This window comes from Amblyomma americanum, chromosome 3 (assembly GCF_052857255.1).
Source record: "Amblyomma americanum isolate KBUSLIRL-KWMA chromosome 3, ASM5285725v1, whole genome shotgun sequence".
Classification (NCBI taxonomy): Eukaryota; Metazoa; Arthropoda; class Arachnida; order Ixodida; family Ixodidae; genus Amblyomma; species Amblyomma americanum.
Genome location: NC_135499.1, coordinates 48,157,809 through 48,446,166, shown reverse-complemented (window position 1 = coordinate 48,446,166; position 288,358 = coordinate 48,157,809). Strand labels below are relative to the sequence as shown.

The following is a 288,358-nucleotide window of genomic DNA, read 5'->3' as shown; positions in this document are numbered from 1 at the left end:
GTCTAATCTTCTGCTTTCGTGGGTATTTATGTTTTGCGTGTAAGCGAACCTTGAGAGTGTTCACCAGCGCCACCCTCGTCCATAGCGGTGGACGTAGCACGTCCTGTAATCCCGCAAGTGTGACGTAGAACGTCATCTAACGGCGAGGGCGGAAACTGTGCGAGAGCCCTCTTATGCTACCTATGGCATCTAGACTGCCAGAACCGAGACCCCCGTTAAGCTATTAGCAGAAAAGGCAAATGAAGTGAGGGGCTCTTTGACAAACATATTAAGGAAGCCAACAGTCACCGAAATCAAGGTGCATAGGGGAAAACTTCTTTTTTTATATCTAGTGCCAATCAATTAGTTTTTTTAAATAAAATTACTTATAAAGCAGCAGAAAAACAACCAGGCCGCCGGTGAGATCCTAACCCACGACCTCCTAGTATCGCTTCCGGTGCTCTTACCAACTGAGCTAATGTGACGGCTGTCTAATCTGCTGATTTTGTGGGTATTTATTTATGTTTTGCGTGTAAGCGAACCTTGAGAGTGTTCACTAGCGCCACCCTCGTGCATAACGGTGGACGTAGCACGTCCTGTAATACCGCAAGTGTGACGTAGAACGTCATCTAACGGCGAGGGCGGGAACTGTGCGAGAGCCCTCTTATGCTACCTATGGCATCAAGACTGCCAGAACCGAGACCCCCTTTAAGCTATTAGCAGACAAGGCAAATGAAGTGAGGGGCTCGTTTGACAAACATATTAAGGAAACCAACAGTCACCGAAATCAAGGTGCATAGGGGAATGCTTCTTTTTTTATATCTACTGCCAATCAATTAGTTTTTTAAAGAAAATTACTTATAAATCTGCAGAAAGAAAACCATGCCGAAGGTGGGATCCGAACCCACGACCTCCGAATATCGCGTCTGGTGCTTTACCAACTGAGCTACGGCGACGGCTGTCTAATTTGCTACTTTCTTGGGTATTTATGTTTTGCGTGCAAGCGAACCTTGGGAGTGTTCATTAGCGGCAACCTCGTCCATAGCGGTGGATGTAGCACGTCCTGTAATTCCGCAAGAGTGACGTAGAACGTCATCTAACAGCGAGGGCGGAAACTGTGCGAGAGCCCTCTTATGCTACCTATGGCATCAAGACTGCCAGAACCGAGACCCCCTTTAAGCTATTAGCAGACAAGGAAAATGAAGTGAGGGGCTCGTTTGACAAACATATTAAGAAAACCAACAGTCACCGAAATCAAGGTGCATAGAGGAATGCTTGTTTTTTATGTCTAGTGCCAATCAATTAGTTTTTTTAAAGAAAATTACTTATAGAACAGAAGAAAAAAAAACCATGCCACCGGTGGGATTCGAGCCCACGACCTCCGAATATCGCCTCGGGTGGTCTTACCAACTGAGCTACGGTGACGGCTGTCTAATCTTCTGTTTCGTGGGTATTTATGTTTTGCGTGTAAGCGAACCTTGAGAGTATTCACCAGCGCCACCCTCGTCCATAGCGGTGGACGTAGCACGTCCTGTAATACCGCAAGTGTGACGTAGAACGTCATCTAACGGCGAGGGCGGAAACTGTGCGAGAGCCCTCTTATGCTACCTATGGCATCAAGACTGCCAGAACCGAGACCCCTTTTAAGCTATTAGCAGACAAGGCAAATGAAGTGAGGGGCTCCTTTGACAAACATATTAAGGAAACCAACAGTCACCGAAATCAAGGTGCATAGGGGAATGCTTCTTTTTTTATATCTAGTGCCAATCAATTAGCTTTTTTTAAAGAAAATTACTTATAGAACAGCAGAAAAAGCAACCATGCCACCGGTGGGATTCGAGCCCATGACCTCCAAATATCGCCTCTGGTGCTCTTACCAACTGAGCTACGGTGACGGCTGTCTAATCTTCTGCTTTCGTGGGTATTTATGTTTTGCGTGTAAGCGAACCTTGAGAGTGTTCACCAGCGGCAACCTCGTGCATAGCGGTGGACGTAGCACGTCCTGTAATTCCGCAAGAGTGACGTAGAACGTCATCTAACAGCGAGGGCGGAAACTGTGCGAGAGCCCTCTTATGCTACCTATGGCATCAAGACAGGCAGAACCGACACCCTCGTTAATCTATTAGCAGACAAGGCAAATGATGTGAGGGGATCGTTTGACAAACATATTAAGGAAGCCAATAGTCACCGAAATCAAGGTGCATAGGGGAATGCTTCTTTTTTATATCTAGTGCCGATCAATTAGTTTTTTAATGAAAATTACCTATAAAGCAGCAGAAAAAAAACCATGCGGAAGGTGGGATCCGAACCCACGACCTCCGAATATCGCGTCTGGTGCTTTACCAACTGAGCTACGGCGACGGCTGTCATATTTGCTGCTTTCTTGGGTATTTATGTTTTGCGTGCAAGCGAACCTTGGGAGTGTTCACCAGCGGCAACCTCGTCCATAGCGGTGGATGTAGCACGTCCTGTAGTACTGCAAGTATGACGTAGAACGACATCTAACGGCGAAGGCGGAAACTGTGCGAGAGCCCTCTTATTCGAACTATGGCATCAAGACTGCCAGAACTGAGACCCCCGTTAAGCTATTAGCAGACAAGGGAAATGAAGTGAGGGGCTCGTTTCACAAACATATTAAGGAAACCAACAGTCACCGAGATCAAGGTGCATAGGGGAATGCTTCTTTTTTTATATCTAGTGCCAATCAATTAGCTTTTTTTAAACAAAATTACTTATAGAACAGCAGAAAAAACAACCATGCCACCGGTGGGATTCAAGCCCACGACCTCCGAATATCGCCTCTGGTGCTCTTACCAACTGAGCTACGGTGACAGCTGTCTAATCTTCTGCTTTCGTGGGTATTTATGTTTTGCGTGTAAGCGAACCTTGAGAGTGTTCACCAGCGCCACCCTCGTTCATAGCGGTGGACGTAGCACGTCCTGTAATCCCGCAAGTGTGACGTAGAACGTCATCTAACGGCGAGGGCGGAAACTGTGCGAGAGCCCTCTTATGCTACCTATGGCATCTAGACTGCCAGAACCGAGACCCCCGTTAAGCTATTAGCAGAAAAGGCAAATGAAGTGAGGGGCTCTTTGACAAACATATTAAGGAAGCCAACAGTCACCGAAATCAAGGTGCATAGGGGAAAACTTCTTTTTTTATATCTAGTGCCAATCAATTAGTTTTTTTAAATAAAAAACTTATAAAGCAGCAGAAAAACAACCATGCCGCCGGTGAGATCCTAACCCACGACCTCCTAGTATCGCTTCCGGTGCTCTTACCAACTGAGCTACCGTGACGGCTGTCTAATCTGCTGATATTGTGGGTATTTATTTATGTTTTGCGTGTAAGCGAACCTTGAGAGTGTTCACTAGCGCCACCCTCGTGCATAACGGTGGACGTGGCACGTCCTGTAATACCGCAAGTGTGACGTAGAACGTCATCTAACGGCGAGGGCGGAAACTGTGCGAGAGCCCTCTTATGCTACCTATGGCATCAAGACTGCCAGAACCGAGACCCCCTTTAAGCTATTAGCAGACAAGGCAAATGAAGTGAGGGGCTCGTTTGACAAACATATTAAGGAAACCAACAGTCACCGAAATCAAGGTGCATAGGGGAATGCTTCTTTTTTTATATCTACTGCCAATCAATTAGTTTTTAAAGAAAATTACTTATAAATCTGCAAAAAAAAACCATGTCGAAGGTGGGATCCGAACCCACGACCTCCGAATATCGCGTCTGGTGCTTTACCAACTGAGCTACGGCGACGGCTGTCTAATTTGCTGCTTTCGTGGGTATTTATGTTTTGCGTGTAAGCGAACTTTGAGAGTGTTCACCAGCGCCACCCTCGTCGATAGCGGTGGACGTAGCACGTCCTGTAATACCGCAAGTGTGACGTAGAACGTCATCTAACGGCGAGGGCGCAAACTGTGCGAGAGCCCTCTTATGCTACCTATGGCATCAAGACTGCCAGATCTGAGACCCCCTTTAAGCTATTAGCAGACAAGGAAAATGAAGTGAGGGGCTCGTTTGACAAACATATTAAGGAAACCAACAGTCACCGAAATCAAGGTGCATAGGGGAATGCATCTTTTTTTATATCTAGTGCCAATCAATTAGCTTTTTTTAAAGAAAATTCTTATAGAACAGCAGAAAAAACAACCATGCCACCGGTGGGATTCGAGCCCATGACCTCCAAATATCGCCTCTGGTGCTCTTACCAACTGAGCTACGGTGACGGCTGTCTAATCTTCTGCTTTCGTGGGTATTTATGTTTTGCGTGTAAGCGAACCTTGAGAGTGTTCACCAGCGCCACCCTCGTCCATAGCGGTGGACGTAGCACGTCCTGTAATACCGCAAGTGTAACGTAGAACGTCATCTAACGGCGAGGGCGGAAACTGTGCGAGAGCCCTCTTATGCTACCTATGGCATCAAGACTGCCAGAACCGAGACCCCCTTTAAGCTATTAGCAGACAAGGCAAATGATGTGAGGGGATCGTTTGACAAACATATTAAGGAAGCCAATAGTCACCGAAATCAAGGTGCATAGGGGAATGCTTCTTTTTTATATCTAGTGCCGTTCATTTAGTTTTTTAATGAAAATTACCTATAAAGCAGCAGAAAAAACAACCATGCCGCCGGTGGGATCCGAACCCACGACCTCCGAATATCGCGTCCGGTGCTCTTACCAACTGAGCTATGTCGACGGCTGTCCAATCTGCTGCTTTCGTGGGTATTTTTGTTTTGCATGTCAGCGAACCTTGAGTGTTCACCAGCGCCACCCTCGTCCATAGCGTTGGACGTAGCACGTCCTGTAATGCCGTAAGAGTGACGTAGAACGTCATCTAACGGCGAGGGAGGAAACTGTGCGAGAGCCCTCTTATGCTACCTATGGCATCAAGACTGCCAGAACTGAGAGCTCCGTTAAGCTATTAGCAGACAAGGCAAATGAAGTGAGGGGCTCGTTTGACGAACATATTAAGGAAGCAAACAGTCACGGAAATCAAGGTGCATAGGGGAATGCTTCTTTTTTATATCTAGTGCAAATCAATTAGCTTTTTTTAAAGAAAATTATAGAACAGCAGAAAAAACAACCATGCCACCGGTGGGATTCGAGCCCACGACCTACGAATATCGCCTCTGGTGCTCTTACCAACTGAGCTACGGTGACGCCTGTCTAATCTTCTGCTTTCGTGGGTATTTATGTTTTGCGTGTAAGCGAACCTTGAGAGTGTTCACCAGCGCCACCCTCGTGCATAGCGGTGGACGTAGCACGTCCTGTAATAACTCAAGTGTGAAGTAGAACGTCATCTAACGGCGAGGGCGGAAACTGTGCGAGAGCCCTCTTATGCTACCTATGGCATCAAGACTGCCAGAACCGAGACCCCCGTTAAGCTATTAGCAGACAAGGCAAATGAAGTGAGGGGCTCGTTTGACAAACATATGAAGGAAGCCAACAGTCACCGAAATCAAGGTGCATAGAGGAATGCTTGTTTTTTATATCTAGTGCCAATTAATTAGTTTTTTTAAAGAAAATTACTTATAGAACAGCAGAAAAAACAACCATGCCACCGGTGGGATTCGAGCCCACGACCTCCGAATATCGCCTCTGGTGGTTTTACCAACTGAGCTACGGTGACGGCTGTCTAATCTTCTGTTTCGTGGGTATTTATGTTTTGCGTGTAAGCGAACCTTGAGAGTATTCACCAGCGCCACCCTCGTATATAGCGGTGGACGTAGCACGTCCTGTAATACCGCAAGTGTGACGTAGAACGTCATCTAACGGCGAGGGCGGAAACTGTGCGAGAGCCCTCTTATGCTACCTATGGCATCAAGACTGCCAGAACCGAGACCCCCTTTAAGCTATTAGCAGACAAGGCAAATGAAGTGAGGGGCTCCTTTGACAAACATATTAAGGAAACCAACAGTCACCGAAATCAAGGTGCATAGGGGAGTGCTTCTTTTTTTATATCTACTGCCAATCAATTAGTTTTTTAAAGAAAATTACTTATATATCTGCAGAAAAAAAACCATGCCGAAGGTGGGATCCGAACCCACGACCTCCGAATATCGCGTCTGGTGCTTTACCAACTGAGCTACGGCGACGGCTGTCTAATTTGCTGCTTTCTTGGGTATTTATGTTTTGCGTGCAAGCGAACCTTGGGAGTGTTCACCAGCGGCAACCTCGTCCATAGCGGTGGATGTAGCACGTCCTGTAGTACTGCAAGTATGACGTAGAACGACATCTAACGGCGAAGGCGGAAACTGTGCGAGAGCCCTCTTATTCGAACTATGGCATCAAGACTGCCAGAGCCGAGACCCCCGTTAAGCTATTAGCAGACAAGGGAAATGAAGTGAGGGGCTCGTTTCACAAACATATTAAGGAAACAAACAGTCACCGAAATAGAGGTGCATAGGGGAATGCTTCTTTTTTTATATCTAGTGCCAATCAATTAGCTTTTTTTAAAGAAAATTACTTATAGAACAGCAGAAAAAACAACCATGCCACCGGTGCGATTCGAGCCCACGACCTCCGAATATCGCCTCTGGTGCTCTTACCAACTGAGCTACGGTGACGGCTGTCTAATCTTCTGCTTTCGTGGGTATTTATGTTTTGCGTATAAGCGAACCTTGAGAGTGTTCACCAGCGCCACCCTCGTCCATATCGGTGGACGTAGCACGTCCTGTAATACCGCAAGTGTGACATAGAACGTCATCAAAAGCGAGGGCGGAAACTGTGCGAGAGCCCTCTTATGCTACCTATGGCATCAAGACTGCCAGAACCGAGACCCCCTTTAAGCTATTAGCAGACAAGGCAAATGAAGTGAGGGGCTCGTTTGACAAACATATTAAGGAAACCAACAGTCACCGAAATCAAGGTGCATAGGGGAATGCTTCTTTTTTATATCTACTGCCAATCAATTAGTTTTTTAAAGAAAATTACTTATAAAGCAGCAGAAAAACAACCATGCCGCCGGTGAGATCCTAACCCACGACCTCCTAGAATCGCTTCCGGTGCTCTTACCAACTGAGCTACCGTGACGGCTGTCTAATCTGCTGATTTTGTGGGTATTTATTTATGTTTTGCGTGTATGCGAACCTTGAGAGTGTTCACTAGCGCCACCCTCGTGCATAGCGATGGACGTAGCACGTCCTGTAATACCGCAAGAGTGAAGTATAATGTCATCTAACGGCGAGGGCGGAAACTGTGCGAGAGCCCTCTTATGCTACCTATAGCATCAAGACTGCCAGAACCGAGACCCCCGTTAAGCTATTAGCAGACAAGGCAAATGAAGTGAGGGGCTCGTTTGACAAACATATGAAGGAAGCGAACAGTCACGGAAATCAAGGTGCATAGTGGAATGCTTCTTCTTTATATCTAGTGCCAATCAATTAGTTTTTTTAAATAAAATTACTTATAAAGCAGCAGAAAAAACAACCATGCCGCCGGTGGGATCCGAACCCACGACCTCCTAATATCGCGTCCGGTGCTTTACCAACTGATCTACGGCGACGGCTGTCTAATTTGCTGCTTTCTGGGTATTTATGTTTTGCGTGCAAGCGAACCTTGAGAGTGTTCACCAGCGCCACCTTCGTCCATAGCGGTGGATGTAGCACGTCCTGTAATTCCGCAAGAGTGACGTAGAACGTCATCTAACGGCGAGGGCGGAAACTGTGCGAGAGCCCTCTTATGCTACCTATGGCATCAAGACAGGCAGAACCGACACCCTCGTTAATCTATTAGCAGACAAGGCAAATGATGTGAGGGGATCGTTTGACAAACATATTAAGGAAGCCAATAGTCACCGAAATCAAGGTGCATAGGGGAATGCTTCTTTTTTATATCTAGTGCCGATCAATTAGTTTTTAATGAAAATTACCTATAAAGCAGCAGAAAAAACAACCATGCCGCCGGTGGGATCCGAACCCACGACCTCCGAATATCGCGTCCGGTGCTCTTACCAACTGAGCTACGTCGACGGCTGTCTAATCTGCTGCTTTCGTGGGTATTTTTGTTTTTCATGTCAGCGAACCTTGAGTGTTCACCAGCGCCACCCTCGTCCATAGCGGTGGACGTAGCACGTCCTGTAATGCCGCAAGAGTGACGTAGAACGTCATCTAACGGCGAGGGAGGAAACTGTGCGAGAGCCCTCTTATGCTACCTATGGCATCAAGACTGCCAGAACCGAGAGCTCCGTTAAGCTATTAGCAGACAAGGCAAATGAAGTGAGGGGCTCGTTTGACGAACATATTAAGGAAGCCAACAGTCACGGAAATCAAGGTGCATAGGGGAATGCTTCTTTTTTATATCTAGTGCAAATCAATTAGTTTTTTAAAGAAAATTACTTATAAAGCAGCAGAAAAAACAACCATGCCGAAGGTGGGATCCGAGCCCACAACCTCCGAATATCGCGTCCGGTGCTTTACCAACTGAGCTAAAGCGACGGCTGTCTAATTTGCTGCTTTCTTGGGTATTTATGTTTTGCGTGCAAGTGAACCTTGAGAGTGTTCACCAGCGCCACCCTCGTCCTTAGCGGTGGACGTAGCACGTCCTGTAATACCGCAAGTGTGACGTAGGACGTCATCTAACGGCGAGGGCGGAAACTGTGCGAGAGCCCTCTTATGCTACCTTTGGCATCAAGACTGCCAGAACCGAGACCCCCGTTAAGCTATTAGCAGACAAGGCAAATGAAGTGAGGGGCTCGTTTGACAAACATATGAAGGAAGCCAACAGTCACCGAAATCAAGGTGCATAGAGGAATGCTTGTTTTTTATATCTAGTGCCAATCAATTAGTTTTTTTAAAGAAAATTACTTATAGAACAGCAGAAAAAACAACCATGCCACCGGTGGGATTCGAGCCCACGACCTCCGAATATCGCCTCTGGTGGTCTTACCAACTGAGCTACGGTGACGGCTGTCTAATCTTCTGTTTCGAGGGTATTTATGTTTTGCGTGTAAGCGAACCTTGAGAGTATTCACCAGCGCCACCCTCGTCCATAGCGGTGGACGTAGCACGTCCTGTAATACCGCAAGTGTGACGTAGAACGTCATCTAACGGCGAGGGCGGAAACTGTGCGAGAGCCCTCTTATGCTACCTATGGCATCAAGACTGCCAGAACCGAGACCCCCTTTAAGCTATTAGCAGACAAGGCAAATGAAGTGAGGGGCTCCTTTGACAAACATATTAAGAAAACCAACAGTCACCGAAATCAAGGTGTATAGGGGAATGCTTCTTTTTTTATATCTACTGCCAATCAATTAGTTTTTTAAAGAAAATACTTATAAATCTGCAGAAAAAAAACCATGCCGAAGGTGGGATCCGAACTCACGACCTCCGAATATCGCGTCTGGTGCTTTACCAACTGAGCTACGGCGACAGCTGTCTTATTTGCTGCTTTCTTGGGTATTTATGTTTTGCGTGCAAGCGAACCTTGGGAGTGTTCACCAGCGGCAACCTCGTCCATAGCGGTGGATGTAGCACGTCCTGTAGTACTGCAAGTATGACGTAGAACGACATCTAACGGCGAAGGCGGAAACTGTGCGAGAGCCCTCTTATTCGAACTATGGCATCAAGACTGCCAGAACTGAGACCCCCGTTAAGCTATTAGCAGACAAGGGAAATGAAGTGAGGGGCTCGTTTCAGAAACATATTAGGAAACCAACAGTCACCGAAATAGAGGTGCATAGGGGAATGCTTCTTTTTTTATATCTAGTGCCAATCAATTAGTTTTTTAAATAAAATTACTTATAAAGCAGCAGAAAAACAACCATGCCGTCGGTGAGATCCTAACCCACGACCTCCGAGTATCGCTTCCGGTGCTCTTACCAACTGAGCTACGGTGACGGCTGTCTAATCTGCTGCTTTTGTTGGTATTTATTTGTGTTTTGCGTGTAAGCGAACCTTGAGAGTGTTCACCAGCGCCACCCTCGGCCATAGCTGTGGACGTAGCACGTCCTGTAATACCGCAAGATTGACGTAGAACGTCATCTAACGGCGAGGGAGGAAACTGTGCGAGAGCCCTCTTATGCTACCTATGGCATCAAGACTGCCAGAACTGTGGCAAAGAGCTTAGTGGTAGAGGTAGTGATATGGAGGTTGAGAGCTGCCTTGTAGAGGCCCACAAGGGCAGTCTCGAGAGCGTTAAGTTGAGTCTGATTGAAGGAAGCGTAGGGTGCAAAGTACAAGACCATGTTGAGGGCCAGCGCGTGGGCAACGCGGCACGCGTGAGCCTCGTGGAGACCTGAGCGTCGAGTGACCACGTGCCGCAGGAGGTGAGTTACAGAGTGGCAGGTGGTGACAGCGCGGTGGAGGTCTTGCACCCTCTTAGCCGCATGCAAAGGGAAGCCAAGAACTTTGCACTGTGTGACGACAGGAATGGGAGAGCCAGAAAGGTGGAGAGAGACGAAGTAGTTGTGTGAGCGCTGGTAGGAGGAATGGTTGAGAAGGAGAAGCTCGTATTTCTCAGGAGCAGGAAAGAGGCCAGCGGTGGTGAGAAAGGAGTCGATGAGATCGAGACCACGTTGCAGGGTGTCCTGTACGTGACCGGGAGGGCCAGATGAACACCAGAGAGTGATGTCATCGGCGTAAAATATATGATGCAGGTCGGGAATTTCAGCTAGCTGGGAGGCGAGAGGGGCCATAGCGAGATTGAAAAGGGTAGGAGAGAGAACAGCACCTTGAGGAGTGCCACGGGTGAGGTGGTGTGGGTTAGACAAGTGGGTATCTACTCGAAAGCGAGCCACACGTTTAGAGAGGAATGAGCGGATATAGGAGTACATGCGGGAGCCACAATCCAAAGAGGCGAGTTGAGAAAGGATGTGATCGTGGCAAGCACCGTCAAAGGCCTTGCGAACATCGACAGTCACAAGTGCGTAAATTTGAGTGGGTGTAGGGGACAGGAGCGTTTGCTGGAGAATCAGAAACATGTCCTGTGCACAGACGCGGCGTCGGAAGCCAATAAGAGAAAGGGGGAAGAACTCCCGTGCCTCAAGAAAATCAGAGAGGCGAGTCAGAGCCATTCGCTCAAGGGTCTTACCAACGCACGACGTCAGGGAGATTGGGCGGAGGTTAGAGAGAGAGGGAGGTTTGCCCGGCTTTGGAATCATAGAAATAAGGGAGGATGTCCAGGAGCTCGGCAAGCAGCCGCTCTCCCAGGCCTCAGTGTAGGTTTGAAGGAGGAATTCTATGGCGCAGTCAGGAAGGTTACGAAGTGTGGTGTATGTAATGGCATCCTCACCGGGAGCCGAGCGTGTAGAATTAGCAGCCAGAGCAGATTCAAGCTCCCGGAGAGTGAAGCATTGGTCCAGATCGGGGTTAGGTCCACCTGAGTACACCGGGTAGGAGGGTGCCAGAGGGGGCGGGAGGTAGAGAGAGGTGAGTTGATCAAAAACTTCGGAGGGAGTCCCCTAAGTGAGGGCTTTAGCTAGAGTGGGAGCAAGGGCAGGCTTATTGCCAAGGAGGGATTTAAAGAGAGACCATGCGGATCGCGAGTGCAATGCAGAATCAAGGCCATCACAAAGAGCACTCCAACGAGAATGCTCGAGGGAGGCGCAGTGGGCGACGATCTCAGCCCGCAGAGCAGTGATCCGGGAGGAAAGTTGGCCATTGTGTGGTTGGGAGCGAAAGGAGCGTTGAAGACGTTTACGGCGACGCCATAAACGGATAAGGTGTGGATCTGGGTCCTGGATTGGGTAACGAGAGCGAACGCGACGGCTACTGGACGTGAGCGCTGCAGAGATGCGCGACGTTTAGTCGTCGTAGGATTGAAAGGAGTCGGAGGCGAGATTAGTGCGAAAAGCATGCCAGTCAGTGTGAATAACCGGATGACAGCAAGGGATGTGGGAAAGAGAGGTGGTGATATGGATGAGAAAGTGGTCACTTAGAAGAGTTTCGGCTGTCACCTGCCAGTGAAAGGAAGTGAACCCCGAGAGAAAGTGAGGTCGGGTGTCGTGGGGCGTTGTGAGGCAATGCCCGCTCGAGTAGGAGAGCCAGGAGTATTAAGAAGGGTGAGGTGGCGTTCCTGGGCCAGACAATGCAGGAGGCGGCCGGGTTTGAGGGTTTGTGGGTAGCCCCAGAGTGTGTGAGGGGCATTAAAGTCACCACCAAAGAGGAGATGGGAGGTAGAAGGAAGAGAGTGAAGGAATTTGCCCAGAGCAGAGAATAAAAAGGAAGTGACAGGGGGGTTGTAAAAAGACAAAAGGACGAGTGAGATGCGGGAAGAAGGGTGGTAATAAACCACACAAACTAAATATTTAAGGAGGGTGGAGGGGATGTCAATTTGCTCTACGAGCACGTCACTGCGTACATAAATAGACGCAAGTGGCGTGGCCGTAGTGGCATGGTAGGCGCGGTAGCCTGGGACATTGCGGGCCGTCCGGGTCTCCTGGAGAAGGAGAAAATGAGGCAGAGAGGGGCGGGTGAGTAGGTACTGGTGGAGGGGGGTCTTATTGTGGCAAAGATTTCGGCAGTTCCACTGCACAATTTCGAGGTCCTCGCCAAACGCCATTATGAGAGTGGAGAGGAACGCGATGGTACGCGTTCCTTCTTTTTTGCCGGGGGCAGTGACTCATGGACGGATTGGAGCATAGATGTGAAAGATTCCAATTGCTTTGATTGTGCTTGGAGGGTGGTAAGAATCTGGAGAACCGAAGTTTCCAGCTGAACCAAGCGAGTGTGATGTGCCTGTGTGGTGGTTTCGACAAGGTCAGCCAAAGGGGCGACCTGGGCGCTGGAGGAGGGAGTGGGGTACGTGGCAAGGTGCTCATTTAGCTTGCTAAGCTGGGAGGTAAGAGAGGAGGTGGTTGTCTGGAGGGTTTTAGTCAAGGCCTGTATCTGCTGTTGTAGATCGTGGGAAATGCGCTGCTGCTCTCGCTGCTGGCGTTCCAGCATTGCGAGCCGGAGGTCGAAGGAGCGACTCGCGTCAGTCAAGGATGGAGAGGGTGGTGTAGTGGAAGAGAGGGACGCTGGCACCGAGGATCCTTTAACTATGGCGGCGAAGGAGCCTGGTGGTGACGTGATCGGAGCTGATGGATATTCATGATTAGAGGAGGAGGACGAGGAGGAGGAGGAGGGGGTGGTGGGTTGAGTGGCCCGGCGCAAAGCTAGGCGTAGGAGGTATGCAGCTTTAGCACACTCGCGTTGTTTAGCAAGGAGGAAGGGGCAAGTGGGGTCGAGGGAGGGGTGGGTATTCACCTGGCAATGAACGCACCAGGGCTGGGCACACACATGAGCGGAAGGGTCAGCGGGTAGAGGAGCAGCACAGCGACGGCACTTTGCCGGAACGCTGTGCTGGGGGCATTGGTGGGCGCGGTGGCCTAGAGTGAGACAACGGGTGCAGGTGGGAGGCTTAGGTTTATGAGGACGGCACCGGAAGGCAACGCGTTTGAAATATGCAAAGTGGGGGATGACGGTACCAGCGAACGTTATGAGCACTGATTGAGTGGATCCCATCATGCGAGCAGCTAGAATATCTGTTTTGAAAGATTCTAGTTCATGCATGAGCTCATCAGGAGTGAAGTGGCCACCGGCGTTATGGATGACGCCGAGGCATGAGATGGGAGGATGGGGGGAATAAGTTTTGATGCTGACAGGCTTACCGTGAAGGTGAAGGTGCGTGATAGAAAGTAGGAGGTGGGCGGTGAGAGGAGAATGAGTTTTTAAAAACACAAGGCTTTGGGCTGGCTTGGCCGGAAGGGTGATGTCTGCACTGGTCTTGGAGGAAAGTTGTGCAGCGGAGGTGACTGCGGCGAGCACGTCGTAGAGAGGCAGCTTGGGATTGAGGGTACCAGGAGGGAGTTGTATGCCAACAGTGATGAGCTCGGAGCGGGGTCGGGTGGCGGAAGCAGGCTTACGGCTGGCACCGATGGTGCTCCAGCCGATTTGCGGGGATGGAGTGTCGTCTACCGGGGACGCCATGAAGTCCATGTCTGCCGACGAATCGTCAGCCTGGGGCGCAATCTGCGACGCTGGTGCCGGGCTGCAGGTCTTGGTGTCAGCGGGTAATGTGGCTGGTGTAGGCGCGGCGGCACCGGCGGCGTCGGCGAACGCAGGCGGCTGCGACGCGTCTATGGGCCCAAAGGTGTTGACGTCTCTTAGAGCCTGGAGTTGGCGAGCAGTGGACGCTGCGGCGACGACGAACGCTGCCGGCTGCGCCGCGGCCGTCGATCCGGAGCTCCCAGCGTCGCTCACAGTGTTGGTTGCGACAGGATTTTGCGCGGTGGCGTGGGCGGTTGGAGTAGGCCCCGCGGTGGCGGCATCAGTGGGTCTGAGCTGCAGGGGCTTCGTGAGACGCTGCATTGCAGAGGTGCAGGCGCGGCGCGTTAGGGTTAGCGAGGCGCCGCGCCGCTTCAGACTTTGGCCAGCCCGGCAGCGGGCCGTGATGTATAAGACTGGCCTAGCGTTGTCACCATTGTGTTCAACGTGTGATGTGTGTGTGGTGACATAGAACATTACCTCTTGTGCTGTACTTTGTACAACGCGGAACGGGCTGTGTTATTCGGATCCCTCAAGAAGGCAGGAGTTCCTCACAGTTCTCTTCAGGACATTGTTTTCCCACGCGGGATCCAGTCGAGTAGAAGGGATGCTTCTCGCATTCTTCTATATTACCTGCAGGACACTGATTTGGCCTCCACATGGTGGCCTCAGGAGTGTCTATTTGGGTTTTCGCGGACAGTGTTTCTGTGATTTCTATTTAAGTGTCGCTACGGTGGAGCAATTGCCGGCAGCTACTGCAATGCTAATCCCACCGGTAGCTTACAACCACTCAACTCAACTCAGCATTTTTTGTATTGCTATGTAAATGTGTTGCTGAAAAGTGTCCGATGTGAGATGTTATCGGTGTCTTCTTCGCACTGTTATTGAGTGAACTGCATGTGAAGGCAGGGGAGAAGTCGGCCGACACTGCGTCCAGCATATTTTTTTTGTATTTTAGCCTCCTATGAGCATTTACTGCCTAAATAAAATATTTCGACTTCATTTGAAAAGAGGGTGGGTCCGGTGTGGTTTAATCTGCAATTTTTCTTCCATGAGAGAAAGGGGGAGGGGAGGCGGCCATGCCCCTCTTTAAATGAGCCCATGGAGGGCCAACCGAACTCTATGATTTTCACTTTGTTAATTTCACCAAATCACCTTTACTTATTATCGCCTCCAGGTTTTTCACAGCAGGGACATTATTTTTGACCGCAGGTGCATTATTATGCTAATCCCATGTTTACTTCTTTTATTTTCAATAGCAAAATGGCAAGATTCCTTGTGGTGGCTCTTCTGTTCACCATGATGGCTTGTAGTAAGACCTCTTGATACGTGTCAGAAATTTTCAGATAGGTTTGCTGGTTTCCCGTTCCCTAAAGGGAAATATACTTGCGGACTAGATGTATCGTCAAATACCTGAAAAAGCTTACGTGGGTCCTCTTTAGCATCGAATCCGCTACCCTAGTGCCCACGCCTCCGGGGGTCGCGTCTTTGCCGTACTGGTTAATTTTGATCAGTGGAAGCTAAAGAACTGCTGGCTGCAGTTTAAACGAATATTGCACACTTGACGCACCACGTAATTGGAACACACGTGCCAAATGTGCGAATGTTTTGGCACTAAGATAGATAGCTAATACACTTCTAGTATGCTTCATTTTTGACATTTGTAATGTTTCTTAAAGAGCCAGGTTTTTAATGGTTATTTTCTGGAGCCAAAAACTACTCCACAGCAACATTTCATACAAACTCTGCAGAGGCAGCCCTGTTTTTGGTTACGTAGTTTTTTTCTGAAACACTGTACGCAAGTAAGTAGGTGCAACAAAAGTATTGTTTTATGCACTACGTGTTGTGCTCTCTTTACACGCACCAATAATGATTTATATTAACAAAGCATACCCATGAAACGTCTATAGACTTATCTGTCTAATAAGCGGACACTTGTTTTTCTGTCACGAACGGAAGCACTGTAGCGATCGCGCAATCAGCGGAAAACCGCCAGTGGCCGGGGCTCCCATGCTTAGCGCCACCCCTGGCTGTTTTTCGCTGATTGCGCGATCACTACAGTCCTTCCGTTCGTGACAGAAAAACAAGTGTCCGCTTATTAGACAGATAAGTGTATTGACGTTTCATGGGTATGCTTTGTTAATATAAATCATTATTGGTGCGTGTAAAGCTGACAATGTGCAACCCCCCCCCCCAATCCCCAGACCACTTTTTAGTCACGTGTAATATGGACGCATTTACATCAACTACGGTATTCCTGATGACAGAGGGGGCGGCCTCGAGAATTTGCTACCTAGCCGTAAACCTGGTGGGCATGGAGGAAATAGAGTTCTAAGGCTTTGTAATTATACCATTCGCTCATTTGTGTACACTTATTTATGTAATGAGCTCAATATATTTTTGTCATAAAAGTAAGGACTGTAGCGAGCGAAAAACAGCCAACGGCCGCGGAAAGCGTGGGAACCACGCCTTAAGCTGTCACTGCGCCCCCCCCCCCTCTCTCTATTTACTGACGTCTACCACGGACGCATTCACAATAAAAGAGGGGCGGTCTTCAGAGTTCTGTACCTAGCCCTGGACCTGGTAAGCTTGGAAGTAGTTAAGTTCCGTGAATATGTGATATAATACCATTCGTAAAGCTCCCCCTAGGGCTCACGTATTTCAATTTCGCCGCCTTATTGTGCCGAAATTCTCATTTTAAGGACTGTCGTGCCATCTGCCGTGTTCAAACGAAGAGCAGAGCGCTGCTCAAAACAGGAAAGTATCGCTGCGGTAAAATTTACATGGTGCCACGGAGAAGTCAGAGCATCGCCAGTCTGTTAGACTGCATAAAGCGACTCTAGGGAACGCCCGGGTTTCGAAGTCGAGTTTCGTAACTTGTTTGATCAAAGAGCGCTGGTAACATTCATAGGTTTATTTTTGGCAGCTGCATCGTTAAACTTAAAAACGCTTTTGTATATGCATGCAGAGGGCGCTCTGTGCTACCCCAGCGCCATTCCAAGTGGTGGAGGAGAGAATGACCATGAAAATCCTGGCTCGTCCGGAGCAGCGCACGATGCAGGCCGCGGTGCCGAAGACTCGGGAAAAGCTGTTGCTGCTGGCGATGTCGAACGAGGCCGAGGGCTCGGGGATGCTATCAAGAAAGGAGCCAACATTGTGAACAAGGGCGCTGAAGTTGTGAAAAATGTTTCCGATGCGGTGAATTCCGCAAAAGACGCGAGCGATTAGAAACAATATCCGTCGACAATTTATACAACGTGAAATCTGCGAATAAACCAACACATAGACATGTGCAAATAGTGGTTTTTCTGTTAGAACAGAATTCGAATCCAATAGTAATTTTCTTCGAATCATTTCGAAGAGAATATTTCTAATGCTTCTGGAAAACAAAAAAGCTTGAATCGCACAATAAGGATTTTTAAAATCATGAACTTTTCGAACACACAAAGCCATTGCAAGAAAAAAAGGAAGAATGCACAGAACTGTATCACACTCGTCTGGTAAGCTGTGTCGACGACCTGCAGAAGTGGCCAGCGGATGTTCGGGATTGTATCTTCATGCCGAGCCACGTACCTTTAAAGTATCAGAAGTATCTGTCAGACCTCAAAGTGCCGGTATTAATTGCAATTGCGTCGTTGCACAGCTAGTGCGACGACTCTGTGAACACCTGCTAGGCGCTCGATTGATGGATCGTAGAGGATCGCCTTTGGAACGTGGTTGTGGCAGTTGCCACCATGCTCGGCTTTCTTTCTTCTTGAATTTCTCATCGATATTTATTTGACGGTGCTTTAAGTCGGTCACCATTTTCTTTAAATACATTTTTAATCTCAAAATTCCAACATCATATCACCTCTCTCTTTTTAAGGCACCAATCTTCCAATTGCTTCTGCTAATTTCCACCGCACATTCATTCACATGACGATTGTTATCTCTAAAACCTAGGGCCTCACGGAGAGTGATGATGATGATGAATTTTTATGGCGCAAGGGCAGCTTTGGCCAAAGAGCGCCATGGCACAAGGTATTTTTTCATTGCACAAGGTAGGGTCAGAGGCCCAGTTCCCAAGCATTTCACTCTAAAGAAGCCAAGCACCGTGCAGTGGAAAGCTTGTACCTATTGTATCACCGTTGGGTGCCCGGCGGCACTGGGGATTGAACCCCGCACCTCCCGCATGCGAGGGGGATGCTCAAATCACGCGGCCACCGCTGCGGTCTCAGGGAGTGACCATTCCTGCGTCAACACCCGATGGATACCACCACACTCGAGAATAAGATATTTAATTGTTTCTAAAGTATCATCCAACTCTGCACATGTGTGTTCTTCTTGGTTATATATATTTTTTAGCTGCGCCTTCTTAGACACACTGAAATAGCTTATGAGCACGGCACTGCCACTTGAGTTATCACAGAACGATTCCATCCTGATCTCCCTTTTCTTGTTTCGGTAGTTCTGCAGTCTGCTTCTTTTCCATTGAACTAATCCAGTTCAACTAACCCACTGCGTTTTTTTTTGTGCCTGCCCTTTAATGCTCGTTCTTTCTCCGTCCTTTTATCATCCATACTTGCTAGTTACTTTCCCAGTCCTTTTCCGCCATTGTGAGCGAGCGCTCTTTCCATGTAAGTATTTAAACACCTTAGCTGCACGCCTGTGCTCGTCCAATTTCTTCAGGCTTTCTTCAGATTACACTTTACTATGAGCTTTCCGTGCTTCCTAAAATGCCCAGCACATGTCCCCCTGTGCACATAGTGCTAATCTTCCAACACCTCTCTGATTTATTTCTAATCCCGACTGAACTTTTGCCCTTAGGCACAAAACCGCATTCCGGAAAGTAAGCCGTGGTGCCATAATTCCTTTCCAAATACCCCTTGGAATTCGTATTTGTTTCACCCCAATAATTCCCTATGTTTCATTATTCCGGCATCTCGTCGTCGTTTTCCCTTAACAGACTGTTCGTGCTTTTAGATGGCGCCGATCACCATCTCTCTGGGGCTCGGATCATTACTCCATCCTAATTGAACCCACTGCGATGGAGGCACGCCCCAAACGTGCCTACTCCATTACCAACTGGAGTGCGTTCAGGCGGGCGGTCGACGAGGCGGCGGCCACTGGCGCAGATTTCTTCTGGCGCAGTCTAGTCCGAAGCGCTCTCGCAGCCACCCAACGAGCAGAGGTAAGGGTAGGGCAGCCCACACCTGATATGAAGCTGCTCAATCTGCGCGAGAAGAGAGATCGCGCAGAGCGACGGGCGCGACGGACTGACAGAGCCGCCGACTGGACTGTCTACAACCGCTTGGACGCAGCAGCGCGCCGCCACGCCAACAAGCTACACCGCCGGCAGTGGGCTTCACTATGCCAAAGGATGGAGGAAGATGTCAGCTCGCGGAGGCTGTTTGACACCCTGCGGCGCATCACCGAACCACAGGCAAACCGTCAACCGCTGGCCGCCCTCGCAATCTCCAGCGGGCTCAGCTTTGTAGAATTGGCAGAGCGGTTTGCCGATCGGTTCGCACCGCCCAGCCCCGCAAACGCCGCTAACATAGCTGCTCCTGAGAGCCCCAGAAGCGACGCCAGTCCCTCGCCCGTCGCCTCGGAAGGTCCATGTGATGCGCCGTTCACCGCGGCGGAATTGAACAATGCGCTGCAGCGCTGCCGCCGACGCTCGGCGCCCGGACCGGACGGGGTGACATACCAAATGCTGCGAAACCTGGATGCGCAGCAACGACAGATCCTCCTGCAGCAGATCAACCTGGTGTGGGAACGCGGGGAGCTTCCGGAGGATTGGCGAACCGCGGTCGTTTGTCCCATCCGAAAGGCAGGGCGCCCACCTACAGAGCTGAGCGGATACCGGCCAGTGGCATTAACATCGGCGGCAGGTAAGCTCATGGAGCATATGGCGTTGCAGCGTCTGAACGAGCGGGCTGCGGAGGCTGATTTGTTTGACGAGCGGCAGACGGGTTTGCGTGGGATGCGGTGCACGGCTGATTCTATATCGGACGTTGTTACAGCGCTGGAGCATGCCAGGGCAGCAGGCCAGGTTGCGCTGCTGCTGCTGCTGGACGTCTCGGGCGCTTTTGACAACGTTCACCGCGCACCAATTCTCGCGGTGCTTGAGGGGGCCGGTGTGAGCGGGCGTCTTTTGCGATACGTTCAAGGCTTCCTGAGCGGGCGCACCATGCGCGTACGAGTAGGGGGTAAGCTCTCCAAGCCTCGCCCGGTCGACATGGGCGTGCCGCAGGGCTCTGTCCTATCACCATTTCTGTTTAATGTGGCCATGTCGGTGGTGCCGGCCTCCCTCCCCACGAGCGGGCGACACCATGTGTACATGTCCATATATGCAGACGACATAGCTCTGTGGTGCCGGGGACCACAGGGCGAGGCGTTCCGCGTGCGGGGATACCTTCAGGGAGCCCTGACCGCAATCGATGCCAGATTGCGCGGCCTTGGTCTGTCACTGAGCGCGGACAAATCGGTGGCCATGGCCTGCGTTTCGCGCTCGCGCGCGCACCTTACGCCACTGTCACTGGACGGGACTCCGAATCCTTGGCGTATATCGGTGCGGTACCTTGGCCTGGACATCGACTGGCGCCTTTCCTTCCGCCCCGCGGCGACCAAGGCCTGTCTGCAGATGAAGAGGATCACCGCCGCCGTGCACAAGCTCACCGCTCGAGGCCAGGGCATCTCCCAGCAAGCCGCGCCGCGTCTATACAATGCCGCAGCTTTGGGGGCGGTGCTCTATGGGCTGCCGCTCGTCACGGTGCGCAAGCCGTGCTGGAAGAAGCTCGAGCTTCAGCACCGCAAGTCCCTGCGCGTGTGCCTAGGCCTGCCCAAAAACTCGCAGTGCGCCGCAACGTTGGCCGAGGCAGGAGCGTGGCCACTTGAGCTCCAAGCAGCGCGCAGGGCACTGAATCACATCGACCGGCTTCACCGCGCACCGGACGGCGGCTCGCTGCTGCAGCGTATGCGCTCGCACCCGCGCTCACGAATGGGCGCGGCGCTGCTCGAGTTTGAGCAATTGACCCAAGGCCCACCCCCCTACGGCTCCTGCGCGCCCTGGCCTGCTGCCTCGGAGGTACAGCGAGAGATCGTCGGCATCGCGGGAAAGCGGAGCACACCCCTCTGCGTTGTGCAGCAGCTGGCCAGAGCCGTCATACACGAGGAGCTCCAGGACCATCTCCTCGTGTACACCGACGGCTCAGTGGCCCGCGACAGCTGCTCCCTTGCTGCGGCGGCCACCATCCCCGCCCTGCGACTGCACAGCCAGCAACACGCAACCTTCCTGGGCTCCTCCACCACGGCGGAGTTGATGGGGATCCGGCTCGGGCTGGACCTGCTGCTCACCCTCGGCCCTCCGCCGCCCAGGAGTGCTCTGCTGTGCGACTCCCGCGCCGCCCTCAGCCGCCTGCAATCTAACGGCCGCGGTACCCCACTAGTGCGGGAAATTCGCTCGCGCATCGAGCGCCTCGCGCAGAGAGGTTGTGCCGTGCGTGCACAGTGGGTGCCCGGTCACTGCGGCATCGCCGGCAACGAAGAAGCTGACGACCTCGCGACCGCTGCACACCAACTACCTGCCAGCGATCTGCCCCTTGCGCTGGAGGACGTGCGTGCGGCCATTCACGACCATCTCCGAAAGCAGCACCCCGACCCACGCATCGCGGGAGGTGAGGGCATCGACATTGTCACCGGCTGTCGCGCACTTACACGGTCGCAACGTGCAATGATCCTCCGCGCGCGCATTGGCTGCGTGTGGCCCGGGGAACGACGGGTGCGTCACGGAATCACGACGAGTGATGTGTGTGACGGATGCGGTGCAGTGGAAACACTAGAACATCTGCTCCTTCGCTGCTCCGCGTTCGCCGATGCTCGTCGCGATATGCTCGCGGCCTATAGGGCGCAGGGCATACTACCAGACTCCATCAAGACGCTATTGTGGCCGCAGGGCAGTGCGCGCACTCGTGAGCGAACTTTGGTGAGCCTCTGTGCATTCCTCGAACACACGGGCTTGACGTCCCGTCTGTTCTCCGTCAGGTAGTTACACGCAGTGACCGAACGCTCCGCGAGTTCTACCTTGAACGATTAATAACTGGACGCCCCACTCCAGTTGTAACCTACACAGTGCTGAGCGCGTGTGTGATTTAATTCCTCTAAACTGAACTAATCACGCGCACAACCTGGACACATTACTTATTGTGTAATTAGTTTGTACATATTACTTCTCCCCCTGTCCTCTATTCCTGTCCCCTCATCTCTTTCATTTCATTTCTTCATTCTGCCTGCTATCCTTTATTTCTGCTGCCCCAGCTCAGGTGCTTCAGTATCGATGGCAGGTGCCGGGGCTAGCAAAAATCTTTTCCTTCCTTTTTACTATTATTTTTAATAAAACCACTACCACCACCATATCTATCCCTCGTTCACCCACACCCTGAGATATTTGTATACAGCTGCTCTGAGTGTTTCATGACCTTGTATTACAAGCACCTCATAAGTTGCATCGCTGAAAATCATCAAACCTGACTTAGTTGCGCTCAAACTGAAACTTAGAGCGTCTCCTTAACCCACCGCGGTGGCTCAGTGGTTAGGGCGCTCGGCTCATAATTAATATTTGGTTTTTTGGGGAAAGGAAATGCCGCAGTATCTGTATCATATATCGTTGGACACCTGAACTGCGCCGTAAGGGAAGGGTAAAGGAGGGAATGAAAGAAGAAAGGAAGAGAGAGGTGCCGTAGTGGAGGGCTCAGGAATAATTTCGACCACCTGGGGATCTTTAACATGCACTGACATCGCACAGCACACGGGCGCCTTAGCGTTTTTCCTCCATAAAAACGCAGCTGCCGCGGTCGGGTTCGAACCCGGGAACTCCGGATCAGTAACGCTCGGCTACTGATCCGGATTTCCCGGGTTCTAACAAGACCACGGCGGCTGCGTTTCGATGGATGCGAAACGGTAAGGCGCCCGTGTTCGGTACGATGTCAGTGCACGCTAAAGATCCCCAGGTGGTCGAAATTATTACGGAACCCTCCACTACGGCACCTCTCTCTTCCTTTCTTGTTTAACTCCCTCCTTTATCCCTTCTCTTGCGTCGCGGTTCAGGTGTGCGTCGATATGTGAGACATATACTGCGCCATTTCCTTTCCCCAAAATCTAATTTTCGTTTTTCGTCTCCTTCGTCTCTAAACCAATTAGCCAGAGCTGGCAAATCTTCCTGGCTATCTGCTAACTTTACAATATCATTCGCACACATTAAACCGAGGAGCTGTTGATCAGCGACCTTTCCGCCGAATATGCATCACAGATTGTAGCCTATATTACTTTTGTGTAGCCTTATTTCCACATTTATCATATAGTGCATTAACAGCAGCCATGATAGAGTACAACCTTGCAGTAATCGTTTGCGTACCTCGACAGTTGTCATACTTCTTAGTACTTGCTGTAGAATTTCAACTTCATTATCTCGGAATAATTCCTGTATAAAAACCAATTATCTCAAGGCCATTAGCCTCATCTTTTAATATGTTCTACAGGAGTTGCCCGTTCGCGCTGCCGTATGCACCGCGTATATGCAGGAAAGCTATATACAGAGGTCTGTTTTCCGCTTTAGCTCTTCTATGCATTGGGTAAGCACGAACAGGCTACCATCTAAACGCCTACTCGTTTTAGACCCGTTCTTAAGTTCTCCGAGTATCTCATTACCATTAGTATCTTATAAGTATCTTATTCACCACCTGCATTGCCAGCTTGTATTTAAGAGATGCCATCGTACCCTGTATGAAGGATTTTAAGCGCATCCTAAACTCCTTTCTCTTTATAAATGAAATTAATTTTGCTGTCGCCAGCTGTGCAGAATTTGCTTATTTGCTATGACCGTTTCCAAAGCTTTTAACTACCTCTCCTTGCTTCTTGGGCCAAGTTCATTAATCAGCTTGATTCGAATTTCGTCTATCCCTGCTGACGTGCATTTAGGAATATTTGCTGCCGCCTTTTGTAGCGAGAGCTAAACTACGCCAGCTCTTCGGGCATTCAGCGTGGAACCCTTGAGCTACATGGCGGCGCGTGACACCTCTTGAGCTCCGTGGCGGCGCCGTGGTCAAGTGGCCACGGTTGGTCACGTGGTGCGGAGCAGCTGCTGCTGCCGGCGGCCGGCCCGCGCCGGCGAAATCGAGCATCAACTGCTGTGCGCATGCGCCTTGTCGAGTGTAGGGGGGGGGGGGGGGGGGGGGGAGTGGAGCGGGGGAGAGAGTGAATCCACGTCCAGGGACGAAGCAGAAGGAGCAACGCCCAGCGAAACGGAGCGGCGAAAGACTGACTTTGCAATTCGACTGAGCTAGTTCCACTCGGACAGATGTAGCTCCTGCATCACTCCAGGTTTAGCCAGAGCTAAACCACAGGCAGTTTTTTTTTCAGTTCAGATTGATCATTTCTAAGCTGCTTTCTCTTATGCTGTCCTGTGTTTCTCCCCCATTTTGGGGAGATTACTCTGTCCTCGCTCTTAAATGACTGATCTACAACTGATATAATGTAGTTTAGAGCGTCCTCTCCGCCTAAACATTTTCCCGGCACCCTGAATCCATTTCTGCCTTCTTTGATTCTTTTTACCCAGCCAGCTTGTATTCTTGCAAAATTTTCTGGGGCCACCTTTAGCTGGATTGCGAACTTCAGCCATTTAGCATCCAGTGGACTGCGTTATTTTACCCTGCTTGAGGGTCGGTACTTCCTGTCTCTTTGGCGATAAGATTCCAATATTGTGTGCATTTAATCTTGAGATAACTGCGCCTTCTTTGCTTCTCTATATTTCCTTAACACCACCCGTTATTGCTCGATGGCCTCCTTAATTTTTTTTTACTCCACCAGCTTCTTGGCTTCGTCTTTCAACAGACACTGTAATAGTTCCTTTCAAGCGTTTTGCCCAATTTTACTTCTTTCATTTTCTTATTGAGGAGAAGTCCTAACTGATTATAATCCTACTTTTCATTGGGGCGTTCCTTTATTTCTTGCTAAATGTCTGCTGCTAGTAACACTATTTTTTGTTGTTTAACTTTTCGTTCCCTTTTTTTTATTGCTGCATTTCTTTTTTGATTAGGGATCTCATCAGCAGACTTATGCGCTTATGGTCACCTGCCACACTGTACTCCCCTTCTTCGTCTATGTCCATTTTTGAGCGCTTGCTACAGATTCCCTGCGACATATGGCCGCAGTCAGTGGTCACCTGCCTATTACGGTATTCCCACGTGATTTGTCCTTCACATTTAGTTTCTCTATTACAATGTCAGCGCCACCGCGGTGGCTAAGTGGTTATGGCGCTCGGCTACTGACCCGAAAGACGCGGGTTCGATCCCGGCCACGGCGGACCAATTTTGAAGCAGGTGAAATTCTAGAGGCCGTGTACTGTGTGATGTCAGTTCAAGTTAAAGAACCCCGCGTGGTCGAACCCTCCGGAACCCTTCACTACGGCGTCCCTAAAAGCCTGAGTCGCTTCAGGACGTTGAGCCCTAATCACCAACGAATAAACAACCTATTTTCAATGAGTAGGTTTCGCCGCTCACATAAGTCTATCATCAACTTTTTTTACAATCTGTGTGTCCATCGAAGTCCTCGATGTGGCCATTCATGTCACCCAACAGAAATATGTCGGCACCGCCTCCGGAGTTTTTTACATCTCAATGAGACACCTAACGAGATTTTTGTTTTCTTGCCTGAATTTGTGTCCTTTTCCTAAATAACCACAGCTAGCCATGACCTATTACCGGCATTTCTTCATTATAGCCAGACGTGTTCTTTGCGAGTTGAGTTTATTCTTTACAAATTGGTTCCTTGATGTAGAAGCATACGTACGCCTCCCCCCTTCTTGTCCGTTGTTGTTGTGTTGAACCCTTCTCAAACATAGACATTAATGAACGGTGTATCATCTGTATTCCCGAGATCTGTTTCGCACATAGCGTGCAAAGTTATTTCATCGTCCTTTAACTGCTACTCTATTTCTAACCATTTCGCTCCCTATCTGTTTCTTTGCATGTTTATGCAACTGATCGGGGTGTTAAATTTTCATTTGTAGTTTTCATACTGGACCTCTTAGTGCCCATTTTGCTGGGCTCAAGCTCCATTATTGCGCTTTATTTTTTGCTTGTACCGACGCTTACACCCGGAGCCCCAGTGGGCACCAACGATAGCCCAGCACGCTGGCTTAAAAGACCACCGTAAAAAGCTACCGCCCGTCCAGCCAGGCGCCAGCCGATCTCCGCTTCTACTCCTCCACTAAAATAGATGCCATCTCAGTCAAACCCTCTGCCAACGCTCCATGCACTTCCCTTTTTAATGTCTGCCACTTCAAAGCCTTTGTACACGCTAAACTTCCTTATCTCCCTATTAACAATCGACATGTATTTTCGAACCTTTCCGTTCGGTCCTAGCACTTCCGGTACTGTGCAGTCCACGAACTGTACTTGCTGTTCTGTTTATTTTCCTTCTGTTGTAAATTCCCTGAGCTATTCTTTCCACCGCTTGGACGGCGTCATGATTGCAGGACATCATTAAGCCCTGCCGCTACCACTACCAAATTGCATCCGGCGGCATTTTTCAACCTGCCGCGGTGGCTCAGTGGTTAGGGCACTCGACTACTGATCCGCAGTTTCCGGATTCGAACCCGACCGCGGCGGCTGCGTTTTTATGGAGGAAAACCGCTAAGGCGCCCGTGTGCTGTGCGATGTCAGTGCACGTTAAAGATCCCCAGGTGGTCGAAATTGTTCCGAAGCCCTCCACTACGGCGCCTAATTCTTCCTTTCTTCTTTCACTCCCTCTCTCATCCCTTCCCTTACGGCGCGGTTCAGGTGTCCAACGATATATGAGACAGATACTGCGCCATTTCGTTTCCCCCCAAAAAACCAATTATTTTTCAAAAGTGTGCTTTTCTTCTCACTCAATACGGCGTTCAGCGTTCTCCCTGGGAAAATCTCGACTTAAAATCGCCTACCATAATTCATGTGCTTGATTATAACTCCTTTGAACCTCCTCATGTCTGGGTCGCCAGCGATAAGCGCCTGTGCACTATTCCCCTCCCTCCCGACTTCCATGCGAGCCAGCGCACCCTCTGGTGCAATGTTGGAAATGAAATTAAACACGATTAAAAAGTTTTATTGGCGATGGTTCAGCTCTGATTAAAACTGGAGTGACGCGATAGCTACCGCTGGCCGAGTGGAACTTGCTCACTTGAATTGCAAATTCAGTCTTTTGCCGCTCTGTTTCTCCGAGCGTTCCTTCTTCATCTTCGTCCCATTTAAAACGGCGCATAAGCACAGCTGTGGCAGCTCGGTTTCGCCGGCGCGCCACTCCGCCAGCCGCAGCAACTGCTACGCACCACGTGACAAACCACGTGAGAGGCCAACGCGCAGCGCCGCCGGCAGCTGCTCCTCACCACGTGACCAACCACGTGACAGCGTGGCGGCGCCGCCACGCTGAAAGCTCGAAATGCTACCGTAATGTAGCTATCGCTACAAAACTAAAGTAAATAAGGTGAGCCGCGCTCATGCCAGTGCCCGTTGCATTCTGATTTTCCGTTTCTAGTTGCGCTGATGGTTTCACGCTTTAGTGAGACAAAATTGCGGCAATGTAGAACAGCCAGCCTGAGAAACAAGAATATCGTTGCGCCAAGAACCCTCCAGGCTCAGTTATTTTCAAAACTGCGCTCTTTACCTGGTCGATTTTAACAATACACACATGACGAGTAGCAAAAAAAAGGACAGAGAGAGAGGAAACGATAGAGCTGTGGGCTTGGTAACTAAGAGCGTTGCCTGCATACGTCTCATTGCGCGATTCGATTAAAATAAATGGAACGTACGTACGACGAACACCAAAAGCAGTGCTTTACTGTGCTCCGTTTTGGCTCGGAACGGTTCCGCCTATTCGTTCCAGTTTGGGTTGAGTTCTAAAATGGCAAAAAAATCGTGTTTAGTTTGGTTCCGGACAAAAATACAAGTGACGTTTCGGTTTTTCTTTTTATTTTCTGAGATTGTTACAGACAGACTTGATTAGACTGGTAGCCCAATTGGCTAGTTAAGGTTCCAAATACAAAATGATAACAAAGGCATTGGCAGGCACTCTAACTACAAATACAAAAAGACGCTTAACACAACATTCATGGGATTACAAATTTAAAATATAAACAGATATAGTGCCAAAAAGGACGTGTAAAAAATGACAAAAAATTAGTTACAAATTTTATTATCGATGCTGCAAGCGGCAACAGCTTGCTCCACAATATTCCATCTTTGTCCAGTATGGGAGGCAGCCTGTCCGGGGAAGCCATCCAAAGCTAACCAGAGACCTGCACACACGCGGGGCTTAAAAAATCCTTCAATCCTCTATAGAGAAACTGCTTTTGGCTCTTTTTATATATATAGTCAAGTGCGCTTTTCATGGCAGCTGGGAAGGTCGCAACATTATCACGGATGATAGAAATACGAATAAAAATATTTCAGGCGTATTTTCTCGCACAAAATTTCAAACAATATCTGCTGTACACACACCTTTCGCATCTTTTAAAATGTGTCCATACAAGCTGAGACACCGAAACTCAACACTGGTAACTGCGCTGGGCTCTGCAACGGTGACGTTGGGAAGCGTGGGTGTGCATCACACATTGTAGCCAAAAGGGTGACGTTGCGCAGCTGGTCTAGAGTCGTGTGTTATAACACAGCAGTGCACGCAGCAGGTAACACCGGGGCGCACGAAGGTTTGCAGTGCGCAGACGTTACTCCAGGCCAACGCATGCATTCGCGTAATACAAGATAACCGCCCAATGCCTACCAGGCGAATTTTGATCCACGCGGAAATGTAACAACGATGCATATGCGCGACGCCTGGATCGATGACTAACTGCGTGCATTGAAACAACCACGGCACAGATTTGGACTTTTCGACGCACTTCCCTGTGCCGATCCTAGCCGTCTTCAGCTCCAAACTTCAAGCAGCAGACAACGCGGTATAAGCATGCACGCGCTCACTAATCCGCAAGAAAGGACCCGCATTTTCTAAAATTTGAGCAGGACGAGCAACATAGCGCTGAAGCTTGGCTTTTGAAATTGTGGCGCGATTTTCTTGCCTCCACGGATATCAAGAAAGCACGAATAGCAGGCGACGCACCAGGGCGCGCAGAAGTCGTAGGGCTGCTGCCTCGGAGGTACAGCGAGAGATCGTCGGCATTGCGGGAAAGCGGAGCACACCCCTATGTGCTGTGCAGCAGCTGGCCAGAGCCGTCATACACGAGGAGCTCCGGGACCATCTCCTCGTGTACACCGACGGCTCAGTGGCCCGCGACAGCTGCTCCCTTACTGCGGCGGCCACCATCCCCGCCCTGCGACTGCACAGCCAGAAACACGCAGCCTTCCTGGGCTCCTCCACTACGGCGGAGTTGATGGGGATCCGGCTCGGGCTGGACCTGCTGCTCACCCTCGGCCCTCCGCCGCCCAGCAGTGCTCTGCTGTGTGACTCCCACGCCGCCCTCAGCCGCCTGCAATCTAACGGCCGCGGTACCCCACAAGTGCGGGAAATTCGCTCGCGCATCGAGTGCCTCGCGCAGAGAGGTTGTGCCGTGCGTGCACAGTGGGTGCCCGGTCACTGCGGCATCGCAGGCAACGAAGAAGCTGACGACCTCGCGACCGCTGCACACCAACTACCTGCCAACGATCTGCCCCTTGCGCTGGAGGACGTGTGTGCGGCCATCCACGACCATCTCCGAAAGCAGCACCCCGACCCATGCATCGCGGGAGGTGAGCGCATCGACAGTGTCACCGGCTGTCGCGCACTTACACGGTCACAACGTGCAATGATCCTCCGCGCTCGCACTGGCTGCGTGTGACCCGGGGAACGACGGGTGCGTCACAGAATCGCGACGAGTGATGTGTGTGACGGATGCGGTGCCGTGGAAACACTAGAACACCTGCTCCTTCACTGTACCGCGTTCGCCGATGCTCGTCGCGATATGCTCGCGGCCTATAGGGCGCAAGGCATACTACCAGACTCCATCAAGACGCTATTGTGGCCGCAGTGCAGTGCGCGCACTCGTGAGCGAACTTTGGTGAGCCTCTGTGCATTCCTAGAACACACGGGCTTGACGTCCCGTCTGTTCTCCGTCAGGTAGTTACACGCAGTGACCGAACGCTCCGCGAGTTCTACCTTGAACGATTAATAACTGGACGCCCCACTCCAGTTGTAACCAACACAGTGCTGTGCGCGTGTGTGGTCTAATTCCTCTAAAATGAACAAATCACGCGCACAACCTGGACACATTTCTTACTGTGTAAATAGTTTGTACATATTACTTCTCCCCCTATCCTCTCTTCCTGTCCCCTGACCTCTTTCATTTCATTTCTACTTCTGCCTGCTATCCATTATTTCCGCTGCCCCAGCTCAGGTGCTTCAGTATCGATTGCAGATGCCGGGGCTAGCAAAAATCTTTTCCTTCCTTCTTACTATTACTTTTAATAAAACCACTACCACCACCACCACCACGCACCAGCTCGACCCAGCCAACACGGCGACTGGAAGGTGCGGGCGCGGTGGGGACCTGCAAGTAATATGGTGCAGACATTTTTTTCGCCTGGCTCTGCTCACGAGTGCTGACTTCTAGTTGCTTCAATTATTTCCTGCAAGTTGTGCGGCTGTTGGGCTTTCCGGCTCTCTTCGCATTAAGAATTAAAGAAAATAAAGGAAAAATCGCACTTGAACCGGTTATAACCACTTCTACTGTATGCGCCTCTATTGGCCGTAGGTACCCCATTTCAAAGCCTTGCGTGAAAGCGCGCACAGTGTACACTGTTTGGTTACTGGCTGAACAACCAGCAAAGGAAAAATGTTCAGTCGACGGAATGGCAGATAAAGAAGTCTTAAGTCTGAAGAAAACCTGTCTGGTCGGGAAGAAGAGTCATGTGTAAAGAAAGGAACGCCGACCAAAGATTGTTGTTAAAAAGAAGACGTTTCGGCTTCCATAGGGAACCCTTGATCACTGGGCGGAAAGCCCAAAGCACCAAGCTTAAGTGCGTCGCAGTAATCGCCCCAAGCATCTTGCGTACGTAGGAGAGAGATTGCCTGCGTTATGGTTAAGAGATTTTTCTGTTGTTTGGATTATGAGTGATTCCAGATGTCGACGTGACAGCCAATTCTTTTCTCTTGCGATGATTGATGCTTCTTCCCAGGCTATATTGTGCGACGTGGCTTCCACGTGTTGCGCGAGTGCATTAGATGCAATCTTCTTGTTCCTTAGGTATTTCTTGTGGTCCCTCAATCGCCTTTCGAAATTCCCGCTCTCGCCGATATAGCAGTAGTCACAGTCTGCGCAGGGAATCTTATAGATGACGCCGGAAAACTTCTCTTTATCTTTTCTTTGACGGCCACCAGCTCGTGCCTCAGCTTGCACGGGGGAGCGTGAGCGACGTGCACACCATAAGTGCGCAGAACGCGAGCCAGGCTCGCTGACGCCCGGCACATAAGGGACGCAAACGCTCCGTCGTGGCTTCCCTCGTCGGACATGCCAAAAACATCTGCCCGAGGCCAGAAGATCGGGCGGCTTACCAACGCCAAGTGCGCCTAGAAATGAGTGAATTCAGCTACTCCAACCACTTCGTGGATATCGTTCTTCAACGGTCATCACCCCATCTGAACCAATTGGCCCTCCTTGCCGAGCTGGAGCCGCTATCCCTATATCGGAGAGAGCGGGAATTTCGAAAAGCTATTGAGGGACCACAAGAATGACGTAAGGAACAAGAAGATTGTATCTAATGCACTCGCGGAACACGTGGAAGCCGCGTCGCAAAATATAGCCTGGGAAGAAGCATCAATCATCGCAAGAGAAAAGAATTGGCTGTCACGTCGACATCTGGAATCACTGATAATCCAAACAGAAAAATCCCTTAACCACAACGCAGGCAGTCTCCCTTCTACGTACGCAAGATGCTTGGGGCGATTACTGCGACGCACTTAAGCTTGGTGCTTTGGGCTTTCCGCCCAGTGATCAAGGCTCCCGTATGGAAGCCGAAACGTCTTCGTTTTAACAACAACCTTTGGTCGGCGTTCCTTTCTTTATACATGAATGGCAGATAAACAGGCGCGTTTCGTAGCTCCCAGTAACATAAAACTACTCCGAAGCCGGGACAAGCATGTTACGCACAACATGAAACTTGGTATAGCCTTTGAATGACCCAGACTTCTCTTCAGGTGACACCTATCACCACACCAGACTACTGACTGGAGACAATCTGCTTAGGCGCACACGCTTTCCTCGGCGTTTCTCGAGGAGAGGAAAAGAGGCTGCATTAAGGGCACAGGGTAAGGTAAAATTAGAAAAAAATTGTTTTTTTTCTTTTGTAATTTTAGAAGTTCAATTCTTTCTACACATGTTCCATGATCGCACTTTCCTCAGAAAGCCATATTTACGGCTGAAAAACGCTTTTTCCGAAACCAAGTAGTGAGCGGCCACGCCCCCTTTCAGGATTAACGTCAATTTTTTCAACCAAAAAGTCCACCACCTGATTTCAAAACTTGTCTAAAATCAGCTACATATAAAAAATTGTCTGGCAACTATTTTACAGCTCCTCTTTTTTAGCCAAGACAATCCAGAGACGCTTTGCACGTTTTTTCCACGTTTCTGCAACCTTCATGCAGCTGCGTCCGAGTGCTATCCCTTTCGATCAGTATTGTAAATTGTGCCGGTGTTGGTTGCTGCTGATAAGTTGAGATGCCCAGGGCAAAGAAGGCCTTCGTCAGGCGTGAATTTCACTGCAACCGCTACGCTCATCGTGAAAAAGCAAAAGGATGTCCACGACCGATTGAGATCCCGAACGCCTTACGCGCCAGCTCCTCGACATCGAAGCTTTCAAGATTTTCTCTGTGCTTCCAGGAAGAGGATGTGCTACAGAGCAGCAGCCAATATGCCTTAATGGACATGGACGGCATTTGTGCCGCAATTACACAGATTTGTATGTGCAGAGAGTGCGGTGGAAGTGTTGAGCTCATCAAAATTGTGACAAAACGGGTAGGTGTTGCAAGCGTTTACAGTTTGAACTGTGAAGTGTGTAGTGCCGCACAACGATTTGAGACGTCGAAGAAAACTACTTCTGGCCTCTATGAAGCCAACCTCAGGTTAGTGATGCCTTGAGGTCCATTGGTAAGGGAATGGCTGCAGGAAATATACTCTGTGCTATGCTAAACCTTCCTAAGCCGCCGACAAAGTTTGCGAAATACAATCAAGAGCTTCTAGGTCACATCGAAGCTGCTGCTCAGGAGTCGATGAAAAGGGCAGCTGACGAAGCTGTGCAGCTGAATGAGGGGGATAAAGACATCGCAGTTGCTCTTGATGGAAGCTGGCAGAAGCGAGGCCATACTTCCAATAACGGCATAGTCTCTGCGACCAGTGTAGACTCTGGGAAAGTGCTGGATGTGGAGGTTTTGTCTAAACGTTGTCCAAAGTGCAGCATCAAGGGTACAAACAGTGACCCCCTTCATAGAGAGGTGTGCCAAAGCAACTACCAAGGCACCAGCGGTGGAATGGAAGTCGCAGGAGCACTGAAAATTTTCGGCAGGAGTGAGGAGCTTCACGGCGTTCGATACGTCAAATACCTTGGGGATGGTGACAGCAAGGCTTTTATGGCTGTGAAGGCACAAATGCCATATGGTGATTCCGTTGAAATATCCAAGGTTGAGTGCATAGGGCACGTGCAAAAAAGGATGGGCACAAGGTTACGAAGGCTAAAAAAAAGGAAACAAAGCAGGAAAACTCTCTGATGGAAAGAGCCTCTCGGGCCGAGGCCGACTGACTGATGCAGTAATAGACAAGCTCCAGACGTACTATGGTTTGGCCATCAGAAGAAATGTAGGAAACCTGGATGAAATGCGAAAGGCTGTTTGGGCAACCTTCTTCCACTTATCGGCCACAGACGATGACCCATGCCATGGACTTTGCCCAAAAGGACCTGATACGTGGTGTGCCTTCAACAGAAGTCAGTCAGAGGGCAAGCCATTTTTCCACAAGGAGAGTTTGTCTGCATCTGTCTAGGAGGCTATCAAACCCATTTATAGGGAGCTATCGAAAGCTGAGCTCCTAGAGAAGTGCCTGCATGGGCGAACTCAAAATGCAAATGAGTCGTTCAACCATGTTGTTTGGGAACGCGCGCCAAAGAATGTGTTTGTTAGGCTTCTGACCCTACGGATGGCAACACTGGATGCTGTTCTTTCATTTAATGATGGTAGCATCGCACGGGCCAACGTTTTGAAGGCGTGTGGATTGAACCCAGGGAGCAACACCATCAAGTGGCTGAGGGAAGCTGACCATAAGCGCATGTACTTTGCGGACCGAGCAACACGACAGCTTACAAAAGAGGCCCGACAGTCAAAACGACAAGCCGAAAAGCGAAAAAATGACGGCGACAGTGACTACGAAGCAGGGGGCTATTAAACCAATTACTATGGAGGCGTTTCTGCGAATAAAAAATGGTTTTTCACATCTTTTTTCTCTTTACGCTCTATTATCTCAAAACAGTGTTTTTTCTTACAAAGGTACCATTATTTCCAATGCCTTTCAAGACAGACGGCTGATTTTTTTTGCAATCTACATAAGTGTTGCCAACTACTGAACTAGAATTAAGCAATTTCACTGAGCAGTTATTCTGTTATGAATTTTGAAATGCGCAAAGAAAGGCCAGATTTGTGTACTATCGGAAAAAAGTTTATTAAAAATCGAATTTTCTAGTTCAGGAAAAAGAGCACAAAATTTGGCAAACAATGATATATGTAATATTAGGCTACTGTTATTAGTTAGTGGGAAACATGTACCTCAACATGGCCTAAAATGCATGGGAAGTATAGGGCTTACCTTGTGCCCTTAAGAGGCTCTTAAAGGGGCTCTAATAAAGTTGCGCCTGGGACTTTCAAGCAAGCCGCTTCGTGAATATTGACCAGAAAGAATTTTTTTAATGCGCTTTGTATAAGTTTTTTTATCTACAGCCGAAATTTCAACATCAGGTTCTTCGCGCCTTGGCCTCTCCTCTCGTCGCTATTTGCTCGCTGGAAAGTCGGTGCTCCCCCGCCGGCCCCACCTCCGCGGGCGGAGCTTGCAATACGCCGGAGCTGAGCGTCTTATTGGCCGCAGCCATTGTATGTGCCCGACGTCTGAAAGAATCTCACCCATAGCCACCTTTCAACTTACATACGCTGGTGTGAGCGACGGGAGAGAGGGCGAGAATGAAAAAGTCCCCGCGAAGGGCTCGTCGACTTTTGCACCTGATTGTAGGTACTCTGCTTCCCGTAGAAGTGTATTATTTCGCTCAGGTTTTCACGACAACATTACAGAGTGATTAAAGGTGTTGGTGTGCTCTCCTTCGAAGGTGTTTCAGAGCCCCTTAAACACGACAACTGGAGAGTTGAACTAGGGAAACACATCTCTGGCGTAATGCTTTCGAGCAGACCGTGCCTTATTTTCTGGCAATACTATCCCACAGTCTATGCAGTGCATTTTTGCAAAAAATATAAGAATGATTCGTGAATGCAAAATTAAATTAAGAGCCCCAGCTAAGTTGTTTTCACCGATGCTTTCGAATATGCTTTACATTGTCATGAACATTGATTATTAACGGGCGCCGTCGTTATATCCGAGGCTCTAATTCGCAGGCCACGAAGCGTGTGCGCCTCTTTACGAGCTGCCTAATTGAAGGCACCGGTCGGCGTGGTCAGGGTAAAGCGCTTGAAATGTATAGTAGTTGGGCAAAAAAAAAGGAATTATTCGCGAATGAGAAATCAAATGATGAACTTTAGCTGTTTTTCTTCCTCTCCTTCCGTCAAACTTGCTTACCAACCTGTATATCACCAAACGACGATTGGTTTGGTACCACCCGCATCCCTTTGGGACCACTGGTTCGCCCGACACGGCCCTCCCAAGATCACTCCTATTACGATTTCGAGGAACAAAGGTCGTCAGTACGAATCCTTCACACACGCCAGGCTTCAACTCGACTAACACCTTTCTGCATCAGATCGTGCTGATTCGTTTGACACAATCCCGGGACCTCTGCGACTAACGGCTGGGCCATAAATATGGCCCCAATGGCAACCCCTAGTGCAAGTACCTGTGGACCCGCTCAGACGATATATACATTGCGGAGCTTCCAGAACGCTAACGCAACAAGGACGGCGCGTAAAAAAGAGAACTTCTCTTTATGTGCCGTCCTTATTGCGTTTGAAAGGTATACACAGCTTATCCCTGCGAGTGTTTAATTGATAATTGTGGACAGAGCCTGGGCCAGGGGGCGCTGCTGATGGCAGTGAACAGCGCCCTCACTGAGCTGCTTCTCCTAATCAATCGGGCAGGCCGACTAGCTGTCCTACAGACTTGTTTGCGTCGACAGCACGGTAAAGCTGTTTCGCGCACGGAAATCCTTTATCACTACCGCCGCTCGCGCTAAGGCGGCTTGGCGAGAGAAATTTGATTCGCACGCGCGCTCCTGCTTTCTTCTGCCGCTCTTGGACCTGTTTCGCGCGTGCGCTTGCGTGAAGTGAGTGTGCACGATGCGCACACTTAAATGTGGATTGAGAAATACAGCCGACAGTGATTTTTTTTTTCCCCAGTGCGTGTATCAAAGAAAGGAAAAGCCGTTGGTGGCTCATGTGCACTGTGTTGAGCAGATTGTTGAAGACAACGCTGTTTCGTGAAGGCGAAATGTGACACAGGTTAACGACAACATTGTTTACGACGTGTAATTTCAGGTAAATATTTCACCTTTTCTTATAAATCTTTTTAGCAAGCGTTCAGCTTTGTAGGGTGAACGCAACCTTCGGTGCCCTTAGTGTATATGTGTCCATCGCGGTTGAATATGAATTAACAATAGAAATAAATGCATTTGTTTGGATCAGAAATGATAAGCTTCGATATATATATATATATATATATATATATATATATATATATATATATATATATATATATATATATATATATATATATAAATATATATATATTAGCACACAGACAAATTAGGACGTCGTGGGTTAGGATCCCACCGGCGGCATGGTTGTTTTTTCTGCTGCTTTATAAGTAATTTTCTTCAAGCGACAAATCGATTCATTATTTTCGATTTCATTGCCACTAAAAAATAAAGAAAATATAATCATTCCTCCTTACTTGGTTTCAGTGAGAGTTGACTTCCTTCGTGTATATATATATATATATATATATATATATATATATATATATATATATATATATATATATATATATGTGTGTATATACAGAGAAGGCAAATGAAGTGAGGGGCTCGTTTGACAAACATATTAAGGAAGCCAACAGTCACCGAAACCGAGGTGCATGGGGGAATGTTTCTATTTTTTTTAATATCTAGTGCCAATCAATTAGCTTTTTTAAAGAAAAGTACTTATAAAGCAGCAGAAAAAAACAACCATACCGCCGGTGGGATCCAAACCCACGACCTCAGAATATCGCGTCCGGTGCTCTTACCAACTGAGCTACGGCGACGGCTGTCCAATCTGCTGCTCTCGTGGGTATTGATGTTTTGCGTGTAAGCGAACCTTGAGAGTGTTCACCAGCGCCACCCTCGTCCATAGCGGTGGACGTAGCACGTCCTGTAATACCGCAAGTGTGACGTAGAACGTCATCTAACGGCGAGGGCGGAAACTGTGCGAGAGCCCTCTTATGCTACCTATGGCATCAAGACTGTCAGAACCGACACCCCCGTTAGGCTATTAGCAGACAAGGCAAATGAAGTGAGGGGCTCGTTTGACAAACAGATTAAGGAAGCCAACAGTCACCGAAACCAAGGTGCATAGGGGAATGTTTCTATTTTTTTAAATATCTAGTGCATATATATATTTATATATATATATATATATATATATATATATATATATATATATATATATATATATATATATATATATATATATATATATATATATATATATATAGGATCGTCGCGCACGCCCATAATCAGAACAAATTTTGGTCAGTGCCTACCTTTATAGAAAAATGCGCATCCATATCCATGCAAAAAAACCTGAGCGTTTCCACTACAAGCGACTTTATTTTCGCTTACGTGGCAGTTTCGTGTTCTGTGTCCTCTTCGATCCCTTCGTGCTCTGTAGTCTTTCGGCATGGTAACTTTTTAGTTTCTTAATCCATTCCTAGAATAATTTGAGAAATTTACACACCGCAAATTGTGGTCATTACTTTCCTAATTGCAACTAGGAGTGAAAATGAGGCAGCCACGTAAGTGCAAGGTGAACGGAAAGAATTTAAAAAAGGAAAGCTTCCTCCACACCACTTTCTCTTAGCTCGTCAGTTGCGACTTTGCTTCTTTGTATCGAGGCCTTTCCTCTTCACCACACTTCTTGGACAGAGCGACGAGCAAAAGAGTTCACAGCTTTTTCGATGGCTTCTTGCTAGTCAGTCTGTGCAGTGTGAATGGCGCGAGTTTACGACAAAAAAAAAAGATTAGGTCGTAGATGTGGATGCGAAGTTCCGAGTATCGCACCCTGTCTTGAACAATCAGTACACTTTCTCTCTCTGCTGATTTCGTGCAACGTCCGATACGAGAGCGGGTCTCGCGGAAACACCGCCAACATTTGAGAGTTTTCATCAGTTCATCTCAGTGACGTGGCTCGTTAATGCGAAAGCATTACCAAGCCACATTCCAAGAGATGAATCAGCAACGAAATCCGTCGTAGACGTTGTGCGCAAAAAGTGGTCATGATTGGATTGGATTGAACAACTATTATTTCCATCAAAAAAGACGTTTCTCCCCGCTCGCCGGCACGCAGGCCTCGGAGGCGGGAAGGTGCGCGTCCGCAGTTGGAGGCTGGCTGGCAGTCCTTGACTGGTAACGGCCTCTTCAGCCAGATGGATGGTGGTGACTGGAGCTCAGGGTCCGGGCCTTTATATACGCTATTTTTGCCCATCCCGGGAGAATTTGGGCCCTCCCAAATTATGTGGTCGAGGGTCCCTCTCGCCCCACACTGTGTGCATTGATGATGCGACCTCAACTCTGGGTACACGTGGTAAGCCCACACCGCGGGTTCATAAATGTATTGGTTTGTAGCCGCCTCCACACGACAGCTTCTCTATTATTTAGTATTGGCTCTGGTGGCGTTACTTGCCTGCGTCCCAATTTGTAATGGCCAACAATTTCCCCGTAATTTTGCAGGCGCTCCTTTTCCCCCAGTGCATGGGGGGCTCGGCGGCTGCGCGGAAATAGAGAACTCGGGATTGCTCGTGATCCGCCTCGTTACCGGGGATGGCGGCGTGTGCGGATGTTCAAGATAGATAAAGAGAGGAGGGAAAGGCAGGGATGCTAACCAGAAAGGTTTCCGGTTGGCTACCCTGCACATGGGCAGGGAATGAGGGGATTATAAAATAACGGGAACACAGTCACAATCTGTCAATCAAGACAGTCGCTCGTAAAAAACAAAACAGTGCCTTGTAAGCCTTGGTGGTAGTGTACTGTTGCGTCCACACACCGAGGATCTTGTCCTCTGTGAAAGGGCGATTATCAAGGTGGTCCAGAGCACAAGGCAGCTTAAGTCTTTCGTTCACAAAAACAGAGCACTCACGCTGGAGATGACTGAATGTCTCTTCGCAGACACAGTTCGCACCACAACGGCAGTAGGCCATCCATATCGGGAAAACATACTGATTTGTGAAGGCAACGTCGAGCCATAGACGGCACAGTAATGCTGCTTCGCGACATGCTATGTCACATGGACGACGGAGTCGTAGTCCAGGGTCCAGTGTACTGAGGCGACGCTTGCAGAACTCTGCCGTGTTCCAGGCTGAAAGTTTGAGCGCCATCCTCAAAGAACGAAGCCCACACGCTGCGTCAACTCGTTACAGGGATATTGACACGAATCCTGTCATTGTGGGTGTCCAAATTAAGGGAATTTTCCTATCCAGCGGTTGTTGGCTAAGGGTCTTGGCCGCTTCCGGTGAGATCACGCCTCTTACAAAATTGTGAATGGAACTTTTACTATTGCTTACCACGAATGTTGCTTTTGTTCCTAAGCAGGCGAGCGCTATAGCAACTTCCTCCGTAGTCTCTATGTTGCTCCGTCATGTGGCTACCGCGGAGACTGGAGCCCCTCGGCCCTTGACGATCGGAGCTACTGCCGCTCCCGTCCAGCCACCCGCCGCATCAACATACGCTACGTCCGCTTCCTCCTTATTACCGAACCTCAGCTGTAGAGCATCGAGCGGTTCTCTTGACCCTGCGTTCTTCTACGTTGAGGTCCGGGTGTATATTTTTTCGGGAGGAGTGGAAGGGGGGGGGGGTTTAACAGAGTGTTCGTTCCCTGTTGATTTCAACTTTCATTTTGATCCCCTTTTCGGGATTTATTCCCACTTTTGCTAGGTTTACCCTGCCTGTTTCCGTTGTGCTGAGTCTCTCAAATTGAGATCCGCGCACCGCTTCCGCTAGTTCTATCCATGTCTTATGTACCCCTAACCCATGCAGTCGCTCCGGCCACACTTGTTTCCGGTCACACTTTTGCACGCAGGACGTGTTGCTCCGACTTAAACATGACATCACAGACTCGCGCTCCAAAGACGCGACAGTAATTTCGGGCCTATACCTCACCAAAGCGTTTCACAGTGTCAAACTTGAGGCGATCGTCAACAGGCTGATCGAGCTGGAAGTGGGGAAGAGAACTTAAGAAAATATCAAGGTCTTTCTATCGGGAAGGAAAGCTAGCATGAGATTCCAAAGCTTAGAATAACCCCCGATTGAGCTGGGAAGCAGGGGTACGCCGCAGGGCTCGGTATTGTCGCCGTTTCTCTTCAACGTGGCAATGAGTGCCCTCCCGAACAGATTAAATGAGATAGAGGGGATACATTTCAGCATTGCGCTGACGATATAAATCTCTGGCTCAACCGCCGCTGTTGCTCGGTGGTTATGGCGCTCGGCTGCTGACCCGAAAGACGCGAGATCGATCCCGGCCGCAGTGATCGAATTTCGATAGAGGCGAAATTCTAGAGGCCCGTGTACTGTGCGATGTCAGTGCACGTTAAGAACCCCAAGTGGTGGAAATTTCCTGAGCCCTTCACTACTGCGTCCCTCATAGCCTGAGTCGCTTCAATTTGGGACTCTAAACCACCGTAAACCATAAACCAGTGTCTGGCTAAACCGAGGAAGCGACTCACACTTGAAAGAGCGGTTAAGGGCCGGAACAGACATTATTGTCGAGTATGCAGCCGAAAGGGGGCTGGCGTGTTCGCCCCAAAAGTCAGAACTTTTTTTTATACACAACCCGAAGCAGCTAAGATGTAAAGAACGCGGGGATATTAAAATTAAGGTGCGGACATGCAGGTGGCGAAGGTAGATAAAATAAGGATCTTGGATTTAATAATCTAATCCCACGGATATAACGGGGAGGTCCTTATGCAGTTGTATTAATTCGCGATGCAAACTCTACGTCTCATAAGAATTGCGGTTAAAGGAAGCGGATTGAAAGATAGAAACTTGCTGAGGCTAATACGGGCGTACGTAATTAGTAGAATTAGTAACGCGACGCCCTAATTAGATAAAAAAGCCGGAGAGGAATGAAATACATGCCCCATTCCGAAATGCATCAAAAAGTTGTCTCGAGGAAAAGGTGTGACGTCATCAGATTATAGGGGCCACTTGTGAATGGGTACTTCTGAATGGGGAAAGTAGTGAATGGGAAATCACTTTAGATGCCAATAATGATGTGATATGTTGTTTTTTCCTTCTCGCCTCGGAAACGGTGTACACATAGGCACCCAATGACCATTATGATGAAGGCATTTAGTGAATGGGAACTCACTTTAGACGGTGATAATGACGTCATATGATGTGTTTTCCTTTTCGCCTCGAAAACAGTGTACACATAGGCACCCAATGACGTTTATGGTGAAGACATCTAGGTCAAATGACCTGAGGGTGTTGGCCCTAAGGCGAAATGCGTTTGCCCGAAAGGTCTTCACTGCAAAAGCTTTCGTCCTTTAGGTGAAGACGTTCAGTGTTATCACTGACCTAAAGACTGCAACCTACGGGTTTTTACTGTAAATATCTTGAACGCAAAGGTATTCACCCTAGAGACCTTTGAGGCTAGTAGCAGTTAACAGTTAGTATGGATGAATTACTTGTAGGCCACAGTGAGATACACATGCTTTTGCATTCACAGCACGCAGGTAGTCGTAACTGCACTCCGCAATTTTTTTTACAGCTTGCACGGAGCTTCTAAGAGAACACCCGATTCGCCTGCGCGAAGGTGTGAAACCATTTGCTTTGAGCGCACCTCGCCGCATACCAATTCCGCTCTACACAAAAACAAGGCTTGAACTGCAGCGAATGGAAATTATTGGCGTCATTTCATTTGTTGATGAGCCGAATGAATGGTGTGCACCTATGGTGGTAGCCCAAAAACCAAACGGTGATTTTAGAATTGGCGTCGACTTCACCATCACGTCCTACGAGAGTGGCATCCGATTCCCTCTGTTGAGCATACATACACTCGGGCTGCTCCATGGAGCCAAGGTGTTTTTGAAGCTGGATGCCAATTTAGGGTTCTGCCAGATACCACTCAGTGAAGGCAGCAAGAAGGTCACTACTTTCATCAAGCCATTCGGGACGTTTTCCTTCAACAGGCTTCCATCTGGCATTGCGTCCGCTCCCAAGTACTTCCAGAAGCAGATGTCAAAAATTCTGGAAGGTGTCAACAGAGTTGTGTGTCATATGGACGACATCCTTATCTAGGGCTCAGACGAAACAGAGCACAACGAGACACTCCGAACCGTCATTCAACGACTAACTAAGGCAGGTGTCACGCTAAATGAGAACAAGTGCCTGTTTGACGTCGACCAGCTCACGTTCCTGAGTCACAAGCTTGACCAGCAAGGAATCAATCCGGACGACAAAAACGTTGAGGCCATTTTAAAGAGGACCAGCCGGACCAATAGAAGCGAGCTGCAAAGGGTGCTTGGGATGGCAACCTATCATGCCTGCTTTGTCCCCAACCTCTATGACGTGCTCCAACCGCTCACTTGCTTACTGTCAAAAAAGCAGGAATTTATTTGGGACATTCCTCAGCAGCAAGCATTTGACAAGTGCAAGCGACTACTTCCGTCTCGCCCAGTGCTATGGGTGTACGACCCTGGAAAGGATACAGTAGTGAGTGCTGACGCTTCTTCCTATGGACTGGGGGCGGTGATTCCGCGGAAACAGGCCAGTGGCAAGTTTTCGGTCACTGCTTATGCCTCCCGGCTTCTATATGACAAAAAGAAACGCTATGCGCAAATAGAGAAGGAGGCTCTTGCTTTGGTTTGGGCTTGCGGAAAGTTCAGCGACTATCTCGTCGGCAAGTTCTCACTCGAGACCGACCACAAGCCGCTGGTACCAATCTTTATGTCAAAGAGTCCTGATGACCTTACACCTCGACTACAGAGGCTCAAAATGAGGATTATGCGGTACCAGTACGAGGTAGCGTACGTCCCTGGGAAAGACCTCCTCGCCACTGACACGCTTTCTAGAGCGCCGCTTCAACAGACCGGTGACACCGAGCTAGAAGGCGACATCGAAGCTTTCGTCCGCTGTGTGAGGACAACTCGTCCCATCAAGCAGCACTGCCTTTAGTGGCTGAAAGAGTCCAAAAAATCAGATCGCGTGTGCTTCTACCTCCGAGAACTCTGCAAGAAAAACTAGCCTTCCAGACGGGATTTGCCCCTCGAGGTCAGGCCTATCTACGACCATCGTGAACAACTCAACGGGGAGGACGATCTGCTACTCTACGCAGCACGGGTGGTTGTCCCACTCACATGCAGGAACAAAATTTTGCGTCTTCGGCACGAAGGCCACTTCGGCATTACGAAGACGCAAGCTCGAGCTAAGGGCACCGTTTGGTGACCTACAGTGGCCAAAGACATCGCAACCACAATAAAACACTGTCCGGAATGTGTCAAGACGTCCAGCAACCAAGAAATGCCCCTTCGAAGCACCGAGTTTCCCTCAAGACCATGGGAGAGAGCTGCAATGAACCTGTTCTTCTTCAACGGCCACTGGTGGTTAATCGCAACTGATTATTACCCCAGATATCCGGAACTGACTCGTCTAGAGAAGCTGTCATCTAGTACAGTGATCAATCACTGCAAATCAATTTTCGCCCGGCACGGCATTCCAGAGGTGGTAGTTTCCAATAATGGTCCGCAGTTCTGGTCCTCCGACTTCGCTAAGTGTGCTCAAGAATACGGGCTGAAACAAGTCACATCAAGTCCACAATACCCTCAGCGCAATAGACTCGCTTAGGCTGCGGTAAAAATCATAAAAACTTCAATGAAGAAGACCCAAGACCCCTTCCTGACCCTCTTGTCCTACAGGCCAACTCTAATGAAAAATGGATACAACCCCTCTAAACTATTGATGGGTAGGCGGTTGTGGACAAACATTCCTCTGACTCCCGGAAGGCTTGCTCCCTGTTTGCCAGACCCACTAAACATCGGAATTCTGAGACCCAATACGGTGAACAGCAGCGAAGAGATCACGACAGACGACATGGCTACGGCAACTTCCAACACTTCTGGAAGGAGATGAAGTCTGGGTTACAGACTTAAAGCGAAAAGGGAACGTGGTGTCGCGCGCAAGTGAGCCTAGGTCATATATAGTTGACACTGGGAACGGCACTATATGAAGAAATCGAACCCATCTTATCCCTTTTCTCAAGACTGCGAAATAGGAGAGATACCACCAAGACGTTGTATACGACGAATCTCTCCCTGGGACTTCAGTTTCTCAAGAAGATTAAAAAACAACCTGCGCTGACACCTCCCACCGCCACACCAAGTGTGAACGTTGCGTCATTCCTACCAAGAGGTTGCTTTTCTGTCAGGGGAGATATTGTAGGCAGTAGCCAATGCAGTAGCTAGGTCGGCTGCGTGGCTTGGCTTGGCTGCGCGGCGGGGCGCCCGTGACAGACTTGCGGCGGCTGGCGGGCGTCTCGTGCTCGTGCCGGCATTCGCTGGGCTGGAATAAAGCTGTCCGTTTGGCGTCTCAATGCTCTCGTTTTCCTCAACCGAACAGACATGCTCCCTAAAGAGCCAGCTTACGATTTGCCATGACAAATGTACTTGCAAGGCTGTTATACAGGGGTACTGCAACGATGCTGCTGCTGTGTGCTTTTTCATCAAAATCCTCAAAAATGGGGCATACCAAGCGGCACGAATATGAGGCTTTCATCAGAGGACGTGATGGTCTTGATCCATAGTGAGTTTGCTGCGACAGCCCGTTCGAAAAGTTGCTCATTTCTCTATAATCGCATTTCTGCAGTGTTGATGACAGGTATTTGTCGAACTTTCACATGGTTAGTCCTCTCATTAGATTAGCGCATTCAGTCCAAGGTATGTTCTGAACACATAATTTGTCGACACAGTGTGATGTCATTTCATCTTCTTCGCACTATTGAACAGGTCACAGAGCCAGTTACCCTGGTGTGAAGCCTGTCTCACGCACTGTACTGCTCAAGTATCCAGAGATCGCATGCTGTTACAGGCGGCGAGAGCCGTCTGGATTGGCGACGTCGAGAACAAGTCTCGCGTGGTGGAAGCCGACACTATACCTCTTCAGGGTGGCTCCAAGTAGCGATAGTGATCGTTCCCACGCTTCTCCCCTCAGAGGACCACGCGGAGCGTCGCCCAGGTGATTCCGGGAACCAAGAAGAGGGGGGAACAATGGGGCCTCTTTCCCGGTAGGAGACGGACAGCGTGGGAGTACGGCAGCGGGCTAGCAGTCATCGTCCGCTATCTTCGCAAGGACGAAACGACCCCTTTCGGCTTCTCGACCCGACCGTGCGATCTTGCCCGGCGCGTCGGCTGACGTCTAAAGAACAGATGTCAGCAGAGCATGGGAACTTTCGGCTGGCCAGAGAACATCACCGTCCGCAGTCGGCGTGGACCCGACGACATCCTCCTCACTCCTAGGCTCGACATGTAAAGGGGTCGTGTCCCTATGTGCGGTGGTGCGAATTTGTGCGCGAGAATGCAAGTTTCAGGCCACTCCCACCCCGGTGGTAACCAGGACCTCGCAGGAAACGAGTGCGCACATTTTTTAGCCCGAGCTCTTCTCTAGCGTGACCGTAGACAGCCCACTCAGTACATACACAAAATAAGCTAGGGCGGAGGAAGTGCCCCCTCCCACAAAAAGTCTCACTAAAGAACAAAAGATAGAACTCAGAAAATGACAGATACAATCCTTGAACAAACTTAGGACACTCAGCGCGTACTCCAGGCTCGTTGCTGGAGCAATGCAAAATGTATGGGTAGAAGGCAGACCTCTGCCACACGATATGGGCTCGCCAGGAAAATCACACCATATAAGAAAAACACACAGCCCAACAGAGAAAGGGAGAGAGACCAGCCTGCCCATCTCGCACCTCGAAGGCCAACAAGTGCTCTTCGAGAGAATAAGGGCAGGGGCCTTCGCCAATGCATTTTAGGAATAGACTTGCCCCCCTCCTCTCCCTATCATCTCCACATTCTTTTTTTCGTATGAATATTTATTTTCTACTACCTTGCAGCTCATTCTTTTTATTATGTCTAAAATACACTGCTCAAGTTATAGTTTCCGCCTCTTCTGGCGTTGTTACATCAAGAAAGTCACCTTCCATGCCTTAAATTATTACTGCCAGCGCAGGTATTAGCGAAATAAGTTATCTTACAGTCCACAAGCTTGTGAGGACTCATAACACAGTTGAACATGGTTTTCCTATATGTACCACATAACAATAAAAGAGGTCACGTTCATTCAGAAATTTAGTAATGCGAAAGTATCTATAGGGTATGTCGGCGGGGTACTGTAAGCAAATTTTAAGTGTGACAGCAAAACGTGTCCGCAGCGATTGTGACGTTCTCAGATTAGGCAAAATTAAATGAATCGTCGTGATCGATAGAGGACGATGTGTAAATGTTGTGGAAAGAATTTGCAGTCAATATGATGATTAATTAGGGCCAATAATACCAAAAAACGTTGAAATAGCGCGGACCTAAATATAAGGAATGGACGGGAAAACAGCCGTGGACGTCAAAATAGTTAAAAATAGGCAAAGAACTGAAAGTAAACTTTGAAATAGACTGACATGTGTTTTATTGGTGGTACTTAATTGAACCAAAAAGTATGATTGACATAAATAGATCACTTATTTAAATAGAAGCAAACGTCCATGGACTCACAGAGGGGCAAAGACAGGCGAAGAGTGTCGGGGACACGTCAATGCTTCGCGCTCCTCCAGTGGGGTAGCCGCAGTGATATCTAACGTTTTTGCCCTCGCTCTTCCACATCACTTCTGCGCCGGTTCCCTGCAAGTCAAGGTTCTCTTCTAGTTAGTCGCTTCAAATCACCCCCATTCACTCTGAATCCTACTGAAACAGTGTATGTTAATCGTACTTGACGCGCTGCCTTGATGCGTTCTCAGGGCGTGTTCACAAAAGGCGATCCTCACTGCGTCACGCCTAGTAGATGTCTTGGCTGCTATATGAGAATCAAGACATGGCAGCATGAAGGCACTGAATCTCTACAGATTCAAGAATAAGCTTGAATGATAAACTTGAGATATCGTAGTGTAGGGCCGTGCATCGGAACATTGTATCACACTACTGTTATAATTGCGCGTGTCTTTCTTAGGTTCAGGAACACCGTTAGTCTCTAGCGGCGCCATTCGTGTGAGCGGCCGATAGCCTAATCTTACTCACCGGCTCGGAACTAAGAACTTCACCGCAATTTAGCCGTATGCTTTGCTTCTTGTGTGGTGCAATAGCAGAAGTGAGAGCAGTGACAGCGCTACGAGCAGCAGTGACAACGCTACGAGCAGGACACTAAGCCATTCTTTCTGCACCTTGCAGTTTTGCCGCTAACCGGGACTACGCCAGCATCGTTGGGACTACGCAAGCTTCGCTGGATTGCGAAAAACATCGAGCGGGCTTCCCCTTTCCAAAAGCTACATCACCTACATGTGGCTTGCAAGTGGGCCACGTGACTGCCGAAGAAGCCATAAAGCTGAAGTATCCCGGCGGTTCGGCACTTGGCAGCAGTGACAGCGCTATGAGCAGGACACTAAGCCATTCTTTCTGCACCTTGCAGGTTAGTAAATATTTGTAATACCGTACAGTTAAGTACGTCTGATATTGCTGTCGCTGCTTCCTGGTGCCTCGTATTATATATCTAAAGAAATGTTCAAGTTGTTGAATGATTTCAAGGAGGAAATGAAGTCTGAGTGGAAAGCATTTAAAGAATCATTCGAACAGAACATACGGTCAGAAGAAAGAAAGTTGCGTACGGAACTAGATGAAATCAAAACGAGCATAAATTTCATCAGCAGTAGCCTCGATGAAGCCAACTCTCGTTTTAAAACTACTCTTAGTGAAAACAATGATCTGAAAAAGAGAGTGAAACACTTTGACACAAAATTATTAACATTGAAAGAGACTTGACTGAGTGCCAGACCAGCCTTATGAAATCAGAATATTCACGAAATTGAAATGTTGTGATAAAGGGTATCACGCGAACACCAAACGAGGACCTGGTCGAGATGCTTCAGAAAATCGGAGACGCTATCAGCGGAAGCATATCGTCCAATGACGTGGACGTTTGTTACAGGGTTCCAACCAAAGAAACCAACTTAACATTATAGTGCAATTCCAGCGCCGCGAAAAACGGGACAAAGTCCGCGAAAAGGCTCGCAAGAAACGGATAACCGATTCTGTGCTTGACATGACAAATGAGTCGCCTGTTTTCGTGAACAAGCACCTCTGCCATCAAATCAAGCGGGTACTGGAAAGGGCTATCGCACAGAAACGCGAGCACGACTGGAAGTTCATGTGGGTGAGGAATGGTTGCATTCTTCTGGGTGAGGAATGGTAGCATTTTTGCGCGCCAGACAGAAGCTTCGCCTATCATTCCTATCATCAGAGAAAGCGACATCAGCAAGATCTGCACCGCTGATTCGGCTTAGAGTGTTTCTTAGTCTCTGTATTAAGAGTACCTGTCTGCACGTGACGTCTGGAAACTGTATTTTGCCTCAAGGTATTATTAATGCAATCGGTCCACAAACAACTAAATGTTTAAGCTTGCCGCATTTAAACGCGCGTTCAGTTCAATCGAAACGAGTTGGCATATCCTTATTAATAGAATCATGCAGCTTTGACTTCAATATCATTATGCTGACTGAAACTTGTTACACAAATGACGCACAATACCCTATATTTCCCGGCTATGATCATGTCTGTCTAAACCCTCAGACAAGCAGAGGTGGCGGTATCTCAATTCAAACACCTATACCAGGCAGTGCAATAGTTTTCGATTACAGTATTACAACAGAAAATTACGAAGTGCTGTGCCTCAAAGAACGCAACAACTTATTCGCAGTTTTTTATCGTCCTCCCTGTGGAAGTCTTCGGTTTTTTTTTACCTCACTGATAGTTTCTTTCATTTGCAAATTATGCTGGACACAACCTCACAATTGGTGGAGCTTTCAACATAGATCTTTTGAAAGACTCAACGCCTTCCACAACCTTCTCATCTATACTTGAGTCTAATGGTTTCTTTAGTACTGTCACCTCACCCACGCGTATTACCGCGTTAGCATCATCATTACTCGACGCATTTATCACAAAGTTGTCTACCGACGATACAGTATCTGGTACGATAAGCTCTGATATCAGCGCTCATCTGGCCATATTTTTATTTGTGAAGCAGCGTCTTGTGCCCCTGCCTAGTGCTGTGGAAGTCTTCGGTTTTTTTTTTACCTCACTGATAGTTTCTTTCATTTGCAAATTATGCTGGACACAACCTTACAATTGGTGGAGATTTCAACATAGATCTTTTGAAAGACTCAACGCCTTCCACAACCTTCTCATCTATACTTGAGTCTAATGGTTTCTTTAGTACTGTCACCTCACCCACGCGTATTACCGCGTTAGCATCATCATTACTCGACGCATTTATCACAAAGTTGTCTACCGACGATACAGTATCTGGTACGATAAGCTCTGATATCAGCGCTCATCTGGCCATATTTTTATTTGTGAAGCAGCGTCTTGTGCCCCTGCCTAGTGAAAACGAAAATTATACTATTGTCTGATAACGCCAAGTACGCTAGAAAGTTTCAGAAAAGAAATAGCCAAAACAAATTGGAGCAGAAATATAGGCGTCAGTGCTGCAAATAAGGGATGCGAAAATTTTCTAGCTACGTTAAAAATAATATATAGTCAGTCCTTCCCTATTCAAACGCATCGAAAGTATAAGAAATCACGTAAACCATGGATGTCAAGGCAGCTTATTAAGCTAATTAAAATAAAAGATAAATTTTATCAGTCCTTCCTGCAAATCCGCGACCCAAGGAAATGGATGGACTTCAAAACCCTTCGAAATAAAATAAAGAAGAAGAAACAAAAAGCCAAGAAAGAGACTATCATCGCTTTTTCAATAAGAATAGCATAAAAAGAAGTGACATCATGTGGGGGAAGTTAAACGAAGTGCTGAATAAAAAACCTAGTGGCAGACATATACACAGTCTTACTGTCGATGTCGAAACAATAAAAGGCCTAAAACTGGCAGATGAATTCAATGACCTTTTTGTTGAATTAGGCGACAGAAACAATAACTTAGACACTGTTTCAAGCATTCCACTTGTTCCCCAATCAATATTCTTCGCACCCACTTCCATCCATGAAGTCTGTAGAATTTTTAATGGCTTCAAAAACAGTCATTGCCAAGACGCGGATGGCATAGAAAGTGTGCCAGTGAAATATGTAATAGATTTAATTTCGCCTTTGTTAACACATATTTAAATGCTGCCCTTTCCACTGGTATTTTTCCGGAACAGATGCAGATAGCAAAGGTCGCCGTTATTCATAAAGAAGGCGATAAATATAGCCTAACAAACTATCGCCCAATATCCATATTGCCTATATTTTCTGAAGGTCTGGAAAATATAATGTCCATATAGAGAGTTCTTCACAAAAACATGACCTAATTACTGACTGTCAATACGGATTTAGGAAAAAATGCTCTACTCAGATTGCTCTCTTGCTACAAAAAGATTTGATCCTAGATAATTTCGAGAAAAGACTCATGACGCTGGGTATATATTTAGATTTCAGCAATAATTTTGCTTGAATAAATCATAAACTACTTCTATGTAAACTCGAGTCCTATGGTTTCCGTGAGACATCATTAAATTGTCTTATTTAAGCAGACGCAGTCAGTTTGTTCAAATATATGAAACAAACGCGTAACCGACCGATAAAATCTGGAGTGCTGCAAGGTAGCATCCTTGGTCCGGTACTTTTTTCTTTATTATATAAATGATATTGTAGCAATCAGCAATGCCTGTAAGTTCATCATCAATACAGACGATTGCACCATATATGTGGAACGAAAGGATTTGGGAAGCATTTTAAGACAGGCAAGCTCTGTGTGTTGTAGCCGTCAAGATTAGTCAGTAAAGAATAACGCAGCACTAAATGAATCGAAAACAAAATGTGTTCTTTTTTGTGCAGCAGGGTCTCGAACAAAAGTGCCTTGAAAAATTACATTAGGCCTCTACTCAATCACAGTCGAAAAACACGTTAAAACATTAGGAGCAATTTTCTCAGAAAACATGTCCTGTAATGAACATATTAACGCTATGTGTACAAAAATTCGCAAAATAGTTGGCGTGCTTAACACAACCCGGCATTCGCTTCCTGCCGCCATAAAAAAAAAAACTCATATACCATTCTCTTTTCTATTTTCATCTCTGTTACTGCGTGTCAGTTTGGGGGAATACGACGTCCCAAAACCACTTTGGTTACAGGCGCTAAAACAGACACAACACAAGGCAGAAACACGGAACAGAGCACCCCTCACAAGTTCACAACTGATTTATTTGAAGGCAACACGGACAAATGTAATACCATCTTACACGCAAGGAATACTATCATCTTAAAAATTGATATGATAGCGAACGAGTGAAGAATTTATTCTCAGCCTTATACAAAGATATAGACGTGTCGCTGACGCACATGCTTCCTTTCTTTGCAATGTAAAAAGCTTCTATTAATTCCCTGGCTTTTGTATGTTTTCTTTTTGATAGAATTCACCCACCGGAAAAACATGGCTCCCAAGTGCGTGACGGGCAGGACATTATATGCTTAGGCATATTTGGGTCATCTTTATCATGCTCAACGTTTCTCTCATGTTCCCTGATTCGAGAGAGAGAGAGAGACTCTTTAATAAAGAAACACAGAATTTAGCCGGCGTTTCAATATCGCTGGCATGCTACTCTGCGTAGGGAGGGGAATTTGGGAGATAAAGACTGAAGGAGAGCAGCGCGGAAGAGGTGGGAAAAAAATATAAAAAAATTTAAAAAACGAAGATAAAATGCAGCCATGAAATGGGTACTAAGGATGCAGTGGCGAGTATTGATGTAACCTATGGAATGATGGAGTGCATAGTCCGACGAATGGGCTGACGAAGTTCACTGCAAGAAGAATGCATGAAGGTAACCTGCAAGTGAATTTAGAGCTTATCGAGATGTCCAATGTCTTTTAAATATATAAAAAGAAAGTTCATTGCAAGTCTCTGTTGCCTGAAGCAGGCTAAGGGGCCTAAAACTTTGTCCATTGTTAGGGGCACTGGGCAGAGCTTCTGCATGCAATGTTCAATGTTCCCTGATTCGCTCGTTGACGCAGCGCCCAGTTTACCCTATATAGGAGCGGCCGCACGAGAGGGGAATTTCATAGACAACACCTTTGGCGCACTTCATGAACGATTGCCCATGTTTGGTGCCACACCCTCTCTGTTCTTTTCGTTCTCTTTCAATACGAGAGGAAATGCTTCCGAGCTTTTCTGGGCCTGAAAAAACAAACAGCACACCATGCCTGCTCGCGACCTTTTTCCAGTCGTGGGCCAACTTCTGCACGTAGGACACCGCCACATAAATTATTGTGAGGCATAAAAAAGAATAAAAATAAAATAGCCTCTGCCCAGGGCACCACCACAGGGCACCACCACAGGTCATACCACCTATTCTCGAGGGACATCTTCACCCAGCTCTCACAGCCTTTCTCTTCATCTTCTGTAGGAGGGTTTCAGCGACCGCCGTTACGAGTGAACCTGGGAACCAAGCTGAAGACAGCCTGGCCAATTGGTTTTGAAAACTTAGTGGCACCAATTGTAACAGTGGTCGCTGGAAGCCTGCTACAGAAGATGAAGAGAAAGGCTATGAGAGCTGGGGAAGATGTCTCTCGAGAAGAGGTGGTGCGACCTGTGGTGGTGCCCTACGTGCCCAAGTTGGCCCCCAACTTGAAAAAGGTCGCAAGCAGGCATGATGTGCCGCTTGATTTTTCAGCCCCAGAAAAGCTCGGAAGCCTCTGCTCTCGTATTGAAATAGAATGAAGAGAGAGGGTATGGCACCAAACATCGGTGATCGTTCATGAAGTGCGCCGAAGGTGTTGTCTATGAAATTCCCCTCTTGTGCGGCCGCTCCTATATAGGGCAAAGTGAACGCTGCGTAAACGAGCGAATCAGCGAACATGATAGAAACGCTGAGCAAAATAAAGGTTGCCCAAATATGCCTAAGCATATAAGGTCCTGCCCGTCACGCACTGGTGAGCCATGTTTATCCGGTACGGGAATTCTATCAAAAAACGAGGGAAATAATAATTAATAGAAGCTTTTTTACATAGCAGAGAAAGGAAGCATGTGCGTCAGCGACACGTCCATATCTTTGTATGGGGCTGAGGACAACTGTTTCACTCGTTCGCTATAATATCAATTTTTAAGATGACAGTATTGCTTGAGTGTAAGATGATATATATTTGTCCGTGTTGCCTTCAAATAAATCAGTTCTGAGTGGCGCTCCGCCTCGTCTTTCTGCCTCGTGTTGTGTCTGTTTTCGGGCCTGTAACCAAAGATGTACAGTTACCAATTTGCCCAGCAAGACGTTCTTTTAAGTCCCAAAACCTGCATAAATTGACTATTTTAAAAAAGAAAACAGTACGAGCGATACAAAATGCACATTTTCTTGAACATACGGAAGGTATTTTTCAAACACTTAAGATACTTAAAGTGGCAGACGTTATAATAACAAACTACTAACATGCTATAAAAGTGCAATCCATGGAAAACTGGACACGTTTTTACCAAACGACAACCTCAAACACACCCACTACGTGCACCTATATAGACGCCAAACCCCATGGCAGATATCATTTCCACGCACAGTGTACGGTCGGCAGCCGGCAAGTTGTACTCCACATAAACTAATAAACGTCTATGATCAAATAGGTATTGATGTATTGACACTAAATAAACGGCGCCTAACAGAATTATTCTTGTAGTAATATGCATCACATTTCACTAGAGAATAATGTATGAAATTTTCAATTATAAGTGCAATCGTGATCTTATGTGTGTCTTGTGTACTACATGCATCTGCCTTCAAAGATTTACATCTTTGATAACCATGTGCTATTTCGACACAGCTTTCTCTGACAACATATGTTATCATAGATGACAAATCTGAGTGATATTACTGTCTTTTTAACCCTTGATCAGCATCAATTACACGTTTTTTCTTTTGTTGTCAGTGTGTGTGCATGCGCGTTTTGTACATGCATGTACTATATCCTGTCACTGCTCGAGGGACGGATGGGGTTTTTGTCAAGCTGTGAAACTTGCAGGTTTTTCTCCGCCGCCCTTTTTAACCACCTGTACACTCTGCTGGTGAAATAAATACTCCTTGAATTAGTGGACACAGATTCTTCGAGGAGGCTTAGAAACCACGCAACAGGACGACGCATTGTTTTGCTTCTTCTCCTTCTGGGCTGCTGCTCAGCCTGCTTATTGAACAGTATTATTACTTGCACGTGTAATCTGAGACTTTCGGTCTAGCCCACTCATGCTTGGGTCATATTTTGGCCCGCAGAATGTGATAAATAAATAACTAAATAAATAAATAAATAAATAAAACAAAATAAAACAAAATAAAAAAACGAGCATGACACCACGAGCGCAGACTGCCAACTGTTTATTCGAGGAAGCGAAAGCACAAGATATTTAAGGCGGGAACCCAAGGCGCGCGACCGCTTATGTCACTGACATGTTTACAGACAAACGCAGGGGAGAGAAATCTACAAAATAGCTGGTAACATTCCTTGTGGGCAGGGGAATCGGCAAAGAAATCTGAACTCGCGTCACACAGGAATTCGTGTAAAAGCATTCAAAACTTTCCTTCTTTCTTTTCTTTCTTTCCTTCTTTCCGTCTAGCTTTTTTTCTTTCTTTCTTTCTTTGTTTCTTTCTTTCGTTATTTCTTTCTTTCTCTCTTCATTTCTTTCTTGCTTTCTTACTTCCTCTCTCTCTCTTTCTTACTTTCTTCCTTTCACTTTCTTTCTTCCTTTCTTTTTCCTTCCTTTCTTTCTTTCTTCCTCTCTTTCTTTTTTCTTTTCTTTATTTCTCTCCTTCTTTCCCTCTTCTTTCTTTCCTTGTTCTTCAATCTTCCTTTCTATCTATCTATCTATCTATCTATCTATCTATCTATCTATCTATCTATCTATCTATCTATCTATCTATCTATCTATCTATCTATCTATCTATCTATCTATCTATCTATCTATCTATCTATCTATCTATCTATCTATCTATCTATCTATCTATCTATCTATCTATCTATCTATCTATCTATCTATCTATCTATCTATCTATCTATCTATCTATCTATCTATCTTTTTTCTCTTTCTCTTAATATCTTTCTTTCCGTTTCAGAAAGCCGGAACGAAACCTTTAGGCTATAGTCCCTGACAAAGGCTTTCGCTCCGGATGACGTTCAGCGAGCAGGAAAAGGGACATATTAAAACAGAATTCATAAAAAACAACTAACAAATACAAATGTTGATGACATAAATATTTCCCCCAGTCATGATCACAAAATATTTACAATTAAACAAAAGAGAGAAAAAAAGGCAAACATGATATTGCGAATGCTTTAAAATGACAAAACATCCGAATTATATTCAGTCTAACGTACCGTTATAGAAGACATTACTAACAAACATCAGTAATGCTAAAAACATACATACGTTTTCAGGCACAACAAAGCAGAAGCAACAGGACAAATTTAAATGAATTCAGGGTCATGCTTGAGCAATAGGGTTTATAGAAAATGTTTGATGATTGGTTGGTTAAAATTTACTTAACTCATCAACACAATTCAACAATGAAGGTATCTGGGGGTCTGCATACTGCCGGTCACAGTTCTTGTAATAGGTGTCCTTCTGTGTCTTCTGCGAAGCGAATACTGCAAACATGGCTCGGGATTTGCTGTAGTGTAGAGCTTGTTGTTCTTTAGGCACTGCAAGAGCTTGAAATAATAGACGTGGTTTGCTTTGATTATTAGATGCTTTAAAAATAGAGGACGAGTGGGGAGAAGTTTACGCTTGCCGTAGAAGTTTTCAATTATTGTCAGCGTTTTCTTCTGCAATGAAATTAATTTATTATAATCATGAACTGTTTTTGTTCCCCAGAACAATGCGCAGTATGAGAGCCAAGAGTGGAACCGAGTATAATACAGCACTTTTTTTTAACCACAGCGGAAAAAGATTTTAATGTTATACAAACAGCCAACTGCTTGGCATAGTTCTCTTGCTAGATGACTGAATGTATAGTCCAGGATAAGTTACTTTGAAACCATACACCCAAAATTTTGTGTCTCGTTACGTGATCCAATTCATGATCATGGAAGCGTATGGTGATTTCACAACATAGCAGCTTATAGATTTTTGAAAAGATTAAATATACAGTTTATTTGTCTTTTAACCGTAACTTTTTATTTTCTAGATAGAGGGATAATGAGTCGAGTTACTTATTTACTGCATCCTGAAGAGTGAGTGATCTGCCAGAGAAAAAAAATACTGGTATCATCTGCGAACATGATTAATTTTGATGAACTTGGTATACTGCATGTGTCATTGATGTACATATCCAATAATATCGGTCCAAGATTGACCCTTGCGGCACACCATAGAAGACTTTAATTACTGACGAAGATGCATTGTTCATTGTAACATATTGGGATCCATTAGTTAAATAAGTTCTCATTAGGTCTCATGTAACACCTCGTATTCCGCAGTCTAAAGCTTCATAATTAATATCTCATGGTCCACCGAATCAAATGCCTTTTGAAAATGCAGATCCAATTGTCTTTAAGATCGAATTGTAAACAGTCTTTGTTCTATATTACGTATTATTTCATTTTTAATGTTCAGTAATGTCTGTTAAGTTGACTTGTGTTTTTGGAATCCGTATTGCACCTCATTGATTATTTTATGCTTGGTTATGAAGCCTTCCAGTCTAACGTTTATGACACCGCCATAAACTTTTTATAGTACTGGGAGGACGGATATAGGGCGGAAATTTTTGGCTGAGTGATCACTCCCACTTTTATGAATTGGACAGACTCTTGCTAATTTCAGTTCATCTGGAGATATCCCAGTCTGAAACATGCTGTTAATAATATTGACCTAATGTCATCAAAGCCAGCTGCTGTGTTATTGTCAAGATTTGCTGTCATTTTCTCAAATTCTAGCGTAGTAGTTGGTGTCATTGCTATTCAGGTTGCTATATCAGGTTTAGGAAGAGCAAAGTCTGGACCTTTGCCTGCAAGTTAGGGTGTATTTTCCGATGTGTATGAAATGGCTCTTTAGTGTATCGGCAGCTATACAGTCACTAAGGATTCCTTGTCACGAAGAAACATAGGTAATGCCGGTATGAGCACTGCAATGTGTAAGGTTTCTTACCTTTTGCCAGGTTTTTATAGGGTTGTTAGAAACAGGTGTGAATAATTTTTCATAGCGGTCTAGCCTTGCCTGCTCAATATCGTTTCAGGTCGGTTGCGATATTTCTTGACTTCTACAAGTTTACTGACTTCGCGAGTTTTTAGAAAAGGTAGGTATAGTCTATGTTTATTTTTGATCTGATCTAACAGTGCTGCATACATCCATGGTTTCCTTTTTTTTTGTACTGTGTGTTTCTAATTCTTATAGCGAAAGCTTTGCTGTGTTTTATTTTTTCAGCAAGAAAACTGTACACAATATTCGGATTCGACACATTGATAACAAATATCCCAATTGGTATCCTCCATCATACGATGAAAATTTTTAAGGAATCGCTACATATGTTACGATATGAAGAGACAGGTTTATTGATTTTCGTTTCGTGTACTAATGCTGTTAAACAAAAAATTGCGAGAAAGCCTGTCATGTCAAGTTATAGTACACACGATGAATCATGCTGCGCATCCTCGTTTGTGATGCAGACATCAAATAATGTAGCACTGTGCTCGTTTATGGGCGTGGCTAAGGAAATAAGATTCATACATCCGTTGGAATTCACAATGCCGAAAAAGTTCTGGTGTTCACATCGTCCACCATCATGTTTACATTAATGTCACCCATGATAACTAACTTAACACTAGTCTTCCTTAGACAGTTTAACAGATTATCGACAAAAGAAAAGAAATTTATTTTATTTCCGCATGATGGCCGGTGTATCACTGCAGCGATGAGCGATTTCAACCGAATGATCAAACACTCGACATTTTCATCGATACAAGAGAATTCAGGAATCACTTCATGATATAAACGCTTCTGGACGTAGATAGCTATGCCTTCACCACATTATGAATTTCGGGAAAGGCCGTGGTAGACATATGTTTCAAGTTGCGGTGGGCAATCATTTTCAGTTAAGGAGCTTTCTGAGATGAGCAAAACGTCAAACTGAACTACAACACTTTCAAATAGTTCGAGTAATTTATCGTGTTTGTTTCTAATACTGCGCATATTCGATGCGACATTGAAAACCACCTATGCATGTTGGCAAATGCATCAATAACGAAACACAGTGATAGTATTTGCACTTGATATCAATAGGCGCCATATTTACGTGTCCACCCATTTCCATTTTCTTAGTTTCTTGTCAGCTCTAACCAGCCGAGCTGATTTAATTGGACATGCTATCGAGGTCGTCGGCAGAAGAAATGAGCAGGACTGAAGAAGTTTCATTTTGTCTGGCAAATATTTTGCCTCCCCTCGTCCATACAAATTTCCACTTAACCTCTGTCTTCTTCTTTATGGCTGCGCCAAGAAGCTGTTTTCTGAGCCTAGTTAGATATTCGTTAACGAACACAGGCTGAGAGTCCTCAAAGCCAAGAATTTTGGTTTTTATTCTCGTGGTATTTGCCTTGGCGAGCAAGGCGTTCTTGTTGCTTCTCTGCAAAAAGCGAACAGTTATGTTGGAATCGTCGTGCTTGGCAGTTGAAACTCTGTGGCATATCTCAATGTCACGTTCTTCAACCTCTTCTCATGCAAGGTGCCTGACTTCCTTGATGATCGTTCTTGGCTCATATTGAAGAGGGACTCATTTCACTTCGATATTATTAGAACACTGGTATTGTTCCTGCTCTTCAAGCCTACGAGCGAGTTTAGCATTTTGGCTTTTGAGGTCCTTTTTTTCTTGAATTATACAGCGAATTTCTCTCAAAGTTTTCAAAGGGGGTCGTTTGACAAACTTATGAAGGGAGCCAACAGTCACCGAAAGTAAGGTGCATAGGGGAATATTTTTGATTTTTTTATGTCCTGTGCTTTACAGTGCGATAATAATACTTAGATTATTCATCGCTTAAAGAAAACTATATATAAAGCAGCAGAAAAAGAAACAATGCCGCCGGTAGGATCCGAACCCACGACCTCCGAATATCGCGCCCGGTGCTCTACCAATTGAGCTACGGCGACGGCTGTCCAATCTACTGCTCTCGTGGGTATTTATGTTTAATGGGTGTAAGCGAACCTTGAGAGTGTTCACCAGCGCCACCCTCGTCCATAGCGGCGGACGTAGCAGGTCCTGTAATGCCGCGAGTGTGACGTGGAACGTCATCTAACGGCGAGGGCGAAAATTGTGAGAGAGCCTTCTTATGCTACCTATGGCATGAAGACTGCCAGAATCGAGACCCTTGTTAAGCTATTAGCAGACAAAATAAATGACATGAGGGGCTCGATTGACAAACTTATGAAGGGAGCCAACAGTTACCGAAACCAAGATGCATAGGGGAATATTTTTAATTTTTTTATGTGTTGTGGTTAAAAGTGGGATAATAATACTTGGATTAATTTATCGCTTAAATAAAATTACATATAAGCCAGCAGAAAAAACAACCATGCCCACGGTGGGATCCGAACCCACGACCTCTGAATATCGCGTCCGGTGATCCACCAACTGTGCTACGGCGGCGGCTGTCCAATCTGCTGCTCTCGTGGGTGTTTATGTTTGTTGGGTCTAAGCGAATATTGAGTGTGTTTACCAGCGCCACCTTCGTCCATAGCGGCAGACGTAGCAGGTCCTGAAATACCGCGAGCGGGACGTGGAATGTCATCTAACGGCGAGGGCGGAAACTGTGCGAGAGCCCTGTTATGCTACCTATGGAATCTAGACTGCCAGAACCGAGACCCTCGTTAAGCTCTTGCAGTCTTGATGCCATAGGTTCTGATGGTGAGTTTGGATCCCGCCGGCGGCATGGTTGCTTTTTCTGCTGCTTTGTATGGAATTTTTTTAAGCGATAAATTAATCTAAGTGTTATTATTCCACTGTTAAGCACAACGCATAAAAAAATTAAAATAGTCGCCTATGCACCTTGGTTTCTGTGACTGTTGGCTCCCTTCATAAGTTTGTCAAAAGAGCCCCACATTTCATTTACCTTCTCTGCTAATAGCTTAACGAGGGTCTCGGTTCTGGCAGTCTTGATGCCATATGTAGCATAAGAGGGCTCTCGCACAGTTTCCGCCCTCGCCGTCAGATGAAGTTCCAAGTCAGACTCGCGATATTACAGGACCTGCTACTTCCGCCGCTATGGATGAGGGTGGCGCTGGTGAATAGTCTCAAGGTTCGCTTGCACCCAACAAACATAAATACCCACGAGAGCAGCAGATTGGACAGCCGTCGCCGTAGCTCAGTTGGTAAGAGCACCGGACACGATATTCGGAGGCCGTGGGTTCAGATCCCACCGACAGCATTGTTGTATTTCTGCTGCTTTATATGTAATTTTCTTTAAGCGATAGATTAATAACAGTATTTTTATCCCACTGATTAGCACTACGCATTAAAAAAAATAAAAAAAACATTCTCCTATGCACCTTGGTTTCGTTGACTGTTCGCTTCCTTCATAAGTATATATATATATATATATATATATATATATATATATATATATATATATATATAGCAATGGACGCTGGGAGGACGACGAAGTGGTTGGTAACGAAGACGACGCTGAGGTGCGCGCTTGTGTGCTGAGAGTCTACTCCAAGCCATCGGTTCCTTGCGTAGCAGGTTACCTCTGCTCCTTCTACTGCTGCTTCTAGCCGCCACGTATCATTTGGTGGAGGTTGCTAAATTCGATCCCCGACCTCAAGCTGGCTCTCCGTCGTGGCCGCCGTCTCGCTAACATGTCTACCAAGTCCGAGCCATCTCCCTCTCCGTCAACACCGCCAGCGATCGTCGTCGCCCACCACCGCGAACCGGGCACGTTCTGCGGCACAGACGACGTTGATGTGGACGACTGGCTGGCCCTTTACGAACGCGTCAGCACGCACAACAGGTGGGATCCAACGCTGATGCTCGCTATTGTGATATTTTACCTGACCGGCACCGCGAGAGTGTGGTTCGAAACCCACGAAGATGACTTGACCTCATGAGACATATGTAAGCAGAAGCTCCGCGACCTCTTCGGAAAACCCATCGGCCACCAACTGGCCGCCAAGAAGGCACTCGCGTCCCGCGCCCAAACTTCCTCCGAGCCATACATAGCCTACATACAAGACGTCCTCGCCTTGTGCCGTAAAGTTGATAAAGACATATCCGAAGCAGATCGAGTTGGCCACATACTGAAAGGCATTGCCGACGATGCCTTTAATCTGCTTCTATGCAAAGACTGTTCCACGGTTCCTTCTGTTTTTTAGGTGTGTCGCCGTTTCGAGCATGCCAAACACCGGCGCATTTCTCACCGTTTTGACCGGCTGCCGAACACTGCTGCTAGCTCCTCCTGTGAAGATCTGCCAACATTGCGGCAGCCTTCCGACACGGCTAACTTAACCCGTATCGTGCGCCGCGAACTGGAGGCGATGACGCCCGCTGCTTCTTCCTTGCCACTGCCGGACAACACCTTGGCCCTCATCCAAGCCGTCGTTCGCCAGGAGGTTGCGAACTTGGCCGTCCCTTCTCCTCGCGTCGTGCACAACGCTCATGCCAGCCCGGACCCTCCAGTGATCGCAGCTGCCACTTACAGTCGCAGCTTCTCGCCTCGGTACCGATATTGCAATCCTACCGAATGGCGTACCTCTGATGACAGGCCGATCTGTTTTACCTGCTCTCGCGTCGGACACATCTCCCGTCACTGCCGCAGCCGTTGGTCCCCGCCACCTCGCCCCAACTCCTTCGTCGACTGCCGCAACGACTACGGCCCGCACCGCTTCACACCACGACCCGATCCGTTCCCTGACGAGCCCGCTCCGCACGCTCGTGGGTCCAGCCGCTCACCTTCCCCATTAGGCCGCCGCTCCCGTTCTCCTCCCACACGCCGCAGCCCTTCTCCTTCGACCTCCCGCCATATCTCGGAAAACTAGCCGATGCAGCCCCCAGAGGTGACGCTGCATCATCGACCCGGCCTGAAAATCCTCTCTTGACCCCCGCTGCCCAACGTAATCTCTTGAATGTTCTCGTGGATGGTGTCCCGGTCCTTGCCCTCATTGATACTGGCGCCCAAGTGTCTGTCCTGAGCTCTTCTTTGCGCCGCCGTCTGAAGAAAGTTTTAACGCCTGCCGCCATGTCCACGGTTCGCGTCGCCGATGGCAGCCCCGCTGCCGTGATTGGAATGTGCACTGCGAGAGTCAGCATTGCCGGGCTTCATATACCCGTTCTGTTCACCGTCCTGACCCGGTGCCCTCAGGGCATATTCCTTGACCTTGACTTTTTAACCGCCCATTCAGCTCTTATTGACTGTTCCTCAGGCCTTCTTCGATTGGATCTGCCCCTGTGCAATGACGACTCCACCAGCTCACCTCGCCTTCAATCCACCGAGTTTGCTCGTCTCCCGCCACAAACTGCTGTCTACATCCCTCTGTCGCCTTCTCCTCCCGTCCCTGATGGAGACTACGGCGCCTGCCCTATCACCGCTGTGATTCTGAATCGTAATGTCCTCTTTCTCCACACCATTGTCCACATCACCAACAACTGCACCTGCCTCCCTGTCCTCAACTTCAGTCTGTCCCCTCAGGTACTTCCGACCGGCTTTTCCCTTGCTGATCTGTCCCCATTGACCGATTGCACAGTTTCTGTCCTGACTCCTGACTCAACGACTGCCGTCTCTAATGTTCCTACATCGCAACCCTCCCGTGAGGACTCTATTTCCCGGATGATCGCGGCCGATCTGCCCTCTGCTGATTCTACAGCTCTTCACAGCCTTTTGTCCTCCTACAGTGATATTCTTGACTTTGGGGACCGTCCCTTGGGTCAAACCTCTGTTGTCGCCCACCACATTGACACCGGTGAAGCCCGCCCTATTCACAGACAGCCCTATAGGGTCTCCCGCGCAGAGCGCCGTGTTATTCAGGCAGAGGTGGACAAGATGCTGGCCCGCAACATCATCGAGCCTTCGAGTAGTCCTTGGCCGTCCCCTGTCGTGCTTGTTAAAAAGAAAAATCAAACCTGGCGATTCTGCGTCGATTACCGCCATCTGAATGCCGTCACAAAGAAAGATGTCTACCCTTTGCCCCGAACTGACGAACGCTCTCAACTGCTTGCACGGCGCCAGTTACTTTTCCTTCATCGATCTTCGCTCAGGGTACTGGCAGATCGCTGTCGATGAACGGGATCGGGAGAAAACTGCCTTTGTCACCCCGGACGGCCTGTACCAATTTAAAGTTATGCCTTTCGGCCTGTGCAATGCCCCTGCGACCTTCGAGCGCATGATGGACTCCCTCCTGCGCGGTTTTAAGTGGACGACATGCCTCTGCTACTTAGATGACGTGATTGTTTTTTCGTCCACATTCCAAAGCCACCTGCATCGCCTTTCAGCCATGCTTGCCGTCTTCCGCCGCGCTGGTCTTCAGCTGAACTCGAAGAAATGTACCTTCGGCCGAAGTCAGCTCAAGGTCCTTGGCCTCTTGGTCGATTCTGCTGGGATCCAACCCGACCCCGACAAAGTCCGCGCCGTGCGTTCATTTCCTACTCCGCGCTCCTCCGGTGACGTGCGCAGCTTTCTCGGCCTATGTTCCTATTTCCGCCGGTTCATCCAGAACTTTGCGGAAATAGCCCGACCTCATACCACGCTCCTGAAGAAGGACATCCCGTTCTCTTGGGGACCCCCCCAAGCTGACGCCTTCAGATCCCTTATCAGTGCCCTCACTGCTCCACCTGTGTTGGCGCACTTTGATCCTTCAGCCCCTACGGAACTTCGGACAGATGCGAGCGGCCATGGCATTGGTGCCCTACTTGCTCAGCGGCAACGCAACAAGCTTCGCGTTATTGCGTACGCCAGCCGTCTACTTTCTGTCTCACAGCGCAACTATTCTATCACCGAGCGGGAATGCCTCGCTCTGGTTTGGGCTATTGCAAAATTACGCCCTTACTTGTTTGGGCACCCTTTCTCTGTTATCACGGATCACCACGCCTTATGCTGGCTTTCTTCGCTCAAAGACCCTACTGGCCGGCAGGGGCACTGGGCTCTTCGCCTTCAAGAGTACACATTTTGTGTCGTCCACAAGTCCGGCCGCTTGCACCAGGACGCGGATTGCTTGTCCCGTTACCCTGTCGATCCGCCTTCCTCCAACGAATGCGAGGCTGACGCCTGCGTCTTATCCATCTCGGCCTTCCGCAACATTGCGCAAGAACAGCGCTTGGATTCGTCGCTACGTTCTCTCATCGACCGCCTCACTGCCAACCGCTGTGATGCGTCCCTCGCCCCGTTTGTACTCCATGAGAACATCCTCTACCGGCGCAATATGCGGCCTGACGGCGCTGACCTCTTGCTCGTGGTCCCTCAACACCTGCGCAGCAGCGTCCTTGAACAGCTTCATGACGTTCCCACGGCCGGTCATCTTGGAGTCTCCCGCACCTACGACAGCGTGCGCCGCCGCTTCTTTTGGCCCGGTCTGTACCGCTCTGTCCGCCGTTATGTGGCCGCTTGCGAACTGTTCCAACGGCGGAAGACGCCCTCGGTTCTCTCTCCCGGGCACCTTCAGCCGATTCCCATCCCCGTAGACCCGTTTTCCCGTGTCGGCCTCGACCTGCTCGGCCCTTTTCCGGTGTCTGCTATGGGAAACAAATGAATCGCGGTCGCGACGGACTACTCCACGCGCTACGCTATTACTCGAGCGATCCCAACCAGCTGCGCAACTGATGTCGCTGACTTTCTCCTGCACGATGTCATACTCCACCACGGTGCTCCCCGTCACCTGCTCACCGATCGCGGTCGCTGCTTTCTTTCCAAAGTGGTCGCCGAACTCCTCCGCTCCTGCTCCGTCCGTCATCAATTCGCCACGGCCTACCATCCGCAGACGAACGGCTTCACTGAACGTCTGAACCGTACCCTCACCTACATGATTTCCATGTACGTCTCCGACCATCACCGCGACTGGGATATTAGCCTCCCATTTGTTACATTCGCCTACAATTCTACGCGTCACGATACAGCCGGTTTCTCCCCATTTTACCTTCTCTTTGGCCGCGATGCTTTGCTGCCCTCCGACAGCGTACTGCCCGCCACCGCCTCCACGAGTCCTTACGCTCGGGACGCCATCGCTCGCGCCGACGCTGCCCGTCTTGTCGCCCGCCAGCGGCTGTCGGCCTCCCAAGTCAATCAGAAACGATGTCATGACTGTCGCCGTCGTGAAGTCACCTACTCTCCTGGCTCCCTTGTGTTACTCTAGATCCCTTCCCGCCGTGTGGGCCTTTGTGAAAAACTGCTCCCCCGATATACAGGCCCTTATCGGGTCGTACGTCCGGTGACCGCGGTGACATACGAGATCGCCCCGCTACATCCGCCATCTCCGGCCGCTGCACCCCGCACCGACATCGTCCATGTGTCCCGCCTCAAACCTTACAACTCGCCGTCTAGCTGGCCTGTGCAGTGCGCACCGGGACGGTGCTTTTGCCGCGAGGGGGGTCATGCTACGGACGCTGGGAGGACGACGAAGTGGTTGGTAATGAAGACGACGCTGAGGTGCGCGCTTGTGTGCTGAGAGTCTACTCCAAGCCATCGGTTCCTTGCGTAGCAGGTTACCTCTGCTCCTTCTACTGCTGCTTCTAGCCGCCACGTATCAATATATATATATATATATATATATATATATATATATATATATATATATATATATATATATATATATATATATATATATATATATATATATACATCGAAGTATACGCTTCATTTAAGGAAACATTTTTATTTGACTCGACGTTTCGATCGGAGGACCGATCTTTTTCAAGAGTGACCATACAGTGCATGGGGGCGTGTTCTTATAGCATGGGACTTGACACACAGAAGGCTTAAAAAGAAAAGTAAAGAAAAGAAAAAAGGGGGAGGAGGCGGCCGGGAGAACGGAACACAACTGGCACCGATGGCATATTAGGGAAGCAAAGGTGGCGCGTCGCGTACCCGTGAACTCACTGCACACACACACACACACGCACACACGAAGCGAAAGAGGGAGACCGAGCTGGGTGCACATGCGGCTACTGCGACAAGAAAAAAGAAAAAAAGAAAAAAAGAGAGAGAGAAGCAAAAGCAGAGAAAAAGAGGAAAGCAAAGAAGAAACGTGGTGGGGCTTAACAAAATAAGGGATGCGTCCGCCAATTGTGGGTTTCGGTATGCCTCTGTCCGCGTATGTGCGTCCCCGAGCGGCTCCGAAAGATGGCCCGGACGAGGCGGAACAGGTTGAGACCGCCCAAAGTGGCTCCACATGGTGACACGCGAGCCGCTAAAACAAGATGAGCTTCCCATAGGAGGACCAAATGGAAAGGCTTGTTGACAGGAATGCAAAAAAAAAAACAAAAGATATAGCGCAGAGAAATTTCAAAAAATAAAAAATATATAAATATAGATAACGACAAAAAAAGAAGAAAGAGAAGGGGACATATGGCCCTCGCGGGACCAAAAAATTAGTTGAACGGCAGATGGAAACAAGCCGAAACTAACGTGCAACAGGGGTATGACCTCAGACGACTCAGTCAGTGCTGGTACTTTGTCTATTAGGGTTGAAATTTTCTTTAGTTTCTGCCATCGAAAGAGACGATAGGGTGCCATGGTTTTCGTTGATACCCTTTTGCACTGTGTTAAATTTGAAAATAAAGTATGATTCGCGTTGTTCGCGCTCCCGGGTGTTTTTAAAGCTACTCTGCAATATCGTTACTTTAAGTTTGTCAAACTCGTGGCCTTTTTCGCGGAGGTGTCTCGATAGTGGGAGGCCAGGGAGAGATTGAGTATGTGAGCGGTGGTTATTAAATCTTAATCGGAAGGAATTGTCTGTTTGGCAAGTGCACTGCATCTGACATTCGCCACACTCGAGCATGTAAACAACATTACTGGAATCGCAGTTTAAGTCCTCTCGGATAACATGTTTGAAATCTGAATGGGTACTTTTAGTCAGTGCTGTGGTTTGCATGTGTTTGCAAACTTGGCATATGCTCTTTCCGCAAGGTGTGCAACCCACCGGCCTCGGCTTATTAACCGTTGAGTGCACAAGGTGATTTTGTAAATTTTTTGGCCTTCTGTATGTTACCCGGGGGACCAATGGAAAAATATTTGAGAACCGCTCGCTTTGTTCTATGATATTGAAGTGTTTTTGAAGGATTTTGTTAATATTCGGTAGGTTGTCTGTGAATGTCACTACTAGATTAGAGCGATGCGGTGTTGGCGGGCATTCCGCAGGGATGTGATTACGGTTAGTAACTTCCGCCCTTTTAATGGCATCGTCGATGATTGAAGGCGGGTAGCGCTGTTTCTTTAGAATTTAGCCCATGTGTTTAGCATTTTTTTTTAAATCTTCTGCTCGAGCGCAAATGCGTTTGAATCGGGTAGCCTGTGAGTACGGAATTGAAGTTTTGCAATGGCGTGGGTGGCAACTGTTGAAATGAAGATATTGTTGTCTGTCTGTGGGTTTATATATATATATATATATATATATATATATATATATATATATATATATATATATATATATATATATAGACAAGGCAAATGAAGTGAGGGGCTCGTTTGACAAACATATTAAGGAAGCCAACAGTCACCGAAATCAAGGTCCATAGGGGAATGTTTCTTTTTTTTTAATATCTAGTGCCAATCAATTAGTTTCTTTTAAAGAAAATTACTTATAAAGCAGTAGAAAAAACAACCATGCCGCCGGTGGGATCCGAACCCACGACCTCCGAATATCGCGTCCGGTGCTCTTACCAACTGAGCTACGGCGACGGCTGTCCAATCTGCTGCTTTCGTGGGTATTTATGTTTGCGTGTAAGCGAACCTTGAGGGTGTTCATCAGCGCCACCCTCGTCCATAGCGGTGGACGTAGCACGTCCTGTAATACCGCAAGTGTGACGTAGGACGTCATCTAACGGCGAGGGCGGAAACTGTGCGAGAGCCCTCTTATGCTACCTAAGGCATCAAGACTGCCAGAATCGAGACCCCCGTTAAGCTATTAGCAGTCAAGACAAATGAAGTTAGGGGCTCGTTTGACAAACATATTAAGGAAGCCAAAAGTCTGTTGGCTTCCTTAATGTGTTTGTCAAACGAGCCCCTCACTTCATTTGCCTTGTCTGCTAATAGCTTAACGGGGAGACTGTTGGCTTCCTTAATATGTTTGTCAAACGACCCCTCACTTCATTTGCCTTGTCTGCTAATAGCTTAACGGGGGTCTCGGTTCTGGGAGTCTTGATGCCTTAGGTAGCATAAGAGGGCTCTCGCACAGTTTCCGCCCTCACCGTTAGAAGACGGCCTACGTCACACTTGCGGTATTACAGGGCGTGCTACGTCCACCGCTATGGACGAGGGTGGCGCTGGTGAACACTCTCAAGGTTCGCTTACACGCAAAACATAAATACCCACGAAAGCAGCAGATTGAACAGCCGTCGCCGTAGCTCAGTTGGTAAGAGCACCGGACGCGATATTCGGAGGTCGTGGGCTCGGATCCCACCGGCGGCATGGTTGTTTTTTCTGCTGCTTTATAAGTAATTTTCTTCAAAAAAAAACTAATTGACTTGCACTAGATATTAAAAAAAACATTCCCCTATGCACCTTGATTTCGGAGACTGTTGGCTTCCTTAATATATATATATATATATATATATATATATATATATATATATATATATATATATATATATATATATATATATATATATATATATATATATATATATATATATATAAGATCACCAAAAATTGAAGAAACATAACAGGATTTAAATCACGACGTTTCGGCTATATATATACTCAACAAGCGTACAACACTGCAGAATAAAAGGAAAGAGTTCACCATACTGGGCGTCCCAGGTGATGCGGAGATGCCTTGCAGACAAAAGGTATGGTGGGACAGCCAAAAATGAATGTAAACCAATAGGCCCCTGCCATGCAGGGCGAACTCGGGTCAATGAAGTGCGACGCTTCGCTGGCGTTGCGTCGAAGGACGCGGCGGAAGGGAGCCAAGTGGTACTAGGAGCGGAGAGGAACACAGGGAGACGCCGCTGGTCTCCTCTGAACAGCCCGAAAAACTTGGCAGCCGCAGGAAAAACGTAGCCATGTGCCGTCGACGGTGTCCCGAAACGGCGGAGGCTTAAAGCAGGCTATCCAAGAGTGCCTTTCGGCCGCGCGGACCCTCAGTCCACCGGCTGCCACCTCCAAGCTTGCTATGTCTACGGCAGCACGGACCCAACGTCTGACGACTGCCACCTACACACTTGAATGACGCGACCTCCGCTGCGCTGTCTCCCCTTACACCTCGGTTTTCTGACACGTCAGCTCTCCGCTCCTCGTGCTCGCCACGCTCCCTGTAGCCGTCGCCTCGCACACACCCTTCGCACGCGCACACGCTAACGCCGGGCTGGCACGCGCAGCGCTCCGCTGTCCAACGCACCACTGTTGACGCACCGCGTTCATAATGCTCCGAAGATTGGTTGTGCACCTCACATATGCCCCCTTCGAAAAAGTTTTTTCGCAGAAAAAACTGCCGTCGGTGGACACATCACGAATGTTCACGTGGGAAGCAGATAAACGCCGTTGATGCAACAACACTTATGTTCAAGTGATAACTGTGAAGTTAGATGCCGCCGTAGTCACCTGAGGCACTTTACACAGTGACACCTGGAGGCACATGGAAATGCGCACAGAGGGAACATGTCAAACCTTATACACAGAGGATCAAACCTCCTACATGAGACAAAAATGAAAAAAAAACAGTACAAAATATCAGACACAAATTTTAAACATGTCTGGTTACCATGTAGGTGAATATGTGCACACTGAACAGCCCGTAACCGGATAACGAAGAGAAATAAACAACTCGTAGACACTCCTAGACTACATTTGCAAAGGTAACCATTGAAAACACCCCGGATAGTAGCACTGTACATAGAGCATTAAATTGCGGCAATTTATAAACACATGCAAGCAGAGCTTACGTTCTTCGAGCTTGAACGACCTTCGATTACGAAGAGAGATGACGCCTGCAAGGTCTCTTGGGACGCAGGCTCTTTGTATCTTTTCATCATATCGATGTGGAAGAGCTTCTTAGTGTCACCCAAGTCGATCCAATAATCCCCGTCGTTATTTTTTCCACAAACCACAAATGGACCTTTCCACTGCATTAGAAGTTTATTGTGGCTACTCGGGAAGAGAATGAGGGCACAATATCCAACCCTTAACTGCCGATTCTTGCTGTTCCTGTCATAGTATCTCTTCTGAGACTGTTGGGTACGTGACAGATTTTGACGTGCCGCTCTCACAGTTTGCCCGAGACGTTCTCTTAGTTCGACAATGTAACCATATTTCGTCTTCGTGTCTTCTCCCAGATATTCCATTATCCAGAGCTCTCTGAGGACTGCGAGCGGTCCTCGCACATGTGGTGCAAATATCAACTCAAACGGAGAATACCCCAGATTCGCCTGCGGCACCTCCCTGTATGGGAACAGAAGCTTAACGATATAATGATCCCAAGTTTTGTGCTGCTCCTGATTGAGCCTCCGCAGCATCTGCTTTGGCGTGCCGTTAAATTTCTCTACCCTCCCATTGCACCTTGGATAATAAGGGGTCGTGTTGAGATGTTTCACTGCCAAGAGATCACTGAGCTCTCTCATCATTTCGGAAGTAAAACAGGAACCCTGGTCACAAAGGACCTCTCTCGGAAAACCTATTCATGAAAACATCTCCACCAAACCTTCTGCCACAGTCGCTGAATCTATTTTTGGCAGAGCCACGGCGTCGCGATACCGCGTAACAAAATATACGTGTGTGAGAATATATCTGTTCTCTTTCACCGATGTGGGCGACAGCAGACCGACAATATCGAAAGCGACCCGATCAAATGGACTGTCAATAAGAGGCATGCGTCCCAACAAAGCCCTCTCTACTTTGCTTTCGGGCACGTCCTTGAGGAAGTGTTGCACGACTTGACATACCACTTAATCTCCTCCTGCACTCCCGGCCATTATAATTCTTCCAGAACTGGATCTGTAGTCTTCTTAATGCCCTGATGCCCCGCACAGTGCAGCACGAGCCCTTACCATCCAATGTGCAATAGCATGGTGCAGAAATTCAATGGCGCTCTCAATCAGATGCTGCGGAAGCTCAGTCAGGAGCAGACCAAAACATGGGATCGATATCGCTCCGCTTCTGTTCGCATACAGACAGGTGCCGCAGGCAAGTGTGGGGTTTTCTCCATTTGAGCTGATATTTGGACGTCACGTGCGAGGACCGCTCGCAGTTCTCAGAGAGCTCTAGACCAGGGAGGAGCTGGGAGAAGTCACGAAGGCGACCTATGGTTACGTTATCGCTCTAAGAGAACGTCTCGAGCGAACTGTGAGAGCGGCATATCAAAGTTTTTTGCTTGCCCGACAGTCTCACAAAACATGCTATGGCAGGAACAGCAAAAATCGGCATTTAAAGGTTGGAGCTCCTGCCCTTATTATTTTGCCGAGCAGTTACAATAAACTGCTTATGCAGTGCAAAGATCCATTTGTAGTTTGTGGAAAAAAAGAACGACGTGTATTATTGGATCGACTTGGGCCACAATAAGATGCCATTCCACATCAATATGCTGAAAAGATACGAAGAGCGTGCGTCCCGAGAGACCGTGCAGGCGTCATCTTTCGTTGTAATCGAAGAAGGTTACTCAGAGGAACAACTGCCTACCTTTAGCACGGACCACGGTAAAGGAACTGAAGCCATGCTGATATCCCCCAAGCTGAATAACAACAAACAGCAGGATATTCGGAGCTTACTTGACACGCATGCAGACATCTTTTCCGAGCTTCCCGGGAAGACTAATCTAGTGGAGTGTCAACTCAGGCTCTCTACTTCTGAAGTCATGAACACCCCGCAATACCCGTTGCCTTTTGCCGTGAGGGACGTAGTCGAAAAAGAGATAGACGAGATGATGAAATTAGGGGTGAATGAGCATTTCAAATCTCTGCACAATTTCCACTCTGGTTCAAATTAAAAAGGAAGACAACACCTAACGGACTTTCATCGACCTTCGACGCATCAATGGTGTTTTTGTGTCTGATGCAGAGCCCATTTCAAGAACAGACGTAGTATTTACCGAAGTTGGAATTAATGTGCGCTTTTCAAAATTTGACGCGGCTAAAGGCTACTTGCAGGTACCCTCAGAGGAAGAATCGAGACCATAAACAGCGTTCTCTACCTAATCCGGTCACTATCAGTTCGTCTATATGCCCGTCGGTATTAAGACAGCATCGGCTGTCTTTACGCGCCTGATGCGCATTCTATTAGAATGCATAGACAATGTCGTTCATTACATCGACTATGTTCTCGTAGCAACCTCTACCTGGGAAGAACATCTTCGGACTTTCAACATGCTTTTTAGCAGGGTGCACGAGGCCGGCCTCACGATCAAGCCGCAAAAGAGTGAAATCAGAGCAACTAACAATTCCTTTCTTGGACACCAGCTTGGAGAAGGGACCATCCCACCGTTGGAAACGGTGGTGATGAGCTTGTCAACGTACCGCTTCCAAAGACGAAGAAGCATGCACGTTCCTTCTTAGGACTTGCCGGATACTATCGCGATTTCATCCCTGCCTATGCCGACAAAGTCAAACCGCTCGTGGAGTTAACACACAAAAATGAACGCAACCTTGTCCCTTGGACGCCACAGCGGCAAGGCGCTTTTGACGATCTCAAGAACGTACTAACTTTAAGGCCCGTATTAAGAGCTCCAACTCTCAGTAAGCAGTTAGTGCTTCGCATAGATGCTTCTGAGGTCAGCATAGGCGCCGTTCTCCTGCAGGAGCATGATGGAATCCTCCACTCAATATCATATACGAGTTTACAGTTCTTGCCTCGCGAATCTCGCTACTCAGCGATTGAACACGAGTGTTTGGCGATAGTTTGGGCGGTTGAGAAATTTCAGATATTCTTGTACGGGACGTTCATCATTCAGACTGACCACCAACCCTTGCAATATTTAACAAAGGCAAAGCACTTGAACAGCAGGGTATTCCTTTGGAGCTTAACATTACAAGAGTATACCGTTCATTTAGAGTGCATAAAGGGCTCCGAAAACGTAGGCGCCGATTGCATGAGTCGTTTGGAAATTGCCGGAGAGAAATTCCCAAAGTTCATTGCTGCTATCCGGGGTGTTTGAAATGGTTACCGGTGCAAATATAGTTTAGGAGTGTCTATAAGTCTCTTATTTTTTGTTTTCCGGTTATGCGTTGTTCAGTGTTTAAATTTTCACCTTTATGATACAGACGGGTTTAAAGTTTGTGCCTGATGTTTTGTACAGTTTTCATGTTCCTTTTTGCCAGATGTGTAATGTTTGACCTCAAGTTCCCTCTGTGCGCGTCTCCATGTGCCCCCATGTGTCGCTGTGTAAAGTGCCTTCGGTGACTTCGGCGGCGTCTAACTTTTCCGTTTATCACGCGAACATTAGTGTTTGTGCATCAACAGCGTTTGTCTGCTACACACGCGACATTCGTGTTGTGGGCACCGACGGCAATTTTTTTCTGCGAAAAAACTTTTCCGAAGGGGGGCATATGTGAGGTTCACAACAAATCGGAGCATTTTTGAACGCGCTGCGCCGACAGTGGTGCGTCGGACAGCGGAGCCCTGCGCGTGGCAGCCCAGCGTTGCGCATGTGCACTTTCGAAGGTGTGTGCGAGGCGACGGCGACAATGAGCGTGGCAGGCACGAGGAGTTGAGAGCTGACGGGTGAGGAAACCGAGATGTAAAGGGAGACAGCGCAGCGGAGGTCGTGTCGCTCAAGCGTGGAGGTGGCAGCCGTCAGACGTTGGGTCCGTGCTGCCGTGACCTCCCTTCGATCACCGACGCAAGCCTACTGCGTCCTCTGAAAGCGTGGAGGTAGCAGCCGATGGATTGAGGGTCTGTGCTGCCTAGAGCCAGCCTTGTATAGCCTACTTTAAGCCTCCGGCGTTTCATGACGCCGTCGACGGCACCTGGCTACGCTTGTTCTTTCTGTTCCTGCCAAGTCCTGCGGGCTACTGACGGGAATCCACCAGCATCTCCCTGTGTTCCTCTCCGCTCCTACTACCACCTGGCTCCCTTTCGCCGCTTTCTTCGACGCAATGCCAGCGACGCGTCGCACTACAACCACCCGCATCCGCCCTGTCTGCAAGGCATCCCCGCTTCACCTGGACGCTCAGTACCTGGTGAGCTCTTTCCTTTATTCTGTCGTGTCATACGCGTGTTCAGCGTGCGCTGTTCTTGGTATTTCCCTTTATTTTTGGCTCTTTTTCTTGAAATTATAACTACTGCTTTGTTTTGCTTTGTTTGATCTCTGTTCTCCTGTTCGAATCTACACGCGATAGCGTCCCCCTTCGGAAATTCGGGGACGCGTTACCTAATCGCGACATGTTGACACTTTTGTCGTTCGCTTTTTTTCTGAGGCGAAATGCTTCCACCACCTCCCCTTAGGATTTATCTTTCGATTTCTCTCGCGTGCATTTAACTGTACATCTGCGAGTGACATAGGTGGTCCCAAGCCTCCTTGAATTCCCGCCTTTGATAGGCTGTGCATTCGCTTCCTTGATTAAACAGTCGGCAGTCTGCGCCCGGGCAGTGGGGTTCGTTTTTATATGCCTCCTCTATTCGTACTTCTGCGCAGTTTCTATCCTTCCTCGATAATGAACCAACTAGCCCGCTAGAACGTTCTACTGTAGATCCTTCGCCCGTAGGAATGATTATACTGCCCGCCCGTATATCGATGAACCGATTGCGCTCTTTTGATAATAATGTCCGCAAACCGATTCGCTTTTCCAATGCACTTTCTAATTGATAAAGGTTTCAACGGCAGAATAATTGAACTAATTAGGGCCAAGTTTGGTGGGTTCTGCAGCTTGCCTTAGCCGATTACTGTTTCGTTGCAAAATGTAATTGAGACATTTTTTCTTGGCATCATCTTTCTATTAAATAAGCCTAAAGAACTCAACGAGCTTTCTTCAATAAAGGTTGCATTTGGGCGAGTTGGTTTTCCATTCTGAACGTAAAAGCGCAAAAAACACAAGGACACAGACTAAGGCAGACAACACGAGCGCTTACTTCCAACTGATTTTATTTCATGCAAGAAGCGAAATTTATACTCTTGATAAGTGTGTGCACATGCTTACAGGGCAATTACCGCAGAGTTATGACTGATACCAGTTATCATGTAACACATATGAAAGATGTCAGATATGCCATCTCTTTTTGTGACCGCAGAATTGATGGAGCACTTATGCAATCATCCCCAGCTCGCGCTATCTCCAAAGCTTCCACAATTTCTCGGGTAATTTGGCATTTTGCACGTAAAGGACTTTGCACTTCTGAAAGAGAGGACGACAACCCTCTTTGCTTTTTCTTTTGCACTTTAAACAATGAATGCTCATGTGCCCCCCTTTTTTGTTGTTCACAACGTAGTCATGCTCGCTCAACCGCTCGTTCAGGCATCGTCCCGTTTGGCCTATATAGTATTTTCCACATGATAAGGGCACTTTATAAACAACACCTTCATTGCATCTCACAAACGGCTTTTGATGCCTGATTTTGCAACCAGTTTTTCTTTGGTTTCCTGAAGTACTTTGCTTACATAATGACATCAGCTTATTTGGGGCAGAGAACACCACGTCAACGTTTGCCCTGTTACCATTTTTTTTGAGATTGTGTGAAATCTTATGTTTATAAGGAATGACTGCAAATTTCTTATTGGCTTTTGTCTCTTCCGGCTCTTCCTGGCACTTGGCTTCCCATTTTTTCTTTTTGACAAGTCCTTCCGCCACAGAAACCAGCAGGTGTAACGGATAACCCACATCTTGCAATTTGTTGGACTGCTGGAGAAGGCTTTCTTCGATTGCATGTTCACAAGACTTCTTTGTACAGTTAAGAAACCCTAAACGAGCTATGTTTCTTTTTATAAGCTTTGAGTGCGCGGAACTGAAGGGTAAGGGCATTTTTCCATCCCTGGGATGATAAATCCAGCAAGTGTGGTCTTCTAGAAAAGTTAACCTGACATCGAGAAAGCGTATGCTACTGCTCTCTGGCATTTCATGCGTGACTACAAGAGGAGATAGGCTACACTTGAAATGATCTAAAACCTTTTCTACCGCCTTATTGAGGGTTATTGAAGTGGTGTCTAAGAAGATTAAAAAATCGTCGACAAAACGAAAAACTTTTAACACCCCTACTTCTTCAAGGCAGGCTAAAAGCCTTCTGTCACATTCAGCTAAAAACAGGTCACTTAACAAAGGAGCTACGCTGGACCCAATACATATTCCTTGCTTCTGCAAAAACAGATCGTCGGCCCACTTTACAAACGTAGAATTGAGATATGTACTTAATAGCTCCAAAAAACCCCCAACACTCACTCCCACTGAATTCTGGAAAGCAATGGGGCAGCGTTCTCAATACATCTTTCAACGCACTGCAATAATCCATTTTTCGGCAAAGAATAGTAAAGGTCTTTGACATCGACCGAGAAGGCAAACATGTTCTTTCCATCGCTTTGCTTTAGAAAATCAATTACATTTCCTGAATTTTTTATCATGAAAGGGTCATCAACAACTAGCTGTTTTAGACATTTCTGTAGGAAGTCAGAGACTGGTTTTTGCCAGGTGCGCGCTTCCGAAACGATAATTCTTAATGGACATTCCAATTTGTGTGTTTTAGCGGAAAAGAACATGTTAAGATTTAGATCACTGGCCTTTTCTACGGACTGAGCTAAGCGGGTTAAATTCAAGGAGATGCACAACTTTTTTGCTTTCAATCTTACTTTTGACAAATTTATACCTTTTTGCCTATCAAACACTTTCTCAACAGCATGACTGACTTTTTCATGAAAAGGGACCTTAGGCATCACAGCAAAACCACCTTCCTTATCACAAGGAAGAAGACATAAATCGCCTTGCTTCAGGAATTTCAAAACACTTGAAGGGGAAACTTGAGGCTTTGTCTTCGAACACTTCTTTAGAACGTCGACACCCTGCGAGACGCAGCTCCCTTGATCACTCGTAGGTGCATGTTTGGAGACTGTTCGGACCATGGCCAAGAGTTCCGGTTTTGATTTCTTTTGCTCCACAGCGAACTTGGGCCCCAGCTGAAGTGTACGGCGTACATCTTCGGGAAGTGTTACCTCCCCAAACGTACGGACGTGGTTTTGCGACCTAGACAGCCGTGGAGGGACCAATTTGCGAAGCCCTGGCAGGACAGTACTCCATAAAAACTCAGAAACCTGGTCGAGCGTTCGATTGAATTGTTTCCATTTTCTTTTGGCGCTCGGCAGGCTCTCACCTGTGAAAAGCCTTGCTTGCAAGCAATCCTTGTACAGTCTTGCTTGCCTTCTCCACTCCGCTCGAAGTATCTTGAGAATCCTTCTGCCATGGCTGACCGAAGGTGGAAGGGATCCAAACAGGGCTAAGGTAGTCGGGGGCAGCACGTTGCAGCGAATACAGAAGGAGAGAGCACGAGCTTGGCAGATGGCGTTTGCGGTGAGGGAAACCAGAAGATGCGAATACTTGTTCACACATGAAAAAGAACCCATTGTACTAGAAATGTAATTCAATAAAGGTTGCATTTGGGCGAGTTGGTTTTCCATTCTGAACGTAAAAGCGCAAAAAACACAAGGACACAGACTAAGGCAGACAACACGAGCGCTTACTTCCAACTGATTTTATTTCATGCAAGAAGCGAAATTTATACTCTTGATAAGTGTGTGCACATGCTTACAGGGCAATTACCGCAGAGTTATGACTGATACCAGTTATCATGTAACACATATGAAAGATGTCAGATATGCCATCTCTTTTTGTGACTGCAGAATTGATGGAGAACTTATGCAATCATCCCCAGCTCGCGCTATCTCCAAAGCTTCCACAATTTCTCGGGTAATTTGGCATTTGTGCACGTAAAGGACTTTGCACTTCTGAAAGAGAGGACGACAACCCTCTTTGCTTTTTCTTTTGCACTTTAAACAATGAATGCTCATGTGCCCCCCTTTTTTGTTGTTCACAACGTAGTCATGCTCGCTCAACCGCTCGTTCAGGCATCGTCCCGTTTGGCCTATATAGTATTTTCCACATGATAAGGGCACTTTATAAACAACACCTTCATTGCATCTCACAAACGGCTTTTGATGCCTGATTTTGCAACCAGTTTTTCTTTGGTTTCCTGAAGTACTTTGCTTACATAATGACATCAGCTTATTTGGGGCAGAGAACACCACGTCAACGTTTGCCCTGTTACCAATTTTTTTGAGATTGTGTGAAATCTTATGTTTATAAGGAATGACTGCAAATTTCTTATTGGCTTTTGTCTCTTCCGGCTCTTCCTGGCACTTGGCTTCCCATTTTTTCTTTTTGACAAGTCGTTCCGCCACAGAAACCAGCAGGTGTAACGGATAACCCACATCTTGCAATTTGTTGGACTGCAGGAGAAGGCTTTCTTCGATTGCATGTTCACAAGACTTCTTTGTACAGTTAAGAAACCCTAAACGAGCTATGTTTCTTTTTATAAGCTTTGAGTGCGCGGAACTGAAGGGTAAGGGCATTTTTCCATCCCTGGGATGATAAATCCAGCAAGTGTGGTCTTCTAGAAAAGTTAACCTGATATCGAGAAAGCGTATGCTACTGTTCTCTGGCATTTCATGCGTGACTACAAGCGGAGATAGGCTACACTTGAAATGATCTAAAACCTTTTCTACCGCCTCATTGAGGGTGATTGAAGTGGTGTCTAAGAAGATTAAAAAATCGTCGACAAAACGAAAAACTTTTAACACCCCTACGTCTTCAAGGCAGGCTAAAAGCCTTCTGTCACATTCAGCTAATAACAGGTCACTTAACAAAGGAGCTACGCTGGACCCAATACATATTCCTTGCTTCTGCAAAAACAGAAAGGGGGGCACATGAGCATTCATTGTTTAAAGTGCAAAAGAAAAACCAAAGAGGGTTGTCGTCCTCTCTTTCACAAGTGCAAAGTCCTTTACGTGCACAAATGCCAAATTACCCGAGAAATTGTGGAAGCTTTGGAGATAGCGCGAGCTGGGGATGATTGCATAAGTGCTCCATCAATTCTGCTGTCACAAAAAGAGATGGCATATCTGACATCTTTCATATGTGTTACATGATAACTGGTATCAGTCATAACTCTGCGGTAATTGCCCTGTAAGCATGTGCACACACTTAAAAAGAGTATAAATTTCGCTTCTTGCATGAAATAAAATCAGTTGGAAGTAAGCGCTCGTGTTGTCTGCCTTAGTCTGTGTCCTTGTGTTTTTTGCGCTTTTACGTTCAGAATGGAAAACCAACTCGCCCAAATGCAACCTTTATTGAATTACATTTCTAGTACAATGGGCTCTTTTTCATGTGTGAACAAGTGTTCGCATCTTCTGGTTTCCCTCACCGCAAACGCCATCTGCCAAGCTCGTGCTCTCTCCTTCTGTATTCGCTGCAACGTGCTGCCCCCGACTATCTTAGCCCTGTTTGGATCCCTTCCACCTTCGGTCAGCCATGGCAGAAGGATTCTCAAGATACTTCGAGCGGAGTGGAGAAGGCAAGCAAGACTGTACAAGGATTGCTTGCAAGCAAGGCTTTTCACAGGTGAGAGCCTGCCGAGCGCCAAAAGAAAATGGAAACAATTCAATCGAACGCTCGACCAGGTTTCTGAGTTTTTATGGAGTACTGTCCTGCCAGGGCTTCGCAAACTGGTCCCTCCACGGCTGTCTAGGTCGCAAAACCACGTCCGTACGTTTGGGGAGGTAACACTTCCCGAAGATGTACGCCGTACACTTCAGCTGGGGCCCATGTTCGCTGTGGAGCAAAAGAAATCAAAACCGGAACTCTTGGCCATGGTCCGAACAGTCTCCAAACATGCACCTACGAGTGATCAAGGGAGCTGCGTCTCGCAGGGTGTCGACGTTCTAAAGAAGTGTTCGAAGACAAAGCCTCAAGTTTCCCCTTCAAGTGTTTTGAAATTCTTGAAGCAAGGCGATTTATGTCTTCTTCCTTGTCATAAGGAAGGTGGTTTTGCTGTGATGCCTAAGGTCCTTTTTCATGAAAAAGTCAGTCATGCTGTTGAGAAAGTGTTTGATAGGCAAAAAGGTATAAATTTGTCAAAAGTAAGATTGAAAGCAAAAAAGTTGTGCATCTCCTTGAATTTAACCCGCTTAGCTCAGTCCGTAGAAAAGGCCAGTGATCTAAGTCTTAACATATTCTTTTCCGCTAAAACACACAAAATGGAATGTCCCTTAAGAATTATCGTTTCGGAAGCGCGCACCTGGCAAAAACCAGTCTCTGACTTCCTACAGAAATGTCTAAAACAGCTAGTTGTTGATGACCCTTTCATGATAAAAAATTCAGGAAATGTAATTGATTTTCTAAAGCAAAGCGATGGAAAGAACATGTTTGCCTTTTCGGTCGATGTCAAAGACCTTTACTATTCTTTGCCGAAAAATGGATTATTGCAGTGCGTTGAAAGATGTATTGAGAACGCTGGCCCCATTGCTTTCCAGAATTCAGTGGGAGTGAGTGTTGGGGGTTTTTTGGAGCTATTAAGTACATATCTCAATTCTACGTTTGTAAAGTGGGCCGACGATCTGTTTTTGCAGAAGCAAGGAATATGTATTGGGTCCAGCGTAGCTCCTTTGTTAAGTGATCTGTTTTTAGCTGAATGTGACAGAAGGCTTTTAGCCTGCCTTGAAGACGTAGGGGTGTTAAAAGTTTTTCGTTTTGTCGACGATTTTTTTAATCTTCTTAGACACCACTTCAATCACCCTCAATGAGGCGGTAGAAAAGGTTTTAGATCATTTCAAGTGTAGCCTATCTCCTCTTGTAGTCACGCATGAAATGCCAGAGAACAGTAGCATACGCTTTCTCGATATCAGGTTAACTTTTCTAGAAGACCACACTTGCTGGATTTATCATCCCAGGGATGGAAAAATGCCCTTACCCTTCAGTTCCGCGCAATCAAAGCTTATAAAAAGAAACATAGCTCGTTTAGGGTTTCTTAACTGTACAAAGAAGTCTTGTGAACATGCAATCGAAGAAAGCCTTCTCCTGCAGTCCAACAAATTGCAAGATGTGGGTTATCCGTTACACCTGCTGGTTTCTGTGGCGGAACGACTTGTCAAAAAGAAAAAATGGGAAGCCAAGTGCCAGGAAGAGCCGGAAGAGACAAAAGCCAATAAGAAATTTGCAGTCATTCCTTATAAACATAAGATTTCACACAATCTCAAAAAAAATGGTAACAGGGCAAACGTTGACGTGGTGTTCTCTGCCCCAAATAAGCTGATGTCATTATGTAAGCAAAGTACTTCAGGAAACCAAAGAAAAACTGGTTGCAAAATCAGGCATCAAAAGCCGTTTGTGAGATGCAATGAAGGTGTTGTTTATAAAGTGCCCTTATCATGCGGAAAATACTATATAGGCCAAACGGGACGATGCCTGAACGAGCGGTTGAGCGAGCATGACTACGTTGTGAACAACAAAAAAGGGGGGCACATGAGCATTCATTGTTTAAAGTGCAAAAGAAAAAGCAAAGAGGGTTGTCGTCCTCTCTTTCAGAAGTGCAAAGTCCTTTACGTGCAAAATGCCAAATTACCCGAGAAATTGTGGAAGCTTTGGAGATAGCGCGAGCTGGGGATGATTGCATAAGTGCTCCATCAATTCTGCTGTCACAAAAAGAGATGGCATATCTGACATCTTTCATATGTGTTACATGATAACTGGTATCAGTCATAACTCTGCGGTAATTGCCCTGTAAGCATGTGCACACACTTATCAAGAGTATAAATTTCGCTTCTTGCATGAAATAAAATCAGTTGGAAGTAAGCGCTCGTGTTGTCTGCCTTAGTCTGTGTCCTTGTGTTTTTTGCGCTTTTACGTTCAGAGCTTTCTTCCTAATCCGGTAGCTCTGTTTCTACAAGCGAGTGCCTGTCAGGAATTGCATTAGTTGTTTCAGTCGTGCACATAGCTCCAAAAAAAGAAATGTCATTATTTTGCTGTAAAGTGTAGTTCGGCAAGCATCTTCCTTAATTGCCAATTATAATGCTTATATGAAATCTGCTCCAAATATAAGGCTCAGGAAATAAAGAGTAGGTACTCATCCAAGCTGTTCTTCTACCGACACAAATGTTGCCGCCTGCCTGCCATCCACTGATTTCGAGAAACGAGAAACCTCACGCAAGGTTGGACGACATGTTTTGCAAGTGTTGAATTTGTAATGTTTTCCCATTTTGAACATTTTAAGTGGTGTGTATAACGGAACTTTCTCCTGGGTAATTACTGCTCCACTGCAAAATCACCCAAATATTATGAACTGCTTCATTAGGCGCTCACAACGTAAGTGAAATTACGGGAACCTTAAGTACACATCGAACGCTCTATAAAACGAAAACGTTTAGTGAAAATTATTTACTATGTATACCTAAAGAAACTACCTTTTGTCTGTAATCATATAAGAGGACGTCTTCCTCTTAAAAGCAAGGCAGTAAGAAATTTATACAGTGAGTCTATAAATCTAAAGTTGCGGCTTCAATATTTTGATTTTCATGTGGTGAAAAATGTTTCGAAACATTCAGACTGTATAGCAGGTTAGTGTGCTAGATAACAACGAGACGTGACTTTTTTCTTTCCAATATAAAAAAAATCTTTCAGTAGTTGCAACCATTGCTTAATGAGAGTAATGCAGTCGAGCCCTCTTAGAACGAACCTGAAGGTCGTCCGGATTGCCGTCGTTGTATCCGAGGTTCGTAGGAAATGTACTGCTCATTTTACAGCCAGAAATACGAAGTCCAACGAAACTGGCGTTGGTTTCTTACAGCAGTTCGTTATGCGCATCGGAACACGGCGCTTTTCAAGCCTTGTAGAGCGGTCATACATTAAGTTCTTCGCAGAGGCCGTAGTGCCACTCTTAGGCTGCTTTAAGGACAGCATATAACTAATCGTGGCTGAAGAGTTTACGGCAGCTATTGAGAGATCGGCATCCTCGTGAAGTTCATTAGATTTTCTGCAGTCGGGCATCAATCGTGCTTCGCGTTTGACTTCTTGAGTGTATGAAATTAAGATGCGTGCGTGATGATGTGTTCATGTGCTGCTTTTGGGACGTCAAATAACAAATCGCAGTTAGCGTTCACACCAGCTCGCTGAAAGTAAACATCCTCGTCATTGTCTTCAGCAGATTAATGACAGTGGGAGAGGGCTCGTGCATTGCGTACAATCGCACAGAGGTGGGCATGATGTTTAGATGTTGGCGTCATCATCATCACGAGCCAAGTCACAGCCAGCGTAAGGTCGGGCCGTTTATGCATCAGCCACGCGTTCCCACAAATCCACATGGGGTTGATAACGTTGCTGTTTCACCGCTAAATCTTTCATTCCAAGGCTCATATGCGTTGCCTTCAGGAAGTATGAAGTGACGCATTGGGCAGTGACATTTATCATTTTCATGGTGGCGTACAAACCGTAGAGGGGGGGGGGGGGGGGGCGGGGGGGGATTCAGAACCTGGGCGTTAATAGCTTGCCTGTCAGTTGCCATCAGCATGCTGTTGCTTACACGGATCAGTTAGGCCACCTTGTGCCCGCGCGTGGCGTCCGTGGCCAGTGGCTGATTGTGCGCGTAGCATTTGGCGACAGGTTGAGCATGATAAGCGCAGTCAGGGAAGGCATCACGTCCTGCGCTGCTCGTTTGTTGAGCACGAACAAGTCCTTCGTATGCTTTTATATAATGTCACAATCAAACTCAGCAATATACTGGCGAACAAGTCTTACATCATCCAGAACTGTTCCTATGGTGCATGAGAGTAAAGCATAAAAAAAACGGTGGCTTGAGAGATTTTCTAATGGCGGTAGCAGCGCTATAAGATGAGAGTCGATTAGGCAAGTGACGCATGCCACATGACCAGCTGGTCAACAAGGCATGCCACGTGGGTACATCTCAGATGGCTGCCGTTGGATGACCGCTGACGTATACAACAGTTTTGCTTGCAACGATGCCCGCGTCTAGAGCCCACCTCGCTACTCCACTGACCTTAGAGAGGCTTTGCACGTGCTTTGCCGGTGCTTATCTGTAGTTTTAATGCCGCCTTCTTTATTGTTTCATTTTGGCGGAGATGAAGTGGGGCTGTGTGGGCTCGGAGCCGCTCTTAGGTCTCCGCACGTACACGTAAGCGCGAATTTTGCGATGGCGGAGGCGACCTGACGATGCTTCCTACTTTGCTTTATAAAGGTGTCCGGCAGCGGTCATTTCTTCTACCCGAGGCGCGTTGGCATCATCGTTCTATTATATAGCATCATTAGAGTAAAAACTACATAAAGAAACGCCACTCTCCCCCGCAATAAACGAGCGCTCGTTATAACTGTGGGCGTCATTTTAAGCGTCACTCGGTGTGTTTTATTTCTTTCGTTGTTCTACGACACTTTTAATTGTGTTTCAACTAAAGGGAGGCCTTAAAACGCAATAGCATACGTACTGATCTGCTAATATTTTTCTCCTTGAATACGAAGAAGGTTCTAAGACAACATATGTGCTCATATAATACGAATTTGTTCGTAACGGGTGACACTGGGGGAGTCCAGTGATCAACTACTGTAAAACGATGTCGCCGTTCGAATATTATCAGAACGTGGTAGACTTTCGAGAGTTAGAAAAAAGAAGCGATAGAAAAACTAAGGTCATAACGCCTTCGATTACATCTTTTTACAGAATTATTTAGAGTTCGCGTGAAAAATTTTCAGTTTAAACCTTTCTAATGACGTTTCCAAATGTCTGTAATTTTCTTTTGCTTGCCTTATTTACGGGCTGCAGATAACCGCAGCTAACCGCCAACCCGATGTATGTGCCATTTTAAGTGAGGCCAAAAATAGTAGTGACAGCATATTAAAGAACGAGAATCGCTTGTTAATCGTAATAGAGCGGCACAAACAATTTTCATATCAATAGAAGGAGTTCAGCTATATTACAAATTGCAGCCCAACATTTCATTTACACTCATTTAAAGACACTGCTTTTCTAATATAGTATGCGCTATAATGGGCATATCTTGATGTTTAGGTGAACTTCAAGAAATAATAGGTTAATGCTATTTGAAATACACGACTGCGTTAGTGCGTTTCTCACGTCTCTATACGCCAAAAACTTCGCTGGCCCAATCTCTAGCTATAGTTCAAACACACTATGAACTGACCGTAATCACAGCCGCCTTTTCGAAGCCAATCACGTACCAGATAGATCCGCAGTCCGACGCTTGCTGGCATCCATCACGACGCGCACGTGGTGGCCGTAAGCATAGGCCTCCCCCCTCTCTCCTGGTTTACTAGCTGGCTCTTACTTCATTTCTTTCTGGACAACTTCCTTTCTTTGATTGTTCTTCTTTGCCCTACACAATTGCATGGGTGGAAGACTCTTCGAATGATCTGCTCGCGATGAAGAGGCATCCACAGACAATCACGTAGAAGCAGAGTTTTTAGACACTCATGGCTTAGTCACGGCGTCGGTGCTTTGTATTTCTGTCGAGTAGAGAAAGCTGCAGACAGTCTTTACACGCCTGATCCAGTGATTAAAAATTTTCAGGTTACGTGGCGTGCTTTTCAGGCGCGCAGTAGCTTATACGCCATCTCTCAGGAACTAAATCTCTCCAAGGTGAGGGAAACATTCGTCATCACCTTTTAAAAACTTTTTGGTAGTGGGTATGAATGTGAAGGCCCTCGAACTTACCGAGGAAGGAAAACCACACTGCACACGTACAGTCGTCCTCAAGCTTGTCTTGAGGAGTGGCCTAGTGCTCGAAAAAAGACCTCATCATGCATGCACACTCCGACCGAGGGTGTTTAGTTCCTCGTATCTCTAAAAGCTACACCTGGCCCACCAGGTTAGTACGGCTTTCGTAAATGCACAACACAGTGCGCGGTTCGGGCGCTCTAGACAGGTGTTTGGACGACTGTACGTCCTATTCAACAATACTGTACAAAAGCACTTTTCGGCAAGTATAAGGTTCAGAACACAATGTTTTCATATTTTGTTAACCTTTACTGCAAAAACCAATATATCCGCAAGTCTCCCGTCGACAGGCTTGTATTTTTTGCTTTAAATGTTCTTTGACGACAGCTGTCGTCAAAAGCGTTCCCGATTGGCTTTATATTGCAGTCGTAACGACTCCATGCAAGTGGTTGAAAAACTTTAAAAGAAAGTTTCTGCTACGTATGGAATCAATGGACCATTACTTTCATTATTTTCAAAACAGAACATTACATTACTCTAATATCTAAAATGATTGCCCAAAAATGCTGGACATGGTTCTGCAAGCGGGATTTGGTGACAGAAATGCACGTAGCTTCTTTCGTGCCCGCAATCGATTTACTTCCCTATTAAGTGCACGAAAACTGACGCCCCGCCCAGGGGCGTTCATACCGACAGGAAAGCCATGTTCCGCTACAAATTAAACAGGAGTCAATTGTGGAAAGCTACAAGGCTTGCACACCGCAGTGACCGATCCCCGAAATGAATCAGAGCTGCTGGCCGTTCTCTGATTAAGTGCGCCTTTAATACAGGCTTCTCACTCGCTCTCCAACTCCTTCCTCGCGCGTCCCTCTTCTGAGCGGGTCGCTGCCGCGGTCAGATGGTCAGCGTCAAACTGGGCAAGCGGGAGGGAGGCGAGCGACCGTGGTTACGGGACGACCTTATCGACCCAACCAGAGTGCGAAGGGGTCGCTGGAGGCGCGTACATAGGAACGTCGGTTCCAGGAGCACGACCACGCTCACATTCGCGAGAACCGTTCACCGGTGCGGACGTCAGGTGAGCCGCTGCAGTGCCAACGTCGAGCGACACATCGAGTCATCCGCACTTCGGCAGGTACGAACGATTCACTCCTTTGTACAGCACAAAGCAATAAGTAGTCTCAAGCAGAACGCAATGCCGACGCGATGCTGCTACCTTTACTTCTTTTCGAAGCGTACTGTATTGGCGCTGTCATTTTGCCGCGAGGTGAACGCACGCCGCTTCGATCGTCCCGCATTTATACCGGATCACGCGGTTTGCTGCAAGAAAGGCGTTCAGGGGATGGTGCCGGAATTATCAATCAGTGGCGTTTAGAAACTGCGACATTTGGTAAGAGCGTTGGGCAGATGAAAGCTGGTAGTGTTTGGGCACGGGGCTGTCGCGTGCGATATTTTCCTCGGGTCAGATCGCGCTGCCGTGCTTTGACGCTGGGCGTTTCTTTGCCACTTCAACTCTCGGTTCAGACGGTGGTGACTTTACTCCGGCTATGTGCATTTTTTAACATCTAGTGCTCGGCTTTTCGGCACAGAGGAGCTGCGTTCAGACACATGAGAGCAGTTTGAATTTTTGCGCCCTGAAAGCGTTCGTCGTACATGGAGCAGAATCTTTGGGAATGGGTGTGCCGTGACCACCGGGAGCGATTGACCACCTTAAAAATTCAAAGTTTTTGCGCTGCCCACGTTCAGCACTAAACGTACCTTGATGCATGTCATGTCTGCCCCCTCATGCTCCATCATCAGTGTAGCTCGGCGTGCCCGTGCTGAGGATGTTAAAAGAGCGTCACGTGACCGCACGTGTGGGGATGGCGACCGGTTTTTCAAGCGCATATTGCGCGCAAAGCATCATTTCACATTGCAACAAGGTTAAACGAAGCGAAGTGGCGGCTACGAGAGGAACGGAAGAATACTCTTCAGCGCCAGTTGATTCACGCTGATGAGAAATGGCTGTAAACACTGCTCAGAAGAGAAGAAACAGAGTTCATCCTTTGCATACGTGTTCCGCTGTCCTTGTCCGTTTCTGCGACACCGGTATTTTTAACGTAGCGTTTTTTGCCTGTTAAACGCATGCACCTACGCCAGTGAGTGAGGAACACGCATAACCATAACAAGGAAGCGTATACGAAATTACACTGCTAAATGCTGCCTACGCTGCCGAAAAGCGGGGCTCGCAAAGCTATATCTAAATTAGCTGCCTCCCGTACCCATACTGGTGAATCAGTGGCCCTGTGCTCCTGCTCCTTTAGAAATGTGGCTTACGAGTGTACTGGCGAGTGCACATATGCGCGATGTGTTGTCTATGGCCGCTATAAAGCTGCCTTTGCTGCGCCTTATCGGTTAGGCGCTGTGTTCTATTGCCGGGAAGATACTCATTCGTATACATCAACGCATAGCCACGCATACTCTGACAAGTACACATTTTTTTAAGCTGCGGAAAGCATGGATAGTGAACACACAGTTGCATACAGGACAAAGCGCGTGCAAAATACCCTATTATAGCAAGAAAGCTACCAAAGAACTAAATCGAAAATCAAAAATACGCAGCTGTGAACTCTTGGAATGATTCCCAAAAATTACAAAAAAACGCGAAAACAAGTTTTCACCTAAGGCTTGAGCAGTTAAGAAAGTTCACAAATACTAGCCCCAATCAGTGATTGACAAACGACCCCTGAAAGTCTCAGATGGCAGAGGTTTGCGAACAGAAACACCAAGCGCAAGTCACCGGTTGCCGATGCTTGTCATCGCCTGGGAACGATGTCAGGAATAGCAAATGATTACAGCGGAAACAAAAAGAGTTTTTTTACCTATTCAGTTGCTGCGGCAGCTGCACGTTTGCTTCGGGACTGCGTTTGCAGCGACCGATATAAATGCGACACGCGGTGGCTGCCAGCCGTTGCTCGGCAGCAGTGCCTGTGCCATCTTTTCCGGTTTCGGTTTTGTTTGCTGCGATCGAAGGAAAGCAGCAGAACTATGTGGTAGTTCTTTTCGCAACAAGGAATGGATAGCTTCGTTCATTCTCTGCCGTATCACCTCATTGGTGTCGACGGTACGGAGGGCGAGTTGATGCCGCTGAGGAGAGCAAATGCCGTCCCTGATAAGCGGCAGCTCGCGCGGTGGCTGATTACGACATATACGAGATGGTTGCCAATGAGTCGGCCTGTTGGAAGCCATAATAAGAGTATGAAAAACCTACTTTGGCTCCGACCCCATGCAGTTCATGAGTAAAGGGTATTCGCTGGAAATAACAATGGTCATACAGAAAGTGCCCATCCTAGAGAAGACGTTTCTTCGGAACTCACTGCAGTTGAAACCTTGAAAAAACTCCGATTCCTGAGTTATAAAAGTTTCTAATCTTCGATTTTTGTCCCTACTTTGCAAACACTGTCACCGCAATATATGCACTTATGCAGAACTAGGACGCAGATCTGGTTATTTAGCACTCGCTACTGTGGAAACAATTTTTTTAAGCTGAGCATCAGGATTAAGCGTGTAGACTCAGAGAATGAACAACACTTACAATAAGCAACAGTGTTCAAGCTTCAATTTAACACCAGGACGGTCTTAACAAACTAGGAGAGTTATGAACGAAACAAGTCCAGAATGAAAACTTGTTTTAAGCAATAGTAACTGAAAATAACCTTGAAATTTAATAATTTATTATTTACTGGACACATTTTGTTTGACGGAGTAAGAAAACGTGCTATCGTTATAAGTTGGCATTTTGTCATAAGATACGTATCTAAATATTTTCGTGGCATGGTGACTACGATTGATGTTAATCCCCAAAATGGCAGTGATCTCTCGCTCCTCGAGTCGTCTAAGGCGCTAGATTTAAGCTTTGGTCCTCGGAAGAGGGCGTGGGTTCGAGCCACACTTGAGAAATTTATTTTGTTTATATTTGTTTTTAACCTCCTGTAGAGCCCATAAATGCGCAATAGTTACGGTCATTTTCATTGTTCTAACATTTGACGACACGGCTACGATCTGACGAACTTAGGTTTGACTTCTTATCGAAAAGCGCTGTAGGAACGAATCTGTTATGGCAGGTTATACCTCGATGCCCATGCATGACAAAACGTCTTGAGGTGTTCGCGCCCCATCTCTTTCGATTGCGACTGCGGAATGCCAAGGGCTATACTTTAGCCCAGACTATCGCATAGAAGCGTAAGAATTTGGGCAATGATTTCTCAGCGTGTGTTAATGAGAAGTGCGCATAAGAGCGGCTGTGGTGCTCAGGGATGTATTTGGGCTCATTCTGTGTTTCTTCAGCTCCGGTCTTCGTCTTTGCGCTGTTTGCCTTCCAACCCACTTGTGCTTAACGTCGCAAATTTCTGTTCTTAGTTTGGAATTCTACTAAAAGTATTCTTTTACGTTGCCTAATTCACAGGACCACATACTATACAAAAATTTTTAATAGAAACTTCTAGCACCTTACAAAAGGTTAAATATGTCGCTAACTGATAAGGTAGCTCCCATGCCCAATGCCCCCTCCACAGCTACACACACGCGGAGAACTAAATTAAGCCGCAGGTGCATTCGACGTAGCCAACGGCAAAGTGAATATACACGGCGTGCATTTATGCTATCAAACGACACCTAGCGAGCGATGTCTCTTTGTAGCACGAAAGCACCGTGACATTAGAGACTTTTAGCTGAGCGGATTTACGTTCCTCTGGGAGCCCCCCAGCAGGACGCCAACGAACGTAGCTCGAGCAAAGAGTTTTTGTGCAGCGTCTAAAACGCCCGAATGAGCGTAATAGAGCGGAGTGCTATGCTACCCTTCCTATTAGTGAAAAGGGGACTTACGCTGAAACGAATATGAATCACGCTCGCTTCTATTGCGCTAAAATTGCTAAATAAAGACATTTATTTGTGTTCTTAGTATATTCGTTAAATTTACTGGTTCTTATAATCGAATAGTAACTATGTCCCGTTAGACAAAAAAAAAGGTTTGGCCCTAAGATGGTCAAGACATACCGAAGCCTCGCTAGCTCTATGGCGACTTTAATATCAAAGTGAGCAAGAGAGATGGAGAGGAACGTTCTCGCAGACCCTGCTTCGCAGCCGCCACGCTCCGGAGGGCGCCTGCGAAGCTAGCGTATCAGTAGCGCGGGGCAGCCACTCGTTCCTCTGCCATGGTGCCCTGGGAATTTTTGACTCACCTACTGTATTGACAGGTCACCGGGCGGAGAAATTCACAAAACTTCCTTAAGCGAATAAGTATGTTCATTAACGTAAATATTTGAGTCCTAAGAAGAAAACTGGGGTACCTGTAGAGAAGGGAAACTTTATCACAGTTGTTGCGCACAAACGTGGAGGCTAACGAAAAGGGTTCAGCTTAAGTTAAGGACAAGGCAGCGAGCTATGGAAAGCAAAATGACAGGCGTAACGTTAAGAGACCGGAAGCGGGCAGAGTGGGTGAGAGAACAAACGCGGGTTAATGACCTCCTAGTCGAAATCAAGAGGAAGAAATGGGCTGGGGCAGAGCCTGTAAGGTGAAAGAAAGATGTCCGCTAGCCCTTGAGGGTAACAGAGTGGATTCCATGAGACGTTAAACGTAGCAGGGTAGGGCAGAAAGTCAGGCGGGCGGATGAGATTAAGAAGTCTGCAGGGACAAGGGGGCCACATCTGGCAAAACCCAGAGTCAATTAAAGAGACATGGAAGATGTCATTGCCCTGCCATGGGCGCATTGAGGCTGTTGGCGATGATGGGCACACGCAGCCTATTTTGGGAGAGTCGACGATGACCGTGGTGTGTGCGTCTCCTGCAGAACGAGCGTGTGGCGCTGGGACTATCCCATTTGAGCTACCGGATCCTTCAGACGTAATTCCGATGACACTCTTTTAAAGCATTTTGTGGATGTAACGGCCCTTCCACATCCTCACCATGAAGATCCAGAGCCGCACCATGCTACCTTAAGTCGGTCATGCCCGAAGCCACCTGACAGATTCGCGCCCCCGTCCTTCCGCCAACACTTCTCTAGCGGCGCGGATTGCCGCGATGTTTGTGACTGGCTATCCTCGTATGAGCGCGTCATAATTTGCAGCACCCATCACTGTGGATTCGTGGTTATGGATTTGTGTTGCTCATCCCGAGGACTTGGGAACAACTCCCAGCCATGGCGGTCGCATTTAGACGGAGGCGAAATGCAAAAGCGCCGGTATATTGGGCGATGTCATTGCAAGACTTAAGAACCGAGCTGGTCGTGTTTAATCCGGAGCCGCCCTCTAGTACGGCGTCTCTCATAGCCAGTGCTCAGTTTGGTACGCTAAAAACCGCATACCATGCAATAGCGTTGCGTGCCGTATCTGAACAAACCACCTCATTGTAGAGAGAAGGGAGGAAGATGGAATTTTTGAGACCCAATATTAGTAAGGACCGAAATGGCAGCCTCAATCGTATGGTCATCATTTCGACACGAGAACAAAAATTTTCTTGAACTAGAAGAACACAAGTCTTATTGTAGGAACGCTGGCTAGCGAAGTGGCTAGCGCCGTCAGTGTGCTGTTGGAGAACAGTGGCAACAGCAGCACTGGAGGCGTCTGTCATGAGTGTGAGAGGACTTTCAGGCGCAGGGTGGGCAAAGAGGGTAGCGACAGCCGAGGCTTGTTTGACGGCGAGAAAAGCTGTGTGGGCATCCGCGTCCCAATGCAGGGGATGCGTCGTGTGCTGCACCATGACCGTCAAGGGGTTAAACCGAAGTGGCACAGTTGCAACTTTTCAAATAAAATGATGATAGTAGTTCACCATGCCGAGGAACTGGCGGAGTGAAGGTGCAGAAGTAGGTTCTGTAAAATTTGTGATCGCTTATACCTTGGAGGGAAGAGGGCGCATGTAAATTGAGTTGACGTGATGACCAAGGAAGTGAAGAGAACGTGCACCGAATTCACTCATAGCACCAGAAGCTTGGAAGAAGGCAAATATAATCTTAATTCATAAGAAAGGAGGCGCCAAGGACTTGAAAAATTACAGACACATCAGCTTACTGTCCATTACCTACAAAGTATTTAATAAGGTAATCGCTTATAGAGTCAGGGCAACCTTAGGGTTTAATCAACCAAATGATCAGGCAGGCTTCCATAGAAGATATTCCAAAATAGATCATACTCCAACTGTACATCAGATGATCGAGAAATGCGCAGAATATAACCGAACCTTTTATATAGCCTTCATTGATTATGAGAAAGCATTCGACTCAGTGGAAACCTCAGCAGTCATACAGGCATTGCGGAATCAGGTTGTAGATGAGCCTTATGTGAAAATACTGGAAGATATATACAGGAACATTACAGCTATCATAGTCCTCCATAAATTCAGCAATAAAATTACAATAAGAAAGGGTGTCAGGCAAAGAGACACGATCTCGCTAATGTTATTTACCGCATGTTTACAGAAGGTATTCCGAGGCCTGAATTGGGAACAGTTGGGAATAAAAGTTAATGGAGAATACCTAAGTATTCTACGATTCGCTGATGACATTGCTTTGCTGAGTCACTCGGGAGACGAGATCATGATCAATGGGCTAGACAGACAGAGCAGTACGGTGGGTTTAAAAATTAACATGCAGAAAACCAAAGTAATCTTCAACAGTCTAGCAAGGGAACTGCAGTTCACAATTGGCAACGAGGTGTTGGAAGTGGTAAAGGAATACGTCTACTTAGGGCAGGTAGTGAAAGCTGATCCGGATCATGAGAGGGAAATAACTAGAAGGATAAGAATGGGGTGAAGCGCATATCGCAGGTTCTCTCAGATCAGGAATAGCAGGTCACCAATATCCCTCAAGAGAAAATTGTACTACAGCTGTATCCTACCGGTACTCACCTACATGGGAGAAAAGTCGAGGCTAACAAAAGGGTTCAGCTTAGGTTAAGGACAGCACAGCGAGCCATGGAAAGGAAAATAATAGGTGTACGTAACTTTAAGAGGCCGGAAGCGAGCAGAGTAGGGGAGGGAACAAACGCGTGTTTATGATATTCTAGTCGAAATAAAGAGGAAGAAATGGGCTTGGGCAGGGCATGCACTGCGAAGGCAAGATAACCACCGATCCTTAAGGGTAACGGAGTGGATTCCAAGAGAAGGCAAGAGTAGAAGAGGGCGGCAGAAGGTTAGGTTGCCAAAAGCTGCCAAAAGACTGAGTGGATTGGAGAGACATGGGAGAGGCCTTTGCCCGGCAGTGAATGCAGTCAGACTGATTATGATGTTGATGATGATGACGACCATTGATGACATTGTCATGGCCAGAGAGATGGGTCAACAACTGGCGCAGATTTTGCAGGTGCTCGTCTACGGAGTGGCTGGCCACAAGAAGGTTGTGGACGTGTGCGAAGACGAAGGCCATACGGCGAATAATGCTTTCGATGAAATGTTGAAAGGTCTGCGCATCGTTTCGCAGTACGAATGACAACCGCAGGAATTCGAAGAGGCCGAAGGGCGTTGTGATGGTTGTCTTCGGAATATCTTGCTCTGCCATTGGAATTGGGGGGGAGGCATGAACGAGATCAATCCTTTTAAAGATGGTAGTGCCACAAAGAATTGCGGTAAAGTCCTGTATATGGGGCAGTAGGTAGCGGTCGGGTATGGTGTAAGCGTTGAGGGAGCGGTAGTCGCAACATGGCCGCCAGTGCCCGGTCTTTTGGGGGACCATGTGAACAGGAGATGCCCGGCTGCTAGGAGACGGTCGAATGATGCCGAGCTCGAGCATGTGCTCTAAATCGGAACGAGCGATTTTGAGCGTGTCCGGGGCGGGGCGAAATGGACGAATAAAAAAAAAAAACAGGCGGTCCAGTGGTGACTAGATGGTTGCGCACCTCATGGCGAGCAGGCAGTGTCCAGTCTGGTGGGCTAGGAGGGTCGGATACTCGCGTAGTAATGGGCCGAACGGAGGATCGGCAACCGCGGCACAGGAAGGAGCCGTATCATGCCAACTGCGCTGCAAGACCCTGGACCAAGAAGCGAGTGGCCGAATCCAGAAGACGGCGAGGCTTGACGTCGAGAAGAAGACCATGGTGAGTGAGGAAGTCGGCACCGATGATAGACGTGTGGACGTCAGCAACCACGAAAATCCATCGAGAAAGTCGACAGAGACCCAAGTTCAGTGTCACGAAGCGCTGTTTGTAGACCGAAATGCGAGTGCCTTTCATGGCGAGCAGAAAAGTGAGCGATTTAAATGTGCGGTCGTGGCGCATAGCAGATAACAGATAGGACACTGACTTCGGCACCGGCATCAATCTCGAATGTTGTGCCGCTGGTCTTGTCGGGACACCGGAAAGGCGACAGCGTTCGAGTCCTTGATAGTTCGTCGTCGTCGCTGGCGGTCGGCCGGCTGATTTTCCCGCCCAAGATGGCGGAAGTAGGCAGTGGCTCGCGTTGGCTCTGAATTGGCGGTGGTAATAACAAAGCGGTGGCCGAGATAGTGAGCCAGAACGGCGCTGCTGGGAGCCAGGGCGAGATGGTGTGCGCTATCGGTGATGCAGTCACGAACTTCGGCGGGCTGGAGACGACGATTAGCTGCTAGAGGCTTTGACAGAGCTAATCGATAGATGCAGACGGCGTCGCTTGCTCCGGATGGGAACGGTTGAGTGGCGGAGGAGCAGAGGGGGGTCTCGTCGTCTCGTCTCTTCGCGCTGCAGTAAAGCAGTGAACGCACTTCAACTCATCCAGTTTGGCATTCTTTTGCATTTCTAAAAGGCCTTCACGTGCAATTAGGCACGTCACTATAAATAAATGAACAAACAAATGCTTTATCTCCCTCGACTCGTGTAATCATGCCGGCGATTTGAATTCTATCATGTTTACAGGCGTTACAAAAAGTTGGTTGTCCGGCTTTTATGCAAAGCGAGAACACTGAGATATTGAGCTAAGCTATATTATCGCCTGCTTTAACTCCACCCTCACTCACTTTCGACGCGCGAATTTGTTTTTCTAGATGGTACTTTATACTTCCAAATCTTCAGCCCTGATGGCTCCGAAGTCGTGTTCTTTGTGCCGAAGCCCCTTAGCCATGATTTCTTTGAAGAGGTTCAAGACCTATCCCTTGATGGTCATCTCTGCTGCGTCTCCTGTACCTACGAACAGGGCATTGTTCATTCTTTTGGATCCGCTTTCATCACTCTTTACGCCGCTATGCTAGTACCTACTACCAGTTTTAGTGCTCGCAAAGACCTTCCACTCTCTCAGCGGGCCTTCTGCAACCTGTTGACATCCCATCCAAGCCGTTTTACCTTGTCGACTTAGGCCTCCTCGGTCCGTTACCTGATGCCACTTTCCGAAATTAACAGGTTGTAGTTGCCATTCAGCAGGCTGTTCGCTACTCAGTCGCGCGTATGTTCCCCACCAGTAGCGCTACAGAGGTCGCTGGTTTTCCTCTGCATGACCTCAACTTACGTAATCGCACTCTGAGCCAAGACCGCACCGGCCGCAACCGCTGCTTTCTTCCATAAGTTGTCGCCGCCTGCCACTCGAAGACGAACACGCTCACCAAGCGCGTCAGCCGCACTCTCATCGATATGTTCGGAATGTGCATTTTTCCGGGCCTGGGTAACTGGCACATAGCTCTCCAATATGTTATTTTCGCTTTTCTCTCCCCTCCATGATAGTGCCAATTGCTCAGCTTTCCTCCCAAAGCGACTCAGTCTGTGGGGGACGCCGTAGTGGAGAGGACCGTATAGTTTTGATCACGTGGGGTTGTTTACGTGCAGTGACGTCGAATAGTACACAGGCCTCTAGCATTTCGCCACCATCGAAATGCAACCACCGGGGCCGGAACGAATCCGCGTCTTTCGGGTGAGCAGCCTTGCATCACAACCACTGGGCCGCGAGTCCTAATTTGCCATAGACACAATGCTGGCTGCCCCTTATGCTTCGTCTTCTTAATACCCCAGGTCGAATTGCGAAGCCGACCGCACCGGTCAACTACGCCCCTCCCGACTCACAGCCTCGCGGGCCACAAAGCACGGCTACCAAACTGTCGCCACTCCGTGGCATCCTTCTCGTCTTGGCCGCTACCTTGTTGTGGTCGCCCTCTCACTGCGTCAGGCTCGCTGGAAAATTTTTCTTGAGTTATGCTGGCTCATGCCATGTGCAGCGCCATGCCACCGCGGTGATCTACGAAATCTATGCGGCCTCTACAGATTCCCGCCCTGCATCATCCAGCATGATATGGGGAACATCTCACATCGGAAGCGTTACCAGTAAATCTCTGGGCCTTGAAACGCGCTAATCTACATTGAGACGACAATTTTGCGCATGGGGGGCCGTGCAAACAGATCACAACGACTTGCTATGTGTCCTAGAGTTCGCTCAGCGTCATCTGAATGTCTCACCTTGAATATGTCTTTAGCCACGTAACAATATTGCCTACCTTTGCAATCGCATCATTTTGTCGACGGCTTAGGTGGCCAAGATTACCGACATTTGGACAGCCATATCTGGCGAAATCCTCCATATGGTGGCGAAAAACCGCCCTTACGAACCCGTCGTTATCATTCTTGGTCAAGGCTGCAAACCCTATTCACTATCAGATTTGGCGGGCGGCAGGAAGCCCCGACGTGACAACCCTGTACACCCTTCCCCCTGAGACCAAACAGCATACCATTGCGAGGTTCGAAACTAAAAGCTCCAACTCAGGGCTGCTCGCGGGCGCAGACGACGGTGCACGAAGGCAGGTGGAGAGGGGTCAGCTCACCTGTCTTCTCAAAGAGGTGTATGCAAGGGCGCTGACAAAAGACGCCTCCACTATACGCTTTAGGGTGGGGCTTATTAGGCACCATTAACATACAGTGTACCGTGATACCGTTACTGGAGTACCGCGCACAGCTAGAGCTCATGCGCAGATCCTCTTGAGGGCGGCAAACGGCGACAGGTCGCCGACAGCTCCGATCACCTGGCATATCGGGACCAGTCAGCGCGAGCGCACTGGCGGTGGGCAAGGCCCTGGTATTCCGGGAACGGTAAAACTGTACACGGTACGATAAAGGCGCCTATTAGCGGATTTGCCGGACAATAGGACTATCACGCATGTGTGGCCGGGACACGGTGCAACCTCCATCTTTTTGTGTACCATGGTTGCCTGCATAGGTGCTACCCGCTCGGGCAGCACTACTCTTCTACGCGGCCCTCAGATGAGACCGGCGACTCCATCTGGCCGGCGATGCTTTCGCTTCCGAGCCGTGGCCCCCTTGCTCTGGCGCTGCGGTGCATACTTACGGCATTTCAGGGGACTGGTTTGCTTGATTTGACCAAATAAATTTCTCTCCACGCGTCATATATCGTAAGCTTTTCACACGGTCTGTACTTATACAAGCACAGCAGCGCTCGTCGTGATGGGCGTAACTTCATAGATAGTGGCTCTAAAAGAATAAATTCTTGATATTGCTAAAAAGTAAACAAAGTTTTCAGCATAAGGTTGACCGGGAAAATGCAACAGAGCATAAAGGATCTCAGATCTGCTGAAAGACGGCTAATATGCTTTTCTAGGAAAGCTTGATGCTCAAATAAACCGTACCGATGGCCTCAAGTGCATGACATAAAATGTGCTAAAATATGGAAGAAAGCTGATATAACATTTGCCCATCAAAAGGGTGATGTCATAGGCCTGAGAAGGTGAGATCAGTTAGGCATATTAAGGAATTATTCAGAATGTAACGAATACGTGTATGGAGTACACAAATTGCAGTAACGTATTTCGAAACAGGGCAAAGAGACAGCAGTCGAATGGTAATCGTTTCGAGTGCAATTGTCAGGCGCTCTCAAGACGTAGAGAAAAGCTTACTGATATGCCGCAAAAAACACGTTTGATAATTGATGCACGTTGCCGTTACCTGGATGTGGGGGCCGAAATTGGGAGCGCAGCGCTACCTTTTAATCATAATAGGGGCAGCGTAGTGAGGAATGACAAGGACAATGGTTGTGTTGATGGTAAGATACAGAAAGTAAGTAGCATGGGTCAGAGAATAACCGACAGTTCAGGATCTCCTGCTGAAATTGAGAAAATGTGTACGAGCCGGAATATGCAATGTGTAAAAGAGATGACCTGCCACGAATAAAAAAAAAATTGCAATGAACTCAAAGGGAGGGAAGGCATAGCAAGCTTCGGCAGAAACTCAGGTAGGCCGATCATATTCGAGCATCTGAGGTTACGTGGCCGCTGCTAGCCCAGGGCGCTAATTGAATGAAAATTCAGGGGGGCACATTGTTGACGTAAAGTGCGGTGAGGCGAAATCCTATAGCACTGTGTTGCTGCTTGTGTCACTGATGTGTGGTTAAGATGTTAATTAAGTACACAATTGTTTGTGAATCTTAAATGCGGGCGACACTGGAAAGCGTTTGGGAGGCATCCGTCTGACTCGTCGCCTTTCCGCCAACACTCTCCAGCGTCGTAGAGAATTAAAGAAAAGTACATATGCGTTGGCAGGAAGTTGAGTAGTCGCTTGGACGATCGGCTGCGGAACGGAAGGTTGGTGGTTCGAATTCCATCGTGCACAAAGGCTTTTTTTCTTATACAGTTGAAGGACGTGATGGACGGACAGACCGACAGACCCGAGCCATTAAAGGCTTTCGCCTTAAAACCACTGTGACGAACAATTGCCGTGCTGTGCCCTTTGTGAAGCTGCTGATTAAAGTACCGTGTTCTAGGTGGAAGTACATGCGTTGAAATATATCGGCTAGAGCGCCTACCGCGTGGTACCGGATATTACAACAGCGCGCACATGCGTAGTCAGCTCCTGAAAGCGCGGTGGCAACTTATAGGCTCAAACGTTGCAGTGTGACCTTAAAAACTCGGCTTTCGCGGCTTATTTATCAGTTAGGTTGGTGATAGGTGCCCGGAGGTAAAAATAAATATTATAGTTTCGTGCGAGAGAGCGTTGTTAGAGGCAAAGCGGAAACAATAGCAGTGAAGGGGGCACTGAAGCTTGAGGGCAAAGTTTTCACCTTCGTTTACGCTTAATTTGTGACATCGTCCTTGTGGGAGGAGCGCGAAGCCTCCGCAGGCAAGCTTTCACGGTTCGTTGTATGCAGCGCGTGTACTCGCCAGCAATACGAAAGAACGGGGAGATAGAAAGGTACCCCTTGTGCTGAATTGTTGCCGCAGAGGGCTGAAAGAGCCCGGAAATAATAACCCAGTTTGGCAAACCAAAAAAGGAAAACAGGGCATGCGGGATGAATGGGTCTGCATATTTAGGACGCTGTAAGCAGGGCGCGCAGCGCGCAAAACAAAAAGAGGGAACGTAGTCGAGAATAGGGGAAGAGAAAAACGGGAGGGGCGAACGAACGCCATTGGGGCGGGTGCCACCCTTCGACGCCGCCTGTAATATTATCGGGGTGCGGGAACCTTCGTGCCTGACGTTACTATATCCACCCTCCTCCCCCGCAGCTCTGCTTACGCAGGTGTAGGAGCGAACGCGGGACAAGAGTTGGAATATGGGTTGCGCTGCGCGGTTCTGGCACTTCGTCAGAGCGTACGCGGCTGAAGCGAGCGGCCTCGTGGAATTCAATCATGGAAATGGACAGGGCGGAGTCCCGGCAACCTCACCTCGTTACCGCGTCGCCGGTGCATATGCCGCGGAACGTCGGAAGACGAGCACTCGGAGGCGGGAAAACACTAAACCCCGAATAGCAAGACGGCACAGCCTGCGCCTGCGTGCACGAAAATGTGGGCTTGTATGAAAATCTTTCGGGCATATGTCACTGAGTGAAGCAAACAAACCAGGAAACATGGCCTTGCCACTGGCTTGGCTTATGGAGAGGAGCTCGCGTATGAGTCAATTAACGTGCTCCTATAGAGTCGCTACTTCCGGACACCGTCACTGTAGTGAACATAGGGAACGCTTCTACCCCGGATCTGCAAACTGACGAAAGCTGTAGTCACCACAGAAGTACATATACCAGGCTTCTCTTGCGAGCGCAGTGTTACAAAAAACTAACTAGAGCTTGCCGAGGTTTCAATACGGTACTTTTTCAGCACCTTAGTGAAAATACTCCTGCTCGGGCTGCAAGCCAGCACTTAGTTGACATCTTTTTATATTAAACTGGCACAGAGATTTTGCAAGTCCATGCGAATCTCTCGGGCTTTCACTTGATGGGCGTTTCCATTTCGCGCTTTCACCCTTGTTCAAAAAGCGCGGATAAGTCGAAGTCAGTAAAAGTTCTCTATATATATATATTTCGGCAGTGTAAAAGTGGCGAAGACAAAGGGACTAGAGATAAGGATGAGCGCTACATCTAACTAAACGTATCTGCCACTCTTCTGGCCACATTTACTGGCAACCAGAAATGGTGCACTAACGGTACAACTGGGTCTTCACTCAAGCCCAAGCAGGGGAGCTATAGCATGAATCCTATGCTCCCGCTAATGGATCGAGATACGAAATAGGTCGTCTTAAGGACTGCTGAATATAGCTAATTAAGTCATCATCATCATCATCAGCCCGACTACGAGCACTGCAGAACAAAGGCCTCTCATGTATCTCTGCAATTAACTGTCCTGTGCAAGGACGCCAGCCTCGGTCACCTTATCCCCGCAAACTTCTAATTCCCTTCACTTGGCTAACATTCTGCCCCCCCCCCCGTCCCCGATGCCTCACTTGCCTTCTTTTGCGATTGACTACATTACATCAACCTTAACGGACATTGTTTATCTTTCCTTCGCATATTACATGCCCTGCCCAAGCGCCTTTCTTGATTTGGACCAGGTAGTCATCTATCCGCGTTTGTTCCCTGACCCACTCTGTTCTCTCCCTATCTCTTAACGTTACACCTGTCATTTCCCGAATTCAGTTGAGCCACACTGACATGGCACACCACACGGGCGCCTTAGCGTTTCACCTCCATCCAAACGCTAAGGCCCTCGTGTGTTGTGCCATGTGAGTGCACGTTAAAAACCCCTAGGTGGTCGAAATTATGCCGGAGACCTCCACTACGGCACCTCTTTCTTCCTTTCTTCTCCCTCCTTTATATCTTCCCTTACGCGCGGTTCAGGTGTCCGCCGATATGCGAGACAGATACTGCACCATTTCCTTTCCTGCAAACAATATTTTTTCTTAACAGAAGTGAATTCAGGGAATTGGGAGCTGTGCATCGCTGTGCTGGATTGTTTTCTGTACTGAGATCTCTATCAGAATCGATGCAGTTTGATTTGATCGACGGCAGCTATACTTCTTGCGGACAGCAATCAGTCCTCGAGTGGAACTGAAAAATCATTAAGAAACTAAGATTTGCCTATAAACATTTTATTTCTCGTTTTTGGCTTCTGGCGCAATATTGTATCCCTTACCTCAATTATAGACATTGCTAATCCATTCTGGGATTGTTGCTTGAGAGCACTGCGGGGTAAAAAAAGAAACGACTGAAAACAACACATTGAATTCGTGAACTTGTCAAATGAAAAACAACAAATAGCAAGGGTAAAACAAAGCCGCAAGAAGTAACTAATTCACTGCAACAAAACTCCAACATAGACTAAAACATATCGGACATAAAACAACCCAACTATGTGTTACATCTTGTAAAAAATAGCAACAGAAGGAACGTGGTTTCTTAAAAGCACTTTAAAATAAAGCTGAATACAGTAAGGTGAATCGCAAGGGATACGAAAGCAGTTTTTGTAGTTAGTGTTTAGCCGCACAGTTGAAATACAAGGCTGAAACACGAATACCCGCACACGGCCAAATTTTCAAAATTAAGAGCAAAGGAACACACAGGGAATTATTTGCTAATTATGTACTATGCTCACAACTTTACTGCCAAACATTTTTAGTAATAAATGTTAGTAATTGAAGGATTCAAACTGTTCGATTCTGTATTTGATGACGGGAAAATGCGTGTTGATAGCATACAGTTTGGAAATGATAATCTTTAAGTGTATGGGAAGACTTTTGATGCATATATCTTGGTTCAGAGAATGAAACGTATTTCGTAGTGTCTCCTTTTAAGTTGTGGCAATTTGATGCATGAGCTTAAGCCGCACGTGTTTAGAACGAGGTTGCAGTGCTTGTATTCTTGCTTGTTTCATTATATCAGTAGAAAAATCAGTACTTCTTATTTAATAAATATTAACCTGACTGCTTTCCTTCGGACTGCTTAGACTTTCGTTATAATTTGATTAGTATAAGGAAGCCAAACGAAGTTAGCTTATTTGAGAAGAGGTTTACCCCAAGTTTTGTAGCTAGCAGTTTAGTTTGAGAAGTGGCTAGTCGCCGGCGTCACCCAATACAAAAGAGTGGTTGAGGAAATCCTACCTGTGTGTGCGTTCCATTTCAGGTTTGGAAGTATTGGTAGGCCGAATTATTTCCGTTCAGTGATGGGAGGGAGTGGTACCTCATTAATAGCGCATGGAAATTCGCATTTATGCTCCCTCCTTGTTAGTATCATATATGCTGTTTCAGAGGTGGTGAAAGTCATCTGTCACTCGGTAAACGATTTTGTTGCACTTTTTAGTGGGTTGTTAAGAGTTGCATACTCATAAAATGCCATGATTTCACGATAAACATTGCTTTCGTATTATGGAATAGTATGTTGTGAAATTAAAGGCAGCCAACATCTAAGGCAACCTCCGTTTTTTAAATTTTTGAGTCAGCATTGAGGTTCCAGATATCGAACATGAAAAACACATTTTGAAAATCCTCTAGGTTCTTTTCAAAGACTGCAGCCGCCGAGGTGGCTCAGTGGTTATGGTACTCGGCTGGTGACTCGAAAGACGCGGATTCGATCCGTGCCGTGGAGTTCAAATTTCGATGGAGGCGAAATTCTAAAGGCCATTGTACTGTGCTAACTTAGTTCACGTTGAAGAGCCGCAGCCGGTAGAAATTTCCGGACCCCTTCACTACGGCTTCCCTAATAGCCTGAGTCGCTTTGGGACGTTAAGCTTCCATAAACCCAACAAAACCTTTCAGAGACTGCAAATTCATCAAACGTTGCCACTCGAATATCTCAGGCTGTTAATAAAAGCGCTGTTAATGAGTTTTACGATGCACGCGACGTTTATGTATTTATGGGGACGACACCGCACGTAACATGGTCAGCGCATCGTCTTCATCTCACTGTCACCGTTTGATCAGCGTCCAACGTGGACAAAGCCAACTTAAAGAATATTGAAAACCATCTTCTCTCCGTTTGACAACTAGAACTAAAATGACAATTCATAAAGCGGGCTCGCCTTGAATTCAGATGGCCTTTGATTTCGCGATATAATCTTCTGCCCTAAAGATGATGTTTAAAACATTACTCAATTTTAGTGACTTGATTGTCTTTGAATGGGACTTTATCACGCATAATTATTCCGCCTTGCCGTACAATCCAACTGCGCATACAGTACCGACTTAGCTTGCAAAGTTTTGTTACGAAAAATCTTAGCACATTCTCAGGTTTCCTGGTCACCGCGTAACTTAAGGAGGATGTACAAGGAAGCACATAGTCTCGAGCCATTCTACGCAAACATGCCATAATAATGGTGATTATCATGGCCGGCTCTTTTTCCTCGCTAGAAAATGTGACCCACAAAATGCTTCCTGCGCTCAAAAACTATTTCCGACAGCCATATAAAACAATGGGATATACCGAACATTCCAAATTCCCGCGCGATTTTGAATGTCCATCACTACTCGACACATATTGGCTGTGGTCCAAACCAGAAGCGCGTGTCCTGATTTCCCGAGTTTGAATTACAAACAAAAACAGTGTAAAAAGCACAATGTAGCACAATAAAAAGTGTGATATTAGAGGAAACGCTTAGGTCACATCCGCAGGTCTCATTCGCCCTATTTTTTATTCAGCAGCTTGTCGGGTTTAGCCAGCGCACTCTTTCACGCCATTCAGCATTTAAACAACTTGTTTGGCTCCCGGAACCGGTCAGCCCTGTCATCGTGATCATGTCCTCGAGTATATTAACAGAAAAGAAGGCAAAATATTCGCCATAGACACTTAAGGCTGTTTACGTGTGGGATTGCGAAAGCATGTTGTGGACTCAACACGTAGACGTTTGGCGGCGGTTTGATAACTGAGTTTATTTCAAGCGATCATATTTTCTCTTTAAGTATGAAAACACGCACACACACCCGCTTGCTTATGGGACTACCTGGAACGCTGTACGACGAGTGGTTTCATCACAATATTTATATTAGAGTCTGGGAAGTCATACAATTGAAGGTTCATATGTCGTCGGTTAACCTCCAACTGACTAGCACATGTAAGCTACATGCAGCGGGAAATTGTATGACACCAGCCGAAGCGTTGTACGACAAATGGTTTGGTCACAATTTTGGTACGAATATCACCGCTTGAAGGGCGCCGCATGGAGGTCGGCCAGTGGCGGGTTTATCAGACGAGTGACAAGTACATGGTTGTATGAAGTGACGGTACTCGGCTTGCTGTGTGCGTGATACGTCCGCTTGATGACGTCGCCCCTTTTCCTTGGCATCGCTGTGATTTTCTGTACCGTCTGCGAGTACACACACACACCGCAGGCTTTTCTCATAATTGGAATGGTAATGCTTGTAATTAAAATGTTAGGGTATAAAATACTTGATAACAACTGGATTATACGCAGTGGGACGATTGCATGAGCACAAAAAGAAATCACATCAGCGTTAGAGGCTCCCAGGGCATTTTCCACGATTGGCGCAGGCAGCTGATTCGAAACAATTTGCTTTGGAGAAATATTTTGGGACAGCCAAGAGAGAATAAACAAACCCTGATATGCGCAACGAGGTTCTGATCAACCTTGACCCACTAATGGAACCGCCGCGTTGCTCCCACTGCTATTTTCTTTCTGTCTTCCCACGTGGACGTCACTCTCCTCCTATCGCGTAAAGCTGGGTGCCAACACGGCCCCAGGCACGCGCTCTTCACGCGTCATTTATGCGCTCACTCTGCGCGATGAAAGCGGCGGGGCCAGAGCCCGGTGGCCCCTCTCCGCTTCCTTGCTCCAGGGCGGAGCGTGCGACGTGACGCAGTGCACTTGGTCGTGCTCTAAATGTGTGCAGGAGGGTCGATGTCCACGCCGTCACCAGACCGGGTCCATGCCAGTCCACTACAAATTGCAGTATACTTTTCCAGGGGCTCGAATTGGTGTCAGTAGTTGGTGGTGTTGACCCTGATGCGTAATGATATTTTTTATTTATTAATTTATCATATACTGTCAAATAAATAAGGTCATAGAGGGAGAAAACTTAAAAGAGGTGAACAGAAAGCGATGCTTGACAAGCAGGCAGATGAAAAGACTGGATTAAACGGCACAAACCGCATAAAAATACTCCCGTGTGCTGTTGAGCTGAACGCGACCCTTGGGTACGAAAAAGTTTCAATCGCATGGTGCGCCTTTTACGACCTACGCGAGAGGGAGCGAAAAATACTCTTTTTCGCTAAACAACGACTTTCCTGTGACAGGCAGCATTTTATGTTTTCCGCAGCGTTGCTAGGTAATAAAGTGTTAAAATCGGTTATTGTTATCACTAAATTGCCAACCTAAGCCACTTAATTGAGTGATGCAGCCTGGCATGACTAACGACATATGGGCTTTGATTAGTTTATATATATATATATATATATATATATATATATATATATATATATATATATATATATATATATATATATATATATATATATATATATATATATATATATATAGTAGACTGACACACGCTTTACAACCATAACGTTTTATTGCCGTTTCGACTGGGGACCAGTCTTCTTCAGAGTCTTCCCTGTAGAAGACTGGACCCCAGTCGAAACGTCAGTAAAACCTTGTTACGCGTTTTAAGCATGTGTCAGTCTACTTTATAACTATATAACTTCCGGTGCATAGTGCCCTCCTTCCAACAGTTATATATATTCATTTTTTAATACATACGGCTAGCCTCTTGTACGTGGCTGCTGCAGGATTGGGGGAGTAGAACACTTATCAAGCACAAATAAGAAGGCGAAATGTACACATAAGGAACCTTAAAAACACGCAGTAGGCCCTCAAGAACATAAAATATCAATATTAGTACCAGCAACTCATAAAATTCGCAACCTGAAACAACATGAATAAGGAAGGATGACAGTAGCTGCGACAGACAAATTCACAATAGTAATACAAAAATACATGAACGAAAAGCGATATCACGCGAACAATAACAATAAAAGGTGAACAGAATATATATATATATATATATATATATATATATATATATATATATATATATATATATATATATATATATATATATATATATATATATATATAACTATTGAGAAAGGACTAGCGCTGCCCGAAACATCGACTCAAAATAAATCTATGACTAAATGCAGCTCCCTTCATATATATAAATATATATATATATATATATATATATATATATATATATATATATATATATATATATATATATATATATATATATATATATTATGAAGGGAGCCAACAGTCACCGATACCAAAGTGCATAGGGGAATGTGTTGTGCTTATCAGTGGGATATTATAGTACTTAGATTAATAAATCGCTTAAAGAAAATTACTTATAAAGCAGCAGAAAAAACAACCATGCCGCCGGTGGGATCCGAACCCACGACCTCCGAATATTGCGTCCGGTGCTCTTACCCCCTATGCACCTTGGTTTCGGTGACTGTTGGCTCCCTTCATAAGTTTGTCAAACGGCCCCTCACTTCCTATATATATATATATATATATATATATATATATATATATATATATATATATATATATATATATATATATATATGGTCCGAAAGCCATTATTACAGGCAGTTCAACATAATTAAAATTAGGGGCGTGGTGTGGGGAAATGAGCGCTCTCATAGGTGCTATGGCATTTCCAGTGCATGTGGTTCGTGAAAGCCAGACGGCGTTTCTGCTGAAAGCAGCTGTAGATTGGAAAGTCTATTGGAAGCCTATCGTTTACGTCCTATGAGTAGCCCAGTTTATATGTAAGTCCTACCAAAAACATCTGGTCCAAGTCACAGGGTAGTTCATTCTTAACAATAGGTGGTTGAAGGGCATTGTCTCTAAGAGGGCCACTTAAACCATTGCATGGTATCGACTCAAATAAAGGTTATTTTCATTTTAATGTGTTCCAAAAGAAAACTTCTTTACGATAGTGTTTTGTAACGTTGGCGTTGATCCTAACCCCGGTCGGTAATCCTGAGAATGGCTCGAGTGGTGGCAAGTTAAGAAACCACTGTTCAGGAACAATGCAAAACCGTCGAATTATTTTTAACGCTAATGTGAATGCACTTATTCCCCCATCTTTTATGCAAGGAACTTGGGTAGTGCATACAATTTATTTCCGCTGACGTAATATTTGCAACTGGTGTTCGTCGGCGTTCGTAACGTAAAGTCAACTGGTATAGCAATGGTTTCCAATAAAAAATTCCCCAGGTTAATAAAAATGTTTTTGCTCTTTCATCACATTTAGGCTTTCACGGAGCCTTTCCTCTGCTCGGCCATAATGAGGGAGACAATGTAATCGTTTGCTTTCCTGCGCGGACCACACAACCTGTAGCTGCACAGGTCGCATGCTCGCGTACCGTGACCGCGAAGAAGAAAGCGAAAGTAAAAAATTTCTCTAGCCTTTGAACGATTAGCGAACACTGAAAATGAACATGGCGCAAACGATACGTGTCCAACGGCATATAACAGTGGTTTAGGGAAAGAAAAACTGTAGGGGACAGTTAAGGTCCGCATCAAGTGCACTTAATGCGGATGAGATACGTTAATGCGTTTATGGCCATATGTGCTGAATTGGTGATTTTCTACTCTACATTCATAGATCGTTGGGAGCCCTCGTACAACTCCTCCTGCCGCAATGGCGCAGCGGTTAAGCGATTCGCCATTGCCCTGCAGGTGGCTGTTTAAAACACAGCCACCGATGTATCCTGCGACACCCAAGTTGCTCTTCCGCCGCCGCAGTCGCTCAGTGGTTATGGCGCTCGGCTGCTGGCCCCAAAGACGCGGATTCGAACTTGGCCGCAGCGGTCGAATTTCGATGGAGGCGAAATTCTAGAGGCCCGTGTACTGCGCGATGTAAGTGCACATTAAACAACCCGAGGTGGTGGAAATCTCCGGAGCCCTTCACTAGGGCGTCCCTCATAGCCTGGGTCGCTTTGGAGCGTTAAACCCGCATTAACTATAAACCAAGTTGCTCTTCTCGGGGAACCTCTCGCGACCGGTCGTTATTTAACTGCCAGCTGCCACAGTGGGTAGGTTGTGAGGACGTCACAAGGTCACGTGACCTAGGTGGCAGGTTTTCCACCTGCTTTTCCACTCACAACGCGGACACCTATGCCGGAATCTATGCAAAACGAGAGACATAACGCTATCGCGTTAATAGAAACACAACGTAAGGCCCATTCTTTATTGCCATCATAAAATGCACGTGTGGTGCTTTATGTGGCGTAAGCCTACTGATTTGCTTTTTTGCAGGCACGCACCACGTGCGCCGCGAATTACCTTCTGCACTTAAGGCAGTGATCCAAGGCATGCTTATATGCTACGGCGTCACGGCACTTTCGTAGGGCGCGTGGTGCGGCGCAGCGCAGTCAAAACAGAGTCGCGTAATCTAAGGTTCTGTTCCATCAACTTTTTTTTTTATGACGAGCGCCGCTTTGAAAAGGCCGCTCTGATGTCCGACCATTACTCTATTTTTCGTAGTTATAATCGTTCATCGCCCCAAATTCGCCCATGTAGTGCACCTAACTACGTAACGAAGTTTCAAGCCGTGCCCATCACTAACCATCGTACCGGTGTCACCTCACTCAATGCGATGGAAGCCCGGCCTAGCAGAAACAAGGAAGCGTGCATTGGGAAGCGCTTGTGCATATCGATTATCTTTTGTCGCATGTATACTTTCTATATCGAACGGGGCTTGCAGGTATAAAATATGCGCAATTTCCCTCTTTTTCACCAGAGAAGGATTAATATATGCCGGTCGTCGTATCTGTGGCCCATTCCACTTGTCCGCAGGGATTAGTTCAAGCGTGTTCTCTGTAGGTCATAACCTTACACCTCCTATTTTATGAAACCTGATTCAGGCAACCTAGTTGTGCTCGCGTCAAAAGAGGAAGTCCCACGAGGGTAACAGCAGACACCTATTAATACGGGATTTGTATACCATTCGCTCGCGCAAGGAACAGACCTTTATTACTATTTAGCACGAAAATATCCACGAGGATGCAATTTAGTTCGCCAAGCTAACATTACAATTAGCATTAAAATCAAAAGCTGTAAACTACTCAGTTTTCAACACATGTTAAAGAACTGCAGTTAATAAAACTTTATCAGCTTAACGCTAATTATCGCAATGCAGCTATAGATAGCTGTGATACATGAAGAAAGTACAATTTTTTTAAAGTAATATTTTTTTTGTAATTAATCGCTCATAGCGTGATAAGTGAGTTAGAGAGGCAGAGCAAAACGGTGAGTCTGAAAATTAACGTGCACAAAACCAAAGTAATGTTCAACAGTCTCGCAAGGGAACAGCACTTCGCAATTGGCAGCGAGGTGCTCAAAGCGGTAAGGGAATACGTCTACTTAAGGCAGGTAGTGGCCGCTGATACGGAGCATGAGAGGAAAATAAGTAGAAGAATAAGAATGGGGTGGAGCGCATATGGCGCATATGCCAGCTTACCAATATCCCTCCAGAAAAAAGCATAGAACAGCTTTAACTTACCGGTACTCACCTATGGGGCAGAAACGTGTAGGCTAACGAAGAATATTCAGCGTTAGTTAAGGACAACGCAGCGAGCCATGAAAAGAAAAATGATAGGTGTAACGTTAAGAGACCGGAAGCGGGCAGAGTGGGTGAGGGAACAAACGTGGGTTGATGACATCCTAGTCTAAATCAAGACGATGAAATAGGCTTGAGCAGGGCATGTAATGCGAAGGCAAGATAACCGCTGGACCTTAAGGGTAGCGGAGAGGATTCCAAGAAAAGGGAAGTGTGGCAAAAGGCGGCATGAATTGAGGTGACCGGATGAGATTAAGAAGTTTGCGGGGATACGGTGGCCGCAGCTAACGAAGGACGGGGTTAATTGGAGAGACATGGCCTTTGCCCTGTAGTGGGCGTAGTGAGGCTGATGATGACAACTACACTGAAATCCTGCCTATGTGGGCTACTGTCAAAGTATGCACCAGTTATCTGAAAGTATCAAAATATTTATAAGTTTGTATCAGGCCTTATTCGCGAGGAAAAACCTTATAGGAGGTTTGATGTTGATCTTTTGCTGTGGCTTGCAAAGGATGGCGAAGGCCACCTCTTTGAGCCTGTAGCTTCATTTCCCACGCCCATGTTATCAGTATGGATAAATTTCAACGGCGTTATAAATTGGTCTATAAATTCGCCATTTTCTTTAAATACATTTTGAATCCTAGACTTCTAACCTTATGCCACCTCTCTGCTTTTCAGTAAAACGTTATGTGAAGAACGCCCGAGGAAATTGGACGATAACAGGCTGGCGACTTATGTTTTCAAATACTTATACAGAAAGAGCGTTGACTCACAATGGCGGAAAAGGACTTGCTAACTTCAATCGCACTAGCTTCAATCGCAGATGCCTTCACACGACCATTGTTATCTCTAAACTCTAGAGCCTCAAGGAAAATGATTGTGCCTGCATCGACATCAGGATGGGTGCGATCACATTCGAGTTTAAGATGTTCACTGTTTCGAAGGATTATTTATGTAGCTTCCCGGTCGGAAACACGCTGATTTAGCTTAAAAGGATAGGCAACTGCCTCCTGAGTTATCATAGAGCGATTCCTTCCTGATCTGCTTTTTCTAATTTCGATATGTTCTACGCTCTGTTTCTTTTTCATTGAATTAATCTAGTTTTTACATTCAGCGATTTTTAACTGTCGTATAAAGCTCTTTATTTCTCCGTCCTTGTGTACTGCATACTTCCAGGTTAGTATCCTAGTACTTTCGCACCATTGTGAGTCAACGTTCTTTCTGTAATTTTAAACCCTCAGCTGCCTGCCATTTATCGTACAATTTTCTCCGGCGCTCTTCATATAACATTTCACTTTGAGCTCCCCGTGCTTCGAACGATGCCGACTCTATATCTCCCCGTACTCTCTCGTTTGTAGCTTTGCCGTGGCCATCTAACGTTAATCTTCCAACAGCCCTCCGATTTATTTCTCTCCATGACTCAACATATGCGTTTAGGCACAAAACTGCATTCCCGAAGGTAAGCCTTGGCGCCATTACTCCTTTGCAGGTACCTCTCAGTACTTGAAATTTTTTTGCACCCCCACAATGTTCCATGTTTTCTTATCCCTTCGCCCTTTTGCCCTAAGAAACAATTAGTGTTTTTCCATGCAAGTCTGTCCTTCGTTTACTCATACACCGAGATAATTGTATTATTAAAGACATGAGAACGCAAAAATGGCCACACGAACTAGTAAGGGAACAGGACGAGCGCTGCAGTGCAGCGCTCGTCCTGTTCCCTTACTCGTCCGTGTTGCCATTTTTGCGTTCACATGTCTTTCACGAATACGCACCAACAAGCCGAGTTGCAAGTACTTCTTAATTGTATTATGCCGCTCGGGAAGCAGTCCTAATAATAGGCCCGTTATCATCGGCTAATCCAAACTGAATCCAAACAACTAGATATCCTGATTCGTACAGCCATGAAAATAGTTGCTGCTATAGCCGTCTGGTCCGCGACCTGGAGACTGCTATAATTAGGCGGCCACAATACAATGAGCTTATTGAAGGCCATAAAATAAACCACTTGAAAGGCCCAAGCGTACCCTGACGGGCGGGCATGTACTGGAGCAGCTCGGGCACCGGACCTCCAGTCATGGTCCCTGTGAATCTAGTGGCATCACCCCGGAATAAAAGTTAACACCAGAAAGGATGTCGTTAACTGCAATTCTGTGGCCGCGCACTCAAAATCAAGAGATAAGTACACAAGATGACCTTCACTACTGGCTCAGCTGTCTCTGCTTTGAAAAGCGAGATTTTTCACACTTCATCGAATCGAGTATGCCTTTCTTGCCTCTCGTCGAAACAACACTGGTAGAAGCTACAGAAAATTTTACAGAAGGAAACCTTAGAAAACTTTTCAATGCGCGAATGTTGGTCGAGACAACTCCAGGAACAGATTAGCCTTTCTCGCGTGAATTCCTCGTCCTCTTTGTACCGCTAAGCCCCACATCGCTTCAGTATTTTGGTGCGCACTTTGCGTGCCCAGAAGGAGATCAATTCACTTTAAAGAACACCCGGTAGCAGAAACTAATCCGGAGACCTAGAGGACCCAGGCTCAATCCTGGCCGCGGCGGCCGCGATTCGATAGACTCTAAACGGAAGGCGCCTGTGCGATGACAGTGCACGTTAAAAATCTCCGGGTGGCTGAAATTATTCCAGAGCCAACCACTGCGCCACTTCTTTCTTTATCACTTCTTTCATTCGCTAACTCATCATTTGTAACATGGCGCGGTTGAGGCGTACACCGAGAAGCGATACATGTACTGTGGTTTTCCACTCTTCAAAAACCAATTTTGAGGTTGCGATTCATGCGACATATCCGCCGCGGTGGCTGAGTGGTTAGAGCGCTCGGCTACCGATCCAGAGTACCCGGGTTCGAATCCGACCGAGGCGGCCGCGTTTCTATGGAGGCGAAACGCTAAGGCGCCCTTGTGCTGTGCGATGTCAGTACACGTTGAAGTTCCCCAGATGGTCGAAATTACTCCGGAGTCCTTCACTACGGCACCCCTTTCTTCCTTTCTTCTCTAAGTCCCTCCTTTATCCCTTCCTTTACGCCGCGGTTCAGGTGTCCGCCTATATGTGAAACAGATACTGCGCCATTTCCTTTCCCCCAAAACTAATTTAATTTATGCAACAAGTAACGGGTCGTATCGCTGCAACCTCCTCCTACGCGAAAAAACTAAGAGGGACCAAGTAAGGAAAGAGGGATGGTCTCGCAAGGAATCTACAGTTCATTTACCCGGCGGAAACGAGCAGTTAGTAACCGCAGTGTAATTGCAACAAACGCACTTAGAATGTTTCTTCTCTGTATGACAGTGAGAGGGGTCATGGCAGCCTGTAGCTGCCATGCCTGTAGTCTGTAACTGCCATGGAAGCATGGGAGCATGTAGGTGATGTAGCCCACTAGGCGCGGCCATTGTGTTAGGCAAAGTGCATCGGGAAGAGTAGCCGCGCTTACACATGCGGTAAGTGCATACCGTCATTTCAGCTCGACTGCTTTAAGATGAGAAACAGAACGCTATCATTCTGGCCAACATTGAAGAAAAAAAGCGCCAATTTTTCAGAAAATCAATTTGTGTGATTCTACATATGTGACCGGCGCTAGTTAATTTCCGTTACACCCGATAATACGTTTATCTCGCATGCTTAAAAAGTCCGCAAAAAGACAAACGGACGAAGAAAGGACACAAGTACGAGTGCTAACCAACAAATGAAACTTTATTGGAGACAGCAACATGCACAAATAGGAAACAAAACTAAACAAAAACTCGAAAGCAGCAATTGTCACAAGAATGAGTGGTCACTCACCAGGTGACCACTGTGACTACCCGTGTTCTCGAAGGGCTTTGAGAAAATTTTATACACGAGATTAAATAACTTTTTCAATAGAATAGGCATAATTTCGGATGCGCAGTATGGTTTCAGAAAGGAAAGGTCCACAGAGTCAGCACTCCTTACGCTAAAAGAACACATTATCCAAAATTTTGAAAACCGACAAATTACCCTTGGGTTGTTTATAAACTTTAGCAAGGCTTTTGACTCTCCATGATGATATTTTAACTGAAAAACTCTTAATAAATGGCGTTCGTGGTAAACCTCTTCAGCTATTCAAATCATATTTGGGAAACAGATCACAATGCGTTTGTATTAACAATCGAATGTCATCCCCCTCACAGATATTAAATGGCATCCGCAAGGGAGCGTGCTAGGTCCTCTTTTATTTCATCTATTCATTAACGACATAGTTTTTGTCGACACGACAGTTAATTTCGTTATATATGCTGATGATTTCAATATTCTCCTTTCAGGTACAGATGCAAATATTTTAGCGATCAGATGTAATCATTTGCTTGAAAAAATTGGTCCTTGGTCACAATCAAATCAGCTTAAAATCAATACTAAAAAAAACAAAGGTCATGCTTTTCCGGGCTGGTAATAAAGTATTCGTTTTAGATCAACCAATTAGATTTGATGGACAGGATAATGAAGTGGTTGAGCAGCACAAGATTCTTGGCGTTACATTCTCCTCATATTTAACATGGTATTTACACTTTGAGAAATTATGTAAGAAGCTTTCCTCTGCAACTGGGGCAATATCACGTACACGCGCCATTCTTCCGGTAAAAATAAAACTTCAAATATATTACGCTTTGTTTGCCTCACAAATTAATTACTGCAGCTTGGTGTGGCTAAAAACAACTAAAAAGAACCTAAGCAAAATTCTCGTGGTACAAAAAAAAGGCTATTCGTCATATATTTTGTCTAGATTATCTAACTTCCACCCTACATTTTTTCCAGAAGTACGAAATTCTTTATGTAAACTGCATGTATGAATACAGACTCTTACGCTAACATCACTTTTCACCTGTCAGCTTTCGGTCCTTTTAGCAATTTCTGGTCCATTGCAGCATCACACTAAAATCCTAAACACACGCAGTGTAAAGACACACGGCTCGTACCCTTTTTCCGCACCGATTACAAGCTCCAGTCTTTACGTCACAATCTTCCGTCCGTATTAAACAAATATCAACACATGAAATGTTTGACCCCTGTTCAATTGCTACAGCTTTTTTCCAAATGGTAATGCGTTTTTTGTTTTTTTTTGTTACAATGTTTCTTAGTTATTCTTTTACAGCTTCCCTCCAATTGCTCACGAAGATGCCTTCTCATTATTCATGCGGATTGTGTCAATATGTAACAAAAAATGCAGTCTTTGTGTACACATTTTCTATCGAACTACGTGGAAATGATTCTTATTTTTTGTAAAGCTGACTATTTCATGTTAACCTTTTTTCATCATTTTTTAGTGTTATTATTATTTAGTGGTCTCGTCTATGCTGCCTTGTAAAGGTTGCCTGGGCCTCGTCAAGCTGTTTGATTACAGCTTTTAGCCCGGGTGACCCACCAGCCTTTCTGGTAAATAAAGATTAGTTAAGTTCAGTTCAGTATCAGAGAGGATCTGAAGGCTAATCAGATTATCGTTGGAACTTGTAGGAGGAGGCAAAAAACTGAAATTCCCTCTTTGTTAACCCTACCGAGGTTTGACTGGTACAGTTTGACTATTCATGCGTATGTGGAAGGCTACCTTAAGTTCACGCACCAGCTGGCCACGATGCCTGAAAAGAATCGTCGCTCTGGCAATCAACACTGCGCGCTGATTTTTTCTCTTTTCATCATTGTCGCAACACGTGCGCAAAGCTTCAGCAGATTTTTAAGCGATTCCTCGACTAGCAGTGTTATGTGCTCCCCAATACCTCTCATTATTACATTGGCTTGTTTGGCCTATGTATAAAGCGCCACATATCAACCTCAACTTGTACACTGCCCCGACACAACAAGAAACTAACGGGGCTGTGTGCTTGAGGCTACACTTGTTTCTTCTTTTCCTTTTCCAGCATCATTCTTCCTGCTGCGCGATTGAGAACGAATTTCGGCCAACTTCCGAGAGGCGTAAAATACCATCGGGACATCGTAGCGCCCAAGAACGTTTTAGAGCTCAAGCACTACTTCACAATGTCAAACCGAAGCAAGAATCTTGTGGTGTGCCTGACCTTGATGGTGCCGAAATGAAATAAATATTGCCGCCACTGGATTTAAAACCCACGGTGGCGCGAATAGATGAGCTTTTCTGGCAACTGCACTAGAGCACAATGCTTTCGCCGCAGCCGATCATGCCTCATGTTATAGTCGTCTACATCAACTTTCATCTGCGGCGCAAACATATCACGTCAGCTTAACCTTGATCACAGCTTATCCTTAGTCTGATCGCAGCTAGACGTGCCGACGACCCAGCAAAACAAAGCCATGAGCCAACCAGTCTTAACAGGTGATTTCGCACGTCTACTCGGTTTAACTACGTTAAAGCACCACAGCTTTTTAAGTCCATGCGCCATTCTGTTCACGTACGGTATCACTGGTACATCGCCATGGGTTTGTGCCACGTGCTAAATTTAACCCAAAACCAGGCAGACCTCTCCTGTTCCATTAAAGTCCTTCTACTCCTCGTAAATTTAGCTCATCTTGTAATTATGCTATAAGCCTGCACGATAACCGCATCCCTTGAGTATGGTGACGTGTGAGCTATCACATTCATGCATTCAGTGATGGCAGGATTTGATGATGGCTGATTTTAGACATTTTTAGGCACTATGATTGCCTGATGCTACGCAATATGATGCCATCTCTTATGAACGAGAGAAATGTTCCATTGCCACAATAGTGTTTTTGCTAAATAATTAGCAGTCCCACACCTGCACTTTTATGCATTTTTTCCCCATTTCACTATCCTCTGTTTACTTCAGTAAACCCTGTTTGTCTTTCTTGTGATATACCTTGCTTATGTCTTGATTTTGTATCAGATCCTTCCATGTTTCACACGTTGATTTTGCATCCGCGTTTGTTGCTAATGCGATGTTTAGGGGCCATCGACCTCATCAAGCCCGGTTAGATATAGGCTTTTTGTTCACGGTCCTCATCATATGTAATTTTGATGTCCGAATAAAATGGGGGGAAATTGAAGTTACGATCCCATTTTTAAAGGTTTAGAAGTGACCTGACGAGTATTCAAGCAGTGGCTTCTTACATTTGGTGCGGTAGGACCAGCAAACATGACCATGGCGTAGAAACAGTAACACGTCAAGAAACTGAAGCGTACAAACTTTCGGGACTTTACTGTAAACTTAACGCTGAGCTGCCTTCTTTGATCAGTTTTATGACGTCTACAACACCGCGCCTGAGGTTAGAGCCAGACGACAACACGAGATATTCGTTCATGTACCTAGAGATTTTCAGATCTCACCCCACTGAATTTTGTGCGATGAATTTATCTATCGTAACAATTAAGATATTGTGAGAATAAGGGCCAGAAAAAGAACCTGTGCAGACATCGTTATGTTGAAACAAGAATTTTCCATTCCGTCTTATGACTGTTGAACCCAGATAAAAAGACAGTTTTGCAAAAAAAAAAACTCAACGGAGACACCACGTCTAGACACGAACGCAGCATCATCGTTGTCCATCGTGGTACACTCCTGAACAGTCTCCATGAGCTCGACATGTGGCATTGAATAATATAATCCCATGCCCACGCTGAAAACGATACACTGTCCTGGATTCTTGGCGTCCCTAAGCAGATTCACGACAAACGCCGAAATCGCGATGAGGAACAGATCGTCCAGCGTGAAAGCCGTCAGGTGCTTCTTTAAGCAGATGGCGACTGCATGCTGCGCGGTGTCTCGCTCTGAAACAATGGCGAGGAAGGAGATGCATTCTTTGTGGGTTTTAGAGGAGAAAAATACGCCCAACTAAAGGTCTTTCGTCTTTTTGACGCCGCTCGTCAGCATATTCAAGTGGAGAATCAACAAACTGAAAGCTTTCTCTTTTACCCTCTTCCATTTGAAGGCTATCTCCTTGAACGTCTTCCAAATGGCAGTTTCAGTTTTTTCCGTGAACGTCTGGCATATGAATAGGGCAAATTGTATCAGTCAAACTTAGATAGGATTTACAGAAGCCTCCTCACTCGTGTTTCAGCGATAGTCTGAGTGAATAAGGTCTTTTATGACATCTGATGAGTGACGATTCACTGCCGCTTTCGAGGTCTTGCTAGGTTTGGTTTCCTATTTATACGTGTTTGTGCCCCGAATAAAGTTTCAGTTACGACTTAGCGCTTGTCCCCGTGTTCTTTTTTCGACCGTTCGTCTTACTGGGCGCTTTTTCAACGATGCATTAAAACTAGAGGTGGGGATCATAACCAGGGCGAGCCCTCATCAAGGCATCCTCACCCTTACGTCATGAAGATTTCGTTCGATGAGGTTAGAGTGAGGGAAGATGGGCATAAGAAAATTCGTGAGGACGAGGGTGAGAGAGGAAAGACATGATGAGGTGAGGGTGAGGAAGGGCAAGATGCGCTGTCTTAGGCGAGGGCGTTGGCCCGACCTGTACTCCAGGCTAATGTTTTTGTCTGTGCAGTCCATTATGGATTCACGTTTTATAGCGCTAGTTCTTAGGGTGAAGGTTCCCGGGGTAGACATTCGTGTAGTCTGAAGGTACATGAGACGAACATGAAAGGCGAAGAGCCGCACGTCTTTTCTGTCGCCGCGATGTGCTGTACCGCTGACAATTCTATGCCGAAAAAAGCGCTCTTTTAACTTAAAAAAACTATATTTAAAAACTGTGTAAAATATTAGATGAAACACCCTGTATAGTGCACTAACAAGGAAGCACTAACCGGACCGTGCATATGTTCGCCGGTCCAATGGGAACTGTCGTATGGCTGCAAAAATTTTCATTATCAGCCCCGAGTATCTCAGATGATCACAGTGTACAGTAAAACGCAGCAATGATACCTAGTAAGGCTGTTGATTAAGAACTTCTAAGCTTTGTTTCCGGAAACGAAGTCCGATTTCAGCTCAGCGAGTTTTCAAAAAACTGACTGCAGCGAAAAAACGCTTCTACGAAATTCCGCTGTCAAATCAAAGCCTGCTGGTGGCGCTGGTGTGGATTTTTTTCATTCGCACTGAGTACTTCAGTACAGTCGTATCTTCTTTCTAATTTCTAGTTTAGTTGGAAGTGGGGTATAGGGAAACGGTGCCGCAATGTCGTGGGCAATGCCAACCACTGTAGTAATACCATGGAAATAAATCATCAGCTTAACCACCTTGGTCTCAATCATGGCTCGCTCTGCCTTGCATTGTGCGATGTGCTATAAAGGAGAAGTGATGCTGCTCTCCAAATAACAGGAACGCATCTCTTGGTTTATTTCTATCTCTGTAGAGACGTGTGACCACGTAATCGTGCGCCTGGTTTTATGAACCAAATTTCTTGCAGGCACGATAGCGAATTGACACTCAGCAAATGGGTAATGCGTAGACTTGCAAGCAAAAAAAAAAATCAGGGGTGGTTTAGCTTGGGGTTAACCACAAATTATTGTGGGCTAGCACCTGGCCCTGGTGCGTATGACAACTTTATATGCTCCTCCTTGACCTGAACTGATTTTCTTGGGTTGATATATATTATAATGTAAGTTTGCTTGATATTGCATAATTTTAGACATTTACTGCGGTAGAACTGGTGATTCTCTACTTTCACAGACCTCTGTTAGTCCTGATTTCGCTCCTGGCGCAGAGATGCAGTGGATAAGCTACGCCTCACTGCTCTGCGATGGTAGGTGTTGCCATCGGCGGTACTTGCGAGACTTCTGTTGTTCCTGAGTAATCTCTCGCGACTAATCAGTAATTGAACTGCGACGGTGGTCAGTTTGCTCACAATCCGATGGGCAGCTTGTGATAACGTCAGCACGTCAAGTTCGCACTGCTGATACATATATGGACCGCAACCAACTTGCCCGGCAGATGGTGTTCTTAACATCTTGCCTGTATGAAATGTCAAGCTCCCGAGCTGTGCTTGAAATGTCGTCGTCTTCGTCATCTTCCCGCACTCACGCGTGTTAAATTGCGTCTCTCACGCCGTAGTTTGAAAGCGTGGTCTTCTTCATCCATCCGTGCGCATGGAAGCTTCATCAGGCGAGCATGCAGCAAACCGCATGAAATGGCGGGAGATTAGAAGCAGTGAAATTCGCAACCAAACCTGTCAGTTGGAAAAATAAAGTTTACTCTCTCTCTCAGAAGACCCAATGCTATCGCAATATCATCGGGTAATCATAATTAAGCGACCTACAAATTTTCCTTTTTTTGAGTCTATTCTGCACTTAGCACTTATTATAATTGTGATAAACGCTATTGCATCGTTTTCTAAATATTCTAGGTGTTCGTAAGTTTTTGTACAAAGATGGAACAACGCGCTGACTCGTTTTAGCAGTGCATGTAGATAAGAGTGAAATGTTATAAGTGCCGTGCATATGTATGCATGCAATGAAATTTTGGGGCGCAACTCGTAACTGTGTCGGTTTTGTCTCACGTATTTGCCCAACCAACGCACTCACTCACGCACGCACGCACGCACGCACGCACGCACGCACGCACGCACACACACACACACACACACACACACACACACACACACACACACACACACACACACACACACACACACACACACACACACACACACACACACACACACACGCACGCGCACACGCACGCACACGCGCACGCACGCACGCACGCACACGCACACGCACAACAATATAAGCATCTAGCCTCTCGTTTAATAGCACCTTGAGGGCTCGTATTATATTATTAGTACTCAGTATTATCGCCAAAAGTTGCCGACTACAAAAAAAAACTGGAGTTTTAAAACGACTGTTAGTGAAGGTGAGAGATGGCAGACGATGTGAGGGCTGGGGGAGGCCACGAAATTTTTCGAAGTGAGGGTGAGGAAGGGCCGGGTAAATTTCCAAAATGAGGGTGAGGGCAGGTCATCGATTAGAGAGTGAGGGTGAGGGAGGAAAAGAAAAATGAGGGCATTTGCCCACTACTGATTATGAACAAGTTGCCTAACTTTAAATATAAGTTCATGTATGTCCTATCGCAAACCATCTAAGGTAATAAAAATGCATTTTGTCTGCTGATGCAGAGAGTTGAAGAACACGCTTCAGATGTTCAGTTCATCAGTGTTTTCTTGCTTTTCCTCTTTGGCTGGGGCAGCGAAACGAACTTACTGGCCCACTTTTGCCAGACATCCTAAGAAAAGAGAAAGACGAGGGAAAAGCAACATAACGTATTCCGATGCAAGTCCGTATCAGACGTTCTCACGGCAGGTGGAGCAGTAATCACGAGATTAGTTGCCCGCGCTGCATCTACCGCTTCGCACCCTGCTCAGCCAGAGTGCTGCCAGCGGCCAACGGCAGCCAACTCGCGGCGCTGGCTATTGCAAGAGATTAACAGAGCGTGAAGCGGTAAAAGAGTGGGCGCGCAGGGCATCACGTTTATTGGCGGCCACATCAGCGTGTCGGCACATGCCCGGGTTCAGCAGAGGCGCTCAGTGCCTGCTTTTCAGTTCCTCGGGTTGCTGTAAGTGCTGCAGGGGAGAAGAAACAACGAAAGAAACGAAAACATCAGATCGTAAGTCCTTCAGAGCTAACGTTGAATATCATGTTCGACACCACCCGGTCCTCATGCTCTGTACTGTGCTTTAGAAGATCTGATTTACGACTCACCTACGACGGTTTATCACCGACATAACGCCTGCCCCTTGTTTTCTTTAGCAGCAGCCAGCTTTATTGGTTAGTGGCGACGGGATGTATTCAGCATTGTCAACACGCATTTTGTAACGAAAAATCTTTGGCTTGACTCCCTAGTTGATTAGTGTAATGGGGTTGAATATGGCCCGATGGGTGTCGGAACACCTTCCGTTACGCGGCTCTTCAATTTTGTCCATTTCTTTGCCACAATTTGCGGTATGCCTGCAGTCTGGTGTTCCGCCGACTTGTTAGGATACGCGCAAATGCAGCGAGATGCGTACACTCGTCGCCAAGATACATGATGAAGAATTTGCCTACCACTGGAAACTGCTGTATCCCCTCTGCGCATTGAATTAGAGTCGACCATGTTATCAACACCTGCCGTCAATAAGAACAACAGGCGCGCTCCGAAATCTTTAAGTGGGCATAACAGCAGCTTTGTGATGCGGCCCTTCAATTTAGTGTCTGTAATGCGTACGGGTTCTCAGGGTAATGAAATAAATAAATAGTTGGTTTATGGAGGTTTAACGTCCCAAAGCGACTCAGGCTATGAGAGACGCCGTAGTGAAGGACTCCGGAAATTTCGACCGCCTGTGGTTCTTTAACGTGCACTGACATCGCACAGCACACGGGCCTCTAGAATTTCGCCTCCATCGAAATTCTGCCTCCGCGGCCGGGAAAATAAATAAATAGATAAACTCTTTGAAACGGCTATTGGGTGCTATCAGAAAACACTTTAATGCGGAAGTAATGTATTGCAAACTGTGATAGACTGCTCAAAAACAAAATGAACAAAGCTCCAACGGGAGCCTCAATCATCTAGCCAAGTTTTTGACAACGTTGTGAAAGGTTGTAAAAACGTTGGGTGACGGACTGAGGCTCCGTTCTGACATTTATTCACTTTTGTCTCTGTTGTCAACAATCCCATATTTCTTATCTCTATCGTATGACAGACCGCGGCAGTCGACAAACGCCCATAGGCTTGAATGGCGCTTTTTTTATTTGTAACAATTCAACGGAGGTCGACAGAACGCCTGCAAGCTACGGCGGTGGCATTCCCCAACGTAAAACGGCAGGTTTGAAGGCTCCATCTCGTGGCAAAATGCGCAAATGGCGCTCTTATGTAGGCTGAAAGACTGGTGCCGGAGGTCGCGTGACACTTTGACTGCCAGACATCGGATATGGTTCTAAGACCTGATGCTGTGATAGCAAACAATGCCGAGCCCTTGCACACCTAGAAATTCCTGAGATATCTGAGCTGCAGCTATCAGACGCCATTTACTCGCGATGTGCGTATAAATGCACGGTACCCTCTCGGTGATGAATTACTTGCAACTCTTACATGTGGAATGGTTTTGAGTTTCAATATTGACCGTGACGATTTATTCTAGCGCTGCTCTATTTACACAGTGCATTCCATTTCAGTAGTCCGTTTCGAAATAAAGGCATTAAGTTGCGCGACTTTGAAGGGCAGTGCACTTACGGCTGATCCGGCTCATGAAAGGGAAAAAATTTAAAGAATAAGAATGGGTGGAGCGCATATCGCAGGGTCTCTCTGATCATGAATGGCAGTTTACAAATATGGCTCAAGAGAAAATTATAGACAACCGCTGTATCTTACCAGCACTCACCTATGGGGCAGAAACTTGGAGGCTAACGAAAAGGGTTCAGCTTAAGTTAAGGACAAAGCAGCGAGGTATTGAAAGAAAAATTATAGGTGTAACGTTAAGAAACCGGAAGCGGGCAGACTGGGCGAGGAAACAAATTCGGGTAAATGACATCCTAGTCGAAATCGAGCGGATTCCAAGAGAAGGCTAGCGTAGCAGGGGGCGGCAGAAAGTAAGGCGGGCGGATGAGATTAAGAAGTTTTCGAGGATACGGTGGCCGCAGCTGACAAAGGACAGGGTTAATTGGAGAGACATGGGAGAGGCGTTTGGCCTGCAGTGGGCGCGGTCAGGCTGATGATGATGATAATGCATTTGATATTTTTTCTTTGCGATTGCGGTTAAAGTCGACGATTAGCTTGGTGCCAAGAACGCAGAGGCTTCCGCAGCTGACCGTTCGCAAGAAGTATGCATCCTCTTAATAGTTGCAAGGGAGCATAAAGTACCTAAGGGACTGTGTAGAGTTGTACTTTGAGGGAATGTAGGCAAAGGCGAGAGGCGGTAACCGGACAGAATGCGCTGTAAAAACTGCGATAATAACGCGGTAGAAGCAGCGGCTCGTGAAACTTCGTTGTTACATCTTGGGGCCAAAAGATTATGTAAAACTTTGACGTCAATTTGGCCGCGCCATGGCGTTTATTCAAGGGACTCGCACTATTCGCTACTTGCTTGTGGGTGTATACGCTACGCTGTGCGAAATTAAGAAATGACTTTTTTTCTACGTCGGAGTTTGCCTGTTTTCGTGTACTCTAAGAGCGAAAGTTGCGTATGCACGCTGAAATTATGCTTTCAAAATAGATCAAAATAAGTACTTGTCATTTTCTAAATCAATAAACTCGAGAACAAAGCATACTAAGCACATTACCGAGTACAGATTTCAGAGTGACACTTTCAAATCTTCGTTCTTTCCACAAGCCATCCGAGATTGGAATGCGGTGCCGAATGATGTGGTCACCTGTAATTCGTTTGATGCCTTTTTAGAAGGATTGTGAAATCTTGAATCAGAATAATTGCACTGTTTTGGAAATGTTTGTTTTTATTGTGTTTTCCGCACGCATGATTTATCAGATTGTATTGCATTGCTTTTTTCCTTTTTTCAAGTTCTTTTGCAAGCAATTATTACTGTTTTCATTCCTGCACTAAACTCACCGTAACCGTTTTTTTATGTGTGTATGTAATTTATTCCTGTCCTGCGAAAGCTTCCACAATGAGGCTAGCAGTATGTTGTAAATAAATAAATAAATTGACCGAAATATTCAATCTTTGCTTTCACGTTCAGGAGGTCGTAATACTTCACCACAACTGACATCGGTACCTTCGTTATAGAAATTGCTGTGAAGTGCCAGACTCGCAGTGAGCTCGGCGATGCCGCGAATGCACTTATGTTTGATAATGACACAAGGCACATAAGGTACGACAGCACGTGCCGCATAAATGGGTTTAAAATAGTTATCTTAATCTCTGCGAGTACTGTTCGGACGTCGATTGAAACGTTAGAGATTCTAAAATGTCTTCATTTGATAGAAGAAGGAAATCGCAACTTTAGTGGCATTGGTTAGAGAAAACAGTGTAAATGTTCAATCAGACGTGCGAATCATAATTAAAACACCACTCTGAAATTAACTCTGTATTTGCTGTATTCACAAAGCGTATACCTAAAAGGACGATAAATTTCAATTGGTGCAAGAAATGGCAGAATGGAGCTCAGGCAACCATGTGGCATATATTGTTTACTTGTTGTTACTTACCAAAATTCAAAGCAGGTCACAAGAAACTTCACGTGGTGTCGCTATTGCGAGGCGACGGCTCAAAATCGTGAGATCGGTTTTCAAGATCAATGATCGGGGGTTGGTGAGCGTATGAGTGCTTTGGCATTAAAAGCGCAGACCATTTGAAGTCGAGTTTTAGCAACTGGCACTACACTTCTTTGAATGCAGCCCCACAATGGAGGTGGAAGTGAAGGCCAACCATAGTCCAGGCGGGGGCAAGCTTGCACGCAAGAAGCGCCTCACGAAGAAAGTCGGCGGAGGACGGAAGTCCATCGTGGCCACAACTGCGGAGGAGCACGGGGATGGCGGAACCCCGCCGCGCAGTGACCAGACTCCAGACTCCCAAAGCGGCAGGGTAGCGTATTTGCACAGTTATTTGGCGAAATTTGTTCCTGACTTTTATTCAGTTTCATTTCGGGGTAGAGGTCGGAGAAGTATGAAGCTGTCTCTCCATGTGGACCGAAATGAACTTTCCAGTGCAACGAAAGATGGAAAAAGGAAAGCCTTGTAGCTGCTGAGCAAAGGGCAATGGCGGCAGATAAGGATTAAAAATTGTACACCGGTCGAAATATGGTAGAGAATGCGAGCTCTGAAAGCTTGCCACCCTGTATGCGCGAGGCATAATAACCCCGAGGGTAAGGCAAGCACGAGAATGGATAGTGTTTCAGTAATGACGAACATAACAAATAAACTAGCTTGAGAAATTATTTGCATATTTCTTCAACATCCTTTTCTCAAAAAGATGTAATGTAAGTCGGTAATAAGGCCAGAGAAGCTTTAACCTTTAATTGACAAACAGAGAAGCGTTTGTTCTATAGCTCTTCTCATTTGTGTCTGTATTGCAAATGCCCTGTACCACTTCCTGGAACTATGAACAATTTAGCGTGTCTGCAAGATCTCTTAAACCGGGGTGTAAAAGAGACACATGTAAAGGTGCTAGAAAATATCTATAGACACTACATCGACTATATGTTTCCTCCGGAGAAATCATAAAATACGAATCAAGAAGGCTCTTATGAAAAATTGCCAAATGCGCAATATCTCTACTGCTATTCGCCGCGTGTTTAGAGCAGGCAGTCTTTGTCAGAAATATACACCCGAAGCTAGCGAGGGATGAGTACTTAAGGTGATCCTGCCTTCGTAAGATTAGGGTGCCTGAGTATATAAGAGAATCAGCGCTGCAGAGTTCAGAAGCAGACCCCTTCGCTGTTTACTTTTGAAAAAGATTGTACATGCTGTATTCGACTGGGAAGAGCTGGGGTTAAATATCTTAGTGTATCACACCTTAATAATCTCCGATTTTATGGCTGTGTTTGTTTGCAATGTAACTCAGGGAAGGAATTGCAGCTTACGATTGTTGACTGAAAAGCTTAAAACAGAATGGTAGGACTAGAAATTAATGTGAAGAGAAATAAATTTCCGCCGTCTGGAAACGGTTCGACAATTTGTATTTGCAATGATGAATTGGTTATAAAGTAGATCTTTCTAGGGCAATTAGCGACTGCTAAGTTAAAAAATTCGGGAATAAAAATTAGAGGGCTACTGCCAAGTAATCTCTGTAGCCATGAATATTGGCCTAGCAATATTGTTCAAGTGGAAGACGTTTAATAGCTGTATCTTGCCAACACTCCTCTAAGCGGTACCATTGTTAGTGCTAATGCAAAGGGTTAAACTTCGCAGCGAGCTATGGAAACGAGAATGATAGGTGTAACCTAGGAGACAGGAAGAGAGCGGAGTGGGTCAGTGAGAGAACGCGAATTAAGGGTACCCTTAGTGAAACTAAGCAACTTAAATGGACATATCATCCGTGCATATCATCCGTGGAAACGATTACCGGTGGCCGCTCAGGTGGAGGAGTGGACGTCAACAGATGGCCACAACGGGAGTGGCGACAGAGAGTAAGGTGGATAGATGGAATCAAGATCTTTGTGGGCATACGGTGGGAGCCGCAGGGCAGGGAAGGTTCAACTGAGGTCAGTGGGAGCGCTCTCTAACTTACGGTGGTCACAACTGGCTGGTAATGATGATGACACAGGCTAGACCAAGTGCTGCGCAAACGAAAGGCTCAGGCGTCACAGTAATGCCCCTGGTGCCCTGCGTGCACCCGTCGACGTTGTTGATCATTACTAAACGTATGATATTGGTGCTGCTGCCCAAGCAACTACCGTTTTTGTACGCGCAATACACATGCTAAAATGTGAATTTATTAATGCCATGGCATTATATGGGAATTTCGCGTACGCAAAAAGCGCCCGCAAATTTTGTCTGCATGATTATGTCTTCTGCGGAGATAAAAGGACAAAAGTTTGATAAAAATAAAACATAACAAAATTTAGTCTAATAAAAATAAAACAAATTAACAATGAAAAACGTTGGAGAAAAGAGGGACGGGAGAGGCTTTCGCATTACCGCTTTTAAGCAGACTTAAGTGCAATCCAGCAATTTTGGTGCCATTAAAATGAGTTAAACTGAAGAAAGCAACTCTGTGGCCGCCTCTCCACTTAAACTAAACAAAAACAGATAGACTTGCTGTGAGCAACGCATGATGCTTTATGTGATGCGCAAGTTATTTTTAAGAGGAGAAGGAGGAGGATCAACATTATTTTAAGAAAAAACAAAAGGTCCTAAATGATAGGCTACTACTTGTCCAACAGTCCACGGGTCTTGGCCTACAGAGAGGAAGGGTGCACGAAGGGCACGCGTCAGGCGTAGTTTTTCTCAACAGATGCGTTTTCATTACTGTAGTTACCGTCCTGTCCTGTACTGTGTACCGTCTTAATTTGTTAATGATTATGTTGTTTTCTTCGATATTTTTGGTGAAATGTTTTTTACTCATCGTAAACCTGTTTAAGCCCACGCACTGTCTAAGCACACGCCGTGTGCCTAGTTTCCACATTCAGCTGAGTAAGAGGGAAAACCATGAAGAAGAAATTGAATCAATATCCATGACCGCGAGCCGAACCGGCGGCTGCGCAAACAAATCTCCTTTAAGGGCACCTGAGCGATACCACTAGGCTATCGCCGCTTTTTTTTTTCTTCACTGACCACTAGACGATCGCCGCAGCCAACGCGCCTCGTGTTAAACTGCATCACACTCTCGCACTGTGCATTGGAGAGCGTCGTCTTCATGAACTTCCATCTGCTCCGTCCCGCGGCACGGCCTGCTCACTGCTGTCTTCTACGTAGCAATAATCCGTGCTTTTGCTCAGATTCGAACGTAGTAAACATTCTCTGTAGTTTTTTCGACATCATTCTTCAACTAAACTTTCTGAAGACAATTGTCATCCCTACATTTAGAGCCTGCCTCAACCTATGATATTTGAAGTATCTTGATTAAAAGACTGGGAAATGGCTTCGACTACTGATCCGGAGTTCCCGGGTTCGAACCCGACCGCGGCGGCTGCGTTTTTATGGAGGAAAAACGCTGAGGCGCCCGTGTGCTGTGCGATGTCAGTCCACGTTAAAGATCCCCAGGTGGTCGAAATTATATTCCGGAGCCCTCCACTACCCCGCCGCGGTGGCTCAGTGGTTAGGGCGCTCGACTACTGATCCGGAGTTCCCGGGTTCGAACCCGACCGCGGCGGCTGCGTTTTTATGGAGAAAAAAACGCTCAGGCGCCCGTGTGCTGTGCGATGTCAGTGCACGTTAAAGATCCCCAGGTGGTCGAAATTATTCCGGAGCCCTCCACTACGGCACCTCTTCTTCCTTTCTTCTTTCACTCCCTCCTTTATCCCTTCCCTTACGGCGCGGTTCAGGTGTCCAAAGATATATGAGACAGATACTGCGCCATTTCCTTTCGCCAAGAAACCAATTATTATTATTAGCCCTCCACTACGGCACCTCTTTCTTTCTTCTATCATTCCCTCCTTTATCCCTTCCCTTACGGCGCGGTTCAGGTGTCCAGCGATATCTGAGACAGATACTGCGTCATTTCCTTTCCCCAAAACCAATTATTATTACTATTATTAAATGGCTTCGATCATGACTTTTATAGCCGATGTACTCGGAAGGTACTATAAGCGCTGGTGTAAAACGATAGGGTCGTTCAGTTAATTGCTTTCTTCAGAACTTCGTCATTGGCGCCCCTCAGTAAGCCGCTTGGCTACCAGTGCACATGCACATTACCCTTTTTGGAAGAGAAGGAGGAAAAAAACTTTATTTAAGGACAGCACTAAGGCAGCATTTAATTGTCTCGGGAAGCCCGAATGCTCCATTATGAAGTGAAAACCGCAGTCTGAGACACACCCAAAGTAGGAGTAACAATGAGATGAACACCATTGAAGTTAAGTGTCGGTCCGCCGCTGTAGGCTGCACTGAATTAAAGCGCACCTGCGTAGGTTTCGTGTTACCTGCGTACGACATCGCATGCACAGCCTTCTCAAGAGCTCTGTGACGGCTCTTGAAGCTATTTACATCGCGCTCCACTTCTAGTATTGTTGATGCATGGTTTTATTTATGATGATTTACGACATAGTCCTTCGAGTGCCTGCCACGAAGTTCTTCCTCTTGGTCTCGAAAGTTCTTTGGTCACTCGGTAGGCAGTAAAGTCTTCGCGCTTTCCTGTGCATTAAGTCGGCGGGTTAAAGGGCCCTTACACATGTAAAACAAACGATTTGTGGGATCTATGTTTGGGATGATGTTCGTGAGCCTGCCTGTGCGTAATGTTGCCTGCTTTCAATAGTCACGCAATTCCCGTTCCGCCGGTGGTAGAAAAATTAAGATGATACGGATGAGGTTTGGAGGTCGAGCAGAGTTAAAACACCGATTCCGGTAGGCAAACGTGTGCGCTGCGACTTGGAAACACCCTGGCAACTCAGTCCTCAGACTAGGGCAAAATAATCCTACCCACTTTCGTCACGTGGTATCATATTATTATCAGCGCCTGGTTGCGTCTAAATTTTCCTGGCAGCTGCCTCGCCGATATTACCAGATAAATGTTACGTTTGTCCTGCTTGCTTACTGGCATCCGCTGTTACTACTTTGTGCACTTTCTAGGATCTGAAAATTTTATTATTACACTGAGCGCAATCCGATTGTTTAGCAATGATATCAGCCGAAGGCTTGGGTTCGCGCTTGAGGAGGCGGGTGCGGACTAAGAAGCTGTTATTCTTGCTATCGAGATCAAGCAGTCATAGCTTCGGTGCAGGCTACACGCCTGTGCACGTTGATTGCCGTGTAGGCGTACCCTTTGTTGTCATTGTCAGCATCGTCATCATCGTCAGCCTAACTGCGTCCACAGCAGCACAAATGGATCTTCCATGCTCTTCTAATTAATCCTGTCCTGTGCCAACTACAGCCGCTTGATCTCCGCAAACTTACCTTTCGTCGTATATAAAAACTTGCGCTGCTTCTGCGATGAGTTCCTTTAAGGAAAAACAAAGGCTTGTAATGGTGATTCGTTTATAACCTATCTCTTAACGCGGATCGAAAAAATTCCGCTGCTCAAGCTGAATATCCTCTTTTCCCGTTCATTATTGTTGTTACGGATGGCATAGTACGAGGCAAAATTGGGAAAAACTTCAGAGGAGAATAAATCTCGGCCTCATTGGCGTACAGTGGTGAGCAGCCCTGTCTAGAGTGCGCCGACGGTGCTCTGCAGTGCACCATCGGCGCACTCCAAGGCTCGGCAGAGCCTTGGAGTGTATGACGTCTTCTATTAGATGTTTTCGAGCGGTTCGATAGTTGTTGCCTGATGGGACAATGGGTAGGGCGTTCTGCTGCTTATTACTGGGACGATGGATTGTATCTCGGCCGCGGTGCCGCGAAATGCAAAAGGCGCTCGTGTACGCCGCGCGCGTTTGTATGTGTGCGTGTGTAAGTGCGTGCGTGCGTGCGTGCGTGCGCGCGCGCGCCTGCGCCTCAGCGAAGAATAAAAGCGTACACAGGCCTGTTGGCTGGCAGCAACCGGGGCCACAGTGTACGCTGCAAAACCACAGTTACTTGAATTTGATCCGAAGCCCTCCCCTCCGGCGCTTCATTCTCTCTTCCGTCTTCCACTACTTCTTTAGTTCTTTCGGTCACGGTGCTGTCGAGGAGTCAACCGAAAAGTGAGAGAGTTACAGCGCGTGTCTTTGCCTCACACGCGTGATGATTGTAATTTTCGCAGGGCAGACAACAGCACGGAGGCGATGGCGGTGCGATGCAGCACGCTCCACGAAACAAGGCAGCTTCGCTGATGCAGCAGCACCGCTCTGTCTGGAGAAACGAATTCCAGAAGTTACTCGACGCCGAGGAGCGCCTCAAGAACGACATCGTCGACAAACTAAGGTCGCAGTCCCATCCCGTGACTGTTAGCGATGTACTCAGCCTGTGTGCACGAGACACGGTTAGGGGTGAATGTTTAGGTTTATGCATTTATTTGGTGAGTTGATGGTATGCTGAGAGTGCTTTAACGTGTTGATAAGTGTAGTCAGCAGGAGAAGTTTACGGTATGCATCCACTAGGGAACAGATTTATCGTAACTGTGCTTCACGAACCGGTCGAATGATATTGACACCGGTGAAAGGAGCATTCACATCTCCTTCTACCCGCAGACATTTCATACTGTCGGTTGCGGTTACGGCGCCGCAATAAAGCTTTGCGCACGCCCACCTTCTGTAAAGTTTTCGTGCCTATTGCACTTGTTATGCAGTAATAATCCTTCTAATACCAACCCTCTTTCATAATAATTTTATTTTTGTTAATTATGAATTAACGATGATCGCAGCAGGCTGAAGGCTTGGGTTATTTTAAGAATTGTTTTATTTGAAGAATCGACGAGAAACACATTAGCGGAACTTTTTTTTTTTAAGAGAGGGGCGGGGTGAACGCAATGTACTGCATTATGGAAGGGGTTGCCGGTTGGCACTTGCATAATGGAGAATGCTAGGCGGGTAAAAAAATATGACCGTGCATCCTGCCACCGTGTGTGTACTTTAGAAGGAAATGTTATATTACATGCAACGTAACCTGCATGGCCGCTCTTAATAATAAAAGGAGAGATGCGTTAATATTCCAGGGAAAGAGTGTGATTGTTACGCTATCCAATACCAAGGACAGGCTTGGGTGTGCCGAATACCCGTGTATATGGTTTCTGATTCCTTCTAATGCTTTTTGTGCAGAAGCACTTCTCTTTTCAGGCACCTTTAAAAGGTGCCTGAAAAGGATGTCTGATGTTCGCTATAATACGATTGCATTACGGATATAAAGGCCACCGAGCGTTCATGCTGCGTACAAGACCTCAAAAGCGAGCCATTCATTTACAATATTTTTTAATAATTCACGCTTCTACACCTCGGGGCGACCAGGGGTGCCGGGCTTACGCCCCAAATGCGCGCGCAACGCGCCATGCAGCGCTCGTTATGTCAGCAGCGGTGGGCTACCGTTGGATCGCCGTACTAACTCTTTTGACGTCACGAAGCTACCACGGCCGCGGCTGGCAGTTCCCCCCCCCCCCCCCCCTCCCAACCGAAAAACTGTAGCGCGCGTCGGCTGCGTCGGAGGGGCCGAGTGGGTGGGGCCGGCAGTGGAGCGCCGACATTTCAGTGTGCAAAAGTGAGGATAGAAGGAAAGGCGTGAAAACGCCGATACTCAAATTTTAACTACAGATAACTCAGCTTGCACAAAACGCATTAGAAAATTCTTGCTGGAGGATATTTGCGAAGCGGCGTCCTTTAACATGGTAGGCATACCGCAACATTATTGATAGCCCCTTCAAGTACACCTAGCCTCGCGGCTAATGCGCACAATGCATAAATACACCAAATCAATCACTTACTCTTGTGTGATGAAGTAATTGACGCTGGTGAAGTACCTCACTTCCTGAAATTTATACCTACGCATTTCTGATGCAGTTCTGCCCGATGGATTATTTCGGGCCGCCTTGAGGAAATTTCGTGTAGTACTTAAAATAGTCACATTTTCCCAAAAGCGTCCGCTACAGGGACGATGATGTTACCAATTACAAAGTTATACCCCTGTCACAGGGGAACTTTTAAAGGGTATTGAGTCGAGGGGAGATTCTCGGTTACTGTAGAACACGAAGGAGGTTTCCGCTGCTACACGGCAAACCCGATCATCGTCGAGAGATTCAATCATCTCACACCGAGGTGTTATGGCGCCACCGTCGTCGCCAATAAATTTTCTCGCATGCTAAGAATCCAACAACAAATTTACCCTCAAATTGTTACAAAACGAAATATTTAATTTTTACAGTAAGATTATTCGCTCTTGAAATGAAGTTGCCTTGGACAAGCTGTAGTAACATTCATGCACTTTTGAGGAAGCTAGTGTTGCTTGTTTTTGTACCGCTGGCAACCGCGCTACTCAGTGTGCTGCAGTGTTTGTCCTACGGGCTGTATTTTTTTCTGCAAAATAAGTTGTATATTTTGAAGTTTCCAATTTAAAAACACTCGCACTGCTTTGATTTTATTACCTTGCGCGCTGCTGCGAGCGCACCGCGTCCGAGTGTGTCCGTGGCCACCGCCCGAAGACCCTCGAAATCTTGATAGAGTTCCGAGCTGCTCTGTTGACTCGATAGACTATTGACACGATGGCCGTTGAAACAGGCTGTGTAGCACCGATCAATGACCTTCGAGTCGACAGACTAGAGGTTCGAGGGCCGTCGAAGTGCCCGTGTGACAGGGGTATTAAACCGTTGAGAAATTGCAGTGGTTATATGAGAAAAGTTTCCCACTGAAACGAGTTGGCACACTCTGAATATTGTTTTTAGCGGTCAGGAAATGAAAGCGGCAAGAGGCGCCGTTGGTAAATGCTACGCATTTATGACGACAAACTAAGTCAGGAGAGATTAAAACGAGTGGATAGAAATTGCTGCAGATAATCTTGTTGCCTTCAGATTTCATGAAAATGCGACTAAAAACACACCAGAGCATTTTCATTAAAAAAACACCGGGCCTTCATAGGCTTAGTGCCTAGTGCAGTGTAAATGCTTCAGGAGATTTCTGGAATATATGGCGCACTGAATGACTTCCACGCATCACACCATACAAACGGTGCCATTTTCATTCACGTGGCGGTCTAATCGTGTTTCACAGATTCCCGCAATCCGATCGTCATCAAAGACAGCATGACACCTATTTGAACCGCAAAGCTTTAACAGTAGCTCGAACTCTTTGCAGAGGGAAGGTGTGTCAGCTCTCTAACCATGCCTTCGGGCAGTCGCCATTTCCCTCCGGAGGATAGCGTGGCCGTCCTGTGTTCTGCGCAGGTATATATCTTCCACGGGAATCACCAGTGATGACGAGGCCGGTCAGTGCCTTGAAGACTGGATCGACTTCGAACTGGAGCGCACAAAGTTCCAGGAAAGTTCAGACTCCAGGGTTGAATGGTTCCGGTGAGCGAACGGCGCCATGCTGCCTTTCTCGAATTATGTTGTACGTCCCGATTTGCAGCCGTCGGATATCAAGTGTTGTCTACGCGCTTTGGTTACACTTTTCTGAGACATCAGTTTTCAAGCCCGCGAAGACGAATCTTTTGCAGAGCCATGAAGACAAAGACATGAAAAAATTTTACGCTAGGCTAGGTGTTGTTGCCAACTTTGCTTACCACTCAAGAAACAACTGGAAGGAAGGCTAGAAGGGAGAGCCTCTTTAAAAAAGAACGGAGAATTTAGACTGCTTTTAAAAAGTGTTGACAAATTACACTGTATTGGAGAAGGATTTTGGGAGAAAACGGTGGCATGAGCAGGGTGGGTCAAATAGTTGCATGAAAACCATTTTCTCCAAACGACTAATTTCCGCATTAAAAAAATCACGGTAGAACCTTTAAAATATGCGTTCATAAAATCCGGCTGACTATACATCGAAAACAAATGCAAAAATGTCTAAGTATAAAAAAAGCCCGATGTGGTGCAGATGAGCAGACAAAAGCTACTCGCACCGAGCAGGCTGAGTGGCTTTGGCGTTCGGCTGGCGACCGGAAAAATGCGGAATCGGATCCAGGCCGTGGAGGCCACATTTTGATGGAGGAGAAATGCAAAAATACTCGTGTGCTGTCAGATGTAAACGCGCGTTGAAGAACACCTGGTGGCCTGAAATAATCGAGAGCCCTCCACTACGGCCTCTCTCGTATTCTCTTGTATAATTTCTGGAGGTGGCAAATACATATAAAGGGTGGATACAAAAAGATTATAAAGTTTGTCAATCAGCCCAACGTCCTCCAGAGAGGCAAATAAAAAGCCAAGTGCATGGGGCTACTGTGAGAACAGAGAACAGTTCTTTGGCACTTGTCTGAGAGTGTTAATTTTGCGATCGTAGTGTGGTAGCTCGCCTGCATGAGCTGAGCATTGTAACTAAATGTCTTGCACTGTTTAAATTCAGCCGCAATTGTCGTAGTGAGTCCTGGTCACTTGACCTCAGCGGTCTGGCAAGCACCAGGTGAACGCGGCGTTCAGTAAGCATAGACAGTTTCCAAACGGCAAGGAAGCCTGTGGGAAAGTGTGCATATTAAGTTCAATGGTTTGGTTTGATCTATAGATGTTTGAAAGATCAAACCAAACCACTGAACTTCATTGGTTTGAGTTATAGAGGTTTAAGAGGAGAAAGAGGAAGACGACGCTGCTCGATCTGTTGTCACCTCAGCTCAGTAATTTTGCCTTGTTTTCTAGTTATTAACTAGGTTATTTCAATCCTTGGAAGACGGCCGCGTCTTTAAGGCGGTACTGTCCCTACGGGAAGGGTACGGCAGCTCCGTCGCCGGTATCCTTAAAGGGACAGCGCCATCCGAAAGAGCCCAGTGGGGCGGAGGCGGCCATGGCATCACATGGCGGGGATCTGCCAGTCATCAGGGACGTCCAGCAGTGCAGTGCGTCATCATCGCTCAGTGGGGACGACTCAACTATCGTCGCCTCCGACGAGGAAGTGTCTGACATGGCGGAAATGGACAACGATGGCTTCAAAGTGGTGAGTCATCGGAAGCACCGGACAGTCGGCATCCCAGTGATAGTTCAGCCAAAAGAGAAAGGTGTTGACTTCAGAGAGTGGAACCCTATCAGGCTGTTCGATGATATTAAAGTACTACTGGGATCTGCTCCGATTCGCAGTCGCTCCACAACGCAAGGGGCTCTTCATCTAGATATCTCAACGGAAGAGCAAGTAGACATTCTTCTGCGGTGCTCTCAGATCGGTGGCATACGAGTTCAAGCCCGGTTGCCACACTCCTACATGACTAACTCATGTGTTATAAGGGGAGTGCCAGTGTGGTATTCGGTAAGTGCCCTTCTTGACTACTTGAAACCGCAAGGAGTTCTGCACGTGCGACGGTTAATGCGCCGGGTGGAGCCTGGAGAACAACAATGGGCAGCGAAGCCTACAAACTCTATTGTGCTAACGTTTGCTCCCACTACCGAGCGCCCTGGAATAATTGACCTTGGTTTCACCGAACATGCAGTCCACGAGTTCGTTGAAACTCCTCCCCGTTGCTTCAGGTGCCAACGCTTTGGACATGTAGCGAGAGTTTGCAGCAAAGATCAACGTTGCAAGCGGTGTGCTGGTAGCCATGATTACAAAGAGTCCAAGGCAGATTTTGCTTGCGCTATTTGTGGAGGTGACCATGCAGCGAGTTTCAGTGGCTGCACATTCCGTGTAAGCGCCTTACACCGTCGCAAGTCCTTCATTAGTGGCCCCAAACCACAACCTACTGAGAAGCCGATACATGGAAATGAAGAGTTCCCTGCGCTCGAGTCGGAAGCTCGGGACGTGGTAGCTGTTGTGTGCGCGCGAAACCAAGCACGCGTGTTATCGCGTACTGCCTGCGCATGCTCACTGCCCGGCTATCTCTTATCGGGTAGCCCGTGCTGGCTTTAAAAGACCGCTCGCACGGGCCCACTGCGCTCAGTATGTAACCTGTTGGCTTCCTGCCAAGTAGCAGGAATAAACGTTCTTTCGATGCTACGTCTACGCCGCCCAGTTCTTGTATGCCAGACATGACATATTGGCGACAAGGATGGGATGACCGCCGCACGGAATTCGTAGTGTAAAGAACCTGGCCTCTGTGTAAAAAAGCTTCCCGCCACGAAGATTTCCCTGCGGTGAAATTCCTGAAACTGGCATCACGGCAGCCGGAACTTCCAAGTGAGTCATGGGTCACATCGGCTACATTGAACCTTTCGACGAGACCACGAGCGACTAGCGCTCGTACGAGGAAAGGTTGAAGGCCTATCTTTCGGTCAACGATGTTCCAGTAGCAAAGAAGGTTCCTGCTTTCCTAAGTCTCATCGGCGCGAAGACCTACGCGCTGCTCAAGTCACTGACGGCATCGGACGCACCGTCGTCACGAGAGTTTGACAGTCTTCTGAAACTCCTGAGCGATCACCTGGCGCCGCAGTCGTCCGTCATCGCAGAGCGTGCGAAATTTTACAAGCGGTCACAGCGAAGCGGTGAGTCCATTGCCGAATTTGTCGCGGAACTTCGAAGGTTGGTGCAGAGTTGCGAATTTGGAAGTTTCTTGGATGAAGCGCTCCGGGACTGTTTCGTTTGCGGCCTGCCAAGGCGAGGACATTCAGCGTGTGTTGTTCACGGAGGACAAAAAGCTAACCTTCCAGAAGGCCGTAGATAGAGCTCTTGCCATGGAAACTGCAATGAAAAGCGCGGCGTTCACGCATAACAGCGTATCCCCGGCGTACGAAGTGAATAAGGTTTGAGGCGAAAAGCAGTCTGTGATGTCGCCAAGCTGTTTCCGTTGCGGGTCACCCAATCACTCTAGTGAAGCGTGCCTTCTCATATCGGCGATACATGTTATAATTGTAACCGGAAAGGGCATATTCAACGCGCCTGCACGAAAGGAAAGAAAGCTAGGGAGGCAAAGCCTCGGAAACGTGTGAAGATGCTCACGTCCGTCCGAAACGAGTCGTCTGTCCCACTTCAGTCAGTCAACGCAGACCCGTTTACTGTACCCGTGAACGTTGACGGTGTCCTACTGACGATGGAGCTTGACACCGGCGCAGCCGTATCCGTCATATCATGGCGCGAATTCGAGAGGCTGTTTCCACGTAAGCGACTTAAGCCAGCTGCGTTAAAGCTGCGCACGTATACTGGGGCCATAGTAACACCGAAGGGTATGGCGAAAGTCGTCGTGCACCACAACGGCCAGAGCGTGGAGCTTCCCCTGTACGTCGTGCACACTACAGGACCGGCACTCCTCGGCAGAGAATGGTTGCAAGATATTCGCCTGGATTGGAAGAACCTAGTTTTTTTAAGCACTTTGGTCCCTCTCGAGAAATGTCAAAACACTGGCAAGAAAAGCTGGAAGCCATGCTAGACAGCCATTCCGAACTTTTCAAGGATGAGCTAGGTACCATCACGGAAGAGCAGGCCGAGCTTGTCCTTCGCGAAGGGTCACAGCCGAAGTTTGTAAAGGCAAGAAGCGTTCCCTTTGCTCTGCAAGGTGCACTAGAAGCTGAACTTGCGAAAATGGAGAAGCTTGGCATCGTAACGCCTGTTGCTACAAGCGAATACCCGACGCCCTTGGTACCGGTGGTGAAGAGGGATGGAAGCCTCCGACTGTGTAGCGATTATAAAACCACCGTCAATCCCTGTCTGGAAGTAGACCGCTACCCGCTACCTCGGATAGATGACCTTCTAGCAGCGCTTGCAGGAGGAGAGGAATTTTCAAAGATCGACCTGAGTAGGGCCTACCAGCAGGTAGTTATGGCGGAAAGCTCCCGGAAACTACTGACGATAAACACACATAAGGGCTTGTATACTATGAACCGTCTGGCTTTCGGCATTTCGTCCGCCCCAAGCATATTTCAAAGAATTATAGACAACATGCTGAAAGGGTTGGAAGGAGTCAGTTGCTACCTTGACGACATCCTGGTCACAGGCAAGACCAAGCAAGAGCATTTCCATAACGTGGAAGCCGTCTTGTCAAGATTGCAGGAACGCGGTGTGCGCATCCGGCGCGATAAGTGCTCGTTCTTTCAACGAGAGCTCCGTTATCTGGGCCACGTCATCAACGCCGAGGGTGTTTGCGCATCGTCTGAAAAGGTATTGGCACTGCTAGATACGCCTGCTCCAAAAGACAAGCAGCAACTGCAGTCATTCCTTGGGATGGTCAATTATTACGACAAGTTTGTTCAGCGTCTCTCGATTTTGGCACAGCCGTTGTACAGGCTGCAAAAGCAAACAAAGGAGTGGACGTGGGATGCGTCATGCCAGCTTGCTTTCACGGAGATAAAAGCAGCTATGGTTTCCCCTCCAGTTCTCGCCCACTATGATCCGAAGCGACCGCTTCAACTTGCCTGCGACGCATCTCAGTACGGCATAGGCGCAGTTCTTTCGCAGAAAATGACAAATGGATCAGTTCGACCGGTTGCCTACGCATGCCGCACATTGTCAAGTGCCGAAAAGAACTACATTCAGATCGAGAAAGAAGCCCTTGCCCTCGTATTCGGCGTAAAAAAGTTTCACTTCTACGTCTACGGAAGGTAGAACATGATGAATGGGTCGAACAGGCAGAGAAGAACGGTTTGTCTGAAAATTAATACGCATGAAACAAAGAAATGTTCAGCAGTCTTTATGGGAAAGCCTTTTCCACTCATGGCTGCAGTTTCCGAGTATCTGCGCCAATGATTTTTTGTTTCAGATCTTCCGAGCCATTCCTGTTCTTTTCTTTGGTGATCTAGCTTCGCATTGCACTGAGGCAGAACATGGCTGCTGACGCCAAGCAGCACGTGTTTCCCTGGTGCCGGATGAGGAAAATGAAAGACGACCGTGAAGATAAAAATTTCACGAGTTCATAAAAAAATATGTTCAAATTGCGGGACTGTATTGCGCACCAACGTGCAGTGCTTCCGTGACAAGTGCGACACGTGTGTGATGGAAAGTCGCGACTGGCACTGTTCCACCACAAGCAATTTCTGCTGCTTTCCTATGCGTCAGCGCCCGAGCTCGCACTGCTTCGCTCCACGGCACTCACAGATGGCAGCTTCACATCCGGCTATGTGTGCAGTTGGGCCTAATTGCGTCAGCAGGCTAACTGCGTTACAATTAGAAAGAAATAAAAGAAAATCATGCCTGCATCCGTTACAACCACATCTTCAAACGCTTGTGGCACAATCCACCGATATAAAATGCAGCTGTTTCAAGCGAGTGTTTAGGTTCCTCAAAGAACTACAGATTGCAACGGACGCTTCACTGGCCGGAAGTCCGCAGGTAGGCGATGGGCTAGGTTTTGGACTTGAAGAAAAAAAAATTGAGCGGCATACCTCTTGCAGGAAACTGAAAATCGACGTATCATACCCATGATGACTGCCAAGTGCGTTCAATAGAAATGGTCCCGCCCATTTTACAAATCATTTTACGGAAAGCAACTTTTTATGAGCTGACGCACAAGCAACCCTATAATTAGTGTGTCTGGAATAACTCGTGGGCTTAGTCATCATCCTACAGACGGTTTTATGACCATTCGAGGGGAGATTTTGTGTGCAGTGGGAGTAGTGCAGCAATACTTGCACAAAACGCCTCTTAAAGTTTCTTACAGTACAACTAATCATTGAGGGCGCTAAGAAGGTACAGATAATAAGCTTTGCTAGAAAAGCACGTCTGATTTCATTTCAGCATTTTTTTATAGGGGAAGAAGAGGAAGACGACGCTGCTCAATCTGTTGTCACTTCAGCTCAGTAATTTTGCCTTGTTTTCTAGTTATTATCTAGGTTATTTCCATCCTTGGAAGACGGCCGCGTCTTTAAGGCGGTACTGTCCCTACGGGAAGGGTACGGTAGCTCCGGCGCCGGTATCCTTAAAGGGACAGCGCCATCCGAAGGAGCCCAGTGGGGCGGAGGCGGCCATGGCATCACATGGCGGGGATCTGCCAGTCATCAGGGACGTCCAGCAGTGCAGTGCGTCATCATCGCTCAGTGGGGACGACTCAACTATCGTCGCCTTTGACGAGGAAGTGGCTGACATGGCGGAATTGGACAACGATGGCTTCAAAGTGGTGAGTCATCGGAAGCACCGGACAGTCGGCATCCCAGTGATAGTTCAGCCAAAAGAGAAAGGAGTTGACTTCAGAGAGTGGAACCCTATCAGGCTGTTCGATGATATTAAAGTACTACAGGGATCTGCTCCGATTCGCAGTCGCTTCACAACGCAAGGGGCTCTTCATCTAGATATCTCAACGGAAGAGCAAGTAGACATTCTTCTGCGGTGCTCTCAGATCGGTGGCATACGAGTTCAAGCCCGGTTGCCACACTCCTACATGACTAACACATGTGTTAATAAGGGGAGTACCAGTGTGGTATTCGGAAAGTGCCCTTCTTGACTACTTGAAGCCGCAAGGAGTTCTGCACTTGCGACGGGTAATGCGCCGGGTAGACCCTGGAGAACAACAATGGGCAGCGAAGCCTACAAACTCTATTGTGCTAACGTTTGCTCCCAACACCGAGCGCCGTGGAATAATTGACCTTGGTTTCACCAAACATGCAGTCCACGAGTTCGTTGAAACTCCTCCCCGGTGCTTCAGGTGCCAACGCTTTGGACATGTAGCGAGAGTTTGCAACAAAGATCAACGTTGCAAGCGGTGTGGTGGTGGCCATGAATACAAAGAGTGCAAGGCAGATTTTGCTTGCGCTAATTGTGGAGGTGACCATCCAGCCAGTTTCAGTGGCTGCACATTCCGTGTAAGCGCCTTACACCGTCGCAAGTCCTTCATTAGTGGCCCCAAACCACAACCTACTGAGAAGCCGATACATGGAAGTGAAGAGTTCCCTGCGCTCGAGTCGCAAGCTCGGGACGTGGTAGTAAGCGACGTCGCTGCACGACCTGATCCGAGCAAGTCGGCAACGGCCTCCGATGGTGAGCTGGCTGTTCGATCTGCTTCTGCAAAAAGTGTCCATGTTCCTGAGCGACCAGATCACAGCAAGACTCGACAACATGGAGGACATCACCTTGCCTTAAAAGAGATGCAGACACCAGCTACCGTGGCCAAGAGTAGGTCCCAGTCTCCGTCTTTTGTCGAAGTGGTGCGCCAGTGCGTGCAGCAAAATAAGGAGCTCAAAAGCCGGAATATCTCCGACCTTCTACGCGTTTTGTTTGATGTCCTGCGTTCATTTAGCCAAGCGATGCAGCCTGGCACTTTGAAGAACTTTATACAGCTGGTGCTTTCCATTGAGACCTTGATCACCGCCTTCGCAGATAACTTCAACTCCTAGATGGCTAGTTTTCTTCAACCTGTTGCAACTAAAAACCTTAGAAAAGTGCCGTTTATCATGCAATGGAACTGCGCTGGGATTATAAGTCGATTAGCAGAACTAAAATTGTTCTTGAAAGAGAACTGTGTTCCAGTACTGGCCCTCTCGGAGGCTGGCTTGCCAAGCGGGAGGTCTTTTCCGGGATACGTCGCGCACAAGAATTGCAGCATCAAGTCTTTTCCCGCAGGAAGTGCCGCCCTTTACATACGAAGGGAGATTCCTCATGTGGCTTTGAACGTCACCGATCTTTGCATCGACAGTATTGAGGTAGTGGCTGTGAGGAAGTGGCTGTGAGGCATCAGTATACGTGTCCCCGCAGAAGAAGGTCGATATGGCTTTGTTTCTCCAGCAACTTTGTGACCGCTGCCCAGCACCCAGAATCATCTGCGGTGACTTCAACGCCCACCACCCTGCGTGGGGTGACAGGAACACAGATCCTCGCGGACGCCGACTTGTAGAAGTCATCGACAGTTTGGACCTGTGCGTGGCCAATGACGGAAGTCCCACTTTCTTTCGGCCTCCAACCTCACCCACATCTATAGACTTAACCTTACATTCACCTGACGTCCGTGTGCTGTGGTTCACTAGAGCTGACCGAATGGGAAGTGATCACTACCCGATATTTGTGTTTACTGCCGACTTCCATCTGCGTGGTCCCAAAATTTGCCATGTTGTTAACTGGGACAAATACAGGGAGCACTTAGCCTGTGTTTCCGGTGATGTGACAGACAAAATGATTTATGTTAAGATGGCTGCTACCACGGCGCTCAAGCTACCTGATCATTTTCCGACTCCGGATTTAAAACTCAGGAACCTCTGCGCTGCGCGCAGAAGGGCGGAGCGACAACTGTTGCGGAAGAAGGACGACAGAGCCTCGAAGACAACTTTCAACAGGCTCAACTCTGCCATTAGACGTCATGCGAACAAGCTCTGTAGGTCCCAGTGGGCATCCTTTTGCGCTAGTTTGACTGTTTTCTCACCGATAACGAGAATTTGGCGTGTCGTTGGCAGTCTTGCTGGTGGCTCTCGTCCGAGTAAACCTTTCGAGGCCCTTGCATTGCGCACGCAGAAACATCTCGTGTGCGTGGCAGAGGAATTTGCGGATGCATTTGTGAATTCCAGACGAGGCATTCATCCCTGCGCTCTACCTGCTACGTCTCCGTCTGTTATGGACGCCCCGTTCACACTTCGAGAACTACAGACAGCGCTCCGCAGCCTGCGGCGTCGCTGTGCACCAGGTCCTGACGGCATTACCAATCAAATGTTACAGAACCTGCCTCTAGAAAACCGGAAGATGCTCCTAACCTATCTCAATCGAGTGTGGGAGTCTGGTGACGTTCCCCCTTTATGGAAGGTGGCTTGTGTAGTCCCACTGCTGAAGGCCAGCAAAGAGATGACAGACGCGGCCTCGTATCGTCCTGTATCGCTGACGTCGTGTGTGGCTAAGCTCATGGAGAAGATGGCAAGTAAGCGTTTGTCTTGGTGGCTTGAGGATAGAAGGGCACTACCAACATACATGACTGGATTCCGCACAGGTTTAAGCGCGCAAGATAGCGTCCTGGACTTGATAAGCCACATTGAACATCAGAGTGCTTTTGGACTTTCAACACTAGCTATTTTCCTAGACGTATCAAAGGCTTATGATAGCGTCCTCCAGAGCTCAATACTTAATAGTCTGCAAGTCATAGGCGTACAGGGCTATCTTCTGCGATTCATTCACTCATTTCTCAGTGATCGTAAATTTCGAGTGCGGTTAGGCAGTACAATGAGCTCCGAAAGGGCGGTATCGCGAGGGGTACCTCAGGGTAGTGTCCTGTCCCCAACGCTCTTTAATGTTGTCATGGCTGGTCTTCCCGCAAAAGTGAAAAAACATTGTAGGCATGTCCATATGTCGATGTATGCAGACGACATATGTCTTTGATTAACCGGATATCAACACAACCGCTTAGCTCTATTAGCGCGACAGGCCGTGCTTTCAGTTAAAGTTGCCTTCAAGGTGTTGGGTTGACTCTCTCGGTGGAAAAATCTGGCTTCGTCCTGATTCCAGGTAGGGGACGACGGTATGCGCGGCTGAGCACAGACCTTGATCAGTCTTGCCTTCGTCAGGTTAACCACATACGTTTTTTGGGCGTCACTGTTGACTCACGTCTACAGTGGCGACGAGCTGTGGACTCGATTGTGGCTTCACTATCTTCGCGTCTCAATGTGCTTCGTAGAATTGCTAGTGAGCAATGGGGAAACCATCCTGCTTCAATGATCAGGCTTCACGATGCCCTGGTGACAAGTCGCATAATGTACCAGCTCCCTTTAATTTCCCCCTCGGTATCGCAGCTGGAACGCCTTGAGGGTTTGCACAGAATGGGACTAAGGAGGGCTCTCGGCATTCCGCAGGCTGCTCCAAACAATGCAGTACTGTATGAGTCTCAATCGAAACCTCTTCGGCTAGCCGCTTCACAAAGACTTTTGCTGCAATTTGGCCGCCTCAGAGAGACTGTTGCCGGGAGAGCGCTTCTACAGCGCCTTCAAAAGAGATCTGAGTCCCGGGAGTACTTGGCTTTAAATACTCTTCGTTCTCTGGGTCTCGACCTTCGAGATCGAACTAAGACGTTGAAGCCACCTTGGTCCTTTCCGAGCCTCGATTGTTCCTTGACAATTCGCCACGTTCGCGCTAAGCGGAATTCTCCTTTAGCGGCAATGCGTTCGCTCGTACTGGAACATCTTGAGACCGAATATGCCAGTCATACTCAAATTTTTACGGACGGCTCTGTGGACAAGGTCAGAGGATCTAGTGCAGCTGCTTTTCATATTCCGTCTTTGAAGTATGACTGGTCTGTTCGTTTTACTAAAGTCGTGTCCTCCACAATGGCCGAAAGCGTTGCCATTGAGGCAGCTCTAAAGAAGCTACGGTGTTGTACGCCTCAACCTACTGTCATAATTACGGATTCAAAATCTGCCCTTCAAAGGTTAGAGTACGGGTTCCCCACTGATGCCTTGAGTCTTAGATCCCTACGTTTGGTGCAGAATCTACATAGCAAGGGCTTCTCTATACGCTTTCAATGGGTGCCCTCGCACATAGGTGTCTTAGGCAACGAGATAGCAGACAACCTCGCCCATACAGCTCTCTCCGGGATTCCAGTACATGGAGTCCCTCATGAAGTCAGGCAAATGTTCAGAGACGTGGTGTTGTGCCACTTCAGTTCTTTGTGGAACTCTCCTCATCAGCCATGTGTGACCAAGGGTCTCAAAAGGTACCAAGCCACTTTGCTGCACCGCGTTCGCACGGATTCTGCTCGTACGCCGGCCTGGATGTATAAGACTGGCCTAGCGTTGTCACCATTGTGTTCAACGTGTGGTGCGTGTGGTGACATAGAACATTACCTCTTGTGCTGTACTTTGTACAACGCGGAACGGGCTGTGTTATTCGGATCCCTCAAGAAGGCAGGAGTTCCTCACAGTTCTCTTCAGGACATTGCTTTCCCGCGCGGGAGCCAGGGATGCTTCTCGCCTTCTTCTACTTTACCTGCCGGACACGGATTTGGCCTCCACATGGTGACCTCAGGAGTGTCTATTTGGGTTTTTGCGGACAGTGTTTCTGTAAGCAGTTCATTGTATCAAACGCCGCAAACAGATTGTTTTTAGCACCCACCGACGAACGTGAAGTGCTGGATATTATTCTGGCTCTAAAAAATAGCTGTGCTCCAGGAGCAGACGAAATTAAACCGAAACCTCTAAAGGCTGTAGGTGAAATAATCAGTTGCCCGCTCTCTCACATTTGCAACATTATTTTATCTACGGGCGTTTTTTCGCAGAAAATAAAACTGACCAAAGTGACTGTTGTGCACAAGGGTGGCTCCGCGAACGAACTAACAAATTATAGGCCCATATCAGTACTACCAGTATTTGCAAAGGTAGCCGAACAGGTTATAAACAAAAGATTCGTCCGATTTCTCACCGCGCAAAATATTATAGCCGATGAGCAATTTGGCTTTAGGAAAGAGAGATCAGCCGAAACCGCACTCCTTGGGATAAAGGAAAAAATTCTAAACAACATTGAAGAAAAGGCACACACCCTGGGAAATTTTCTCGACTTCAGAAAGGCATTTTACTGCGTTCAGCACGATGTTCTAATAAGAAAGCTTCCATTTTACGGATTCCGCGGCATGTCGTTGACCTTAATTGAGAACTGTTTAACGTCAAGAGAGCAATTTACTGTCATAAATGCTGCAGCCTCACATGTAAAAACAATAAAATATGGTGTGCCTCAGGGATCTATTCTCGGACCTGTACTCTTTATTTTATACCCGAATGATGTTGTGAATATACCAGGCAGCGAAAACCTAGTGTTGTACGCTGAAGACACAAATGTCTTTTCTCAAGTATTGACCCCTACGCGCTCGAAAGAAAGGCTAACTATTGGTTGACTGGTTTGAGTACATGGTTAAAACTAAACAGGATGCAATTAAATGCTAGTAAGACCAAATACATTCTCTTCAGGGCAAAAGGTGTAAAAGCTCCTGACAACCTAAACTTAAACTTTGAAAACACTCAGCTGCAACAGTGCTCACAAATTCGTTTTCTAGGTGTTTTGTTTCAAGAAAATCTCTCTTGGAACTCGCATGTTGATCAGCTTCGCAGTGATCTTTGTCGGGCGGTTGGCATTTTAAACAAACTGAGATATTATCTCCCGGCGTCCGTAAAGCGGCAAATATACTATTCAATAATACATTCCCGTTTAAGCTACTGCTCCCTTGTGTGGTTAACGACGACGCAGACAAATCGAGATTCCCTCCTTGCAATTCAAAAGCGGGCATTACGAGCTGTTGGGAAAATACAGTTATTGCGCAGCTGCCGGCCTTTGTTTAGGTCTTATGGAATATTAGAAATAAGTAAACTGCACACATACAAACTATGTCTCGAAATATTACGCCAGTACAAACTAGACAAAATAACCTTCGAAACCACCTATCACACTAAACTTAGCACATACGAACTTCGAAAACAATGTATGGAAACACCTCGTGTACGCACAAATTATGGTTTTCAGAGGTTAGGATGGCAAATTCCTGACTTAATTAACCAATACCCTATTATTCTGGATACTGCACGCACTACTCCCTCGATACGTAAATACAAAATGTTAACTAAAGCAATGCTCATAAATGAACCTTAAAGATAAAATCTTAACGTATTCCTATCACTAGTGTATGTTTTGTAAATATTGCTCTGGTGGAATTCTGGTTAATGTTTGCTGTGTGTGTTTTGTAAAGATGTCTTAGTATATTGTAACGGAAAACAGGGAGACAGGTCGCTAACCAGCAGAATACAGCAAGCAGCCAGCCAGCCAGCGAGAGACACTTCAACGTCTTCGAAGACACTTCAGCGCCACCTGAGAACACCAGGTGGCATTACTCCCCCTCCAAAAAAAAAGAAAAACAAAAGCGGGGTTGCAGTATGGGCAGTGGAAAGAGAGAGAAAAAAAAAACAGCACAAGCACACAAAAATGTACAAGGGAGGTGGGCGAAGGTGTCCCACGCGAAAACTAGCAGAACACTGAGCGTACTATCCATTACCGCGTGAAGTAGGGTTTCATGCGGACAACGTGCACAACCTCAGAGCGGGGTGGACGACGCTGAGGCTGCACAGTCCCGTCAGGAAGAACTTCGTAGGTCACTTCGGTGACGCGGCGCAAAACTCGGTACGGTCCAAAGTAACGGCACATCAGTTTTTCAGACAAGCCTGGGCGGCGTACCGGGGTCCACACCCAAACTTGGTCTCCCGGATGGTATTCGACGTGCCGATGACGGAGGTTGTAGCGGCGTGCATCCGTGCCCTGCTGCCGCTGAATGTGAAGACGGGCAAGTTGACGTGCTTCCTCGGCGCGCTGAGCGAACTGCTCGGCGTCTGGCGTGAGTGGGTGGTCATCAGTGCTGCATGGAAGCATTGCATCCAGCATCGTCTGAACGTCACGTCCGTAGACCAGACGAAATGGTGTAAATCGAGTCGTCTCCTGGGTGGCCGTGTTGTAAGCGTATGTGACGTACGGGAGAATCTCGTCCCAGGTTTTGTGCTGCGAGTCTATGTACATTGCGATCATGTCGGCGATCGTTCTGTTGAGTCTCTCTGTGAGCCCGTTCGTCTGTGGGTGATAGGCAGTAGTTTTGCGATGGTTCGTGTGACTGAGCTCGAACACGTCGCGCATGAGCTGTGCCGTAAACGCCGTACCTCGATCAGTGATTACGTGGGACGGTGCGCCATGACGCAGCACGATTTGTTGCATAAAAAACTGGGCGATCTCAGATGACGTACCGCGCTGCACCGCTTTAGTTTCCGCATACCTTGTTAAATAGTCGGTCGCGACTATGATCCATTTATGACCGGCCGATGACACAGGGAATGGGCCCAGAAGATCGATGCCGACTTGATCAAAAGGCGTCCGAGGGGGTTCAATAGGTTGGAGCAAGCCCGCTGGCTTGAGAGGAGGCGCCTTACGACGTTGGCAATCGCGGCAGCCTCTGACGTAACGCTGGACGGCGTGAGAAAGTTTGGGCCAATAATACGCCTGGCGCACGCGTGCAAGTGTGCGGGCAAAGCCCAAGTGGCCGGAGGTCGGCTCATCGTGACAAGCAAGAAGGATATCGGCGCGGAGATCTGCCGGAACGACGAGGAGGTGCGCTCGGTCAACAGTGCTGGAGTTTTTCTTAAACAAAATGCCGTTCCGGAGACAGAAGGCCGGCAGGTTTCTAGAAAATTGTCGGGGTACGACAGAAGCTCGGCCCTCCAGATAATCAATGATAGGTCGCAGGTCTGGGTCAGCTCGCTGGCGGGTCATTAGGTCTAAGGCGCTGACAACTCCAATAAAACCACTCTCGTCCTCTATGCTATCATCCGCTAACCCGACGGGCGCGCGAGAGAGTGCGTCAGCGTCTTCGTGCGTCTGGCCAGATTTGTGCACAATGGTGTAATCGAATTCTTGGAGGCGGAGGCTCCATCGGGCTAGGCGCCCCGATGGGTCGCGAAGATTTGCAAGCCAGCACAACGAATGGTGGTCGGTAACTACTTTGAACGGGCGGCCGTAGAGGTACGGACGAAATTTCATGGTTGCCCACATAACCGCAAGGCATTCTTTTTCTGTGGTCGAATAGTTTGTTTCAGCGCGAGAAAGCGTGCGGCTTGCATACGCGATGACCCTTTCCACGCCACCTTGGTGTTGGACGAGTACGGCGCCGAGGCCGACGTTGCTCGCGTCGGTGTGGACTTCGGTTTCAGCCTCTTCATCAAAGTGCACAAGAACAGGGGATGTTAGCAGTCGTCTGCGCAGCTCGGCAAAAGCCTCCTGCTGCTCGGCAGCCCACACGAACTGTGTATCATTGCGCGTGAGGTGGTACAGGGGTGCGGCAATCTTTGAAAAGTCGGCGATGAAGCGGCGGTAATATGCGCACAGACCCAAAAAACGTTGCACACTTTTCTTTGTTGCAGGAACAGGAAAGTTGGCGACGGCAGCAGTTTTCTCGGGGTCGGGCTTAACGCCATCGGCACTCACGAGGTGACCGAGAAACTTCAACTCTTTGTACCCAAAGTGGCACTTCTCGGGCTTTAGCGTTAAGTCGGCCGATCGGAGGGCATCTAATACTGTCCTCAGGCGTTCAAGGTGTTCGGCAAAGGTTTCGGAAAATACGACGACATCATCGAGATAAACCAAACAAGTTTGCCATTTTAGTCCAGCGAGAACGGTATCCATCATCCGCTGGAAAGTTGCCGGCGCTGAACATAGCCCAAAAGGTAGCACTTTAAATTCGTACAGTCCGTCGGGTGTCACGAACGCCGTTTTTTCGCGGTCCCGCTCGTCGACCTCTATCTGCCAGTACCCACTCTTTAAATCAATGGAGGAGAAGTACTGGGCGCGACGAAGTCTGTCGAGCGAGTCGTCGATACGAGGCAGCGGGTAGACGTCTTTTTTGGTGATGTTGTTCAGTTTCCGATAATCCACGCAGAAGCGGAGTGTCCCATCCTTTTTCTTCACCAGCACGACAGGTGAAGACCAGGGGCTGCTGGAAGGTTGAATGATTCCATCTGAAAGCATCTCCTTCACCTGCGTTTGGATCGCCTCACGCTCCTTCGGTGAGATACGGTACGGCTGCTGATGGATGGGGCGGGCATCGTCGGGCGTAATGATGCGGTGCTTGAGAAGAGCCGTTTGCCGGACTTTCGACGAAGAAGCGAAACAGGAGGAGTATTCAAGTAGGAGGGCACGTAGTTCTCGCTGTTGAGTCACCGAAAGGTCCGGGCTGATGTCAAGGGATGGGCGCACAGGTCTAACAGCTTCGAACGCGAAACATTCAGAAACCTCCGCTAAGGGGTCGGCGAATGCGATGGCAGTAGCACGAAAAAGGTGCCGGGGCTCGTTAGAGAAGTTAGTCACCAGGAGCTCAGAGCAGCCGTCGCGGAGATGGATGAGACCTCGCGCTGAGCAGATGCCGTGGGTGAGCAAAAGGGACAGGTTGCCCTCTGCGACCGCTGTCCCTTCACGTAGTCCGTCGCAGTGAACACTCACAAAAACGCTGGCGCGTGGCGGAATCCAAACGCTCTCGGCGGATATTCTAAGGGCGGCGCGGCGTGGACAGTCCTCGGAGTAAACATCAGCTTTCTCGGTAGAAAATGTGACAGTGCGCTTTCGGAGGTCAATAATAGCTCCATACTCTCGGAGAAAATCAACGCCAAGGATACAGTCACGGGAGCAGTTCGGTAGAACTAGGCAGCTGACAACAAATGTGGAGCTGCGAATTTGGACTTTTGCTGTGCATAGGCCAAGCGGAGTTACGACATGTCCGCCAGCCGTGCGAATCTGCGTGCCGGACCATGGTGTCATTACTTTTTTAAGAAGAGCCGCTAGCTTTCCGCTTAAAATCGAGAAATCAGCGCCAGTGTCCACCAAAGCACTAACCTTATAGCCATCGAGAAGCACGGGTATATCCAACGAGAATCGATCTCCGAGTTCAGGTACTGCAGTCGTTGCCTTTAAATCGCGGTCGGTCGCTGTTCGCGTTGTCGGGGGGTCTTGTTCGTATCGATTGCCAGCGGCCTCGCCCCCTGAGGTCGCTCTCTTTAGTTTTCCCGGCGGGGACTTGGCGACCGTCTCTGCGCCATCCAGGAGGAGCTTTGGGGCTGTGGCGAAGGTCGGCGTGGTGATGGAGACCGAGACTGCCGCTGGGGAATTGTCGCCATGCGCTGCTGGGCTACGTAGTCCTCGATCTCCCGGGGTCGTTGACCTCTTGGTGGACGGGGCATGTCGATAGGGAACCCCTGCAGCCCAAGCTGTCGATACGGGCACTGGCGATACAGATGACCGGGTTCCCCGCAGTGAAAGCAGAGACGCCGCCGATCCGGAGCACGCCACAGGTCCGTCTTCCGCTGGGGTGATCGTCGATTGTCGATGTAGTACGTGTCGGGGTGTGCGGAAAACAGCGAGCCTTGATTGGACGGAGGAAACTGCGCCGAAGAGCGCGCAGGACGTTGCAAGGCTTCAGCGTACGTTGGACGACGGCACTCCGTTGGTAAAGGCGGCGGGTCAACGGACGGGAACGAAGGTCTCAAGGCTTGAACCTCTTCGCGGACCAGGCTAGCGAGAGAGCCGGCCGTCGGCAGGGGAGCACCGAAAAGCGCCTGGAGCTCTTCGCGCACAACGGAGCGGATCAGGTCGCGGAGAAGACCAGGGTTAGCCCCGAAGGCAGGAAGCGGCTCTGTAAGTGAAGCGGCGAGTACCGGCCGGTCGTAGGTGGTAGACCGCCGCAAGAGCATCTTCTCCATCGTGACCGCCTCCGAGAGAAACTCAGCAACAGTCCCAGGTGGACTGCGCACGAGGCCAGCGAAAAGTTGCTCTTTAACGCCGCGCATGAGATGGCGCCCCTTTTTATCTTCGGGCATGGCCGGGTCAGCTCGCCGGAAGAGCCGAGTCATATCCTCCACGTACATGCTTACAGTCTCATTCGGCATCTGAATGCGAGACTGAAAAGCCCGTTCAGCCCGTTCTCGACGATCCGTGCTGGTGTAGGTCTCCAGCAGGCGTCGGCGGAACTCGTGCCATGATGTTAGGGCGTCTTCTCGGTTTTCGTACCAGGTACGTGCACCATCCTCGAGACTAAAGAAGACGTTTCGAAGTTTAGCGGCGTCGTCCCACTGGTTGAATGAGGCCACGCGTTCAAACTCGAGAAGCCAGTCCTCTACGTCTTCGAGCTGACTGCCGTGGAATGGTTTGGGCAGTCGCGGATTCTGCAAGGTGTAGTAGGCAGCAGCTGGCATGACAGGTCGATGGGTGGGTGCTCTGGCAGACTCCAAAAGCCCGTGTTCGGGAGGTAGGCCTTGATTTCTCCGGCTAGCACGGTGCACGGGGGTGTTCACTAGCGAAGGACTGGAGCCCAGGGTATCCGGAGGAGTATGAGACATATACAGGGATCTTCACCCAGCACCTCCACCAAAATATGTAACGGAAAACAGGGAGACAGGTCGCTAACCAGCAGAATACAGCAAGCAGCCAGCCAGCCAGCGAGAGACACTTCAACGTCTTCGAAGACACTTCAGCGCCACCTGAGAACACCAGGTGGCAATATTGTGTAAAAATACTGAAAGTGTGTTCTATTATGTAATGCTCTTCTTGATTTTGTGTAGCCAGTGGTGCCGCCTGTCATCCGGGTGGCGTGGCCTCGTCAGGCAATGTATGCCTTTAGCCACGTCACCCTGGACAACCTCTTCGTTGTCTGAAATAAATTCTGAATGAATGAATGAATGAATGAATGAATGAATGAATGAATGAATGAATGAAAGTGTCGCTACGGTGGCGCAATTGCCGGCAGCAACTGCAAGGCTAATCCCACCGGTAGTTTACAACCACTCAACTCAACTCAACTCACTATAGAGGTTTAACTCCCCACGCCAGTCAGGCTATGAGGGACGCCGTAGTGAAGGGCTCCGGAAATTTCGACCACCGGGGGTTGCTTAACGTGCACTGACAACGCAGAGTAGACGGGCGTCCAGAATTTCGCCTCCTTCGAAATTTGACCGCCGCGGCCGGGATCAAACACGCAGTTTTCCCCTTTCGTCAAAAACTTTTTTCGCCGTTGGAGACCTGTCGAATTTTGTAAACAAAGAATGCATACCAACGGAAATCCCGTCAGCATGTTTTGACTTAGCGGTGACAGCAGTCCGGTGGCCAGGAACACAGGAAGAAAGGGCGTCTAAAAGAAACTCTCTTTTGGGATGACTTGCGCCCACATAGAACTGAATCATTCGGCGGCGGTGATTGCAACAAGCGTGCTCGGCGCTCGTTGAGCGGATTCCTTGCCGCTCTTTGCCGTGCTCAATTTAAAGCTTGCAAAAACCTTCGAGATACGTGACCATGAGCAGCTATAACAATCTGGAACAATGTTGAAGCACTTCCGCATGGCCGCGATGAATGGAGATAAGGTAAGTAGAACCTGGCGTCACAAAGAAAAAGTATAACGCCGCGTGCCGGCCTCTTTGAGCGTGAACCAACTAAGAGTACAAAAACTCTCGGCAATATTTGTTCTCCTCGTTTTTGGCCCTCTCAAAATGATACACGAAACAGACGTCAGGAATGATCAATGTAACGATAAATTTACAGACATGACGAGAAAATGCCAAGAGCGAGTACATTCGCTTGAAGCACAATATTTTATGTTGAGTTATTGGAAGCGAAAGCAAAACTGCAGGCTAAAAGGCCTGTGCTGAGACTGGGGAACTATTTCTTCAACGAAAGTTCTGAAACCTGTTCCAGTTTGTCAACAAACGGTTATTTTTGTATTTGTTCTCAGTTGGAATGCCCCATTTCAGTTGAAGCGCGCGAATACTGTGTCAATTCATCCCAAAATATTCGAGGCCATTTGAGACCATGGACGTAGGATGGATAGGCGCTGTGGCAATATTCGAGAAAAGAGCCCGGCATATCGACCTCGTGATGTAAAATGCAACCTTTCGTTCTCTTGAATTTCTTTAGTGCATGCAGGCACTAGTCGTAAGAAAACATGACTAAGTTCACAGGAACCGGTAACCTCATACGCACATAAAGTCAAAAGTAAGTTCAGTTTCAAATTTGATAATATCAGTAATTTTTAAATTTCCGTTTTTCCTAATCATCAACATGCAGATCATTTGCTTTGAAACAGCGGTTATTTGTTGCACAACACCTCGTCTCTCGCCCCGCTAAAGCCTTTGTCCAGCCACTGAATGTTGTAGGGCAGGCATTGCCACAAAGCGTTATACACACTAACTCAGTCTCAACGTTCACTGATGTATGATGTTAGGAGGAACCCAGCTTTAAAATAAAGTCTTAAGTCATCATCATGATCATAATCATTATCAGCCTGACTACACGCACTGCATGCAAGGCATAGGCCTCTCCCATGTCTCTCCAATTAGCCCGATCCTTTGCCAGCTGCGCCCACTCTATGCCAGCAACTTCTTGATCTCCTCCACCCATCTAACCTTCTGCAGCCCCCTGCTACGCTTTACTTCTCTTGGAGTCCACTCCGTTACCCTTAAGGACCAGCGACTATAAGCAAAGTAAAAACACAGTACATTGTACTGATGGAAGACTTCAGTGCGAAGGTCGGCAAGAACCAGGCTGGCGACCAGGCTGTAGGCGACTATGAGATAGGCTCTAGGAATTGCAGGAGAGAGTTAATAGTAGACTTCGCAGATAGAAATAATTTACGGATCATGAATACCTTCTTCTGCAAACGAGAGAACGGGAAGTGGACCTGGAAGACCCCAATGGTGAGACTAAAAATGAATTCGACTTCATACTATGCGCTCAACCTGGCATCGTTCAGGATGTGGACGTCCTCGGAAAGGTGCGATGTAGCGGCCACAGAATGGTAAGGTCTCGAATTAGCTTAGACTTGAGGAGGGAACGAAAGAAGCTAGTGAAGAGGAAGTCCATGAACGAGTCTGCGGTAAAAGGGAAAATGGAGTTATTCAGGATATCACCGCAGAACAGATATTCAGCCCTAACTGAGGGAGAGGGCCGTCGCGGTAGCTGAGTGGTTATGGCGCTCGGCTGACGGCCCGAAAGACGCGGGTTCGATCCAGGTGGCGGTGGTCGAATTTCGATGGAGGCGAAATTCTAGAGGCCCGTGTACTGTGCGATGTCAGTGCACGTTAAAGAACCCCAGGTGGTCGAAATTTCCGGAGCCCTGCACTACACTACAGCGTCTCTCATAGCCTGAGTTGCTTTGGGACGTTAAACCCCTATAAACTAATAAACCAACTAACTGAGGGAGACGATCTTAATGTCCAAACAATGAACGATAATCTGACTGCCATCATTACGGAGTGCACAGTAGAAGTAGGCGGTAGGACAGTTCGACAGGATACCGGAAAGCAATCCCAGGTGACGAAAGATCTGATTAAGAAATGCCAAAGCATGAGGACGTCTAACCCTATACCGACAGAATAGAACTGAGAGACCTATCAAAGTTAATAAATAAGCGCAAGGTAGCCGACATGAGGAACTTCAATATAGAGAGAATCGAGCATTCTCTAAAGAGCGGAGGTACCCTGAAAGCGGTGAAGAGAAAACTAGGCATAGGTAAAAACCAGATGTATGCTTAAGAGACAAGGAGGGCAATGTCATTAGCAATATAGATAAGATACGTAAAGTACAATAAATAATTGTGTACGGTTGAAAATTGAAAACCACAGCAAAGAGCTTTTTGCACGTTGTGGCGGCGGCTGCTGAAAACACTAAATTTTATTTCGAGGTATAAAAAAGAGGTACTTTCGTTATGACCTCAATTTCTAGCACTCACCTCAGTAAAAACCTACGTCTTTAGTACCTCGCTGCACACATTACTTAATGAGCACTGATCAATTCAATGAGACCATCGAGGTTCTCGTTATAATAGGACGGCTGTGCAGAATTAGATGCATTTCTCACTCTTTGAAGATAATAATTTAATGAACAGAAGTTATGGCACTCTCCTGCATTTTGAATACTCGTCCTTTAATCTCTTATTCCTGTTAAGGCGCCCATTATGAGCGCCGAACCCTCTATAGACCGCCGCCGCGGTGGCTCAGTGGTTATGGCTATCGGCTGATGACCCGAAAGACGCGGGTTCGATACCGGCCTTGGCGGTAGAACTTTGATGGAGGCGAAATTCTAGAGGCCGTTGTACTGTGGATGTCAGTGCACGGTAAAGAATCCCAGGTGGTCGAAATTTACGGAGCCCTTCACTACGCGCGTCTCCATAGCCTGAGTCGCTTTGGGACGTTAAACTCCCCCATAACTCGGCGTCTCTACTATACACCATGGCGCTTCTTTCTAACAGCTTGTGAGCGTTTCTGAAAGGGAAAAAAAATAATGATGCCATAACAAGCTTAGCATGGCTAGTAGAAAACTTCCCTGTTTATAATGTTCGCCATCCCGAAGTGTGGTACGTCGCTCAATGCAGAACCAATTTGGACATCGAATGCTGAAATTTCTACTTCCTACAAATCTAAATCGCATATTAAAAGAAACTAACATTGAAATATCTGGTATATCGCCAAAATATCTGCGTGAAATGTTTGTATAATGAGGCCATACACTGACTTTTTTTATTTTTGCGGGTTCTTTCTTCTTCGAATGATTTTGCTTAACTAATGTATGTGTTTTGTCAAAGTGTATATCCTCAGCCGCACGCTTCTATGCTGCTCATGTGCTATGGGGTCAGGGCTCCTCAGGCTGTTTCTCAGAGCTTTTACCTGACCTCCTCGTAACGTTTTTTTTTTTTGCGGAATAAAAATTTCATTTGATTTGATTTGAAACTAGTAGGGGAAACATTACGGGACAGAAATTAAGTAGGTTGCATTAGAGAAAAACTTCTGTTCAATATTTCCGACCTTAAATAAATATCCACACTTGACAGGCAATATCTGCGAGGAAATAAGCAAATTTTGTGCACACTGTGTATTAAAATATAAGGAAAATTATGTCGAGGGTGGATGAATTTTAGGCAAGAAAACTAGAAAACTTTCTGTAAAAGGATCCCAGCGCTTTGCACTGGAACGATCAGATTTGAGATAGGAGAAGCGCTGTTATTGCAGCAGATGTAGTAAGGCTGTGGTGATAATGATAGGTCTGCTTTTGTACGAGTATCTATGCAGAATGTAATTCAAAACACTTGATATGGCACAAAAGAGAACGCTCATCGAGACTCGAGGGGCGCAAGCGTATTCATCCCGTCTACAAATGCTCGAGCGACCAGCTGCTTAGCGCTACATCTGCGCGGACGCAGTAGAAACAATCACTCGATGCACACGGATTCACGCTTTCATAAAAACACAATGTTACGAGCCCCACAAATTAAATCCGACCGGTGGTGCCTACCTAAGCTTCCAGTTTTGAGGATGATCACTGGAGAATTCTATGGGCAACAAGCATTGAAGCTATCCACACGGAGAGCAGTGCTTTATAATGGGCAGCCTGGAGGGCGGAAGAAAAAGTTCTGAATCAAACGCGCGATGCCCATGCGAAGCCTTTTACTAAAGCATGCCTATATTGAGGAACTAACGTGCAGTGAAGAAAAATCTGGGAGGCAACAAACTTTTCGCATCGAACTGTTGATTTTATGTTTATTTCTGTACTAATTTTAGAATAACATTATAATCATCTGCCCCTATGCTTATATACCAGAATGAAGACTTTCAAAGTATGCTAGGGGGAATATTTTGAGCATTCTTACAATAATGACACAAATACAACTTTTGCTAAGTGGCATATTTATCACTCATTGAAAATACACTAAAGTACTCTAAAAATACGCATTTAAACACATTCATTCAGTCGGCATAAGCGGATGAAACGGATTAGAGTTGTTGAACGACAGAACAAATCAATGACTCACCGACGCAGCGGTTTGGTAGATGACCCTTTTAAGGCGATTAGCATAAGGAGCCCCATCCCTGAAAAATAGAAACATTGTCCTCGATCAAGAGGCCGAGGAAAATGCAAGGCCGCGTGACGCTACTTAAATGGGGAAGATGTCGCCACACCGCAGATACCGACAGACAGTGATGTTAGCAAACTGGAAGTTTTCCTACAAGCGTAATACTTTGCTTGATTTATATATTGCCGCCAATATTTGGAGTATTTATTTGGTCATTCTTCAAAGCGGCAGGCATTGCCACTTTATTGCTTTGTTTGCATTGCAAGACGCGACCACATTTATCTCGATTGATCGCAACCAGGCAGAGCTGATTCTACGTTATTCGGGAATGTTCTAGTAATTTTGCGCACTTTATCTCTAAAGTTCCCTATCAATTTTAAATTGAGCACCGCCGACAGCGGCGGGCATTCTATTCGACGACCGCCGAGCACGCTTGTTGCCACGCCGCAGCCGAGTGATTCAGTCCACTGTGGGCGCAAGTCAACACAAATAAAGACTTGTGTTTAGGCACCATTTTCGCAGCATTTCTGCTCTCCGGACTGCAGCCATGACTTCTTGAAATTCGGTGGAGGTGCGGGGTAGACTTCCATGTACCGGACATCCCCCTTCAAGTCGGGACACTAGCCCTCTGCGCTTCGCACCCGAGGACGAGCCAGCAACTCATCGATCGAACATACGTCCCCAGGGAGGGGAGCCTGAGTTCGGGACCCTGCCGGAGCGCAAACGACAGCTAAAAGACGCTCCTACGAGCCCCGCAAACTCGCCAAAGATGTCGACACCGATCGTACTGCTACAGCCGCGGGTGCTGCCCACTTTCAATGGATCCCGAGGCGAAGACTCCGAAGAATGGTTGGGCCAATTTTAGCGCGTTGCATCATTCAACAAATGGGATGATGCGGAAAAAATTGGACACGTATGTTTCTCACTGGAGAGCTCAGCACGTACGTGGTACGAAAACCACGAGTCGTCCCTAACAATATGGGAGCTATTTAAGAAGGAACTTTTGAAGGTACTGAGTAGTGTCGTGAGAAAAGAAAGAGCCGAACTACTCCTCGAGTCCAGGATTCAGATTCCAAATGAGCCCGTCCGCGGTTACGTCGAAGAGATGAAGCGCCTCTTTCACCGCGCCGGCCCCGAGATGACCGAGTAAAAGAAAGTTCAGTTTTAAGGCGCGGCGTAAAAGAACAACTCTTTGGAAGCCTCGTCCACCAGCCACCAAAAACAGTCGACGAATTCATGCAAGGAGCCTGCACGATCAAGAAGACCCTCGACGTCCAGGCTCGGCAGTACAACCACCCTTCCTCTGTCTGTGCAATGCGCCCGGACACGACGACCACCAGCAGCGACAGCTTGCGGGAAGTTATCCGCAAAATCGTCTGCGAGGAGCTACGACCACTGCTGCCATCCTGCGCACATCCAGAAGCAGCGACTCTCATGGATGTGGTGCGGAAAGAGGTGCAACAGGCACTTGCCACCCTGGCGGCCGCGGAACCCCAGGCCATGATCAACGCCTCTGCAGCACGCATTCCGCATTGACAACAGCACCCCCTACGTACTCTCCGAGATGGCCCACTTGCTCCAGAACGCCACCTCCCTTCCCCCGCCCGCCCAGTCTATGAACCAAGATCAAGCCACAGGAAATGCGACGCCTGGTTGACTTCCGTGAACCGACCGTTGTGCTTGCATTGCGGTGAGGCCGGCCATATTCTTCGTCCCTGCCCGTACCGATGTATCGGTCTTCGTGGATTTGCGTTGACGCACCAGGACCATGCTTCGGCCAACGCCCGCAAGAAATCAACTAGTACCTGCGTTGAGAAGAGTACTCACCGAACCGCCTTTCGCGCTCGTCATTGCCGTCAGCCTCACGCTTTGCGTCGCCACGCCGCAGCTACGCAGCCGCGGTACGAGGAAGGTCTCCCAGCACACGTAGGGGAAACTAAAGACAGTAACTTCAGGAGGTGAGGTTGCTTCCGAGCGAAACACTGAATATCCCCCAACGACCATGCCGCACGAAGACGCCGCTTCCGGCACACCGACGCCGCACACAATGACAACCTCTACCACGACGCGAACCGCCTTCAAAACGACGCCGCTACTGAGGAAAGCTTCGACGACATGTTCTACCCACGATTCCTATACCCGACGAAGCCGTCACCCGACTCCCAGGACGACGGGCAACGCAAGATCCAGGACACCTGACTTAGAAGTAGTTATCGACGGCCGGAAAGTTACCGTCTAGTCGACACAGGAGCCGACTACTCGGTGATGAATGGAACATTCCCTGGCAGTGGAGTAAAGTCGCGACCGCTTGTGACGGCCCAGAAATTCGTACTGCTCGGGACCACCTCATTACGGCATCAGGACGATGCACAGCGCGAGTGACCGTCAAAGGACGTACCTATCCTGCTACCTTTGTTGTGCTACGGCAATGTTCCCGCGAAGTGATCTTGGGCATAGAATTCGTTAGTGACCATCAGGCGATCATCGGCCTGCGATCCAAGCTGATCAGCCTTTCGGCGGACGAGGCCATCCCTTCGATGAGAACTCTGGAAAATCACGTCGCCCTGAGTGTCTTGGAGGAAGAAGTGCGCGTTCCACCCCGTTCAAGCGTTATCGCCACCGTAGGCGCCACGAAAGCCATTAACGCTAGAGCCATCATCGAGGGGAACATGCAGTTGCTTTAGACCCAGAATCAGCATCGCAAGAGGCATCGGACATTTTCGCAATGGCCAGGCCGAAGTACTGCTGACTAATTTCAGCGAAGAATACCGGCACATTAACAGAGGAACGACGATTGCTTTCTTAGACGAAATATCTGACGTACGATACTCCTTCGCCCTCTCCGACCCCTCCGCAGAAGATTCGCGTGACCAAGAGAACTCGCCCACTTTCTACATCAACGCAGCCCTGCGCCGGAACAGACAAAACCAGATCTGCTTTGAAGCTACAGCGAGTGTTTTTCGTCATCGCTGAAGGTCCGACAAACGCCAATTGCAAAGCATCGCATATATTTATTTATTTTAATTATTTAAAATACCCTCAGGGCCATACGGCTTTATAGAGGGAAGTGGTTATACAAAGCAACAAAAGAAAGAAATATGAGCACAATATTACGGAAGTTTGCTAAATATACAGTGTTAGCTAATGCATCTAATGCATCTTGAAATAAACGGTGATCATTAATTAGTAACAGTGGTGCGGGAAGGTGGTTCCACTCGTCAGATGTCCGCGGTAAAAACGAATGAAAGTATGTTTTCGTTCTGCAGAATGGTATTCCAACCTTGTGGGCGTGATCCATCCGTGGTGACATGTACTGCGGAGGTGATATAAGTTCTTCGCGCAGGTAAGAATCGTGAAAAAGTTTATGAAAAGGCGAAGACGAAGTGCTCGACGACGGGACGCAGGGGATGGCAGACCGAGACTAGATTTCATGCCAGTTATGTTTGCAGTTCTGTTGTAGTTTGAGAGACTGAATCGAGCAGCTGTATTTTGGACCATCTCAAGTGAGTGCGTTAAGTTCTGGTGATAAGGATTCCATATCGATGCTGCGTATTCTAGTTTAGGCAACATTAGTGTTTTGTACAGTAACAGCTTCAGTGATGAAGGTGCTTTACCTAAGTTACGGCGAAGATATCCAAGTGTTTTGTTGGCTTTTCTAACGACATGTGTGACATGAGCAGTCCAAGTAAGGTCATTAGTAATGTGAATACCGTGGTATTTATAAGAATGTACCAGAGTGTAGAGACAAGCCGTTAAGTTGATAAGAGGGCACGTTAATAGTCACTCGAGACACACGCATAAATTTGTACTTGTTAACATTAGGGTCCATTAGCCAAGATTTACACCAGGTTGAGATGGAGTAGAGGTCGGATTGAAGCATTAGTATGTCACCATCGGATGTTATTCCCCTGAATATTACGCAGGTGTCGGCGAATAGATGAATGTGAGATGAAATGCAGGAGGGTAGATTGTTAATGTAAATAAGGAAAACAAGCGGACCGAGCACAGAGTCTTGCGGAACGCCGGAGTGAACCGCACTCGGATCTGAAGTGAGGTCATTAATGGAAACGAACTGTTGACGGTTCGACCGACCAGCACGCCCGACCTCTCCATCAAAGCCCGTACCGTGTGTCGCAGCGAGAACGACAAGCCATCCGGGACCAAGTGGAAGAAATGCTTCGCGACGGCGTCATCCAGCCTTCAAACAGCGCATGGCTTGCGTTACACCCATGGCTTGCGTTATATATATATACCCCACGAGAGGCGGCAGATTATCTTGCCCGATGGGGCGTTTCTGGAGCAAATACTGTGGGCCCCCAAGCTTTCGCACAAGTACGGGACAGGTCGCGGTAGAATCTGGGGGCGATCTAGAAAAGAATTGCTTGTCGTGATTTGTGTCAGGATTCGGTCAGGAGTCGATTTGTGAACCAACAACTCTATGGGCGTATACGCTACCCGGTCGCCCTTGCGAGTCTCAGTCATTTTCATTTGAAGCTTCGGGCCCTGCAGGTGTCCAAGACCCACTTGCTGGTCTAATGCTATCAAGTCGTCCACACCTAATGTAATTATGTGGTTGTTGTCTCCCTCCTAGAAGTCACAATGAACGAAATGACGACAGAAAAGGAAGAGTTTTGACTTTGAATTCCCCGAAACATGATTACCAGCACTACATTTTTTAATGAAATGTTGAAGTGTGTTGCAAATATGTTTACGTGGACCGCTCATTAGTTCGAAAAGTATGCTTTCGACGAATACGCTGCATATTTACAAAAGTATACGTTTTATACATTGCTAACATTCAAATGCGATTCTCCGAAACATTATTTCAAACACTAGGTTTTCCTACGACGGCTTGAAGAGTGCGGCAAATATCTTTACGAGGACTGACCATATATTAGAATTGAAGTATACTTTGGTGGGATTAATTTCATGTTTACGAAAGTACACTATTAATACACTGATGAGATGCTAAAACCGCATATATATTTTTCACTTATGTAAAACGGGCTTTAGGTAAGGCATTTTCGACAAATTTAAAAATATATATTTCAAGTGCCGAGCATGAAATTTCAGGAACCTTTTTCCTGCATAATCTTAGTGCGTTAATAGGTACAAACAATGTTCAAAATACAATATAAATATCTCGCCGTATATAAAAGACGTATTATTTTCGGTAAGGGCTGGCATATTGAACACGACTGTACATGGTGATTTTAATCCGTACGTAACGCGCTTCTGCTTGGTTGAGCCCAATCGGATGCTCTACGATGTGGAGCGCCATGAAAACGACATGCGTCGCTTATCCTATGGAGTGCCTCGTAAATACCTTTTGCCGCTGTCACTGGCAACTTCTACGTGAACGTAGAATTGTTAACGAGAACAGGTTGAACTTTAGGTTCACATGAATCTAGTACAACGTTAAATATAGTAAAAGTGCCCCATTCTAAAGCCGACTACAATCACCACCTGCACGTTGGCGCTCGCGAAGTGCGGGGGCTGGGACAATTTCTTCGCCGCGCCGCATATGCGGGGCGGCGCTGAGCGAAAGCCGTTCACGCACGGCAGGTGGCCGTTTCGCCCACCACCAGGCGCATCCTGGCCTGCCGACTCGGGTTCATGGACAATCAGGATGACCCACAAGGCGAAGAAGGAGCGCAGCCGTCGGCGACCAGCGAGGCCCAGATGGTGTCCGAGTTGCGAGAGGCCCAGCACGAGACGCGTAACCTCACTGCCAGCCTGGAGGCCCAGTTCAGGGCAGCCGACGCTGAGGTGGCCAAGGCGTTCGAGGCATCGCCACTCAGCAACGCCAGGTGGGCATCAAACGGTAATGTAAAGTGTGCGATCGCAACCGCCGGAGAAGTTTTTGTTCACCTGGTGCGAGCGGTTTCTAACGGCAGTAAGCATTCCCAACTTGTCACTATTATAACCTGCGGTTGAAGGAAAACACAGGAAATCTCGAGCGTATGCCCGTATAACAAGTGCATCATCCGAGCGGCCAAGCTTAAAGAGCAATAACCGTGTTCGGCCAATAATTGCGAGCTTAATCTACGCCTTAATTCTTCTGCATGCCCAGGTTCACCTTTTCCCGCAACGTCGAAGAAGACTTCCAGGCGTCATGGACGGGAGACGAGCGGCTGCGGCGGCCGCTGCTGGCCGAGCTGAAGCAGATCGACCACAAGTTCGAGAGCAAGATCAAAGACATCGACAAAGCACACAAGTTGGAGTGAGTGCCAGCAATAACAACATGAGACTGGGTTGCGTTAAAGGTCGTGGGAGACTAGCCGCGCACTGTGAGTTTGCTAATCGCCGTCAGCCTGCCTTCACTAGAATTCGTATCCCCTTGAGGAACTAATGCCCCCATATTTGTCAGTTTTTCAGTGTGAGAAGTGGTGGCTGTGTTGCAGTAAGCGCTACTGTTAGCTGCAGCTACACGCAAATTTGTCACATTATTGCCCATGGTTTGCAACAGTTATACAGAAAGCGCGCCAAAGGCGGAAGAAGAGGCCGAGGTTACGAGCTGTGTTGTTACATTGACGTAAGTGCTATTTTAGACAGTAAGATGGCGTTCTTTATCAAGTTTTCGCTAGTGTATGCCGCTAAACGCTAAGAAAATTGCCTCGATTAGAAGTTATATAAATATGCGTGCCAAGAGTTGTTTTAAGGGACAAACATGTGACATGGAAAATCGGGGCACATGTGTCCCAGAGCATATCTCTTCTCGTGTAGAGAAAGAATGCTTTCTCTATGTTCTGCCCTATGTTTAGGTACCAAAACAAATGAAAAAAAAAACACGTGATTAGATCTCTCACTGTAAGATATCTCTATATACCTGAATGGACATGCGCAATGCACTAAAATCGTGGCAAATTCGGGCACAGGAAGTAATATTCTGCAGCTGCTGTTTGATTTAATTTTATCTTAATGTATCATCACGTCCTTCTGCGGGGCCAGGCCACAGTAATTACAATTGAGACACGTGTGTAATCCATTCGCCTGCCGAGAATTGTGAAGCAGAAGCGTAACATCGTATTAAATATCAGCGAGACAGAGTGCTAGACTAGACAAACTGAAGGCGCCGATACGCGCCTTCAGTGTGTCTCGTCTCGTCCTCTGTCTGTGTTCGTAAGCGGTGGTTTTAATACGATGAATCACCACCAAACCGCCCAATCCTCAGTTCACCTGAGGTGTAACATGACATGAGGCGCCTCATATTGGCATTTGAGTAATGATGCTGCTGCGGGACAATGTCGTTGACAAAGAAGTGAGACTGGTGCCACTGGGAGACTGTTATATTGGTGAACTCATGCTCTGAAACAGAAAAAGGCATCTCCGTGGCGACGGGGCCAGCCAGTGCGCTTGCGGTCCGTCAAAGAATCGAATCATTACCGCTCTCGGTCTGCTTGGCGAAGAACTTTGTGGACATGGCGTGGATAGGACCTACGACAATTTTAACTCCTATAAAATAGTTATCGCTCGCAAAATAATAGTTTGATGATATTTGTTACGCCAGACCGAAGTCCTGCCCGGGCAGACGTTATGCCTGGGCCCTAACATTTAAGTTTAAGTGTGCCGTACTTACGTGATAATACAAAAACTCTGAACTTAGAGAAACACTACTCACATGTTCTTTGGTGATGATAGGACCTGTGAATTCAGCCCCGCGGAGAGACGAGCTAAATATTCGTCCATAGGGGCTAATATTGTGCTCACTGGCGTTCTCAATATGTGCATAAGGAGTGGGGCGTAACATAAGGAATTACTGTTGTATTTGGTGCATGTGGTTAATCAGTTGGGAAAATTATTACAGATAAATACGGAGCTACATTAAGCTAGGAGCAGCAGTTTGCTGTTAGGAGAGATTACTGACAGTAACCGCTGCTCTGGAGCGTGATAGCATACTGTCGGTACCATAGGACAAAAACTATGGGGATGCTTAAATCATTTCAAGAGTAGAACGCCACAGCATTATATTTCACATTTGTCTCAGATTCAGTTGCAGCTTCTCTATATTCGCGTCAATCCCTTCACAATTTTCTTCCATAACCACCGTATTCGTGCTGCAAGCTGCAGCAGCAGGTATCTGCTAGAACCCAGAAATTAGGACTTAGATCTAGAGACAAGGTTGCTTACAATCCCGTGGGCAGGTTGTAATAATTGTGACGTCACAATGTCACTTGAATTCTCTTTTGAATTTCGCCTCGGCCGTCCATGCGGTTTGGTGTGGCGACAACTCTAATGATATCGCAATAATAAGGAACTTTGAGAGCCTGTCCACCCCATCCCGCTCCTTCACATAAAAAAATACGAAAGTCTCGCTTTTTAATGAATGCAATTTTTTGAACGCATAGCATTTAGTGGGGCACCGTTTAAGCCGCTGGTACACTGCTGCGGCTCTAAGGAAGAGGCAGCGAGCCGTGAGTGAGAAGAAAGGGTATGAGTTGCTCTCTTGCTTCTATGTACGGAAATTTAAAGCATGCGGATCATTAACGGCCATTTTTGCACGAGTATATGCAGCTCCTCAAAAGGCGTCCAGAAGCAGTTTGAACGCCTTTGGAAGGTGCCAGTGAGAGAGCGATTTTTCCACATGCGATATGTGTTTGCTTGGTAAACGCGGGGTCTTCTCAGGGAGGAGCCAGCCGACTGGAACGCGGACGACTATGCCGTGGTGAACCATGTGCTTGAGCAGTACCCGAGTCACCTAGGCAACCGCAGGGCTCTCATTATGGACTGGCTGCGGAGGCATTTCAAGAAGCGCTCCATTCTAGACATCGTGAGTGGTGGCTACTCCATTAAGCGGGCATCCTACGGCCTGTAGTTTCCATTGGCTCATCAATGAAGGTAATACAAGCAGTTTGTAACTGTTTCCATGGCTCGTTGTTTTTACAGCCCCTGATTACGTCCGGCTGGTAGCTTTTCGCGTTAGTGCGAAACGCGCAACTCGTACCGCACAAAACTGCATCTTGCGGGAGACCTAGTGAATGCGTTGTTCCCCCCTGCCGAAGCGTGTCTTTTTGTTGCTGCGGTTGTTTTGGTGTAGCTTATCAAAATAATAATCTCCGTGCGCACGAGAAACTCATTGTAGATTCACACCTTCGTACAACTGGTTCAGAGAGTGCACCAAGTTATAGAGAAATTAGTTCTTTAAGATTTTGTAGTTATGCACGTGCTTTTACTGGCTTATGGTTTGGTTCATGGGGGTTTACCGTCCATAGCGACTAAGGCTATTGAGGAACGCCGTAGTGAAGGGCTTCAGAAATTTCGACCACCTAGGGTTTTTTAACGTGCACTGACATCGCACAGTATACGGACCTCTAGAATTTCGCCTCCATCGAAATTCCACCGCCGCGGCCGGGATGGAACCCGCGTCTTTCGGGTCAGCAGCCGAGCGCCATAACCACTGAGCCACCGCGGCTGCCTTGCGCGTGATTTACTGTAGCGTCAATAAATTGAAAGCAGTATTGTCGTCGTATAAATAGCCAGTCACAGAAGTCGTCCTTAACGCTGACGTTCTTCACGTGGCATATATTTTGATTGGCTGCATTCTGCAGAGAGACGTTAGCAAACAAGTACTAATATGCAGCCCTCTTCAAGGGGAAAAACATGGCGATGGGTTTGTGCGTAAAGTCGTAAAAAAAGACGATGCTGTATTGATAGATGTACCTTGTGACCTATATTTTCCTTCCAATTACTCATTTCTTTCAAGGTTAATAAAATTGGTAAAATATAGCACTGCCGCCTAACCAGATTTATCTCCATTGCAACCGAAATAAAGCAGCAGTTTTGGAAGCAATGTATATAGGTTAAAGAAAGAGATAACTTTATAAAATCGCTATTTCCCTGGCGGGCGCTAAAGTCCTGGAACAAACAATGACAGGGCACCTCAATAAGTAGAGACCTTATTTCTTCGCTTCGAAGCCATTACAAAAATTTCATATTAAAATCCTGTAGTAAAGCTTTCCAACCAGCATAAAGGTTAGGGAAATTCCGTAATCACTAGTTTACAATTTGCTTAACAGAAACAGTTAAAGGCTCAAATAGTGTATTTATGACAGGGGCGCAGCCAGCAGTATATTTGTTCTTTAAAGTGCCCTGTCATACATGTTACCTGTAACATCGCTCTTACTATCACGATTCTTTTTAAACCTTTAACTCTCGCCGGGCTCCACTTTTCATCGAGGGGCTGACTTTTTTTTTGCGTTTGGAGCTTGCCAACACATACTGGAATTTCGATCACGAAGCGTGCTCGTCGCGGTACCCACCTTAAAATGTAAATAACGCATGTGGCTTATCACAGCAGCAGGATTTTCAAGTACATGCACTGCTGGAATTTGCGAAGTATATTCGAAGTATACATGCACTGCGAACTACATGCGCTCGCAGCTCGGCTCCTACTCATGGAAGACAGCATTTATTTTGAAGCAATGCGATATGCCCTTGTGATGCAGTCAGCATAACTGCAGAACGTCTTTTACAGTAGACACGACGTGGTGAGTATATTCAATGCCATTTTCTCGCGCAGTCCACGTACATGACTTGGTGCCAAAACCAGCGATATCACCGGGACAAGGTGCAGTCGTGTCTGCAGGAGTGGGAGCGCTCCCGTGTTCAGTGGCTGGCTAAGGCCAAACAGGCCACGACGACAAGAAACGGTCCAGCGGGCACAGCGACCGCCTGGAGTGGGCCGCCCCAGCGGCGGAGGACCCTGCAGCATGTTGCGCTGCCACCGCCTCTGTCGCAACTGAAGAAGGTAACCGCGAGCCTGGTGATGCGAGGGTTCAGACGCGAACATGCATCACTCGCTCAACGATTGGTGCACATCAGTGCCTACCTTATATGACATGCATACTGATTGCAAACATGCTGGATGGAAGTAAGGCTATAAAGCAATTTCATTTGGCCGGGATGATTTGCAATCTGTGGTGCACGTATACCACTGCATCAGGTGCTGCGCAGTAAAACTAGCACTCCTCCTGCCCGCCGTTAAGTTACGCACAAACTGCATTCTTCCACAGTCCAGTCGCGCCATCAGGTGTTTCACAGAGAATCGCTCAATTAGTCGCAATTTTTTGCTTTCGATTAGCTTCAAATTATGGGCATTGCCTAGATTCGGTCTTGGCTGAAGGCTTTTGGGCCGCATGAGGAACAACCGCGCACTCCGCTAACATTAGAGGCAGCACGCAGAGTCTCAAGAGTGCATAGTCAGTTGGTGTATCAAACTCGGCGCAATACGGCAGCTGTTGCATCCAACGTTAAGTGATGCTATGTACTTCACCTCTTGGATAGTGACGCGATTCAGACGGAAGTAAGTCGAGATTCGTGCCACTGACCATAGCATCAGAAATAATGCTTTTATTCAATTACGCCGCATGATTCTGACCGGAAGTCACGAGGGTGTATTGTTTTAGAGTTCCGTTTTTATGACGTTCTGTTTTATAAGGTATCAATGCGGCATAACCGGGTAGCTATCTGGACGTGGTTCGAGCAGAAAATGATCAAGAAGCTAAAATACTATGATGACATGGAGTAGCATGCGAGCGTAGGAGGGTGTACTTTTGTGGACAACCACTCACGGTGTCTCAGTGGCTACAGCGCTGTGGCCTTAACCCTAAGGTTGTCAGTTCTATTACGTACCTCAACGGCTGCATTGAAATGTAAAGCTAACGCGAAATAGCCCGCGCTTTGAGAACCCCACTTCAGCGAGAACTCGTCTGCTTAAAACCCCACGGCCCTAAAGAGCATCCTTGTCCGTCGACATTCGAGCAATGAAAGTATACCCTACACCCTGCCTGCAGTGTTTTTCATGTTTACATTTACTCCGCGACGGGAGATAACTTGGGATATTTGTATAAAATGCTCGTTGCTGCACAGTTATTGTGTTTCACCTTTAGTGCTATTGCTGAGGTGATTTGTGTCCTTTGTTTGGTCGGTATGGTCGGAATGGGTCCGTGACTCTTAAGAACAGTTAGACTTTTCTTTCTCTATTCCGCTGAGATATCTTATCGCCGCATTTTATTCATACTAAACTTAAAGTCAGAACATTTTTATATTACTATATTATGTAACCATTGTCATTTGCTTCGTTTTGCGTTGTATTCCTGCCTCCTATGTGACAAAGTACCACCCCGTAGATGAGGTACTGCAGGATAGTTCTAATCATACAGAATTTCCCCACCTTTGTGTTGTCATGAATATCGTGTAGTTCATACTTGTTTTGTGTTTTTCCCACAATGGTACCTTGGTGGTTAAAGTAGAAGAAAATGACCCAAAAAGCGGTTTCATCAGTGTTTTTACTTTTTTCAAAGCCGTCTGAAATGAAGCTTGCTTTCCTGTTTTTACCTGGCCACAAATTTTTATTCATGGTAGTGTAGGCAGCCTGTATGAACGCCTCTCCATCAGTAAACGATGAGAATTCATGAAGTATCCATCAATCCACCAAGAAATGAGGAGGAAGTTCTGGTTAGCTTCAGAAATTTCAAGCGCGGCCGATGCCATATATGAAGCCGTTTTCATTAAAAATCCCAACTTTCCGGTAACTTTTGAGAAAAGGGGTAAGCGTCGTTAGTTTTCTTCCAGTGTAATCTGATGTAAGGAAGGTTCCTGCTTCAGAATAAGGCAGTTGATAACTCAACTTGCTATATCCCGAGATTCTTCTACCTTTCCTCCTCCTCCTCCTCCTCTACCCTTCGCGCTGTGTATGTGAGTCGAGCGCGAAGGTAAAGACTAAACGTCCTTGGTTTTTTCATTGCACAATAATATGACCACGAACACAGTTCATTTGCTTCCTCTCAACCTTCATTATTGCAATGCCCAGCCCAAGGCCCTTACAAAACAATAAGAGATAATGTTGGTGATGAAAATGAAGGTGACCACAGTGCCCGAACAAGAATCCCCCTCGCTTGCGCAGCCTGGACGCTTACCGCCGATAGAACCCGAGGCCAAAGACCAGCGCGCGCCGCGCCCAAGGGCTCGGGTGCGCATAGCACCGGCTCCTACCTCGATGACCTCGGGCGTCTCGCCGCCACCTGGATTGTTCAACTCGGGGCCGAAGCCGGCGTCGGCGCGTAGCAAGGCCGAGGAGCTCCACGAGGCCGAGCGGCGCGTGCTCGAGCAGCGCAACCACGAATGGCGCCTGCGCTCGCTGTCCACGGTGCGCGAGATCGAGGTGCTGCGCATGCGCAGAAAGCAGTCCATCGCAGCCACGGGCAACGAGGATACGCCTGATGCGCAGGAACTGGCCAAGGTGCAGCGACGACTCAACCTCGAGAGGTATATAGCTGCTCTTGAGAATGCGCAAGGACAGAGGGCGTTTCACTTACCTGACGCTACAGCGTTATAACACTCTTCTGGAGCCGAGGCTTAAAAATGCGGTATACCGCAGTTCGCTGAAACCAAAGACGTATTTCTTTTATACAAAAGCGGTTGACAAAATCATCAGGGCATTTAGCAATTTGCTAGTTTGGGCCCATACCTTACATTTGGCGTCGTAAGGCGCAAGTAACAGTTTTCACGTCGCGCCGAATAATGTAATGAACTGAGGCTAATTCATAAAATATTGTAATACTCATGATCACCCCGAGCGCGTTTAGTGCAGTTGCTTAGAAACAGCCGAAGACTTCACTGCGCTCTGGCGGCACATTGCTGTAGCGCTCTCGGCCGTCGTCTAATGGCGAATGTTGCGAATAGATGCGGCAGAACCATGCATCGGTTAGCGTTACTGTACTGGCTCTCTATAGGCTCGCTGCGGGAGCCAGAGTTTGACCAGAGTCCTTGATAACCGCTTTATGGTCATGGATCTTCTGAACTCTATGGGAGAGCTTGGTGAGAAAGCAGCCGCAGTGCAGCATGGTGGCAATTGCAACCACCCCGTTTCGACGGTGACGCCATCTTCCATCGGACCATCCATCCATCCATCCGCCGGTCCGTCCGTCGTTATCGAGCATGGTTTGGCGAGCGGCGGTGCGGGAGGCCGCCTAATTGCGTAGAAAGCGACATTTCGCGGTGCGTTGTTGTGTTGTCCTAGCTGTTTATGTGCGTGAGTGTGTGAATACGAATGTTTGTGAGAACGAGCTACCGCACTCTTCGAACGATGCCTTCGTCTCCTGTGACGGGCTGACGCTGCGGCTGCAGGAGCAACGACGAAAAGCTGTCCCTTTTTCGTTTCCTGTCTGACACTGAACTGCAAGAGAAGTGGAGGTGCGTCTTCCCCTGAAAAGAGGCCGGTGGCTTCTATTTCGTTTCCTCGAGCGTGGCTGCTTGTGTGAAACATTTCGATCACATGGACATCTTTGGGCAAGACGAGTTCGTAGATTCACTGAATGGGGACGTTGTGCGTCTGCAACGTGAACTACTTGAGCTGAATCCTGGCGTTCCTACGATATTCGAAGGTCTCCCACAATACCTAACCAAGCCTAAACCACGTTCTCTGCCATTATCCAAGCGATGCCGTATCGCGTCAGATGCCTGCACATCAGTGGAAACTTCGGATAGCCCGTGCCCGAACTACTCGGCCGTCGACGGCGCTACAGCAGCACGTAATGACGGCGAGTCTGTGTAAGCTCGGATCGCTAGCTAGTTTCAACGGGTCAATCTTTGAAATGTTAAAATAAGCCTCTGGTTAGATTTACACCTTTGCATTTTCTTCCAGACCCTCTATAAACTATGCATTGCGGTTTGGCCAAAGCCTGTAAAACTATAAAATTGTTGTGCAAATTTTTTTTTTCCGAACAGTACAGGATTCGCAGCTTCGCGACTGTAGGTGCAAAACGTCCGGCCAGTGGAGGCAAAATTTTGATCAAGTAAAAGCCACTATGATCACGCTTCTTTCGGTGCTCTTCGTAGTAGATGTTAATAAACTGTTCATTATGTTGAAGACATTCGGTTTTTGATTTCCTCTATGTACACCGCGTAAGGTAGCAATGGGTAAACTGCGAAATAATGTACAGGACTACGTTAAAGAAGACCGTGGTACGGTGTTGTACATGCCCAAGCACGTCACAGTTCAAAAAGGCGTTATTCGAAATGGATCGCGGCAGTTAGCGGTACCCTGCTGTGATATCGTCACTCTACAAAAAGCGGCACCCTGCTGTTAAAATGACAAACCTACGTCTGACGAGAATTGCCTTTTATAAGCCCAAGAGATGCTCAAGTGAAAATACCGATCGTTGCGCAAGCATCGCGAGCGCAATCCAGTGCACTGTGCTTCCGAATGGTGAACGCCGTGGTGCCAGGCTTACCAACAGCCAGCGAGACGTTCTGACGTGTTCTCCGCCGACAGTGGCAGGCGCTTAGCCATGCATCAAACCTCCCATTAAAATCCCACGCCGGATGAGGCTCAACGTTCCGTACAATAACACAGCGTAGTGTTAAACCTGCACCGAAACCACGCGAGCGACCAAAGCGCAGAACAAATCTTACGAGTGCAATCTGCGATCGCGACCCTTGCGTTATCACACACTGTGTTGAGGTCACATGTATATGGAGGTTAGTGAGCACACCGAATATTTAAGCAACTTACAGTGTCCCATTAAGCACGACAAGTTTCTATGCAGCAGCCAGCCTTGGCACTCCCGGTAGCGCTGTTTGCCCACATAAGCATCACGGAGGCTATGGTGAACGAACCGCAGTGGTACAGGGCCCGCGTTTGAATTTCGCATAAAATATTAAATAGTCTAAGTAATAGCGTATGGTGAAAACACGCGAAAAGCCACTGGTGCGGCCTGCCGCTCGCTGCTCCACGATCGGCGGTGGCGACCCCAGCGGGCGCTTTTTGTCCCCAAACGAAACTTCGGCGCAAGTTACACCGCCAAAGGACTCTGGTTTGATGTTTGGTTTTCCTGCGCTGCTCGCGCCTTTATTGTCCAAACGCGATCACGCGGTTCAAAAGGGCCTATGCATCCAGGAGAAGCCAAGAACTCCACATAATTTAGCACTGCGGTGTTCCTGAATGTTCACTGGTTTCTCTGTCTTTTCCAGCATTTTGTTTTGTCCGAGTGCGCATAAGCCGTAAAGATACCTTTTTGTACAAAGTACATGCAATTTTACGACTCTTTTTCTCTAACCTGTGAAATGAGAGCGCTTGTAACTTCTGGCATTTACAAAGGATGACGAAAACCATCTAAAGGACAAGTGTGATGTTCGTAATTCATGCAGACAGGTCTTGGTGCAGCCGACGTGTAGCAAAAACTGCCTTTCAAAGCAACAATATTTCGTCTGGAATAAAATTTCGGAAACCGCGGATTGAGCCTGCACCTGCTATAGCCGCTGCATCAAGCATGCCTCCAGCATAAAAGAGTTTCTGTTTTCCTTCATTACTTCCATGCACAGGAAGGCAATATGGCGGACATCTTTGGTTACAGGCGCGAAAACAGACACAACACAAGGCAGAAAGACGGGACGTAGTGCTACTCACAATTGATTTATTTGAAGGCAAAACGGACAAATATATGCCATCTTACACACAAGGAATACTATCATCTTCAGCATTGGTATGATAGCGAACGATTGGAAAAGTTGTTCTCAGCCTTATACAAAGATATGGACGTTTCGCTGAGGCAGATGCTTCCTTTCTTTGCAATGTAAAAAGCTTCTATTAATTCCCTGGCTTTTGTATCTTTTCTTTTTGATAGAATTCGCCCACCGGAAAAACATGGCTCCCAAGTGCGTGACGGGCAGGACATTATATGTTTAGGCATATTTAGGCCATCTGTTTCATGCTCAACGTTTCTTTCGTGTTCCATGATTCACTCGTTAATGCAGCGCCCAGTTTGCCCTATATGGGAGCGGCCGCACGACAGGGGAATTTCATAGAAAGCACCTTCGGCGCAACTTCATGAATGATCGCCCATGTTTGGTGCCACCATGCCACCATGGCACCAAACATGGGCGATCATTCATGAAGTTGCGCCGAAGGTGTTTTCTATGAAATTCCCCTCTCGTGCGGCCGCTCCCATATAGGGAAAACTGGGCGCTGCATTAACGAGCGAATAATGGAACACGAAAGAAACGTTGAGCATGATAAAGATGGCCTAAATATGCCTAAACATATAATGTCCTGCCCGTCACGCACTTAGGAGCCATGTTTTTCCGGTGGGCGAATTCTATCAAAAAGAAAAGATACAAAAGCCAGGGAATTAATAGAAGCTTTTTACATTGCAAAGAAAGGAAGCATTTGCCTCAGCGAAACGTCCATATCTTTGTATAAGGCTGAGAACAACTTTTCCAATAGTTCGCTATCATACCAATGCTGAAGATGATAGTATTCCTTGTGTGTAAGTTGGTATATATTTCTCCGTGTTGCCTTCAAATAAATCAGTTGTGAGTGGCGCTCCGTCCCGTCTTTCTGCCTTTTGCTGTGTCGGTTTTCGCGCCTTTAATCAAAGATGTAAAGTTACCAACTTGACCAGCAAGACGTTCTTTTAAAATATGGCGGACATATGCGGAACTCTGGCGCCTGTGGGCAGCGCAATGGTCCCCGCCCTGGTTGTCGCGTATGGAATCACAGTGAATACTGTACTATTTACTCATTAGCGTACCCCCAAGCGGAGGCATACGACACCGAATTCAAGTATACAAGTATGCAGCTTTTTCCGGTACTCAGGTGCAGAAAAAAAATTCATCCGGTTCGGGGACTCGAGCCCAGGATCACCGCAACAGTTTAAGGATTCTATATGGAAAAGTTGTATAGCTTTGCTTCGTAGCATTACGGCTGCGCTTGGGTAGATGCTGATGGGTATGCACACTTAAACTGGTCATTTATGATTTGTCTGATTAGGTTCACTAGTGTCGGGAGTGAATGCAAAACGGAAATACATACTGCATACCGCATTTCGTGTTCGCCAGAGTCGCACTGTTGCTCATAAGCTAAGAACTGGGAGCCTTCTGCACCATTTTCTTGCTTCTCTTTTGCAGGGTTAAATTCCGCCAGGAGCTGGCTATGAAGAAGCAGCGGGATCGCTTAAGGGCTGAGCAGAAAAAGCAGGACCAGGCAAGGCAGGAAAAGCTGAATGCGCAGGCAAGTTTACCTAGCTATTACACTCAACAAACGGTCTTTGACGACCAAATATGTGCTGTTTTTATTCTCTTTTTGCTGTTGAAATTCCTCTATTGGAGTGCACCGCGGTTGTAGACTCTACACTGCGTCTTCTAGCTTGCTTGGATCTATGGGCGCAAATTACTTAGCGCTGTGGTTCGCATAAATTGGGCAGCATACCGTCGGACGAAAGCTTTCTTTTCTATTCATGCCCTCTCGGAGCCTGCGCCCAGGCATTGAAGCAAATCGTTAACCATATTATCTGCCTCCGGTCTGGAGTGATCCAAGACTATAGGTCACACAATACTTTATCTCCGTTTAGGTGCGGTTTCAAGAGAGCGCGAGCTGGGCTCCGTGATGCCAGCTTCACTCAGTTAGGCGCAAAGGAAACAAAATTGAGCCCTGTTTTTTAGTTTGTTCCAGGCCAGCCAGAATTCAGGAACGGGCGATGCAGCTAAGCCTAGAGAGAAGAGTTGTCCCGACTAACTATTTGCAGACTGGGTCCTACACTCACACTAGTTGCGTCTTAGTGGGGTAAGAATATGCACCACGCTTTTCCGTGTACACTCACTCTAATTGCGTCTTGGTGGGGTAGGAATATGCACTACGCTTTTCCGTATTCAAGTTCATTGTATATTCCAGTGCAACACAGCGACGTAAACCGTCATAGTTTGGCTTTCATTGTGCGACGTTTTGTGTCTGCGTTAAGTGTAGAAGCGCCGATTTGTTTCTCAAAATATGGGGAACACAGACAGGTTACCAAAATGGCAGAGATGTATTTTGCGCGAATTCAGCTGGTAATCGGTTCTTCCTGCCATAACAGCTTATTGATCTTCAAAAAGAACAAAACGGGAAGATGTCACAGCCACACGGTTTTTTCTGCTTCTGAATCGCGTAACTTTAGTGCCGTCAATTTTAGTGGGCTTTGGAGGGCTATCTGACTGCTGCGCTCATATATGCAGTCTTCATGCGTGTCTATCTATGCGGCGTCTTCCGTAGGCTGAGCCAAGCTTGAATAAAAAAAATGATGGCTAGCAAACATTCTGCGGCCAGCGCTCTTCTGAGCATGTAAACAAATGCGAGAATCGGTCAGTTATAGCACCTTCAGCACCTCGTTTCGTTACTTCTACTGCTGGTACGCAACTTCTTGAACCGGAAAGTGGCTTTGGGTACGACGAAGCAGTAATGGTCTAGGCTTTAAATAAATTTATTCATGTCTACCTGCGATCTAAATATGCGAGAAATTCACGCAATCTGCTACGAGACTTTTTTGGTTGAGATAAGTGATGTTAATGTATTTTTTATTACACGCATGCTTAGAGCAAAGCGTACGCTTTGTGAACTTCGTCATTTGCTTGCCTATAGATACACACAGGTTTTGATGCTGAAGGTGTCCTCGTAAGCGTAACAATTCCGTTAATGAAGGGCTTGTTACATAGAACACAACGATGAAGCGCTGATGGTCACAGGCACCGCACCGGAGTTATGTTTGCACAAGCCAACCACCTTTAAATGCTTGGTTCATCTTACGCAGAAAGTTCATTCTGTGCGATTGTTTGTAGCGGTGCCCACGGAACCTGACGTAAGTAACAGGAATGCACGTGCTTCTTGTTCCGGGCCGCAGATCAGAGCGAGGTCAGAGCGCAGCCGCATACTTAAGGAGCTGAACGCGGTTCGGCACGAATTGACCGTAGACTCGCTGCCGCCTCGGTCAAGAGTGAGTTCCGCACGTCCCGAGAGCATCTGTTGCCCCGCCTGTGTGGTGATGCTGAGCACGGTCGTTGCGCTTGCTGTCGTTGGTGGCTCGGCACCTGTAGCTTGCGTGGCTGCGCTCTGTGTGTCGTCCATGTTATGCATACTCCCGTGGGTTGATACCTTGAGAAAAACTGCCATCGCGTGCTGGAGGTAGGACACGCCTGATACTCTTGAGGAAAAAATAACATATCGCGCAGCTCTTTGCGACATTTCAGAAATATTGGGTGGAGAATGACGGCTGCGTGAACGACCTTTAGGTGTCACAATAGCGCACTATAATTTATTTCGATGCCATCTTTGAGTTCAGCAGGACCATGTATGAGGTCTGAGCCAATATGTTGTGTGCCTTCCTGCCTGCTACACTTCGCGGCTTGGACACTTGTCCTCTTGCAGAAACCAAAATTCTGAGGCCTTGGACAAAAACGTCCTCACAAAGGAAAGTGGTGACGGCACTACTAAGTTCTTAAAGGATTCGGGGTTGCATTCCCAACTATAAACTTTAAGCTTTAGGTACGCGCTGTCTGTCCCCCCTGTCATAGTGGTAGATGGGCACGTGAAAAACTCATTTTGTTGTCAATCTTTCTTTCCTTTTTTCCCCTTTGTTACCTGCTACCCTGGCCACGTGTAGGGGTAGCCTACTGGGCATCGCCTAGGTAACCTCCCTGCGTTTCCGTCCTTCTCTTTCTCTCTTTCTATAAACGGGCATTGCTTTAGTGTGCACTGAAAATCTGAACGGACGACACGGTCGATAGAGCATCTAAATACGACTCATTCATGTGGCGCAGTTTGCCCGTTTTAGGCTTAAACCTGCTTTCAGTGACCGGAAAATACCTAGGTATTGAGACAGCACAGCGTATGGGCAGCACGAGAAATGCAGTTTAAGTGTCGAGTAAAAGTGCGTACAGCTGTAGTACATCCTAGCATGCCTGCATTCACTGCACGCTCAGATGAACCACTGCAGATGAGAAGCTTTGAATGGTGGCAGCTTACATTTCGCCGTACAAATGGCAGCGTCGCCAGTGCCAACAGTGAAAACGGCAGCACTCTTGAATATCGCAAGGACAGGCCTTCCAATGATTCCACGAGCCTCGGAGCATGGCTGCTGCAACTATGGCGGTGAGCATTATATATAAACCGGAAACTAACAAGGTTGCAGACTGTGTACTAACTGCGCTTCAAGTTCATGTTTCATGTGCGCCTCTGCTACTTCCAGCAAACAATGGCAGTCGTAGAGATCACTTTCGGAGGAAACGCTAAGCAATAAGCAGAGATTTGGCGCGATCCCAGCCCATCTCAATCTAGAAAGCAACTTTGCATCACAAGGGCAGGCGAAACGAGTTGTTCAGCGCTATGTGAATTTTAACGTTCAATCTACTTCAAGCGTTTCAATCCATCGAGTTGTTTCTTCGTACCCTGTGTGTCGCATGTCCTATGGTAGAATATGTCTGGTTATGTGGTGTTGCGGCTAGTGGCCTTTCCTCTTCGAGTTTGGTGTGCTGTGCATTTATGTCGTGACTGTGTGCATCATGAGTGCTGTGGTTGTGACTTTGGGTAGTGCCGCCTGTTGCCTTTCTAATATTTTGTAGAACCAAGGCGAAAGAACCACTTTTGTGCGTAGGTGACCAGCGCCAAAGCGCTAATAATAATAAATAGTTAAAACTGTTTCCGAAGCATAGATACGCGGTTGGTAGGAGATTAACGGGCGGCGAAGGGCACCAAAGCAGCCGAAAAACTGGCACGAAAGAGCTTCGGACGCAATATGACTCATTTTTTTCGAAGTGTAGGGTAATAGGAGTGAAACCACTGTCGCTGTTCAAGGCGAAACGAATAGGCTGTTCTGTGGAAAAAAAGCTTAATGCACGCGAATGGCGGCAGCGAATGCGCATAAACGTACGACGCGCTTCAATACATATCGCAAGTAGATTTGAAAGCGGAAGACATCTTCAAGAAAGAACGTATTTTTTTTATGGCCTAAGTTTACCAGATTATATTATGCTGCGCAAGAATCCGTGGCACTTATCAAAACGATGTTAATAGCGAAAGATCGCCGCTGCCCGAGAGTGATGAAAAAGAAAGGTAAGTTCGGGTTGCGATCTTTGTTTTCAACAGTTCGTAATGTGCAGCCGCGAGTTGCTGCAGTCCGGCCCAGCTGACGCGAGTAAAATGAAGAAAAAGACACCCATTTATGGCCGCGAAGTGCTTGCCAAAGTAAACACGTTTCTGCACTTCATTTTAGGCTGAAAACACCCTAATGCCATTTCAATTGTTGTGTTTATAATTCAAGACTTACCGCTGCTTCTTTCAAAACAACACCTTAGTGAAATCCCAATGTTTTGATCTGATCAGCGCTACATACGAATATTCGAGCGGACTGGAGCTAGTACTGTGCATCGTATATGACGCTATTCTTTCCTGTCCTGGATGTTTGCTTACGTGGCCTAGTGAGATGTGTGTGGTTAGTGGTATCGAAGGTAATATCTCGCGCAATTACTCCAGAAATCACGCATCAGAAGTATTTTTCTAAATACGGCTTGCTTCTGGGGATTATCTTTGCACCCCTTACTAGGGCAGAAATGTTTAAACCCTTTACAGTTTGTCCCCAAAAAGACAAGTGCGACAAACAAGTTGGTCTCCAGAAATGATAACCTCTCCTCGCCTTTTTTTTTCTTTTGGAGTTGGAATATTGACCACGTATAACACACATGGTGCACTTAAACAGTGGTTGTAGCTCGAGCAGCGGCAAACAGATACGTGGCCCCTGCATGAGTTCGGAGGAGGTCTCATGGTGTCAGGTACGGTGAACAGTGGTGACAGCCTATGTAAGGCACGCTTTAACACATGTGTCGCACGCCACACAAATCAGGCATGCATTTCGTCGCCCGTGTACACTCGCACCAATATGGATGCATTTTAGGATTCGCAGAGCCATCACAAGCAAGCTTTCGTCACTCATTGTTGCTTCTTTGCATCCGACATTTAGTGGGGCACCTACTATTTAGCTCGACCCGTTGTGGTGCGTATGAAGTCTCGCATTTTCATCGAAGACATAGAAGTGAATGGGAACCTCTCATGTTTGTCTGTCCGCATCTATGGCCACCTTCATGACCGCATCATCCAACATGTGCATCCAGTAATTATGGGGTACGTAAAAAAAAGGAGAGACGCCCTCACCGGAACTTTTAGGGACGATTCCTGATAAAACAAAATCATTATTCCCAAATATTCACGTATTCTTCTACTTGATTCGGCTGCAGGGAAGCTTTCCTTAAAGTCAAAGAGCAGACAACCCCGTATAGCCTGTTTCCAAATTTCTATACTTCTTCGCCACCCTTCAAGCTTGATGTTAGGGTGCAACGCACATGTATTTTTAAGGGTGAATTCTCCTTCTTCCAACCAGACTATTTGTTGCAAATGGGGTAATTATTTCCATATCAACGTTCGCTTTTTCAACTTTGTAAAGGTACAAATATATCTCGCCATATCCTTTCCAACTGAGGGTCAGCCAAACGGAATCCGCTCTTGGTTAACCTGCCTCTCCTTCCTTTTACTATTTCTCTCACACATGTGCTTCGTTAATTTCTCACTCCACATATTCTTGCAAACAATTTAATTTGGCGTGCACTGCTATTTCCCAAAGATATATGCCAGTGTTCTCCACCGACACCGTTTACATTTACACAAAAGTGAACTCATTGATCGAATCTGCGCCTTCATCTGGTCGTACTCTGCACAGTGCTCGCGACAAGAACGCGCCAAAGATGTCATCGCATTGGTTTTTGCTTCCGTCCTCCCTCTGGTCCCTTGTGACCAGAGCGATCCTTCCAGAAAACCAAGAGGCTGCAGTGAGCCCCGCCCTGGCAACGACCCTGAAGGAAGACTACTTCAGGAACACCGGCCACGGCAGCCCCAGCAAAGGATCGCGGCGCTGCCAAAAAGGATGCATCCGGCCACAAGTATCCGGGTCAAGTTAGGAGGATGCGTGCCACCAGAAGCTGGATTCAAGCACCACCACACAAGGACAACGTTGGCTGCGAGCGTCAGCCCAGTGGAGAACACTAGAACGTTGTTGGCCCATGGAGTTCCTGTCGCAGGAACTGTGTAGTTACATGACAGTGCGCGCACCAGGGTTTGCACGGTCAAAAGGAAATGTCATAATAGTGGCCAGAGGACGCGCCTGTCTTGTCACCCTGCATGAGAACTGCTCTCCATAGGTGACAATATACAACAGCTTACATTAAGTATGGCCTCATTATCTCCTAGGAAATTGCGCTTTCGCACCAAGTTTACGTCAGCACACGTTATTACTGGAAACGAGCATACTTATGGGCCGCTGTGCAAATGTAAATCTGCGTAGTGAGATCAATGTGTCTTCACATAGTTTTCAAGGGTGTTGCTGAAAGTGCCAACATCAGGGTTGAAGTGGAACTGCACATTTTCCCTGTTGATATTTTAGCCGAATTAACGACACAAACAATTTATTCTTTGATTGCGCGCTTCTAAGCTGTTAGCAGGACGTGCGCATACATGGGTGTAGAAGAGAAAGCGATGCTGGAGAACGGGAAGTGCAGCGGAATCCAGATGAAGCCCTGCAGAAGCCCAACGTGTTGCGCGACTGTTCGAGTATGTGCCCTGCCTGCACAGTGAGATTCAATAGTTTTATTTGACGACAATTAGAGTTTTTTGCTTGCCGGTTCTTGAAGTAACCTGATTTTGTTTACAAACGTGTCCTCAAAAAGTTGAGCGCACTAGAGCTTTTTATTCAGGAGTCCCAGGAAGTGCCGCTGCTCTGTCGAGAATAATCTTTTCAGAGCTCCCGTGGGGTGCGAGGTGAGTGTTTATAAGCACCCCTGGCTTATAACGAGTGTTCTCTCGTGCGCACGGATTCATGAACGCCGTATGTTTGCACCGAGCGGGAGGACCAATATTTTTAAAGTGTCCACGTTTTGTCCACATTGTGTGCACCGTTCATTTAGGCCGTGCCTTAAACCGGGTACATTCTACTGCTCTAACAGCGCACATGGGGCATCATTTTACTCTTGCGGACGCTCACCAAGCGATGCTCGATGCTTGTTTATTACGGAGCAATGCTCGCCCCCCCCCCCCCCCCCCCCCCCACCCCAAGACCGGCTATTCTTGTTTTTTCTGCATATTCAAGGGCTACACCAGCGAGCGATCAGCAGCCACCGCTAATAGGTATGCCCTCTCGAAAGGCTTACTCTTGTTTGAAGTTGGCTTTATTATCAAAATAGTCATTATTAAGGAGTTGTATAGATTCGCTACTACCTTGGAACTATTACGTTTCTAAGCTTTATGGGACATGCAAACAAAAGTAGTCGCTTCGTAGGCGACTCCGTGTGTGAATAAGGCTGATCAATGTTGGAAGCAATGCGCAACAGTAGATTTGACGAGCGTTTAGAGACAGAAACTGTGCGTTCACGCTCTTTCTGTATGACACCGCGCCTTTGATCACAGTTCTCAATTCCCATGAGCAAAAAACTCGGGCGGAAGTGTGAAAATTCGCTCTAGACAACACGGCAGCAGGCGCTTTCGAACTCGCTGCCAGCTTCGCCGGCAAATGAGAGTTCCTGCATAGTTCGCTACTATGATCATGCCAAACTACTTTCTCATGAAACTGGGTCATAAAATTTACAGCAATTTGCGCAAAATGTTTGCTTTGCTCCTATTAGATAAAGCCGGTAACTGTGTGTGCATTGAATATTGATCAGTAGATCTGAAGGAAAAAACCGGGGTCGGCGTTGCGAGGGCTCTGGATTCTGAGTCCATCTGTAGGAGCGCCATTCCAATGCAACTTACCTCACCTTACCTCGTCTCGTGTACAATATGTTATACCATGTGGGCAAAATGTACATGTTCAGAGTACGTTCTCACATAAGTCGTGAATTGAATATTCCTGAACATTTTCGTTTTACATCAAAACACATGAGGCCTGCGTCAGTCAAATACGGACAACTGAAACTGAGAACTAGGAAAGCGCCCTTCAGGAATTGTGAAAGCCGAGCACTCTAACCACTTAGCCATCACTGAAGCTTTCTATATATTGTTCCTTGCACTTTGGACTTTTGGGAAGATGTACCTTCAACTATTTTCCCCTCCTCCAGTCCTGCTAGGGCTCCATCTTCGGAGAAACAGGCAGTCTTGCTGTGTTTGACTCTTGAAGCCATTCTTTAGGAACAATATAAGCTAAACAAACGTTCCTAAGTGTTCTAGGTGCTGTAAAGTATATTTTCACACACGAAATGAGCCGAATGGTTTTTAACAGATTATTCTATAACAACCAGGCTTTTCAGCTAACCTGAAAACAACAGGCCACAGTTACAAGTTTTCTTTAATCTGCAGCAAAATCTGCATGCGTCAATGCTGATAATGCGTCAGATTGCAGCATAACAATTTCTCGCCAAGCTGATGTTATTCTCTATTGAGGCTGTGCTTTTACCTATGCTTGCTTACATGCCGGAAGGTGCTGCAAAGGTACGCTTCGTGAAGTGTGCAGAACGTATGTAAAGACAATGGTATCCTATAAGAACGCACTAGACTTTCCTTTTTTTCAGGAACAGCTCATATTGTATTTTCTTATTCAACGCTGTTGTGCTCTAGTTGCTTCATTAAAATAAAATGTAGAGCTGGGCAGAATAGACTGAACAGGAGAAACAGAAGCATAACGCTAGTGCCGTCGTTTTTGTTTTACGTCTCCTGGCCTGTCTTATTTGTGTTCTACATTTTGCTGTATTTTCTTCCTCATAGGAAGGAAAGCAGACAAAAAAAAATATATACTTCCTATAATTAAAACAAAAGCTTAATAAATCAAGAATGGTGAAGGCTCCAAGATACGCTGAGAAGTTAGATTCTTGAACCTTCAACTCTATAGAATGGAAACAGTAATTTTGAGAAATGTGCGTCAGAAAAACTAAAAAGCAATTAAAACAGCGGAGGATAGACAGCGCACTGCCTGGAAAGGAAGAGGGAAGCAGTTGGACACAGCCACACGTGATACACAAAAGCTTCCAGACACACCCAAGCGCGCTGCCCTGCTGGCAAAGAGGCGGTTGATGGCGAAGTCTCGCCAACCTGCGAAAGCAGCGGGGAGACCCAGACCCAGCATGATCCCCGTATTAGAAGGGGAGACACAGGCAGAGGGGCGGTGACAGGAGTAGGCGCCGCGCCCCGGGCAGTCTTCTTCACGAGGCTGTACTGTCTCGTCAATCACAATGCTTGGCAACTGCGTATGACCTGCCACAGACCATCCTGCGGATCTTACCTACGTACTGCTGGCCTGGTCGGTGGCTGTAGTCTACAGCTGTTGCGGTCTCCACCAATGGCAAATTCCCACAAGCGTGAATGTTTGGTGATGAGTGCCGAATATTAATAGGTAACAAAAATAATAAGTAGTAATAATAATATTATTAATGAAATAATAGTAATTCAATATGACGTGTATTCTTTCGTCTTGATGCTTGCGCTTTCTTTGTCTAACTCTTCGTCACTGGTGCATGCAACGTTCGTGGTCACGGAATTGAGGATGACTGAATAGACGGAATCCAGTGGGCACAAAACATGCAACGCTCCAGTAACATCTACTCCTGTAAAAAGGACCACTAACGAAGAATCAAATGCGACGAATGAAACAGGGATAACTGCGAAGACTGATAATCAAAGAAAGAAAAACGGGTGACAACCACAATTATTGTCCTCCGCGCGCACGTGGCCGTCGATATGCGCAAAAATTTCCAGTCTGAAGTGGAGAAAAAGGGTGGCGTGAGAGCTACTGTTACACCATATGAAGCATGGCTTCAGCAAGAAGCGTATAACATCGCCGCGGTGGACACAACCTCCACCCCGCTCTGCACAAATTGCGGTACGTTCGCCCTCTCGCACCCCACTAGTGATGAAGTGGTGACTGTCGCTGGCCTGTGAAGATTTTCAGTCGTCGATCACATGAAGGTTGGTCGAGGGGGATATTACTAGCTTGTTTACTATCTGCCACTTTTGCTCAGTGTCTCGATGGTAAACAAGTCCAAGGTGCCACATAAGGCATCGGTAACATGCATCGGCTGCACGTTCAAGGTGACACCAGCTTCTGACATGTTTTTGTGCTGCATGTTTTAAACTTCAGCTAGCACGCATGCAGCTTGAAAAAGGCAGCATAGTGAAAAGAATGCAGGAGAAAAGGCGGACATTTGGACCTTGACAGCCATTTTTTATGGCGTTTGCAGTTTACCCTGTAGCACATATAGTACCAGATGAAGCAGGAGTCGAATGTAGGAGTGCACTTAAAGCACATATTTCCACTGCTGCTGTCCGCGACGTAAGTCGGCTCCAGGTCCCTCCAGGCCACTCTCTGAGACCTGTTCAGCTGTACAAGGTACGGCTTAAACAAGTTGAAAATTTCCATTTCCTCTTCCTTGCAGGGGTTCTGCACGATATCGTCGATCTCGGTTGTATACAAACGACGAAGGGTTTTAAATTATCACCTGAAATAACAACGTTGCGATGGCAATTACGCACGCAGTCACAATGAGGACCCTAAAACACTAGGCAGCGGCAGTCCAGAGGAGCTTCCAGCGCGTGCACTACAGCCGTGAGCGGAACGCGGACTTCTATACAAGAATCACCGTGCGGTCCCTAGGTGGCACCAGGTGTCGGCGAGGAAAAGCACGCACTTGTCGCGTCGGGACAAATCAGCATTAGCGGTCTGGTGATGAGAAAATGTAAATCGAAGTCGAGATGGTGCGAGGATTTTCCCTAAATTCTGAAGATTTCACACTCGCTGTGTTGTTACTACCTAAAACAATGGTGTCGACGTCGGCTAAACTCTGTATAAGTACGGCCGCCTACCTTCGAAAACACGAACGATTTCGAAGCGATGGACGAGATTTTCAAATACGGAAGAGGGCTGGCAGCACGATAGCATTTTACAACAAAGCAGCGGTCAGCATGAACGAACTTCTGCAATGGGAAAGTCTAGGCGCAGCACGGATTGTGCCGCTACTTATTGTCATGCACAACGTTTTAGAACACCTTATAGGGCGACAAGGGCAAATAACGCATGTCCTGCAACGTTCACGCGAAGCGTACATTTACGCACAACGTAGAGTACATTTCGGCTAAGATGTCGCTTTAGTTAATTTCTGCACCAGTTTGCTTGAGCTGATTGAAGTGATGCTGAATTTTTCCTCTTGTTTTGTTGCGAATTTTCGGAAGCCTCAGCCTCCTGAGTAAAATTCCCAGATGATATCGAGCTGACTTTCAAGCTGTTTTTATTAACTTGCGAAGTTTCTTGAACTGTCATATAGCTATCAATTGCCTTTATTTTCATAAGGCACGTCTGTTTTAGAGTGGAGTAGACCCATTTCTGCCGTTAAAAAATCCTCTTCATAATTGTTGGTGCCACAAAGTTTTCAGGTGGATTTTAATCCGCAGAAGAGAGCACTGAAAATGCGATGGGCGGGTACATCAGAGCAGTCGCAGACACCCCGCGTTAAATGCGTATCTCTACAGATTTCGGCCCGCCCAGAAGGTGAAAGACTGATCACTTCTATATGATGCTCACTAAACTCTTACTTTGTTTTTTGCATAGCGCAATTATTTCTTGTTTCTTTTTAAGAACATCTAAGGAATATTTCTTGAAGCCGCATCTGTTCTTTAGGACTGTTTTCTCTATTCCTTTCATAAGATGTAGGAACTGTCACGCCGGGCTCATGAGTGTGTTAAGCTGCATGTCTCTCAACGTGTGATTCTTCGAGGTGGTAAACTTGGGGTGTGGATGAGGTAAATAAGCAGTGAATGTTGTAATGAGTGTAATGGTGCTTCAGGGTCTTGTTATAAAAGCATTGCTTGTCCGCCGTGGATGGCGAAGGCCTGGCAATCAGCGGCACCCAAATAACAATGTCTCCGGCAAACTGATGGGCCCACTTTCTCTAATAAAGTAACATTTTCTCTAATAAAGTAAGCGACACGCTTCGGTTAATTTTATTGGATTATATTTAGGTGTTCTCGCTGTGTACGTACATTTGCGAACGAGTAAACACATGCAATGTGAATAACGCAGGAAACACAGTCGTGCAACACTCGTTTTTATTCGCGTGCAATATCAATCGCGGACATGTTACAGAAGTACAGCAAGCAGGGCCCATATGTGCACATGAGAAGCATTTATTGGCGGCGACGCAGTTTTCGAAACTTGTGCCGCTACCTTTGCGCTTCCCTCTCTTTGTGAGGCCCTTGACAAAAAAACGAAACCTTAAGAGAACATAAAACTTTACAAAGGTAGATAAAACTGCCTTTTCATGCTCTGAGCAGCCAAGTTAAGGAAAAGACAGTGTCTGTAGCTGACTCGAAAATTCAACTAAACTCATTTCATGGAGCTTGTTTTTACTAAAAAACACAGTAAAGGCATCTTTCATGTCTTTACAGCAGTTGACAAGCTCTGGCTGGTGTACACTAGGCCCCCATTGTCAAAATGGCTAGTAAAGTACGAAGCGGCGTCGACACTTGCTTCAGCTTTGCTTACACATAGGCAGCCTGTACACTGTGGACAACAGTTTCTTAGCAATGATCTTACTTGCCACGTAGCCTGTAGTGTAGTAGATCAAAGCACTGTGGCTCTTCTTCTCTATGCACGATGCATGGTCACTGCTAGACACGGCAGCTTGAACTACATCTTCAGCTTCACTTTGCAGGTGGTAGAATGCGAGTAAATTCACAGTCATCAGAAACTGTGACACTGTCGGATGGTCGTTACAGCCAGACGACTGTCTAATTATACAAAAAGGTTTTCAAGCTTATCCTGGCTTAATCTGGATGTTAAAAGATATTTGAAACCCACAGTCGACGTCAGGTAGGACAACAAGCCAAGTGTACTCTTGATGGTAACCCTTAGCCCAGCAGACGTGGCTTTCTGTAAGAAAACCCACCCAGCTGGTTTTGCAGTTTGCTCCCATTCCTGCAGATACTCTAGGAAGCCTTTCAGAAATTGCACAATTGGACTGTCAGGCTTGAGTGCCTTCTCGCTTGTTGCGATGTCATAACACGAATCAGGCGATTCATTTCTTTACGAAATCTACTGTCGGCTGCAAGGTCCTATGTGAGGCTTCAATGTGTTCTCTATAAATGAAAAGTCCTTTGATGACCTGGTCGCTGAAGAGCTGAAATGCGATGTCCACTTTCATTTTTTCAAAGCAGTTTGGCTTAAGGTGTGCAATTGTCAGGCTTGGCATAACTTTCAGTGTAACATTTTCTCGATCCGCTTCGAAGGCTGCTAGTACAATACCAATGTTAACATGCCCAGCTGGTGTCAGCTATCCTTTTCCAACAAATCCATTTCTCACATTCTTCAAAAGGTGTGGAAAATCTGAAAAATGAGAGCTGCCTTTTAGGATCCACTGGTGTTTGGTGCTGCTCCGAACGTGGCTTGGAGAACCTTTGAAAAAACAACAACTTGCGATCAGTTTCTTCATCACAATATTTAAACATTAGAAACATGAAATCTGCACTAGCACCATGCACACTCTAAACAATCTTGCATTTTGCGTGAAATTACAGCCTTACCCTGTATTCCAACAGCCGCCACATGCTCCTATTCCAGCTGGCGCCGTCGCATGTTATGCAATCCACGAACAGACCAGCCTTTTCCGCAAGGACTGTGGTTTCCAAAATGATTTTCGGCAGTGTTGGGGCCTTCACATTGCCCTTTGAGGCAAAAACACCGAGGATTTGCGTCCATTTCCTGCGGAAAGGTAATCTCTCACAAATGTACGTGTGTTTTACGTATAAAGTTGCGAACTGTAACCAAGAGGAAAAAAAAGTTTACCAGTAAATGGCTGAAACAGCACAATCATCCCATGGTCTGCCAGCACATTCTTCTGGTCAGCAGGTGTATGACCTCCAAGGTCAACAAAGCCTTCAATATCACCTGAATTGTAAAAAAAAAAGCACAGAAAAAACACCTTGTTTTATGCGCAGACATCTCTCAACACAGATCAGAATAGGGCAAAGGTGCTAAACCAGCATAAAAAGAAACACGTGCTAAAAGACTTGATGATCGAATATTGCCAGAGCACTGCACGGCTCGAGCAATATTGTAGTGCTTAGCAGAACATCGTATTTTTCTCATACTGTAAAAGCTCGCTGATTCGTACTTCAATGGACCGGAAAAAATGTTCGCATAGTCTGAAATTAAGTTCGAACTATCGAACGACCCCAAAAAAAAAAAACTGACAAGAACCGCTTGCACCGCAGTAAATTTATTTGGTGAAAGACTTGGCAGTAGTTGCTTGTTATTTTAGATGAGAACGGCGCAACAATCACTATTTTTAGCGGTGGAGCTCTGCCGCTAGTGCATCGCACCCCGCAAGCGCGGAAGATTCACGGGCGATGAATACGGCATTGCTCAGCAGCTCCGAAGCGGCAAGAAAAAAATGTGGATAGGGAAGATTAGCGAAACAGCCAACCAACGCTATAAACGGTGCGTAGCTCGGTTTGGTTGGCTGGCTAGTGCGGCTGGGCGTACGTTTCAGAAAAGCAAAATCGAACCTATCAGTGTGTCCGCTCTTGTAGATGAGGCCGGCCGTCCGCCATCACGCCTGCCGTTCAGCGCAAGTCAGAGGTGCGCGAGTGATTCTGCAGCACAGAATTCAGCTTTGAGGGTGGCTATTTGGACGACCGCTTGCCGAATCGATACCTGTATGTACACAACTTCCTTTGGGAGCCCGTTCTAATTAACCGGTGCGAGACCAGTAGCTTCCGAAACATCGAGCGTGCAACGCCTTAGACTTGCATAACGTTGGCCGGGACCGCGCCGGCAGTTCGAATTATGCGGATTTTCGCATTGCGGGGTTTGAATCAAAGAGTTTTTACCGTATACAGAGAACGGTTCAAGAATTCATTGCAGCTATACTCACCAGCTGATTTCACATTTAGGTGCTCCGAAAGCTTTATTTCGTCAATGACGAGGCCACCGTGACGACTGTAAGCATCCATGGTCTTTTGTTTTCATTTAGGGCATCGAAGACCTTTGTACTGAGGCCAAAGCCACCCTTGAAGCACTGTAGGTACTTTTTCAGGCAAGTTCGCCCTGGCAGAACCATAATAGACTGTCCGCGGAGATGTTCATACAACTTCGGGCTTTGCATCCTCATCAGCATACATTCGATAATCCACTCATCATCGTATCGCATTCCCTCGTGTGATTTTCGCCTTGCAGCAAGGAAACAACTCTTTACAACCAGCTGCTACTTTGAGGGAAGAGATTTAATTTTGCTGTTAAATGTCTCTTCACTAAGAGCCTCATTTCGCTCTTTCATGTGAGCCACCTGTATCCTTGCATTTGCCAATCTTTTCTTGGTTCTTGACAGGCTTCGAGAAATGTTCCTGCACTGTTTCTTTTCGTCAGATTTTCTGGCAATTTCACTTGTGCTTTGCTTTTTTCTGCACGCTTGGTTTTGAGCCAGAATTCTTTGGTACTTGCAGAAAGCGCAGGATTCACCTTCAGACCTCACAGATAATGAACACTTCTCAGCAAAAATCATGCCTTTGTAGGAGGTGTGCTTTCCTGAGGCCGGCTTTATGCCGCATCCATCACAAAGATTTGTCAAGGCAACTTCCTTGATCAAAGTTTCGGCCTCTTCGCAAGATGTGACGATGTGTTTTGACTTTTCCCATCCCCTGAGGTAAACCGTGGCTACCACTGATTGTCCATCAAGTAATGGCTTTGCAAATGCTACCATCTTTTCAATGCAGAGGTTAGCGAAGTTATTTTTTTCAGCCTCACAAAAGGCGTACGCTAATGAATCGACTGTCACGGATGGCACTTTCATCCATGTCACTGGAATAGCGACGTTGGAGAATGGATGGAGACGATCGTTGGTTGTTCGTTGTCGTTCGTCACCAGCATTTTGCGCTTCGCCAGCGCTTCCTTCTGCAGAAACACAGCGTGGGGTGGTGCACTTTTCAGTTACTGCAGCTCCGCTGTTGGTGTCAGATGCTTCCATGCTCACCGATTCAGCATTATCAATGCCTGAGCACAACTCGGAGGCTTCCGACGCAGCACGCCTGTGACGCTTTGCTGGAGGCTGTTGCTTGCACAGATTTCTAGTTTTTCTTTTAGCTGACAATTTAGGCAGAATGTGTTCTGGGTAATGCGTGAATATCGAAGGCACGGCGTCGGGTTTCAGGCGCGGTTTATCGCGGGGAAGCTCGCTGATAACACCATTTACGCTGACACTGAATGTACGCTCTATACAACTGCTCTCAAAATGTTTATCGCAAACCACAGCAGCTGGCGTCAGCCTTCTGTCCTCTCTTTTGATGTTTCTTTCCCATTATGCAAGCCGCGTAGCATCAGATGGTGCAGTAAACATGGGAACACGTTCCTTGCTCGAGCGGTAACCGCTTTTACACATTGGCACAAAGCAAGTCTTCTCTTTGCACTGTCGCTTTGGCTTTGACATCTTTTTTGTGCAGTCACATGCAGCTCGTTTAGTGGTGGACACGGGAAAAAAACAATCGAGAGCTCAGTGCATGATTTGACTACACGGTGAAAGCACGCAGAACGGATACACGCACGCACAGAACGCGCGCACAAAACCGACGAAATTTATTTTTTATTTATTTTATTTAAGTATACAATCAATTCTCAGAGGGATTGTAACAGGGGTGGGTATAGAAAAACAATTTTACAGTATTATTAACAAAGAATTATACCAGAGAGAGCGGCACAATCGACTGGTTACATTAATACAGGACGTGTCAAGGGATATGTACAAGGAAGTCAAGAGGCAACACAGAAAACTTACTGTGTTTCAACATCCATAAATAACAATGGTAAGTACACAATTTGTAAAATTAGGATCATAAAATACATGCAAGTAATGCAGCACAAAACAATGAAAGCAAAATGATCAATGTGATAATAACACAGATACCATACAATAGTTTTACTCTGCGTTTGGCCACAATAGTGCTTCTTCTACAAGCTGGGTCAAGTTTTCAGGCGAGCTTTGTTGTGCAATTACTGGATCAAGTTTGTTCCACTCGCGCACTGCGAGAGGAAAAAAGGAGTAGAGAAAGGCGTTGTTTTTATACGAAAATTCCTTAATTGTGAGAGCGTGTTTGTGGCGTGTGTTTCTAGAACGGTTGATACTAACAAAGGCTAAGGGATCAATCTTAAAGGACTTGTTAAGCAGTTCAAATAGGAACTTCAAGCGGTGTACCTTGGCTCGGTTAGTCAGCGTCGGAAGGCCTGCGAGATGCAGTAGTTCAGTTGGGGAACCGGTGCGGCGGTATCTGTTCAATATGAAACGAACAGCCTTGCGCTGCACGCTTTCTAACATGGTCACATCGTTTTTCACGTACGGAAACCAAGATATGTTGGCATATTCAAGAACTGGACGAATGAGGGTGACATATGCGAGTTGCTTAGTGCAAGGAGCAGAATGACGCAGCATACGTTTGAGAAAAAATAGTTTGTTCGTAGCTTTTTTGTGACGTTTCGAACGTGCGTTGACCAGTTAAGATCTGATGTTATCGATACGCCCAAGTAGAACTGCTCGGAGGAGCGGATGCGTCGACTTTCATGTGCAAGGAGCCACACAGGACAACATACACTGCACCTCAGTCAACAAAATTTCGTGCACAAGCAGGTTAATCGCGCACGCACAAGACCAGGTCGCTGCCTTTCGAAGCGAAAAAACCGTGTCGTCTGCTGCGGCAGCACCCTCCCGACAAGCAGCGCCCTCTGCCGCCATCGGTGGGCTTTCATTGCAAACGGTGCCACCTGCTCCCATTGCGCAGCGCTGGCGCTCGGCACACTAGCCAGTATATTCTAGACACTATAGTTAGAGTGTTACTACGCATCTCTAACCCTTGGTGACGCCTCCACAGGTTAGAGTGCTACTACGCATGAAGAGAAGAAGACGACGAAGACGTTGTTCGATCGCCTGTCGCCTCAGCTCTTTTTATTTAGCTAATTTTTCCTAATGTTTGTAGTTTTATTTAAATATTCGAGGACGGCAGCATCTTCAAACCGGTACTATCCCTACGGGAAGAGTACGGCTGCTCCGGCGCCGGCAAGCCTAAAGGGACCACGCCATTACAAGGAGGCTGGCTCGGAAGAGGAGGCCATGGCTTCCCAGGCTGTGGAGCGACCAGAACATGGACTCTACCACCCGTCCAGCGAGACCTTATCGCTTAGTGGGGCTGAGTCAACGATAGTGGACGGTGACGAGTCAGTGGCCGAAATGGCTGACGTGGACAACAAGGGCTTCAAGTTGGTGAGTCATCGCAAGCAACGAACGGTAGGGATCCCGGTAGTGGTTGAGCCCACAGAAAAGGGGGTTGCTTTAAGAGAGAAGAATCTCATCTTACTTTTCGCGGCCATTCAATCACTGCTGGTATCAGCTCCGATACGAAGTCGGTTCACCATGCACGGGGCTCTTCAGCTGGATGTCTCGACGGAAGAACAGGTTGACAAGCTACTGCAGAGCTCTCAGATTTTTGGCATCAAAGTTAACGTGCGGTTGCCCCATTCCTACATGAAGAACACCTGTGTTATTAAGGGCGTACCAAAGTGGTATTCAGAACGCGACCTACTTGATTATCCGAAACCACAAGGTGTGCTGCACGTGAAACGACTTGTGCGCCGTGTGGAGTCTCCAGGAAAAGAATGGGCTGCGAAACCTACCAACTCTATCGTGTTGACATTCGCTCCCAACTCAGAGCGCCCCGAAAAAATTGATCTGGGATTCACAAAACACGCTGTTGCAGATTTCACTGAAGCTCCTCCACGGTGTTTTAGATGCCAACGGTTTGGGCACGTGTCCAAAGTTTGCACAAAAAATCGACGCTCTAAGCCGTGCGGAGGCGACCACAACTTTAAAACCTGCAGGGCAGATTTAGCTTGCGTCAATTGCGGTGGCGATCATCCAGCGAGTTTCGGAGGCTGTGCCTTCCGTGCGAGCGCTCTGCACCGTCGGATGTCCTTTATTGCTGGTCCAAAAACCCCACCGACTGAGACGCCTGTCCCAGGATGAGACGAGTTCCCAGTATTGGAGTCTGATGTTGTTGCGTTGCCCAGCAATGTCCCTAAAAGACCTGAGTCCAGCAAGACGCCAAGGCCCAGTGCGCGCGAGTCGACTGTTCGAGCTCCAGCAAAAAGTGTACATGTTCCTGAGCGGCCGGATCACAGCCAGACTCCACGGCAAGGGGGACCCTCATATGCACAAGTGACAAAAAAACCAGCTACTGTCCCCGTCGGCATCTTTTGTCGATGTTGTGAGTGCGTTGCGCAAAATAAGGAGCTCAAAAATCAAGGTATGTCTGGCCTTCTTCATGTTTTGTTTGGGGCCCTGCGTTCACATGTTCCAGCGATGGCGCCTGGTAACCTGAAGAACTTCCTACAGCTGGTGCTTTCTTTTGAGTCCCTAATTTCCACCTTCGCAGCAAACTTCCTTGCGAACTAAAACGGATGGGGCTAAACCTCGTGGATCTCATATGCACCGAAAAGTGCCGTTTATATTGCAGTGGAACTGCGCTGGGATTTTAAGTCGATTAGTTGAACTAAAACTATTCTTGAAAGAGACTTGTGTTCCAGTATTGGCCCTGTCAGAAGCTGGCCTGCCAAGAGGGAGATGTTTGACTGGATATGTCGCCCATAAAAACTGCAGCATAAAGTCATTTTCTGCAGGAAGTGCTGCGCTTTACATAAGAAGAGAAATTCCACATGTTTCTCTAAGCGTTGCCGATCTTTCCACAGATGACATTGAGGTAGCGGCCGTGAGAATACAGCTCGGCCCACGAACCCTTTCTATTGCATCCGTGTACGTGTCTCCACGGAAGAAGGTAGCATTAGATTTGTTTCTACAGCAGCTCTGCGACAGCTGCCCAGCACCTAGAATCATCTGCGGTGATTTCAATGCCCATCATGCTGTTTGGGGGGACAGGAACACGGATTCCCCTGGACGCAAACTTGTAGAGGTTATTGACAGTTTGGACCTGTGTGTTGCCAATGACGGAAGCCCCACTTTTTTCCGGCCTCCAGCCTCAGCGACAGCTATAGACCTGACACTGCATTCACCTGACGTCCGCGTGAGTTGGTCAACAGCGCCCGACCGCAAGGGAAGTGATAACTATCCGATTTTTGTGTTTGCTGCCGACTTTCGTATGCATGGTCCTAAAATTAGCAACGTGGTCAACTGGGACAAGTACAGAAAGCACCTAGAACGTGTTTCTGGTGATGTTGTTGACAAAATGCTTTCTAGTAAGCTAGCAGCAACTACGGCGGTCAAGTTACCTGATCATTTTCCGGCCCCGGATTTAAAACTCAGGAACCTTTGCGCAGCGAGAAGGGCGGAGCGCCAACTCGTGCGGAAGAAGGACGACAGGCAACTGAAGACGACTTCAATAGGCTGAATTCTGCTATTAGACGGCACACGAACAAGCTGTACAGGTCGCAATGGCCTCATTCTGTGCTAGTTTGACTGTGTTCTCACCGATAACGAGAATATGGCGTGTTATTGGCAGCCTTGCTGGAGAATCTCGCCCTTCGAGGCCTTTTGAAGCTCTTGCAATACGCAAGGAAAAACCGATTGCGTGCTTGGCAGAGGACTTTGCAGAAGCACTCGTACGCGTTGATTCTAGAATAGATATATATACACCACCTGCTTCCTCCAGGTCTATCATGGACGTCCCGTTCACGCTTCGTGAGCTTCAGACTGCGCTCAGTGGCCTGCGGCGCCGGTGTTCACCAGGTCCCGACGGCATCACCAATCGAATGCTGAATAATCTGCCCTTGCAACTCAGAAAGGAGCTCCTCAACTTCATCAATCGAGTTTGGGAGATTGGCGATGTTCCTTTGCCATGGAAGGTGGCACATGTAGTTCCAGTACTGAAGCCTGGCAAAGACATAACAGACCTTGCCTCGTATAGCCGTGTGTCATTGACCTTCTGTGTAGCTAAGTTGATGGAGAAGCTGGTAAATGAATGCTTATCATGGTGGCTTGAGGACAGCAAGGCACTGCCATTATGTATGACAGGATTCCGCCGAGGTCTTAGTGCCCAAGATAGCGTCTTAGACTTGGTCTGTCATATTGAGCACCAGAGAGCTTTCGGCCTCTCCACTTTGCCATTTTTCTTGATGTTGCGAAAGCTTATGACAGCGTGCTTCAGAGCTCAATTCTAAACAGTTTGCAAGGCATGGGCATACAGGGCCATATGTTAAGGTTCATTTACAAGTTTGTAAGTGATCGCGCGGTTCGTGTACGGTTAAGGAGTGCGTTAAGCACCGAAAGGGTTCTGTCACGAGGTGTGCCTCAAGGAAGTGTTCTTTCCCCCACGCTCTTTAACGCCGTAATGGCTTGCCTACCCGATTCGTTGAAAAAAGTTGCAGGCAAGTGCGTATGTCACTTTATGCTGACGACATCTGTATTTGGATTACTGGCTAACAACACAAGCGATTAGCCCTGATAGCTCGACAGCTATACTTTCGGCACAAGCTTACCTTCAAGGTGTGGGGTTGTCTCTGTCAGTGGTCAAATCCGGCTTTATTCTGTTTCCAGGTGTAGGAAGACGTCAAGCGCGGTTGAAGATAGACCTTGGTCACTCTTGCATCCGTCAATTCAACCACGCGCGTTTCCTGGGCGTCATTATTGACTCCCATCTACAGTGGCGAAAAGCTGTAGACGCGAATGTTTCATCTGTATCTTCTCGTCTCAATGTGATCCGTAGAATTGCACGTGAGCAATGCTGAAGGCATCCTTCTTCAATGGTCAAACTTCATGAAGCGCTGGTGGTCAGCCGGAGAATGTATCAATTACCTTTAATTTGCCCCTCGGCATCACAACTTGAGCGTCTCGAAGTTGTCCACAGAAAGGGCCTAAGAAGAGCCATTGGAGTTCCCCAGGCGGCTGCGAATAAGGCAGTACTTCATGAGTCCCTCTCGAAACCTCTTAGCTTTATCTCTTCTCAGACACTATTATTGCATCTTGACCGCTTAGGAGAGACGGTAGCTGGTCGATCCCTTGTCCAGCGGCTCTGCAAGAGATATGAGTCGAAGGCTTGCTTGGCACTCAATACTCTAGTTCTTTAGGCATTAATGTCCGAAGGCAAAGGAAACAGTTGAAACTCCCCTGGTCTTTACCGACCCTTGACTGCAATGTCACAATTCCCCATTTGAGCGCAAAGCGCAGCTCTCCATTGGCAGCAACGCGTTCGCTTGTACTGGAACACTTGGAAACAGAGTATGCCTGCCATCTTCAAATTTTCACGGATGGTTCTGTGGACAAGGTCAAACAAGCTAGCGCAGCGGCTTTTTACATTCCTTCTTTGGACTGTAAGTGGTCCGTACGCTGTACTGCTGTCGTATCCTCCACAACGGCTGAAAGTGTTGCTATTGAGGCGGCTTTACAGAAGTTAGGGTCTTGTCGGGCTCAACCTGTTGTCATACTAACTGATTCAAAATCTGCCCTTCAGAGGTTAGAGCGCGGATTCTGTACTGACGCCTTGTCTCTAAGCTCTCTGCGCTTGGTGCAGAAGCTGCCCAGCAGAGGCTTTACATTTCAAGTGGGTGCCCTCTCACATAGGAGTCAACGGTAATGTGGTGGCAGACAGTCTCGCCCATAAAGCTCTCTCAAGGATTCCATCAAAAAAAGTGCCTCAAGATGAGAAAAGTCTGCAGGAAAACGGTGCTCGATCACTTCAGTACCCTGTGCAGTGCGTCCCACAAGTCATGTGTGACCAAGTGACTGAGAAGATCTCAGGCGACCCTTCTACATCGAATTCGCACGGCCTCTGCTCGCACTCCTGCATGCATGCATAAGACCGGCATAGCATCGTCTCCGCTCTGCTCTTTATGTGGTGTGTGCGGGGATATCGAACATTATATTATGTACTGCCCAGAGTACAACGCGGAAAGGCATGTGATGTTCGCTTCCTTCAAGAAGACAGGAACCCGTCACAGCACAGTGCAGGACATTGTCTACTCGAGTGGAAACCAGACATGCAGAAGGGAGGCTGCACGCCTTCTTTTAACATTTCTGCAGAACACGGGTCTTGTTTTAAAATTGTGACAGCAGGAACGGACTATGGCCTACTGTGATTGAATGTGTGCGTAGATGGTGTCTTCCGGAGTGGACTACTTTATACTGTGCGTGAATGTGTGTATAGAGTGTGGCACTACAATGGCCTATGTTCTACTGTGACTGAATATGTGCATAGATGGTGACTTCTGGAGTGGACTGTGATGTGAACTGTGTGGATTGATTGAGTGCATAGATGGTGACTGCGGGAGAGCATGTGTGCTATTATAAGAGACTGTGCGCTTAGCGGGGTAGATGCGGCATTGTTAATATCGAAGGGACGCTGCGGTGGAGCAATTGCCGGCAGATAAAGCAAGGCTAACCCCATCTGTAGCATTCAACACCTCAACCTCAACCTGTTACTACGCATTTCCTTTCCGCATAAGTAAGTTTATTATGTCTTCCGTCTGCAAGCCGCTTCCCTTCCTAAATCCTGGAGCTCCTTAACACATGTGAGCACAGCGGATGAAGTCGCCAAGTACGCCTATCGCCGTCTAGAGGAAATCTTGCTCGGAAAGGATTGAGCTCGTGTTCTCTTTTTAGTTGCTCTGCATTATCACTCATTTTTAAAGCGAAAGCTCTACTCGTACCGTAAAGTTGAGGCCATGTGGCTAATAAATTTTACCTCAAAACCACGAAGAGCGCAAGCTTGACTCAGACGTCACGGCACGTGACTCGTCACGCCTTGCCACAGCTGCGCGCGTTGAGCCGACGGCGCTGGCTCGCATCGCAACTATCGAATCACGTGACTCGCTGCGCCTCGCCACAGCTGCGTAAAAGAGCCGACGGCACTCTCTAAACTGCCGGAAATCGCCTGACGCGCCGTTCGCTATATGAAAGCATGTGAGGTGAGCTTACCTTGACACGAAGCCATTGATTGGTGAGCAACGTGCCGAAATTAGTGCTTCGACGATGTATCGTCGCCGTCCAATCCAAAGCATTCATATGCTATAAAGTTTAATCAAAACTAAACTATGTCTAACCAAGTTTAACAGAGCTTTCACACGTCTTATTAGGTTCAGCCGGCTCAACCACAGCTAATTTTTTTTGTCGAAGGCAAGTGCATGATTTTGCTATTGCTTTGTGATAGGAAAGACATGGTTGGGCTAAACAAAGAGTATGGTGGAGCTGCCATAAAAAAACGTAAACCAATGAGCTCCTGCTTGTACCACTAAAGTATCACAGGCTTAACCCAATCGTAATATAAATGAAAATGCCCGAAGGCAATGTTGTGCTTTTGCCACCCGCAGGTGGGAAAATAAAAAAAATGGGGTAATGCTACTAAGCGACCCACAGCCGGGGGAGCGGGCCCGGGGAGACTCCCCTGATCTCCCCTGGGATGTAGCGGAGGGGGTGGGACATGGGTTGTGGGAATGGGACTGAGGGAAGGGTTATGGGTAATGTGATGGGAATGGGGACAGCGAGATATTGACCCTCATTTTATCATCGCTCGACTCCTGTCTGGCCAGGACAGGGAGGGCGTCGATGTTGTCCAATGGTGCGGCTCCACTCACGGGATGCCCGACCACCCAACGACGCAATAGCTCCGACTCGGAGACAGGGAATCCTAACCCGGGGCAGCTGCCTCGGGCTCCTCCACGACTTTCAGGGGTCCGGTTCGGACTGGCGTCCCGCTCCCAGCTACTAACCGTCAAGTGTTTTTCGCGGCTTTTCAGACTCCGGAAGTATGTGTGGTGGATCCAGCCAATGGAATTAGACTCCCGGGGACCCACCTATGCTTCCAACCAACCAACCTTGCACTTATTTCCTCCCCTGGCTTGCTCCACACCTACTGAGGAGGGAGTGTTCAGGGCCGGGCTGACCGGGCCACAAACCAAGAACCTGGCCGAGGGTGAGATAACCCGGGCCTACTCCACCGCTACTCCACAACATCGACGGTTTTTGCATCGGTCCTACTAAGGTCCCCCTTACCTCGGCGTCCCGCGCTCTAGCCTCACGGCCCCGCGGTCAGCCATCCCTGGCTGCTTCCCCGAGGACATCGTTCCCAAGGAGCCCTTCTGCTGGAAACCCCCGCGCGGACCTGGCCTCTCCGTGGCCAGAAACCGACGCGCCAGCCGGTAGCCACGCACGCCCCCGCGTGCAGAGGCCTTTTGATTTTTGAGCACTTTTTGAGTCCAACCTGATTATGAAACCAGGCCTGCCTCCGCACAGGCATCGGACCTCACGTGCGCGACTGGCCCACTCAGTCGCTTGGGAGTCGCTGCCACTCCCATGGGGTTTTGCATCCCCAGGGGACGGGCCCCGGCCAGCCCATCCCCACCGCTGGCGTTGCACCGGAACGAAGCCTAGTAGCCGAAACTACACCGGCCCGTATCCGGTGGCAGGGGAGGCCACGGGCAGGCCGCACAGTCGGATTTCCCCCCCGGTTGGGCTAAACAGTCGGCACCGCTCCCGTGTGCTGTGCAATCGCTCTTAAAGATCCGCAGATGATCAAAATTATTATACAGAGGCCTTCCGCACAGCGCCTTTTCTCTCTTTCTTCTTTCACTCCTCATCCCTCCTTAACGGTGCGGTTCGAGTGTCTATCGATAAATGAGGAAGTTAATGCGCCCTTTCCTTTCCGCAAAGCGAATTTTCACGGCATAGTTTAGTGTGGCGCATAAATGATGTGGTTAGAGTGTCCATCAATGATTAGGCAGTGACTGCGCCCTTTCCTTTACACAAAGCGAATTTTCACGGTATAGTGTAGTGTGGCGCATGCACGGTATGGTTCGAGTGTCCGTCAATGAGTGGTCAGTTACGGCGCCCTTTCCTTTACGCAAAGCGAATTTTCACGGTATAGTTTAGTGTGGCGCATACACGGTGTGGTTCGAGTGTCCATCAATGAGTGGGCAGTTACTGCGCCCTTTCCTTTACGCAGAGCGAATTTTCACGGCGCCAACGCGGGCACGGCACCTCAGGCGCCGCCGCCGGCATCTCCACCCATGGCTAGGCCTAACCACGGCCCCACGCCGGCCGACATGGATCTCTCCGGGCCCGGAACACCATGTGCGGTTGAAGGAACCACCGTAACTGCAGCCAATCTCCTAGACGACAGTTGGAAAATGCTTTCCCTGCAAAAGAAATACGGATGCCAGCCAAAGACCGTTAATCAAGGCGCGGCAGGAGAAGCGGGAGGGACGCCAGTGCCACCGCCTTCCTCTCCACCAGCGACGCAGCCAACCGCCAGTACGGGGGCTGACGCAACAAAGAAAGACACCACATCCTACACACCAATCAAAATGAAGCCCAGCCCACCACCAAAGACGAGAAGGGGCCCGATTCCACGACTGCCGGACGGGGAGTACAAGATCGTGTTTCGCCCCCGCTGGCCCGTCAACCTCACGGACTTCGGTATGGCTCAACTACTACACGCGGTTTGCACCGCACAGAAGATTCCGGGACCGGTGGCTGCCGAAAATGACCACCTGCGGATCAACCCGGAAAGCAATGCCTTTACCATAAGCAGGCCGGACTAGACACGTGCTCGATCATACCAAGCGCTGAAGAGCCTCACCGTCGGAGAGGAAAGTACGAGATGAACGCGTATATTCCACCAACAGACGACTCGAGGCGAGGAATTCTCTTCAATGCCTACAGCAACGAAACGTACGAGGAGATCTATGCCGAGTTCCGGAAGCGTAACCCCAACCTCAAAGTGGCCGGCGGACGCCGGCTGGGCAAATCCAGACACATGGCAGTCTCGATAACAGGGACGATACTGCCGAAGTGGATCCGATACCTGGTCCGTGACCTTCGACTCTTTCATTTTCATGACAGTGTCAAGGGATGTTATAAATGCCGGAAAACGGGGCATCGGCGAGATGTGTGCCCGTTACCTCGCCGGAACCCGTCTCACTGTTGTGGCGGAGAGCATCCACCCCCGCCGGAAGGGGCGTAGCCTACATGCACCTCCAAGTGCATCATATGCACCGGGGGCCACACCACCGCTAATAGAACTTCAAGTATCGTTTCTTCAAGTGCAAGTACGGGAGTAGCGTTGACAACGATGTGAAGGAAGGGGCGGACGAGCGGGGCAGGTCCAGAACCCGGGACAAGCACCAGCCAAACAATGGGTACAGGAATCGTTATCCTTCTTACCGCTCCTGAAAGATGATCGTGGACGGTCCTCGTAAAAAGGCCGCGACCCTTGAAGAAAGAGGAGTTCCCGCCGGGAGAGAAGCCCATCGGTCGGCCACAAGTCGGTCAGGTGGAAAAAGGACGATGAAATAGCAGCTCTTCGTAAACAGGTGAACGAGGTGTCTAATTTCATACTAGATCTGCAGTCCCAGATTAAGGAACGCTACCAGCCAAAACGAAAATCGGGCGCAGAAGCGGTGGCCCAGTACAGGCGCCAAAAGCAATTAAGAACGCAACGCCCACGATAGCAACGCAGGTTGACTCCGCGGGTGGAACCCAGAACAAAAAGGCGATGGACACCGAAACGGTGAACACGCTCAAAAGGTAGGCCCCTCCCGATAACCAGGAAGAGGTTAAGCGTTAAGAGGTTAAGAGGTTAATGCTTCGGCGACTTTTCTGGTGGTCTTGTCACAATGAAAAAATAACAATTCTGTATCGTCAAAGATAGGTACGCATTTACAAAAACTGCAATGCTTTGCCAGGTTAGTGTCTTTTTTTCCAATGAATTGGCATGCTCCATTAGTCTATAGTTAATGCAACGGCCTGTCTGGCCTATTTAAGTTAGACCACAAGATAAAGGAATTTGGTAGACAAAATTTCCTTTCTTTCTTTGACGATACCATTCTTTGACGATACAGAATTGTTATTTTTTCACTGTAACAAGACCACCAGAGAAGTCGCCGAAGCATTCCATATCACGAGAAAATCTAATGGCTGCGTTAGCAAAACGACTTTAGTCTTGTCTGCGAAGGAAATGTCATTGCTGCATAAAGGGTAGATTGCAAGGCAGTTACATCACATGTGTATGGTGGCATTTTGGTGAGTGTGTATCTGATCTTCTCTGTATGACTTGTCGCGTGTGCGCCCGTGCTTGTATGTATAAATTGACTTCCTGCTTCAAATAAATCAGTTGCAAGTTCAGCGCTGTGTTTGTCTCCTCCTCTTTCTGGTCCTGTTGTCTAGCGCTGTTTGAAATTGTATTGTTACCGTGAGACTTCTGTCTTTTGGGGTCCACAACACCCTTGAAGAGATCATTGAGGAACAACTTACATCGCAAGAACAGCGGCTCAGGCAGACATATACGGTGCTCTATATTTTGCGAAGCTTAGGCATACAGGCCAGGTGATTTTACCTACAGAAATGCGCAAACGCATTCGGGTCAAACGTATCCACAAGAACATGCAAGCGGACCGTCACGAAAACCGTAGGAGGGCCGTCTCGAGGTTGTGCACAAGCCGACAAACACTGTTGTGCTTTACCTACCTGTTCCCAAAGACCCGCCGCGGAGAGAAAGAGCCCAAGGTATTGTCTACAAAATTCCATGCGCCGACTGCGACGCAAGCTACATCGGCGAAACCAAAAATTTCAAAGAAAGAATTCGGCAACATAAAAACGACGTCCGCCAATTCGCAAGAGAGCGAAATCCAGTATAGCCGAACATTCCGAGGACTCCGACCATAGAATCAACTTCGATGAAACCCGCATCCTCTGAACCGAAAAAAATTACCACTAAAGGCTCCTTCTGGAATTCTGGCACATCCAAAACACCCCGAACAACATCAACCGCACAAAAAGAAACCTGCCCCCAGTATATACCCATGGACTTCGCTCTTCGACTCAACGAAAAAAAAAGTCGCCAGTCACCACCTTCCTGCAGTGAGCCAGCGTGGCTAACAGCCTAACCCCGCTCCCCCTCACCCCGCCTTTCGCATCACAACTGTCGTTCCTTTGACCCCCTCCTCCCATCCATGCTTAAAAGACGCTAGCTACTGCCCTCAGTCACCCCTGATGAAGCAGCCGAGTCGGCTTCGAAACGTTGGGTTAAAGTTAAATTTTTGGTTAGAGATGTAGTTTATCATAAGGGGACGATATTGCCATGTATGTTGATGCGGCACATTAAATACAGGCAAAGACGCTTTCGCTGTGAGCGTGGTATCTCCCGCAGAGTAGCGGCTACGGTGGTCAGGGACCGATTGGAAGAGTCCGAAGAGGCTGCAATAGCACTAGGGATCGTTCATGAAGGCATCAGCAGAATTCCCAGTGTTTCCAAAACGGCCCTTTGTAACTTCACGAGGGGACGTATCTACGCCACTGCATACAAAATGATTCGTACGATGCCAAAAGATAGAAAGAAGTGGATTTTTTGTGGGTCCCGGCCCACGCTGGTGTTGCAGGGAACGAGGCCGCTCACCAGTATGCTCGAGGTTTTGTCAGTCGATCCGGTGAGGGGGTCTCGGACCCGGATGTCCCCAGGGGCGAGAGGCTAATTACATATCCGGCCCTAACCAACTACTACAGGGAGGTTAGAGCGAGCCTGCCTCCTCCACACGTTTCGCTCAGCCGCGAACAGGCTACCAAATGGAGGCGGCTGCAAACGCGGTCGCAGCCGAACCCGCGGACCTATTCCAGTATCTTACCCGACTTGGTAAATCCGTATTCTCAACTGTGCGGAGAGCCGGCCACCTTAGATCACATAACCTGGGATTGCACGGAGGATTCGCCTCCGGCCGATCTAGTCACATCTCACACGCTTGAAAAATGGGAAGCTGTTCTCGCCAGCCCGAACCCGAACGTTCAGTCCCGGGGCACGGCAAAAGCGCAGGAGGTGGCCGACAGAAAAACTGCCAGCCACCTGGAGCGGCTGAACTAACAAAAGAAGATCGCCATCTTCCTGACAATAAAGTTTTTTTTCTCTCTCTCTCTCACTTAGCTGCGAGGCACACCGCTCCCGCCTCGGTGGCTCAGTCGTCCGGGGCTCGACTACTGGGCAGGAGCATAGAGTTTCTTACAATTAACTAGGGGAAAAGCTGGCATCACTGCACCTGTACCTCCATGGGCGAGTAAAGCATCATGGGGAAATGAGCTATTTGGTGGGGAACAGTAGGTTTTTTCAGGAAGACAGAGTGGCGTTGCTAAGATGTCCCATTCTGTATCCACGGCGCACTCTGCGCGAAGACGACATTGGCGTAAAAGAAGTGTGCAAAAGCCATAGTAGAGAAAACGCAACAGCACATGACGCCGATAAAAAGTTTCTGTTTCCCTAATTGCTGTGGAAAAACCTTTGAAAATGTTTAAGCGAGAAAATTTTTTCGTAAACATATATTTTTTAATTGCGCTGTTAAGCATAAAGTATTGGCTTTTGTCGTCTTCAATGCTTGGCCAATAAAAGAGGAAGCCATCGCTTATTTTGAGCAAAGTTTGCATTTACATGCTTTTCTACTCGTTTGTGACAATTTATACACAATATTTAATGATAGGACATTCTTGATTATCGAACAACATTTGTTTTTCATTATTTTTTGGGCAAAAGTTGTAGTTCTGCAGTCGGTAGCTCTCCGCCCCATGATGCTCAGAACACACATGGTGGTAAAGGTGTTCTCGGGGAAGCTCCATGCAGACTCGCATAAAGAGGTGTGGCGCCAGCGTTCCCTCTAGTTAATATTAAGAAACTCTATGGGCAGGAGTATTGGGATTCGGTATCGTCCGCGGCGGTAGCTTTCGATATAGGAAACAAGAAATGCGCCCATGTGCTGTGCGATTTGAGTACACGTCGAAGCTCCCCAGGTGCGAGAATTATTCAGAAGGGAAGCGGAGGGATATAATACATTCATAAAAAAGAATTAAGAAATAAATTTATAAGTAGTTATTAAACTGTAGAATACCCCCCCCAGAAGCCTTCCGGCCTCCGCCTCACGCCTCGCCCGAGTGGCCAGTCTTCGCTGGTTCATCAGGTCAGCGCCAAGCAGAGCGTCCTCCCCGGAAGATCGAGAAGGGTTTGGGATAGGCCCGACGGCCCGCGGTTGCGGACAGGCCCGAAGGTCGGTTGCTCGGGCCTGGCAGGTAGAACAGAGTATTGGGTATAAGGCCGCATGAATGATGCTCTCTCTCACTGGCGAGACATAATAGTTGGTCTGGAGCTGCCTCCAGACTGCACTCTCGTATGCTGGGAGTGAGTGTGGAGACGGTTGTTCAAGGTGCCTACTCTCGCGGTAGTAAGTAATGATCGCATGATATTCGGGAATGTCTGCATGGCCGCGGCCATGGGGGTTGGGAGAGGGTTCCATCGGCTCTCGGAAGGAGATTTCGGTGAGTGACAAGTCTACTGCAAATCGGGAATGTTGGTCGAGAAACTTGGGTGGCATCGATAGTCCAAGGTATTTCTGGCTTTAGCTGACCTATTGACTTGTTGTAATAATATGAATTGATGATCGAGGGTCTCTCCGGTCAGGAATACATCCCACTGCTGATATGTCGTGCTAAACACTTGAATGTTTTGGTTTAGCCGTGCATTCCAACAATATATGGTAGAGCACAGGGCAAGCTACAAACCAATGGCGTGTGTTTAGATGTTGGGACCTAATCCTGTTTAATATGAACTCCCACGGCGGTACCCCTTCCTCACTGCATCGATCCACACTTGGTACGGTTGAGGTGTCCACAGAGGAATGAGGTAGTCCGTGCGCCGTTTTCTTTCCTGAAAACCAATTTTTCCCATAAAGGCAAACATGCCCATGAAGCGCAAGGTTAGCACGCCGTCCGAACGACCCACAATACTCAGCCGAACGCGCTAAATACTCTGCAGTCGAAGTGATGCAGCGCCAAAAGGAGGATGCAGCGCCAATAGTAAGGATGCTAGACTCCCATTATAACTCATGGAAACCAGCAAGTGCGCAACAAACAGTTTATCACGCCGTGGTTCGCGAACAACATTCAATAGGACGCCAACACCTTCACGACCCCGACATTCTGTATTTTACACGAACCACAGGGCCACCATGATAATCGTCGAAAACTGTTAAACAACATACCAGTAACTTCTGAACAAAACTTTTCGGTCACAGCAATATTCCAACCGCATCTTTGTACCACCCGTCATTTAATTTGGTGCAGCTGCCCCTTAGAAGCACATCTCAAACACATCAGTGAACAGTATATCTCCAATGCCCATACCAAGCCACAACTGCCACTGGTGTTCGCTGCACACTTGGGACGACTGCCCGGCGCATTTTAACTCAACAGCGTTAAGGGGCTCGTGTAGCAGAAAAGCCTGTGTCATCGGTGGCGTTGGCCGTGAGCGAAAAGTCCTCCTCCTCGCAATGCACCCCACTGCCTCAACAGATAGCGCGCGACGGCAGGGCCTCCCGCTGGTCTTGTTCGGGCGCAGTGGGGCCGTACAGACACGCAGGAATCACGGCGGTGAGCGGCGAACAACGCAGAGCACATCCAAAGCGAGTTCACCATGAAGCTTGCGGCTTGCTGCCCGTTCGTTCGGCGCGGAAGCTATGCTGGCGTTCGTGGAATTGGGTTTGTCGAGAACGATGCGCCGACGAACTACGACGAGGCGCCTGGCAGCGCTTTTACGTGGTTTGCCGCTCCGCGCGTCCGTTTCACCGTACATAGCAGAGCGATTTGTCTCAAGGGCAAGGCGTCGCGCCGAATGGGAGATGGCGTTCCATGGACTCCCTGGCAGTGCTGCAACACGCTGTCGCGTTCCACTCTTAAAGGCGAAGCCTAAGCGCCCCCAATGTTTTGTTTTCAGGCACCATGTTCACTGCCACTCACAAACACATACTATAGCTGACGAGGCGATACCCAAGGCAGTGTGAGTAAGCCTGATGGCTCTAACAACGTTGTGAGTAGAACAGTAGCCTGCGGAGATGATCTGGCTTCTTGCGGTGGTACGTCCATAGCTTGAGCCGCATTGGGGTTTTTGCTGTGGCGCCTTCAGCTGCATGCGAGTGGTGGACGCACTTTGTAATGCTTGATTTTGTCCTGGCGTCATTTGGAAAAAAAGCAGCGCGAAATGGGGAAAGAAACAAAAAAAGCGAAGACGCGTTTCACATGTGCTCTGAATTCTTTGTCATTTACGGACGGATTAACTGCTCCCAACCATTTAAAACTACAACATTTGTCCGTAATTTTTCGAGACTGGTTTATTTTCTTCTCTAGAAATGATTCCCCAAAACAAATGTTGGTGCGTATGTGTAGCGCCATCTTTTCGCGCTAACATGAGCTATTCATGTTAATTGCTGTGGAATCCGCTAGATGGCACTAAATGTAGAAAATATCTTATCACTAGTCCTTTGCGTCATCTTTTCGAGCTAACATGAGCTATTCATGTTAATTGCTGTGGAATCAGCTAGATGGCCCTACATGTAGAAAAATACCTTATCACTAGTTCTTTGCGCCTTCTACTTTGAGTGAACGCGAGAGATGGACATCCACCACGAACAGCGTGTAAACAAAGTTCTGTGTGAAGCTTGGCAAGGCAGCCACACAGACGTACGACCTCCTTCCCGACGCTTACGGCAACGAGACATTATCGCGGGCGCGAGTTTTTGAATGGTACAAGAGGTTCGTTTCATGGAGAACGTCGGTGGAAGACGACACAATTAAGGCAGGGGCGCCCTTCAACGTCACGGAATGAAACAATGTGGCTCGGATCAGGAAACCTGTACATTAAGACCGCATCATTACAGTCCTCATGCTATCAGAAACTCTCGACATTGTAGTAGGACAACATGCAACCAAGAGAGAGAGAGGGTTTATTGATAAGAAAGGCAGAGAGGTTGGCCTGAAAAATAAATATCTGGCCTGCTACTCTGCTCTGGGGGACGGGAAGAGGAGATAAAAGAAGGTCACGATGGTGGACGATGATGATGGGAGGAGGCAGATGAAAAACTACTTAAAAAAAGGGCACACTTTCTGACATCCCAAACGCGAGACAAGGTCCGTGTCGCTCAAAAAGCGTGAGAGCGCTCCCGTTGCCTTTACAGTTCTAAACCTATCTCGCCAAGCGCCGAGGATCAAATCCTCCGAGAGGAGCGATGTGTCCATAGGCTTCAGAGCAGATGCGAGTATGAGTCTTTCACGTGCATATGCTGGACACACCACTAAAACATGTTCTATAGTCTCTAGCACGCCACATGTGGTACATTCCGGGGAGTCCGCTTGTCCTATTAACATGCCACCAAATTTTGCGTGAGAACTTGGGGAAACGAAAGCTGAATGCCAGACTTGTGCCGCGCTCTCTCACAAAGGACTAGGAGGACACGCGGGCATCAGTGAGCGCTGATTTGCTCGCCAAGGCAGAGAAGGATGCTGCATTCGTCGACAGCATCATTGCTGAAGACGAAACATGGTGTTTTTAATACAATCCTCAAACAAAGAGGAAGAGCGTGGAATGGCGGTCAATAAGCTCTCCGGCGTCGAGAAAGGTGCGGCGACAGAAGCCCAGAACGAAGAAGATGACGATAGGTTTTTCGATGCCAAAGGTGTTATACACCACGAGTTCGTCCCACAAGGGCAGACGGTGAATCAGGAGCTTTATATCCGCGTGCTCCTACACATGCCTGATGCACTGCGATGCCGTCGCCCTGGCTTCTGGATGCCTGGACAATGGAGCCTTCTCCACGATAATGCAAGGCCGAACACTGCTCTCCGCGTGACAAAATTTCTCACCCAGCGCAGCATTACTGTACTTCCCCGTCCGCCATACTCGCGTGACCTCTCCCCATGCGAATTTTTTCTGTTTCCTCGTGTGAAGAGAGCCCTAAAATGTCGCTGGATGGGGAGCGGGGAGGCCATTCAAGACGCCACGACAAAGCAGCAGACAGCCCTGCCAAAAGAAGCATTTTCCAACTGTTTCCAAGAGCTATCTATACGCAGCGATCTATACGCAGCGTTGGAAGCTGCGTATGATTTCAATGTAAAATGATTTCAATGTAAAACAAATTATTTTTAATGAACTCAGTCTCGGAACTAGACGGACAATTAAAAACTTGTAGTATCATAAGCCTACATTTCTCGTCAAGAACCTGCTGATAACTACAGAAAGCCTAGCGGCGCAGCAGCCGTCGGCACAAAACGCCCATAGGGAGACAACTTCAAACTCGGACCTCCAACGCATCAGCGCCTCGACGGCGGCATGGAACTCATTGCAGCCGGGAAAGAAGACATATCACAGTCCGAACTTATCTCTACCAACGACTGGCAAATCCGCGCACGGAAAGCGACGCTCAACTCGCCGTTCCTCCCCCCCCCCCCCCCCCACCTGCATTTACACCGAGCCTGACTCAAGCCCCTGCCAGGCGCCAGCCCCGGCCGCCCCAGCTGTCTTCCTTACGCCACCCCAAGCTACTCATTGACGACCATATGATCATCCCCCGTCCTCGTGTGGCCTCAACTTTCAGACCGTGAACGGCGTTGTGCTTCGCAATGCCATTCTGCAAGCAGACCGCTTCGGACTTCAAGAAGCCACACCCGGCGCAGTAATATCTACACTCCCGGCCCACAACGCAGACTACGCTACTTCGCCATCAAGCCCATACTCATGACGTCTACCCTATGACGTCTACTCCTACCAATGAGCGGCGGAGGTCTGCGCCAGCAGCGTGGTCCACGGTGTCCCTCTCGACCACTCATATCAAGACACAGGGACCGTCTCAGTCACGAGTGGAACCCTCTCATCCTCGAATTTAGATGCATGGGCTCTATGGAGTCCATCATCATCCTCTTCGAACAAGACTTTATGCCCAAGCACATCTATTCCTCTCTACTCTTATAGGTGCTACCTCTTGAAAAAAAGAAGACCGAGCGCTGCCGAAACTGCAGTGCACTCGGCCACCGCGCGGATGTTTGTGCGGCTACCAAGGAACGCCGCTGAGCTACCAGCGGCCAAGTTGAAACCGTCGAGGACCACTCCTGCACGCCGCATAATGCAAGATATGCGGTGAAGCACACGTGACGGTGGAGAGAGCATGCAAAGAGCGCTTCCCCACGCCACACCTCGTCAAAACAGAGGTACTGAGATGCCAAGCGAGCCGCAGAGGCAACCGCCAGCCAGGCTCCCACCAGTCAGGCTCCACCCCAGCACGGCAGCCGCTCTGCAACCCGCAAGATCAGGCCCCGCGGCTCACACCGGATTCTTCCTTGTGCTGCAGCTTGCCGCTTCGAAACAGCCGTCTAACTCTATGAATTCCAACACCCGGTCCTGCACATAGACCGTAAACAGGCCACCACCACTTCCAGTCCTCCTGATACTGACTACCTGCCACCCGGCCGCCGAACCAGTGAGGTGAGCTGTGAAGGCATAGTCCCCCAAAGCCCCGCTAACCCCTTCCATGAAGAGCTGTTGCATGCCTGCGCACAGATTGATTCTGTCCAAACCACCAAACTCCGTCTCAAGGCCGAGATGCATGCCCAACGGGAGGCCCAAACGCCATCCCGGTACCAGCGGCCACGGCCGCTCCTACCCCTGTCCCCGTCTGACACTGACCCCTCTCCCTACTCGGGAGTTGCCAGCCAATAAGTGGGCCGCAAATCCCTCTACCTCCCTCGCCACGCCATCCGCTGCGGAGGGAACCCATGTCCTAACTCCGAAATTCGAATAACTGATGGAGGCTAAAATTAAGGACGCACTGGAGGCGGCCATCCAAGCATATAGTCAGGAATTCTACAACCTCACTACCCGTCTAGACGCGTTCGCTCCCCAAATTACTAAGCGAGTTAAGGAGAAAAAGGATTCCTACGCGACGGCTGATGCTGTCTCAAGGCCTACAAATAAATATCAGCACCACACCGCCTCCAACCCCAGCATGGGAAACGACATTTTCAGTGATGGGGAGATCACGCGCTAGACTCACCATCTGGCTGTGGAAATGTCGAGGCTTTGGAACCGAGCGAACTCTACCGCAACAGTTCCTAGCTCGGCAGACGGCCCCGACGTGCTCGCGCTGAAAGAGCATTCCAATCCTCACCGTAGTTATGTGCCCATCGTCACCATTTCTCCTACACCTCCTCAGGTCGTATTTTTTGTGCGCCGAGTTCTCAGTATCATCTGCATCCCTTAGACGTCCCGATATACGTAGATCATATCAGCAAACTCGTGCCGCAGCGCACTCGGGATACTAGTATCTTCATTCTCAATATATACAGCTGCTCAAAATGCCTGCGGCACGGCTTGGACTGACTCTTCACGTTTGCGAAGCGCGTCGAACAAAAACGCTCCCTCCTAACTGTAGAGGACTTCAATGCCCCGCAGACACCTTGGGCTACGCAACCGACACACCCAAGGGGCGCACTGTATGGCTCGGAACTCAGCAGGCCGGCTTGTTTCTTCTCACAGACCCACCACCCGTACTCGCACCGAAAGCAGCGTCTGTGTAAACTATACTCCCGACCTCACCTTCACCCACCACCTCCCTCACGCTGCCACCTGTAACACCCAGGAAAATTTTGTCAGTGATCCCTAGAATACAAATTTCACCTGCAAGCAGGCCCAACACCTAGCCCCCTTGTGGTGCTACCATCACGAAGTGGAACCGGTTCCGCACCTCGTGAGCAGTCCGCACTTTAGGCAGCAGCCTAGACGTAGCTACTTGTTCTAAGCAACTCCAGCGTGACGTCCACGCCGTAGCTCGTCCTCTCCCAGAGGACTGCCCTGCAGACTCGACGGATGCCACCTATTGCGCCTATGGGAGGCAAAGGCGGGTCTAGATTAGAGGTGACGGTGTCAGAGCTGGAATCGCACACTCAGACGCCGGCTGGCCGAGCTCAACAAAGAAAGTGAGACGCATGCTGCGACTCTATCGGGCCAAAATTGGGAATCCCTCGTAACAGGCTGGACGGCAACATGAGCCTGCCCCAGACTTGGAACCTATTCCGTCATCTCACTGATTCGACTCAGTCCAAGACACACCATAAACACAACCCTCATACAGGCATCCGATGCCTCCCCACAGGAACACCTCAAAGAGCTTATTGATCTCTATTTCTCCGCATATTTCTCCATCGCAGCTCCAAACGACTACTTCAAGGAATGCTGGCTGCGCTGCACCCTCCCACCTTAGTGGAAATTCGCCAAGGTAGTGTGCATTCCAAAGTCCGGCAAACCACTGCTCCCCTCTAACCTCCATGCCATCTCTCTTTCGTAGTGTGTGAAGCAGCTCGTGGTTTCTGCTCGGGCTTGTCCCCCAGCACGCCTTTGTACAACCCAAACACCACATCCTTGACACACCCGCGGGCGCCACCAAGGCTATCATCGGCATCTACCAAACAAAAGCTTTCGACAAAGTTACCCTTGCAGCCGTCCTAGAATCCTCCACGCCCTATGCGTAGGTCCGCGGATCTATAGTTAAGACCGCGACTTCCTCGCCGAACGCACAGCCACATTCAGCCTGGGCAACCACTGGCTCCTCGGTCTGTCTCTCACTGGGAGAGCGGGAAACGCCTCTCGGTGCTTTGCGGTCTTCTCTCCTCTTCAACCTAACCCTTCTCCAACTCCCTCATCAACTTGCCAAAGTCCCAAAAATGCATTTCAGCTTCCGTGCTGAAGACATCGCTCTCTGGGCTAATCGAGGCAGTGATGCCGACATAGAACATGATCTACAGTCGGCCCTTAACATCATCGACTCGTACGTACGTGCCCGTGGCCTAGGCTGCTACTGTTCCAAATCAGAACTCCACCACCCCAGGCCGCACAACCAGCCAACGCGCCTGACTCACTCATGCTGGGGAACCACACTATTCCCCTAGACTTCAAGATTCCAATCCTGGCCCTCGTCCTTTACTCCGACTGCGAGCACAGCGACACCAGATTTACAGACCCAAACCAAGCAAGCCACCTTCTCTCTGGTCTGCGAGAGCGGAATACTCTCCGCCTCAACCGAGTGTACATCATGAGCCGCAAATCGTGCTCATTCTGTTGTCTCCCTTGAAGAAGCAGGAGCGGAAACGCATCAGCGCGCTCCTCAGGAGCTGCCGAAGCTCGCGCTTCACCTGACCTCCCAACACCTTTACTGTCCGGCTCCTCAACCACGGTACCCACAACACGTTTGAGTATATAGCTGCCAGAAGCCGCCCATAAGCACAGCTGAATTGCCTGTCTGGCCCACCGCGGCAGGCCGCACTGTACTCTCTCAGGAAGACATCGCCACGATCACCCATTCTAGTCAGGGGGCTCCTGTACCCCCCGACCTACTCTTCCATCTCGTCATCCTTCCCAGCCCCAAGAACTCGCATCCCGAGCTCGACGAGGAACGCAGGGCAGCCTGCACCAAAGCCCTGTACTGACTGTACGGCGATAATTGCGGAGCAGCCTACGTGGACGTGGCAGCATACTCGTCGGGCTCCTGCATGGTTTTGCCTGTCGCTCACAATCAGACATGATTACTCTTATCAGGCTCCATCACCACCGACTCATCCGAAATAAGCAAGCAGGTGGTCATTGCGCTCGCTATCATCTCCACCTCTGTAGCTAAAGTTCTTTCCCACTCAAAATCCTCACTATCCAATTGTGCCAGAGGCCTGGGACTCCTCACCGCTGATCGTCTTCTACGCCTCCGGCACCTTACCCACCTGGTACCCCATATCTGACCCCCGCAAGCGCAGGCCTCCCGGGTAACGATGACGTCTACTCCCTTGCTCGAGGTCTCACTTTCCGGGCCGTATTTGGACACCCTTCGCATTTCCCAGGAATGTCTGCTTACCTTCAGAGACATCCTTACCAGAGATACCTGGCGTGTTTAGGCACCACCGGCTCCTTCGCTAAACTAACCCAGGCCTCCCACTGGCACCGACTGCAGAGCCGTACTCCTTCCTACACTAGTCTGTTTCATGCATGCTAGCCCGATCAGGTCCTCTCATCCTGTAAGCTCTGCTGGAAACCGGGAGATATTCTTCACATATCACATGGCCGAACATTCTGTACCCTCCATACCCAACTACGGCGAAGCATACGGGGAGACTCTCCTGGCCAGCTTCACTGCTACAGACTAGCGCCACGCCATTACCGATGGCCTGAAGTGAATAGCTCCCCAAAAGCTGCCCTCTGTTCTGTAAGGACTGCCCCCAAAGGCTGCCTCGTGATATATTAGGGGCTGGCTGTCTGCCCTCCTCTGCACTGCTTGGCAATAAATGTTTTCACCAGCACCACCGCGGCTAACCACTCGGCTACCGACACATCGAGACCGGTCGTTTCAGTGCGATCAGGCTGCAAGATTTGGTCGAAAAAATGAAAAAAAAATCACAGCAGTTTGTTTCTAAAAAGCGGATGTACAGGATCCGCAAAAAATTTCTCGGCTAAGGGTCTGTTTCTCAGCTGCATATTCTCGTATTTAGGACTACTATGTAGCTACCAAGGTTCTCACAGGCGACAACTACGCTTCACGCACACCGTAAGGAGATTTTAAGCATCGATGGCGTAAATGCCCCAGCACAGGCTGCAAAGCAGGCCCTCAGGCCTGGGGACTTTTGCCGCGCATGTACCGCCGAGAAAATTTGTAACGCATATCACGTATATTGACGTGCTCCTTCATCAGTCGGCGTTGCTCCGGCTGGGCAGCATGGGAGTGGGGCGCATTTCTTCAAGTAATTAGCATCGGAACGTTCTGCCCCGACGGCATGCCAAAGAGACGAGCACACATTGTCGGAGGACCAAATGGAAGGAGAACAAAATGATGTGTTATAAATCCAACCCTAGATTTCAGACGGCCTTAGGATAGGATAGTCTGCGCCTCAATATCCTAGCAGGCGATCCGAGGCGTTTGTTGCGCGAAGACGGCACAGCAGAAAAATCTTTTCGAGGATAGCTACTTGAGATTCTGAAATCCTTCTCCCTTTGTCAAAAGTAGCTGCTTGGAATCCCCCCGCCCTGAAGGTTGCAAAACAGAAGTATGTCGGCAACAAACTGTCTCCTAACTTTGATTGCAGACTCTGCTCACCAACCCGGTGTCTTGTGCGGGAGTGAACATTTCAGTGCATCCTGGGTTCGAGTGAATCCGGTTCAAAAAGCAGCAAAACTAAAGATGTCGAAATAGCAGCTTCTTTCGGACGCTTCATTCAGACCAAGACCAGAAGGCGTACACTTCGGCGAACAGCAGGCGGTGATGGAGAAAGAGAGAGCTGCGAAACAGCGGCAGGAAAAATAGAAAGCACGATTTCATGGTTCGCGAAAAGTGGAAAATGTTGCGCTGCCGTAAACACAGATGACAGTGTCGACACTTGAATGTTCAGCCAAGAAATCCTCAATACAGTCGCCTGAAACGAAGTTGCAAAGGGCGAGATTGTAAATTCAAATTTCGGCGAAGAAAGCCACGAAGGACAGACGAGCAAGCGTTGTGTTCTTCTGTTGTTCGTCTTTCATACGTCCGCGTTCACGCTGTGGGCCTGAGGTAACTTCGCGCCGCATTTATTACCGCTTTCTCTACTTGGGTAGCCTAGCTGGGCCCACAGTTGTATTCGAGAAGGTTTCAGCGCATTGCGGTATTTTGGAGAACCGGAAAGAGGATGAAGCTATCCGAAGACGTCTTAAGGACAGAAGATACGGTGTAAATTAAAAAGACGCGCTCATCAATAATGGAAAACATACAACTTTTAATCTTGCCGCTCTTCTTTTTCATCGCAGCATCGATAAATTTAGAATGCTTATAGAGCTCCTTCGATGTTCGCCAGGAATCGACTAGAGCACCGATTACCGAGCCACATGAAACTCTCTACAAGCTGCTTGGTAGGAACGCTGCTTTTATGGGCAGCTGTGAATGCCGTTTTCGACGAACCTTCAGCGAGTAATGTCAAAACATCCGAGCTGTATGAACTGTGGAGAGCTACTGTTCTGTGTCCGGTTAAAGCGAAGGTTAATGTCGGTTATAATAAAATTTGACAGAAACAGATTGGGCAACTACAGTCCTGCGTTAATTTTCTGCTATTTGGTCAAAACTGTCCGACAAAATCCTACAGTTGAGCCTGCGTATCAGCATTCACTATTTCGTGTAACTTCTGATGTCGCATAAATCTGGCTTTGGTAAAAATTTACCAATCGATATGGCACAGTTAGAGCAAAAAGAGTATATTTTGTCTCAATCCAAGAAGGCATTTCCGGTCAGTGTATTCGTGAAATTCAGACCATTTGCCTTGTCTATCCTAACTTTGCTTCAAAAGTTTCAGTAGTATGGTGTCCAAGGACTTTATGTACAGCTCTGTCACTAGTATCTGTCTCCTTTAAAAACAATATCTTAAGGAAGCCAACAGTACCCGAAGCCATGCAGCATAGTGAAATGTTTTCTGTTATTTTAAAATTTGTGAGCTTAATAAGTGGTGATTATTTTATCGCTGAAAGGGAGCTGAAAGACCAGAAGAAAAAAATATTCCGCCATATGTCACGTGCGGGATTCAAACCCGCGACCTCCGAATTTTTCGTACTGTGCTCTACTACCCGAGATACGACGACGGATGTCCAATATTTTGCTTTCAGCGTTAATTATGTTGTCTGCAGCCTATTGACAGTCTTCATCAGTGCCACTCTCGTCCGTAGCGGCGGCAGTAGTACGTCCTCTATTACCCCCAGCGTCACATGGAAAGCGATCGATTAAAGAGGTTGAAAGCTGCGCGCGAACTCTCTTATGTTTACTTTGGCATCAAGACTACCAGAACCGACGCCCTCGTTGAGCTATTGAGCAGACCAGGGGTCGGAAACGAAGAGCTCGTTAAGACACATATAATTTCTGGTTTGCGGAGTCCTACACGGGTGAATAATAAAGCCGTTTTTCTTCAAAATATGCTGATTTCACTGGCAGAAACTTAGAGGGATGATAAACATAAAAGCAAATGCGACGGCCGCTTACTAGCAACTGATTTTATTGCAAAGGAAGGAGGGTGTTTTTATGGGAGGCCATCAACACGTGGCAAGCTAGCAGCCATAAAATGGCAAGAGGCTAAACAAGTCCTTTTTAGAGCGCCGCTCATGTGCGCTCGTTCGTGGGTTGAGTCACGTCGCCGTCGCGCTTGCATTCGGTGGGGATGGCTGGCAGGCGTCCGCTCGGGTCGGGCGCTCTTCACATGGACTTCGGATAAATGTGTGTGTTTGCCTGGAAATTTTCACCGCAGCGGCCAACGAACCTATCAAGCAAGTGCCTAACAGCTTCAGAAAGCTACGCAAACCAATATTTTCGAGCCCGGTTTCATCCTTTTCGGATTCCGACCCGGTTCTGAGCAGCCCTGGAACGCCATCTTGCTAAGCTTGCCGGCAGCCTCGCCAAAGCACCCAGCCGACGAGCCCGGTCTCAACATGAAGATCACGTTGGAGGGATACATTGTCCGGGAACAACTTGATTGCGGCGACTGGGTCACTAGATCAGACCGCTCATACGAGACCAGGGCATTAAAGAAAGCGATTGAAGTTGGCACCCCTGTAGCATTCAACACCTCAACTCAACAAAACTACGCTGCTCGAGATGCCCTGCACCACCGGAAGTGATAAGTATAACGGCAGGAACGCGCCGCTGTCCACCACGACGACGACTTGAAATGCCGGTGCGGCATAGCAATGGGCGCTGAAGAACGCATGTTCCCAGAGCAACACCGCCTTTGCCCTCAGAGGCAGTCAGGCTTGTCTTCCACCCACGATGCGAGATCCTGCTGTCTACCATGCCAGCAATGAAATTACGTGCAGCAGTTCAATCCGAACTACCCAAGCCTCCACTAGCCGATGCTATGGTTCGCATCCCTCCTACCAACAACACCTTCACCGCAGCCACAACGCACATTGAAAGCACTGAACACCTTATACAAATCACCCACCTGTCCCTCGACGACAAAAACTACGACTGCGCAGCTTATGCGCCCCCCTCCCCTCTCCTTTCCCCAGGAGCCAATCGAGGAGTCGGGAACGCCTATCAAGGGAGCCCGAGGTAATCTACAAATACATCATGCAAGGGAACCCAGCACAAACCCTACTGGCCGCAAGCAGAATGGGCAACTCGAAGTCCATTCTCATCAAATTTGACAAGGAGAAGGTCACCTAAGCTATAATCTACATGAACACTATATACAGATGCGCCCCGGATGCCTGTACGAACAGCAGGCAACCAGGCCACCGCTACGACGTCTGCCCCTTTCCAACAGCACACCTAGGCCCCAGATGTGGGATGCAACATCCAAGTACCTACCCATCGTGCACACCTAATTGTACCCACTGCAACAGGCCGCCCCTCACGGGCACAGCACTCAGTAAGGCGCATCACTCGTGCACAACGTGGCCCCCGCACCCTCCGAAACAAGCCTCCAAACAACTGGAACAGCATCCGTGTACATCACCCGCCCTTACCAAGTAGCATCAGGCCCCACCGGGCCCTCCGCAAAAGGACAAGCGGAGGGCCCCTTTCTCTGCCCGTACGGGCACAAAGGGAGCGCAGCCGCACTGAGGCTCCACACCGCCGGTGCACCACATGATGAACCCGACCACAACGCCGGAGAATATAGCACAACTAGAGCTACAAGAAGAAATGGCCATTCTCCTCCAACGCACCGCCGTATTGGAAGCCGAGCCAAGTGGTACTCCAGAGCGGACACCACCGTCTTCCTCAGCCTCCCCCCCTCCACTATTACGCACCCTCATGATTCTATCCCACTGTGGGATGCCATTCGGCAGAAGGACGAATCGCAACATAAACCGTTACAACTGTTTATTAGCGAGGCCAGCAAATGAGCATACCAATGCTTACAAAGAGAATTTATTTGTACTCCAGACAATACTTAGACATGAATAGTACATAAGGTAATCTCGAAACCACAGGAGCAAAAAAATGGTCAAAGCAGTCACCAATTAAGACAAAGGAACAGGTACCGAGCAGGCCAAAAATCTATGTACAGTAAATACGCTCGTCTTGGTAGCGGAAGTAAAACAGGCGCTCTTCCCAGCCGGGCAGCCTGTTTTTGTAGCCGCCGTTGGTGACGCATGCCTCGGGTGACGCAGCGGTGGCGCTGTGCTTTATCGCGAGCGCGGTCCTGCGCGTGTGGCCGTGTTCCGCTGGACTGAATCATAACACGGTGGAAGCGCCCGGAAATGTGCGCAGAGTGCGTCGCCACATCAACCCCCCCCCCCCCCCCCCTTGCGGAGAGGAGAGCCCTCAGGGCTTGTAAAAATCTGAGTGTCCAGTGTCGTGCAGGCCGTCCGGGGTCCGAAAACGCGGCTCAGGCGGGAGACTGGCTGTGGTGCTGCGGCCGAGGTTTCGGGGGCATCCAGAGACGTGGAGTGGCAGTGGAAAAAGATGGGTCAGCCTGCGATTGGTTGAAGCGATTTGTTTGAACGTGACGGGCGGCCGCACGAGTGGCGGCCTTGCCGCTGGCACCGAGCTGTGCACGTAGGAGGACGCCGGCGAGGTAGCAACAATCGGAGGCGCCTGGAGTGGCGAAGCTGCAGGGAGGATCTGGGGCTCTGGAAGGGCCGGGGCCGCCGGAAGAGGCGAGACCACCGGGAGGGCCGAGGCTATCGGGAGGGCTGGGGGCACCGGGAGAACCGAGGCCGCCGAGAGGGCCGAGACCGCAAGAATGGCTGGGGGCGCTGGGTGTGCCGAGGCTGTCTAGAGGGCCGAGGCTGCTTAGAGGGCAGGGACTGTCGGGAGGGCCATGGGCACCGGGAGAGCGGGGCCGCCGAGAGGGCCGTGGTCACCGGGTGAGCCGAGGCCGCCGAGAGGGCCGTGGGCACTGCGTGGATAGCTGGGGGCGCTGGGTGTGCCGAGGCTGCCAGGAGGGACAAGGCTGTCGGGAGGGCAGGCGACCCCGGCAGGGCTGGCGGCGCCGGGAGAGCCGGGGCCGCCGAGATGCGAAGGGGCGGCGGGAGGACAGGCACCGGTTGGGCGTCGTTGTTAGGCAGGAGTGGCAGTGAGGTGGCCAGGGGTTGCTGAGGTAGGCAGGGTTCCGACGAAGGGTGCGTGGGCGAGAGCGAGGCTGGTGCTGGGCGAGCGGCTGGCGGCGGCGAAAGCGGGTCTGCAGCGTCGTAGAGTGGAAGAGGGCAGTAGTAGAGGCAGATATCCGCCAGAATGGCAGCGCGCAGCTCGTCGTACGGCCGGCTGCCCAAGACAGGGCAGGCGATCCAGCGCAGAAGGTCGGGCGGGAGGATATCGCAGAGGACTGCGTATTTGAACGGCTGGAGGGTGATGCCGTTCAGGTACATCGTAGCCTCGAGCTGATTGAACTAAACGCTGATGCCTTGAGGCCGGAACGCCGGAAGCGGCGGGTCATGGCCAGGGTCGTGCCAGTAAGCCATCCAGGAACGCAGCTGGTGGAGAAGGTGCTGCTCGACGGGTTACCAGATGTGGGAAGTCATTGGATGCTGAAGGACAGCGATGCATTATTGTCCGTTGTCCGGGTCCCCAGATGTGGGATGCCACTCGGTAGAAGGACGAATCCCAACATAAAACGTGACAACTGTTTATTAGCGAGGGCAGCGGACGAGCGTACCAATGCTAACAAAGACAATTTATGTGTACACCAGACAATATTCAGACACGAATAGTACATAAGGTGATCTCGAACCCACAGGATCAAAAAAAATGGTCCAAGCAGTCACCAATTCGGACAGAAAGAAACAGATACCGAATCAGGAAAAAAAAAAATCCATGGCATGGCCTCTTTCCAAAACCAACATACATCTAAATAAACGGTGGTCATAAAGACAATATATTAGTGCACAAGACAATAATTAGACCCTAATAGTACATAAGGTAATCTCGAAACAGCAGGTGCAAGAAATTGGCGAGGCAGTCACCAATTTGAACAGAAAGAAACGCGTGCCAAACAGGCCAAAAATTTGTGTACAGTAAATACCATGACACTGACTCTTTCCAAATAAATCATACATCTCAGTACGCAGTGGTTAGGCAAAGGAGAAGGGTGGAGTGAGAGTCAAGGGCGGGGAAAAGTTACCATCTGCGTACTACAATTGTTCCCATACATAGGCATAATTAGGTGAGGGAATGGTGCCCGTTACCACGACAAACTCAGGGCATACGCATCGAATATTATCTAGTACTGCATGGGTGGGAGCACGACTCTGTTCCCATGTACGGAAACAAACTGGGTCGACCAGCGCCTCAAGAACAGCGCTTCGCTGCCTACTGTCAGCTCTTCTAGCAATTCCCACACAATGAGGCGCACGCTCATCAAGAGCGGGAACGTGGCGCGTTGCCATCTTCCGCGTACATCAGCCAAGTTACGTCGCTTCCAAAGCAGTTACATCATTACTGTGATCACGAGGCGCTCAAGGATTGAGCGCTTTCGCAAGTTGCGCTGGCGCGGGCGCACCCTAATACATCCTGTAGATCAGCAGCCACAAAGTACGTGCTACGACGCAGTCTTCCAGGGCGTGCCGCTGTGTCTCAACCGCGCCGCAATAGGTGCAGCACGCATTTGGTACGACACCCCATCTTGCGAGACGCTCCTTCGTCGGCAGTACTTGCCAACGGCGATGCCATTCGAAGCCTTGTACTTCTTTTGGCAACGGGCTCGAAACGAAAGACTGCCACTTTCTATGAGATGTTTTTTCTACCCGGTCAGCACTGAGCTCAAAAACAGCAACCGCCCCACTAACACGTGCCACTGGTGTTTCGCGTATATCCGCGTCCGGCAACTGGCGGAGCCAGAAACGGAAAAAGTCAGTTCCCACTTTGTAAAAGGGCATAGGTTGCTCTGCCAGAGGTCCCGTGTGTCTCTGCGTTAGGAAGAGACGACTCCCGGCCCCCAACCAATACAGGACTAGTGATCGACCCCTGTACGCCTGGGCCGCCAGCAGGTCAAGAACTGCTTTGGTGGCGAAAGCTCGCGCTGTTTCCTTCCAGGAGGGTAGGTTCAAAGCTCCGCGGACTAAACTTGTCGTGATACTGGGGCCGGCTTCCCGTTCCACAGTACTTGGCCTGAGAGCGAGTTCAGCTTCCCTGCCACGCGACGCGGCATGGTAGCAATACGCGCAACGAAACAAGCGTACCAGCTGCGCAGGTACGAAAGAACAGTTCTTTGGCATTCAAAGAAAGTTCAAGGTGTGCAATCGACTCAATGGCCTGTCGCTCTCGAGTGATGGCGTCGTCCCACGATTTTGGCGACACACCTGCTGACTTAAAAACGATTCCTAGCACTCGCACGCCATCAACGAACTGTACTCCCCCACGCAACGATTCCTGAAACGTGCCAAAGCTCAGTGCTAGGCTCTTCGCGGTGTTCAACTGAGTCCCTGATAGGGCCGCATATTCGTTGAAAACCTGTAAGAAGGCAAGAAAACTGTCCGCATCTCGCAAGAACAGCGAGATGTCGTCCGCGTAAGCGGACGCAGAAACTCTTCTCTGCCTCGGATGGGAGAAGCCTCGGATCGCTGGGTGGTCCTTAACTTCACGGAGCAGAGGGTTCCAGTGAGAGCACGAAGAGAGTGGGCGAGAGGGGACAACCCTGTCTAACTCCTCGCGTCACGCAAATCTTCCCGCTCAACGCCCCATTCAAAACCAGCTGACTAGACAGCCCCGAATATAGGGCACCTACTATGTTAGTAAATTTGTCCGGAAGGCCCAGACATGAGAAAACTGTCAACAAGTAGTCATGCTCCACTCTATCAAAGGCTTTGCTTTGATCGAGGGAGATGAAACAACCATTCAGTTTTTTTATTGGCTGAGCGTACGCAAAAAGGTCGTGTGTGTGGGAGCCAGTAAAGAGAAGATTTATCTACCCAAGACTGACGAGCTCTGGAGCGAGCTGACCACGTCGCCTAAGCACGGCTTCAAACGGTCGGTTAAAACCGTAGCGACCACTTTATAGTCTGTGTTAATCAACGTTATTTGTCTCGTAAGGCAGAAACTTGGGCTAGTTGGATATTGTTTGAACTCATATTTTCTAGCGCTTAGTGAACACAAGGGACAAGAACACAAATACACAGGACTAGCGTACGTCCTGTGTATTTGTCTCCATGAACTTGGGTCCGAGAGGGGCATATCTGGCTTGGGGATGTGAATTACGTGCCCCAATGGAAAGGAAGACGGCTTCACACCTTCCAGAAGCACTGAATTGACTATGGCTGTTAAGTGTTCGCCCGAGAATATCAAAGAACGCCGAGTAGAACCCGGCAAGAATTCCGTCAAGGCTGGGAGCTGCGGACGCCCTCATACGAGCTAGCGCCGCTCGCACTTCTTCCTTACTAGCCGAGCCGCAGTGTGCTGCCCCATTTATTTCCGGAGCCTGTATCGCCCATACAGCTCTAGAACCCTACTCCTTAAATTTGCATTTCTGCTGGCGTGTTCAGAGGAGAACAACGAGGCGTAGTGGGCCGTGAAAACTTGAGCGATATCTGAACGGGCACTGGAGTGCCGGCCGTCAGGCAAGAACACGCTTTCGATACGTCACAGTCTTTTGCTTTGTGTTCCCCCTCTCGGGAGCGACGGAGTTGTTCGGCCGCTACTCGGTGGGACGTTGTTGGGTCGGACGAATTAATCGAGGTTCGAACTAGGAGCCTTTATTAGCGCACGCGCTGTGATTCAAGGTATTTGCTGATGAGCGTCAGAGTACCTCCGGCCTGAACGATGCGAATGCGCCGAATCAAGTCGTTAAGTTCGGCATTTATTTTAACGCGTCTGGCTTTATCTTCCTTTACTAGAATCTCGCGCCACCTGGTTTTTATTTCGACCCACCCGTCCGGAGACAGATCTTCAACCTTTGGGAGGGTCTCCGCTAATGCCTGGCGAATGGAGGCCAAACTAACTTCATCATGCAGAAGCGCGGGGTCCATCCTCCACCCGCTCTGGTCGGCCGACCTTCCGCGTGACGCGTTCACGCGCACTGACACGGGTGCGTGGTCGCTGATGCCCTGGGCGTTTGGCGGAAGGCTTACAGTCCCGCATGCGCGGAGAAGTGTTACGAGGGTAGGGGGAGATAAACTTGGTCGAGGCGGCTACCGGAGGGGCCTCGCTTCCACGTGGCCACAAAGTCTTCATCATTAAGAGCAACCCATGCATCCGTTAGCTGAAAGCGTCTCACTAAGCACCCTAGTACCCTGGCATAGTGGATGCCCCTTAGCCTGGACCGCGTACATCTCGCCAAGCATCTAGTACGCAATTGAAGTCACCGATAAGCACTCACTGCACATTCTGGTCTAGATAGGTACCAATTGCTTTAAAAAAACCATTCGTCTGACTGCGTCTGGCAGGCGCATATACGTTAATGAAACGAGTTTTCCGATTTTCCAAGAATATATCTATAATTATGGCGCGACCAACGAGACCGAAAGTGCAATGTGCGCTCGTCCTGTAGGTGTTTGTGATGAATACCACACCGATACCACAAGATCGAGAGGTGGTGAACAAGAAAAAAGCATCGGCATGAAATCGCCTACGAAATGCTGGCACTTCTGCTGGGGTACAAAAATTGCGTTCTTGCAAGAAAAGTAAGTCTGCACCTACTGAGCGAGCGAGGTGTTTACCTTCTAGCTGCTTGGCTAGAGCTCAAAAACCTCTGACATTAAAGGTAATGAAATGAATATCGGCCATTTTTAGCCAAAGAAACGAAAGCATTAACACTTGTGAAACGGTAAAACCAACCTGTAGCGCGTACCGACTCAAGTCATGTGGTGCGGCGGTGGTCACAGAACGGGCGATGGAACCTGGTGGCTCGAAGGCGCTGCCGCAGCAGGTAAGTCCCTGTAGATGCTAAGGAGCAGACAACGTGGTTGTGGTGCGTGAAGTGTCTTTCCTTGACTCCGCTGTAAAAAGTGTCCGTAGCACGCATGACTCGGGTGTGGTGCAGAGCGCTCTGGTTCATAGTGAACGCACCAAAAATACCAATCACACCTGAGCATGCCGCCCCCAACTGAGCTTGCAACAACCGAAGAACTTGTGGCGAAAACACATTCTGCAGGGACACATCGACATATTCGTCTATGCTGCGCAGCGTAACACAATTCACACAGCACCGGCACTTTATCGCGTCTTTCATTGATGAAGGTGCGTCGAACTGCTCCTGGTGTTGACTGGAACAGGCTGATATCGGCGTGAGCCGGGTGCGCGGCTCTAACGCGGCCACCGCGATAAGGGCGGCGGAGAGAAGGGTCGGGCGGCCGAGACGGCCAGTGAGATTCTTCGGCGCAGCCATGGCTGCTACTCGTCGGAATCGGAGAAGTCCATCTGGGCTCCACCCTCTTCCATTGTTTTCGCCTTTTTTTTGGAGCAGTGGTAACTCTCGACGAGGGCCCACTGTTTGACGAGGGGCGCTGACGCTTCGGTTCGTCGGGCTCTTGCCCCTTCTGGAATGGGCACACGGTGGGCGCTCGGGGGCCCGGGCGTTGTTTCTTTGGGACACAAGTGTTCACCTGAGCTAGGGCTTCGGAGCTGGCGCCCTGTGGCCCATTGGCTGCCCTCACCAGGTTCGCTACCTGGCTGATAGGGTTGACCAGGCGAGGGTCCTGTGGGGCGACGTCTGGAGTCGTCGGCTCCGCCTCCGTACCGCTTTGCTGTGTCTGAGCTGGCGTTGGCTGCGCGCGAAACAAGGCAGCTTCCAGATTTTCCAGGTCAGACAGGGCGTATGACGACGTGAAGTCCTTCTAGACCTCTTCAGCGAAGGGTGGTTCCGCCTCGTTCGTCACTGGAGTGCCTGGTGACCCGGGCTCCCCCGAGCCCTCAACGAGGGTGGTTGTCGAGGTGGAGTCGTCCACTTCGTCCCGGCGTGGAGCCGGGGTTGCCTCGAGCAGGGCTTGACGCGTATTCCCCGGAGCTGCGAGGGCGGCCACGTAGGAACGCGACGCGATGCAGTCCGATGGGACGTGGTTCCAGCCACACCGCTTGCAGCCCTCGTGGCACGAGTCCGCCCCGTTGCCGTACGCAGCAGAGCGGCCGCAGCACGTGGCGGTGCAGGTGGCACCGAGGTGACCTTCCGCGCCGCAACGGGCGCACGGCGCACACCTTCCTCATTCCGCGGTATTCCAACGTAGCGCGGTGACCCGCAACGGTAATAAAATTCAGTGGCGCCCGCTGCATGTCGAGCTTCACCAGGCGAGCGCCGCTACGAACATGGCTCCTTGACTTGAAAACGGGTTCCGTGACTGCCCTCACCTTGCCAAAGGAGCGCAGGGCGGCTGCGAGCGTGTCGTCACTCACGCTTGGTGGAAGTCGCCGGACCGTTAAGAACACCACCGGCGCAGCAAGCTGAACGAGCGGCACTTGATGACCGGCCACGAGCAGAGCCCGCGGCCAACATTTTCATGGCTTGCGCCATCGAACTGACAGCTGCTAGGAACTTCGTTCCGCCTAGGTGCTGCATATACTGCAGCCCCCCGACACCGACAACCTCCTCGATGGCATCGATCAGGTCGTCCGCGGGATGGGTACCGGCAAGTTGAAGTTGAAACGTTGCGCCTTTGTGGGTCGCGTCGCAGGCGGCGGAAGGTCCATCTTCACCAAGCCCTGGAGGCCGCGGCAGCAGGCCGGGCGGCGGGGCACGAGCAGCAGGGCCTCCGGTGGCGCTGGGTAGCGTAACGGGCTTCCTAGTCACACCGGGAAGTCACACCCACGCTGACGAAGAGAATTTATTTGTACACCAGACAATATTTAGACATGAATAGTACATAAGGTGATCTGGAAACCACAGGAGCAAAAAAAAATTGGTCAAAGCAGTCACCAGTTCGGAAAGAAAGAAACAGGTACCGAATAGGCCAAACAATTTATGTACAGTAAATACCAAGGCGTGGCCTCTTCACACCCACACACCTACGCTACGCTCGACCCGGTAGCGGAAGTAAAAACAGCCGCTCTTCGCAGCTGGGCAGCCTGTTTCTGTAGCCGCCGTTGGTGACGCACGCCTCGAGTGATGCAGAGGTGGCGTCGTGCTTTATCGGGAACGCGGTCGAGCGCGCGTGGCCATGTTACGCTGGGCCGGATGATAACAAAGTGGAAGCTGCGCGGAAACGTGCGCAGAGTGTCGCCACACCACCATATCAACAAGACACAACTCCTCATAGAGGATTCAAGCCTCCAATCCCACCATGCACGATTAGCCGTAGCCAGATCTAGAATCGCTGTCCTCCCCGTAATAGCCGTAGCTCTCTCGGAAGCAGGCCTCCAAGCAGTGGCAGATCGCACTGAAAACATTATCTGTGCTCTGCTCGCCAGGCCGAACGTATTGAACAGAGCAGAATAACTAAGCTAGAAGCAGCGCTTTCAAAGAAAATTGGCCAAATGTTCGTCCAAATTAATACAACCCTCCATAAAACTCTGGAAGACCATACAGTACGCACAGCCCGCAAATTTCAAGAAATAGAAGAGCATCTATTTCCTGAAATTTCCCCCGGTCTTACCCGTGCAGACGAGGTTGCGCTTAGGAGGATTCGGGTCGGGGTTTCCCTCACACCAGCCATTACTCGGAAGTGGCCTCAGTACGGAGAAATGTTTCCTCGACCAGGGTGTCCGATATGAAAACACGATGAAATTGAGGCCGACATTCATCGCTTACGGTGGGCCTGCCCAGCTCTCAAGCCTACAAGGATCCGGCACCTGATGGTGGCAGGTCTTTCACCAATCAACCCTGCTTCAAACATTGCCGGGACGCAGGGACCGTCCCATCGTTCTCTACTGGTCTTAATCATATCAGCTAACCTTTTTCCATTCATTTAATCTCTACAACATCATTCATCACACCTTCCCCATCATTTATGCCCTGGGGCAATAAATTTCGCTTTCAAGAAAGAAGAGCATCTGGCTGCTTTGGAGAGTAACCTTATCGCAGGTGGAAAACAAAGGCACCAGAACATCAAGACCCCCTACCCCTAACATTAGTCATTCTCCTCCCACCTTAGCGCAATAGACACTCGCCCGTCGCTCCCGCAGGATGGCGACCTCTAAACTGTTATGCACGGTCTGGCAGTGAAAGTGCGGGTATTCGGGAGCAAAAGAGGAATCGTCCAACACTTGTTGCAGCGTGCTTCGGGCCCGGATGTCTTGGCACTACAGGAACCCATTAATCGCATTGCTTTCCAGAACATGCGGCCTTTATGTCCTCATCAAAGGCGCTACACATTGTAGCACTTCTCGTGAAACGTACGTGTCCCATAGTGATGCACAGCCTCTCTGTCCGGATTGAGCTCGTTTCCACCCACCCAAACTCCACAGAGTATCTTTAATCTAAACATTTACAGCCCAGTTAAACCGGACCTCTGAAACTTTGGCCGCCTTTCTCAGTAGTCAAACAACACGTGCACAAACTATCCTTGTTAACACTAGGAAGGAGACATCAACGGCCCACACACAGCATGGAAGTAACCTGTCGACACCCGAAAGGGCCGCCGAGTCAGTCTTATAGCCGCACAGCACGAAGGCTGCACCCTTCTCACTAATACGAATCATCCCTCTCGTGTGAGTGCAAGTATGAGCAGAGGCTCCATACAGGATCTCACATTCGTGCCCTGAATTCCTGATGGCAAATGGCGTAACACTACTGAGAATTTAGGATGCCATCCCTACGTTATCGAGATTATAATCCATTTCTAGATTTGCAATCCCTCTCCTAAGTATCCAGCTATGACAAACTGAAAATCTCTCACTATAAATGCTGAAGTTACAGATCGCACACGTTCATACTGGCCATAGAAGCGTGGGCTACCAACCTGCAACAGGATATACACGCTGTAACTCGTTCTACCCCCCTGGACTGCCCCAGCGAGGCGGTAGACATACGACACCTGCGTTTGTGAGAGGCAAAGACAGGGTTCGAGCGCCGCCGGCAAAACAGCGATGCAACCAAACTCTTAAAAGACTTTTCAGACTAAATGCAGACACGGAGAAACAAGCAGCCACCCTATAGAGGAAAAATTGGGAAACCATATACACCCATCTCAATTTAAACATGAGCCTCTCCTAGACATGGTGGCTATTTAGACACCTTCCAGACACGATGAAATTGAAAACACGCAAAATAATAACCTCACTAAACTCATTGACACCAGCATGGTCAAGCCACAGGATTTCCTACAAAAGGTTAGACCTTGCAGACCAGGTTCATGTTACCTCCGGCCGACCTGTCCTTTTTTAGTGTCATTAAAACTTCATTTTATCTCTCTCTTTCAAACCTCTGCCTTCCACCATTCCCACCTCAACCTCATCCCGACTACGAAGGATCCCCAAACTCGCTCTTAGGACAGCCAATTATGGAGTTTGAAATAAGAGAAGAGCTTCACAAGCTGAACGCATTGTTCGCTTCTGGACCAGACGGCATGACCAACAGCGCATCACCAACCCCCTCCATCAGAGCGGCCATAGTCTATTTCCATGACTGCTGGTAAAATGGCTCCCAGCATCCTCAGTGGAAAACCACGAAAATTATCCACCTTCCCAAGGCAGGAAAATTCCTCCTCGAGATTAATCTCCAGCCAATGGCTCTTACGTATTGCGTAGCTTAACTCTTTGAGCTTGTTAGTCAGACGAGAATGTGTACCTACTTGGAGGTTAATGAGCTCCTCCCTACTAACGTATTCAGTTCCAGACCAGGATTGCCTTCGCTGGACGCATTCCTCCATCTCTAACATCAGATACTGAAACCAAAATGAAAGGCACCAAAGCCATATTAGGGGTTGACCTCAATAAGGTCTCTTATCAGTTATCCACGCCGCTATCGTAACGAACATTCAATCCCTCGAGTTTTTGAAACGCATGTTAAAATATATTCGCCATTTTCTCAGCAACCGTACCTCCCATCTCTCATTCGGCCCGCCCTCCTTACGCAAAGACGACTCCTTTCTTTTTCTGCATGAACCGAATGCACTCGCGTCAAAATTGCAGTTCACAGCCGAGGGTTAACAATACGACCGCTTCCCGTTCCCTGATGCCTTGGTATAAGGGAAGGGTGATAGACGCCCTCTAACGAACAGCCGAAACGACACACAGGAAATTGCTTAGAGTCCACTTCAAATCACACAGTTATTTGCACACAAAAAATCCGTTATGTCATGGTTGGTTCGCGTGCAATGCGAATCTCCTGTTACGTTTCGCCTACGACGCGCGGTATAGCCTGCGCGGATGCAACGGACGCCGGGGCTTCGTTCAAAGCGGCGGTCATTTTGACCCGTTCATCGCTGCCGCAACGCCTCCCGCCAAGCGCGTCCAGGCAGGTTTCAATGCCACGTGTCTTCGTGTGTGCGTGTGTGTGTGCATGTTGGTGCCCACGCTTGTCAAAGCGCGGCAGCCGGGGAGAGGGGCTCCCCAACTGGGAGGCGAGGAGGTCTGACCGGCGCCGGTCTCAACATGTCCGAGCGTTGCCGTATCGGGCGCCTGATCCCGAACCGTTCCTTCTTGCCCTCGACTCCGAGGGTATAAAGTCAGCTACCCCGGACGCCAAAGAGAGACTTCGATTTCTTCCGTCGAGTAACGTGGTCGCCCTGACCGGCTGCTCTTTTGCGATGCTAGAATAAACAAGTTGTTCTGTTGGCAGTCGACTCATCCTTTGCCAGGACCTTCGGATGTTTCCAGCTGTGCCCCAGGCCGCCAGGCCAACGCTACCCTTGGGGCTTGCAACTCATTTGCAACACTCCAAAGAAGACGAATTGCAAGGCCAACTAAGAAAGAGCATTCTGCTGATGAATGCCCGGATCACATTGCGAAAATAAAAAAAAAACGTATCCTGGAAACCAAGGAATGCCAATCGTAAGGTTTTCACCGCCACTGCTGGCATTCCGCGTCTATGCCCGGCCACTTTTGTAAGTCTCGCGCGACCAATGTCCCACCAGCTTGTCAGCGCCTTATCACGGCGCTGAACGGCGAAACCAACTAGAATAAGTGGGCCTGTTACACATGGGCTCCTTCGCATCTTTGCCCTGTGTTTTGATAAAATATCGAGAAAATATTGATTCTATTATCAGTAGTGTCCAAATTTCACATGTCCTGGCATTTTAATGTTGTACTTTCGAAATAACTTGAGAGTTTGTAACAGATTTTGCATAAGCGTGTAAATAGATAATTATGACCTCTTCGATTGGAGATGAAACCAATGACTTTCTTGAGACCTGATTGTAATAAAAGGCGCAAAAATATTTAAAATTGAAATGTTGAATGGCGTCTGCAAGCGGTTGAATTCATTACAATTTCCAAAATTCTGCGAAGATTTCTTCAGTAGTAATAGATGCCTCGTTGGTTTTCCTTGTAAAAATAACTTCTCCCGAAATTTTCACATCCCAATTTTCCTACGCTCATCTGAGATAGTTCTAACACGTGACATGCGCTTTAAGCAGGCCTTAAGGACCAAACACTAGCTGATACCTCTTTCTACGTACGCGTCATTTCGACTTAGCATGTTAACACAATTCGACGCTGATCTCTCAGTACACTTGTCAGTTTTATACATACACGCCAACCTCTTATTAACCCCACCCTCGCCCCTAGAAAGAAATTTAACAGCCAAAGGCCAAATATAATACATCAAGGTTACTTTTTTCAACTTTAGGCCACTGTACACGTATCCCAACTCACACGAAAATGAATATCTGAAACCCTAAATATCAGGCTACAGATGCTGTCCATTCGAAAACTGAAATCCACGGCAATTATGCTCTCTAATAGCTACAAAGTCATGAGGATTACGTTCAGAGCGTTCAGCGGCAGTTTTGGGAAGTGGTTTTGAAAACGAGAAAAAGAAAATGAACTGAAATATTTTCAGACGAGAATTGCCTTTATTTAAAAAATTATCTACGTTAGCCACTTGCAATGAACCACAAATTCTTACCATGCTATAACCTCGTGCAAAATTATCTAGTCTTTTCGACATAAATTCAATCATTATAAAGATTTCGCAGAAAACAAGCTATATAAATGAACAGCAAGATTGAAATGCAAGAAAATCGGCACTCATCAGCGCACTACACATTGTCCGCTGCTGCCATCACCTAAGCAGCTCCACCGTGCGCCACTGCTCAGCCGCGAGGCAGCGTCTGGAGGAAGCAATCACGGGTCCTCACCATAGGCTCACTCTTTGGACAACTGAATGCATTTCTGAAGTCTTCGCTGTATTGCAATGATGCGTTGATGAGGAGCGCAGTCGGGGACCACCATTCATTTGGGCACTGGTAGAAGGCATTGAGCATAAAAAAAAACTGAGCGTTTGAAATGAGCCACAGGCTCCATGCGGGCCGGACCATGTGCCACTGGAAATTGCTAAGAACGTTCAGAACTGATGATAGGCCCAGCACAGCAACAAGCACATCGTCACTGGCATCGATTTTGTTGCCGCCTTGGGTAGTTTTCTGCAAGTTAAGTTTTAAAGCGATCGATGTGGGTGCGGGTTTCCGCACTCCACTGAATTCCGGTGAGAGCCATGTACCACAAGCTTTCTGTCAACAAACGACCCAAAAGAGCCTTGTTAGCCAGCTCATGGTTACCAGAACTGGCATTATTGAACTCGTAAACAGAGGATGATACGAGTAATTGCTTGTCTCCCAAAAATAGAATATCGTGGTATTCTGTCCCTTGCGTGTTCGTGAGGGTCTCCTCGCACAGCTTTGCAACATCGAAGTCGTGCAAGCGTGCTCTGAGCAGACCTTCGCCAAACTCAATCGTGGTATTTGGAACCGTGACTGAAATTTGGCTCGCCTCAATGGGTGTGACCAGGACCAGGTTGTTGAAGAAGCTCTGGAGGCGTTCCGAATCATGAGCATCGAAGAGCCGGCTTGACTGGCAGTCCGCGTGCACGACGCGTTTCACGGTGGTGAATAGAGTCCTTGCCTGAGCATCCTTGTCGGGACTGGTAAACTATTCAACGGCAAACGTGTACCAGACTTCATAAAATAACGACCGGCTGTTAAAGCAAGCGTCGAAAATGTGCGGCATAGCAATCAAAGGCTCAATTCTAAATGTGTGTACCACGCTGATGACGCTGTGCCACACAAGAAAGGCGGCTCCCGTCAGAAGAGCCATACGGTTTGCTTGTGCCAAGGCAAACTGGTCGTGAATGAGACGAATTTGGTGGATTCCTACGACGTTGATGAAACTTGCGGCCTGCAATGAGTAATCGCATTCCTTGAGGCCGGCATCCAGGTTTTCGATATTCAACACTTCTTTGTCAAATGCAGATTTGTCACTTTTTGTCACGTACTTCTTCTTCTCTGGGCTTAAGGCCGAGAGTTCGTTGCAGAATTTGCGGCGAAAATCAAAGAAGAATTCTGGTGCTACTGACGTATTTGCTCGTACATTCAGGGTGTCTGTCACTGCGGCCATCGCATCAAGAAAGTAGCTGTCGTTTTCACAAACTGTACTAATCTTGAGGGTTATCGTTGAACTGGTTCTTTTGAAGACCGCATGAATTGCTGATTTATTCTTCGATTATGGTACTTGACGGACGCCGTGAAAATGAAGACCAAAGCCGTTTTGGTGTTCAGCGCTTCCATACTCTTCCATGAACGACGAGCAATAGCGCTAGCGAGGGACCTCAGGAACACTTCAGTGTGCCGAAGTGTCTCCACGCAGGTCCGGTAGTAGGACGTGAGGAAGTGTCCACCCTTGCCCATTGGTATGTCCTCAGATGTGGCACCGGTAACCAAGGACTACGCGAGGTCACTGATCGCGTCTCTTTCCTGCGCTTGTTTCTCGCTGATGTAACTGCTGCAAACGAAGGCAAAGAAATCCTTACAAGGGCGTATGCTGGTGTTTGCATACGAGGCCAGTTCTTGCATCATATGCGGGCAGCAGAATGGGGGTCCGTCCTCGTGTCGGTGGTATCTCCAAAGGTAGACACCGGTGGTTGCAATAGCACCAGCAGCCAACACCGCAGCCGCGAAGACGGAGGTGAGAAACAAGCGATGCCACCCGACCGCGGCGGCTGCGTTTTTATGGAGGAAAAACGCTAAGGCGCCCGTGTGCTGTGCGATGTCAGTGCACGTTAAAGATCCCCAGGTGGTCGAAATTATCCCGGAGCCCACCACAACAGCACCTCTTTCTTCCTTTCTTCTTTCACTCCCTCCTTTACCCTTCCCTTACGGCGCGGTTCAGGTGTCCACCGATATATGAGACAGATACTGCGCCATTTCCTTTATCCAAAAACCAATTATTATTATTATTATTATTATTAATATTATTACTATTATTATTATTATTATTATTATTATTATTATTATTATTATTATTATTATTATTATTATTATTATTATTATTATTATTATTATTATTATTATTATTATTATTATTCCGCCATTTCTTCGGATAACGCTTGGCACTGTTGGAGGCATAGTGGTGCTCCTGGTTTGGCGGCTGCGTCCGTAATCTTTCGAGTCTTGTTCTTCTTCTTTACCTACCGGGCCCTACCTTTTACGATGTTCTGACGTTTTTCTTTTTTTTTCCGGCAGATTTTGCACTTGCTATGTACAGATCGTGAGAACAAGATACCTTGATGACATTCAGATATGCTGTGCACTGGCCAAGGTTTAAAATTAGTTGTATGTTTTTCCTTCATGCAGAGCACCTCGCAAAAACCTTGCACGCACGCAGATGACAGTAGTGCCGGACGCGATATTCGGAGGTCGTGTATTCGGATCACACCGGCAGCATGATTGTTTTTTCTGCTGCTCTATATTTTTCTTTAAACCAATTGATTGGCACTACAAATTAAAAAAAAAACAAATTAGAAACACTCCCATGTGCACCTTGGTTTCTGTGACTGCTGGCTTCCTTAATATGTTTGTCAAACGAGCCCCTCATTTCATTTCCGTTGTCTGCTAATATCTTAACGAAGTCTCGGTTCTGGCAGTCTTGATGCCATAGCTAGCATGAGAGGGTTCTCGCACAGTTTTCGCCCTCGCCGTTAGATGACGTACTGCGTCACACTTGCAGTATTACATAATCTTCTACGTCCACCGCTATGAGCGAAGGTGGCGCTGGAGAACACTCTGAAGGTTCTCGTGCACGCAAAACAAATACCACGAAAGCAGCAGATTGGACAGCCGTCGCCGTATCTCAGTTGGTAGAGCACCGGACGCTATATTCGGATGTCGTGGGTTGGGATCACACCGGCGGCATGGTTTGTTATTTCTGCTGATTTCTTGAAACAAATTCATTGGAACTATACATTAAAAACTAGACATACTCCCCTTTGCACCATGGTTTTGTGATTTTTAGCTTCCTTTATATGTTTGTCAAACGAGCCCCTAATGTCATGTGCCTTGTTTGCTATTATATATATATATATATATATATATATATATATATATATATATATATATATATATATATATATATATATATATATATATAAAGGAAGCCAACAGTCACCGAAACCAAGGTGCATACTGGAATGTTTTTTCTATTTTTTGTAATTTGTAATGCCAATGAATTGCCTTTAAAGAAAATTACTTATAAAGCAGCAGAAAAAACAACCATGCCGCCGGTGGGATCCGAACCCACGACCTCCGAATATCGCGTCCGGTGCTTAATATGTTTGTCAAACGAGCCCCTCATTTCATTTGTTTGTCTGCTAATAGCTTAACGGGGGCCTCGGTTCTGGCAGTCTTCATACCATAGGTTGCATAAGAGTGCACTCGCACAGTTTCTGCTCTCGCCTTTAGATGACGTTCTACGTCACAGTTGCTTTATTACAGGACGTGCTACGTCCACCGCTATGGACGAGGGTGGCGCTGGTGAACACTCTCAAGGTTCGCTTACACGCAAAACATAAGTACCCACGAAAGCAGCAGATTGGACAGCCGTCGCCGTAGCTCAGTTGGTAAGAGCACCGGACGCGATATTCGGTGGTCGTGGGTTCGGATCCCACCGGCGGCATGGTTGTTTTTTTTTGCTGCTTTATAAGTAATTTTCTTTAAAGGCAATTGATTGGCACTAGAAATTAAAAAAAAATAGAAAAAATTCTCCTATGCACCTGAGTTTTCGGTGACTGTTGGTTTCCTTAATTTTTTTGTCAGACGAGCCCCTCATTTCATTTGTTTGTCTGCTAATATATATATTGAAGAAACATAACAGGATTTAATTCACGACGTTTCGGCTGGAGGACCAGCCTTTTTCAAGTGTAGTACAGCGTTTGAAACACGCAGTTTATATAGAGAATGCGCGAGGTACAAAGTTTACAAGTTTACAGCAAAGCACTAGTTCAGAACACTAGGGGGGGGGGGGGGGGAAGAGACCAGGAAGAACATTTTTTTTAACAAAGGAAGAGAGAGAATCTGTGCAGGTGTTCCGGAGAGGCCAATTTTTTTTAATAACAAAAGAACAATAAGATTAAGATAATAAAAATATAAAAAAGGGGAAGATTCTTTCCCACCACCTCAGGGCTGCCTTGGAAAGGCCCTCGAGGTGTCGCTCCTCAGCATTTTGGTGACAAGCATGAAGGGCTCCACCCCTGTACAAGGAGGAAGCTACATTCTAGAGAAACTGGTAGGGGGGGGGGGAAGGAGGGGGAGTAAAGAGGAATGCAAATGAGGCCTCTAATAAAGAAAAAAAGGACGAAAAAAGAAAAAAAGAAAGTGGTGAAAAAAGGAAAGAAGAGCCATTGTACAAGGCTTGGTAATATGCATTGAGAGAAGGGTGGTGGCAACACGAGAGAATGCAAAATAGGACATTAAAAAAAGAAAAAAGAAGGGGAGGATTCTTTTCCACCACCTCAGGGCTGCTTTGGAAAGGGTTAAAGGGCGTATTTTGGTGACAAATAACAAATAGTTATCCCAGACTCCTAGAATAATAATTATCCCAGACTATCAAAAATAATTATCCCAGACTCATAGAACGGGCGGCAGCATGCATAACAAGCATAGCTTCCGACGTGTTTTCGTTTTTTTCGCTTCCATTGTCCCCAGTTTTTTCACTTGCATTGTCCCACGTTTACTGCTGTTTTCTTTCCCCTTTTTATTATTATTCTAATCTTATATTGTCACGCATTGTATTATATTTTAACCCATTTGCTGTTATCTCCCCTCATTTTTTTGCTGTCATGTCGGTCTTCGCTTCATATATTGATGAATTGTTTACTCTGAATGGACATTTGTCTTGCGGTAGATTGTATTTCCGACTCATCGCAGTTCGTTTCTGGTGTTGGATTTATTGTTAGCCTTGTCTTTTGTCTGTATCTGTATGCGTGTGTACGGAGTGCCCTTCTAAGGATTGATTAGGAACTTGTATTATTTGATTTCTCTCGTGTTGCCACAACTCTTGTCTGAATGAATATTTCCAAGTCTTGTACAATGGCTCTTCTTTCCTTTTCTCCCCTAATTTTCTTTCTTTTTCTTATTCTTTTTGTCGTTGTGTTTTTGTTTCTTTTTTTTCTCTTTTTTTAGAGGCCTCGTTGGCATTCCTCTTTACCCTCCTCCCTTCCCCCCTACCAGTTCCTCTGGAATGTTGCCTTCTGCATGTACAAGGGTCAAGCCCTTCACGCTTGTCACCAAAATACGCCTTTCACCCCTTTCCAAAGCAGCCCTGAGGTGGTGGAAAAGAATCCCCCCTTTTTTTCTTTTTTTAATGTCTATTTTGTATTCTCTCCTGTTGCCACCACCCTTCTCTGAATGCATATTACGAAGCCTTGTACAATGGCTCTTCTTTCCTATTTTCACTACTTTCTTTTTGTTCTTTTTTTCGCCTTTTTTCTTTATTAGAGGCCTCGTTTGCATTCCTCTTTACTCCCCCTCCTTCCCCCCCCCCCCCCCCCCCCCAACCAGTTTCTCTGGAATGTAGCTTCTTCCTTGTACAGGGGTGGAGCCCTTCACGCTTGTCACCAAAATGCTGAGGAGCGACACCTCGAGGGCCTTTCCAAGGCGGCCCTGAGGTGGTGGGAAAGAATATGCCCCTTTTTTATATTTTTATTATCTTAATCTTATTGTTCTATTATTTCAAAAAATCGGCCTCTCCGGAACACCTGCACCGATTCTCTCTCTTCCTTTGTTAAAAAAAAATGTTCTTCCTGGTCTCTTCCCTCCCTCTCTAGTGTTCTGAACTAGTGCTTTGCTGTTACTTGTAAACTTTATACCTCGCGCATTCTCTATAAAAACTGCGTATTTCAAACGCTGTACTACACTCGAAAAAGGCTGGTCCTCCAGACGAAACGTCGTGAATTAAATCCTGTTATGTTTCTTCAATTTTTGGTGATTTTATATTATACTGACCAAATCAGCTGCCAGAAATCACTTTTGGTATATATATATATATATATATATATATATATATATATATATATATATATATATATATATATATATATATATATATATATATATATATATATATAGTTGCGACAACATGAGGTACTTGACTGCATAAAAGAATATACATCGAAGTATATGCAGGAAACATTTTTATTTTACTCGACGTTTCGATCGGAGGACCGATCTTTTACAAGAGTGACCATACAGTGCATGGGCGCGTTTTTATAGCATGGGACTTGACACACAGAAAGATTAAAAAAAAAGAAACAAAGAAAATAAAGAAAAAATAAAGAAATGAAAAACGAGGATGGCGCGATGGGGAGAACGGAACACAACCGACACCTATGGCATATTAGGGAAGCAAAGGTGGCGCGTCGCGTACCCGTGAACTCACTGCACACACACATATACACGCACACACGATGCGAAAGAGGGAGGCCGGGCTGGGTGCGCACGCGGCTACTGCGACAAGAAAAATAGTGAGAGAGAAACAAAAGCAGAGAAAAAGGGAAAAGCAACGAAGAAGAAAAAAAAACGTGGTGGGGCTTAACAAAAGAAGGGATGTGTCCGCCAATTGTGGGTTTCGGTATGCCTCTCGCCGCGTATCTGTGGCCCCGTGGGACTCCGAAAGATGGCCCGGACGAGGCGGAACAGGTTGAGACCGCCCAAAGTGGCTCCACATGGTGACACGCGAGCCGCTAAATCCAGATGAGCTTCCCTTAGGAGGACCAGATGGAAAGGCTTGTTGACACGAATGCAAAAAAGAAGGAATATAGCACAGAGAAATTTCAAAAATAAAAGAAGAAAGAGAAGAGGACATGTGGCCCTCGCGGGACCAAAGAATGAGTTGAAACAAGCCGAAACTGACATGCAACAGGGGTATGACCTCAGACGACTCAGTCAGTGGTGGTACTTTGTCTATTAGGGTTCAAATTTTGTTTGGTTTCTGCCATCGAAAGAGACGATAGGGTGCCATGATATTCGTTGATGCCCTTTTGCACTGTGTTAAATTTGAAAATAAAGTATGATTCGCGTTGTTCGCGCTCCCGAGTGTTTTTAAAGCTACTCTGCAATATATCGTTACTTTAAGTTTATCAAACTCGTGGCCTTTTTCGCGGAGGTGTCTCGAAAGTGGGAGGCCAGGGAGAGATTGAGTATGTGAGCGGTGGTTATTAAATCTTAATCGAAAGGAATTGTCTCTTTGGCCAATGTATTGCATCTGACATTCGCCACACTCGAGCATGTAAACAACATTACTGGAATAGCAGTTTAAGTCCTCTCGGATAACATGTTTGAAATTTGAAAGGGTACTTTTAGCCAGTGCTGCGGTTTGCATGTGTTTGAAAACTTGGCATCTGCTCTTTCCGCAAGGTGTGCAACCCACCGACCTCGGTTTATTAACCGTTGAGTGCACAAGGTGGTTTTGTAAATTTTTCGCCTTCTGTATGTTACCTGGGGGACCACTGGAAAAATTTTGGAGAGCCGCTTACTTTGTTCAATGATATTGAACTGTTTTTTAAGGATTTTGTTAATATTCGGTCGGTTGTCTGTGAATCTCAGTACTAGATTTGAGCGATGCGGTGTTGGCGGGGATTCCTCAGGGATGTGATTACAGTTAGTAACCTCCGCCCTTTTAATGGCATCGTTGATGATTGAAAACGGGTAGCGCTGTTTCTTTAGAGTTTCGCCCTTGTGTTTAGAATTTTTTGAAAATCTTCTGATCGTGAGCAAATGCGTTTGAATCGGATAGCCTGTGGGTATGGAATTGAACTTTTGCAATGGCGTGGGTGGCAACTGTTGCAATGAAGATACTGTTGTCTTTCTGTGGGTTTTTATATACGCTAGTGAATAATGCACCCCGGTCAACACGAACAAGCACATCAAGGAAGTTAATGCTATTAGTGGAGTACGTGTGTGTGAAAGATATTTGGATGTATGTTGCTGAATGAGGTGATAAACTGAATTAGTTCTTCCTCTGTTTCTGCCCAAATTATAAATATGTCACCAAGAAAACGTTTGTAAAAAGCCGGTTAAAACGTCGAGTAAAATAAAAATGTTTCCCTAATTGAATTGTATACTTCGAATTATATATATATATATATATATATATATATATATATATATATATATATATATATATATATATATATATATATATATATATATATCACTTAGGCTGTACACAATTTTTAAACACACGCGTTTTGCAGTTAGAATAGCGCTTTTTCTTTTTCAGCATTGTCTGCGGTGTGATACGTAATGCACTTCAGAAATGAAAATTCGCATCCTGGTTAACTAATATTTATAGTAATTTTTTACTATTACTGTTAGGCTCCTTAATTATTAAGGGGTGTGTAGCCCCCCGAAAACAATATCCATATATCCATATCAAATCAACATCTCTCGCAAAGTGTATGGAAGTTGGTTCTGTGTTTCCTATCGTTACTTAAACATTTTGACAGATTTGCCTGTCTGGTTGGGTTTGAAGACTTATAATAAACTGCACATCTCCAACCAAAAATTTAACTTTAACCCAACGTTTCGAAGCCGACTCGGCTCCTTCATCAGGGGTGACTGAGGGCAGTAGCTAGCGTCTTTTAAGTATATAGGCGTAGGGTGTGGGGGTCAAAGGAACGCCAGCTGTGTCGCGAAAGGCTGCGACGCGCCTTTCGCGTCACAGCTGTCGTTCCTTTGACCTCCCTCCCCTCCCCTCCATACTTGCTCCTTGCTCCTCTGCCTGGCCATCGACACAGGCAGAGCTGTTACCTATTCGACACGCATTAATAATCCTCTGCTGACTGTTTCCATTTAGTAGCCACCATGACATCCTCACAAATTCCCAGGCGCCGTCCGTAGTTGGCGGCGTGCTCTAAACACTGGCTTATTGGGACAGCTAATTCCGAGCACAATTGAAAATTGTCTTTAACGGTATGTGTACGAGGGATTCATTGAGATGCCCACCCCACAAAAGCTTTGGTGGATGGAGCAAGTCACGAATCAGCTCCTCCACGTCCCTTTCAAGCAGCGCCGACCTCTCCGGAGACAATAATTCCTCAAGAAAAAGAAAACCTCCGCGCGCCAAGAGAGCCACTGCTCCCACCGTGTAGCACCGACTTTCCTAGCGGCCTTGCGCGCTGGGAAGAGGTCTCGCTTCGAAGGTTACGCCTCCGTGTCGTCTTGAACACAGCGTTTACCTGGTCGTAGCCGGCACAGTACCATGCCTCTTTCGGTGACTCGTGCCCCTTCTGTCGCGCTCCTGTCCGCGAGGCGGACATAAAGCACTTGCTTTGGATGTGCCCCTCTTTGCATGCTATTTCTCAGAAACACGTGCTCCGGTGCGGACAATCACGAGGCCGTCCATCAGGTGTTAAAGAATGAATTTTTGGGCCGCACCACCGGATGCTACTCCACTTTCTACGAGAGTCCAGTGTGTACACATAGTTGTAAATAATACTTTATGCCAGCAGGCCCATCGTCGCAATAAAAAAAACGGGGTTGCCTTTGGGGTTCTGAACCAACAAATTTTGGCCACATCGCGGCAAAATGCATGCGCTTTCGAGAAGCTTGCAGATAAAGCAACCCCTCCAGTGTACGTAACTCCTCGAAACAGCAAAACTTTGCAGCCTTCACTCGATTTCGTGGTAGCACATTCCACGCCTTCACAAGTTTTGTAGAGATATTGGCTCAGAGGAGCTCTGGTTTCTTTAATCTTTCCTGAAGACACATCAGAACGACCAACCATGTAGTCGAGAAAAAAAATTGTTCCCGCGAGCCTAAAAATCTCTAGACTGACTGTTACAACTTTTTTGTTATCAGGCTCTGCTGTAGCGCCACGGACGATGAGACATGGTGTGCAATGTACTGAAATCAATTGCAAGAGCCCAGCTCAAACTCCGCACATCTGTAACAATAATTGGGCTTGGAGGACCTAGTAAGTGCACGTGACTAATATAAAAGAGTAACTGCATTAGACGAATAGAACTTCTTGTCGTCCGGTTATGATGGCATTCGTGTATGCGTTGCCCCAAATGTAGTTTATAAGGATCTGGTTATCAGCTTTCCACATTAAACCACAGAGGCCAGAATGTACCGGCAAGGGGTGATTCTCCGAGGGCTCGTGAAGTTTCTCTACTTGACTGAATTCATAATACCACGAGCAGAGAGGTTGATCGGGGCATTCTGGAAAAGGTTATGCTTCCATAGGCATGCAAGAATCTGGAAATTGATATGTGTTTAAACAGAGTTACTACACGAAGCACTCTTCTATGCTTGTGAAAAATTGGATGAAGGAGAGGACGATGGTCCTTACGGAGTGGGAAAGCCGGTCTACTAAAAATATTTCAATTGAATATCTTTAGATAAATATCGAGCATCGTACAATAGACCGAAAAGCCAGCACCGCCGAGCATCAAGTCGAGAAGCTGCTGTAAATGTGAGGAAGCATGCACTAGACGTTTAGTGACAGCTTGCTAGACTCCATGCTTCAGCGGAGTCAGGCAGTGATCGATGCGGGAAAGGCTTGCGTCTGAAGTACTGACGCGTTAGGTTATTGTGAAGAGGCTTTCTCCAAGGTGCTGCTTCATTTTGTAATAAAAAAAACGTATTAGTCTGTTCCTTAGCAAAAAACCGTGCTGCGGTTTTGCAAAACCGTTTAATGTGCTGCGGTATTAGCCAAAACCCGCAGCACACTCCTGACTTCTTTTGATGGTGGGAGTTGAAGTGTGCCCTGAGAGTCTCTTCTCGTCTAGCTGGGCTATGTCCTCCACAATGAAACCAAGGAGAGAGACCCTCTAGAAACTATCTGAACTTTGCGGGGGTGATGGTGATGCCTGTGTCATGTATTTGTTTTACAACGCTGGTTAGATGGATTAAAAGGTCCCTTAGGCCTTCCAAGACTGCATAGTCACCCATATAGGCAATTGCATAGTTAAGTTTAGCTTCGCCCAGCACAATATCGATTATACGCTGAAATGTCGCAAGCGAATTGCACAAACCAAGGGGAAATCGCACAAATCCGAAGGGTCCATAGAACCCCAGCTACATTCAACAGTAATGAAAAGCTTTGATGGCCCAAGTGAGTACAAAATAGAGCTAATCAATAGGAAGAGGTCCGAGTCTCGAACTGTAGCAGGGTCCGAACTCTGACAGTCGACAACGTATTTGCGCCGTCTTATCTTTCTTATTTGTTAGAACAATGTGAAATGCTCAAGGTCCTTTGGAACATTTTTCCGCATCCACCGCCATAATTTCCTTGAGGGCGCTGTCTAGAAGCGCTCGCATGTGGACGCCAAGAGACCCCGAGTTGAAACGAATCGGGCAGTCAGAGCTGGTGTCGGTCCTTTGTGTCATGACGTTAGCATTTTCACGAGCCTCTGTGAACATTGTTGCGAAGGGCTTTATTGCCACCTCTATTCTGGACAGTGCAGCTGGCGACCCAGGGAAAGACCTGAAAACCATGAGGCACCGCTTCCTGCGGCCGTGATTGCAGAGAGGCTTGTGGCGAGCAGGTCTGACCGCAGCTCATGTGGCTTAGTCATAAATTTCAACGGTTCTGCATTCTTGCCATAAGATAGCGGTCCGTATAGAGATAAAGTACGGTTCTTTTCTGCGAAGTTAGTGAAGTTAAAGTCCATGATATCCAGACAGGAATGTCCGGGCAGGTGTAGCCAGCACTGCCTTAGCTTCTGCCCTCTTTATAGTAGCCCTTAAACGGGCTGCTGATTTTGCTCACGTGACCCGATTCCGTGCGGAGATATCTGTTTAAATGACGGAAATGAAAACACTTCGTCGAGATTGCAGACGAGATCGCAGAAAGCAGAAAAAATGGAGCGTGTGTCTAACAGCGCTCGCATCTTCATTCAAGCCGTTCTGACCGCGACCAGCAGCGCATTATCCAGGCGAGCATCATGGAGACGGAATATTGAAGACAAAGCACTCACCTCTTGTAAGAAGTCTGACAGTCGTGTTCTAGCCGTGCAAGACCTTTCGAAGCAACAGCCGCCAACAACGAAGCCTAAGACGTTTCGGGCAGGAGGAGCCATCTGTCTCTCCATCACTGCCTACATTGGTTTGTCGGAGGTCATCTGTCACTCTGCTTCCTAGCCGCAGGATACTGTAAGGATAAAAATACCAGGCTTCCTGCTGGTCACGTTGTGCCTTCCGGGGCTGACACGTTGAGCCTAGCACAGCGTTAAAATGGGCATTATCCGCAAGAGGCCAACGTGTAGAGCCTACGACACCGTGACGTCGGTACGTTGCCAGGGTAGGGGGACGCGTTCTACCTCCGGCTTTCTGAATTGAGAACGTTGCCAGAGGAGGCGGAGGCGTTGCGCCTCCGACCCTGTGTCTCGGTCAACACTACCTAGACTCAAGGCCTATGTCTACGTGTCGTCACCGTTCAGAGATCATCCTGAAGGTTGGCTTCCTCCAGTGCGACCTGTTTTTTTTTTTTTAAATATACTCTGATATTCTGCATATTTACACAGTGTATATTGCCGCCCTACCCGTCATACTATCGCTCCCTCTTCATGTCCCTCTCCCTGTCTTCTCCCTGACCTTTTAATCCCGCTAACCGCAGCCCAAGTGCTTCATATTTCGAAGGCTGTTGCCGCGACTAACAACATACTTAGCAGGTATACTTGTGCTACCTAATATTGCCAGCCCGCAGAAATAACTGAAAAGTTTGGTATAATCCAGCGGGAATTTAGGTCACGGGTGGAAGTGAAGTTTCGAAGACATTTTCAGCTTCATGCAGAATTACTTCGTTAAACCTTAAGTGAGACAGGAATTTTCATTTTGGAGCATATTTATTGATGAGATTTGATAAAATTTTGATAAAAAGCAAGCAGATTTATGCTTCGAAAATTTCCAGTTTTCGTGTCGCTGTCTTGCTCTGCTTGCTCTAAATGAGTTTACTCTTTTCAACCTTACACAGGTTGTTCAGCAACGTATTGGCAGCAGCACTGAGAAAACTCAACACTAGTTCGGGTGAATGACCACAGTCAAATATGTCCAGCTTTGTATTGCATTCGACAAGGGAAATCGTGAGGGTCACGAGAACGTTTTTGTTTCGCACGCGCAAAGAATGATTTGCACACTTGGCCCCTCTCAGCTTATTGAGTACAATCGAGTGTGCAAAAAAAACTGACCGCGGAAATTTTAGTCCACCTGGCGATACATTTTGAATCAGGGCATCATCTTCCAATGTAATGGTCCGACTGTCGAGAATGAAGTTTTCACGGAAAGAATGGCAGAAGAGATTCTTTACTGCAACATGCTCGCAATATCTAGCAACAAACACTATAGCTGGAAACGTAGGTTGCATTTGGTTTACATCATGATCATCTTCTGTCACCGCAACATAAAACTGCTTGACGATGGCTTGCAGATCAGTGGGGGAATAACAAGGTGCAACGGCATCCAAGCCGGGTAGCTCAAGTAGCTTTTCGTGGAGTCTCATCGTCTGCTCAAATCCATATATCTGGCCTATTGATACGTGGTACTAAGTTACATGCAACTGTCTGTGTCTGCCAAACCGGTCCTCCAACGTGTCGGGTTTTAAACTTTCCAAGTAAAACACACTTAAAGCCGAGGTCTTCAATACAGTATGTTGACTCCTCAACAAGAGCATGTGAGGTATGACGCAGCGCTGTACGCGTTTCTCGACTCAGCTTGCCAGTATCATGCTTCATGCTCTCCCAGTGGTCCATCCAGTCTACATTCTCGTTCAAAAACTAAGTGTGAGCGCATGATACTGTGTTTGCGTGATCTGGCAACGTATCTCGGAGGCATTGATTTTGAATGGTGTCTTGACTTCGACGTTTTCTATATTCCAGCACGTCAAGACAATGTTAATAAATTCTATATACCATTTGTCTGTTCGAGTGCCGCTTTGGTTGTCTTTAGCGCTGCAAATGTAAAACAGTGTAAAATCATGAGTGCGGGCTTTACGTTTAGTCGCTCCAGGCTGGAAGAATTAACGCCTTACGCGACCAAGGGAAGTCGTGAGGGTCAGGGGAACTTCTTTTTGTTTTGCACACGCAAAAAATGATGCTGCGCTTTTTGCACATCCCAGCTTATCGAGTACAACTTTGATTGTGAGCACAGGCATTGAAATCTGGAAAGAAGATACACCTCCCAATGTTACTCTGGTCCAGCCAGCTATTCCGGAAGGACTTCAAGGTGAAAACTGTCCACAAAGAAAAAAAACACAGGATGGCTACGACTATATAACGCAAAATTCAGCAATAGCTGTTTAGCCATTTAGTTCTGGGGATATTTTGAGGTAGGAAAGAAACAGTGGTCTCATATCGCACAGGAGTAGTATCCAGGTGATATACCCGTGCACTGACAGGCGGCTGTTCCAAACAGAGCCACCCGTAGGGTTACGCGACCCAGTTTGACCTTGATATAACGTTAGTGCGTTAATGACCAGTGGTTGCGTTAATGACATCCAGCGGGTGTGTGAATGTCATTAACGCACCTACCGGTTACGCCGACGGTTGTCGCGCAAGCTAGAGACGGGCGCCTAATAGTAATTGCTGTGAAAAGTCTTGGTCTGATGGGTTCTTGTACATAATGCTCAACTTTAGAAGGATGCTGAAAAATTACATGGCCTTGTGGTTGATGCAATTCTGACACCACAGCCATCGCATGGATGCCAAAGTCTCCGAGCTGCTTTATTAGCAGATGAAGAAATTCATTGAACTGTTTTGTTTCTATCTGTGGCCTTGGAGGTATGTGCACGACATCTCTGTTGGAAGGCAGCAAGCTTTGTATCATGAAGCCTTATGCAGTCTTTGGTGCGTGTTCTTTCTTGGCTGCCACACCTGTGACATCCACCCTTGCTCTCAAACGGTGCTTGTAAGCGGATCTCATCCATCATAAGTGTCACGAAGCGCTCATGGCCACTTAGTGTTCTTTAAGCGATTTTTATGCCTCAGGGCATAAAAAATATGAAGTGAGAGATGAGAAAGATGGTTAAATAAATGAAAGAAGTTAGGCAGATTTGATGAAATCAAGAAGTGAACGATGATATGGACCCTGTGTCCAGGCAATATAGGAATCCGGATTGTCCGGTGAGAGTCCCACTTCCGCCAGGTGCCGAATTCTCGTCGGCTTCAACGCCGGGCAGACCCACAACATGTGGTGGATATCCGTCTCACAGTCTCTGTTCTTGGAGACTGGACACCCGAGGCGGCGATATAATTTTTTGAAATGCGGCCACTTGCGTGTCACAGCAGGAGTTAGGGCAACCCCGACCGGTATCCTCCGAAGCGCAACCTCCTCTGCACGGATAGGACCACGGGGGAGGGTTACCGCACACAGAGGGATTAGAGCACGTGTGCGGCGCCGGAGGTGATCCTTTCTTGTTAAAAGGAGGGTGGTGTCATCTAGAGTGAGGACCCGAGGCATAGACGAGGTTGGGGTCGAAAGGCGGGTCGCAGAGCCTGCGCGGCTTTGGGAGCTCAGGAGGTCACGCGGGACCCACTCAATACGGATTTCTTGCGGGATGCGTGCCGCTAGATGATGGATGTCTTGGCAGATTTCTCGGGTACGACTGACTTGTCGCAGTAGGCATGTGACTTGAAGGGCGTCGATGCGAATGACAATGCGGGCCGTGGGTAGCATGGGAACGGCGGCCACAGAGCAAAGTGCCTCTTGAACCGCAAGCATCTCCGCACAAGAGGAGGAAGGAGATTCTGAGAGGCGAAACCTTGACGTTTTCTTAAGAACAGGCTTGCAAGGACAGTAAACTGCCGTTCTTGTTTCGCAGGCCTAGATGCTTGCGTCAACATAACGATGGAGCCATGCGGCAGATTGGCGTCTTGCTCTGTAATTCGGTCGCGAAACGGCGATGCCTTGCGGTTAGATGATAGCCGACGTAGATCAGTTGGCTTGTTATCGCTTAGCTGCACAAAACGCCAGGCAGGAAGAACTGGCGGGGGCGGCGGTAGAATGGTGTGCGATGAAGCATATGCCCTGAGTGCACACGCTGTGTGTGTAAGGCTTGACTTCACGCGGCGAGCATCGCGTCGCTGCTGCACCAGCTCATCTATACTCCGTTTCATACTTAGCTGTCTACGCAGCCAAGGCTACGGTGCCTGTTTGCGATCCTCGTCCGCATCATAATATAGTGCGTCAAAAATAAAAATAGAAATGAATTGACAAGCAAAGTGAACAGTAGTTGATATTATAGTAGACCGATGGAAGTGTTTTATTTTGCAAATAGATTGATTTTTCTTTTATGTTTTCCAGAACCGAATGACGCAGATTTTTCGTTTTCTCAAGCGCCGGCTGTATCAGGTTTTCGCAGCTGAGCCGGCAGGTCTGTTTGTGAAAATGGCGCCGCTGTCACCTGCTCGCTTGTTTTCTTCCCCCGCTTCGACTTCGAAAACATCTCCTGTTCGCCTCTTTTCTAAGGTGAAGTCTCCAAAGTTTTCTAAAGACTGCAAGGCGGTGATAGTTAATGTCTACGCAAGCATAAGGAAGCTCCACCCCGAGAAGACTGTGCGTGACGTTCTCGCAATTGTGGGCGAGATGACCGGAGTGAGCCCTCGGACAGTTGTGAGGTTTAAGAAAGAAGGTCTTTCTGGCGGAGTAAAATAATTGAAGCCACACTGAATTCTATCACCCCACAATTAATGATTCATTGTGTGCAGCATGCGAAAAAATCCGTGAACACCGAAAAACAGCGCCTCTCAGCACGTCCGTTGCCAACTCTCACTTCACTTTCGTTTCCCTGCGGAAAAAGTTAACAGCACGCTTCTTATTAAAGAAGTCATTTCATTTTGATAACAAAAAAGGCCACTTATATATGGCTCGCATTTAGACTTTCTATCTAGAGATTCGCCGAAAAAAGATAAAAAAAAAGAACAAACCTATGCTGAGGATCGAACCTGGGCCCCCTCACAAAATGAACAAACATGCCCGCGCTTCGTACCACTCAGCCACTACGCGAGGCGGAGTGACACATTTTGTTAGTTTTTTTTTTGACGGACTACTTCCGTACCTTTGCCTGTGTAGACAGCTATGTATGAAACGGAGTATAGTGTATTAAGCTGCGCATGTTCTTGGAGCGCCACGATCGGGGTAATGCGGGGAAGGCAAGTGATGACCCTCATTGCCTCTCGATTAACAGCTTCTAGACTTAGTGTTGATATCAACCTTTTTGCATCAGGCAGGAAAGAAGGCTCTTGGTTCTCTGTGAATAGGCTACGCGGTAAGACGCACATATGAGCCTTATCGTGTGGGGTAGCGGGAGATTTATGTTTATTGAGCTTTTTATGAATCTGTAAGCATGAGGAGTTATTGTGAACACGAAGCTGCAGAACACAAGCAGGTCCACTGGCTAAGTTGATGTCTTGTTAGGAGGATATGAAGTTGATGCTTCACGAATTTAACGACTTCCACTTGCCACTCGTATGGGGAGGCTGACGATGAGAGTTGGTATAGAAATTTCACCACGTGCTTCAGCAGAGCCTCAATGTGCAATTTGTTCTTTGCAGCATCCTTGATGCAGTCGTCCAGCACGGTCAAAACTTTGTAGATCAGTCTCACGTCACAGACTGAAGAAGCACAAAGCTTCGTAGTTCTTCTACCCTAGTTTCCCGAAACTACACTCTCAAGGAAAGGTCTGACGATACTGTCACTGCACCACGGACAACTGAAGCATCTTGGTTTCTGAAACACAGAAAAATTACGCGTTTTTGAGCAACCACTTTGGTCCAGAATCCCCCACAATGAGTTCACTCACAGCTTTTAACAGGTCGTGGAAGGTGATGATGACATTCTTTTTTGTTTCAGCTGTGTGGGACTTAATCGACAAGCGTACGGCTTCCTGTAGAGCTTCGCCGTCAAGTCGAACGCGCTTTTCTTCTGGGCTCTTGCTAACGTTTATTGACGAGACAGGTCAGCTGGGCTATTCGAAAACAGGCTTGGGACAACACCTGGCTTCGATTTTCTCAGCTTGAGTGGTACCTCGAATACCTTCCCAGGAATGCTGTCGGTTTAGCTTGCCGTGGATACGAGGTCATTTTCAAGGAAGTGTGGCTCCCAAAACACTAACGTAAACACGAACAAAGTTGTGTAAGACGGGAGTGGCAACAGACACCAATAAAATAACACAGCAAGCAGCTAACACAGCTCGGTATATGGCAGGGGCTTTTGTTTTAAACCATTGATTAATTACGGCAACTACAATAACATAGTCACCAGCGAAGCAAACTTTTTTGTATATAAGGAACTGATTTGGGCTGCAAAACAATTTTTGCTTCCTACTCAAAACATGCCGAATGCTACCCGTTTATTCGTAGTTATTCTGTCCAAACTGTCTTAGCTGCAGTGGTCATGGCGCTCGGCTGCTGATCCAAAATATGCGGGTTCGGTCCCGGCAGCGGTGGTCGAATTTCGATGGAGGCGGAAATCCAGAGGCCCGTGTACTGTGCGATGTAAGTTCACGTTAAAGAACCCCAGGTGGTCGCAACACCTGGATCCGTTCAATACGGCGTCCGTCATAGCCAGAGTCGCTGTGGAACGTTAAACCCTAAAAACCATGCCAAACCAAACTGCCTACCCGATAGTGTGATCCCTACGCAATACTTTACGGTGCTAAATTACGTAGTAATGTTTATAAGGAAGAGCATCAAAAAAAGAGGACAATAACTGGTTCTACCACACTGTACTTCGTCAGTGTAAACTCTTTCCGTGGCATAGCCTTTTCCCACGCTGTCTTTTGAGCCGGCTCCGACAGGAACATTTACACGCGCGTTCTGGGTCCATTGTCATAGTTAGAGTAACAGTTTGGTGCACAGCAGCACCCAGGCATTGTAGGTACCTCGCTCGCAAACGTCTCCACAGCACTGCTCAGAAGCACACAAATCAAAGACCGAAAGAACGTGCGCTGACAATGTGAACCGCAACACACAACTGCATTCCGCAGTGGCGTTCTATTTCGAGTTGCTCGCGTTTTAAGTGGCGCGCCAGTTCGCGTTCCAGTGGCGTTCCAGTTCGTGTCAACGCGTTCCGGTTCGCGTTCATTATGCTTGCTGCCGGCGATCTCTCCCCTCATCACACTGTCGTGACGTAGTACTGTGGAGAGGGGGCCTTGCGCAAGCCTTCCTTCGGTACGCTGCCAGAAGCGGGAGACGCGCGGCGCCTCAAACCCCGTGACACCGGTATGCTGCCAGAGGAAGTGGACGCGCTGCTCATCCGACACCGTGACACAGGCACGCTAAAGTAAGATACGCTACCAGAAGAAGTGCGTGCATTGCGCCTCCGACCTCGTGAGTCCTGTAGGCTGCCAGCGGTGGCAGAGGCGTTGCGTCGCCGCCCGCGTGACTTCGCCACGCTACAAGAGGAAGTGGACGCATTGAACCGCCGACCCCTTGGCTTCCGTACGCTGCCAGAAACTGGCGGTGGCTTAGCTCCGCTAAGATAGGACATGCGTAGCGGGAGGTACGTTTCCCTCGCTGAGCTTGTTGGCCTGTATGTTTAGCAATGAGAGACAAGTCCGCTTGAAATGTTCGGGTCGCAGATGCACTTTCGGAAACTCGAATGGTGTGATCAGTGACACGACGGGCCTTCACATCCTCTTCGGTTGGTTACCGCTGACTGCCGCCTTCAATAGGCTCCATATCGGCCTCTATGCGGCGCCTATTACGCTCGGCAGTCTGACGTCTCCGTTTAGCAAGGCTTTCCTCTCTCTGCTCGGGCGTCTCCGCTGCTCTCTTCGCCTCCTGACGCTCATTTTCTCTTTGTTGAGTAGCCAACTGCCAGACGACAACCTCAGGATCGGAAGAGTTAATGTTGTCTTGCCTATACCGCCGATTAGCAGCGGCTGGACTCTCCTGTGCATCCATATGAAGCGTTGCGATACAGCCGCCGATTACATCTCCACTGCTTAACGCGATATTAAACGCAATGCTGTGCATGCGACGACGCGCGGTTCGGGTGATGAACGCGGTGTGACGTCATACCGAACGGTGGCGGCGGCAACCCGCGCGGTGTGGCGTCATGCCAGATGGCGCCGCGAGCGCGCAAAGCACAGTAGCCGTCTGACATATCTCGGTGGACACCCTAATCGCGCCGTAAAGGAACGAATATAGGAGGGAGGGAAACGACAAAGCGCGCGGCACCCCCAATCCTCCTACCCGGTTGCCATGGTAACGGCGCATGCGCACAACTTGCCTCCCGCATGTACCATGGTAGCGCACGCGCACAACTGGCGTCTCGCCTGTACCGCGAAGTTCTCGACTGGTAGCCTAGTGTAGCTCCCGCCAGAAAAGAGGTGTACGCATTGAGCCTCCCTCTCTTCAGTTCGGCACGCTGACAAAGCAGGCGGAGAGCTTCGCGCCTCCGGCCCCGGATCTTCAGCACGCTGCCAGAGGAGGTGTACGCGTTGCGCCTCCAAATCCAATACTTCGATACACTGCCTGAGGAGGCAGACACGTTGCAGCTTCGTCCCCGTGACTTCTGAACACTACCAGCGGAGGCGGTCGCGTTGATCCCGCGATTGCGTTTTGGTACGCTGCCAGAGGAGATACCCGCAATGCAACTCGGACCCCATGTCTTTGGTACGCTGCCAGAGGAGATGAACGCGTGGCGCCTCCGACCCCGTCACTTCGGTACGCTGCGAGAGGAGGCGAACGCGTTGCACCTACGACCCCGTGAAACTGAGCCGCTGCCGCAGAAGGTTCACTCGTTGAAGCTACCAGTGCGTCTCGTTAAAGTCTGCAACAGCCGCATGAGACCCACTTGTTGGGCCTACCACCGCGTGAGAGTCGGTAGCTGCCATGGAGGCGGACTATTCGGTCCTACCATGGCTTGAATGTCCGCCCATAACACAGAAAGTGGTGGTGGGAAAACGTTATTCTGGAAGAGAACTCGAGGCCCACAGGACCCTTGCGTCTCCTGGACGACCTCAGCGTGAGGACTAAACGTTTATGTGCTAGAGCAGAACGTTGGGACAATTGGTGCAGCGACATATTCAGGAATACTTTGCCCTCGTGTGTGTGTGCGTGTTTCTGCCTTCAGTCCTGGGTTAATCCGCGCAATGCTTTCCTGAGTATGTGGTGTTTCCGTTTGCTAGCCGCTACAGACAAGACCAATGTTGCCCATACCTGGCCTATTAGCGTCGGGCTTGGGCAACATTGAGGCAGGCAGGCAGGCAGGCAGGCAGGCAGGCAGGCAGGCAGGCAGGCAGGCAGGCAGGCAGGCAGGCAGGCAGGGCAGGCAGGGCAGGCAAGCAGGCGCGTGGGCAACATTGGGCTTGTCTTAGCGGCTAACAAATCGAAACACGCAGCCTGGCGTGGTATGTGGATGCCGGGAAGGACAGGAACACATGGGTTAGGGTGGCCTTAGGTTGAAAGCAAAAGGTGCTTATAAGAGGTGCCAGCATTCTCGAATAACATTTACATTTGAATTGAATTGAAATTAATTGCCTTTAATTTCATAAACATACAATTTATGGGGCATTTAAGAAAAAAGTTGCTCACGGCAACTTGACGGGCCTTAAACCCAGTCTGTTGCCAGCATCAGCAGGCAAAGGCACTGAATCAAAATTGACAAAAACAATATATAAACAAAAGCTATAACAAAAAAGGCAAGTTGGCTTACACATTAAGCAAACAAATAGAAGTGCAATGTAAGAAAAGATTACAAACCAAAAAAAGGAAGAAAAATCTACACTAAATGTCCGCCTTCCCATTCAGAGAAGGGAATCCGCATACCGTGGTCTCACCAGCCGAATGACGCATCCACAATCAGCATGAAACACAGTGGTTTATTCCGTAGCAAGCCAAGTCTTCATAAACCAGCACTACATGCAACACAGCAGCGGAACAGAACATGCGGTTAAGGCTCTCGAGAACGCTAAGCTGCGGCCATAGTGAACGGATGCTAACTGAGCACGGCAAAACAAAAACACACACAGCCGCGAATGAGACGAAGCGGCGCAGGTAAGAGCTCGAAGCGACAAAAGAAACCTGGCTATTCGCGTAGCAGGCACTCATGCTAAACAGCTATTCTATCGGCCGAGATGCCCTTATCAAATTCTCTGTTGTCTGGTAAGGAGCCGCCCGGCGTATGTGTATAGTAGGCGAAACTCTTGCCTAGAACGACCGCACTGCGTGCTCTGAGCTGTTCCCCACTACGCACGCGACATCTAGCGATAGAGCTTAGTTGTTAGCTGCACGGCCAACGCCTGGATAGCGTTGCCCGTCTTTTCGCAAAATGCTGGCTGCCGCGGCTTTGTAATCTGCCTTCGTCATCAGAAGCCCTGCCTGTGCACCTCGTGAATGTCCTACGTAGCCTAGAATATTGACGTGCGCATTTTGGTACTCCGCAAATACTGCAAAGAGCTGCAGAAGCCTGCAGTGCATGTTTGTGATAATCGCGAATTTCAGGGGCGGAACCATGGCACGATGAAATGATGGGCGCCAGAGCTCCCAAACACCAAAACATAAAAAATAAGCAAGCATCTTGCTCATATGCGCTTATTACATTTCGCAGCCGGCAATGCAGATAATGCTTCCCACGGCGAAAGGAAGGTGACTAAGCCACGGCGTACTTAAAGCAAGCCGCGAAAAGACAGGAAATGCTGTCAGTTTGGCTTCGCATGCTCACACGTAGCTCGTTTAGAACCAGGCGTTAACTTTAGATGTTCTGCACGTAGCCGAGAGTGGCCCGGATTACGCAGTTCGAGCATTCTAGACAAGCGCTTTGAATTCTGCAAAAAAGGGAACTCTTAAACCGCGGTGGAAAAACGCTAAGGCGCCCGTGTGCTGTGCGATGTCAGTGCACGTTAAAGATCTTCAGGTGGTCGAAATTATTCCGGAGCCCTCCACTACGGCACCTCTTTCTTCCTTTCTTCTTTCACTCCCTCCCTTATCCCTTCCCTTACGGCGCGGTTCAGGTGTCCAAAGATATATGAGACAAATACTGCGCCATTTCCTTTCCCCCAAAACCAACTATTATTATTATTAAACCGCGGTGGGTCGGTGCTCAGGGCGCTAGGCTACTGACCCGGAGAACCAGGGAACCCGACCGGAGTGGCACCGTTTTAATAGAAGCGAAACGCAAAGGCGCCCGTGTACTGTGCGATGTCAGTGCACGTTAAAGATCCTCAGGTGGTCGAAATCATTCTGGAGCCGTCCGCTACGGCACCTCTTTCTTACTTTATTATCTGCGTCCCTACTTCGTCCCTTCCCTTTCGGCGCTGTTCAGTGGTCCGCCGTGATGTGAGACAGATACTGCGCCATTTCCATTCCACAAGAACCACCTGGCATAGCCGAGCTATGACACTCCCAATTTTTTTCCTGCTTAGGTCGTGATAATCGCCAGCACTCAGCGACAGTTTTCATTCACAACTGATTGGGAAGGCAGCACGAAGAAAGGATCCGTAACTCTTATTTCGCAAGACACTTCGGCCTCAAGGCTGCGTTTCTGGCCGCCTGGTGCGCTGCTCTGCCACAGTACGAGTGTTACGGTAGCTGCAATAGTTTGCTGATGGAACTGGCGCCATCTATGGAAGCATTTTGTTTCAGTGTGTGCCTACCAAGTTCTTTTCAACGAATCAAACTTATTTTGCCTTGAATTTTGAAAGTTTCTTGTTAGTTATGCTAGAAATATGCATAGAAATATGCATAAAAGTGGAAAATTGCCTACATGGCCCGTTTTAACCAAAAACTAATAATCTAATTCTGGGAATGCACACTAAGCCACCCAACGAGTGAAGCTAGCTTCTCATCACCGGTGCAGTGGCATAAAGAAAAAAAAAACCGAACTTTCCACTTTGCTTGGCATTCGCCGTATCGTTGTTTTTTTTTGCTCTGATTGCGAATTGCTCTTTAGCAAAATGGCATCCTTTCTTTTGGCTTATGGTTCACACAGCCTTTCGCGTGGTCTTATGAACTGATCAAGTTTCTCAAGTTTATTGCAGAGAGCGGACAGCATCTGTTCCTGTGCAAAAGAAAAAAAGAAGCAAAAAGAGCAGAGTTCCCTGTAACCTAAAAAAAAACGAATACCCCATCTCGCTCATTCGGCGCATCATCCAAAACCACAAAATACTCAATAAACGCGCAAATATTCCCACCTCTTGCCTAAGCACATACCATCCGCAAAAACGCGTTTGCATTCTTTATGTAAAAGGCGCCAGTGATACTTTGGCCCGTAGTCTCTGAAAGGAAGAAATTTTCCTACTAGACACCCCAACAGCATGTGCTTGAGGACTGTATATCTGATTTCAGCGTTCTTGCAAAAGGTTCTTAGCGTCACATATGTTGAAGGTCAGGTCTCACGAAGTACTTGCTTCGTATACCCTGCTGACTCCGAACTTTTGCAGGCTTTTCTGTGCAACGTGTTCACGGAGCTTAACCACATGCGTCTCATCAGTGCTCTTGCCCCTTATTCCAACAGTCGTAGGATGATGCAGACGAGGAAAGTAAGACGACTGGAAGGGCGCTTGGAAACATTTCTCCCTTAGGGTCTGCCGAAGCGATCATGGGGACTTGCAGGCTGCTTCGTAAGAACAGTTATTTCCTCTCTCGTCCCGCAGTTTCTTTTTTAAACTTTTTTTGCAGTCCAGCTCAGTAATCGAAATGGCTGCAATTTTTTTCTCAGGTCAACAAGGAGAAGAGAGTGTCACGAGGCACGTGACCTTTGGGATATACACCGGAAAGGTGTACATTTTATTTGGTTTGACAGAATTCCCGATATCGACCGTAGTGATTGCATTTCGATGGAGGCGAAATACTAGAGGCTCGCGTAATGTGCAATGTCAGTTGGCGGTGAAGAACCCTAGGTGGTCAAAATCTTCCGGAGCCTTTCACTTCGCCGTCCCACATAGCTTGAGCCCGTTTGGGAAGTTAACGCACATTAACAAAACCAAAAGTCCTGCCGACGACTGGCTTTGCACTTTTTTGCACGTCCACTCGGCCCATTTAGGCTGTCAAATTCTAAATCGTTTGCTTCGGTACCGACGGGCCAAAAATGAGGCGATTCATTTCAGACCGCTCAGTTTTTTTCTTTTTGCAAGTTGTCATGTTCTTAAGCGACACCATGCCCCGCCATCTCCGGAGTTCGGCTAAGTGCCAAAAGGGAATGTGGAACGCAGTTCTTTGCAGCTGCTTTAGTGTCCCAAGCAGCATAGGTAATGGGCCCAATATTGTAAATGTATTGGCAAAGGCTGTTCCTACAAAAGACCAGTCAGAAACCAACCATTTCCAATAATGGGCCAATTACCTGTGCTGCTAGGGGTAGCGACAATCTGAAGAATGTCCATTTTGGCACAGAATCTGCACATTTAACAGTAGGAGTACTTTTATTTTACAACCACGCCACCAAGAACATTTGATGATTTTTTCGACACAGTGCAGCGTACCACGCTCCACATTTTTTTCTTTCGATCGAGCCCGCAGGGAGTCGAAGTCCTCCGGTAACACAAGTGACCACGGCATTTAAAGTCGGCAAGCAATCCTTACGAAGTGCCCACTTACTGCTTTAAAAAATACAGCAGGACTGCAGAGGAAGTTGTACACTCAATACTGGATAGATGTAGAAGACTGGTTTAATTCGAATTCGTTCATCCTGAACATAAAAACGCAAGACAAACTCAAAACAAGGTTCAGAGGAAGCAACAGGCGTCCTCGTGTTGTCTTGCTGGATTATTGCTTGTTTCTTGTTCACGGTACACATTGTCTTTCTGGATTTTTGATTGTTTCTTGTTCGCGGTACACATTGTGCATTTAAAACGGATTAAATGGCAGGCTTACGGCAGCAATGCTGTCTGCGGTATTGCACTGTATGCAATAATAAATTATTCCACTGTTCTTCCTCACCTTTTCTCTCATATCTATTCCAGTAAACTCGTTGAATTCCGGAGCTTCGATGTCCGCTGCGAACGCGGCTAAACAGGAACCTCTGCCTCGTGTCGTAGACTGCGGTTCTGGGCCATAACCGGCGCAGCGGTCACGCCCTCCCAGCCCACCGGAGGGTTACGTCCGGAGACTGCTCCTGGTTAGCGAACTGCGCGATGATGGAATAACAGCGCGGCTTCGACTACTGTGCAACGCCGCGAGGTGCGAGTTGGGCATCTGAGCCCGTTTGGCTCCGCAGCTAAGCGAACAAAAATGTTCAGTGCTGCAGACAATCCAGTCCCTGTTTCGCAGCAGTGTCGATTATGGCCTCAAGGCGTAGAACGAATGAATTCATATGCTGGAGAAATCGCTCGCTGAACAAATTAAATTTAAATGGGACAAATACAGCATAGGAAGCAACGCTGTCCACAGAGAGTCCCGTTGGTTGCAGTTGCAAGTTTATGGTTGGAACCCATAAACTAGCAGACGCGCAACTGGTCGTTGACTGTCTGATAGTGTCTAGGCTGAGAGCTGAGACGCAGACACGTGGGGAAATGAAATAAACTCAAGTGGTAAGGTCAGGTTTGAGTAACTGCTGGAATTAGGCTCTTGGGAGTCTCAAAGCGCAAGCGCCTCGGTGGCAGTAAATCCGTGACTGAGGTTAACTGTACACAAAGAAACCATACCTGATGCCCGTGTGTGACACCGGTGGCGTTATTTTTTCCTGTCAGAGAACTAGTAATCAGTTACCAGATTGTGACCGACGAGTCATTTGCGCGATATGAGACGCATGGCGGTAGTTATCATGATATAGAACTACCGCTCCGGATGGTGCATGGGCGTTTGCTTTAGCGGCGTCAGTGCGGATTACAATCCTCGCTACGGGGAGCAACCGTGTTTGCCTAAGGTGGTGTTTCCGTGCTGCAGTACAGCAAATGTCTTAGCATTCGAAGGGTGTTTTTTTTGGCTACGATCGCTACAGAGGGGTAGACTAAGGAACAGAACATCAGCTATTGGCAAACCTAAAGCTGATTGAATGTTCGAGAAAACTGGCGGCGGCCGTGAATGCAGCGCATATTCTTTTACAGAGGAGACATATATGAACAAAACCTTATTATAATTTAACATTTCTATTATTACTATAACTTCATGGTTTTTATAGGAAACAGAAAGTAAAACAGCTATGGTTGGTCAAAACTTGATCGTGTAGCTTTCGAGTGTTCCAGGGCCGTTTATATGTTAAAGTTGCTGCTTCAAAACAGTGTGTAGCTTACTTTTTCTCCAACATATATCCCTCTTTGTAGAACTTCCTTATATTCCATTCGTTTGGTTGCCACTAGACACCAGCAAAAGATCTGTTTTTAGAGAGCAATAGATCACTCCCAGAAAGGGCAAACTGGGAGCTGTCATCTCATCTGCCTCCCTTTACTCTCTCACAACTGCCAGACAGTGAAATTAAATTTACATATCAGTCCAGAAGGTCGTACGTCGGTAAGCTAGTGGAGTTTGTGCATCTCTATTTGATTCCTTGCACAGCAAGGATTGTCGTAGTACTGACAAGACACTTGCTGGCCATGTTCGCGAGCAAGTCAAACAGATGAACGAAATGTGCTCATAGAACGGGGCAATTCGCGTCCGCTATGAGAAAACCCGCAGGAAAAGGTGCCAGAGTCCAGTGTTCAAACTGAGGTCGCGCTCACCGTAACTCACAATTGTGGTTTTGTTGGCAGCTTGCAGCGTAGCTGCAGCACCGGAAGCAAAGGCGTGGGGAACAATGCTAACTTCCGCTCTAATTTCTATAAAGAAACGGAGTCGACGGCTACTCCAAGACGAAGATTAAGCGGCTGCTTGCTGGACCCACCACCCGCCGCTTCTCTAGTGGTGTTCCTCAACCAGGCGCGATCTGGCTATGCTTGCGCCTACGACGTCGTCGCCCGCTGAGCCGCCGTTGGCGCAAACGGTCAAACGCTTGGAACACGCCAGTGACGCCCCTCCTGAAGTTCCACCACTAGTCAAATGCTTCGTATGCAGGGAGGTGGATGCCCTAATGATACGTCACTTCATAGAGGACGGCCCAGGCCCGGACATTTGATTCTGGCATAGGAAATTGGATTATGGCATATGAAGCCTGTATTCGGACACGGGAGAAGCATAGAGTGACACAGGACGCGTTGTGGCGCATTGTATGCGAGGCAGCCACTATTAGTTCCTCCCTCTCGCACTCCTAACCCTCTCCTGCCGCGAGCCATTCGGATAATAGAGATACTTGAATTGAATTTACCTGCCGGAGCATTTCCAGGAAAGTGAGAGTGCCGGACACTCCCAGGCGGCTGCACCGAAGGTGCTGTCGTACCAACACTCACCGGGATGTGAGGACTGAGATAAACGCCGGCGGGAAGAGGATTGACGGCGTTGCGAGGACTGAGAGCGTGCAGATAGGCCAGCTATCTGCGCGGATACGAACCTGGCTTTTTTATTCAATAAAGGTGCTACACAAGGAAAGAGACGACAAACGACACGAGGTACACAGGTCAAGCGCTCACTGACAGCTAGGTTAATTCTCGGAAGAGGGAACATAGATACATCCCATACGCATGCTCAGTTCACATAAAAACACGCAATACATTGCTACCGGCTGTGTCACATCCGTGATAAACTAATAACAGAAACGTAACCAATAAGCAAAGGTGCGTACTGATCTGACACAGCCGGGGCAATGTAGTGCTTCTTTTGATGCGAATTGCGCATGTGCATGAAATATATGTGCTCGGTTTCCAGAACTAATCTTAGTTATCAGTGCGCACTTTTCTTGTGTATATCGTTTTATTTTGTCGTCCCTTTCCTAGTGTCGAGCACGCTTATTCGATCAAAATGTACGACCAACTAGCCCCCATGGTGGCCTTGTTTCTAGCATGCTGTGAAACTGGTCACGAAGGGCCTGTAAGCCAGGTGGTCACCAACAAATACCTTATTTTTTGGGAAAGCAGTCGCAAGCGAAGACATGGAAAGTGAGGCGACATCCGTGACAAAGTCGTCAAGTTGCATGAGCTTCTCAAGGAGAAACCATCAGCACCCGCGAGCACCACGTGGACTGTGGAAGACAGGCGCTGAAAGATCTCCAGGAATAAGCCCTGATCAAAACAGGCGGTCTTATCACCAAGAACCTGGTGAAGATGGCGCAAAGCTGCGTAGTCTTCCGGCCGCCGAGTTCTTCCGATCAGAGCACCTACTGGAGTCATTGCCTTTCCGATGGCGAAGTCCGCTTGAGTAGCTCAGGCGTCAAAGTATCATCGGAGTTCATCACGGACGGGGCAAGAGTCAAGCCCCTGGTCTCACCAGAAATCTCCGGCAATCGCTGGAGGAAGTCGAGGCACAACGTGGGGAAACTTAGAATTCTACTATGGGATTCGAGTCGTCAAAAACTGGCTGTTTTCTGACGTAAGCCAGCGGGAGGAGATCAACCGACCAAAAGTTCAGGAGGCAAAATAGGACAAAGTAGAGTGCTTGGGTCGATGCAGGACCGGAGGAGGCTTGCTTGGAGTCGGCAGCGTATTCCATTTTGCCGCATTCTGCAAATGGTCGCCAAGTTTCGAGTGCCCGTGGTTACCAAACTGCAGATGTAGCCGGCATCCCGATTGCATGTTGTAATTAAGGACACGAGTAAAATGAAGATCTAGAAAATGAAAATATATTACTCAGAAGAGTGCGAGGCCAATGCAGACAGCGCCCGACTACAATTTCGAGAGGAGAGAAAACTGATTTGTCCAGCCAAGGTCACTTCGCGCGTTCTGCGCTAACACGGACGGCGCTTATGAACGGCTCTGTATGATCTTCCAGTGCGTTGACGGCAATAATAGTGTTGCTACACCTCTCTGAATTGCAGTAAATTCCCGACACCGATGGTGCTGCTACAGTGCATTATACTTTAAATAAAGTACGTTAAAAATAAATCTTCATAGGAAATTTCACTTCGCAGTATGCGGTCCCGGATCCATCATATAGCTCACGTGTTTATAGCACTAATAGTAGAAAAACACTTGCAATATCAAGCAGCGACGCAGATCAATTGTCTAAAATATGCTCCATCTGCCACATTAAGCTGAGCTGATCATCTTCAACATTGTAAGCCAGCTAGCCGGGACAGCACTGGGGATGAGGGCACTGAAGGACGCCAGGACAGCAGCAGAGGCAGTGTGAAGGATCGGCATAGTTGGGTTGTTAGAGTGGAAGCTGCGCTCATCGCATGCGATACCTCAAGGTTATGTCGCTCCGCAGAATTAACACCAAGCGGCGGAGCGGGGTGGTGGCTTTGACGTCATACCATATGACTCGCGGCGCCTCAGCGTTACTCGACAAAGCTGCGGCGTGCCGGAGCCGGTGGAGTTTGCTCGCCTTCGTATTCCTCACCACCAACATTGCTGCTCTAATATTGCCGCTGACATTGGTGCTTCCGATGTGGCTGCTCTCTCTTGCACTTGCCTTTTCCTGTTGTCCCGTTATTTCCTTAGCTTCCGTTTCTGTTCTTTCCGATTATCTGTTCCTTGTGGTTGCGTTGTGCACGCGCTTTTCTTCTTGCTCGCACCTGCGTTTCGCCTTCCAGTGGAAGCCCTGTTTTGCGTGATTCTTCCTTTCCCGAGACAGTGGATGTCGCATCTATGGTCTTAGTCACCAATGCTTTGGTTTCTTGACAATACTATATTCGACATTGGCAGTCAGCCCCGCCGCGGTGGCTCAGTGGTTAGGGCGCTCGACTACTGATCCGGAGTTCCCGCGTTCGAACACGACCGCGGCGGCTGCGTTTTCATGGAGGAAAAACGCTAAGGCGCCCGTGTGCTGTGCGATGTCAGTGCACGTTAAAGATCCCCAGGTGGTCGAAATTATTCCGGAGACCTCCAATACGGCACCTATTCTTCCTTTCTTCTTTCACTCCCTCGTTTATCCCTTCCCTTACGGCGCGGTTCAGGTGTCCAACGATATAAGAGACAGATACGGCGCCATTTCCTTTCCCCAAAAAACCTATTATTATTATTATTATTATTATGGTCAGTCGATCAAGCTTTGCTACTTAGCTCAGATATGTATTTCATGCCATTACTGGCTTCCTTACACATGCATGCATTTGGTCTAATCTGTATCCCTCAGTGAACCATCGTAGTATTGTATCTCGGCTTAAGTGATCTCCGCAGCTCCTGCTTTTGTCAAGGACGTTCTTTTCTCCACAGTCACCCAGCGCTGGCAAACCACCCCGATACGAACGCTCTTCGCCCTCACGGCTTGTTCAGCCCAATGAGAGCAGCTGTCACCCTTCTTCTCATTTACGGCGTTCCCACTTGTGCTGTTTCTGCCTGTAATGTGAATGAGCGCTTAATGGTACGAAAGGTTCTGGCTGGTATAGAATTCGTGGTGGGTGAACACCGCAACAAAGGCTGGACAGCCCTTGTCTTGGGTTTGTCCCGCCTTTGTTGCGCTGTTCACCCACCATGAATGCTTACCAACTCGTGCAAAACTCAGCTTTACTCAGTGCGGTATAGCATCTCTCGTTGCAAGCTTTGAACAACGAAGATTTACATTCACAGAAATGGTCTTTCGTTCGCTGCCTTGATCGCCGTAATATCTGGCACACTCTGACACTCTTTTCGTTGTTGAAAACAAGGCTGTCGCAACTAGTCTTATCAACTATTCCACATTGTCAATAAATAAAACAACTGAAAATGCTTTTTCAGATAATGACGAATCGTATTAGATAGTAGGAATGATGTTTCCTTACCGAATAGAGTGCGTCATCGACTGTTGCATCAGAAGGGGCGTCTGCTACGTACGGGGTGTCTCCTTTTGTGACGCCATGACAGGGTTGCTGTTCCTCCTATGCGCTCTACCACCTTGTTACGACTGTGAAAAAATTCGTCACTTTTGAGTTACTTTGTCACATCGACTTGGAGCTAGTATGCAAATCATAGGTGCCATTTGCTAGTGTTTTTTCGTACTGGTAACTTTAGCGAAGATTCTCTGGTGACAGCCGATATCTCTTTTGTGCTCATAGTAGTTCTCCCAGCCGACGTCTAACAAGCGCCTGGTATCTCAGACGCGTCGCTCAAAGGATTGGCTACCAACCTTTGTGTCAAACGATCTCGCTCGATGCAATTTCTAGGACAAGCGCGCTCGAACTCAGCTAAATACTTGCCCGTACCAGCTGCGATGACGAAGGGCCCCCACCTCTCTCTCGAGTTCCCAACGATAGTGAGATCCCATTGAAATAATCTTCAATCCTACAAACTCATTCGATTCTGTGCTTTAGCCCGACCGCAGTGGAGGCGAGTGCCTCGCCGAAGGGTACTGCAGGTCCCGTACCAAGCTCTACACAGAGGAAGGCTCCGTGCTCCTTTGTGGAGCATATCTACCATGTGGAGTAATGACACACTCTTGCTCTTTGGCTCTGGCCTGCTGGGGCAAGGTGTCAACCTCACGGAGTAGTTTTTGCGAAGGATCGAGCATCAAACACTTTAGAATCTGTGTAATGGACATACGCTTTACAGAGTGTCTGCCTTGTTTTAACTCCTTGTTTTAGTGCGACAGCGTTAGAGCAGACGTTCGCAGGAAAAGGCGTGTGCGTTGTCATGTTAACGCAGGATTGGTCGAGAGCGTTGTTAAGTCACACGTTGAGGTATGGAATAAAATTGATCAAAGCTCGAATCAGTTGTAGAGGTCGTGCATCACTGAAATTTCATCATGACTTATAAGGATAGGAAACTAATTTGGGCGGAAACAAAACTGAGATAATTGGTTGGGAATCGAATCCATGAACCAATCTACCCCTAAGCCACTGAGCTTTTTTTTCGTTTCAGGCCAGTCAGGCACGTTCGTTCGACTTATTTAATAGGAGACCTTATGTGTCTTGTCGTGTATCAGCTAGGCCGCGGCGGTCGAATTTCGATGGAGGCGAAGTGCTAGAGGCCCGTGGTGGAACCCAAGTGGTAGAAATTTTTGGGGCCCTTCACTACGGCTTCCCTCATAGTCTGAGCCACTTTGGGACACACATTTCGGCAATTTTAGCGCTTTCTTTTACTTTTGTGCACTGTAATTTTGCCGACTTCTTTTATTTCCTTTAGATGCTAATATTTGGAATTTTCTTGTTATTTTATTTTTCTTTTCATTTCATTTCTTTCCTTTCCTACTCTTTACACCATTTCGTAGGGTTCACAAACAACTATGTAGATTCTCCTTTTTGCTCTCAGTTTTTTTAAGCGTTAAACTTGTTTATTCTGTTCCAAGCGCCTCTTTTTAGGTATATTTGCACTTTACCTACCTTCCTACAGCCCCTCTTCCTTCCCAGCCGCTTCGGCCGTACCTGTTCGTACTGCGTATATCCGAAGAAGGGATGTCTTCCCTAACCGCGCACATTTTCATCTGTTATCTTTCTTGCAGTCATTTCATTGTTCCATGTTTGTAGTATTCGTTTGAGCTCCCTGCACCTCTTTTTTTATATACTAGACGTGTATTTTTTTACTCGTCGTCCTCAAACCTAATTTAGCGTAAGTTCTTACCGGTTCTATTCCTTTTTCCATCCTACCGAAACGTAATCGGCATATACTTGCTTTTTCATCACTATTCCTTCGTCCTGGCTAGATCTTCCTGCATAAGGCGATTTTGTCTTTAACCACTGCAGCATGGTTCTCCTCTCATTTTTTTTCATTTTATTGAATTTTTTGTTTGACTGTTTTGGTTTATTTCTATTTCTGCCATGTCACCACATTACCGTTCCTTATTTTCTTTTTTCCCGTGTCAGATGCTTAGGCAGCTTCTTTCGTTCTTTCCGTCCGTCCTGTTTTCCCCTCTGTGTCGCTTTCTCTGTCTGTAGCCTTCTTACACGTTTTTGCTGCAAAGGTTTCAATTATTTTTGAGTGTTCACCTGCAAGAACGTCCCCTAGCAGTTTTTTATTTCGCTGCTCCTTCAGCTTTAGAACAGCTTGTTTCCTGTTTTGCTCTCCTGTTTTTCTCGTTTATTCAGTTTTAAGCCACTACCTCCTAGCCGCCTTCTTCACTTAACCATTTCGCTGGGGTCCTCTCTCCTCAATGCTGTCGTTTCTTTTTGTTTTCTTGTCGATTTCGTTGTCATCCTCAAGACACGACTTAACGATTTGGACTCTCGCCTCGTCTCTTGCTTTGTTATTCATGTTTTGTTGGAGTGGCTCTGAACGTAGCTCTCAATAAAGTAGTGGTGCTCTTGGGATGAAAAGAGGTGGCTCCACGAATAGTCTCCAGGAAGAATTTTTTTAATTCGTTAAGCAGAAGCTGAGCTCTGTGTAGACAAAATTTGGATTTCAGCGTCTTCGCGCCTGTCTTTTCCTGTTCACTCGTCACATTTTGCACGCTGAAAGGCCGGCGCTTCTCTCCCCCCCCCCACCTCCCCCCGCCAACGCGCGCGACAATTCCCCAGGGGGAAGGGAGGGCAGAGATTCCTGACCCATCCCAACAACGCGAGTGACTAGCCGCGCCTATGCTTGTTGCGTAACCTGTTTACGAACCTTGTCGCCATCTCCTAGCCGGAGCGTGACACGGAGCAGAGAGCGAACATGAAAAAGTCGCCGGAAAGTGCTCGCCAACTTCCGCGCGTAATTGTGGGTGCTTTGCTGCGCGTGGAAGTGCATTTGGCTCAGGTTTTCATAACACTACACGATGCAAGTGGTAAAGGAATACGACTACTTAGGGCAGGTAGCGACAGCTGCTCCGGATAATGAGAGGGATATTATTGAAAAGATAAGAATGGGGTAGAGCACATATGGCAGGTTCTCTTAGATCATGAATGGAAGTTTACCAATATCTCTCAAGAGAAAAGTGTACAACAGCTCTATCTTACCGGTGCTCACCTACGACGCAGAAACGTGGAGGCTAACGAAAAGGGTTCAGCTTAAGTTGAGGACAACACAGCGAGCCATGCCAAGAAAATTGATAGGTGTAACGTTAAGAGACCGGCAGCGGGCAGAGTGGGTCAAGGAACAAACGCGTGTTAATGTTATCCTAGTTGAAATCAGAACGAAGAAATGGGCTTAGGCAGGGCATGTACTGCGAAGGCAAGATAACCACTGGTACTTAAGGGTAACGGAGTAGATTCCAAGAGAAGAGAAGCGTTGCAGGGGGCGGCAGAAGGTTAGCTGGGCGGATGAATTAGGAAGTTTGAAGGCATAGGGTGGGATCAGCTGAAAAAAAATGGCCTGGCTTAGCTAAGGTTAAGCCTAGGATGCGAAGCATAATAGATTTGTGAAAGGGATTCGGCATCGCCTGCCCGTAAGTCAGGCTAGTCTCTTCGTTGTTTAGCAATCTCCTGGAGGAGCGGGAGTTAGCCTTGGTGGTCGCGGGCGCGCGGCGACCGCGCGATTTGAGCCCCGTTTCTCCACAGCTGGCGTGACGTCAGACCACGTGCTCGGCTGCGGCGCCCCTAGAGGGAGGAGCGGGAGTTAGCCTTGGTGGTCGCGGCCGCGCGGCGACCGCGCGATTTGAGCCCCGTTTCTCCACAGCTGGCGTGACGTCAGACCACGTGCTCGGCTGCGGCGCCCCTAGCGGGAGGAGCGGGAGTTAGCCTTGGTGGTCGCGGCCGCGCGGCGACCGCGCTAGTTGAGCCCCGTCTCTTCTCAGCTGGCGTGACGTCAGACCACGTGCTCGGCTGCAGCGTCCCTAGCGGGAGGAGCGGGAGTTAGCCTTGGTGGTCGCGGCCGAGCGGCGACCACGTGAGTTGAGCCCCGTCTCTCCTCAGCTGTCGTGACGTCAGACCACGTGCTCGGCTGCAGCGCCCCTAGCGGGAGGAGCGGGAGTTAGCCTTGGTGGTCGCGGCCGCGCGGCGACCGCGCGAGTTGAGCCCCGTCTCTTCTCAGCTGTCGTGACGTCAGACCACGTGCTCGGCTGCAGCGCCCCTAGCGGGAGGAGCAGGAGTTAGGCTATGACGTCACATCAAGCGTGTCATTAAAGGTCAATGGTGGTCGCGGCCGCGCCAGCCTGGGCTATGGTTTAGCTAAGTAGTGTCCCTATTATGCTTCGCCTAAAAACAGGGCTAATTGGGGGTACATGGGAGAGGCCTTTGCCCTGCAGTGGGTGTAGTCAGGCGGATGACAATGATGATGATCATGACACAGTGCTGCTATAGAGCCAATTTGTGTACTCTCCTCAGAGAGTATTTCAGAGGGACTTAAACGCAGTCTTTTCTTTGAAATGTGATTTTTTTATTTTGAGCGTTTCGCTCTGGTTCGTTTCTTTCTTCCGCTGCAGTCCTGGAAAAGTTCTCTTTTTCCGGGCTACCTCTATTTAATTTTTTTCCTTCTGAGAGCGATAATAAACGGCTTAAAAAGGCTTCCGTCTCCCGATTCATAAACTTTATTTCGCGGCAAGCGCTTTTTCCTCGAGCCGCTCCTCTCTTTATGCCTAATTGCGGCGTTTCTGCCTTTCAAGCTCTTCGCTCTCCGGGCCTATTTTGCAAATCGGATTGGGGGTTTGTCTTTAGCTCGCCACTGCTCATTATCTGTCTCCTTCTTAAATTTTCAGTATTGATTATCATTCCAACCTTCAGCCGTTATTCAACCTGCTTTCATGACATCAAGAATCGCGCCTTTTTTTGGGAGGGAAGTGGGCCAGAAAAATTTCCAATGCCTAGAAAATTTCGACGAGTTCGTTCCTTTTCAATTATATATGATGCATAAGAAACACATGCCATGAACATTTCAATTCGTCTGTCGATGACTGCTACCGGCAATTAGCTTTGCAGGCCCAATGAATTATTCTCACCACTGTAGTGTTCACTCTCTCATCATCAGCCTAGGATTCAAAGCATACTAAGTTGCCTTGAAGCAATCAAAGCTCTCTCAAATACTCCACGCTGATCTTCTCTAGACTGCAAAACCTGCTCTAGAGATCTCTGACAAATTGAGAGAGAACGTAAGGCCCTAACGGCGCTTTGGTAGCTGACGGCGGTCGATCCCGCAACTGCCATCCACTGTCGCAACTGGACGACCAATCGTTGCTTCGACTGTTCTGCCGTCGGCGTCATCACGGTAGTGTGACCGGGTTCCTTGGCAGTCGTCGCGGCGTCCACGTTGCGGCAAGTCACCTGACGAAAGATAACGACGGGGCAAACGAAAATGAATTGACTACAGGATCGGTCACGTAATACTTCGCACACTATTTGTAGCGAGAGCTACACTACCTAAGCTCTCCTAGCCTTCAGAGTGGCACTCCTTGAGCTCCCTGCCGTCGCCGTGGCGACGGTTGGACACGTGGTGCGGAGCAGCTGCTGCTGCCGGTGGCGCGGCACGCCAGCGAAACCGAGCTCTGCAACAGCTGTGCGCATGCGCCGTATCGAGATGGCGGGGGGGGAGTGGAAAGGGGAAGAGGGGGAGAGAGTGAATACATGTCCAGGGATGAATATGAAGAAAGAACGCCCAACAAACGGAGCAACGAAACACTGACTTTGCAATTCGACTGAGCCAGTTCCACTGAGCCAGATATAGCTCCCGCTACACTCCATGTTTAACCACAGCCAATTTATAAAATATAGTCTTTTTGAGTTAGAAGAGCACTTTTTTCGACTTGGAATTCTCAGCTATGTAGTACTTCGGAATACAGACAAGATAAGCTAATTGGCAGGCTGGTTAAATAATATTGAATATTTAGCTTTTTTAACTCTTCCTGTTACGCTCCTTAATTATTGTGGAGGACGTGTAGCCCACCGTTATTATTTTTAGTTTTAGAACCTCAAAAATCTAGTTGCCCTCGGAGCTGTGAAGCTACAAAATTTGACTTCATCGTGCTAAGATGCATGAATTTTGAGGAGCTTGCAGGAAAAGCAACTTCTGCAGTGCATGTAACTCATCATTTTGCCAAAATTTGCTGGGCCATGGCGCCAAGGGTGTACACGATTTCAAAATTCTAAAAGCTCATATGAATAATAATTAAGGTGGGCTGAACGTCTTTCAGTAATTGAGGAGCCTAGCAGTAATAGGTAAAAATTTAACCATTCAATAATACTTAACAAGCCTGCTGTTAGCACGCCCTAGCTGTATTCTGATGCACTGCACCGCTGATAACGCTATGTGGAAGAAAGCGCTCTTGGTCCAGTGATATTTGCACCAATGCAGCTGTTCCAGTGATATGTGCCCGTGCGCTGTGACAATGCCTCCGTTGGCTGTGAGCACGACGGCTTCTGCTCGGCTATGTTGGCGGCTGGTGGTGCGCCTCGCGCCGTCAATATGCATGGCATTCAAGCATGGCACGCCCCGTTGTCAAGAAGGAACGAATAATTCACGCCTCTGCTGTCAAGACCAAATATCACACGGACATTAGGAGATTAACATACGTGTGACGTCGCTGCGAAATAACTGCGTTCCCTCCTACGTCGAGGTGGCCACGGCTTGCGTCGCCTGCTAGCAGACAACGGTGGCCTGGTATGATAACCGAGGGGCATCCCGTATCCGCCGGCAAGTCCGCAAGCAGCCCCTTTCCTTCCTCTATGGGCCCTGTCAAGTAGCTCATGTAACCACGATGTTGTTTCCGGTCAGAGCGGAAGCCGAGACCTAACAGCAAGTAGTCCGGGATTGGAAAATCAGATTTTCCCTGTGTGTACCGACGCGACTGTCGGCATGGCGACAGCCATGGGTTTTGTAGGCGAGCGCGGCCATTTTGATAAGGTTCGTATCGCCGGACACAAACAGGTCGATCCGCACGTTTGTGCGCAGTCTCTGCAGGAATAGTTGCCGCACTAAGTGGCTGAAAATGCTTGCAGAGTTTGGGACCCCAACTGGGTTTCGTCGACGGTGAGTCTCGAAAGCGAAGATCGTCATTTGCACCACCAATTCCAATACGGCACATCACCTGTTAAACCATCCCGGAGCGCTCTTTTTTCGGTGTATTATATTGTTTCTCTGACTACTTGCAAAGGGAAATCCCCTCAGAGAGCGTTTCGATTCGAAGTTTCAGCAGCTCGCGAGAAGAGAGAAACTCAGAAACAGAGAGAGAATTTAATGAAATAGGAGAGGTACACAACCAGACTGAGTGACGTAGCTGATAGCCTTCGCGGCTCTCTTAACGAGCGGAGCGGCTGGTGGCATCTCCGCGCGCTCTTATATCAGATCTTTCTATTTATCTCTCCACTGCAGAGTCCCTTCAGTTTTTCCCGTGTTCTTCATTCTTCCTTGGCAGCCCTTCTTGTTTTCTTGTTTCTCTCTCCTTTCTCCCCTCGTCAGCGTTTTTTATGTCTCGTTCCAATGTCTCTGTCGTCAAGAGCGTCCCATGCATTTTCTCGCAATCCGTGTTGCACCTTCTACGCCGAATATCCTCTCTTAACAACGGTTGAGACGAAGCGGATAACATGAAAGTAGTGAATGCATTTCCGCTCAGCCTCCCTTTCTACACGCTACCCCATATCTCAAATTGAACCGCACGAGAACCGAACGCGTGAACGCCATGATCCGCCTTGCGACTAAGGCAGCCCTAAAGCTACCTAGCAGCACTAGCACAGCAAAAATCCTTGCACTAGGCATGCATAACACCCTTCAGGAACTAGTTGGCGCACACCTTCAGATACAGTACCTTAGTATTGCGGCTAGCGCCTCTGGCCGCCATATACTGGCCTTCCTTCGCATCAACATACCCGCTAACCTGTCAACCCTTAGAGCTATCCCTCGACACATCATACTCCTCTCGTTGTGAAACTACCCCTCCATACCCTTCTTCGAAATGTGCATCCCCAGTATCATATCCCTCGCCGCGTAGCTCGTGCGAATGCCCTTCATAAACATTACGGGCAAGACCGCGATGCCATTTGGGTAGACGCCGCATGTACAGCGCATAAAATGGTAGCTGTAGGCTACAATTCAACCCTACCTCGCCTCCTAACTCATCGCCTTGCTTTGGGCTCTATGCTTTAGGAGATGAGGAGGCCACTATCGCCCTAGCGGTTGCACATTCGGACGCTCAGTATATCTTTAGCTTCCACAAAACGGTTCTGTACAACATTGCCAGAGGCATGATTCACACCCCTGCCTGGCACTTGTTGAACACCCCTACCGAAAATTTACCACGGAGGGTAGAGCTCCAGTGGGTGCCGGCTGACTCTGGAAACCCTGGAAACGAAGCTGTCGATACTTTCGCCTAAGGCTTGTGTAGCATAGCCATGGCATGCTCGCAGTAACGCCAGACCAGGAATGCAGCAGCGTAGTCAGTAAAATCAAAAATAAACGTTTATTCATTGGTATAGGGCGTATTTATAAGTAGCCTATTGGCAGGAAGATAGGAAGGAGCACCGTGTTAGTCGTGATAGTCCGAAGCTCTGAAGGATCGCCAGACAAGGCGATAAAAGGTGCGCGCACGCGCACTTCGAAACCACACATAACGTTGCAACATTCCTTCCTCCCCAGAAATGAAAGCCTTGCACTGGCTTCCGTTCTCTCGTTGAGCGTGTCAGAGTTTGTTGGGCGACACCTGTATTCAATGGGGCCACCGGAATATCTGGTCCCGGAAGATCTGGGGAACCGGTGCCATTTGGGGTGCGCCGAGCAGTCATGCCTTCATCCGGGCTCACCGTTTCTGGATGCTGTAGTTGTGTTGCTTGGTCTGGCTCACTGCAAAGTGTGTTGGCTGTAGTTACTGCCGGGTTATCCCCTGGTGCTTCTGGTCACGGGCGGACCTGGTCAACGTGCCGCTGGACGACTCCGTCCGATGTTTCCACGGTCACCATTCTCGCTCCAGACGTCGCCTTCACATGGCCGGGCGTCCACTTGCTCTCCGAACTGAATTGCGGGAATACACCTCACTTCCAAGTAGTGGCAGCCAGTCATCGTAGTTCTCTTTGGGCCCCGGAAGTGCTGGAGGAAAGCACGTGTCCAAGCGTGTGCGTGTTTCATAGCCCCAAATTAGCTCTGCTGGGGATTTGCCCAATTTTCCCGGAGTCCTACCGGTAGTTAAAAAGCAACCGTACTAGGATCTCTTCCAGGTTTCCTTCCCTCATTTTTTGAAGGCCATCCTTTATAGTTCGCGCTGCCATTTCCGCCGCACCATTAGACTGGGGATGGTATGGAGCACATCGAAGGTGCACAATGTGGTTGTTTGCCAAGAACGACGCGAAGTCTTGACTGGTAAACTGGGTTCCGTTGTCAGAAACGATCGTGCTGGGTATTCCAAACCTGCTGAAAATGTCACGCAGACAGTTAATGGTCGTCTGCGTTGAAGCGTGCGACAAAGGTACTGCTTCGAGGCATATGGTATTTGCGTCGACTACTACGAGTATCATTTTTCCGCAGATCGGACCCGCGTAGTCAATGTGAAAACGGGGCCACCTTTCGCCAGTTTCAGGCCAGTTAACAGAGGGGGCCACGGCTGGCATCGGCAGATTTTTCACACAGTTCTGGCACTGAGCAGACAACTCTTCAATATTTCTGTCGAGGCCTGGCCACCAGTACAGAGAACGTGCGGCAGATTTCATTGCCGGTGAACGCTGGTGCGTTTCATGTAGAAGATTCAGCACTCGCTCCCTAGCTTCGGTCGGCATTATGACCCTATTACCCCAGTACACCAGTTCATGTGCTATGGATAGTTCGAGCTTACGGTAGTCACGGAATTTCGTGACGCCGAATACCAATGCCAGTGCCTCTCGCTCGAGCTGTCAATATTTGCGCTCCGCCTGCGTTAATGTTCGTGAGCGGAACCCGATGGGCCTGTGATCATTACCAGTCGTGTGAAACAAAACAGCTCCCACACCGTACGGAGACGCGTCACAGTCAAGTTTTTTCGAAGGGTCGAAATGAACGAGAACCTTGGCTGTTTAAAGGTTTTGCTTGGCACGATGAAATGCGAGCTCTTGAGGCTGTTTCCATTGCCAGCGTGCATTCTTTTCAAGCAGTTGATGCAATGAAGTGAGTGTGGTGGACATGGCCGGCAGAAACCTCGCGTAAAAAGTAACCATACCCAAAAACGAACGTAGCTCGCCGACATTACATGGGCTGGGAGCGTGCATGATAGCGTCAAGGTTATTCTTTGTCGGATGAAGCCCATCGCGATCGATGCGATGCCCTAGATAAGTTACTGCTGGGCTGGGCAACTTGCACTTATCGAACCTTAGCTTTACCCCACGCTCCCGGAAGTGCTCCAAGACGTTTTTCAGCCTCTCACCGCTGTTACTCGCTCTTTTGGAAATGAGCAGCTCGTCCAGATAAGCCTTTGCTCCTGGAAGGGCAGCCAAAACCTCATCTGTTTTGCTCTGGATTATCGCGGGCGCCAAGGCTATCCCGAAAGGAAGCCTGTTGTAGCAAAATAGCCCTTTTGGCGTATTAATGACGCAAACATCCTTAGCGTCATCATCTAGCGCCACTTGACTACATGCATCCCGTAAATCCAGAGTGCTGAAATATTCCCCGCCGTGTAGTTGGGCAAACATATCCTCAATGATTGGCAATGTGTATTGGTCAGTTGCACACGCTGGATTTACTGTGGCCTTGAAGTCGCCGCAGATCCTTACTGCGCCGTCTTTCTTAAACACTGTGACTATAGGCGTTGTCCATTCAGAGTGGTCCACCAGCGACAGTACGCCCAGAGAAACTAAACGGTCAAATTCAAGTGACACTCGCTCGCGTAGCGCGCATGGAATGGGTCTGGCCTTACAGAACTTGGGTACGGCGCCTTCCTTCATGTGCAGGCTTGCTGGAGGACCCTTGATTAGCCCCAGTTCCTCGGAGAACACGTCGTGGTAGTCATGGAATTCGCTGTTCACGCTAGATTCTCTTGCTTCTTTTCTTGACGCTGAGTCCTCGACAAAACGAACCACCGGAACACCTGCGCTGTTCAGCTGCTGGATTAAATCGCGACCGCAGAGGCTTGGTCCCGTACAGTCAAACACGGTCAGCGCACACTTTACTGTCGCCCCTTTATGACAAACCTGGAGGTCAAACTCCCCAAATACTAGAAGGGGTCCTGTGTAGGAAGATATATTCAGACTGGACGGTTTCAGTTTCGGCCATTGCCCGCGATGCTTATCGTACAATTGGCGCGGAATGACACAAACAGGCGAGCTGGTATCGACTTCCATGCTCAGCTGCACCCCGTCCCAAGCAAATGTTCGGCGGATCGGCGGTTCCAGACAGTTTTTTCGTTGTAATACAAAAGTCCAAATGTGTGTGGATTCGTGTTCCTGGTCTGTTGAGGTTTCCGTCCCCAATAGGGCGCTAGTTTGCGCCGTCCTCGCCGTGAATTGTTCTCGAGCCCCGCGGCTTCTACATTTTGCTTACGAGGTGACCCCGTCGTCGACAGCGGTAACAATGAGCGTTAGACCAGGAGCAACATGCGTCATTATGTTTCGTACTACCGCACCTTGAGCATTCTTGATGTGCGGCAGCACTCTTCTCGTCCAGCAGAGTTTCCTTCTGATGTGCCTGTACTTTTAACACGGGTGTTGTTGCCGGTCCGATCATGCGTTTTACGCCACTATCCGCAGCCTCAGCTGCAAGGGATATTGTCTCAGCGTCTTGTAGCGCTAATTCCTGCTTTGCCAGTAGCTGCTTCTGCAGGCCCTCTGGCCGTATACCACACGCAATGCGGCATCGTAGCTTGCGATCCAAAGCACTGCCAAAATTGCAATTGTCAGCTGTACGGCGAATGTCTACCAGGAATTCATTAATTGACTCGCCGTCCGCCTGGCAACAACTGACGAACATGAAGCTTTCGGTCATTTCGTGTCTCTTCGTACTGTAATGCTCACTCAAATCTTTGACGACTTCTTCATACGTCGACGCATTTGGTTTGCGCGTAAGCACGTTTCTTGCCAGCACATGGATCGTATGCGTATTTAACGCAGCAACCAGAAATGCTCTTTTTTAGTCGAGTCTTCAATTGCATTAGCTTCGAAGTATGCTTCTACCTTAATAAGGTACGGCTGCCACTTACCTTTGTCTTCTTCGAAGTGTGGAAGGTGGTGAGCCATGATGGCCTTGGTTTCTCGGTTCTGCGCGGGTTCCTGTTCAGTATCGACTTTCACTGCATGGGCAATTTCCATCCTCGTCGCCACTGTAGCATAGCCATGGCATGTTCGCAGTAACGCCAGACCAGAGAAGGAGCTGCGTAGTCAGTAGAACCAAAAATGAAAGACGTCAGGTCCAGACATGACCGACCTGATGTAGAGCAGAACCGTGCAGTGGCCCAGGAACCCAGCACGGTCTAAAACTCACCTGCAAAAATAGTTTTCCTGTCAGTCTGTCTACATCTCGTCATCTTCCTCCTATCCCCCTCCATACGTCCGTTATGTCATCGTTCTGTCCAGACCGCTTCAAGCAGTCACAGAGTGGCTTCTTCCACGCGGCTGCTCCCGGTGTGCTCTGTATAACGGCTCGCGCCGTAAAAGCTTGAATGAACCGAAATATTGCGTTCGTCCTGAGACAAAGAAAAACGGGGTAGTGTAGCGGCTGACGGCAATAGCGGCAAGTGCTTGGAGATTACTGAGAGATGCCTCTACCATGCTTGGGCGTCTGTCTTGTTTATTACTGGGAGGATTTCACTAAACCGCGTGTTCCATACATATAGGTCGAGGAACTCTTCGCATGGATCTTGTCCTAAGAGAGCGGTGACCAGGCCGATTGCCAGGCCGATGATGCAAACTCCTGGAGCGCCTTTACTGACGGGACAAAGGCGTCGGAAGCCTCGGTTTTGACCTCCAGAATGCTTAAAAGGGGCTCCATGGTGAGCTACACCCGTGAATGTTGACGCAGCAGCGAGAACAGCAGCCCCTTTAAACTGCCTTTAGTAGTGTTCTACGAAGCAGCGTTGCACACGGCATTCATGTTTTACAGCGAGAGTTCTACTCCTCCCATGCAAAGTTGAAGGTCATGTGGCTATTAAATTTGACTTTGAAACCAGGAGTGGAGGCTTGGCTTTGACGTCATGCCACGCGACTCGCCACGCGTCGCCACAGCTGCGCGCATTGAGCAGACGACGCTAGCTCGAAACTACCGGATCACGTGACTCGCTGCGCTTGGCCACAGCTCTGCATGTGGAGCCGACGGCACTTTCGCAACCAGAGGTGAGCAACCTCATGAAGTTCCGAACTCATGAGGTCGGCCTCAACATCAAAATGACCTCAAATGACCTCAACATCACGTTGTCAGGTTCAGGTCATTTTTACGACGTGAGGTTAAGGTCATGAGATTGAAACGTCATGAGGTTGCCCAGGTGAGGTTAAGCTGAAGTCGGTGACGGCTCGAAATTTTGTGAGTGAAGTTATCAAATCAGATCTAAACCTCACGCGTGAGTTTGAGGTTGAGTGAGGTCGTCATTCAGTGATGTCGAAATTTGGAGGTCTAGACTTTGTGCCGTTCCAGCGGCTCACTCTGACGAGCTTTCGAGTTGTAGCTGTTGCTGCGACGAAATTTGAGCGGCAAGCAGTGGTGCTCTTGACAGAGAGCGGTTCACGCTGCTCACTGTAGGCCAGATGCTTTGACCCGTATGATTTCAATAAAGCCAGCATAGTGTTCGAAGACGTAATGTAGCCCGTTCTTGCAAAGTTCAGCGGGATCACGGAGTCATTGAAGAATTTCGTGGATTACGAAATTATTGCCATCGCCAACTGTAGGAATGTGGTGGAAACGCGGGAGAGTCTTGACCTGTCTGGACCCGAGAACATCAACATCATCATCCTTATTTATTAGCGGCACGTATAGCTGTTTTCCTGCAGAATTTTTGTCTTCGGTTGCTGGGTAATGCACAATATTTATACAATATTCTGGAAACTTTTCTTTTGGTAGTGGTAAACCAGATTTACCCGGACTGATGAAGGTACAATATTATAATCATCATAGCCATCATCTCGAGGGTTAATGGCATGTGTCGTTGCATGGTCGTTGCAGTGTGCCATACGTCAGAACTGGCGCTGTTACTTCCTGGGCAATCCGAATGTCATTAATGTGGAGCGGGTTTTGGGCACTCTTTGTACTGCATCAAGCGCGCATGTGTAGTAGTGTGGGATCCGTATTTTTCCTTAAAATGAGACTTGTCAAAACGAAGAAAGGGGAGGGGGGGGGGCAGCTATTTTTTCCACTTTACCACAGAACTGGCCAGGAGGTGTGGAAGAACTATCAAACTAGTCAATAATGCTTTGCAGTAACTACAACCCTCGCGTACAAAACTGTTTCAAAATAAAAAAATACGCCCCATTCAATATTTTACAAATTTTGATGCCATGAAAGTGGCCCTGGTTCATGCTGAACTACCCTTTTGCGAAAATGCTTCTGTTTCAAATTCTTAGTCACACATCGCTTCACAAGCGGCTAATCGATGTGGCAACATTGTGGCCAATAAACCTCCAGAGATGTCGATGTGTATTTCTATAATTACATAGTTCGCATGTGTTTCAACTGGTTTGAGCGACAATTTTTCAGATGATATCTTGTGTCTATTCATATATATAGATCTGTTTCCTAGTGGGAACATTTAGTACGAGAACACTACTGATCACGTGGTCAAACCGGCCCAGCGGTTCGTGTGATGCTTGACCTTGAGAATGACCTTATGCAAACCATAAATATGTAAAAAAATGCATTGCTGCGGCCAGGATTTGACTCCCGCGGAGGCGCAAACAGACCAGCTTCGCTGGTCTGTTCGCGCACGAGATCTCTAGACTATCGCCGCAGCCGATCACATCTGGTGTTGAACTTCAACACTCTCTCGCGCTATGCACATCTCATCCATCAACTATCAATCTAATGATGTGGCGGTAGTGACAGATAGACGTACGCTGCATGCGTTGGCGTAGAGAAGTGTTGTGGCAGAAACATGTCATTATAGCAATACGTGTTGGCGTTGAGAAAATTGTTGCAGAAACGTGGCACTGGAACATAGGCCGCCGGTGTACATTGAGTAAATATGCGTTGATGAACACGATGAAAACACGCATAACTAGGTCCATGAGTTCACTGGAAACCTCAATCAAGCTTTCAGATACTTGGTGATGGTCATCATCATTATCATCATCATTAATAGCCTTACTACACCCACTGCAGGGCAAAGGCCTCTCCCACATCTCTCGAATTAACCGTGTCCTTAGCCAGCTGCATCCACCCTTTGCTGCAAACTTCTTAATCTCATCCGTCCCCCAAATCTTCTGCCGCCCCCTGCTACGTTTACTTTCTCTTGGTTTGTTCACCCTCTATGAACAAACCAAATAACGTTCTATGCTTAAGGTGTCAGCTCGCAAAAAAACTTATTTCGCACAATATTTCGTGCTTGACAATTCTAAACCGTCAGCAAATTTTATTTAAAAAAATTTATAGTTTTTATTTTCGCATCTTATGAGTTGATCGTCCTTGTTTATAATGCAAAAAAGACGAACTGCGCAACAAGAACACGGACGAAAGGGAGGCAGACACACACTAACGCAGACTTACAACTTTACTAAAGGAAGGAATACAGGGCAAATATATATAGCGATCCCCAACGCACTTCAAATCTGATCAATATGGCACGTGACAATCTGCCCAGGCGATAAACAGACCACACAAGAACCAACCGCTTACAAGATAATCTTATACCGGGCCGGCCCTTTCTATGAAAACAAAAAGCAAAGGAACGCTTAGCGACAGTGCACGCTTGAGAATTACGCGTTCTGCAAAGTAAGGAAATTCATAACAAAAACCACACCATTGTAGCCAACTGATACCACTGAAGCTCGAACCGCTTACAAGCGCAGGGGCTGACACCAAAACCAAGAGACGAAGCACTCCCCCTTTTGAAAGCAAACGAAACGGGAAACAAAAACAACCACATCGGTCATCGTCGAAAACAAAAAAACAGTGAAAAAAGGCACCAGGTCAAAAAGGTAAAAAACAAAAAATCATGAATCAGCTCAAGAAGCTACGTCACAAAAACAGTGAAAATAGGCACCGAGTCATTTAAAAAAACAAAAAGATGAACGACGGGACAACAGTTTAAGACAACAACGGTTTTAAAAAAGGGGGGTGAATGAAATCCAAAGCGTAGGAAAACATCTCAAACCATGACAGAACCGAAACAAAACTGAGATCGCTAATCAAATGAACAACGAAAGCATCAACGCAATCAGGAGGCACTGCTCAATCACCAGGGCACAAACAGGCCACTAGGCTACACATGCCCCCGCAAAAAAGAAAATTCTTTGGATGATAAGGAAATGGAAGCCTTGCTAACGCAGTTGTCCGTAGTGCCGATGTAAAATGTTTCGACGACGAGACGCTCCCATTTGTCATTCAATCTGGCCAGAAAATCCGTCTTTTCGAACCATGGTACACAGTCCTGTTGCTTCATTTTTGTGCAGTCCGCACAATGCTTAGCCAAAAACCCTCCATCGTTGTTTGCGACGCTCAACCGGTGCTCCCTTGCTCTTTCATTAAAGCATCTGCCGGTTTGGCCTATGTAGACTTTTCCGCAACTAAGGGGAATGCGGTAAACAACGCCGGAAACGCAATCTTTGAACTTCCTTAGATGTTTGATTTTGCAAGGGGTCTTCTTAGTGTTCTTCATCATCACGCACACCTTGGACAGTCTGCATGGAGCCGAGAAGACAACGTTGACGCCTCCTTTTCTCGCCACTTTCTTGATGTTGTGCGAGAATTTGTGGATGTATGGAATCACATGGGCCTTCTTTTGCTTGGCGTCTTCTTTATCTTTGCGTTCTCTCTTAATTTTTTGAAGCACATTTTCACACACACTCGAAATGACGTGCGGAGGGTATCCAGCTGCATGCAAACGCTGAAGCTGGTACTGGAAGCTCTCTTGGAGTTTGTGGTCACAAGTCTTTTTCAGGGCCGACTCAACACATAGGGAAATGATGCCTCGCTTGACCAACTTCGAATGGGCACTAGTGTAGGGAAGCAAAGCCTTTTTGGACCTGGGTTTGAAGGACCAGCACAAACGCTGTTTCTCAAAGTGCAGATCTAAATCCAGGAACTGAAGATGACCATCAAGCGGTAGCTCACTTGTAAACCGGAGCCCAAAAGATTCAAATGAAAATGCCGAGAGGATCTTTGAGGCCAAATCCTGAAGATTGCCGTCCTCCGGTGGGGTCAGGAAGACCAGGTAGTCATCGACGTACCTGCACACGCGGGTGACAGCCATCCCTCGCAGTTTTTCTTGAAGACGTCGGTCAAAGGATGACAGAAAAATGTCGCTTAAGGCTGGAGCTATGCTCGAACCTATACAAATGCCTGCTTTTTGAATATGATAACTCTCATTGAAGTGGATGACGGAAGACTTTAGATAGAAATCTATAAGTTCCAAGAAGTTGCCAGTGTTGAGGCCAACTGAGTTCCGGAACTTCGTCTCTCCGTGAAGCTCCACGCATTCTCTGATGGCAGCGAACAGTCCTTCGTGCGGAATGGAATAATACATGTCCTCGATGTCGACGGAAAAAGCCGTCGTGGAAGTTGGTAGCCCTTTTCTCATCAGCTCAACGACTTCTTTGGAGCTTCTAACGAGGAACGGGTCATTGCCTAATAACACATTCAAATGTATCTGCAGGAAGTTCCCAAGCTTCCTCTGCCAGCAGTTCCTGTCCGACACGATTAGTCGAAAGGGCCAACCAATTTTATGCGTTTTTCCAGTGAAAAACACTTCAAGGGTTCCGGCATCCTCGTTTTTCACGGCCTTCATCAAATGCTCCAACTTCAAATCCTTTAAAAGTCTCACGGCTTCTCGCTTTCTTTTCTTCGGATCGTGCTTGACTGGCGTGAAGTTCTTTGTAACTGCATCAATCGCCTTGCTCTGGAACAAGCCTTGCGGTAAGACTACAAAACCCCCTTCCTTGTCCGACTGGATGACCGTTAAGCCATTTTCTTTAAGAAAATTGACAACCTTCTTGACAGGTGGCTTAGAAGTTGTCCTGTTACTCGCATGGCGGTAGGCGCACTCCACACCCTCTCCGATGAGTCTCTCCTTTTCTTGTTCGGTCACTCTCTCGCCGATACCGTGGACTAACCCGAGAAGGCTTGGCCTGGAGCAGGGTGGTTCGAAGCAGTACTTGGGGCCTTTGTCCAGGATGGTCTCGATATCCTTTGGGATGCTGGCTCCTCCTAAAACTGTGACCGAGCTTGACGTATCTGCCGGACGAGGAGTGGCGGTCAGCTTCAACATAACCTGCCTCCACAGGAATTCTGTGGACCGTGCTGCCATTTTGAGGTGTTCAAAGTACCGCACGGACAGCGTCGGGGGATCGCTTTCTTCTTCAAGAAGACACTTCATCCAGTCTCGCAAGAGCCGCACTTGTCGCCAAGCTTCAGACTTCATGAGCTTGCAAACCCTCCTGGCATGTGCCCACGACGGACCGATGTAACCAAAAAGATGAAGGACTTGCAGAGGAACGAGTTTCTTCTTCAGGCAAAAAGACAAAAACCTGGACTGACATGTGGCCACGGCGATGATTCAAGTGCATGAGATCGCTGCATTTTGCCTTGTTTGGGTACATAGAAAAGAGCCCGTGGTACTAGAAAGATGTTTCAACAGGACTTGTCGGGCTAGTTGGTTGATCATAATGCAAAAAAGACGAACTGCGCAACAAGAACACGGACGAAAGGGAGGCAGACACACACTAACGCAGACTTACAACTTTACTAAAGGAAGGAATACAGGGCAAATATATATAGCGATCCCCAACGCACTTCAAATCTGATCAATATGGCACGTGACAATCTGCCCAGGCGATAAACAGACCACACAAGAACCAACCGCTTACAAGATAATCTTATACCGGGCCGGCCCTTTCTATGAAAACAAAAAGGAAAGGAACGCTTAGCGACAGTGCACGCTTGAGAATTACGCGTTCTGCAAAGTAAGGAAATTCATAACAAAAACCACACCATTGTAGCCAACTGATACCACTGAAGCTCGAACCGCTTACAAGCGCAGGGGCTGACACCAAAACCAAGAGACGAAGCACTCCCCCTTTTGAAAGCAAACGAAACGGGAAACAAAAACAACCACATCGGTCATCGTCGAAAACAAAAAAACAGTGAAAAAAGGCACCAGGTCAAAAAGGTAAAAAACAAAAAATCATGAATCAGCTCAAGAAGCTACGTCACAAAAACAGTGAAAATAGGCACCGAGTCATTTAAAAAAACAAAAAGATGAACGACGGGACAACAGTTTAAGACAACAACGGTTTTAAAAAAGGGGGGTGAATGAAATCCAAAGCGTAGGAAAACATCTCAAACCATGACAGAACCGAAACAAAACTGAGATCGCTAATCAAATGAACAACGAAAGCATCAACGCGCAGTTTTAGGAGGAGCCAGCATCCCAAAGGATATCGAGACCATCCTGGACAAAGGCCCCAAGTACTGCTTCGAACCACCCTGCTCCAGGCCAAGCCTTCTCGGGTTAGTCCACGGTATCGGCGAGAGAGTGACCGAACAAGAAAAGGAGAGACTCATCGGAGAGGGTGTGGAGTGCGCCTACCGCCATGCGAGTAACAGGACAACTTCTAAGCCACCTGTCAAGAAGGTTGTCAATTTTCTTAAAGAAAATGGCTTAACGGTCATCCAGTCGGACAAGGAAGGGGGTTTTGTAGTCTTACCGCAAGGCTTGTTCCAGAGCAAGGCGATTGATGCAGTTACAAAGAACTTCACGCCAGTCAAGCACGATCCGAAGAAAAGAAAGCGAGAAGCCGTGAGACTTTTAAAGGATTTGAAGTTGGAGCATTTGATGAAGGCCGTGAAAAACGAGGATGCCGGAACCCTTGAAGTGTTTTTCACTGGAAAAACGCATAAAATTGGTTGCCCCTTTCGACTAATCGTGTCGGACAGGAACTGCTGGCAGAGGAAGCTTGGGAACTTCCTGCAGATACATTTGAATGTGTTATTAGGCAATGACCTGTTCCTCGTTAGAAGCTCCAAAGAAGTCGTTGAGCTGATGAGAAAAGGGCTACCAACTTCCACGACGGCTTTTTCCGTCGACATCGAGGACATGTATTATTCCATTCCGCACGAAGGACTGTTCGCTGCCATCAGAGAATGCGTGGAGCTTCACGGAGAGACGAAGTTCCGGAACTCAGTTGGCCTCAACACTGGCAACTTCTTGGAACTTATAGATTTCTATCTAAAGTCTTCCGTCATCCACCTCAATGAGAGTTATCATATTCAAAAAGCAGGCATTTGTATAGGTTCGAGCATAGCTCCAGCCTTAAGCGACATTTTTCTGTCATCCTTTGACCGACGTCTTCAAGAAAAACTGCGAGGGATGGCTGTCACCCGCGTGTGCAGGTACGTCGATGACTACCTGGTCTTCCTGACCCCACCGGAGGACGGCAATCTTCAGGATTTGGCCTCAAAGATCCTCTCGGCATTTTCATTTGAATCTTTTGGGCTCCGGTTTACAAGTGAGCTACCGCTTGATGGTCATCTTCAGTTCCTGGATTTAGATCTGCACTTTGAGAAACAGCGTTTGTGCTGGTCCTTCAAACCCAGGTCCAAAAAGGCTTTGCTTCCCTACACTAGTGCCCATTCGAAGTTGGTCAAGCGAGGCATCATTTCCCTATGTGTTGAGTCGGTCCTGAAAAAGACTTGTGACCACAAAGTCCAAGAGAGCTTCCAGTACCAGCTTCAGCGTTTGCAAGCAGCTGGATACCCTCCGCACGTCATTTCGAGTGTGTGTGAAAATGTGCTTCAAAAAATTAAGAGAGAACGCAAAGATAAAGAAGACGCCAAGCAAAAGAAGGCCCATGTGATTCCATACATCCACAAATTCTCGCACAACATCAAGAAAGTGGCGAGAAAAGGAGGCGTCAACGTTGTCTTCTCGGCTCCATGCAGACTGTCCAAGGTGTGCGTGATGATGAAGAACACTAAGAAGACCCCTTGCAAAATCAAACATCTAAGGAAGTTCAAAGATTGCGTTTCCGGCGTTGTTTACCGCATTCCCCTTAGTTGCGGAAAAGTCTACATAGGCCAAACCGGCAGATGCTTTAATGAAAGAGCAAGGGAGCACCGGTTGAGCGTGGCAAACAACGATGGAGGGTTTTTGGCTAAGCATTGTGCGGACTGCACAAAAATGAAGCAACAGGACTGTGTACCATGGTTCGAAAAGACGGATTTTCTGGCCAGATTGAATGACAAATGGGAGCGTCTCGTCGTCGAAACATTTTACATCGGCACTACGGACAACTGCGTTAGCAAGGCTTCCATTTCCTTATCATCCAAAG

The 288,358-nt window shown here is 47.9% G+C and overlaps 2 protein-coding genes and 1 pseudogene across 2 annotated transcripts; 2 read left to right on the top strand and 1 right to left on the bottom strand.

Annotated features, from left to right (window-relative positions):
• Positions 1-74,603: 74,603 nt before the first annotated feature.
• Positions 74,604-177,535, top strand: LOC144124575 (uncharacterized). Its single transcript, XM_077657319.1, has 10 exons — positions 74,604-74,916; positions 126,445-126,631; positions 132,383-132,543; positions 135,485-135,610; positions 164,991-165,212; positions 165,476-165,625; positions 168,028-168,172; positions 169,922-170,149; positions 172,307-172,668; positions 177,310-177,535. Exons 2-10 carry the CDS (start codon positions 126,452-126,454, stop codon positions 177,524-177,526), a joined length of 1,791 nt encoding a protein of 596 aa, XP_077513445.1. The 5' UTR covers positions 74,604-74,916; positions 126,445-126,451; the 3' UTR covers positions 177,527-177,535.
• A 1,339-nt stretch (positions 177,536-178,874) lies between these two features.
• Positions 178,875-183,865, top strand: LOC144124576 (uncharacterized). Its single transcript, XM_077657320.1, has 2 exons — positions 178,875-179,147; positions 182,997-183,865. Exons 1-2 carry the CDS (start codon positions 178,890-178,892, stop codon positions 183,285-183,287), a joined length of 549 nt encoding a protein of 182 aa, XP_077513446.1. The 5' UTR covers positions 178,875-178,889; the 3' UTR covers positions 183,288-183,865.
• A 65,972-nt stretch (positions 183,866-249,837) lies between these two features.
• On the bottom strand, positions 249,838-254,150 carry LOC144123711 (uncharacterized; annotated as a pseudogene).
• Between the last annotated feature and the right edge of the window lie 34,208 nt (positions 254,151-288,358).

What these genes read in the sequence shown, in the direction of transcription:
- LOC144124575 (XM_077657319.1), top strand. Translation starts at nt 126,452, where the DNA reads ATGGAGGTGGAAGTGAAGGCCAACCATAGTCCAGGCGGGGGCAAGCTT. An exon ending in GACATCGTCGACAAACTAAG is followed by an intron (nt 132,544 to 135,484) that starts GTCGCAGTCCCA and finishes TGTTCTGCGCAG; the next exon opens with GTATATATCTTCCACGGGAA. An exon ending in AGCGCTCCATTCTAGACATC is followed by an intron (nt 168,173 to 169,921) that starts GTGAGTGGTGGC and finishes TTTCTCGCGCAG; the next exon opens with TCCACGTACATGACTTGGTG.
- LOC144124576 (XM_077657320.1), top strand. Translation starts at nt 178,890, where the DNA reads ATGGTCACAGGCACCGCACCGGAGTTATGTTTGCACAAGCCAACCACC. An exon ending in CGCTGCCGCCTCGGTCAAGA is followed by an intron (nt 179,148 to 182,996) that starts GTGAGTTCCGCA and finishes CCTTGTGACCAG; the next exon opens with AGCGATCCTTCCAGAAAACC.